Here is a 281518-nt window from a genome sequence, read left to right as displayed (position 1 = left end):
AGTCGGTTTGCCTCTGGGGGAGGATGCTCAACATCTGGCTGTCACCATCTACTGCTGGCTCTTGTCCGTGCATTTTCTTTAATAGGCACGAGTTTCCTGACAGTGGGGAAAAACAATTGAAGCGAACCAAAACCCCTGAACGTCTCTAACCAAACATTTGCTTGTCGACACCCTGCATTTGGGTGGGCAATCTCTGAGAGGTTTCCTGCATTGCATCAGAGAAACAGTGATAGCAAAGCTGTTGGGGTGCAGAGGGATTCGCAGAGCGTTCAGCGCGAAGGGCGGAGCGGTAAGCTGCTGGGTGGAAGGGCTACGTGTTGTGTAAGCTACAGTGGCAGATTGTCACGTATTCTACAGGTTGTCCTCTCATCAGTTGTACGGTTCATTTTCCACTATGCATGGAGTTTGAAAACACCAACTGTTTGTTCTACGCAGTCTTTCTTGCATAATTATTCAGAGAAAGGTAACTAAATGCTAGTGACGGCTCCTTCCTGTGTCTTGTGTCACTTTTGCTTATTCTTTCTCTTTTTCACCTGTATTTTACTTGAAAGTCAGATTCTGTCTTTTCCCTGGATGACGCAGGGGGACTTTGAGAATTAACTTCCAAATATGAGATGTTTTCCAGATTTCATTTCTTGGGGACATGCTAATAAACGTATGGAAAATAAAAAGCTGCCCGCCTCTGCAGAAGTGAGAGCAAGAAGTGGTCAGCTTCCCTCCTTAGTCGATTCCAGTGGGAGGAATGGCCCAGAAACTGCAACTTCTTAGCTGCAAAATCTTCACAATTTTTCTTACTGCATACTGGGTAGATCCTGAGGCACCTGTGAAGGCTGAAGCGCACAGATGTATTCCCCCAAATGTGTATCTCTAAGGTACAGTCAGCTTCCAGTAAACTCTGGCTTGCTGGGAAGAGTTCAGCTCTGCCCTCGTTTATGAGCAGCTGAGTTCATAGCTGGAAAACCGGGTGCTACTTAAAGAAATAATGGATGCGCACAAACAAACGTAGCTGCCAGACCTTCAGCAGCGCAGCATCTGGAGCAGTATCCTGAAGACAAGTTACAAGAAATCATACGGGGCTCATGGTGTTTCAGAAGGACAGTGACAACTGCAGCCAATTGCATTTTCTAACTAGATGAACGCGTGTTATAGATGTTCCTGTCTCAGTAGAGAAAAATTAGATGCAGATGGTATTCAGCATGGACTAAAAGCTCTCTGCTGTGTTGCAGAGTACTAAAAAAATTGGCTCTTCCCTCTTCCAGATGGAAAACGCAACTGAGTGCACTCATGAGATCTGTAGTGATCTCAAATATTCCACTTTTAAATAAGTGTGTACTTTACACAGAATCTTTATTTCCTTGTATCATGTTTGATCTCTAGCAATGCTGCCAAGTATGTTGAACTTAAAATCTTTTCACCCCATAGGACCTCAGAAAAACAAAAGATCAGTTTTTTTTAAATTTTTTTTACGTTTTCAAGGTGCCTTCCTTCTGGAATCCTAAACTTACATGGTTACTTATAAAACTGCTGTAATGTTTGTTTTGTTGGGTTTTTTTTACCAAGTAGATGGGCCAGATGTGAGAGGTTTCTAGGCGTCAGATCTAAAAGCAGGATTTTCACAATGTCCCAGATTTTAGGCCTAATTTTGAGCTGCCCAGTTGTCCCCTTTCACAGACGCTGAGTCCACGTGCTCAGGCTTCTGGTTGGCTTCTGGTTTCCAGGGCCAAGTGAACAATTGTAGGAATGGCCATTGAGGATCAGAGTAAAGGTCCGTCAAAGTTGGTATTTTATTCCTGAGCTGGGCATGCCTCAGAAAAAAGAGCAGATAGATAACCTTGGAAGAGGGGAAAAGGAGAGGACAAGCATTTGGGGCTACTTGTCCAGAATATTCTCACACTCTAGCCAATTTTAGAGCAGGGATTTCCCGACCCGGATGACATTTCTGCGCATCTCGGTGTCCTCAGTGGATTTTCTTCTATGTTCTTGTTGAATCTTGTCTTCAGTCTCTGTACACTTTTGAAATACACAAAATCCTGTGGCGAGAAGTTCCCCGGGACAAGTATTTGTTGCATGAAGAACCACCTCTTATTATATGTCTGAACTTTGCTTCCTGTAGCTTTACATGATGGCCCTAGTTCTCATATTAGAAGAATATTCTCATATTGACAAAACTTGAATAAAGGATTGCCTCTGACCCCTGTTCTAAACTGCCTAAATAAATATTCAAAAATTTAAAAAATCTAAAGGTTTCTTTTCAAGCACCTGGTTGGTTATATCATAACCATATTAAATATGCATTAATGCCTTTCCAAATATTTATTTGTTATTGCTTTGAAGAATGTATATAGATGCTTCTTCCGTTTGTACAATCCTTTTTCATATAGAATGATTGTTATAGTGGAAAAAGAAATAATGCAAACCAAATTCTGTGGCTCTGTCGTACAAAGTTAAGAAAAATGAGTATTGCGTAAAGGAAAATATTATCTGAGCCAGAATGAGGTCAGACGAGTAGAAAATAGGACACAAATAATTTTCTAATGCGAGTGGACTGTTTCTTTAAGTATATGCCAGGAGCACAGAGTAAGTACTGAGGAGGGTAGGTAGCTTTCTCAATCATAGAATCATAGAATTATAGAATCATAAAGGTTGGAAAAGACCCTTAAGATCATCGAGTCCAACCGTTAACCCAGCACTGCCAGGTCCACCACGAAACCATGTCCTCGAGCATGAGTGTAGCCTGTTGAAACGGAAAACAATTTCTCATTTTCTTTTTGTCACTGCGTCTGCGTACAAACACACGCTCGGGTTTTAACAGGTAGGTCGCTGGTTATTTTTGGAAAGCTGCTCTGGTTTTAGTCATAAGGACTGGAAAATGTGCTCACTTTCGGACCCAGCTCCTGATGCCGGGAAGAGCCAGGGCAGCAGCCTTGCCGTTCGTGATGAGATAAGAGATTCCGATCTATGCAGGTGTCGCTTGTCCCAGAGCGTTACGGACATCTGGGAAAAGGGTAGTTCATCCTCTTTTTATATATCGCACCCTCAGAATTTGTTTCATGTTCGGTGGTTGGTTATGTCATAAAAAATTCCTAAATGTTGCAAAAGACAAAATTTTCCTGCCAGTGGCATGTCACCCTGGACTGTAGCGAACTTGCTGTTCACGCTAGAAACCTTGCTAAGGACAGAAATGTAAGCAGACAGAAGATAGGTAGGCACAAATTTACAGAAAAAAACCCCATTTATATTGTATCAGCAGTGTAGTTTCACTTCCTGATTTCTGTAGCTTACTTTCTTGGGTGCTGTATTTCCATATCCTTGCTTGCCATTTTGTATTCTCAGCACGTTAACAGTTAACATGTTTTAAGACTTCACCTCCTGGCTTTTTGTGGAACGTGTAATTTTAGTGGAAATGCCAAAACTACATTTCAAACCCAGTGTTGTAGATTTGAACATGAGGGCAATTTCTACTTTTTCTTTCTACCTATGACAAAAAGCAACTGCAGCGGGCCACTTTGTTTTCAAGCACCTTGCAAGGGAAGAGTGCCCTGCCTAAAGCAACCGAGAAATGAGTCCTCTCTCTGTTTTGACTGCTTTCTCTTCCTGATCAAGAGTAATTTCTCGTCAGCCCAGGAGATTTGAATGAAGATCAGCGTCTCAGATGTCGCTGCTTGCGAATGGACTTTGGCTGTTGTTTTTAAAACTGCCTCAGAATTTAGATGCCTTGTTGTCCCAATGAGTTTTGGCTTTTTTTTTAGTTTTAAGTCACATAAATTTGGGGTAGTTTCAGTTGGTGGAAAAACCCAAGCGGAACATCAGTGGAGGCTGAAATCTGAAGTGCTGTAGCCACTGAGGAGGATTTCACCCCGGGTGTCTCTGTGTGGGCAGCAATACCGCAACAGTTCTGTCCATGTCCGCAACTGGGTGGTGGCGGGTGGTGTTTCAAGTTCTGCTCTTTGGCCCTTTCCTGTGCTTGATACATATCGCTTCTCCTTTATTTCTGTGAAAACCTGACCAAAAGGAGAACATAAGGCGCTCATCCGCTGCATGTGTACTCATTAACTCCCACTAGAGCAGGTGGCAGCGCTTTCCTGAGTACTGGTAAACAGGTACTGGTAAACAGGTCCCGGCTTTCAGTTAGAAGACCGTTCCTTTTGACCGTGGCATTAATTGTTTCCTTGATGCTTGTGCTTTGCCCCCACGCAGTGGCTCATTCTCCTGCAGTCTTATTCCTTCTAGAAGTTCTGCATCAAGTAAAAAGAAACGCATGGGATCCAGGCTTGCACTAGCACGTCCAGCCTTACCATTCGTGAAATCTGCCACTCGGGGCAGAATGTCTTCTGTCAGTGCTTTGGTGTTATCGCTGCTTCATAGCCGTCACAGAGATTTCTTCAAGTGGATGGAAGAGGACAAAGTTTGTTTTCACAAAATGTATGTGTTCCTTCTTACGTGGATTTTAAAAAGTCACTACAAAGAGAGACATAAAAAGTTCTGTCAGAAGGTAGCAGTAATCACAGCTGAAACTTGCTATAGTTTGAATATACGCTAGCAGACCTCTAGGAGAGGTGGTAATCTAGAGGACAGGCAAATACGTGCCTCATATATGTGTCCTACACTTGATAAATCTGGAAAGAAGGAAACGATACACTGCAAATAGTTAAAAAAAAAGTCTCAATTTCTCAGATTTAAGGCTTGTCTTCCTATCATCTGGCTATGTTTCAGTTTCTCTTAAGTCAGTCATTCGTTATTTCCCGGAGGCAAATTCTCCCTGGCACTGCCCCATTCTTTTAATTTGCTAAGCGTCCTGTGATAGTAAGACAGTAGAACTGAGATGAAATAAAGGAGTGACCTAGGTGGCAGAGGCTTGAGCACAACCCCAAAGGCCAAGCACCCCTCAGCCCTATTACAGGGAGCATCCTCAAGTCAATGCCCCGAAACTCTGGGCTTGCATCCCCCGTGGAGCAAACGCAGCCTTCTGCTCTTGTCTCATCAAGGTAATCTGAACAGGCTGTCGCAGACACAAGGGGAGTTCAGAGGGCCGAGGGGTGAGCCGCAGCCCAGCGGCCTGGCATTTTTCTTTAAGCCTGGGAATGCTCGTAGTTCATTCAAGATCCTCTCGGCATTTTCACACTCATGTCTTGATCCCACTTTCATAGCAAGACAAAACTGTCCAGAAAGAACAGGTATGAATCCAAGAACCATAAAGACACTCATGGCCCTGACTTGGTGGCAGAGAAAAAGATGAAATCTGTATCCATCCCCCTGGATATGAGAGAAGGCTCCCTTCTCCGTGATATCCTTACATAATAAAAAGGTCAACAAATGCGATATAAACATTTACAGAGGGGATCCCTAAAGGTAAATAGAAGCGGTGAGTATTTCAAGCTTTTACAATTTTATTGACGTTTTGGTTTTAGCATGGACAGTTGAATTCTGATTCTCCTGTCTGCTTGCAATCTTGGAAAAAATCTGACCTCAAAAAAAGAGGAGGAAAAAAGGAATTATCGGTATTTTTGCAGTCTCATTATTTCTGTGGAAGCCTGTAATATTTATCTTTAATAAAAAAGCCAGGCTAGGAGCCTGGACTTATTCATTTGGTCCTCTTATGAGCTATGGAGCTTTCATCATTCTGGAAAATAGTTGCAAGGAAAAGCTAGAAATCATTCATCTCAGGAGCTCAGTGTGAGTGTTGCTTCAGTGCTTAAAAATTGGTCTTGTCATCCCGGCATTTTGTATTAGCTGAGTCAGAAAAGCTGCTTAACTCTTCTCTTTCCGCTGCCTTCTCAAAAACCGAAGCCTCATTTGGAGGTACGGTGATTAACTGGGTCCAAATGTGCCTGAAAACAAGCTAGTTGTCTAATGACCTCTTATTTCCACAGATTTTTATAAGGTGTATATGTGTGAAAAATAGTGCTCTGCAAAAGAAAAAAATACGAAATCTTCCCCAGTTTACCTGTCTTCCAGTAAGGAATGGGAGAAATTGATAGACTGATACTGGAGTTGCCAATGCGCCTTACTTCACATATCCGCTAGCGGCACTGGCTGCGTCCGTGGAGATACAGGCAAGTGGGATCTGATCAACCTAGTACAGCGTTTTTTTCCAAAAAAATTGATCATGTTCCTCGTGAGTTTTAACTTTCATGGAACAAGATAGTTGGACCTGTCAGAGCTTGATAACTGTTTAAAATAAATGATACTAATGATGCAAAATTACTGAGCACGGCTGTGTTGAAACGTGCCTGCAGAAAGTTGTAGAGAGATGTGTCAATGCTGCCTGTTTCACGAAAGGGCAGATGAAACTCGGTATCAGTGAGCCTAGTTGTACCTGCAACCTAATGTATATGCGCAGGAGGAATTGTAAATCAGCTGTCGTCACTGAGGAAATAGATCCGGGTGTCGCAGGTTTGATGGTTTTGTAGAACTGTGTACAACGTCTTACGGCAGTCAAAAAGGTGTCTGGAGTTTTAGAAAGCATTTAGAAAGGAATGGGGGGGGAAGGAGAAAATACGAGAAAATCTTATTGCTTTCAACGTGTCATGTTGAAAGCAACCGAATGCGAGTCCTTCGACTGTGTGTGATTAGACAGTAGAAGTCATTGTCACAAGATGCTGAGCCGGCCAAAAGTATGATGGGTTTGAAGAAAATGCATTGTAAGTACTGGAGATGAGCAGCTGTAGTAGTACAGAGTTTGCACTTGAACTCCTGCTAAGCATTAGATCTGACTAAAGGCAAACGGCTTATTCCTTTTGTAATTTCCGAATTGCGCTTAGATTCTCAGCCTGCCTTCCAGATTCTTCCACACAGAGTATCTTCCTCTCTAGAAATGCACAGAAATTGTGAAGTCATCTGTGCACTGACTGGCACTAACAGTTATTACTAAAAATAATTAACTGCAGGTGATATTAAAAATAAATTTTCACCACAGTTTTCAACAACAGAGATCTCAGGTTTGTTTTTATAGGTGGCAAAATTCTTGTTTCACTTTTGCACAGAGAAACGAAATGCCTGTTTGCTGACCCAGAATTTTCCATGGCAGTCTGTATAATTTCCAAAGGATCCATTTCCTGTAGAGTCGCTCCTAATATCCTGTTATAAACAAGAACAAATGCAACACTTGGTACAAGTCTGCAACATCAAGCCGACGCTGTGTGGATTTTTCCTGGGATTTTCCCAGGCTATGTGATAGCAACATGAGAATTGCAGTCGTTTCCAGAATGGGAAGCAATCCATAAACAAAAGCAAGTAAAGGATGGATAGTGTGTCTGTCACCTGATACAGAATCGGGATGTTTGTGTTAGTCAATATTCATCACAGAGAGGTGGAGGCCAGCAAACCAGTGTTTGTATTCTCTATTCTTCTAAGGAAGAATTAGAAGTAATTTTTCAGGGACTTTCCAGTATTTCTTTCAATGACTTCCTCTACGGTTTGCAGCATTGATACATTAGAGCGACATATACTTTCGGTGTTACAAGAACAGTAACATGGAAACTCAAGGGAACAAACTGTAGTTCGTGATTGAAAAGGCTCTGGATACAAGAGTAGACCTGCAGCAGCCAGGCATGGGAGGGGGTGTTCGAGGATAAGGAAATGACAGGAGGTTGTTGCTCGGTGGTCTGGTTGCTGCTTGGGGGAGGTTCACCTTGGCTGGACACCAGGTGCCACCGAGCCGCTCTGTCACTCCCCTCCCCAGCTGGACAGGAGAGAGAAAATATAACGAAAGGCTCGTGGGTCAAGATAAGGACAGGGAGAGATCATTCACCAATTACCGTCACAGGCAAAACAGACTCGACTTTGGGAAATTAGCTTAATTTATTACCTATCCAATCAGAGTAAGGTAATGAGAAAATAAAAAGTAAATACCTTCCCCCCACCCCTGCCTTCTTCCCGGGCTTAACTTCACTCCCGATTTCTCTACCTCCTTCCCCCCAGAGGTGCAGGGGGACGGGGAATGGGGGTTGCGGTCAGTCCATCACACGCTGTCTCTGCCGCTCCTTCCTCCTCAGGGGGAGGACTCCTCACACTCTGCCCCTGCTCCAGCCTGGGGTCCCTCCCGTGGCAGACAGTCCTTCACAAACGTCTCCATCATGAGACCCTCCCACAGGCTGCAGTTCTTCACCAGCTGCTCCAGCGTGGGTCCCCCGCGGGGACACAAGCCCTGCCAGCAAACCTGCTCCAGCCTGGGCTCCTCTCTCCACGGGACCACAGGTCCTGCCAGGAGCCTGCTCCAGCGCAGGCTTCCCACAGGGTCACAACCTCCTTCGGGCATTCCCCTGCTCCACCGTGGACCTCCATGGGCTGCAGGGGACAGCCTGCCTCACCATGGTCTTCCCCACGGGCTGCAGGGAATCTCTGCTCCGGCGCCTGGAGCACCTCCTCCCCTCCTTCCTCACTGCCCTTGGCGTCTGCAGGGTTGTTCCTCTCACATATTCTCACTCCTCTCCCCGGCTGCAGTTCCGCAGGTTTTTTCCCCCCCCCCCCTTCTTAAATATGTTCTCCCAGAGGCGCTCCCACCACCGCTGATGGGCTCGGCCTTGGCCAGCGGCGGGTCCGTCTTGGAGCCGGTGGCATTGGCTCTGTCGGACAGAGGGGAAGCTTCTGGCAGCTTCTCGCAGAAGCCGCCCCTGTAGCCCCCTGCTACCAAAACCTTGCCACGCAAACCCAATACGTTGCTACTGTCCTGTTGCCCCCAGACTGAAATTGCTGGTGAAAGAAGGAAGTGGAAGTGGTTTGGAAGGAGGATGAAGTAAGCGACCAAGAAAATAGCTGAGGACAGAAAGGACATGGAAACGTCTCTCCTACGTTTACTTGCAAGGAGGGCAGTAGAGAAATGAATGGAGGGTGATGAATACACATGGCGGCTGTACCACGGAATGGCCTTCTGAAAGGGTTGTAGATGCTAAATGAAGTGGCCAAGGGGAGCAGAAGCTTACATGAGACTGGGAAAAGGAGAAGACGGGCAAGCACGTGCAGTTAGCTGCAGCGAAATCTCAGGGTCCTTCCTTTCATTGTGGTGCAAACGTCCCGACTCTTACTCACCGCCTGGTCAGCTTTCTGGTACGTTACGCAGACAGGCATGCGCGCGCGCGCACACAAAGACCCTTACTAAATAGTCTGCGTGTTTTCAAAGGGTACAGTTTTCTCCTATGGCTTCTGCCCGGCCCGATAACTGGAGGGCCACAGGGCACGTTGTTTAGAGGGCAAGTGGTTGAACGCCTCAAAGTGATGCCAAAATAATACGGGTCGAGGAGAGGACTGGCATCGGTCTTACTGAGAAGGGTCTTCAAGAAGAAGCAAGCCAAAGACAGCTGTCTTATTTTGTGATTTTCTGCCAGAATCCTTCACCAGTGTTCATATGCAGTACGGGTGCTTCTCTCCCAAAGGGGCCGAGCATCAGTGCCTGTGCATGATGGGGAGGAACAGCCGGGCCTTTTAAAAGAGGCAGGCATCGTGTACTCAGCACTCTCCATTTCAGGAATCGGAATAGAAGCACTTGTTACACAAGGGCAAATGCTTGATATTTGGGCACCAAAGTAAAGGTCACAAATTCCCATTTTGATAGTCAAATAGTGGCCTTTTGATGTAGTAAAGATTTACAGCTCTGGGGCTGATCTGAACACTGCCAGTGTTAGGCACCCGAGGGTAAAATTCCCTTGGCTGCAAGGTACTAAAATCGGGAGCCTTGCCCTGCAGCCTGCCAGCCCCCAGGGCCTGGGAACAGCCTGAAGAGAGGAGAGTTAGCCTACCTTAAGAGTTCGTTATTGCATTCAGTAATGTCCGATTACCGTAACAGAGTGAGTTATGGTACCAAGTACTAAAAATTTTCATTTCAGTTCCAGAAATCAAGCTGAGGTGGCAAAAATGAAGCAGACTGTTTCCCAATAAAGCAAATGAAAATGTAAAAGACCAAACAGATACCAAACAGATTTTTTGTAGAAAACATTTAATAATACATTGTTAGGAACACGTACACTCTCACAAGCAAATTCTGTGTATGTATGTAAGATACAGTTTTTTCCATTAGCTGATTGAGGAGCTAATTAGACATACAACCAAGTCCTTGTACAGAGCAATGCGACTGTGAATATTTCTTAAGAAATGAACAGTAGGCATGGAAAATCCAGTAGAAATTAAATAAATTATCGTCATTTTCTCTCTTGTAGAAAAGCTACTCAATAAATACATTTACAAATACCATGTAAATCACAATAAATAAATACCAAACCCACTGTCTTACAGATTCTGTAGGCTAGATTTTTAAAGTCAGAAATCACAGCTCACCGTCTAGCCACAGGCTAGTTCGGGCAACTGTTGTTGACACAACATACCAGTGCACTCCAGGGGAGCAGGAGGAATTATCAGTTTGCTGGTGTAATAGCAAAATAGTAAGGCTTAGTGTAAGTACGCTGTGCTGTAAGTGCATTGCACTTTACTGGCTGTGTTTGTTTGGCTGAAGTGGCTGCCAAGGGTTCTTCATTTCCTTTAGCAAATCACTTTTCCTATTCAGCGTCTTCAGCGTCAATGAACAGCGTGTCCTGCAGACAACGCTGACCATTTTGAAAGACTTTCTTAAATAGATGCAGTTAAATAAATAAATAAATAAATACATTTTAAAAACCATCCCTATTTAACATAACAACATTGATGCAGGAGGTGGAAGGTGGTCCGCTGCCCGAATGATGCTTTTTCCAAACGTTTCTCTCCGAGAGGAGCGGGAGCAGTTCCCAGGTGTTTTCTGTCTCGGTGCTTCTTAGAGTGGCGAATCAGAATTGAGCTGAGCCCTGTTAAGAGGTGAGGGAAGAGGATAATTTAAAAGGAGGTTCAAGACCGGTTACCATTGCTTAGCATTGCACAAACAGGTAAGGATGAGTGGTCTGTTTCCGTCTTTCTGTGCTCTCTTGAGGCACAGAGGGATTAAAGGTGATGTTTCCAAAGCAGTGACTGAAATCCCAGTGTGCGCGTATCTGGCGCCCAGCTAGGAAACTTCTGCAGTGTGAGCTTCTGCATTTACTCGCATCGAGAAACTCATGAACTCGGACATACGAATTATTAGTATATGCTACTGTAGATCAGGGGATGATTAATTTTTTAAAGCCTCATTTTTCAAAGGGAGCCAAACACTTCTGTGTTCCTTTCCCTCCAAACGGAGTTGCCGGTACTCAAAGGTTTAGTTGTGACCTATCGGCTTGAACAAGGACCCTGCAGCAGAATCAGGAAGACTAAGACTAATTCTGTAATTAAGCAGCGAGTTTCCTTGTTCTTTAAATCTGATTAAGAGAAAATGGCAAGTATCACTAAGAAATCCTACAACTTGGCTTTTTTGGGGAGGTTTACCACTCAACTGCCCAGATTGAGAGGGAATGGGACTTACTTGGCCAAAATTGTCTTTATGATCAGCTGTACCCAGGGAGCAGTGGGCTCCAAGCACACCTCTCTGCCGTCCTTCAGAGTAGCTCTGCAAAAGAGGGAATAAGGAGAAGTCAGGAAACTGCTGCATGGATTTGTTTTTGTCACAGAATGTAATATGGCATTTTTAGATTAGTTAGTATAAATTCATCCCAGCTGCTCTAGGTTAGACTTGGCCATTTTGTTACATGTGGTCCGCAACCGAGGAGACTAAAACCGTCCAGAAGTGGTGTGAGTCTGTGTGCCTGCTCTCCAACCAGTCCCACGTTCCCAAAAATCTTTCTCAAGAAAGAGTGTGGGTACTTGGTTTGAATTTGTTTAGATTAGTAAAGCTTTCTTACAACAACTGAAACCTGCAGTGCTGAAAAGGTGGTTCAGCAGTATAAGGATTTCAACATTTTCTTCCCTCTTCCACGCTATTCAAGAGCAGATTCGTTTCATTGTTTCCCTAAATCTGCGTGCGGGCACTTAATTTTTCTCTCTGAGGCTGACGCAGACTGTCTTAATGGGAGTTTTGCCTGCGTAGTAAATGCAGGATATAAACTACGTTATTAGCTCGTGTATGAAGAACTGACCAGTCCTTGAAATTCATGTTCTACCACCAGAAATATTTAATATGCGCCATGACTGATAAATAATGATCAGTTCAGGAATACGTAAGGTCATAGAGACGATGAAAAACGTGGTGTGTTCCTTAAAACCATCTCTCTCAAAAGAATAACCAAATCCGACTACGTGGTGTCAGCCTGCTAACTGTCGTACTTGTCACGCGGCGTAAAAGCCCCTGCGGCGGCGACGGCGGCGGCGGGGCGTAGCTGGAGGAGTGGGAGGCTCTCGCAGAGCTACTTACATGACTTCAACGTTCTTGCAGTGGGGGCCGCTCTGCGTCAGCTTCACATCTTGAATGGATTTGGGAGGGATGAACTTCGAATGAGTGGCTATGCACTGGCACCGGAGCTCCGTTCCCATCCTCGCCAGGGCCCTGCCTGTCCGCAGAAAAGGAAGATCGTGGTTAGAGAGGCGGTCTTACCATCCCTGTATCAGACACAAAGCATGACTGCTCTATTTTAACAACATTCTCAATTAAAATACTGCATTTGTCCAAGCTGCCTAAATCCTCGCGGTATAAAGATCAGTTGCTTGTTTGTTTCAGAGGAGCTGATGCCCAAGTGCATTTAAAACTAGATTAACGTATCCTTCTGAAATAAAAGCGCGCATTTCGCGGTTACTTGCGCTGACCGCACTGTACGGTTAGTTGCATCGTTTTACTGTCATCTGCATCGGCAAACTGGCAACTATGCAGAAGACAGAGCCCTCGAGTTTTTCATTAATTGCAGGCTCATCCATGCTTCTGCGCTCGTATGGTTTGTTCTCCGTCCCCAGCTGTGTATTACTTGGTTGAGGCAGTATTAAGTAACGAATATGAGATCATAAACTGTTCTTTGTGTGGGAAGGGAGAGAAACAGTCCAACACTTCGGAAGAGGAGCCTGTCTCTAGCTGCATACACTTGAAGTGAAACATAGAAACAAAGCAAATTTAAGTTGTAGCCTTCAAATTTTTCCCACAAGATGTCAGTAACTCTTCAGTACAAGGGCGACGGGGTAGATTTCTGACTGAAGTTGCTGAAAATCTCTCGAAAGAAACTAATTTGCTGAAACAAATACAAAGCTACCTGTCTGCAAGGACAAGCATCTCGGTAGATGCCTAGCCAGTACTACAGCCGTGGGGTTCGCGGGAGGGATCTCCTTACCTTGAGACATAGCTGCTGAAAGCAGGAAGAGAGCCAGGACAGCCAGGAGTTTGCCGTTCATGATGAGACGGGAGGTTTTGGCTGGGATCGTTTAGCTCTGGTTCTCTGGAGCGGTGACCTCTCTTGTCCCGGAGGCTTGCTGATGCCTGGTCTGGGCGATCCATCTTGCTTATATACCGTTTTGTGGCCGGCGTGTGTGCTCTGCTAGCTTGTAGATTGCGTTAGAGGAATTTCCCAGATGTAGTAAAAGTGAGTCACATGACTGTTGCGAAACTCCTTTCTACATGACGAGGAATTACTCTGCTGAGATGAATATAATGTATTAATTTATTAAAATCTGCAAATAATGGCCGTGCATGCCAGTTACTGTTGTAGGCTTTTGTAAATTTTGTTCTCGTTCTAATGCATAACCTTATGTAGTAATATAACTTTGTGGTGGTTTCAGTTACGTTTTTGTTGTAACTTTTTATTGTTTTCTTCAGGGTAACAACTGCTCTTCGTAGGGATGCCAGATCTAGACTTGAGATATTCAACTTCTTATCTCCTTTTATGGTGATAGCTTCTATTTATCTGATTTTAAGCTGCTGGAGTGGAAATCAGGCAGTGCTGAAATCACTGAAAAGTTTTTTCACCGGGGTCAGGATTTTACCTCAGCATTGTTTTGGTGTTAATGATTTTAATTTTTGTTCTTTTCTTTTTTCCTGTTCAACTGGCATCTTACAGAGTAAGTTCACCTCTAATACTACCTGTTCAGTGAAGGAATTGAGGCTGCAGTATTCAAAGCCTCCTGTGGGAAGCAGACATCAAATTCTGAACGGCTTTGAAAATCACACCTGCGTTTTTCATGTCACACATGTTAATGAATGGTAAACAGGGGAAGCGTTGTATACAAACAGAACAGCGTGACCTGCTGAATGCAACGGCTTTGGTTTCCTTTGTAAGTCTGGATATTTTTAATCAGTCTTTTCTGCAATCTTTTTTGGTGACCGTAACCCTAGGTCTTAGCAAAGGGAAATAACATGAAGTATTATGGCACTGCTATAGACATTTCCGTTCAAGAACCTTGTTGCGTGAATGCTGTTTATTTGCTGCGGCTGGTAGAGATACTGCTGCCTTGCGAGGGAGACAATTTCAAGGGAAGACTTGGGCTCAAATGCTGATCTGTTGCTTAAATGAAGATTTGGGTTTTTTAACCCATCTGGAGCGCACGTGATTAGGAGAAGCCGTTCTGTTTCGGTGCCATAAAAATGTTGTCCTTTTGACCACGATGACTTTTGCTGCTTATCAGCTCCAGCCTCAAAGCTTTACGTTTCTGTGATCTGTGGATTTATAGAGATACTTCTCCCCAGCTCCGAGGAGTTTGTAAAAGCTCAAGTATCTTTAGCATGTAAAGCATTACAATTTATTTATAGTAATAATTTAATAGTTTGCCCATAATTTATTATGGTTTACTATGTACCGTTTGTCATTAACTTATTTGATAAAAGGAACTTGGTGATGAAAATTCATCTGTTTCCCATCACTATGTCAGCTGGCCCAAGAAACGAGATCACCGAGTTTGCCTCTCCTACCTCTCACTGAGCGTTGAGCCAACAAAAGATACTGATTCGGACTCCTAATGGTGCTTCTCCTCAGCTGTGTGTCTTAGGGAGCTTTGCTGAAAAATACGTTTAGTTCTCTGAAGGCGTGGAAAAGGGGAGGATTTTAGCAGGTACTGAAGGTTCTATTTTATTGCTTACGTTGCGTTACGTTGTATGTTGTGTTAAATTAACAGGGTGGTTTCGCCGGCATCACATTGTAGATGTTGTGCCTTAACCAGTTTCCTCGGAACGAGGTTTTGCTAATTCTCTCTCTTTCTCTCTGTGTCTCTAAATATGTATGCACACACGGAGGGTAAGAAAAGATCGATTAGGGACTTTTCTTAGTTACTCTTTGCAGCTTTATTGTCTAATTTTGGTGTGCGCTGAAAAGTCATTAATGTCCGAGGCAGAAAAAGGAAATTCCCCCTCAAATCCCCAAGTAAAACCAATGACTGCTTGTCCTCCTTACCACCAGCCTCAGCTATTTCCTGAGTGTGGCAGTACGAGATCCAGAAATCCCCAGGTCAAAAGTGAAGCCGAGAGCCTACTCCGCCTATATGATTAACCCTGCCCCTGAGCTAAGAGTATCTGTCTAAAAGAGCAGGATGTTTGTAATGGAATAAAAATCCACTATGTTTTCTGAGAGCTAAAGCATCACCTCTACCTCCCCCTTTTCTCTGATGTGACACGGTTTCGTTGGCGCTGTGTGAAGGGGGCGTAATAGAGATGATTGATAGCGGCATAAAACAGTTGAGACGTGAGATCAAGCCCAAAGGCCAAGAGCTGCAAACCTGGATTCCTGGGAGTGCCGTGCTTCGCCCAAGTTCTCCATACATCCCTTCAACACTTTGCCAGGATCTCGTCCCAGCCCTTCCCTATGGGAACTCCAAATCCATTATCTGATTTTGGCAGCGTGCGTTTTCCCGCCAGCCATGAGAGGTGACTTGTGCAAATGGAATTGCAGGTGCTTTCGGAGGATAACGTCACTGAGTGAGCTGATACCGCTGCAAGCGGAGACCTTCGATGCTTAACCCTGTTAAAAGCACGCTTGTAACGAACAAAACACCAGTTATGCAATAGTCCGGTTACCAAAAGATTGCTGAAAAGGGAAGTAAATACCTCCCTTGCCTGTGTTTTAAGGCAGGGTATAGGATATGTTCTCCGTGCTGCCGGATGGGAACTAGTGGTTTGTCTTTTTCATGACTCATTGCCTTGTCTTATGAACAGGAAAGTCAAAAAAGAATCTGATGGCACTTTGACTGGGATCATTTAGAGTTTTTGCATGCAGCAAAGGACACCCAAACACATCGGGGGACAGTACTCTGGTGACCAAGACCATCGTGAGGGATGGGCTCCAGACCCTTACTGTCTTGAGTCGCCCCATTTCCAGACGAACGCTCCAGCCTCTGGGCTGATAAAGTTACTCTCTCTAAGAAAATTAAGAATCCGTCTTGTTTTAGGCAAATTCAAACCCCCCAAAGGCCCAGGAGACAAAGCTTTCGCTGGAACGAGGGGAATTCTGTCAGCTCCTGTCTCCTGGGCGTCCTCTCTACCAGCCTACTCTTGTTCCCCAGGGAAAACATCCCACTCTGTCTTCTGAAGCCCCTCCTTTTCCCCACAAAGGGCTTGGCGTTCGCCTGCCATTCCACTTGACTCGCGGAGAGCAGAAGGGGCAAATACAGGGGCTGGGAAAGAGTCGCTTCCGCTGCTCAGAAACCGGGCACGATGTCGTGCAAACACTTGTGGAAGTTTACATGGGGAGCAGACACATAAAAAGCAGCACGTGTCCTAAACATCGGGTTGTTGGCTTGCCATACGAGGAAGTGATAGCAAGGAAGGAGAAAAGCTTAGGTCAGTTTGTGATTTTTTTTCAAAATTAAGTGTCTAAATATAGATGGTTACGTACCCTCAGTCAGCTCATGGCTGGCGCTGGACTTTCCTGAATCCCTCTGGGATCACAAAATAGCAGTACAGCTTTTTAGGTGATTTGCCTTTTAATTTATGTGTTTATAAATATAATAGTATAAGTATGTATTTATGTGACTGCGTATTTATTTATGATCTATGTTTCAGCTCTGCTTGAAAACAGTCACTTCTGTATCGTAGCTTTCGGTTAAAAAATTGTTGTGGGTTAAATGAAATGTTTCATTTGATCCAATTCAATATGAAGAGTCATTGACAATATAAGTGTAAGGTATCCAGTAATACTAGAAAATGATACATTAATATTCATTATAATATTAACATACAATATTAGCAAATATTAACAAATATTCCTATTAAAAATAAATTTGATCTCCCTGATAATAACAGAGGCGATACTAAGTCCAACTAGAGAATTGCTGGGGACCGGCAGCTGGGGGTTTAGCTGCTCTACGGGGGCTGCGTTTGTGGCTTTAGTTGCATTTCCCTTTCACGAGTTTGGCAGGAAGCATTTTCGGACTGTGGGAATAAGATATGGAAGTGGCGGGAGGAAACACATGCTAAGTTTTAAGAAGTTTGTGCCGGGAAGTTTTGATTAAATTAGAAGTGGTCAGTAGACATAATACACGTCACGCATTCCTCTCTGACTCTTAAAATGTCGTTCGCTGTCATCTTGCTCTCTGCTTAAACCACAGCCGATGCAGCCTGGCAGACGCTCGCCTGAACGCTTCCTGGCAGCGCCATCGCGGCAGGGTATGCACAGAGGCGGAGAGGTTCTCTGTAGCGCTCACGTGAATGCAGGTAAATAGCCTGCCTGTGAAAGAAGTGCAAATATGTAAACGTCCGAATCTTGACTAAAAATATGCCGTTCAGTATTACAAATGAGATCTGTTTTGCATAAAAGGTGTTATATATAAACTTGCTGATCCGTTGGATCTCAAGCCGCTGGATAGGTCAAATCTTGCTGTTTGTCAGAACTTGGGGAGCAGCAGTGGGAAGGAAGAATCGATGTATTTAGTCAGCTAACGAATTCCGATTGGAATCCAGAGTTGCTCTGGTCAGGGGTTCCGGTGGGGGTCAGTCCCTATCAAGAACGAGACTGTCCTGAGCGTTTCCTACATGGCTCTCTGCAGTCCGATGTTCTGTCTAGCCTGCGGCTGTCCCCCAAACCCCAAACCCCGCTCTCCCACCCTGGGGCTCAGAAGACCAGAGTCCACAGGGCCGTTACGGTGTTTTTGCCTGCCGTCCTCCATTCCTCTGACCACATATCTCTGGTCTGGTGATGGCTGCTAAGATCTGCACTTTAGCGCTTTCTGTCCTCAGAAACTAGGTTTGTATTGCCAGGCATAAACGACGTGTAGCAAATCATGAAGAGAAAACATCTTTAACACCCTTTTTGACTGTAGAACGAAATTAACAATAAATGCCATTGGAATTCACACACTAAACCGATGTTTAGTCTTATAAGCAGTCCTCTGGACCCTTGAGCAGTAACATTTTACATAATAAATATGTAAGCTGCAAAATCCTTTCGCAAAGCAAAAAATGTCGTCTGTTATAGTATCAGGTAGAACTAACGTGAGAGAAAAAAAACCTGGAAAATATTTCCTGTTATATTAAAACAAATAACGTGTTCTCTTCTTCAGGAATATGACTTCTAAACTTCTCTTTGTATATACGCGTCTCTCTGCCTGCATCTTCCTATCTGTAAGAGGAAACTGCAGCACAATAAATATCGCTTCAGAAATAACACAGGTAATTTACTGTCTCTAATTTTAGCTGCTTCCTTCTGAAAGCCATTGACTCATAGTCATTAGGCTACCCCGAGGCTGGCAGTGTCTGTAGAACTGTTGATGAGCCATAGCGAGGCACCTCACAGGAGGTGGTTTAGGTGTCGGTCCACGCTGACTTGCTTGCAGCTGTGCTGCAGGTACACCCAGTCAAATACTGTTTAGCTAAAGTCGCTTGCAAACACTCTTCATTTCCTTCAGTCAGTCACATTTTAATCAACATTCCCCGTTCCAGTGAGTGGCACGTCTCACAGATCATTTTAAAGATATGCCGCCAAAAAAAGTATTTTCTGGGTACTCATAGAAAATGAAGTAAATCTATGGTCTTTGTAGAACACATTGCTACAGGTGTCAGGAGCGGCTGGTGGAGGATCTCTGCCGCTTTCCCAAAGATGGTTCTTTCATGGAGAAATGGGTATGAATTCACTTCTCGCGTGGCCGCCCAGAGGTATCTCACCTTTGAAAGAAAGAGATCTGGTTTGCTCCATCAATTCTTGCATGGAGCATTTGTTCATCTTTGCTTCACTGCCTTCAGCATTTCCCAACTCTGCTCTGTCTTCTTGAAGATGGGAGCCAGGGGCTGCGCAGTGCTCCGTGGGTGGACGCGGGTGAATCTCGCCGTTACACGGCGGCATAACAAATTTTAGTAGTTAGTTCTTATTCGTGCCCTAGTAACTCCTAACATTATGTTTGGATGAGTTGGGTTTCTGGGTTTTTTTTTTGGTTTGGTTCTGAACTTTTTTTCACTGCTGAGCCCTGATCTGATATTCCTATCGTACAACTTGGCATAATCCCAAGATCTCTCTCCTGCGTGCTGAAGGTCAGCCTGGAATGCCTCAGTTTTATATGAGCTTTGTAATTTTTTCCTAGGTCAATCACTTTGGCTATTTCCTGCAGTGAATTTCACCTGGTAGTTTATTGCCTCATCAATGAATCTCCTAAGGTCCTTCTGCAGTTCTTTATAGTGGAGCCTAGTCTTTACTACTCTTCATTGAGTATCATTAGAATACTTCAGCCCGTAGCCAGTGACCTTCCCAGGCCACTTGTGGATATGCCAAACCAAAAAGGACCCCGCACCAGCTGCTATAGGAATCCGTGGGTGATGTCCCTTCATCAAAAAAAGCTGACCTTTTCATTCTGTCCTTCATTTCTATGTATTCACCTGTTACGTATCCATTTCCAAGACGTCTTTCTTAGCCTCGTTACTTCTAGCGTTTGGTGAGGGTTGTGAAAGGATTTCAGACAGACGGTGGGACTACACCTGTGGGACCTTCCACATCCGTAGGCTTGTTGTCACCTTCAGGGAACTGTAACAAGTGCGTGAAAGAAGACTTCCTTCAAAGCTACACAGACTCTTCCTTAGTATATGTTTATTCATGTGTTTGCTAATGGTATCCTTCCTACTTCTGGTTTAAGTAAGGCCATTTAAGGGTAACTAATTTCCTCTAGTTTATTCTTGTCCTTGCAGCACTAACACACATTCATTAAGCTTGAATTCCTTGATCCATCACAGTTAGAATTTGAGAGAGAGACACTGCCAAGGAAATCAGTAGAATTGGCGGGTGTCTGGGGCGGGGGGGGGGGGATCAAATGTAGTAACGTAGCAGAAGGGGGGTCTGTTCCTTGGCACTCTCATCAGCAAGCGTTTCCTCTCTTTTCATATCCTTGAAAAACTCCAAGGTGTATTGTTCCTGGACTTTTCTTTGGTTGGTGACTCAGTATTGTCTCTGGACGTGTCATTAGGTGAAGTATAAAGTGAATTCAGAAATTTATTAATGAAACAATTACCATTAATACAAGCTACAGGGAGAGCAACAGGTGCTCACAAGTTGTTAATGACCTATTTTTACCGTACCAACCAAATGACACGTGTGCAAAGACAAAAAATCCCGTGTTTACACAAGTACTGCTCCAACAGAAAGGACTTCCACGTGCCTACGTCCAAATTGTGCGAAGCAGGGACCCGATAGTCCCCATTTAGAGCAGCGAAAGCTAATAAGCTTAGAAATGCCAGCTGTCCATCTGAATTATACCCACGTCGTGGTTTAACCCCAGCCAGCAACTAAGCACCACACAGCCGCTCGCTCACTCCCCCCCGGTGGGATGGGGGAGAGAATCGGAAGAGTAAAAGTGAGAAAACTCACGGGCTGAGATAAAGACAGTTTAATGGGTAAAGCAAAAGCCGCGCGCGCAAGCAAAGCAAAGCAAGGAATTCATTCCCTCCTTCCCATCGGCAGGCAGGCCTTCAGCCATCCCCAGGAAAGCAGGGCTCCATCACGCCTAACGGTGACTTGGGAAGACAAACGCCGTCACGCCGAACGTCCCCCCCTTCCTTCTTCTTCCCCCAGCTTGTATACTGGGCATGATGTCATATGGTATGGTATAGCCCTTGGGCCAGTCTGGGTCAGCTGTCCTAGCTATGCTCCCTCCCAGCTTCTTGTGCACCTGGCAGAGCACAAGAAGCTGAAAAGTCCTTGACTGGTGTAAACTCTGCTTAGCAAGAACCAAACCATCAGTGCGTTATCAACATTATTCTCATCCTAAATCCAAAACACAGCGCTCTACCAGCTACTAAGAAGAAAACTAACTCTATCCCAGCTGAAACCAGGACAGCCCAGAAAGGGGAAGGGAGCCTTTTAGAGCTTGATTTTTGGAAGCGTCAGAGGCACACGGATTGTGCTGTCTCTCAGCGGATGTCGAGGCGCATCGTACCTGCGGCCTTTTGGGTGCCTTAACACACAGGGAAGGTGTCAAAGCTAGGAAGCTATTTTAATTCTCAGGCATTTAGAAATATAGGTTTAGAGAGCACTGTTGGAAAGAATTACTAATGCCTGAAGAGGGTGAACATTTTCATGCCAGGAAATTAAAATGTGCCTTCTAAAAATAGCTTTCAACTGAAGCTGTTGTAGTAAAGAAAACAACTGGCCTGGCCACAATAGCCTTTACGGTGAGCCGGACCCAGGGAGCGGTGGCTTCCGCACGCACTCGTCTGCCACCTTTCAGCGTAGCTCTGCCAAGAAAGAAGCAAAGAAGTTAAGGCTGGGTGGGGTGGGTGCCTCCCACGCTCCTGACGCTTCGGAATTATCTTAGCTCTTTGTCAATTAAGTAACCGGAGGACATGGTACGAACTTCTGTTTGTTAAACTTCTTCCAACAAATTTTCCAGCTAGCGTTTCTGAGACAACCAGAGAAAAATGATTTTCCTATACTTGTTCTATACTTGGGCATTTAAGTTTGTGGGGTTTTGTAATGAATGATGTCAGTATAGCTGCTTATGATGCAGTCTTTCTAATGAGCCTGATGAACTTTTTATTTGGTTTCTGTTCTCTATCTTGTCATAGTTTAGCAGATCTTTCAGGAACTTACCTATCTGGGAAACTTTTTTCTTTTTTAATCAAATGTGGCTGTAATTACCAATTACTAGCGAGGTGGAACTGGATGACATGCAATGCTGCACAGAGGGTATGATTGTACAAGGGTTATTTGCTTATGAAACCATAGCGAAAGCATAAAACCCTGAAAGCTCCCTTCTGTTTACAGGAACGCATTGATCCAATTCATGTGTATAGTTCCTGATGTGATTTTAAATGAAGCTTACCATACCTTTTATTTTGTACTCACATGGATTTTACAATTTAAGTTCCATGCTCCTCGCGCAGGAAAATGCTCAATATGCAATTCGGACAAAGGGAATAACTCGTGGCGTGTCAAACTTTGCCACGTGCAGACCAAGTTAGTGGAAACTGTTTGAGTTCAGGTCAATGGGATCAAGATTGTATCTTTGATTGAGTCTTCATTGTCTAAATTATTAATTGTGCCCTGAATGTGTTATGGGGATCTAATTCTCTCCTCTGGTGTTAGTCATAATTAAGATATTAGCATAGAGAGACTTTTAAAATACTGTCTGGAGGTGGCTTGTAACCTCGGCAGGGAATTAGCTCCTTCCTTTGAACAGAAGGCCTAATACCTTACACTCGGTGTCTATGAGGCTTTGCAAGGGATGTGTAATTCCACCCAAAGTCAATAAGTAACTAGGGTGTGAAATGCCACATCACTTCCTCCTATTGAAAGCCAGATGCTCTTTTGCAAAAGCGCTCACGTGATGTCCACATTTTTGCAGCGAGGTCCTCTTTGGCTTAATCTGGGGTTCTGAATAGCCTTGGGAGGGATGAACTTGGAACGAGTGCTTATGCACAGGCACTGGAAGCCTTTTTCCTCTGTCTTCGCCAGGGCCTTGCCTGTAGAACAAGAACAAGTTATGTCTAGGTAAACGAGCCATCTCATGGTTTCCTTCTATGAAGCGAAGAGTATTCCCTTCCGTCAGCCTTAGTCTCGTTACTCAGACACTCTGATTTGCTGAAGACTTTGAGATAGAATTAACTGCATATGCACAACCGCAGCAGTTACATTTTCAGAGCTGTTGATATGCAGACGCCTTCGAAGTTAAACTTGTATCTCTAAGCTAAAATACTTTGACGTTTTCATAGCGCATTTGTGCCGGCCAGATTCTACACCTAAATTGCATCGCTTGAACAAAGTAGGTTAATGTCATTAACTCTATCCGCGTATTGTTTACTAGTTTCTCCTATGGTCACCTGCTCACGTTCTTTATTCTCTTCTGCAACTTGGACAGTTCTTGCTTTGAGGAAGCACTGTCATCAACCTGCCTACCAAGAACAAAAGTACAAATAGGAGAAAGTTGCCATTTGGAAATGAGATGTATGGACACGTTTAGAAAAAAGGTCCTGTCTTAATTCACATTTCTTAAAATCTAGAGTTAGGCAAATATTATGGCATAGGAATAAACTAATGTGCTGACAGAAGCGTATTTTACCCCTAGAAATGGCCACAGCATCCTAACAGATGCAAACACGAACGCCAGCTTTTTATTTCTGAATGACGGTTTGTTGAAGATGCACATCTCTTGCAAAAAGTCAGCATTAACATAGCATAAGCCCACTTGCATTTGCATACGTGCATTTATTCATTAGTTACGTGAGTTCTAAGAAATAGTTTTCTTACCTTCTGACCCTGCCATGAAGACCAGATAGAGAACCAAAGCAACGGCAGCAGATGTGCCATCCACTGCTGTGCAGAAGTTTTCTTCTGGATGGACGTCCTGCTCCGGTTCTATTTCAGGGTTTATACTGGGACAGTGCACTCCCAGCAGCCTCGGTGCTGACCAAGTGCGCTCCAGCACGACCTGGGGCCTCTGTACACGCAGGTTTCCTAACACCTGGGAGTGTTGCATAAGAAATCCAGACCTCTGCACAGTCCCTTCACTGGCACTTCAGAATTCCCGAACCTGCTTCTGCTGCTGGTTATTTTTAATTATTTCTTTAAACTGTGATTATTAGCCATCACTTTCTGTTTGCACTTCTAGGATGCCTGTTCAGCTCTTTGCAGTGAGTTTAAGTAAGTGCCTCGTGCAAAAACTTTTACCCAGCACGATTACGGGAACTTCTCATTCCAGTCTTATGGACTATATTTTGGTATGACTCTAATCAAGTTATTTAGCCAGTGACTTATGAAGGCGAGACTTAACTGGTTTCTATGGTTCTCTGAAAGGATGTTGTCATTATCAGCTCGGCTAAAGGGATTTAGATGCTTAATTCTGTACCGAAAAGCTTCTCTAGGCATTGAACAGGAAACGATGAGCTTAAAATGACTGAGGCGTTGTCACCTAAGTCCCTTAAGCTCTTCTGAAAATTTCATTTGTTCAGAATATGAAAAGAGAGAGTATCTGACAATGAGTTGTAATAACATCTGATTAAAATAAGCGCTTAGCAAGTTACTTGTTTTTCTTTCTAACCTCATGCATCTAGAATAATCATAGGTGTTTAAAACAGAAGATAACCACGTCGTAAGTGAAATCTCTCAAGCGTTCCTCAGGAACCCATTTCTAGAGTGCGTGTGGTTTAGTCTTTGGGATATTGGATATTCTTATTTTTGTGAGGTGAAAAAGAGGTGGTCTCAAGGAAAGAAACTGCACCAAACTGTGATCTGATAAAATACGTTGTGCCGGTGAATTTCAATACTTCACCAAAATTAAGAAAGCAGTTGGGTTTAGAAAAGAAGGAGCCTGCCAAATGAGAGCCTTGGTATTGTATGTAGGGGAGATGGCAGTTTATCCTGGACATACACAGTGTCTGGCTTTTGCTCGCTAGGGAGCAGGACAACGCTTTGGATGTGTTAGCTGAGATCGTTAACTAGTTCATAACTGGCTTAATTGTTAAGTTTATCAACGTGAAAGTATTTTGCCAGGAGAACTAGTAATTTCACGGAGTCCGAGTTCAGCTTTGGAGAGACAGTATCAGCAAAGCCGAAACAACACGGAAGAGCGGCCCACGTTCGACAAAGGTAGTCACCGAGTGGGAAGAGCGGCAGTGCTTCTCTTGACAGCCTCTGAGGGCACTGAAACACGTGTTGGGAAGCGTGGGGGTTGTTGTTGTGTTCCTAAGAACGATATCTTGTGAGCGCACGCAGAAAAGAAAGGCAATAGGTTATCATTTTTAGCCAGCCTCTGAATCACGTCTCACCGATGAGCGATAACCTATGGAGAAAGAAGGGATATGGTTCAGCCGCCGTGCAGGTGCCCTGCCTGGGGTCCTGGGGGCGCAGCCATCGCTGATGTTTTGGACAGAAGAATTTCGAAGAGCCCTTTCTTGGCTGTGGCTCAGCTGCAGTAACGTGACTGGCATTTTGCTGTGATAAAGGTTACGTGCTTACTGTAAGTATCTGCATAGCACTAAAACTGGTGCCAGTCCTTTAGGATACGCACATACTTCTATGTGCGTGCAGCTAAAGTGATTCTTCCCCGCCTCTTCCCATTCTTGGCTGATATTTACGACACGCTTACCTCCAAATTAGATTCCTGAAAGAAGCCAGCTTGTAAAACCACTCAGAAAACAGGAAGGCTTAGTGGTGTAAGACAAGTCTGAACAAAACCTGTCCCCGTAAGAAACTTTAACTCCTTTACATTCTGAGGATGCGGTCTGGCAGGCTGTGTAGTGCAGTGCTGTGGGGCAGGGGCAGAGATGGGGTTAGGGAGCAAAGAGGGCTTGGAGTAGTTGTCATCTTGCACAAGAGCTTGCTCAAACAGTACCAGAAACTCCCTTGTTATCTTGCACCATGAGCAAACATGAGCTGTTTGTGCAGAATACAGAGCGGCTCCTTATTGGAAAAGACCAAAGAAAAACAAATATCAAAACATTTGCTCAACTTTCCCATTTTCTTAAATGTTTGCTGCTCGTATTCCAGCCATTCCTCTGCAAATCGCTGTGTCACAGGCAGATGTGTGGCCGTACAATCGGAGCGCTATTTCTGAGGATTTCTCCTGAGGAAGTCCTCCCTCCTCACTGGAATTCAGGAGGGTGCTCAGGGACTTCCTTCATGTTTGTCAGGTTTCCCTGCTTATTTAAGTTCAGGAAAAACCTTGTTCGGTGCCAGATTCTCAGCGGATGTGCTGTCTGCTATGGCCTTGGAATTCCTGTGACTAACCGTTATTTGTTCATTACTTTCTATATTCAAATTTTGTTACCCAGACCTCTGAAAATACTGAGTCTGGCAAGAAAAGAGAGAATTTTCATAATTCCTCCTACTGGCAACCATCTGCACTCTGCCGAGGCAAGAATTTGCTGTTGTAATTAGCTGTCCCGCACAACTCGGCCACCACTTGCCCTTCTGAGAAGCCATTACGTGATGCAAAAGGAAAGAAAATGCATCCTCTTTTTCAGTTCTGTATTGCAACAGGGAAAGTAATAAGACACAATACTGAAAGGAAGACATTTCAACAGGGGTTTATTAGGTACATAAACATAAATACTTTCCATGAATAAATAAACAAGTAAATAAATATTGAAGACCAACTACATTCTTACATTAAAGTAAATAAATATGCAAAAGTAAATAAATACCAATAAATAAATAAATAAATAAACCCAGTGCTTTTTTCTAAACAAAAGACAGCATTAAAATATATGTTTATACCTTCACAACACTAATTCACAAGAAATAATATCTTGAAAATGATGGCACAAAACCTGATGTCTCGCAATTTTGGCTCTCCAATTTTGCAAGCCCCCCCCTTCTGGTCAGCAGCGCACGCTGGGTGGCAGCGACCTAGGCAGAGCTGATGCCACCTATCTCTGCTTTCCTGGAGAGAAGGAGTCGCTGCTCTTTTCCTAACCGTTCTATCTCTGCTTTCCTGGAGAGAAGGAGTCGCTGCTCTTTTCCTAACTGTTAGCAAAGAGGGAAGGGGTCGCTTTGTGAAAGCTCTGCTGAGAGTGCACTGCACCGATCCAGCTGTCTTTAGCAAAAATGACTGCAGAATCGTCTCCGTCTCCTTTCACAAGCCGTTTTTTCTGCCAGCTTTTGCTGGTGTCAGTGGTTTCTCTCCTACCTAATGAGAATTCTTTAAAAGACTTAAAGTACTGCTGTCAACTAACTGCAAAAACAGGGAATCCATGCTCTCTAGATGCTGTTAAAAGTGTGAATGTAGGAGGCAGGAGGAGGTGAGCTGCCAGAAGCTGGATAAGGGTCTCTCCCATTTTTGCCTTCCTGGAAGAGTTAGGACATTTTTCTTCTTTGTCCTAGGACACTGTCTCAGGTTTGGCGTTTGCCCTAGAAAGAAAGAAAATGGAAAAGGAGACCATTAGAACTTGTCCACGGAACAGGTATCACTCGCTGGAATCGGACGAAATCCACCACTAAGGGTTTGCGCCTCTGTGTCCAAGCCCCCTAAAAGCTGCTCCTGAACCTAAGGGACGCCGGTACATTGCAGCCTTTTCCCAAGGACTCGGTCACTGTCGGCTTCCTTGGTGCTTCACTTGACACCTCTCGGGCCTGACTTGTCCCCCACTCATCTAGACGCCATGAGTTTTGAAAAACTGATCGCTGCTTTCTACAACTGCAAGCAAGAGGAACCCGGTCGGTTAACGCCTGGATTCCCTGAGCACTTGAGCTGCAGGTTTTCAACATGCGTGTGCCTTACGAGAGATGGAGCTCACATTGACACGGGGTGCACGGCACAGTAAGCGATCAAATCTCATGCTGCAGTTAAAGCTCAAAGCAATCACAGCGTTTGTCCCAGTTAGTGAACACAAACGGTAGTAACTGCCGGAGGAGACAGAATTTCTGAGCACTTTACGCTGTGCACGTTCGCTAGCTCATTTAAAATACATTTTTTGGATAAGCCGTGCTCATGGAGAACAAACGACTCACTTGTCCAGAATGGCCTTGATGATCAGCTTCACCCAGGGAGCCGTGGGGTCCAGGCACACTTCTCTGCCGTCTGTCAGGGTAGCTCTGCGCCAGGGAAAAGAGGAAGGGGAAAGGTCTACTTAGTGAATTCCAAGGCAATTTCCCTTTTCTCTCCTAACATCGTTCTAGCTGTACACTTCCACGTTCCCCTTTACTGTAAGCTGGATCGGTTGAGGCTGTAGCCCAACATAAGGCTGTTTTTTTTTTAAATGGTTTCACCTCTTTTCATATCTGTTTGTTTGAATGCATTAAATCATTTGCAGGACTCTCACTCTTTTCAAAACTGCTTCTTTTTTTTCCCCTGCTTGCTTTGTGTTTGTGATGGTGTTTAACTGAAGGGCTAAATCTTTCCATCTTGATTCAGAAACCGTACTTGCCAGTCCATAGGAATTTTGTTACAGTAAGAGTTCTGGAATTGTGACCGGATTATGTGATTGGTACGCTAACGGTAGTTTTTGTCATTGACTTAAGTAGAAGTGTGATCGCATTTTTGGCCTAGCCGTTAAAATTCGTGTTTCGATCACCTGCTCAGCATGGCTCCACGAGTTCAGTTTTCTTCTCACATGCTGGTGGAATTCAGAGTTTGAGAAAGTTATTTGCTGGCTGATGACTGCGGGTTTAGGTTGAAATATTGCATGGGGCGTTTAAAAAGCAGAGATTGGCAAAAGCAACACGAAGCTTATAACACGTAGCATATTGTTTGTAAGAGCAAGGAGCGTTGCTGTCCTGCATTCTGAGTAGCCGCGCCTGCTGGCTTGTTACATCTTTCGGAGAACATTTTCATCATCCTTAATGTAAAACCTGTTTCCTTCTCGTTAAGTAATCGTGAGGATTTTGCAAAAGCACTTACATGACTTCAACGTTCTTGCAGTGAGGTCCACTGGGGATGAGGTTCACGTTACGAATGAACTTGGGATGGATGAACTTGGAGTGGGTGCTTACGCACTGGCACCGGAGTTCAATTGCTGAGCGGGGCAGGGCCTTACCTGTAAAAGAGGCAGAAAAAAACTAAAGGTGGACTGTTTCACTGTTTCCTCAGGAAGCGTAACACGTTCTTTTTGCTGACAGTATTAGAATAGTCATTTGCTGCACTTGTAAGACAGCACAGTAGCTTCCCCACAGTAGCATTTACACTAGCAGTTAGTTAGGAGAGCTTTAGGAAGGATTTCTTTACCTTCTGTTCCAACCGCTGAGATCAGGAGAAGAGTCAGGACAGCAGCTACCGCCTTGCCCCTCATGATGCAGGAGTGTTTCTTCCTCGTGCCGCCCGGGTCTGGTTCGGTGGTGAGGTGAGCTCCCGCAGCCCCAAGGGTGGCCAGTGCCGGTGCTCGGAGACCTGCCGTGTTTATATACTGCCGTGGCCTGCCCACGCGCTCCGGCATCACGGGTGGGTCACACCAGTGGAAACTCCGAATCTGCAAGATGCTACTGTGAAATGAGTCACAGGTGAGTGGGTAAGCCCCGTTCCCTAGATGACCACGAAATTGCTTTTCATTAACAGGAAACGCTTCATTAATTAAAGAAATATAAAAACATAGAATATGTACAAAATCGCCCTCTACTTTGCTTTGTGGAATCAATAGGGATTTTGTAATACTCTCTTTCTTGTGGTTAATTTCTTCTGTACCTTCGTACTTTTGCTGCTGTTATTATTATGTTAGTCTTTGCAAACCTCCACTTCTGGTGGAGGGCGTTTGATCTGTGATTTTCCATCTGTGTGTCTTTGAGCTTTGATTTTTTTTTCATTTTAAGACGTGATAGAAGTAGGAGCTAATACTTTGTAGAAATGATAGCTCCTAGAACTGGATTTTAATGAGCTCCCCTTGTCCTTATATGCAATTACATTTTAAAAAATCTTTCTTTATATACTGAGATAACTTCTGCAGAAATACTTACAGTACTTTTTGATACATTAAAACCTAGCATCACTGAAATAAGCAACAGAATCCGGACTGACCTTGTCGTACTGCTGAGAACATACGGTATGTATTATTATGATACGATGAATTGCTTTGCCTCATCAGGTGGATTTTTTTTTTTTTTTTTTTTGAGGATGACTGCTTCTTCTGAAGCCAAAACTTCTTAACTGTTTGCTGCTTTGAATGGAGGCAGAGGAAAATTCTAAAAGCTGCTGCAGGATTCCGCTTCTGAAATAAATTGAGGCACTTGTGCAAATTTAAGTTAGACCCCATAACAAGTAAATTTCTTCCGATTATGATAAAATTAAAGGAAAAGTGAGGATGGGATCATGAAGGAGGATTATTCAGATAAAGTCAGAGATGTACAGCCGCTTTTATTAACAATAGAAAATAATACTAAAACACAAGTGGGCTTTTTTGGGGTTAAACATTAAGGAATCCCGTATTGTTCTGCCAGGTAATGGAGACAGTCAAAGGGGCACAGCATAGGACCAGATATGAACGAATACAGGTTTCTTGTTCTCTGACTCATCAGGAAGGACACAGAGGTTTATGTATGCCGGACTGCAGTTCACGTAACATTACCGTACATATCAGCGTCTGTAGTTGTACAGAATTAAGTTTCTAAATAGTCTTAGAGGATGTGTTCTGCATAGTAGCCTAATAAGATGTGTAGATATGGAATTAAGCACCTGTCTTTCCTGTAAATTTTCAGCTTGCAGGGAACATAGCTGGATTAGCTAACGTGAGCGCATAAGCCCTTAATTACAGCCCTTCCGTGTCAAACCGGAGGTCTGCCTAGTGAGTATCCTCTCCGCAATCCTGGCCATCGGCAGATGTCTAGGAATGTGTAAGGCAAGATCAGGTGTGCTTGAGACTGATCCCTAGCAGTCTCCCACGCTGAGCCTGGTTTCATTTGATGCCTCCTGATTCTTTTATGGGAGAACAAGAGTTAGATATCGATCCTTATCCCTGATTTCCATCTCCTTCATAATTCTGTAGACCTTTATCGGATCTCCAGGTGCTCTTTTTTTACTAAATGTTGTCGTGCTGCCTGATAGCAGCATAGGCTGGGTTGTTCATTCCTATCTCTCTCTGGACTTTTTGTTTCCCCCTAACGCACTCTTTCCAGGCACAGCAAACTGTTTACAGAAATGCAAAGTAGGGTATCAATGGAAGTGTCTTCTGGCCCGCATACAAGGAGAAAATGCAAGTATAAATTGCACTGCCTAAGGAATGTAGACCTCTCTTCCAAATAAACCCAAGAAACTGTTCTTTGTCTTTAATTTCATTAATGATTTTCATTAACTCAAAGATAAAATTATTGCTTCTGTACTGTATAAGCAATGAAGGTGTTATTCTTTGTCTTCTTTGCGTAAAACCTACTACCTGTTGTGTTTTAAGGAAGTGTTATTTCTGCTTTTGTGATCCAGACAGATAAGATGCTTGTGGCTCTTGTATGTTACTCCTCAAATATAAAGAAAGGGCTTAGGTGTCTTACATCTATCCTATATAACGTAATGATCACAGTATAAAAAAACTTGATATGGAGCAAGGGGAACAACTGAGCAGAGTTCTAGGGCCCGCGTTCTGACTTGTGATTTAAGAGGTAGTGAGCGGAAGGGAAGACTTGGCCTGCAAAAAACCCGCAGTCAACAAAGATAAAATTCCTTTTGTGGTTACAGAGAGAAGTCAGAGAAGATGAACCGTAAATGAAAAGGTCACATGTTTTATTGTCAACTCTTGTGACTTGGGCAAAAGAGAGGAGCTGCCGTTTCAATTTACTTACGAGGCCCTGGTTTTGGAGACGTGAGAGAGGTGAATGAAAAGCTGCTGAATTTCTGATGCATACAGTCTCTGACTGAAGAGAATAACTCCTAAGCCTTAAATATGAGTATCGTAAACAATATCTGGTAGCCTCCAGCTGAATCAACACTTCTTTTGTCATAAGGGTCATAAATACAGTTATTGAGAAGCTTCCGTTTTCTTGGTATAAGAGTGCCTTAACACGTACCAAGTGATAAGATTTCTGAGAAACAACGGCCTTATCAGCAATATATGACAGACAGGAATGCAGACTATTCTGCGTCCGACTTTCGACATTGGCGTGTGGTGCAAAAGTCCCTGTCCAAATCACGCGGCAAAGCGGTACGTGCTAGATTAGTTCGGGTCAACCTGTAGGTGATACCACAGGCATAAAATCCGCTCATTGCAGTAACTGAGGCTTCCACATCAGTTACGCTATGGCATAGCAAAGGGCAAGAGAGAGCTTGAGGTACTCGAGGGAAAAACTGGAGTTTCCCCGATCATTTTGTGTATGCTTCTGCCCACCTTCGCCTGACTTGGGGGTGACCTGGAACTTTACATTTCCTTGTGCTCCCGTGAGCAGTGGGGGATTTCTTTCCCCTGGGAAATCCCTTGCACTGCTCTGTACTCGTCTCCCTCAGTGATTGCTCACCGGTATCTTTAGAAATCCTGCCTCATGCCTGGAATTTTACATCCCAACATGTAAAAGATCATTGAGGAATAGCTGAGCAGCTGGGTCACTGAATGTGACAACTCCTGTTGTTTTTTTTTTAAAGAATATTACGTTCAGAATATTAGGGTAGTCCTGCTTGAGCTTTAGGTTTCCTTCAGGCAAATTCTTCCTCTTATTTTCATATACTTGTGGCCCTGTATGCAAAATCTATGCATACTTTTGATCTGCAAAGGGGAAATGTCTCAACATCTTGGCCAGTTGGCAACTGTCACACTGAATGACTTTTACATGAAAGATATGGAACAAACGGCTGTAAATAGAAATGCAACCATGAGATACACGTTTAGTACCGATCTTCCTGATCAGCTTCAGTAGCGTCTGGGTCAGCCCTCTACAAAAATATTTGTTCTTTTTTGTTTAGTTGATATGCCATTCTGAAACCCTGACTCGTTTTGATGAGCCCTTCTCAGGAAAGGCTCGCTGACATTCATGTCGTTGTCTCTGCCCCTCCTCCTGAAGCTGTTCATGCTTCCTATTTACCCCCGTTAACAAGAATAGAAATTGCATTCGTTTGTTTCTAGAAGTGCTGGACGTGGAGTGGATTTTCTGCATCAGTCCTCTACTGGGCAGGTGTTGCAAAGGTCGCTGTGTGAGTGCTTAAACGAAGGAGTATTAATGAGTCACAAGGTTGCAGAGAGTCTTCTGAGAAGAAGGATGAGAGCCAGAGCTCTGCTGTACCGCAGTGCTGCTTCCTCACAGTGCAGGAGATGATGATCCCTATTCCTGTGTTTTCCAGGCGGCCTGCGATTCTTGCTGCAGCGAAGTGCAGTTGCAACACCTATGCTGGTGAATATTTTTTTCCACCTACACCGCTGATGAAGTCTGTGGTTTAGAGGCAGGAGAAGCACCTTCGAGTTCTGTCTCGAGAGCACCTGGCACGTGGATCTCGCAGCAGCACAAGCAAGCGGTCCCGCGATACGCCATTGTATAACGCGTCTAAAACCGTCACTATCACTTCTTTCTCTCCTGATTTTTCTGTTAACCGGCTTGATTTCCCTTTGTTCATCTTACTAGCTGTTCTGGATCCTAGTGCTATGCATTTAATACTCCGCCCTTGCGGCTGGACTTCTAAAATTCATTCATGGCGATGTTGAGCATTGCTTCAGCAAAGTCCCTGAGCCTCGAGCAGAACATCTACGGTTGACTCAGAACTTTATTCACAGTTTTCAGCCGTTTGAAAGAATCCAAAATTGCAGTCCTTCCTTTCTGTGCCCTTTGGCCCATTAACAATACAATCAAAAGCCATGTACTGATCGGGTTTAATGGAAAATATTTGCCTTTGTATATTCCTGGGGTTTCCCCGTGTATGCAGTAATTGCATAGGAAATGAAGTAATCTCCAGAAAGGGAAGTAGTACGGGGTGGGGGAGAAGAAAAGAAAGAAAATGGACAGGATGCTGCCGGAAGCACGATCAGGATGTTCATGCTACTCAACATGCAGCGACTTTTCTTAAAAACAAGTGACCACTGCGGTTTAATTGCAGTAGTTGCATTTTTAAGAAAAAAAAATTGCAGTAGGATTACTCAGGGACTTTCCGGTATTGCAGCTGCTATCACCATGTGTTGCCTTTCCTATTAAATACATACCTTTTTTCATTAATCATCATAAGCAACTGAAAACCAATTACAATACATGAACCCCAAAGAGTTCCTCAAGCAAATATTTTATTTAATGTGACAAGGCCAAGACTTCCAGGACTGAGCAGAAACAGTAGCTGAGAATAAGGACAGGACCGGAGGAGATACTTAGGAGTGGCACTCGCTCACACTCTCTCCTTTCCTCCCTGGCCCCCCCTTTGCAAGTTTCTATCCGCTCAGCTGTGCCGAAACTGGAAGTTTGTTTTCTAGGTAGCCGTTATCTACTTGAGGGAGACGGTAAAGTAATGACAGTTTTTCCAAAGCTATTGTATTTTCAAGCCTATTGCAAAGCAAAGCAGAATTAACAACCCTGTGCTACACGGGTATTGCAATTCCAGTCATCCGCCTACTGGTGTAAATCAGGAATAAATGAAAACCAGTGGAGTCAGGCTTCGGCACTGGATCTAAATCTGAAGAGAACAAGGTCCTGAACTCAGAGGCAGCGATACGATGTGAAGCACAACAGCTACTAGGAGACAGAAGAGGGTGCATTCGCCTCAAATTCCTGTGTGTAAATCATCAAGGCATTTTTTATTGCCAAAGTTTCAGCTGCGTGGAGGAAAAATCACTCTGAACTGGAGATGGAGGGCTTACGCGTAGGCTTTTTGCCCGCACCTGAGAGAACAAAGGGTGAAGACAGAAGAACGTGGAGAGGAAGGGAGCTGCAGTCTGCATTTTATCCACGAGGGCCCATCCCCACTGTGCGGGAAGCTGCCTCCTCGACGGACCGATCGTCATCGAGCAGACTGGATGGATGTTTACATCACATAAGGAGTTTTTAGCTCCTGAAACAAAGACCTCTGACACTGGAGCTGAGGGAGAATGCTCCTGAGTAAGTGCCAAGCTGGAGGCCAAAATGGAACAAACACATCCTAAGGAATCTGCTTCTGGTGCAGTCCTGCTGGTCGGACACTGCAGAAACATTAGCTGACTCCAAGCATGTAACTCTTCCCCGGGAATTAATTTCTGCCGGTTTATTTACACGTTAAATATTTTCCCCGCTGTGTGCACGGCATCGATTTTTGCAGATTAACAATTTGTGTTTGTTCTGCTCTGTGGTATTGCTGTGGAAGAGATTGGTTTCCCCTCTTCATAGGTGCAAATAAGGATTTGCATTGCAGCTGCACCTGGGTATTCCGCTTCCTCCTGCGGTTGTTACAGATGCCGGGCAGACGTCAGGAAAGTCAGCTGAGATGGGACCAGCCCCCGGGTCCTGTCTCTTCCCACCCAGTCCCGCTCCTCAAGAAAAAGGCGCAAAGGCAGCACCTCCAGCATATACTTTTTCTGACTGGCAACACTGTGCTGGAAGGTAATGGTTTTCAGCGGATGCAAACTAATTCTTGTTGTCACTGGCTTTCCCTCTTCTTTCCTTCATTTCATGTTGTAATTTTGTTCCTATATCAAACTGAAAACCCCCGGGAATAATTTACATTATTCTGACTTCTTGGCAACTCCTGCTATGGAGAACTTCCTTTAACTCCAGTGGATTTTATTACGCTGATCAAAAGTCAGCAGCAGGTCAAACAAATGCTTTAGGTATGACCTGTTTTGCCTTCTTCCACTCCTCCTAGATGTGTAATAGCAAACCAGAACACTTGTGCGACAGGGAGATTTTGTGAATTTGCACCGTGTTTTTTTCCAAGCGCTCACAAGTAGCTCTCTAGATTTTTAAAGGCCCAGTGATAGGAAGACAGAATTCATATTTTTTAAGCCTCCATAGGTTGCCTGCAATATTATAGCACTTTGGGAAAGCAACTCTATTTGTGTGTAAAGCTTCTCAGATTTTGTGAACTTGAAATTAAAAATACCATTGTTTAGCAGTTTAAATCTATGTCTAACCATCTGGGTAGTTATACTCCGAATCATATCTCCTCACACCTGAAGTTTCTAGTGCATTTGCAATTCAGCCCGGTGCTTTGGGGAAAGTGATGAATCTGTTCTTTAACTCCTCAAAAGAAAGTGACTTGAGAGTTGAGAGCAGTCATTTGTAACCGGACGTAAACACCTCCTACCCAGACTGATCTTCTTAACCTGAGGTAGGTCCTACCTCTGTGTGACTGATGTGTGTACAGTATGACGGCGTGTCTGATGTTTCCCAAACCACCATCAACCGAGGTCTGAGCTAGCTCGAACTGTCACAGTTAGAATTGCTAGTGGTTTTATACCCTTAGGAATTCCTAAGGTGTGTCCTGAACTTCCGAAAGGCCTCCCCCCTACCCTCTCTTCAGTATTACGCTTCAGTGTTTGTCCTTTTTGGGCCTGGATTCTCTTTGAATGAAAGCCATCTTCTCCTGTTTATTGTAGGAAAAGTATTTGTCATTGGATTCAATGAAAGATGTGGAAATTACTCTTCTGTATCACTGTGTCTCTTACTTCCGGCCCAGAGCTAATTTACTCTTATAAGAAGTAAGGTAATTAGAATACAGGAATTTACCCACTTCAGTTTGGCATAAACGGCTGTGTTGACACAGACCATTAGTGGCCCATGCCAAACCCAAACATCTGAATCTTTAAGGTAGATCAAGGATATAAACGTACAGCAAGGAGTTTGATTTTCCTCAGCACTTTTTTCCCGAAGGTCTGCCAATACCTGTTTGTTAAGTCCAACCTGTTGAGGTACCCGATCCCAGTACGAGGAAACCGTCCATTATGAGCGTAAGGCACGCACTGGGGGTAGTCACAGAGCCGAACGTTTAACCACTCACACAAAACCATATCCCTTCCCCATTCTTCTGACGTGTAATAACCACTGGAGAGTTTGGGAACTGTTAAGAGTCATTATAAGCTTCGATTCCAGCGTATCTTTTATCCTTTTCATTTCTGAAGCGGCATGCATGACTGCACACTGGCTGGCAGTCTTTCAGAAGGTTCATTCTGTCAATCACACATATTCTTCAGAAAAGACTTCCATTGCTTCTGCAAAATCTCCATGATTTCTGCAGTTTTGGAGGACAAAAACTCCTTGGGTAGTAAGATGTCCTCCAGAAGAGCTTCTCATAGACTGTCAGAGAGTAAATGAGAAATGCAAGAGACCTAGGACCCCCTCTTCTTGGTTAGACTTGATGTTTGCATCTACTTTTTGGCTTTGATACGGTTTGAGAGGTTCTCTCCTGAAAAGAGTGTCCTTGCGTATTCCAGTTTTACTGTTCTACTTGAGGCATTCGGCCAAGTTCTGTTCCACCAAATCCACTAAGGATTTGCCAGTCTTAAAGGAGCCAAGATACTTTGAGACAGTGTTTTTTTCTCCTTCATGCTTAGCGTGTCCTTCCTAGGAATCTCTGAGATGGTCCAAAAGCAACTCTGACTTTCACACTACCCAGGAAGTCTGATGGGGCAAACCTTTGAGACTAGGTATGCCTCAGAGCTGGTAGGAAATAAACAGAGCAACGTAGTAAGCTCAGCATTCGCTGTCTGATTTGTAACACAGCCTTGAGAGCGAGAACTTGCCCAGTTCACCTTTTTCTGGTACTAGCATCAGCTCTATCACCACAACTAAAAATGTTTTCACTTTCGCTGAAGCTGACGTGAACAAAACCGTGTTACTTTGAAGTTCGGCGTCTGCCATCTCAAAAATGTAGCCCTTCCTTACACTGTCTGTAGGCTTCATTTTGTTTTGGAAAAAGATCCCTCCTTCCCTATATCGCCCAAAGCTATCTTTCAGGTTTATTTGGATTCAAATGTCCCGTGTCTGACTTGAGAGATGTTTCACTGCCTATTTCAGACAACCTCCTCAACAAATCATTGCGTGAACACTCTGAGTTGGAAATACTGATGTCCAATGGCACTGCGGGTATCATCTAACCAGACATCGTTACCTCTTCCTGAGCCAGATGGAGAATCACGGTTTCACAGAAAGACATGAGAGAATGAGGTTGGAAGAGCCCTCTGGAGAACGCCCAGTCCACGCTCATACAAACACATATGCGCACGCGTGCGCGTGTCCTACCTGTTCAAAGCAGGGTCAACTACAGCAGGTTGCTCAGGACCTTGTCAAGTCGAGTTTTGAGCATCTCTAAGGGTGGAGACTTCACAGCCTCTGTATGCTTTTGGTTTATGGTAGAGTTTTGTCAGGAGCTCGTTGTTCATCCACGCAGGTCTCCTGCTGCCTTTGCTCGATTTCCTCCTTGCTGGGGTGGACCGCTCTTGAGGTTGGCGGGGAGGTGATACTTGAAAATCAACCAGCGCTCCTGGACCCCTCTGCGCTCCAGGATGGTGTCCCATGGGATTCTTCTGAGCAGATCCCTGAAGAGCCCCAAGTCTGCTCTCCTGAAGTCCACAGCTGTGATCCTGTTGTTTGCCTTGCCCCCTCCTTTCAGGATCCTGAACTCTGGCAGCACTCATTGAGGGTGGTGCAGCCACAGTTGCCCCCAGTGTGGTTTGTGCTACTAACCTAATCATTTTGGGGTGGTAACAGGAGAGTGACATTGCTCAGACCAGCAAGGAGCACCAGTACAAAAATTGTAGTCAAGTCTTTGCCAGGACCTGACTCAGTGACTCAGTGTCACCTGTAACAAGAGGTGACGGGGTGATTCATGAATCCTGGCAAAGCAGTTAGGTGGTGACAGTTACTCTGACAACGTATGGCATTCAGAGTTTGAGCCTTATGTCCAGCCTTGAATCTTACAAGATCTCCTAGCACATTAACATGGCTGCTCTAACACTCCTCCCGCTGCACATGAGCTTTATTGTTACTTTTGTGTTGACTGCAGATTTGGTACTGATCGCAGGTGGAGCGTGATGAGTGTTTCAAGAGTGACAAGAGTCTTCATGAGCATAGAAGGCCTAGCAAGCTAATGCAGTTGGGACATCATAAACAATTTTCAGGCAAGAGTACCTTAAAGGGTAACTGCCGAGTGCCGCATTCAAAGCATTTGACTGTCCCGCCTAAGTGCGTACTTATGTACAAATGCGTTCACTTGGAGCCATCTTTGGTGAAAGCTTGGAGTTACACACGTGGAACTGCAAAGGTCCTGTAACCACGCCGCACCTCTCAGCTGTTTCTGCAGTTTTTAAATGCTTTTCTCTGTGAAATGAAAGTCACTTTGGAAAGTATTGCAGATAATAATATTGTCCAGTTCTGTGTGCCAGGAGCAGGGACAGCAAGTGCTTTATCTCATTCTGTACGAGTGGTGGTTAGTTGTAAAACCCTGTGCAATTAGTAGTTCATGCGGATTTGGCTTGCGCTTTAGTGAGGGAGATGTAGCAGTATTTTTGATCAGGGAATGGTTACTAAACCAGAGTTTGAAAACAGTTTCCTTCCAGCTAAGGTTGCAAAATAAGCAGGATGTGCACTTGTTGAGTTGAACGTCACTCTGTTCACCTTTCATATGAGTTTTTGAGGTACGCTATACAAGTGCGGGAAAGGGAATAGGTGCAGATGACACTCGAACTTGTAGCCTTTCCTATTACAATCTTTAAGTAATAAGGCTTGAGCTTTAAGGTATAGAATTGGGCAGGAAGGGAGAAAATGAGTTCTGGAGTATATTTGTGCAGCTTCCTCAAAAATTTTAGGTTTTATGCCCAGGTTCGAGATAGAGCTCAATTTATCACCGACCTTTGAAGCACTGGCTACTGCAATATACATTCAGCATGAAAAAGCTGATGTATTCTTTGTTGCTGTGGCGTAAACACTCCTGCCATGACAGACAAGAAGATCCTGTCCAAAGCTTTCTATCACAGCGGTACTTTTCATCAAGTACTGTTTTCATTGGTGTTTTGTGATACTCGTTTAAGAAGTTACTAATTAAAAATTGTGTGTCATGTCTTAAACGCACCATAATGCGTTCTGAAAGGAATGCTTGCAATTCCACATAAGCCAGTGCTTGTCCTGCTCTTTTCACAACCCAGTCTGAAAGGAAATGCCAAACATTATGGTAATCATTTATCGAAAGAAATTCCAGATTAAAACCATGTGTCTGCAGCAGAAGGCGTAAGAGCAAAAAGAAGTTTGGTTTTCAGACACATTTTTTGAGTACTTATGTCATTTGTTGACCGTACGAAGTGTAAACCGGGTGGCACAAGTTCAGACAACGAATCAATTGCTTCCCTTCTGAAGTTACTAAAAATTAGGTTTTAGTCTTTAGGCAGAACATTAAGGCAAGTTGTGTCGCCCCATGGTGAGTTCCTCGGCGTCCTCCTCTACTGGCCTCTCCTTATTTCTTTTCTGAATCAACGATATTTCCCAGCTACCAGCAGTTATTGTGCTGTGTTACTGTTTTGGACAAATTAATCCCAAAAGGAACAGCGTTTCTCATTAACATGCAGTCAAATCAGAGTTTCAGTGGAAGACTTTTGGGACTTATTTTGAGATCTGGGAATAGGAATGGGCTGAGACTTCTGCGGTGTTGTTATTACAGACATGTGTTTTCACCCCAGTGCCGGTCATTTTATTTTTAGGGTGATTCTGCCTTATTTATTTGAGGGGGATTCCATTTCACACTCTGGCTCTGTGATCGCGGTAGTGAAATAACTGAAGAGACGCTGCAAAAGCTGCGCTGCAGAGGTGGGAACAAGAGGCCAGGGCTGAGGAAGGCAGAGGAACTTCTTACGCTGGCTTGCCCAAAGCTGTACGTCTCGAACTACATCCTTCGTTGTAACAACATAGCCTAGAAAATTAAGCACTGTAATCCACTGTATGAAGCATCAGACATGCCGTATTAGCTGGCAGATAATATCGGAAGGATTAGCGACGATTGCTCTAAAGCCTTAAAGAACTAAGGCGCCATCAAATTAAGTTATACGACACCATGGAATTACGAGACATAATGACATTTTTATCACAGGACGAAAGCTGTCTTTATGAAGCCTTACTAACATATAGGTCACTTCATTTCATGGCAAGTTCAGTCACGTTGGCTCTTCCTGCTAGCAGCAACGGGTGAGAACGAAGGAGGTGCTGGCTATCTGATAATACCTTGAATCCCTTAACCTCAGCAGCGACCAGCGAGGGTCTCGGGTACTCAGGGCTGCTCAGGAAGCAGTCAGACCATACTGTTGTTATTTCTAGTTTACATCCACTGTCACAACTATAGCACTACAGCTAGAGCCTTGTGCTGCACGGGACTGCTATGGTGTAAAGGGAAAACAAGCAAGCTGGAGGCAGAAGAGCAGTTGTTGCCTAAGGCGAGTCGCTTACAGTCGTGCCTCCCGTCTTTCAGACTGTGAATATATCTCCCTGTGCTGTTTATCTGCAAAAGGCAGCGTCGGTACATTGCATCTCTGCTGTTTTTCAGGGCCCTGTCCTCCAGGCCGCATGTAGCAGCCATTGCTCATTTCAAAATGAATCATTTGTTGCGGGGACATCCAAAGGCCATTTTCATGTCATTCTTTTACTTGGAGGCAGGAACTTTGTAATGAGTTCCAGCAAGACAATACAATCATAGCCGCATCGTGTTGCAATCTCGTTGTGTTGCACAGTGTCATCCTGGGAGCCCTGTGTAGGAAGTCGCTTCGGCACTAATGGCACGCAAGCAAGGACGCTGTCATTTTGAAAGAGAAGCGGTGGTCCCTCTTTAAGGAGAGCCGGGCAGCTTCCTGCCTGGGAGCGGCAATCAGCATTTTAACGTTTCCGCTCGGTGAGAATGCTTCTGCTCCGAGCAGGCGGCGTTTCGCCACCGCGCGGCCCAAGTTCCTGGCGTAGCTCATCAGTGGGTTCAGAACAATCGTCTGTCCCTGTAGGAGGATCAGTAAGCGGATGCATTAGATCCTATCTTTCAGCATAAACCCAGCAGACAGCATACACTTGTAAAAGTCAGGAATGGCAGAGAGTGCACATAAAGGGTTTCTAGCCGCACTTGCAGTCTTACCAGATGGCATCTTGCAGCCTTTGGTGCGGGGCTTGCAGCGGGTGCTAAGACTCTAGCACCAGCAAGCATCCCATTTTCCTATTTTTGAAAAGTATCGAGAAGCATGGGCTACTTATCCGAAGCCGAGCTTTTGCACACTGCAAAAATGAATAATAGCAGTGGTGACTCAGCCCCGAGGTGCTCTGCACACTGCCCCGGTGCTGAGCCACAGCTCTTCGAAATCGGACGGAGCCTTTCCACAACCTTCAGCGCTCTTGCACAACCAGCAGCTACTCGCTTGTGTCCCAGGCAGCGAAGAAGAGGCCTGAATCACAAAGCTGAGCTCAGAAGCTGGATCTGAAGCTCCCATTCCCGTGCGGGTATTTGAATACAGAAATTTTGTCTAGGGCTCCCCGCAAGGATATGAAATCACTTTGCGAGAAGGAAACATAGATGTGTGTATTTTCTAGCTGGTGTTATTTGGTAGGGGACGTGACGTTAACATTCTGCAGGCAAGTCAGCAGCATGGCCTTTGATAGTTGAAGTTGCGCTCTGCAATTTTCACGTGGATACTTAAATAAATGGCCCGATTTTCACATTTGTCACTGCTGTTGGAGTTGCTGGGTATCATCTGTGAGAGCAACGACCGAGGCAGTTTCATTATCTTACTTTAGAAGTGCCCGCGTGAAAGCATGGACCCCTTGGGAATCTTCAGCTTAAGGCAAGTCCCTCGTGAAAGAAAAATATAAGGACAACCCAGGACAAAATCAGCAAGTAAATTAGATTTATTGCACGTGCATGATGTGGAAGATATTGATAAACTCAGAGAAAAGACAGTCACGTGCCTAAAGCATTAACCTGGAACCCCGGAGATTTCGGTCCAGCTCTTGGCTTTGGTGCAGAGCTTTGTGACTCTGGGAGAGTCGATTAGGGCAGGATCTGCAAAGATCTCATCGAAGATGAGGCTGTCATCCTCAAAGGTCATTCCAGAGCAAATTAATTACTGCTGAAGATTTAAGCTTTATTTCTTTGTGCCCGACTCCTCCTCTATAAAATTACGTAGCTGCATAGATTGAGGCTGCCTGACCGCCAGGAGATGTGACTCTTTTCTAGAGGTTCAGAAAAAGAAATACTCTCAAGTACACAGCATGGCGGAAGGTTAGCTGAAAGGCCTTGAGAACTGAGTGATTAATATTTTTATTTTATTAAAGAATGTATATACACTTTAAAAAACAGGAGCAGAGGGTTGCCATGGGTTATGTGATTAAATGAAGTATTGGCACAGTTCTTAGACACAACAAGTACAGACCTCAGACAACGTAAGGGAAACCGGGTTTTCTTTTTGCACCTGTAGGATTTGTGAGTTACCGACTGTCCTTTGAAGTATGGATCTAGAAGACCTTTGGAAGAAACATCGCCGCCTCCATTCTGTGTCTTTTGCACGAAAAGATGCAAATTACCGGTATGAGCTTATCTTTAACACTTTAGGCAGTTGAACCTTTTAAAATGGAAACAGCATCTGTAATTCAGAAAAAGAGAGGCTTGCTTTCTCCCTTTCTGAAATAACTCTACCTTATAATCCTCTGGAAAGGCTTCAAGCAATATGTTTCACCCTCATCGCATTTCATAAACAAATAAACTAACACAGAAGAAAGCACCTGAGCGGGATTGTGGTTTTCCTCCACACCTCAGAGACGGGAAATTCAGCTCCAGGTGACACCCTGCCTTTCACGGCAGCCTGTTTTGTTTTGATAGCAACGCCAGTTAGCTGAAAGCCCAACTTCCTGCCAGAAGTCGACGCAGGTCACGCTTCTGCTGTAGGATTTGCATGATTTATTTCTGTTTCGTATTCCTTTTGCATCCCTGATACATTGTTGGGGATTGCAAGGGTCTTATTCACCCCCCTGAAGTCACTGAGGTGATTTCCCTATCACACGTTCCACTTGTGTAATCTGATTTTTTTTTCCCCCATCTCACATGCCTTAACAAGATCCCTGAAGTGAAAAACACGACCAAGGTTTTCTTCTGCTATGAGACGCAGCGCATGTTTGATGGGAGAGAATGGTTTGTCTCTTTGCAGTCTAGAAACTCATTAATCTGAAAGCTAATAGGAAGGATATTTTCCTTTTCACAGCAATGGCAGAAACAGCCTCTTGCACTTAAACCGGCATGGGCTGGAGTGGCCATAGCCGTTTCTTGTTTTGTCCAGGAGTTAGCATTTGTGGTCCAGATTTTTTGCTTTAATAATATTTGCCTTTGCTAGGAATATTGGGATTTCTCTTCGCAAGCGCTTCACTAACAACTTCAAGCAAGCAGGAGACTATAGTGTCATTTCAGCTTCTTTGTCCAGAACCAGTTACCTTTTCTGTTGTTGCACCGTTGTAAAGCTTATAACCACAACCGGACATCTCATGCCCTTTTTCTGCTCTTATTTCTTGTCCAGGAAGATCTACTGATATCCCTGAGAACGGACTCATTTTCTGTTTCACGTCTGCTTCCACGGCCTCACGCGGGCAGCCCTTTGGTAAGGCAACGCCAAGTATGGTTATTCAGCATGGCTACGGGTGTACTGTGGAGAGTCTGTGAAAGACAGATGTGTCTAAGTCCATCCCCTTCCTCCCCGCGTTTTTATTCTCCTTCCCTCCCTCTTTTCTGCCCCAGGTCACCACAGTAAAATGCAGCACAATAAAATGTAACGACAGTGCTTCTTAAGGCAGTCTAAGTAGGAAGCCGGGTTTTTCCCCTGGTATCTTTTAGCCAGGAGGTATAGGAAAGACCGCTAAGGCAGCAGTACCTAGGCACGAAACATCCTTCTCCCAGGTACCCACTCCGAGTTTCACGCCCCACCGTCTCTTCTGATAAACAACAACAGCGTAAGCAGTTCCCAGACCTGGTGTTGCAGGGACTGCAGGCATTTATGCAGCAAGAGAAAGGCGGGTGGCCCTCCTAGCGATGCTGCAGCCTCTCTGTGAGGTCAGGCGGGTCCACAGTTCCACCTGGAGGCCACATCTCATAGAGCAGCCTCTTCTCACAGAGAGCAGTCAGAGCCTGCTCTTCATGATATTAAGAGACGGTTCCACACCAAATCCAAAACCCGTACGTCTAGCCCTGCGCTTCTCATGCACACCAAAATCATTCCATTACTTACGTACAAGAACGTTGTGCTTTCACCCTGGAAGCTACCGCTGCATTGCGACTGAAGTTGTTCCGTGCCGTTATCCCTAGCTGTAATCGCATAGTAGTTTTATGAGATAGGATCAAAAGGTCACTGACGGGAGGCTTGATTGATACATGCTGTGCCATACTTATATTATACATGAAGAGTTTTAGAGGACAAGGAGAACTGTTTACTCTTGATATGCAACTCAGCTCTTTCAGGTGGAAGTTTTCACCTGCCTGATTCGCTTCAGCCCAGGTCCCAAAGCAGCTCTGTGGGACTCAGACCACCCTTCTCTCCTACAAAAAGTGGCCATTGCTTAGTCCTGCTGCCCGTTTCTAACCGTTTCTCCTTCTACATAAGTCATTTCTCTCCTCTCTGGAGGAATCTTTGGTAATGGACATTGTTTATGTGCTCCAGGTAGCGAGAACATCCCTACCACCTGAGTCCCTGGCATCCTAGCAGGTCCCGAGCCACAGCTTTTGCCAACAAAAGCTGTGTTAACCCTTCCCCAATATGTTAGGTGGAGTTCTTTGTTTTCTGTTCTTCTAACCCGCCTGGTAAAAGCATCAACTTACTGGTCTGTAGTTTTCCGTACATCCACAAGACTTATCTTTATAACAGGGCCATTTTCAAGTCCGGTACCAAGGCAGGTATAAATGAGAGGTTTGGCATCTGCTATGTTGTATCTCCACATGTAGCATGCTACAGCTGGTACTCTTTTCACCTCATCTGCCATTGACCATTCCTTAAACCTTGGAAGCTACCTTCCCTGTTGTAACAGCCTCTCCTTAACACTTAAATTACATGGGCCCTTAAAACAAATTCCCAACGAAAATTTAACAGGGTTTTTCAGCACTCCCGAGTCAATAGAGCCTTCTCCCAAACGGCAACTCCCCCGCACAAATGCTGACAGCTCTAGCAGCCCGTCCACCAGTGGGAGAACAGCAGTATTTCAGCTCCGCCAAGTTCAAGACCAGCTGTTATGGAACGGACTGGCGCCCGCAGGGCTGCGCTGCCGGGCAGTGCCTGCGCTCCCCTGCAGCCCAACCATCCCACACAGGGCAGGCAGGGATGGGCCGTTTCCCTGGGGTGTGGTTTTGTTGACTTCAGTTCAATATAATTACTAGTATTAGTGTTTATATTGGAACAGTGGGGGTTTTCCATTCTTTAGAGATCAGGACAAAGACCAACAAGTGCATAATCAGAAACATTTATAGTCTAAAGAGTCAAGAAAAGGTAAAGTACTAAGGAACAAGCTCAGTGTAAGATAAGCAGTTGGCATGTCAAATAACTTTCATTAGTGTATCCTCTTCATATACACCATTTGACTGCAACAGCATTCGCTCAGTTTGTGTACCAGGGAAGGCTTGCAATAACACGTTTTTCTGGAAACAGAGTTAGTAGAAAACAGAGCTAAATAAAACCAGAAGAAAATCAGAAGAAAAAGTGATTTCTGCCAGCTCTTACTTGTCTGTCTTGATGATATCTTGTCTATCTTGATGACAGAGAAGGTAAGAGAGCCAGCAGAAATTATTTTTACCTTTATAAGAACTTCTGACAAAATCCAAGAGCCATTTAGGTTTTGTTTCAGCTGGTGTATTAAATACAAAGGTATACATCTTAAAAAACAAATTTCAAGTTACACAATTTTAGTTCCTAACGTCAGTGTTTGAAGAAATACCAAATTAATTGAAAAAATTACTCCACTTCCTGTAATATTTTAACAGCATACGATGAAAATTATTTTTGCTCCACCGAGGCCCTGGCAGCTCATAAAAATGAAGTGCTGCAGCAACACATGCAATTGGGCCAGAGAGACAAGATCCCGGATACAAACAACATGAGGACTGGAGTGTCTTAGCTCAGCCGTTTTTAACTACAGTTGCTATTATGTTTGCTCCAAGCACCCTGAGAGATGGAGCAGAGCAAGAGTAGCCGTGGCTCACCGTAGGTCTCTGGGGCACATCTTGCTGCAGAAGCCAGCAGGGGCCAGTGCAAGCTCACCGCGTTGGGCTGCAGACTACCTGCAGCCTCGGCCCAGCTGGCTCTGGCAAGCACCCTACCCCACTACTTCCCTGGCAGCAGTTTACCTGCTCAGCACACCCCTTACACATCTCCCCTGCTAAACATTTCCCCTGGTACCTTAGCAAGGCAAGCTGAGCAGAGCCAGAGGCTGCAGCCACACTGAAGCAAGAGTGCAAGTACCAGATGAAGTCAGATGAAACAGGACCAATGTAAAAGCAAGAAATCAAATCCCCACGTCAAAACCAGATCATCCAGTGACTGCCCATCAAGTCTAGAGTGACAAAAAAGCAATTCAGTCTGCAAAACAGGATCAGTAGGGTTCACAACCAGGCATAGATGTGTCTACCACTGAGACAGACACCAACAGCCTTACAACGCAGCTCAAAAAAAGAGGAGCTACTCCAGCCTGAGCTTAAATAGGACCATGGGCCCATGGGCGAGGGTCAGGGGGTGGGGAGGTGCCAGGTGAGGCAAATCAGTATCATTAAGGTGAATTGGTGCCCTCGGAGTGCAGACAATGAAAGAGATCTTGCTTTTCATTTTGCAGCATGGAGTTATGCATGTGTCATTGCCGTATGAAGTGCGATACGCTGGGAAGAAGCATATCCTGCACCTAGCAGGGCCTTGCCCATTGGTGTGGGGCAGAGGAAGCAGCAGGATCCAACCCCAGAAGATTGTCACCTTTGATGAAATTTCAGGTAACACAGGCAGCTGTCCGTGAACAGCAGAGACAACACTGTCGCTCTTTGAAAAACATTGTCATTTAAGTGCAAATCCCTGGTGTTATATGTCAGGAGAGTGGTGCCAGGCTTGAACATTCACATCAATCTTGTAAAAATGGTCATTGATCTGAGAGTCTTCAATTTCCGGGTATTTCGGTATTTCGCTAGATGTTCTGTAACTTTTCATGAAGGTGTCTGAAATTCTGAAATTTATTGCCGTAAATGAAGGCTTGAGAATTCAGTGCCAGCTCTTGCAGCGCTGAGGTACTACGGAAGCGCACAGGGGCCAAATCTACGCAGGGATCTACACAGATAGCGGGTGCTGTGGGAGAGGAGCGTCCAGCTCCCTCTCCATATCCCTGCAGTAATAGCTGGACATTTCCCGCTGAGATGCGGTTCCCGTTTCTGCAATACCTTTGCATAAAATTTGGCGCCTGAAATTGTTTCCATTCCTGCACCTGTTAGAACCTGTGCTCTCGGCACAGACCTGGGCAAGCATACCATCCAACTTACGGTCCTAAAGACACTCCTGTTTCTCTACAGCTTTTTAGCTGATGGAACATCATCTCGTTGGAGACGGCCTCTGTCACTCAGCAGCCCATGGTTTCCTGTGGTGAGGATTGCTTCCTGCAAGCGTGGTACCTTTCCCCTGCGCGGCGTGCGCCGTGGAAGCTGGGATCACACCGTCCCAGAGGCTGAATTTGCATTTCCAGTGGGCAGCTCGTTCAGATTCTTCACTTGTAAGGACATGTGTACCGGCTAGAAGCGAGGTATCGCCCGCAGGGCTGAGAATGACAGTTTCAGATGGATCAAATTCCAGACTGGAAGACACACCCTCTGAACAACTGCCCAGGGAAGAGTCTTTCCAGAATTTCGGCATCTCCTGAACAGCTATTGACTTGTTTATGTTGCCTTACACAGGAACACGCAGAGCTCACAGCCCAAATCAGGCAGTGATTTTATATACCACTGTGTTCCACGTGCCTCCATTCTCGTCTGCTTTTGTTTTTCCAAAGCGCTTCTAGACCAGAAAGACATTCAGATGTCCTCAACGATGAGATCAGATCTTAGCCTGGTTAATTCCCACGAAACCTAGCGTAGGTTGTAAATGTGTTAGCCAAGCACGGAGAGAAGAGTTAGCCCGTCAAAGTTAGAGACGCTATTGTTTCATCCAGCGCCACTGAAATGCCACCGCCTCTGCCATCGAGCTGACGCGTAACTGCCACCCATGGCACGCAGCGCTCGCTCTGCTCTAGGACCCTACTCACGAGAGCTTGGGCCTTGCATAGCTGAACGAGAAGAAAAATGTGGTCCACGCAATCAGACATTCAGGAGAAGAATATGAATATGACACAGTAAGTATATAAATGTATTTACTCTTGGTAAAATACGCTAGACAGCTGAATGCCGAAAGGGGTTATTTGATATTGTAATAGCAAAGCAGCGTCATGGCAGGACGGGAGCGATCCAGGGCAAGCAGTTGCAGGGTCTATGGGGTGATTTTCAACAAGGAGACCGAGCAGAGTTGAGGAGCGTCTCAGTGTCAGAGGGTGAGCTTTCTTAGAGAGAACTGAGGAGTCACGGAGGTCTCGTCAAACGGCCAAACCCAAGGCAGAACCTCAGCGGGTCAGCCCAATCTGTGGGCTTTGCACTTTCTCCTTCGCAGCGCTCTCTGTGCTTGTGTGAGATTTTCAAGAGCAAATTAATGAATAAATGCTACGGATGCTAATAGATCATCTGCTCTGCTGTCTGTTTAGATATCTAATGCAGTACAAAAATTAAAAAGTCAGTTCTCTCTCTGAACAATTTTTATGATGCGCATCAGGGATGTTACTTGCTTACGCAGTCAATATTCACTGTGGAAATGTTTTTAAGTCTCAGATGTCGCCGTTTTTACGCTAGCTTCCCAGCAGTTTGATGTATCACTCAAGTTATTTGTGCTTAGCAGCATACAATGAAGAACTGTATGCCACGGAGAGACGCTGGGACACAATGTGAAGAATGTCTGCACCGCGTAGCGGCTGTGAGCGAAGGAGCGTGGGCTGCTCACGCACAGAGGCAGGCTGCAATTGCCACGCATTCCCCCCGTGCCCACCAGCTTCTGATTCCTCACTTCATAATCACAGAGCAAAAATGAGTGAGAAAACTGTTTCTCACGCTACTCCTTTTCAGCCTGAACACTTTTATTGCACAAAGAGTTACGTCTGTAAGGATAACTGAAACTTATTTCAGTGTGCTTTCCTGCAGTGACAAACTATGTCCTCATCTGTACAGGAGAAGCTCTGGTGTGTGATGGCTCTTTAAGGAAATCTGATTTTCTTCTAGAACGGATGCTAGGATAAACGAGGTGGCATAAGCGCGCGTGTGCTCCTCATACTGTTTATCTGGGCATCTGATACGGGAAGACATTATAGGAGCTGAGCTCTTGCTAGGTGACTTGTGGTTCAGTCTCCTAGGTCCCCTAATGACGCTATGTACACTGAAAGGTTATTTTCCGTCGGTATTGACAGAGTGTCTTCGTTTTATGCCATCAGGAAACTTGCTCCAATACAGTCATGTAAAATATGGTGGAGATGTCACATAGTTTTGTATCACACATTCTTTACTAAAATTGCTTTATAATCTCGATCTCAGTAAAACATCTGCCGAATCCAGTTGCCATATCCCCTCTTGTCCTTACCATTTTCTTGAAGTTTGTCAATTCTAGCCACGCTGGCTAGCACGGGTCATCATTCTTCCTTAAAGTAACTGCCATTTACTGCCCCAGAGCAGAGTAGTGTGTGAAAAACTTGTACTTTCTGTTGGCGAGCGTGAAGAGAATGATACCTAGAAATCTGGGCTACTTTTTTTAACCACTAAAGTGTTTACCTAGACAACGGCAAGGTATTTACAGGAGCGCGCTTTAACCCATATCCAGCCTAGCATGAAGGTAATTTAACGTTAGGAGGTTTTTGCTTCGTAATGATGACTCAGCATCGATTGCTATGAAGCAGGAATATTTATCTTAGTTTAGTAGTACATTACACTGTATTTAGGCAGTACACTATGTAATAGTGACAGTCCTGAAGTGCAGTTTACTTCCAGCTTTTTTTTCAAATAGATCTTGCAGTTTACACACAAAAAAATTTGCTGCCGAGCTCTTCTCTGAATTTTGCCAGAGACTCGTGTGTGCTCAGAGCATCTCAGGATCCAGCACCGTGTAAATTTTCAGAGGATGAAAGTCTGAGGAAAAAGAGAGAATATCTCTGAGAGTCTGACCGGTAGGGTAGGGAACAGGGACAGCATGGAGTTCAGAGCCTCCCAGATCCCCCCGAGCTCAGTAACATGCAGGCACGTTCCACAGGGCTTAGGACAGTGCCGCAGACCATACGCTAGAGGTTCTTAATCATTGCATTACACAGTGCCGTGTGCTGCAGCAAAGTCAAGAAAACAATGTCTGATTTGCAGCGTTCATTAGAAAATAAACTCAGACTGATTACGGGTAGAGTTTTTTGGATAAGGTTCATGTATTTATAATGTGGCTCTAGGACTGATCTTCAGTGGAGCCGAGACATTTCCCGTTTCTTCACTGAGCGTGTGGAGAAAATACAGACTTGCGTACGTATGTCTGTGATGCAAAATATATTGGAATTCGAGTTATTGCTGAAGTTTGCTTTATGATTTAGGACATCTTCGGATGAGGAGAATGGGGAAAATTCGGGCACAATAACGAATAGTCATACAACGCTTTGCAAATCGAATCTTCCCATTTGTACACAATCTAAAGGCAAGCGTAGAAGTAACAGAAAAAAACCCTGGTTGTTTTGCAAGGGCAGTTCCAGCTGTAGCAGGTGAGCATGCCTTCACAGGAACGATGGTGAGAGCTTAAGTCAGAATTAAGGTCCGAAGCTTCCTCAAAACTCTAGTTTAGATCTGGTGTGACCCTTTGATTGTGGAGAGTACTGAACCGATATTGTTAAAAGCAGTAGAAAATAGGGGACAGTCCACATTATGACTCAACTGCTTTAAGAAAGAAGTAATTAAAGAAAAATCATTAGCATATTGGAAATGAGAGTCAGGTGCTACAGTCACATGACCCTCAACTGACCATTACAGAGGAGGGACCTGAGCATAAGAGGACCCTGTGTTGCAAAGAGGAAGAAAGCTGGAGGGGGAACTTGTGTAGGGAAGCAGGAGAGGGCTTGAAGGTGCCTTTCAAAAGGAGCAGACCATGGGTCTTGTGCCTTAAAGACAGAAGAACCTAGATCTAGAGTGACATACAGAAAGGAATCTCAGGAGGTGAGGTTTGATGGAAACCTTTGGGTTTGAGGAGTGTCTGAGTCTGGAAACCTTGAGTGTGGAGGAGTTAGGGTTTTTAAGTGCTGGGTGAGGTGGCTGGGTGTGGTGAGGTTGTGATTTTACTCCTGGTTGAGCTCTAATGGGTGTGAGAAGCTGTAGGATTGTAGCTCTTTTGGACAGGGCAGTTCCCTTTGGTTCTGCTCTTTGTAACATTTTGGTAGCTTCAGGGAACGCAAATCCTTGTATGGCTTTAGAAAGCTCTATAATATCCAATGGGTGACTTAATGGGTGTGTGTAACCAATGCCAAGCATGACTAATGGTGTTTCAGATGTTTAGGTAAGATTTGCCCCTCTACCAGTGGCTCACCAGGCCAAAGGCAGCAATACCTGGAAGCCGTTTTTCATGCAGGCAGAGGTTAGAACCTGGGAAGTTTCAGCTCTTCAAATGATGTCAAGACCCATAGCCTTCAGCAAACATCAGCTCTGCTTCTTTTGTTTTCCTTAAAAACTTGGGGCCCCCAAAGCTCACAAAATGGCATCTGTGAGGGATTATGGCCCCTGAGAGAGAACAGGGCATTGTAGTGGAGGGGTGCATTGCATATTTAGTGATTTGAGCTAATCATCAGTTTCCTAGTTTCTGTTTTCTGTGCTTAACAGTTCTGTCTGCACAACATGTCCTGGCACACAAGTACGGCTGTTGGCACTTCTGTGCGATGACAGAAAATAATCTTACTAAAGATTGGGAGGCCCTTTGTAGGGTAAATCCAGTTGTTTTAAATACCTGGATTTGTTGCTATTACCAATGCAGTCCTCGTGGTAGTGTTTGTAACATAAAGGAAAAAATTGATCGCTTGTTTTACGTCCGTTTCGGATCTTGTCAGGCGAGGCTCTGCCTTTGCATTGCTGTAGCTGGCTCAGGAAGTCCAAGAGGAATTTCCCATGCTTGGAGTTAATCATCTGAAGGTGTCCAGAAACAGCTGTTTGCAAATAATATGAGGGATTTTTCTTCTCACTATGAAGCAGAGAAGTCTGTTGTGAGCTCATGTATATCCTGTTGGGTTAATCAAAACACTTCCACTGAAGTCCAGGATGTGTGTATGATCTTGCCATGGCTAGCCTGCTTGTGATTGAGTGCTACAAAAATAGAACAGGGATCTCTCAGTTTTTTCTGTTTGAGATGTTCTTCCAGCTTTAGAAGTCTGTTTGTTAATTATTTGAGGCCAAGTTGTTAAACAGCTGAACTCCAACTTCCAATTATTTATTAACTTAAAATTATTTGAACATTAATTATGCAAGGAGTCAGAAATGTAACACAGCCTTTAAAGACTCCAGGATCGTCACCTTCCCTGCATGTTCTAACCAAATCATCGTTATCCTTTCATTTAAGGGGTGAAACAGTATAACCAAATCGTGACTTGCTCTTAGATTTCCAGGGCATATATGCTGTTTATTATGTAAAATGAAAAAATAAAACTCCCTGTGCATTGATTATTTACTATGGAAGGAATAGAAGCATTCTCTCTCTTGGAATTTGCAGTAAACTAATTTCTGCTGTGTGGCCCTGAAGACCTTCTTTTTTTTTTCCTTTTCCCTGATGTGATACCTGTTCCTACTCTGCGCTGACCAGTCTCCACGAGGTACTACTCAGGGAATTGTCTGTGACTGAAATGACACCAGAACGAGGGTGTTGGTCGTAGTTCCAGTGGGAGAGGGAAAATTGGAAAAAAAGCTGAGCCATGTTCACCAAGCCAGTGTGAAAATCAACAGACGTGGCTTAACTGGAAATGAAAACTATAGTCCTGAATTAAATTGGGGTTTTCTGGCTTGATTATGTTAAATAATTTAACTGAAATTAATATTAAAAAAAAAAACAAACCAGAACCCTAGAAGTTGTGAGCGAGTGAAGCTTGAGTTACACTGAAGGGTTAACATCACATTGCCCTGTTGTAAGCTCATAATGTGGCCTTCAGTTCTAAAAATACTCGGCTACCTCCTGGTACCGGACAGCTTTACAGCCCAAGTGTCCGCCAGGGTGGCATGCTTGTCAGAAACAGATAGATTTGACATTATCTTGGTTTGGAGACTTGAAGGTGCCAGGCTGTGCTTACTCTCCATTTTAGCCCTCTCATCCAAGAGTGTCAGGCAGAGTGCTCAAGTGTCCGAAGCTGTGACAGCAAAAATAAAACCTCTGGTTTTAAACAAGTTCGGAATCTATGTGGATTTGAAAGATCCACATTTGTTAAATGATTGCAGAAGAGATGGAGAAGCTTCAGCAGCTGAGCTTGGCGTGAAGCTCCAAGCCCACCAGAGCACGGAGCTTTTGTGCTGAGCAAAAACCTTGTATGTTGACTCCTGCCTGTGTTTTGAGAGACTTCTTAATGTTATATATACACCAATGAAATCTTTACTCTAAATATTTCTCAGGTGCAGAGGTAGATACTGCAGCATGAACTGTAGTCTCAAGTAACAAGTATGCTGTGTTGTGTGTCCAGCGATGAGCCTAGCTCTTGAGAGGGGTACACCAGAGGATAATGATGTGATCAGGAATCAAATAAGTACGGGTCTGTTCTGCCTCTCCTTAACGTAAAATTATCTAAAGCAGAAGTAGCTTGATAAAAATCGCGGTGCGGTAAAACGGGTGCGAAGGCAAATTCAGACACACTACTTCTGAGGGTCTGTGGCCCAATAATTTCCAGTTTTAGGCTGGATCCTGTGAATAAATTGTTTGCTATAAATGGACGGGAAAATAGTAGGAACTTGGAAGCTATGTGTTGGTTCAAATATTTTTTTTTTACAGCTTAAATGTCTGTTTAGACGATTGGCTGCTGAGCAATTAAGCTAATGCATTCTCGCTTACCGACACAACTCTTGCCCAATGAATAATATTCACGTAAGGCTATTGTACAGTGAAGCAAGCAATTGAATATACAGCCGTATGTGATGAAGTGATAGAGTTGTGTTGTCAGAGTTCTTGTCGTAATGGTATAAATTCATATATTTATACTTAGGTGTGATCTGATTGGATGTATTGGTTATTCCACTAACCAGTAAAGACTGGCATGTATCCGGAGAAGGAAAAATGTGCTTATCCTATGGATTAGAGAACACATGAGAGAAGAGGTTAAAGCATAGCAGTGCTTTCAGCACAGGATGTTTCGGTGTGCTCCCTGTCAGCAAATAATTGCCAAGAGTCAGCAGGTTGCCTCTCATTATGAAGTTAGTGATTAAAGTGTTAACTGGAGCCTCCCCATAGGTGTAACCGTGACTAAGGGAGCGCTCCTCTCAGCCACTTGGAGGAAGGAAAGCGGGTAGGTAAATATTCCCGACATGCACCAAGCTGCGGGGAGTGTCCTGGGTTTCCAGCACTCCCGGTTTGTTAAGCAAAATAGTAATTAACAGCTCTGTGGGTTCCGTGAAGTCACAGAGCTAGCCGTCAGCCAGTGCAATGCTGTCATGCCTTGTCCAGGGCTCAGAGAAAGGTATGTGAAACTCCTCCTCTGCTTCTCCTTCCCTGATCGTACGTACAGGTAAGTGAAATGTAAAGCCGGAGCTGTTCTGCTTGCTCTGTAACCTGCAGCGTCAGTAGAAAGCAAGGTCCTTCGCAGTCACCCAGAACTCGAGTCAAATTCCTTTCGGGTAATTAGGGTGCCGGAGGGAAGGAGAAATATTCGGTCAGAAATGCTCATCGAAGTTACTAAATCTCGAGGTGGCTTTGTGGGAGTCGGAGTTGTGATTAAAATGGGCAGATAATAGGTAGTGCTGCTGCTTAGCGTGGACGCGGGCATAAGCCGTCGCTGCCCTTGGTTCAATTGCCAGGGTCATTTGAAAGGTTGGATGGGTGACCTTGGCTGTTCGTTTTGGTGGGTGAAAGCTATTTTTCCTAAGTGACCTGAGTAGCAAGTAATTTCTCTTTGTAATAATGGATTGCTTAGTGTTGGAAAGAGATTCGGTGTAAGCCCTGCTCTCTCATCGTTTGGGTGAAGGGAGGGAGCTTGTCTATCTCTTGCGTTGTGACTCAGAAAGTTAAGGGGCCATTTTCACAGATGAGTACTGATTTGCTTTTGGTTTCATTAATCAAAGCCCATTCTGAACCTGCCGAAGCAGAGGGGTTCCACTGTGTCTTGTATTCAAGTAGTGCTGTTACTGCTCTGTACTGTAGCAGTTCATTTTGAAATAAAGTGTAAAGAAGTCTGCAAGATAAAGAAGAAAGCCCCCTTGTTTTCAGCGGGGAAAATGCAAGTGTTTGCAGTAAGTACTTCCTTTTGATTAGACATTTGCTTTGGTGGTAAGGACATCTAACTTATAAAAAAAGAAAACAAACCAAACAAATAATACCAACGAAAAGCCAACCTGAAGGCTCCTGTAACTGGAGCGTGTGACTAGGTGAAGACTAGTAAAATTATTCTGCTGATACCAAATTTCTTAGGTACGTGAATAAATCCTAAATTCGTTTTTATAGAAACAGATAATAGTAAAAAATTTTGCTAAGTACCAGACACTTCTGAGTTTAGAAAATGGCTTAGGTATATGTGCTATTGTGCTGACAGTGTGAAGGTCTTTGTGCTGTACAAAATATTAGGGGTCTATGTTGTCGATGGCTAAAATAGACAGCTGAGCCTCGTGGTCTCTACATGAGAAACTGAGAAGGTTCACCCCATCCTGACTTGCTGTGGGTTTGGAACAGCTTTGGGAAGCACTGGGTCAAAACATCTAGAAATCGTTGGGGCGGTTTGGGTTTTTGGTTTTTTGTCAACACTGGTAGGAGCTCTACGTGGCGACTGCAGAGCGAGCGGTGCACTATCTTAATATATGGATGTGCCAAAAAGCACTCCAGGCTGTTCCGTACGCATGAAAAGGCTGCTTTGCTGCTCCTGCGTGGCTCAGCTCTGGACGTTGAGTGTCCCTCTCCTTCCAGCCCTCCTCTACAGTTGCCTCCTTTCATCCTTGTGTCAAAATCTGCGTGGCCGTTGGCTCTTACCTTTGCTTAGTCATTACTCCCTGCCCTGTCCCTGTGCTCTCCCCTTAAGCAAATAACTTAAAAATCTTTCTACTTAATAAAATTAAATGAGTCCTCTCATCTGCCTCTCCACTAACAATTTGACTTTTTCTTGGAAAAAGTCTTGCAGGTAAGATATACATCTTAGAGAGAAGAGAAGTTTGCTGCCTCTGTGAGATTTGTCTTGTGCCCTGATGTGGCTGTCGATCCTCTGGCGGCTTTGGGATTGCGCCGCGCTCTTTTCCTTTTCCTAGGCTTCTCCAATAGTTGCAGTCTTCCTCTAGAGTTGCTCGTTTTATATCTGCCCCGCTTCTGATTTATTCCCGTCTTTCCCTTCTGTTTCTTTTCTTTGCTTCCAGGAGCAAGAAAGAAGGCACTTCACTTGTCCTGTTTGCTTCTCCGTAAGAGGTACAGGGAAGTGACGTGGAAAACAATAAAATACCTGCAGGTGATAGAAAATGTGACAGCTTTGTGGATTTATGGATTGCCAGTGTAAATATACTGTCATTGGTGGTGCCAGACAGTTCTGCTGGGGAAGTCGCTGCGTGCTCTCGGTCCACAGGTCTCGAGGTTAACTGAAAATAAGGGCGGCAGGCGTGTGTAGCCAAAATGCGCCTAGGGGAGGGGTACGTCAAGTGCTGTATCTCTAGGGTGAGCTGGCAGCGTGGAAATCTTTTGTACAAGGCTGATAAGCAGAACTGGGCACGTAACTGAGGAAAACGTTAACGAGCGTGTTTGGTGCCTCTGTGGCAGCTGTAGGAGAAAAGGCCCGTCTTTGTCCAGGCTCATCGGGCAGCGAGGGGGAGCAAAGCGGGAGGCACTGGTCAAGGACTGCTCCCATCGCCAGCCGCTCCTCTGCTTTGTTTCATTGTCAGCATTTTCATGGCATCCAGCTGATCTGAGATACGCCCAGGGTTTTTAAGGCAAATAAATTAGTAAGAGCCATTCACTGTGTAACAAAATAGGTCGTTCAGTGATGATCTTTCTTTGTGTGTAAAGATCATGTCTCTCCGTCTGTAGATATCAGCTTTTTTTTCATACGAATAATTGTAAGGTCAAATGCTATTGAAAAGAAGGCAGCCATGAGCAATGAAGCGGTGCTAGCGCTTGCTAGAGTTGCTGCTCGCATTTAGTAGCGGTGACTTGGCTATCTGCTCTTCTGAACATGTTGTTTCCCGGCAGATGGGAGGAAGCTGAAGCGTATATCCAGTTATTCAGGTGCCAATGTACTTAAACTTGCCTGCATGTTTTAAAATTGTTTTGAAATTACATTGGCAGAGGCAGTTGATTCGGTGAGAGGTGTTAGTAAATCACGTAAAAGCAGATTTCAAGGTGTGGCCGATGGTTGCTGAACTCATTTCAGAGGCAAACAACGCTATTATGCTGGCATACAGCAGTCTCTTCCTTACGGACAAACTCAAGTCTGTACAGAAGTCCCTGGGCTTATTTGGCTTTCTGGTGTGTTTTTGCCTGGATGGATGTCACCCGAAGGACAGTGGCTGTGTGGGATCCTTCCCGCTCTTCTCGCGGAGCTGCTGATTAAGCGCTGTTAGATATCCCCGTGCCCGCGTAAAGCTCATTTTGGTTGTGCAGTTTGGCTTTACAGGTTGTGAAAGAACCTGTAGGTTGAAGATCATGTGTTTTTATACTAAACTTCTTGTTTGTCCAGATAGATATTTTTTTTTTTTAGAAGTCATTCATCTCTGACTATGGAAACTTTATGTAAATTTGTCTAAAAAAAGCTCAGTCGTGTAGGATCATTTGCCAGAAGCTAGGCACTTACTCTTTAGCTAGCCATGATCTTTTCAAGCTTGAATTTATTTTCTAAATTGATTTTTCTGAGGGCTACTTGTCATTAGTACTATAGACAATAAACTACTTTTCAGATGTCTCTGACCAGGCTCTGTCCCACGCAGTCTGAAATCAGACTCGAGTAGATCTCCTGGCCTAAGGGAGGCACCAAGTGCTGTTAGGCGAACTGCGCTGTCAGCATGCCCAAGTAAGAGTAAGAAAAGGGGAATAACCCACTTCCAGTGCAGTCCTTGGAGACTTCACTGCTTTCTGTGGGATTCATTTTTTTCCACCCATCTGTGTGATGCCATTTCTTGGGCTGAGACTAAGGTTTTTTGCAGCACGGTATCGGTTGCTAATCTTGAGTCTGAGTCTCTTCAGTTACTTTCCTCAGTCTGCCTTTTCTTCTAGTACCTGAGGGGGAATAGAAGCAGCCAAGACTCCATAATTAAGCTTCTTGAAGAATGCATTGTTGGAGTCTCATGGGTCTGGCTTGTTGCCTACACCACGTGCTGGAATCACTACACAGTGATCTGTAAATTATATTGCTACATCGCTTTAATTATGGCCTTGTTCTCTCTTTAATATCTCAGCTTGCTTGCTTTGTGTGCTGCAGGACTCTGCCAATGATCAACACTTCTCCTGTTCTTGTCTAGTTTTATGAACTGGTTAAGGGTGGCTTGCTGAGTCACTTGATTTTTGGTGACCCTGGGCAATGCTCTATCCATGAATAACAAATGAATCCTAACCAGTGAATGGCTTGCAGTCTCAGTCTACTAACAAGCGAAGCATACTCATGGAGTTGTAGAGTAGTCCTAAAACTACTTGAGAAAGTCCCGGTACATGCAGTACTCGGGGATTTAAGGCGCTCTGATATACTTGGTGGGAATGGCTTATGGTTTTTTTTACTAGGAGGGGGAAATATTTGGGTGTTAGGGCTAAGGACAAACTAGTCAAAATAGGGTATAGTTAGTCCTTAGCTTGAGTGTCCTAGCCTGTTTCACTGGGCAAACTAAGGCTTTGTTGCGGGGTTTACCATTTAGTCTGTCTTTGTGGTGTTAGTGGATATAATGATTTTTTTAACCTTTTGTTTAGATTCATTTCTTCTGAATAAATGAAGAAAGTGACTATGAAAGCACAGCATCTACCTTCTGTTTCCATCAATGAGGAGAAGTTCATAACCAGGTAAATAATAAAAAAAAAATTCATGACTTGGCTGCTTTCTTTCAAGTTAGTTTGTATTTATTCATTAACAGGGGATCCTGTAGAGAGCTGAGCCTGCAGCAGCAGCAATTCCTTCAACTTGCGTTCTGTAAAGTGTCAACAGAACCAAGTGGCCCTTCATATGGATTTCAAAGAACAGAGTATTAAAGTTCCGGTCTGTGGATTTGGTTCTTGAGGTAGAACAGCGCTTTTGGAGGAGGCTGAAATAAAACTTGAAATTAGAGAAGACCACCTTCTTACCTTGAAAATCTATTGGAATTGAGCGTGAGTTCCAGTGTTTTAACTCAAGCTCTACTTGTTTGAGGCATGCGGTTTGGTCTGTAGTCCCAGATGGTCTTTCTGCAAAGAAACCCTGCCTGTTGGGCTGCCACCTCTATTTTGTGGCGAGTCAAAGTGGTTCTTTAACCTACTTGTAAAAAGCTGGGAATTGCACTCGAACTGTATTTTGTGGGATGCTTTTCCACAGTTAAATCTGGCTGGTAGGAGTTTTTTCCTAACGCTGCCGTAAACTCTGAGCCTCCTGGTCTATCACTCCTCCCCTGTTTAGGGGATTGATTTTTCCCTTGTTGACCAGAGCACAGGAGCTGGAAGAGGGGGCTCTTTTCTCACTTCATTTCCATCCTTCTTGATGTTCCTGTGGGAAGAAGCTAACTGTAAACGTACCCAGGGATGGGGCCTGCGATAGAATTCCTCCTGCTGCAATAGGTATCTGCATCTGAATCCTGTTACTGTTATATGTGGCATGAGCAATGCTATTGATTTCTTCCTCTTTAAGGGAGGGTGTCAGAGCTTTGCTGAAAGCACAAGAGCAATAAATACATCCCTCTCTTTCAGGGTTGTTCCTTTTATACTGCTCCTAATTTGGTACATAGTGCTTTTGTGTTTGAGGTAATTAATCTGCGTGAACTTCCATATAGTTGGCATAAAAAAGCATTTGGAAATGTACTAGATAAACTAGATGAACCAATGTCTCCGGGTTTTTATTCCCCTATATATGTGGCTGTTCAAGTGGTGGAATGTGGATCATGCCCAAGACCTTTCTGCATTACAGTCGTGATATAAAGTACTGTTCAAGTTCCTTTGCCTTGTTAAAAAGCAAACATTTCAAGCGTCACTAACGTATTCCGTATGCGCTCAAGCTTGCTTCCAGTGCAATTTCCAAACTGCCGTCCTCCATCTATGCCTTGAATCTGCTGTTGCATTGCTCCTCTTTGAGTTGCATCGTGCAGATCTTGCTGACGTGGCAAGCCTGCAGCTGGGGAACTGCACAACGGCTGGATCAAAAGGCTGACCACAGCATGTGGGATTACCTGGCTGGCTGAGCTATTGTGTCTTTAAGCATAACTGCCATAAATACCTGTGGATAACTGTGTAGGGCTTGGAGGAGAAGAAGACACAGGTGAGCTGTCCTGGGTTAGTTAGGAGTGAACACAACCTGGCCTCTGTTGTGGCTTACCACCAGGCCGCTTGACCTTACAGCTCCCTTGTATTCTGCCTTCATTACTGAAGCAAGTAGTGAATCGGCAGTAAAGGTGATGGGGTTTGGGTTTGCCTCTTTAAGTTGTTCTACCAGTTACTTAGCTTTGGCTTCCACCAATGGCTGCCTTTGGCTGTTGTCGCAAAGCCGTGCTGTGAGGAACAGTCTTGAAACATAACAGAGCCGCTGACTATCTGGCAGCCTAACTTTGGAGAGGTGACCACCTGCCTCTTGGTTAGGGCGGTCTTTGGGCCTTCATAGCCAAGATTTGTTAAAATCAGACTTGTTCTGGAACTGGTAGGCTGGTGTGTTGGTCCTTTCTGGGGCGAAAAGAAGCAAGATTCTCTTTACTGATGTCTCTCCGCTACACAAGGACAAACAACTCGGTGAGAGCTGCTGTTAAATCTCTCCCTCGAGGCTTTTCTAATGGCTTGTGTGGTTCGCCACCGTTGGTTGCACTAATGCCAAACTGAAACCTGAAAGATGTATTTGTGCAAACTCCTGTGGAAGTTAATGGGAAGTTTTTTTTCTAGACAAGGCAAGAAACGAAGTGACAATCTGCAGAACTTGCTCTGCGAAACGGCATCTGCCTCAGATGACCCTTATCGCATCACTTAGTGCTTTTAGCCTATGATGTATTTGCTGTTGCAGCTGACATGGAACAATAGATGGGCCTCGGTGTGAACCAAGTCCTTATGTATTCCTAATCTGTCTTCAGGGAACTGATCTTCCCAACTTCCTACCTGGAAAAAGCTTGCAAAATAACAGCTGTCAATAAAATGACTGCCAAAGGTATTAGACTGCCAAGTATAAAGAGACTTCGGTTTTAAGCACCTCGCAAGCAGGATCAGCAGGTCTATCGCAACATCCGACAAACAAAACTACCTATCTCGGGCTTGCGTCTTCATCTCGCATTGCATCTGGATTTTGCCTGTGTATGAGGCCGAGACGTGCTTCATCTTGCTTACCTTTAGCCAGCATGATCAAAATTTCACTTGTATCTGATAGATATTTATTAAAGGTTTCCCTTTTAGTGGAATGACCTGAATAGAATCCCGTGTAGCTCATGAGACACAAAGAACCTGTAATGTGCTATTCCAGCACAATGAAAGAAAGGCTTTAGGCACCAGTATTACTGGGATTTAAGATCCACGTGAGTTGAAGTAAATGTTGAAAATGCTGTTTTGGAGCCCACCGCTTTGCTGACAAAGCCACTTAAAAATATTTTGGGGGGAGTTGCAGTAAGTTAAGTAGTAAATCATTTACATCTCGAGTGTTAGAAGGGAGGGCAGTTAATCTTGTTGAATTTAGTGGTGCAGCCTTTGCCCTAATGTTACCTGCTGAGTCAAAACCCTGTTTATCTTTTCCCTTCTTAGCACAGGAAAAGGCTTGCCAAGCAACAGGACGCTGCCAAGTTCAGTTTATGAAGCGGAGCGAGGGAGGGATAGGCTATGCCAGGGGGAAACTTTAAGCTTTTGCATGCTGTGTGCCCCTGTGCCCCAAACACAGTGCGCACACCTTACCTGGCCTCCCTGCTTGCCCAGCTCCTCTTTCCAGTGTGTCGGCAGCCAAGCCTGGGGGAAGGCCGCGTTCCTGCTGACCGGCCTCCATGTCAGGCTCTCGGGCAGCAGTGTCCCTCGGTCCCACGTGGGCACTCCACTTCGATGCAGTGTCAGGTGTCTGCCCGCCTCACCCCGAAGGAAGAACAGGGTGCCGCAGGTGACTGTCCCACGTAGAGACTCATATCACGATATAGTTCTGCCTAGTGTTATTGAGAGAGACGGTGTTGTCCGGGTGCTTTGGATATGTATAAATGTAAGAGGTGACTGAGAAATACAGTCCTGCGGAAGGCACCTGCTTTGAGCTCTCAGACTGTAAAGAGGGGAGGCTGAAGGTGGAAGAAGAGCGTGCGTTTCGTAAGCCGTAGAAGAGGGTGTATGATGCTGGAGTAGGACTATCGCAGTCCCGTGAGGGGATACTTCTGTTGTCTCGTTGGTACACTTAAAATCATACATAGCAGCTCCCAGCCAGAATGTTTTGTATTTCTTTGAGTAATCCGTCTTCCCCCTATTCTCTTGGACTGATTTCTTGGAATTTCTTAATATCTTAAGTGACATCCCCTGAGCAACACTGACTTTTTTTACTCCTTAAGTTTACAGAGTCAACTGTGCAGCCATTTAAACAGTCAGTTGGAGTAAATTGAGTCACAATCTAATCACAGGGATGCTATGAGATAATATTCATTTCACCCCTGAAAATTTCCTTCTGAGCTGCTTTGCAATGATGGACAAGCTGATCCCGTTCCTAGGGGAGAGATGGCTCTGAGGTTTGTCATCTCTGATAAGGGTGCTGCTGTCACCGTGATAATGTTCTCGTGTTCTGGGACGTGGGTGTGTTGCGACTGTTACAGGAAAACAACTGTTAAAAACTTGGCTGAAACTATTCATGCCAGCGTTCCCGATGGCACCAGGCTGTACTGCAACATATTTCTCTAAATGTATCTCCCACAGGAGGTGGTGTGTAGTACTTTGCGTAGGGTCTTGGTCCGTATAGTCCTGCACCTCTGATGGTTTTTCTTTGATGTTCTTGGTGGATTCTGACTGTTGAAATATGAGAATGCAATTTCTACTGAGCATCATTCCCAAGTGTGATGTATTCTTTCAGTAACAGTGCTAGAAGTCAATTCTTGGGTTTGGATTTGGGGTGGGGTTTTTGGTTTGTGTGTTGGTGTTTTTTTTTACTTGAAATTGATATAGGAGTTACAGTAGTACTTCTGATTGTATATGGGTCTTCAATCGTTTCAGAAGGTCTCTGTGGAACTTACTTGAGAAGAGTTTGCAAATGCTGTCTGCTTTGCCTGTGGTTCAGCTGTTATAAAATCTCATACTAGACAAAAACATGGAAATAATAGACTCTATTTGGAAACAAACTTGGTGTTTTCACTCCCCACTGGAAGGCAGTAAGTTAAACCGTCTTGATCATTAGTCATCGCTGTTGGTGCTTAAAGATCGTCCGTGAGGAAGAATACATATGCTTCCATGCAGTTGTTTCCCATGCAGAATTATCTCTGCTGGTGGCAATTGTTTTCTTACATTACAATCTAAATAATATTTCTTGTTTAATTTGTGTGGGGAAGAGTGTTTCAGTCTTGATGGCCCTGAAATACGTATCACTTAACTCTGTCTTTTTTTGGTCCTCCTTAGCCTGAGATGCAACTTGCTTTTTGTCTTCACGGCTCATGGCACTTATCAGTCCCCCTGCTCTTCTTTGGACTCAACTTGATGCGTATCCCTCTTCACAAGTAGTGCTAAGAGGGCAGAGTACTCTGACCAAACTTGGCATTGAGCTGTAATTCAAGCAGCCGTGCTCTGAAGAGGATACTCCCGTGTGTTTCTCCGTGTGCGGTGGTTACTTCTTACACAACAGCATGGCCCTGCGGACTGGGGATCAGCCGCTGCTTAGCAGTAACCAGAAGGTGCTTTTCTACAGCGCCGGTGCCAAAGCAATCATCCCCCAGCCTGTGTTTGTGCAACGTGGCATTTATTGCTTCTTACCCGTTTACGAGGACCGTACGGGCACGTCAGTGATGCGGGCTGTCGGCAGCGCGGCTGCTGTTGGCTGAGGAGGGAGCGGCGTTTGCACCGGCTGTCGGGGGAGCTGGCGTTGCCCTGCGCTGTGACCTTAACCCACGCGGGATGCTGCAGGAGTGCTGTCTGCGCACCCACGGGCTGCTCAGGATTTCGGGATGTTGAGTAGCGCGGTCTCTGCTGAAATGTCCCAGGAAGTTTGGCAGTCCCGTAGTTAAAGTGCAGTAGCAAAAGTTGGTTTCTTCCAGGCTAAGTTGCCGAAGGGAGGAGGTGGTGGCTGTGGCTTAGAAGCTGGGATGGGAGTCAGCTTTAATTGCCTTATTTTGAAATGCCATCAAATTTGAAACGTTTTCTGAAACCTCTTCTCTTGCAGCATTGCGAGTTTATCAAGGATGGAGAAAGGCATAGTTGTCTCCAGTGGGGGTTCTTAAAAAATTAAGTGTTAAAAATCATTAGCACCAGTGTGCCTCACGTTGCCTTCCTGCCTCAACAGAGTGTTTTCAAAGCAGAATGCTATGCTGCTTTTTTATGATGTCATGAATTCGTTTGAAATCTGAGGTTTATAATCCTTGCTGGTTGGGAGAGGTTCTCTTCATCTCCATCCTTTCTCCTCTGAGCAGAGACTTAGTACAAAGCTGTTATGTTTCAAGCAGAAGGGAAGTTAAATGTTTTGTCCAGGCATACTATATATAATTTGGAATAGGGAGAGAATCTGAAAAAATAAAATAACCCAATGGAAACCATCGTGCAGGGAGAAGAAATTGTCACCTAGCTAAAACCATCTGCAGCGTTGGTGCATGGGAGCGTTGTTCCCGCTTGCTTCCCCTCATGACTGTAACAGAAGTCCGAAGTACAAGTTATTCCGGGGCAGTGTTGTTAACGTCACAGCAGCCTGTGACTAAGTAATTTCCTCTGTGAATCAGGTCTTTAAAGAAGCAACTTGTAAGCAACCCAGTACCCTGACACAATTTTACTCTCGGCAATTGGTGTATTAATGATTAACAAACCTGTACAAGGATGCAGTGGGCAACACAGATAGAGGGTGTTACCCTGCCGCTTAGCACCTGGATTTTACGGTGATAGAGATGTTTAAAAACTATTCTTTTCATTGTGATCTTCTATTTTAGAGAGCAGCTCAGTTCTCTTCTGAAGACTTATAACTCTTACTATTCTGATCAAGAAAATCTGCAACTGTCCCATAATCAGGTAAGTAAAAATAGTACAAAACCCACAAGGTAATAGTAGGAAAAGTGCTAATAGGCGCTGAAGTTGAACGCGGCTAGACTGAACAGTGTAGGATACCTGTACTGTGTGAATATATTAGAGGGAATATATCACTGAAATAAAAAGGCCACGCTAAGTGCTAGAGTCAAATGCTGTGAGGAGAGGAGAGCAGGAATGGCTGTCTTGAGACTAGTGGGAGTTTTGGATTTTTAACAGCGCGATCTCCTTGCCGTCCCGTTCCTGGGCATATCACAGGAAAGAATTGTTTGTGTTGATCTCTCAAGTCCTTGATTGGTAGCTGGGAGGGAGTAGCACTTGCAAGTGTTTGTGGGGTGCAGTTACCCTCCGCCCCTTCTGCTTGAACCCCCGGTGTGTAACGGCAGGATCGCTGTCGCTCAGGTCAGGGAGGGAGTACCCCTCTCTCCTCAGATGTCAGCCTTTAGTACAGAGAAAACGCTGGTAAGCGTAGCTCCGGGAATGCATCCTCTGCGGAGACCAGAGGGCCTGTGGAGCTGAAGGACGGATGGAAGCATGAATTGTCTTTTGTAGCACAGAGTCCCTGGTTTAGAGGTCTGAACTGCTTTCTCCTTCCTAAGCTGTGTTTCTGTGGTTTTGCTGGTACCAAGATGCAGAAGGACATTAGAGCGATGCTGGGCAAAACTGGTATGAAAAAGGGTAGTCCTCACTTCTCTGTCCCAGCTCATTCAGCAGTGACAGGGTTCTATGTCAGCAAGACCGGGGCCCGACAAGGTGTTCCGGAGTGATGCAGTGCCCTGCGTTACCAAGGACAATTTCATTAACTGCTCCTTCCTCCTTCACCAGCAGTCACTCTTCCCCTTTGCCTCCTTCCTAGCGCCCTGGTTTCAGAGGAGCTAGTCATCCAAGCAGAACAAATAGGATTTGACTTGTAATTGTAGGGAATTATGGTCATACTGGCTGGAAAACCTCCTGGTCAAAGTCAGACCAATGCTGGCATGAGATGAGGTCAGCTGCAGCTTTAGCTACCTCTTTGGGAGATGCCATAAGGATGGAGATTACACAGCCTCTCTAGGTGACCCGTTCTAGGGTTGTGTTGACCTCGGCGATTTCATCATCTTCCTGTTACTTTGAGGGGAAATCAATTATTATTACTCGATTATGATGCAGCACTCCTTATTCCTTTTTTTTTCTCCAGCAGGAAGGAAGCAAACCATTTATTGAAGGAATCTTGTCAATATTTTGGGGAGTCCGACATCCTATCCGATTAAAAATTCAGGATGAGAAGCAGATACCTTCTTTTGTAACCCTGAAGTCAACAGAGAACGTGGGTTTGTTCCCTGGTAAAAGGTAACGTATTGACTTCCACAATAAGGAGGCAGGCTGGTATTTCAAGAGAGCTCCCGTAGGTGGCTTCAGTGGATAACGCTGGTTGCGTATCCCGGATTCCCCAAAGGCTGCGGCGGTCGCGGTGCTCTGCAACTGCTGTGGTCTTTCAACAGCTTCTGCTGGGCACAGAGATGCTTCTTTTTAGCACCTTTATTGCATCTTGGCCTGGCTTTCAGTGTAAGAAGAGTTGAGAAGGTGGAGGAGGCTGCTCTGGTCTATGCTGGCTATTGCCCTGCAAGTACTAGGAATGCCATGTATATAAAAATTTACCAAAAAACACCCCCCCACATCTGTATGTGTACACCTGATAATGTTGGTGGGCCCTGAAAGACCTCATGTCGGCACACATTGTACAGCGTGAAGGGAGAATGTGGTAGGTTAGTGCCAAGTGATTGTCCATCGCAGGCTACCTTCCCGGGTACTTGAGGTGTGACACCATTGCTTCTCAGGGCCAAGTTCAAGCCAGGGAATGAATACTGGCTTTGTCCGTGCAAAATCCGGTGTTAAAAGGCCTTACCTCCGAGTGCATTGTGCTGATCTGACTCGTGCTAGATTTGCCGTGTATTTAAAAACTGACATAGGGTCTTAGAGTATTTCTCCTTTCTATTGTGAACACCAGTTCCCAAGCCTTGGCTGGTGAATTTTGATTTGTACCTGACGAGCTGAAGCGAGTAATGTGTAATGTGGAGGCTGAGCCAATGTTTACCCTGAATGAGTCCCTGATGAATTCTGTATTTCAGAGCTTATTTTCGTAATTATCCGTTGTCTCAGATGGCGCGTGGTACAGGTTTGAATCCTGGGTTTAATTGTACCATCGTTGCAGCTGTGGAGTTCCAGTGAAGTCGGGGACAGTCTTCCTCCATTTCTTGCTGTTGCAATGAAGGGGTGTAACCTGGCAGGAGTAGCCAGCGAAGAGCTTGAGGCTGAGGCAGATCTGGTTCTCTGTGTTGACCTTGACCAGATCTACTGGTACGGGCTGCGTGTGGGCTGTGGGATAGGGTCCAGTCTGGCAGTTCAAGTGATGCGTTGCCTTTTATTTCTGAAAAAATTATGACTTGTGCAGATCTGAATCTTTAAGTGAATATTAATTCACGATCGCAGCCATGTGAAGCTGCCCTGACACGCTTTAAGGTATGCAGAGCAGCTTGACTCTTTGATCTTAAATGAACTTTTTAAATGCACGGAACAGAACCGAGGTCGTTGTTTGGCATGTTTGTTGGAGTTTGTTGAATATTGTTTTGAATATACATAGAGGAAATGAATTTTTAGTATTTACCTACAAATTGGTTTATTCTCAGTCAGAGTGGTAACTGGCCAAGACTTTCTGCTAGAGAGTTTATGCAATAAATTATGGAAATATTGGCATAAAGCAAATTGGGCTTTAAAGCGGGCTGGATTGAGTTCCCTGCTGTCGTACAGAACGGGTTTGGATAGCACGAGGGGCTAATTTGATCTGTCATCTCCCTGTCTGAATAACAGAGACGTTGTCTCCTGTGACTACTTAAACCACAGTACGTGTGTGCTTTCTGTATGCCTGCCTGCTGTCCTACCTGTGATTCATCCAGGGCATTGCAATAAGATGGATGAAGAATTACTGCCAATTATTTAAGCGTGATTATTTAAGCGCCATCGTGATGGATGTTCAATAGGCTCTAAGTAGGATTGTGTTACATTTGGGATCCCTAGTTGTACCGCGTTTTACTAACTGATTCTGTTTTGATATAAACTGAAATTACCGGCTTCATATACCACACTGACGTCTGTAGTTTATGTTCTATGAAGTTTTCAACAGGGATAGCTCTGTCTTATGTGAAGCCTGGCTAAGGATAAATGGAAATCGCTGAGTTAATGAGGAGAAAAACAACTATAAATTTGTTTGGTATTTCAGGGGAATGAGACGCTGGGGAGAATTTGATGATCTCCATCATATTAGCGGGGAGACATTGAAATCTACTGAAGAAAAGCCAAACCTTGAGAAAAGTTAGTGTCGCTGCTCTTACGTTTGCTAAAAATGCTTGGTTCTGTAACTGTGCAAAAGTCATTTAACACATTAGGCCTTCCCCACCAGTAAAGGAAGATCACTTTCTATCTCTGTTTAACATTGATTAGATGCTGGTGAAATACTGACATATGAGTGGTTACCATGGCTGTGCGGTAACTTCTCAAACGGCTGGCGCTGACGGGCTGGGCTTTCACCAAAGAAATCATTCCCAAGAAGTGAACAAAATAGTGAATTGTGGCCACTGCAGACAGCCTATTGCTCTGCGTAGCATGCCTATGTAGTGCTTCCCCCCCGCCCCCCCCGCCAAAAAAAAAAATAAAATCATCCCTCCACCAAGAACCTTCTTCCCGTGGGGGTGCTGGCAAGGAGGGCAGAGCAGCTGTGCAACATGCTGATGCGCTTTAATTTTGTCCAGGTTATTCATGTTACGAAAGCCTCGCTCTGAAGTCCAAGTGCGAGCAGGAACATGATTGCGCTACCCTGCCCAGGGCCGTCAGCGAAGCTGCGGCTGTGCGGAAGAGGACCAAGCTCCCCATGATAGCCAGGACAGAAGTAGAAACTCACAGGTTTTCAATTAATGGCCACTTCTATAACTACGAGGTAAGAATGTTGATGCTTGTCTTTGATGACCTGAGGTTGGTACTGGGACAGATAAAAATGTCCAGCAAGCTTCTGGCCCTCCCCTGCAGCCCCTTAGCCACGAGGAGCTCTCCCCAGTGGCCCCCTGCGTGGCCAGGCTGGTGTCACTGGGCCTTGGGCTCAGCCCCCGGGGTCAGTTTTCGGGGCCTGCTCCAGAAGGTGGGTTTCCAGTGTGCGTGGCCGCTGCACGGTGGGAGCCCGCAGCAGCCCTGCGTACCGGGGGTGCTCTCCTGAGGACATGCCTGCCCTTGGCTTTACGGCCCCAGGGGCAGCGTGCCTGACAGCCTGCTTTCCCCCAGAGCTGTGCTGCTTTATACCCTTGTGAGTCCCAGCCACCGAGTACAGCGCTTCTCACACGCATGCCCTTTTGCACCTGTTTTTGTTCCTAGACATCAGTTTTTACTCCGGCTTTTGGATCAGAAACCAAAATCAGAATAAACAGCCAGATGAGGACCAGACAAGTAATAGAACAATTGCTTCGGAAGTTTAAGGTAACGCTGCGTGCTTGCAGAAGCAAGTGCAGCCGTGTTGTGGAAACGTTAACTCAAGTGTGTCACGCCGGTGCTGCGGGAAAGGCAGGAATTAACTGGGAGGCGATAGTGCGTAGACCAGAGCACAGTTAAAAACCACACGGGCCACTTCTAAGGAATGGGTTGGTTTTATTTTACAAATATTCCACGGCTATTTGAGGCTAGAAAAGGTATATGGGGGGGATAGTGTGCAGTGAAGGAAGAGCTGCAGAACCGCTGCCCTCTAAACTGAGGCGCAGAAGGGGTGAACTGCTGCGCTTGCAGCGTTTCCCAGCACGGAGAAAGGGTGTTGGTTAACGCGCGTGGCCCTGCTCCCCTCTGGTGACGGGCACCGGTAACTGTGTCTTGCTTAAAACGAAAGGGAGTTCTTTTCTAGCCCGAGCGCCTGGGGTACGCGTTCCGTTGATCCAGGCCCGTAGGAAGCTCCAGAAAGTCAAAGTTAAAACTAGTGCTCAAGATCAGTGCCATACTGTCTGAAATTACCTTTTCTTTTTTCCTTGGAGTGTCCTTGGTACCATCTTCCATTACCATGATTGTACCCAGTCAGAAATACATTTACCATTGGTGCTGTATATTTCTCCGATATCTTTATTCTCCGTAGCTTCTTACTGTACAATTATTGATAACTCTTCATTTAACTTGTCCAGAGACTTTGCTATTGCAGAATGAGTTCATACAGTTGGTAAGACTTGGTACTGTAATACTAAAAGGAGAGGTTGGTGTTGATGAATAATATAAGGAATGGGATTACAGAGCAGATGAAGTTAGAGAGACTAAGCTGAAAAATGGCTGTTCAAAAGGACTGCTGTTTGCTGAGTGTGCTGGTGCAGGGCAGCGGATAGGAAGAGATAACAGCGTTTTACCCTAATGGTAATGCTCCTGGCAAATACATGAGTCGCCTGAAAGGGCAGTTGTGTGAAATAGTTGAGGATGCTCCAAGGAAACAAGACTCAAGTCTGGTGTTGTCTAAGAGGGTACGTCACTGATGTGGGCAGTACGGTAACGTCATGAGGCAGCAGGGCACAGGGACACGGAACCTGGCCGCATAGCTTTCTGTCTTAGCCAAATCCAGTATCGCTTAACTTTTCCACAGGCAGGATCCCAGTCTCAGACTTCGATTTAAATACCTGAGTTGAGAAGCACAGAGAACACCTGCTGGCAGTGAAATGCTAGCAAGTGTATCAGTCAGTCTGAATAGACTTTTTTGTTTGTGTTTAACAGATAGAAAACAGCCCACATGAGTTTGCACTTTACATTATCCATGCGTCCGGAGGTAAGTGTGGCCCGCTTAACGTGGAGCGACAGGATCCGTCACAGGCATCTGTCCTTGCTCCGACAGCATGCGCTCGGTGTGGCGTTTTGGCTTTTCTGGAGACCCCGTAGAGACACGTGGTCCTCTGATGGAGAGGAGCCCCTGAGTAATGGTGTTGCGGGTGCTTTGTGTGCTGCCAGGATGGCTGGCTCAGCTGAGCAGGCCTTTGTTTTGCCCTGTATTTAAAGGCCGCGTTTACGATGCTCTTCTGCTCTGAGTCGTGTTCTGCGCAGCCACGCTGCAGTTGTGGGATGCCAGGCTCCCGCTGGTGGTGTTACGGGATATTTCAATTGACGGTTTTGGATGGTAGTCCTGGATCGCAGGTGCCTAGTTTAAGTACTCATTTTTGCATATAAAAGGTTTGCTTCTGCAACACGGCCTGCTCTGCTCCTTCAGGAAAAAGGAAAATTTATCTTTATTAAAAGGAATACCTGAAAGAACGGGGGAGAGAATTGATGGGTGTATATATTAAATGTCAAAATACGAAGTTGAAATGATGTTTGAAAAGGATGAAGGTTTTGTTTTAGAGAGTCATGGTCAAGCTGATGGGCCTGGGATCAGTCTCTTGGAGGCTTCCTTGGCTACTTGAACTGCAGCTCCTTTGTGTTGCATCTACCAATTCGTTTCAAAATGTGTCGTGTGAGTTAGCTGCCACATCCTCCTGCAAATTAGGTATCTAATAATTGCCCATCAGTCCAATATAGGATCTTTGTCAAGAAAAAAGGCTACTGATGGCACGAGGTATCTAGAGGCACTGTTTTGTGTTCTGTGTATCACGACATTTCTTGTAAATCCCAGAAAAGAAGCAGCTGAGGAGCGGGGACGTTCCCTTACTGCACAGGCTCTTGCAGGGGCCCTCGGAGAAGGTTGCCAAGTTCTTTCTCATGGACAGAGATGTGGAAGAGATCAGCAGTGATGTACGTGTATCGTCAGTTCTAATCGTTCACAGTGTTTTTCCCAGTTAGCATCCTCGCTAATGGGCATTTCTTGTTGTCGTCCGTTTGATAGGTTGCTCAGTATATACAATTTCATCTTCCCTTTTTGGAGTCAATTCTGCACAGAATAAATGAAGAGGAAGAACAGGAGATTCAACAGACCGTTGCAAGGTAAATAGAAGTAAAATGAGTGGGGTCACTTTGAGTCCGGGAGAATATGTACGGTTATGGATTGGCTCAAGAGGTGAATGTGTTGATGTAGCAGAGAACGCTGTGCCGTGACTGCCTAAGTGAAACTTGGTGGGATCTGTAATCCTTCCGATAGCCTCCGCACCCAGGTGAGCTGTTCCTGGTGAAGATTCCAGAATAAATACTGACTACGTACACGTGGGGGGATCTTTCTGGGAAACGCGTACCCTCAGGGTCACTCCTGTTTACTTTGTCCGCTGTGTGTTAGACTGGTTCCTCAGTCTCTACTTGCTGCTGTGGGTTTCCATGGGAAGTATAAATGCGGTACATAGCGCGGGACTATTGAGGTAGCATAGCGTTGATGCTAGATTAGTGCCAAATTCCTCACGTCCCTTCAAAACGTCACTTCTGGTAAATGGCACGAGTTCTTCTGACAGTAACTCAAAATGCACAACAGGTACGAGTTAGAAACACGCTATTTCTGAACACGTATGCGAGTCCTGAGGTCTAAAGCAATGAGAGTCTGTACCAGCTGTGGATCTCTGGTAGCAAATGGCCATCTGATAATCGCTTTGAATCGCAGTGGCCAGGAAATGGACAGAAAAAAATAAACACCAATTGCCATTTTCCATCAAAAAAGCTTTCATTACCACATTTTTCAGCCGTTCAACGAGCACGTTACAATTTGGGTTCCATTTTCGCAGGATTCTGTTACTTAAACGCTTTGTCTCTCTCTTCATCTCAGGTACCTAAAAGAGAAGAGTATGATACGCCAGCACCTTCGTAGTCGAACTGCTAAAAAAACAGAGACTACTGTCTGATGTGAAGGGCCTATTGCGAACGCCCACGCGCCGCCTTGGCCGAAGGCGGTCGGTGTCCGCTTGGCTGTGCCGTGGCTGAAGAGCGCTTAAAGCACGGGGCTGCTCCAAGTGCTGGGGTTTCTCCTGATCATTTTGCAACCGAAACTGAACCCGTTCCTCTACTGCTCTGGAATACAAGCGGGGGAACCCCCTGAGAAGATGCACTTGACCCCCAAAAGACAAATGCTGAGTCTAGCTTGAAACCTAAGATTGGGGAAAAAAATCCTGTGAGAAGCGCAAGGCTTTAAAAACTACTAACTTAGGAACTGTTACCAAAAGTCTAGCGTGTAAGAAAAATATTGCGATAACCAATGTGCTAATTGTGCAGAGAATATGAAGTATATGGTTTTCCTTCTACTAGAGAAATGTTGTATTACATGAGGAGGAAGCTTTTTAATCGAGATAAGTGGCAAAAGGTATTTATGTGTCGAAGATAGCAGTTAGGCTTTTCGCTTAAATAAAAAAAAAAACAACTGCGAGAGAGACCTGAAATCCCCCTGCCTTCAGATTGGTAGATGCCTAACTGGGTTAAGCTTTGAGCTACAGTTAGAAAAATACACATGGAAACCCTCGCACCGAACAGCTGCTCAGCTCTGAAACGTCAGAGGAGCTACTCTGGAGTCTCTCTTGCACTGCAGAGTAAGAGCTCCCACCAAATGTTGTTGCATCTGCTTGGCTGGTCCCGGTAGGCACCTCGGTGTTGGCCGTTGTTGCCACAAATGGTTCTGCGTTACTTCCAGTGGTTTGTACTTGAAGCTGGAAATGAGAAGTGGTCAGTGAGAGCTGGAATCACAGCCACGATGGGGTCGGGTTGGCCTCCTCCCACGGGTATGGTTTTTGGACGGTCTGGCCCCAGCGCAGCGCACAGTGGCCAGCTATCGGGTCCTCTCTGGTTGAGTCACGCTGAATATTGGAGCTCAAATTGTAGAGACCTAAATAAAATCCTGTTTGTGCACAATTAATTGCTCTCCTGTATTAGTTTGTGTTTGTTACAGGGTGTCTGTGTTTTGCCTCAGCTGCCTTTGGCTTAGGCAGATAACAAGGTGGAGACTGTGAGAGGGAGGGAGTTGGTCTGCAGAAAATGTTGCCAAGAAATCATGTGGAATAAATCAAATGTGAAAAACTTTGCGGGGCCTGAGCTGATGTTACTTAGATGGTAACTGAAAAATGAGCAGTCAGTGTGTGAACTGAAGCTATTGTGTTTGGGGCGAGGGGTTTATTTTAATGTACAATCTATTATAATCCTGCCCAGGAAAAGGATTATGGGCAAGGAAGCACAGAGGGGAGAAATAAAAATACTGCAGCGGTCAAGATGCGTGGTATGAAGTAACAGTTGCCTTAGAGGTGTGAATGTGAGCGCCTCGAAGCGAGAGGAGGACGCGCACAAGCGTCGCTGAAGTTCCCCAGGGCCCGTTCAAGGACGTGTTAGCTACGTCGCAGGAGGTAGGAAACTCGCCCTAAAACATCTCGGGTGTACGTGCGAGGTCAAGTGAGGTTTTGGTGAAGCCTGAAGTAGACCACCGTCAAGTTCTTAGCGGAACCCGTCAGAAGCTGGCAGTTCCAGCCCTGTCCCGGCTGGTGGTGTTGGTTCCTCGAGCCAGGTATGTTTGGAGCACCAGCTGGCTCTGTGGAAGCGCTACGGAGATGGTGCTGGCGTCGGAACAGGAACAGACCTTCCCTGGCTGCATTCTGGGCTTTGCTGTGCTTAAATTACTTAAAGGAACAAACCAGAGCCCATTTGCAAAGCGATATTCAATAGTTGCAATTCATGAGCAGAGAGATCGGCTAGCCTGTGCGAAGCAGAGAACAGGAGGGCTGCAGAGACCTCTGCCTGCGCTGCTGCGCCTGTTCCTCATTTAGGCAGAAATAAGTATTTAAGTTTTTGTATGCAGAACAGGCTGTTTCTGTCACATATTCCGTCTAGTAAATGCTTGAGTAGTTGAAAATATTGGAATATGAGATGTAATTCCTTGGTCTGAGATGGAAAGAGAAGCGAATGCATGGACCACGGGGGAAAGAGAGAGCGTTTTCAAGCACGGTCTCCAGTCCTCTGTCTATGTACACCATTTTACTGGAGCCATTTTGGCCCCCCTCTGGTGTTCAATACTTGAATCCTTTTTATTTCACTTGGCCTCCTGAACTGGGACCGAAAGATGCTGGGAAAAACCATTGGAACGCAGCCAGGTTCCCTTGAGCCTGCTGGGATTTCAGGGCTACAAGTGAAACGAAGCCGCGGCTTTGCTGCGGCGTTAGTGCTTCGTGGCTACTGCGCTTGTTTAAGTGAATCGTTTCTGACCAATGCAGACAAGGATGGGGAGGAATTTATTCCGTAGCATTACTGGCTCTTCAAGGTAACACAGCAGTGAGAACCAGAGGTGACAGGGGAAATGATTGCTTTGGAAGTCACTAACCATGAAGACAGCCGTTCCAGTATGTATCTTACCTGCATTTGTACCACCCAGCCACCCCACGAGAAAAATCCGCAGTCATCACCGGATTTCAAAAAAAAGCTGGCAACGCACACCGCCAGAACACCGATCTTCATCAGAACTTAAAATCTTAAGGAAGCACGGTGCCGAGAGAAGCCCAGGACGGCCATCTCATCGTTGTTTTGGTATGGGAAACATCACCGACGCTTGGGTAAAGCCTGTTCAATATCTGTGTCTCGCACAGCTCCCCACCTTTCCCGGTCCATCCCAGTGCTTTGTTACCAGGCCCTGACTGGCTGCTTTTTGCCCTGGGATCAGGCTTTTTTGGTGTATGAAGATTTCCAGGTTCCTGCAGCCTTTCTTAGGAAACCAGGCAAGCCCAACCTATTGTCGCTGTCCTTGTCGTGTTTTCGGGATGGCTGACTGTTGCCGTTGTTCTCCTTGCAGTGAAACGCTGCCCGGCGGGGAGGTGCCCAGGTTTGCCCTAAGGCTCCAGCCAGCTCCTTACCGCAGGTGAGGAAAATGAAACCATGCTGTGTTCGTTACACAGCTCGGCCTTCTCTTTTGTCTGTTGTTCCGCTTACGCCCCTGCGACGCAGCACGATGGCAGGCTCTCGTTAGCAGCAAACCTTTGGTGGCTGTCGATCAGCCTGGGACGTGTTAGGACTCCGTCGCTACCTGCGCAACCCCTGCTGAGTAGTTTTCCTGTACTGAAATGGTGCAGCTGCTTAACCCTGCCTATGTCCTATGTTACGTTTGTCCTCGTAGAACATAGAGCTGTGTTTTCCTAGGCTATTTCTTTAATTTGCCAAGATCACTTTGACAATGTCTGCAACAGCATGTCTCCCTCTTGCTGCCAGCCACAAATCTAATGGATGTTTTTCCTTATCCTTATTTAGATCCTTCAGGAAATTGTCGCCTAGCAGTGGGTACAGGGTAGCTTCCCATGGGACTCGGTTCGGCTGACCTCCTCAGTCTGCCTCTGAAGCCTGCTCTCGGTCGGTACTACTTTAAGCTGGCTTTGCGTTTCAGGAGATGTTTGTTTGGGCAATGCTGCTTTATCGCACAGGTATTTTGAATTGTTCCTAGGACAACTACCGCTAGGTGCGTCCACCGAAAGAATCTGATGGCTGGCTATCTCTTCCTTCGAGCCAAAGGTTTCCAGAAAAAATATTTATTTTTTTAATACTGTTTTTGACATATGGTTTTTACCGTGCCTTCTAATTGCTTTTTAATGTAAAAAGAAAATAAAAACCCCAAAGCTGCTGTGGTGTCAAACCACCTGGAGCGTCAATTTGGCCGCCTTCTGGTGCTGACTCTAACCATCCCTCTGCTGAGCGGGTGTTTCGGCAGCTCCTCGTCTGTCCTTGCCACGACACAGGGCTCATTTCTCTTCCTTCTCACCCTCTTCGGGATGCCCGAGATCATCTTTGGCCGTGCTTAAAGGCAACTTTACCACTCCCCTACAGCAGCCCCTGTCAGTGAGTGCGCATGTTGTATTTCAAGGACAGTACTATAAAAACGCAAAAATAATCGTGGTGATGGAAAAACGATTTAGAAGTGGTTACAGGCAGATTGGCTTAATTCCATCTCATTTGCGCTTATGCTTCAAAAACTTAAGATTTAGAATGCCTTTCTTGTTTTGGTGTCTGTGACTATTTGGTGTAAGTAAAATAATATTGCATAACAACATGGCGGCCACATTTAAACCCTGAATTTCCATCGGTTTAATTTATTCTTTTGGTGGATTTCTTTAAGGTGATGCACCCTCGCTCTGGACTTAAACTGACTAAGTTACTTGTTGTGGTTTAAATTTTACATATCCTTGATCATTTTGAATCAAAGCGATAGGAGCCAGAGATGCAGTTTGCGTAGTTTCTCCCCCATCTGAATAAAAGGGATAAAGTCATTTAATTTCGGGGTAAGCTGAGCTCTGTGAGCAGACCAGGTTTGCAGTTCCACGGCTCGGCGGATTCTGTGCGGAAACGTGATGTTTTATTCCGAGGCACCTCTTCTGCCTCGGTCACGGCAGCAGGTCGGAGAGTGGCAGAGCCTTGGGCGGTGTAAACCGTCCTCCCTTCATTAGATAGGTGAGTGAAGAGCCACAACGTAGTTTTCTCCGCTGTGACAAATCATACGTTCCTGTTTACACTTGATGAACATTTAGAAAAGATGTGCTCCCTATTAACTTTGTGTGACTTCTATCATTCAGCAAGTATCTTCCAATATGCTGTGCCAGCTCTTTATGCTGACAGCATCTTTTCGCTTCTTTTGATAAGTTCTGGACCCTGAAAAAAAAAAAAAAAGAGAAATATCGATGAGCACTAGAGTCAGGAAGGCGATGTACTTGTGAAGGAGTTCAGTGAGTACGGCGGCAGTAGGCAACCTTTCATCATCTGCGCAAGCTGTTTACAAATATATACAGAGGGCATACACATACGTGGCTAGGCTTAGTAAATGTTTTGCGTTTACTGTTCAGCTCCGCTTGCCTTAGGAGATCTGGTGTTTGTCAGAAGAATACTGAAATACAGTTCTGTTAGGGAGAGTGCGTAGAACGCTTCTCTGTAGATATGCTGTTTGGCTGTATTGAGAGGTGGAAGTTTCCTATTAACGAAAGAGAGAATTTTCTGTATTTTATCATTTAAAGCAAAGCAAGGCAAAGGCTTAGGAAAAGACAGAGCAAGGGTCCAGGGTCGTGGATGCTTTGCTGAAGTTCAGCTAAGGAATATATCGAAGAGAGAGAGATGAGACGTAGGCAAAAGCCTATTTACGGGAGGGTAAGGTGAAGCCCAAGGAGCTCTGCAGTGTGAAGTTGAGAGCTGAAATAACGTAGGAAAGAGGAAAACAGAGGGAGGGAGAATGAACAGGGAAGCTGCTTTGACCTAAAAGGTGAACAGATCTTTGCCCTCTCTATTGCAGAGGAACTTTTCAGAAGAAATTCAGTTAAGAGCCATCGGCCGGGGAAAGACTTGCACCCATGTCCTTCACAGCGCACGGCTCGGGGGCTCCCCAGGAGCAGCTGAGCTCTGTGTCTGTCAACTGCTGCGCACAAACACCAGACCCATGAGGTAAGTTCTCTAGCGATCGTTCCACTGGTACGCATCTCCGCTTGCGCAGGCAATAAAGTTTGGCTTTGGAAATGTAACCGGAGGAATTCTGGCTCGTCAGGCTTTGGTTTTGCTGCTTAATGGAGAAATTTACGCTCTGGCGTACGCTCCGTGTTTCCGTTTGGATTCAGGATGTACGGGGGGAAACAGAATGGATACCTCTCTCACAAAACACGCCTCACGGTTGTCGTCTTTGCAGCACTGTTCCCGCATGGCAGTGAAGGCGGCCGTGACGGAGCTCAGCTGTTCCTGTGTGATCCGCGGCTTGTATTTGATGAGGTTGATGAGCATTCTGCAAGACAAGCAAAGCGAGCCCTGTGAGGCGGGGAGGTGAGCACGCGCCTCACGAAGCATTTGTCAAACGCTAGGCCTGCCAAGTCCCTCTCCTGTTATTGCCCGCTTGCTTTCTACAGCTTTTCCATTTTTATTCACCCCCCGGATACGTATTTGCAGCAGGGAGCAAAGATGCGCCCCGTTCCCCTGTGAAATAAAATACCAACGCTCATTGTTGGAGTGGCTCCACCACGAATATGCGTGAATAAACCGTGCCGATGGTTTCTGCGTGGTGCACCGCCCCAGAGGGTCCCGGACGGGACAGCATGGGTTCGCCACAGCACACATTAAGGGCTAAAGAGGGTTTTTTTCGTCTTTCAGTGACGGTGGAGCGGGGGGGGAAGCGGGCAAGTTTGTTCTGACCAAGGCAACCAAACACCAGAGCTTTTCAGAGACTGAAGGAGTGCCTGGGGTAAAAGAAGATGCATGGGCTTTCCCGTTCCGGGCAATGAGCCCTAATTAAGCCGTAAAGGCCGAGCAGGACTTGAGGCAGTAGCTTCCCTCTTCGTCTGGGATCTTTTTATGCAGTGCCCTGTGCAGTTTGCGCAAAGGGCGGTGGGAGGGCAGGTTTGTCGGACCTCCCTTTGGACACCTATTGCTTCCTTCCTGGCAGTGCACATTCCAGTGCCGCTCCCCGCCTCTGCAGATGACTTCCTTCGAACCTAGGGCAGGCGAATAGAGGTTGAGCCAGAGAGCAGAAGGAACTGGGAGTGGCGAGAGAGGAAAGAAAAGGAGCTTGGAAGAGGGGTTGGGGGACGCGTGGCTGTTCTGCCACGGCGTATTGCAGAACACGGAGGCCGGGCAGAGCGGAGAAGGGAAAGGTGAGTGTTGCCAGGATAAGAATAAGAAACACAGGGCTAACGGAGTAAAGCAGGGCATGGCTTACTCCTGCTTCTTGTGCTGTAACTTCTCCTCTTCGGTCGTACACAAGTCTTCGTGGAAAGTGAAGAGACCAGGAGTCAAGGATAAGGGCACGTAATTCTCATCAATCTCTAGTTTCCCCATGCATGGCCTCCTGAGAGCGTAGGAGCTACTACAGCAGTGGCAAACTCCGGGGTTTATAGGATCGGTCAGGTGTCTCCTACAGATTTCTCCAAGCACGAGATCCAACTGTACCAAGAGAGGTGAAAAAAACCCCAATTTTACGTTATCTTTTCACTTCCAAAGATCCCTGAAATACATGCTGCTCTTAGTGAAGTTACAAAAAATAACTGAGAATTTAAATTAAACCTCATTTGTAAGATAGATAGCAGGTTCTATTTCTACTGAATGCCAACTTTTGTCAGTGCAAAAATGGCTCAGATGTTTCAGAATAAATATGTACGTGCAGTTTCAGGGACTGTCCTTTGCGTGTAGAAATGTGATATTTTCATAAAACCGTGGGTGCATTTGATTTGTTTTCCTCAGCAGGATTTCTGTGGGTCTGGTGGGCTGTTCTTGTAAAGGTGATGTACCAGCGGGTGGCTGGAGGACAGGCCCGAGCTTTTAAAGTACTTTGGTTTATGGGCTGGGGGAGTGCTTAGGGAGGAGCTACACAACATTGATCCTTTTCATAGAGCACTACGGCTTCAGGCATCGGGAAGGGATGAAATCGGGCAGGAGATGGTCAGCTTGGGAGGCAGCAGGGTGGGACTGCCTGCAGCACGTCACGGTTCGCTGCCTAGCACTAGCCTGACGATTGCCCGATCCTCCTGTAGTTTAATTCAAGCATTAACTTCGATGATGCTGAGTTAGGCTTACTGCAGGCATGCATCTGGAAGCACAGCTTCAGGCCAGCTCAACAGCTCAGTGAGCATTTTGCTCATTTACCTTTACTCCAAGCTCTTGGACCCTGCTGGCAGCAGCATTTGTGGCAGAGTTTCAAGAAAAAGTAGGCCCGGGATAGAGAGGAAAACTACTCACGTTTTCCTCGGCGCAAGGCAGCAGCTTGTCCTGGCTTAACTGGCAGCATTTGGAGCCGATTGTAGTCATTTGCCTGGTGAATTCTATCAGCTCTGCAGATGTCAGCTGAGGCATCTTCTTGGTGAAGCTCATGAGAAGCCTGAAATGATAATTTCTTTGCTATTGGCGTTTTTGTTCCAGCAGCGAGCCAGCCGCTGCCTTCGCATGCGTAAAGCTCGAGCCGAACCCCGCAGAACGCGCGTCGGTACAAGGGCAGGACTGAGCCTGGTGTTTCTAAACTCACGCAGGCAAGTGTAAGCCTGCTCTGTCTGTTTGAGCTCTCTCCTTTGTCTGACCGGTCTCTTGCCAGGCTAAACAAATAACACGAATGGTAACAATGCCAGTTAGATGCTGGTGGGCCCTCTTACGAGAAGGTACGGGTGTTCTTCCCGTGTCACTCCTTTCTCTGGGCGTGTGGGGAGCTTGTCTCAGATCAAAACTGAACTCGAGTGACTTCTCGGCAGAGTAGATGAGGGCAGAGGATGAGCTCAAAAAATTTCACTTGTTTTTTCTTTTAGAAAAACTCTGCTTATTAACCAGCGTGGCCAGGAAAACCCGAACAACTGATACACCCGGCAGAAGCAGCCCACCAGGTTTGTCTGAAACCTCTAGTTCCAAAGGTCTTTGAAAGATCAGTCGTGGCCAGGAGCGCAAAAAGCCCCGTGTATCTCCGCAGAGGAGGCTAGCTGAAGCCTCGCTGAAGTACGAAAGCAGTTCAGAGGTTTCACTGAGATTGCTGACATACTTTAAGTTAGGCATGTGCTCATTAACATTGCAAATTGGGGCCAAAGTTCCTCCAGGAGGCTTGTACCTGCACGCTGCATTTAAGCGCAGCGTATAGTTCAGCTAGTGGGGTTTTGCTCTGTCTGCTGCAGTTAGGAGCGTTAATGTTTACATCTGCTGCAGGAGCTGGATGGAGCCAAGTCGTTTGCAAAAGGCACAGCACCTGTCTTGTGCCCAGATGTGTGACCCTTAGGTTACAGCTCACAGCTCAAAATGCAGCTCTAAAGCAAGAACATGACAGGGTTCACGGACCGGAGATGGAGCAAGTTGTCACTTTGCTCTTCATGAGTTGGGCTAAGGAGAGAACTCATCAGAGGCCACAACATTGTCTTGGAAAAGATTTAAAAAAAAAATAAATCCTTGAAGCAGTTAATATATTGCTCCAAATGCTCAAGTGGCGTGTTTCAGCCTAGCTTTTTTGACGTGCGTGGCTTTACTCCAGCCTGAGTTGTGTGCATTACAGGAGTAACATAAGGATATAAAAAAGTCATACTCGTTTTGGAAATAGTAATCTCCTTTCTCCTTGTAAATGTCACAGCTTGTCTTCATGACGCTTTCCGTTTCATAAATATGTTTCTTCAGTTCCTCCTCCTGAAAAAAAATAATTAATTTGAGGAGTCATTGTGTCGGGGGAATGCGGAATGCCCTATTGCCTCATGGTAAGGCCCGGATGCCCACAGCTACCTCTCACCTGATACATACCACCCAGTTTTAATTCCGCTAGAAATTCCTCATCTGTCTGAAACCTCTGTAAACTGCCTGAATGTGCTAAATGCCCACCTTACATCACACTGAAACATTTAATTTTGTGTCACTGATGGAAGGCTAGCTCAGAGACCCAGGGTGGCTCCTCACTTCAGATGTTTACGGCGCCGCTGTCTTTTTCTCAGATAAGAACCATCAGCGCCTTTTCCATTTGCAGGAGGGCCATCAGCACTACTGGAGAGCCCGAAAGAGAGCAGGGCTCACAGAAATGTTAGCTCCGTCCCTCTCCCGGGCATCTCTGTCTATCCCCGTTAAATTGCTCCGCAATTGAAGATTGCGAAGGCTCTGTTGGTGCTTTTTCCATAGGGGAATCGGCTGGGCCTTGTCATAGTTGCTGGGCTTTGGTACGGGAGCTGCGGGTACTCGCTCCAGACCTGGAGCAGCAATATTCTCTATTTAGTCATGCGGTCCCATGCTTGAATCCGTCGGGAGGATGTGTGAAGCACGACGGCACCTACCCCTCTGCTGCAGCAGTCGTCTGGAGCGCCGGCTTTGCAGCACTCTTTCAGCAGGTCCTCGTATCCTTTACCAATTCTTAAAAGCATTTGAGCAGAAAATTCAGGGTGTCTCCTGGAATATTCATACAGAAACCTGCAATATGTGGAGTATCGGGAATTAGAGATAAGGAAAACAACTGCCCTCCCGGGGTCAGGGATGGTAAGGACAGCAGGGGTGCTTTCGGGATGGAACAGGGAGAATTCCCCAGCATCTCAGCCTGGGACTGAACCCGAACGCAACGCGCCTGACTGAGCAGAGCATTGCCCGAGCGAGTCCTGCGCGTGTCACGCTCCCAGCTCAGCCTTACCTTGGGTCAAGCATAGCTTAGAGCTTTGTGAGGCTTGGGCTTTTGCTCTTTTTTTAATCCTACCTAAATGATAATGACATAATTTCCAGTGCCAGGCCCATTGCTTAATAGACGCCGAACAGATGAGCTCTGCTGAAGCAGTCACCCTGCACAGCCGCCGTGCCCAGCCGATGAGCTGCACTTGTCATAAATGGAAGGGATGTATGTTATTTGAGGTGAATCCTCTGCCTTGCGACTTGATGCTGCTGCTCTCGCAGCCTGTGGCATTCTTGCCCAAGTTTACTACAGGCAGGATCCAGGCTTCGTTGCTCAAAGGAACACGGCTAGAACAGAAATGGGCCAATCCTGTTTGAATCAAGACACGAGTCTGACTTAAGTGTTTTCGGAATTCCCCCTGAAGAGCGGATCTAAGCTATATTCTGGGCCTGAGATCAGAACCGATAGCACCTACATTTCACACGCGGTTCTTCAACGTTGTTTCTGAAATAACAACCGTGCCCTGTCCTGCGCTTGTTCCCATTCCGTGCCTTCCAGGCTGGAGCGGTGTTTTACTAAGATCGACTTGCACCGTGTCCCATGCCTACGTGCTCCCAGAGCAGACAAATCTGAGGCTGATGAGCTGGGCTTTAACGTCCACGCTGTCATCTTTTAACCCAAGTATTGAAACAGCACAACTGAAGAGTCGAGGACGACCCGCGTTACCTGGCTAAGTGTGTATCTTTCTCCTGGGCAAAACGTTCGCATATTCCTTTGTCTTCGATAAACTCCCTGACGTGGGGGGACAGCTCTGCAGGTTTGTCGTCATTTTCTGCATTAACTATGCATTCACTTCTTTGTAACAGAGGCTTCTCACAGCACTTCTTGATTTTACTCGATAGGATGTCTTGGTTGGCGCAGACATAGCGTAGAATCTCTTCCTGTAAAACAAAAAAGGGAAGGAAGGCTATTTTACCAGATTCTGGTCGTCTTTTTTTTGGATCAGTGTTTTTATCTCTCTTTTACAGGCAGAGAAGGTGACTTCCAAAGAGAAGAGGTGGCTGGCCACAGCTGTGCAACAGACATCTGACAGGACAAGGAAGACGACTGAAGCCCTGCTGATCTCCTCGCTGCAGTCCCGTGCTTGCCGATTGAGAGGTGCTGCTAGTTAAACTCCACGTCTGGAGAGCGATCAGTGCAGCACAAGAGGAAAAATAAAAATTTGAAAACCAGAAAAGCATTCAAGTTCTGCAAACCTATAAATATTAAATGAGTTTTACCCTATCACGCATGCAGTCCAGCATATCTCCACGACAGCAGTCCTTGTGCATGTTAGCAATATCCATCACAAGTTTGTTAACAGTAGCAAAATCAGCCTTGGGGAATTTTTGGCTTATCTGAGCAAGTTTCCTGCAAGAAAGAGAAATAGTTATTGTTCATTTTCACCGTGTGAGACACTGCGAGCAATCATCACTTTCCTGTGGAGGGGTTAGCCATACTGCTCAGGAAGGGTCTCTCCCTGCTCCCACTGAAGTTAGGAAATCCACGTCCCTTGGAGCCAATAGCTGAGATTTTCAGTTATCCAAGGATCTGCGGTGGATTGCAGTGTGGGATGGTGGGAAGAAACGTGGCAGGTGAGCATGAAATTACAGGAGCAACCTTGCGTCACAAATGGTTGAGAGAGATGACTTGTGTTCTGCTCACAATCACTAACTTCGCTCACAGAGCTGTGTCCGTTTCCAACTTTGGGTTTAGATTGTGCAAGCTAACGGCAGTTTGTGAGGAAACGGTGACTGCTGCCGTGCATAAATTAGTATTCCTAATCTGTATTCCTGGTTAGATGCTGCTAGCGCCCTGCACGCAAAAAGGGGGTCGCTGTACCGTGTGGAGGCACCCACGGCCAACACGCGACATCCACGCTTTATTTCGAAATAATGATAAACGTGGGGAGGACTCACAGAGCCTTTAAGGTCCTTTCTCCAAACTTCTTCAGGATTCCACACGTGTGTTCCTGCCTCAGGCCATCTTCTTTGACGGGCTTCACCACCTTGGGTGCCTGGTAGAAAGAAGATGCAGACCATGAAAGGGGAAGAGAAGAAAAGACAATGCTTTATGCTAATGTTTTCCAACCTAAATGATTCTACGATTCTAAAACTACTGCGGCGATGTTTTTTTAAACAGGGGTTTTTTAATAGCGAAAGAAAATTGCTGTCCCAGCTGCGATGTGAACTAACTGTTGTGCTTGTAATTTAGTCACCCGCGTTTCTTAGGTAAGCGTTCTGTGAAAAGCAACCAGAACCCTTTTGGACAATAGTTCAGTGTTTTTAGCATAGGGGAAGAAATCGTCACCGGGGAGCTACGTGGCTGCCTTTGCACTGCTGTGAGCTAATGTTCAGCCGTGCCATTGCTTGCAGCCCAGCGGAGCTGCGCGAAAGGCGTATTCGGCCATTCAGCCAGGGCAGGTTGGCCACGCTTGTTTCCCACCGTCACGGGTCGTTTGCCCTGAATTTCTGGCACTGGTTACGTGTGGGGAAGGAGGAGATGCGTCATGGGGCTATTAACAGGCAAAAAACCCGGACTTCGCACTACGCGTAGCACCAGGTCCTCTCTCGCATCCTTACGACAAACCCAGTGCCAGCAGCGAGTCGGGGTGGGCAGCGATGCCACCGCAGGGCGTGGGGACTGCCTTGGGCTCCCCGTAAAGCTACATCTGCCCAACGCCCCAAAGCCGGGCGTTTTCATGTAGGAGTTCGAGCTATACTTCAGGAGAGCACTGAAGTCTGATCTCAGCCTGTCCTGAACAAGCTGAATTCTAATATCAGGTTTAGATGCTGAAAAAGAAATGGCTGATGTCTGTGCTTTGGTATTGGTTTAGCTATAGGAAAGTCCCTGGTTGGACGTGAATAAACTAAAACGCTGCGGTGGAATACCTGTCTCCGAAAGCATTCCTCCAGGTCGTGAGTGGGGTCTTCAGCACTTCCGCAGCAGTTCTTCATCATCTCGTTGTAACGCACAGCGACAGAAAGGATTGTGGGGGCATAGAGAAACGGATGCCTTCTGGAAACCTCATAGATAAAGCTAAAAGCAAGCGAGAAATGCCTTTAGTTTCGGAGAAAGCCCTTACGTGCAGGGGGCAACATCTGCCGTATATTAAAATGAGAGCTACTAAAAGTGATTGTTTTCCTGTCATAACGACAAGCTGTATAGCGTGGTGTTTATCTTGGAAAAATTCTGATGGGGGCTGATGGTTTCCTGGAATTGGAAGTCTCAAATCCTGCCAGTTCCGCCTTGGAGGCAGCGAAACATCTGCTTGGCTTTTAGGGACTCAAGGGAGGCCCGTGGTTTCCGATGAGGGTTTTATGTGGGCTACAATGAAACAAGCCAGCCTGTTTGTCGTTTGGGCCTACATCCGAGGCAGGAGGTGGCAGAACAGGCTCCACACAATGACGGTGACAGCTACGTGAATTGCGCAAATCATTCCCATGAGGAAGAAAAGTACGAGATTACAGAGAATTGTAGACCGAGCTTTTTGGTTATTACTGCATTTGCTGACTCTAGGCTCATAACCGGCATATCTAGGCCACGAAGCCATGATTTATTTACTTACTATCCTGTTAATGAATGTTGATGCCGTGAATGATTTTTGCAGGCAGCTTCAGCATTTGGCCTTTCCAAAGGGGAAATGAACCCCCTCGATGCATTTTTAAGGGAGAGGAAGCAGTCATTTCTTTCAGGATCCTTTCTAGCACAGCAGTCAGTAAACCTGGGAAGATGTTCCTCCTGGCAGATTGTATCGAGGAAAATCCTGTCCTGTGAAAAATTAGAAAAAAATTAATTGGTGTGAGGATTCCATTTTACTCTTGTGAGCCCTCTGCGGAGGCTTCTTGAAGCCAACAAGCCCTGACGTGCACAAGCACTCATTTTGTCTCTTTATTACCTCCTGCTTTGACTGCAGTGAAAATTAGGCTGACCTCTAAAACCTATCAATGATGATTTCTCAAACTCTGATACCTGCCGTTATGCCAAGACAGACTCTGAAGTGCTACGGTTTTCAAACACTCTGAACTTATAACATTATCCAGACCCTTCTTCTCGATAACAAGCGAGATGGTTGTTTGATTTGTGTGCAAATGGTTGTTTTCATTCAGGGTTTGTTTCAGTGTGTCTAACAATTGCAACATGAGTCGTAACAGGGACTGACATTCATGTTTCGTGATTCAGTCTGCCAGCTCCAAAAGCGTGTTGGAGCATACGCCGTCAAAAACCAGGAATGCGAGGTCATGGAGTGGAGCAAATGCCTATAAACATTGCATGTGCTGGAAATATCTCATTTGGCTTCTCCTGAATTTTGTTACACCAGCCATAAAAGCAAAAGTTTCTGAACATCTTTTAGAAAGAGGTCAAGGATTTCAAAAGGCGCTGTGATATTTGGGGTGGGGGAGGAGAGGGGCTTTGTCTTCCTCCACTTATCTTGAGACGCTTTATAGATGGGAGCCTGGAGAATGAAGGAGTCATTAAGGCCAGGCATGCGTACGCAAGGAAGTCACGGCTCTTCATAACGCGTTCATTCCTCTTTGGAAAAACGCAAACCAGGGCTCTGAAATTACAAGTCACTTCTGAAAACTTTTGCCACGTTAGAAGCAGAAATGTGCTTACCAAAGGCTTCCGACAATCCGGGTTCTCTCCGGCTGCAGCAGCACACCTTTTGGCAAGGTCTGTCACATCTTCAGCCATTTTAACGGCTTTGCCGAACGTGCCTCCTTGCACATATTGGGCAAACATGATCATGGCACTGCAGAGGAACACACAGCATTAAACCTGTTGCTGGCCACCTAAAAACTAATGCTATAACTTTTACGTGTGAGACTAAGAGGATGCGTATCAGCCTGGGCTGAGCTGGCGCGGGCAGGCAGAACGGGTGAGCGTTTGGCTCGCGGTACGTTTTCGTTTCCGAGTGACGCAAGGATGTTCAGCGGCAGCAAATTTGCAAGTAGTCGCTTTCCCTGGGCAACTTACATGGCTTTGAAATTATTCTCCTGCAGCTGAGAAAAACGTTGGCCGATGCTGTTTTTTTCCTCTGAAAAACAAGACAGCGTGAATAAAAAATGTTTACTAAATGCTTCGTTAAATGCCCTTTTTTTTTTTTTTTTCTGGTACTGGAGTCTTGGAGAAAGACGATTTAGTGGCTGGGGTACTGGCACGGGGAGCAGGAAGGCATGAGATTGAGCTGCCTATTCGACTTAAGCATGAGGCTGTGACACTGTTTGCTTCTGACCTACGATACAACAGGGCCAATAGCATCTCCCTATTGCAGGGAGGAACACGCTAAAACCTGGAGGCCGCTCAGCTACGTTGACGATGCGCTTCACGTGATTAAATAAGCACCTTACCAAACACCTTTTAACCTCACCTTAGCTATTTAAGGTGTGCTTGAGCACTCTTTAGCTACAGATGAAGGATTTTCTGTGCAGAAAACATGGGCTAAGTTGAGGACTACATTGGCAGGCAAAGCTCCTCAAAAATTCAGAGAACTGCATCCTTCTGTCCATGTTGTGAACGGGCCCAGAGGAAAACAAATGTGTCCTATCTACGTGAAGGTCCTGTGCAAATATTTGTCCTTTGCCACTGGGCCTGTATTACGGACAACTCTAAATGCAATAATCTCTTGAGTTCCCGGTTTGTCGGAGAATATTCTGAGAGATCAGTTTTAAAAGAAGGGGCCTGTTCCCAAATCAAGAAGTTACTGTTTCACCCTTGTGTCGGTAGGGCTGAGATCAGTGTCAGAGGAGCAAACGAATCAGAGAAATAAGCCAGCTTCTTCCCCCGAGTAACGCGGGGGTGTCGACTGAGGGGATAACGTGAGATAAATGACACAAACATCGGTTCTGTGTTACGCTGTTGGGCCATTTAGTGCATTTGGAAGTTAGAAAGATGAAAAAAAACTTGACTAATGGTAACGACATGTACTGTGAAAGAAACAACATGTACTGTGAAAGAAACGGCACGCTACTGGAGGTTTTCAGTTGTTTCAAGTTAGTCACTTGACCTTAGTGAGAAGCGTGGTCATCGTAGGCTCCTTCAACCCTAAAATCAGTGGCCCAACCACATCCCTGTGGATTAAGTGACCCTTCACTAGACCTCCTCTCAGTAATCCTGGCCCTCCTGCACGCTGCATAGATTCTCAAGCCGTTAAGAAGCAACACGTCTGAGGCTGATCACAAAAAATGTATACGGATACGGTTTTGTTGTATCCCTTCGACGCGTAAGAAAACGCTCATGTGGAACTGGCAGTGGCAAAGCGAGATACCAAATAACCATGCGTGCGAAGTTGCAGGCATCAGTATTCTAGAAAAGAATAGAGTAAAAATATGCGATATATTCTTACCTATGTCCCGATAACTTCTAGGCAGGGCTTTGACTACCGTAAGGCTCACCAGTAAAATAACATAAATTGCTGTTCTCCAGTTCATCCTGTCAGATTGTGGCAGGGGCCTGGGGTGAGCTTGGTTCATCTGTGAAAGGCAGAAAGAATTAAGGGGAAAGAGTTACTTTTATACTCTTCCAAACGATTTCTGGTTAATCAAAACCCTTTTACTGTCATATAGAACATTAGCCCTTTTGGAATATTCCCACAATAATTAGACAGGCCGTTATTTGCTCAGTATGATGAAGTGACCAGCCTGTTGCCAAGAAAGGACCTTGGAGATTCTTTTTTTCCCTGAAATCTGGACAAATAGAGATTTTTAACTTATCACACTTCAAACAAGAAGTTTAAACACTCCTTGGGCTTTTTATTGTGCATACTGATCTCATCCACTTACAAACTTGTTCAAAGGTGATGGCTGCACAGAAGATGCCTTCGTAACACATTGTTGACTGAAAAATCCCAAGTTCGGCCGTTACCCTGATATTTTTGCATCCCCCCTCGCTGTACGAGCTAGCTCTTGCTCCCAGCTCCCCAGGTGGCCTGGTGAACAGGCTGAATGAAGTACCTGCAATGTTGTTGCAGCATTAACAATCAATCACCAGCAAAATGGCTCCGAACCTTGAAACAAAATCGACTCCAAAACTGTAGAATGAAGGGAAAAATTCCAGTTAATACAGTTATTTTACTGACTTTTTAAAAAGTATGCTGTAAGCATCAACATGATAAAAATGACAAATTGTTGGAGATGGGAAGGCTTTAGAGAGCCATAGGTATTCATGAGAAAGAGGGAGGTGGGCAAGGATACGCGTGTTTGGTCTGAAGGAAGAGGCGAGGACAGAGGGTTTTATTTCTCTAGAGAGAAAATGGCGATACTCCTTGTTCCATGCTGCAGGAAGACGAGGAGGGTTGCTCGTTATCACATGGGAGGGAATCAGAAGGAGAAAGGATTCTGAGCGGGAAGATGGGAGGACGGTCATCAGAGCAGGAGAGCTGAGATCTAAGGTGAAGCCACATCTGTTGAGGAAGGCACAAATAAGCTCTGTCACGCTGTTAGCGAAAAAGCTCCATAGGAAGCAGAGACATCTTCTTGAAAGAAAGCGGTCTGGAGGTTATGGACCATATTTCTGCATATGTGATCCTCATTAAGTCCCTAGGAGCAGATCAGAGAAAGCTTTTCTCATCCAGCTGTTTCCGAAAAGCCGATTCCCGTACGGTCTCGGGAGCCAGCGCTACCCCGTGCCCGCCGGTCGCAGGTTCCTCCCGCCGGCCCCGACTCGCAGCACCCCGTGTTGAGGCGGCCAGAGCAGAGTCCCCCGGGGGTGATCTGGGGACCGTTCCCCCGTGTTTCAGAGATTTTGCATGTGTAATGTCTTGTCCTAAGTATTTCTGGAAGCTGCACTTTGCTGCATTTAAAATCCTTTAACTTAAATTTCTCCACTGCCCTTTTCCATGCTCCGCAGGACGGCTAACTACTTCTCTCTTTTCTTTGAGAATCCTTGCCACTATTCGGATGGCAATCTGCCTATTTACAGTGAACACTCTCCCATTTGCAGGAGGGAAATGTATGCATAGTATTGAACTGGAAAGAAAGAGTGTGGCAAACACTAGAAATGAGATCCAATGAAGAGCTTAGGTCCTCATTAAGGGTTCCTGTTGTCCTCTAAAGTACGGAAACCATGTTGACCGGTTCAGTTTTACACCTACTGAGGCCCCAGCTGTTTCCAGCACTTCTTAGAAACTGTCTTGCAAGGTCAGGATAGAGCTGAAAGCAGCTGACGGCCCTCAGGGTGCGGAGCTGTGAATTCCCATCAGCTGGGGGTGGTTGGGGGATGCTCAGGACACTCTTGAAATGCCCGGGCAGTAACTCACTTGGGTCTTTTTTGCTCTGTGTGTTACGCAGCAGAGAGCTGAGGTAGTTTGTGCTGGATAATTTGTTTCTGATGACATGCACCAATTTTAGAGGGAGGTCTCTGTGTTTTAGGCTGGTGTTATGTTCCTGATAGATTTCAGTCCTTGATTATCATTCTCAAACTGGGCCAACAAAGTACAAACGTGTGTGCCCAGAGCTCTGCTAGTTTGTTTCTGGTCTTACTAATGAGACCAGAATTTGTGAATCCCCTTTTGCTTTCTTCATGATTGTATCAATACTTCAGTACTTTTTCTTGAAGTTCAACAATGGTGTTTTCTGGTAATGTAAGTAGTACGTCTACAGGACTCAATTACATCCTTTCTTAATAGTTGGAGAGTATCATTCTTGTCAAATCCTGAGCATTCACTGTGGAAAGAGTAATGTTCATGCACCTGGAAGAACTCAGCTTCTTCCCAAGTAGTAAGAAGGTTTGTCCTTAAAAAAAATTTGAGCTGCTCTGATGTGATATTTGGAGTTATTTTCCCTGTAAGTAACTTCGAGTACTGGGGCGTGCTGTGTAAGAGGCATGTTGGGACTTTATAAACTGTTGTATAAAGAAATCGTCTGTTGTGTTTGTGTTTCTGGATGGAAATATCATGAAAGGAAGCTGGCTAGACTTTATCTGATTATGGATTTTTGAATATGTCTTGTTTTGGTACCAGGATCTCTTGCCCGGAGAAGATACCATACAGCACCATTTGGGAAACATGAGTTGGTGATCCCCCCCGTCCTCCTTCCCAGAGTGTCTCTCTGCTGCAGACCCAAATCACCACAGGCCTCCGGAGTTCCTTAGGTAATGGAATTCTTTTCTCATTCTGGGGAGCCCAGCACAGGTAGCTACCCTCAGCACGGTCGGGTGCGTGTTTGCCACTGGGTTACTTGGTACGTGGGACATCAGCAGTTCTCCAGCTGTGATAGCGCTCATCCAGCGTGCAGAGCAATTTGGTGGCGGCAAGAAGGAGTTTCCAGCGCTTTCCCCGTCGCCCCAGAGGAGCGAGGCGTCTCTGTGGGTTGCCTTGACGCCTATTTCTGCCTGTTAGGCTGTGCTCCTTTCTGACCGTGCAAAACCAACATCCCTGGCTGAGTGCTTGGTTTAAATTTACAGAAGTGATCAAATTATATTCCGAAGAAATATATAGTAACTGTGAAGGGTGACAGCCCCAGCTTGTGTGAACTGGTTCTGCTGAAGGCAAGGTAATTATCCCAATTTACATTAGCTGAGAATCTAGGCCAAATTTTCCCATGTTGCAGCTTTTTTTTTTGCTGGTCAGCTGGGGCCTGAGCTGGCCAGAGAAAAACTGGAAATAGCAGTGAGCAGTAGCATTCTTTTCATAACTGCAAATACGTTAGCGTGTAAAGGACAAACTGTTTGTAACTCACCACGTTGCTGGCAAAGGAGTCTTTGCTGGTAACTGAGACATTGTTTGCAGTATTGTAAATATCTGAAGATGGAGCCCTAGGAAGTTTTTTGGCTAAATAAACCAAGAACGTGAGAAAGAAGGGGCGGGGGGAAGATGTTGGAAAGTTGCAAGTTATTAACGTTTCTGTAACTTCTGTGGATTCATCTCTGAGAAAGCCACACGGTCTGAGTGTCTCCTGAACCTAGAGGTTACTGAACCCTCGCTATTCAAACCATTTATCTGCAGAGCCAAGAAAAACGAGGTTTAGATCATGCAGCGGAGAGACGGTCTGTTGTAACCGGGCCCTGTAATACTCTAGGTCTATGATTCGCTCCTGAGGTCTCCCTGCTTAAACTGACTGCTCCACTGAGCAGGAGTATGACTGTTTTGCTGCTCATGAAAGGTTTATCCATATCTAGTTGAGCTCTGTCTTTGAGGGACTGAGCCTGCCACTTACTGTGTTCGCTAAAGGCTCCGAAGTCTTTTCTTATCTCACGCTATTTTGGCCTTTCGTGGAAAGGGAAGAAAAACATAAATGATGACCATTAGAGAATGAGGAGTTGCTGGTGTGGTTCTTCACTGCCTTCCTGTAAACAGTTGTGTCAAAAGACGAAAGTAAATTAAAGCTTACATGCACAGACGTGCAGATGGATTTGTGTGTGCGTGCGTATATGTATACATCTATTTAAAAAATGCTAGTTCTTTTAACTCGTTACTTCGTCGAAATTGTAAAACTGAGGTGGTCACAGGTTGCCATTGAAAAAATGTCATCCATAGGGAGTTTCATTCTGTACTGTTAAAAAAAAAAAAGAATCCACCTGGTGTAGAGGCTGGTTGATGTGTATGGAAACAGCTGATGCTGTCTATAAGGCATCTAGCGCTGACTGTAAATATCGTGACTGGCCTGTCTGTAATGACTTGAGCTTACATATACCCTTGTTGATCAAGAAATACAGCCAGTGTGTAAGATGCAGTTTGCACGTGTTGATTTGCTGGGCGCGTTTGCCCGTGGCGGTAGCGGAGCTGCTGTTAGGATGGTGGGCGGCAGCTGTTCTGCCCCAGCGGCAGAACCTTCCGCCTTTTTGGAAAGGAGGAATAATTCCCTGCTATGGAGAACAAGAACTTGTAATGACTGGGTTTAAAAACAAAAGGATAAAAGTATTGGTTTAAACGCCAAAAATGCAAAAGTGTGGTTCATTTTTGCAGGTTTGCTTTGTTTAGTTTTCATTGAAAACCCTGACTCCTTTCCTCCTTGTCTTCCAGGAATTGCTTTGTGGTTGAATACGCAGAATTTTCCATTGAAAGCCAAAACCATTTCACCTTTTCCATGCTATTCAGTTAGTTAACTGCGGTTTCCCTAAGCAAACTCACTTTTATACGATAGATTTGAATATATAATTCCTGCAAATATTTCTCTCAAAAATCAGCAACGGTCCTCTGTCCTCTTGTGCATGTGTGTGAATGGCATTCCAAGTGCTCCGAACTGGGATCATGCTCCGCTCCTCTTGCTCAACTAGACTGAAGTGACCATGCATACGATGGCGGTAGGGGCCAGATCCAGCCGAATTCACGTCAGAGCCTTTGGCTGGAGTGTTGCAGCTTGAGGCTTACTGAAGCAGAGCAGAGTTTTGTATTTGGCTTCTAGGGTCTACTTTGAAGCTTATCGAAGAGAGTGGAAGGTTATTATAATTATATAATACGTATGACATAAATATCGATAAAATAATATAAATAAATATATTACATAAAAGTTTATTACCTGTATATTCAGCAAAACTTCTCCTGTGTATGTAACCTGGAGGCAATACAGAGAGCAAATGCAAGTTGTTCATGTCATTGCTGCAAATGATTTAATGTTATTTGGCTATGCCAGGAAGTTCGATGGTAAGAATTGCTCTTTGCAGCCGCTGCAAATGATTAATTATATCAAAATAATTTATGACCTTCTGTTTGACCTGGAGATTGTTTCCTGAGTGCGTATATTTTGCCCAAAGTGCACGTCTTAACCTCTTTTCTCACTACATATGTAACCTGGACGTTGTAATTTTTAAAAGGCTTGATAAATTCATGGACTATCAGTACCTACAGAAGTATGACTTGTTTCATGAAAAACAGGCCATTTTTGACGTGGTATTAAAGTATTCTCTTGTTCCCCAGCCTTGCCTGTTTGCTAATATACGTTGAAAAGGCATACGTGGTGTAACACAAAGCGTAATTTGTCTAGCTAAAAGGATCCTGTTCAAATTTTTTTAACTTCAGGGAATGAAAAGATTCATACACGATGTCTGGCTTCTCCCTTTTTTTTAGTCTCTCTCAGGTGTTTTATGTGGCCCGTTGGTTTGACATGAATTGACAGTTCTTCCTTAAGTCCGTGTCTTCAGGAGCGCTCACCCTGTGGGTGTGTAAGCGTGTCGGCACAGGAGACAGGATAACCTCTCGCAGTACAGGTGGGAGCATGCCGAGGCCACGCACGCCTACGTGCTGCTCTAAGTTGGCAACAAGTTCCTCTGTCCTTTGGTTCCTCAGAGTCACTTGGCTGGGAATGAAACAGCTTTCCTCACTGCTTTTCTGGCAGTGCTTCTCCCTGTCCCGTTTGGCTCTGGGCTTGCAAGGACGCAGTTACTGCATGTTCTGTGTCAGAGTGGCATGCGGGTGGGAAGTGCACCGAGTGCTTTGTGTGGTCCCAGTGTTCAAAGTAAGTTGTCAGGTGTCCCAGGAGGCTGTTTGTTTGTTTGTTTGTCTGCGTGGCTGTTTGTAGCGCAGGTCTCTTAGCATGCCAACACAGAAGAAAGCTTTACCTTTCTTTACAGTCCAGATCTGTTAAACAGATCTCCCTTTTGAGAGGCACAAATTGGCATACAAGAGAGGGTGAAACGCGGATCGCTCCCGAGGAGGGCTCCAAGGAAGTCTAGTGTTAGCAACCCGTGCTCTCCTCCGTTGTCCTGGTGCACCAGCTGTAAGACCTAGCCCGTTAGAGGGGCTGGTGAAGCTCACCGGATTCGGGGGCTGCCAGTCACGCTGTTGCTCCTTCAGTGTTATTGCATCTAAGGTCAAGCACTAGAAATCTTGCCTTGGCCTCAGTTTCTTTGATTCTAGTAAATGTTTCTGGACTCCTACAAAGAGAAACAAGAAGGAACAAAGCCTGTTAACAAACCGACAAATTAAATCTTCGCGCACAGGATGTATTCGTTCGCTTCAGACTCTGCAGCCCTCTTCGCGAGGCAACATTCACATAGAACTCCCAACCTTTCTTGCGTTGTGATTTCTCTTTCCCGTCATGCCCCTTCTCTTCCCCTTCATTTTTGCTGTGACGCTGACGGGGTGCTGGAAGAGGGATGGCTGCTCTCTGGGATGGCTGCAGCCGTGTAACACCGTGTGGGCAGCAGGGTGACAGAGCCATCTAGTTTTCTTAAAGAGGTTCAGTCCGTGACTGATGCGCCAGGAAAGGTCACCTTATCGCCCGAACAGATGGGATTGTTATTTACACGCGGTGAAGGATTCCTGGGTGACCTGTTCTTGAGGGAATTACTCTTGAGCTGCTAAGAAAAGATCCAGGTTTCATCCGTATTTGAGGCTCGTCTCCCAGCTTCAGTTGCGTGAAGCTGTGCCTTTCTCCCAGGCGTGTTGTTAAGCAACAAGAGCGTAAGAGGAGAAAGCAACGATCCCACCGCTGCGGCTTGCTGAAGTGGAGCTCCATCGCACTGTTCCCACTTCTTCCATACAGCAGGCACTCAGCCTTTTACTCCAGTCTTTCCAAGTACAGGACGTCGAGCTTCCAGCTAAAGTGCAATTGAGTCACCTCCGTGACATGAGGACTGTGTTGTACCCTGTGAGTTTTACTACCCAGTTTTCCACCCTGCCCTGCTCCTCCACTCCCACTTAATTCCAGGACCATGTCAAAAGCAAAATATACTTTTCCTATAGAGCAGAAAAGAAAGATTCTAGTAACTCTGGGAGCTATTACTCGCCTCAGAGGCGATCTTTTATAGCAAACACTTTTGATAGTTAAAAAAAAAAACAAAAGACAGAAAACAGATACCTGTTTTGGACTTGGAGGACTGACACCTCTATTCAGGAGTTCTAGTCCCAGCGTAGTTCAAGGGGTGGTGTTGGTGCCAGTATGGCTTCAGCAAGAGAACGGAGTGTCTGCTTTTGCTCTGTAGGATGCGTTCTCTCACACCGTAATGAAATGGTTTCTTTGGATATAACCTTGTTCTGCCGTAGGTGAGGATCGTTTCCAGGAGAGGCCCTTCCACTTTCTGTATTCAGTGCCATGAATGTCCCCCTGGAGGTTCTGGACTGCAGTAGTTATCACCCCCTAAGAGGGAGAAAAGAAGTAATCGTTGATGGTGAGTATTGGGAAGGGGGAATCTGCAGCCCACTATTTAGTGTGAAAGCTTCAAAGGAGTGATGTTTTGTAGCGGCTGCTGCATACATGTTCGTTACCAACATAATATGCCCTTTGTTGGGAAACAAAGCCTATATGGCAGCTAATTATGAGAACATAAGATGAACCTACGATATCTGCAATGGATGAAGTAAGAAATTCCTCAAGTTAAAATCCTTCGCCCCCGGCCCACCCTCCCCTTGACTTCCTAAGCAAAACACTCCTCCTTTTATCTATGTTCCAAATCCCACCGTGGGCTGATTGCAGCTGGACTGGACACAACAAAGTACAAAGGGTGACATTTACAACTTGTCCTTGTCTTTATCTGGCACCTGTAGGCGTGATGGTCTAGCCAAGTGAAACACCATCGCCGAATGCCAAAACAAGTTATCTTAATACAACATAATCACTGTTATCTTAACACAATGCAAACATAGGCTGCAGTGACCTGCTTACACAGCACTTCTGAGTGAGGCAGGGAACTCGCTCTGTCTGCCCACAGGTAACAAAACAGAGTGCGTGCGCTTGGAGAAGGCCCCGATAAATTCCTTGGAGCTGCTTTGTGAAAGGCACTGCTCCCAAGACTCCGAGTATTGTACAGCTCACTCTGGATCTAGCGGGGTGGTAGTTTTGGCAGTACAAATTCTCCCTTGACTCCTGGAGTCAAGTGTCTGGCGTTGCCTCGTCCAGGCTTTCTCTTCTGACAGTCATCCTTTCCCTGGGTCGGTTTTTACACTGGTAGTTCTCCTAAGGTGACTCCATTTGCTGCCTACCCTTCAGGTGTGACTCTTGTGGCTGCACCGAGCTGAGACAGCTGTCCAGCCCAAATCCCCTTTTGAAGCCATGCTGCCTGGTATTTCGTATCGCTTTCTGAAAGGGTTCAAGTGCTCGTCCTGGCTCTTTTTGCCTTGCACTTGCAAAGGGAAAGTTCTTCCACTCCACCAGGTTTCTGGAAGGGTCTGCTGGGGACGCTTTCGCCAGTCAAGGACCCTGTCTCTCAGTGGAATTCTACCCCATGATCTTTTTTTTTCCTGAACAGGCCAACACACCAGTGGGTTGTTGGCTCCTATCTTGTCTTTATCTTTGCCTGACAACTTTCACGTTGTTCATGTAATAAATAAGATCATGGTTGAATAAACAATTTTGAAGAACAGTTGTGAAGCCCTGATAACTAGTCATCTCAGACTAAAGCCTGTACTTGATTTTTTTTTTTTTGAAAGGAAGAAAGAAAAATACGTCAGCTTTTCCATTTTTCACATGTTCTTGTTTTCCACAGACTAACACTCCCTGTGTGTGTGCGTCTTGGGATTAAGATGGAAGCACCCAGGGTAGGCTTGAGATCCTGAACATAGCGGCTGTGTGTGGCATGTCGTTGGGTAGCTGCGGTACTGGGGGGGGTTGGCTAGGATGGCACCTTGCCCAGAAAAGACCTGTGACCTTCTGGAGTAGTAGATAGAGACCAGGCAGGCTACCTAGGGTACCTATCTCAAATGGCATTAGATGCTTCCTTTTAGGCAACTGAATCATATCTGTGCTTCTGCATGTCTGTAAAATCAGAAAAGCTTAGGATGCCGTAGGCTTCTGGAGACTTTTGGGCTTGTCTGTCTATCGTGGAATAGGTGCATAAAACTGATTCCCTCTACAAGGGAGCGTTCAAGTATGTCTATGTGCCAGAAATAGATGGTAGGGGAAAAAAAGTAGTGGCAGGAGTCTAAAATGGTCTACCTGCTAAAAATGAGTCAATCGAGGTAGCCGCAATTGCTAGAATTGATTACCAAACCTATATAGGTGTTCTGAAAGGCAAGGGAAGAGTAAGGACGCAATGGCTTTCCTTTTTACCGTGTTTGCTCTCATATCATACTACTGCTCTGCTGCACGAGTTTTTAATTTTTGCTTTACAGAATTAAACAGTAAACTGTAGATTCGTGAAGTGTTTCTTCGTTGCCCGTTTAAAAAAAGACAACGATAGAATTGAAAAGGCTATGAAAAGTCCATGGATGCTCAGACAATCGCTAATTTAAGTAACTTGGTTACTGCTGGGAAGAAAAGAAAAGTAGAGGCTGAGAAGACGGCTTTTCCATCATTAGCGTTGTTAACCTAAATTGAGAGAAACCAAAAAGACAGTATACAGGTCTGATGCTTACTTAAGCCAGTAAGAAGCCACTTGCTAAAGCTGGTGAGTCACAAGTCACAAGGCCAAGTTCAGGCTTAAGCCTGTTAGTGCTAGTCGCCCAGAACGCGGGTGCTCTCTGCCTCTGAGCTGAAGAAAGCAAGATGAGCCCTGCTGCAGAGCTTAGCTTCCAAAAGTAACTAGCTTCATGAACTGGGACTGTAGCACCAAAAAAAAAAACCCACAACCAGACAGACAAAGGGCACAGAAAGTTAGATTTCCCTGAATGCAAGACTGTATCAGTTTCAGCTTGTAAAAACCCTCCTTAAGGCTGCGTTCTGAAAAGGGACGTCCGTGCTCCCGACCCACCTTGTGGATGCCTTGTCAAAACCTGCATCTCAGCAGGGTGTTGATTCATTGTGTGAGTCAAAGGTGTTGAAAACCTTTAGCACTAGTGACATTAGAGGAGTTCTCGCATCAAGGAAGACAACTACTTCATAGTCTCAAATCTAAAGAGTTCTTTAAGGGCCAAGAGTGATCCTGCTCCTGTAAATGGGGGGAATAGCACATACTCCTGATTAGAAGCGTCCAAACACCATTTAAGAAAGCAGCGTTGGAACCATGGACGCACTTCTGGGACATCTGCTGCCTAAGAATGGTATGTGAGGTGCAGGTTATTCCCTGTGTCTGTTCTCCACAGTAGCTTCAAATTTTGGGACAGCCCATCCATGTTGCTTTCTTAAATGGTGTTTGGACGCTTGGTCTGTTGTGAAACCTGTCTCTTCAAGCGTCTTCAGAATCTCACAATTGTACTCGTGAATACTGCTTGATTCCTTCATTCCTTTCTATATCGGAACAAGCTCCAATAATGAGCGTGTTATCTATTAAAATGAGCATGTTTCACAAATGAAAAGAGACAACCCCCTGCAAACCTATTTCCTTATGTGTAAGTCTGACATTATTGGGATCTAGAGGGTTCTGATTATTTGGGGGTTTTTTGTCATTGCAGCGGGGGAAGAAAGCGCACTTAAGGTTGAAAAAAATCCAACAAACAGAAGTGCTTAACAAAACCAAAATAGAATTTTTTTGGCTGGAGAAAACTGTAATACCTTTAGATTCCAGCAAATGCTGGGACTAGGCTGTTTGCAGCCGTTTGTAACTGTACACTCGTAGTTGATAAGCGGAACAAGTGTAGGAGCATGAAGAAGAGCAGACCTTCTTGCAACCGTACGAATGTAACTGTATCGAGAAGAAAATTTAAAAGCCATTGTAATGCTACACAAAGTTTCTAAGAAGCAATATTTTACTAAGAAAATAAACAAGATCTATTTTTGCGTCTGCTAAGGGACCGAATCGGTCATAAAAGTCACCATACGTCTCCGTGCATTTTCAGACCCAAATGGTTATCAGCATTCCGTATTTAAAAACAGATATATTTACACATGGATGTAAAAATATGACGATAGCCAAAGGTTTCAAGAGTTTTACAATGCAGAAATCCTTACTGCCATACTTACCATTTTTCTCCTCTTTGTGCTTCCTTAAATTCAAGGCTTTTTGAGAGTTGTTATTTTTCCTGGGAAAACAGAAGAAAAGAAGGTAGAGAAATTGAGAATTAAACTTAGGAAAATACAGGTGTTCTTGCTAGAATATGGAAAACTGGAAATATAGAAGGGGTTTCTGAAGGAAAGTATTTTTCTTTTAATATTTTTGGAATTCAAAATGATCTGATTTGACAGTGGTGGGTGAAAGACTCAAGTATTTGAAATGCACGTGCAGCTTTTTTTAAGCACACACCAATATTTCTTCAAACTGTTCCATTCTACCTGACTAAAAGGTATTTATCCAGTACAAAATGAGCAGTTTCCTTACTGTTCCAGGAATGGCACTTTATTGTCCTAATATTGCTTGAACGGCATACTGGGCTCTCGGCTCTGGTGTGCTTGAAGGAAATATTCATTGGGAATGATGGGAAATGGTGATTTACTTCAGGGTCGGCTTTGGCACGGCAGTCAGCTGCTGCACCACGTGCTTCGTGGAGTTTTCCTGCTAGATCTTATCCAACGGTGGGCTACAAGGACAAAAGTGAAGAGAGAGAAGAACATCAGAATGATGGGACTGTACAGAGGTCTTATGCGCGATTCTATAAATTCAGATTCCTGTAAAGTACGTGTGTGTGTGTGTGCGTATAAATCCACAACTTGTTTAACTCTGGGGACAGATTCTTTGTGATGGTTACTTGTCAGTCTGGGTTGGCTGAAAATATAACCTTAATTAATATTTATTTTCTACTGGTGGTTTAGAACACGCTGGCGTCGCCTCATTGTCACCGCACCAGTGTGCAAGATGGACAACTCAGTTCCCTTGTTGAGCTGTGCTTTTTGTAACAGCACTTCTGGAGATAGCGATAAAATGTGACCGTGGCCCCGAAAGAGCAGCACTTTGTCAAACAGAGGCACATTCCAGACTTCCAGGGGCTCCGACTTCTGCGGTCCAAGATTTTGGCAACTATCTCTAGGGACTGGGCTGAGAGCACAGCCAGCTACAGGAAGCAAAGTGAAGTTCTTGGGACTAAAATTTCCCACGGACTTCCGTGCTTTTGCACGTAACTGCGTGCATATTCCGAAGGATGTGTCCTGCAGTGTGAATTGTTCGTTCAAATGGTACGGCGTGGTCCCAGAAAGCTGTGTCCTTCCAGGTTCATTCCCCCCTCCAGTAAGTTATTTTTCGTTTGTTTTCCTATCCAAAACTCGGTTGACTGTAAGCACTTCAGATGAGGACTCCTACTTGTGTGCTTCCTCCGGCTTGAATCCAAGAAGCTTCTAGGTGCTTTATGCTCTTGTTAATGATAAGTGATAATAAAATATTTCTCCGCCTCAGCAGGGTTGGTGATATATTTTTGAGGCTTCGTTTTGCATTCCCGTCATTACTAAGATCTACTGGTTAGGATTAATGTTCTCAGAAAAGGCAACGTGTCCCGGCCCAAGCTGTGCTCCCTGTCACAGAGGGGCTATCTGCCGCGGCCCTACCACGCACGTAGGGGAGGGCTGCGCCGCGAGGATGCGCGAGGTGGCACCGCCTCTGCCGTCAAGCGAGCTTTAGGTATTTCTGTCTGAGCTGGGCATTTTCTATGCTGTGGGAAAGCAGAATCATCTGTCAAAGGGAAAAAACTACTGAAATGAGAAATGCTAAACTGATGGTTCACTTAGACCGCTTTAAAACTTCTTCCCCGTAAATTTCTGAACCGCTGGACCAAGTCGCATTTGGTATCTGGGGAGTGAAGGAAGGAACAATGTGGCTTTGCACTGCAGTTGCTGTGCAAGCTGTTGTGTGCATTTGCACCTTTTGGGAATAAACTAAGGCACGGCGTTACGGTTTACAAAACCAGCAGGTTTTCACCAACTTGACGGGAGTAGTACCGCTGCCTTCAGCTGGTATGGACCACACTGGTCTTAAGTACGTTATAAAATGTCGCCCTTTGATTGTCTGGTCCTGAAGCATTTGTGTTTGTTACCTCTATGGCCTTAAAGGCTTCTCCAGGTCCCCTGAGCTCTCCAGTGACAGAGTATCTGTGCGTTTGCCTGGAAAAGCTCAAGCCCACCCTCAAAATATTTATAATACAGTTAGAGGAAATAACTGGTGCAGGTCAGCACGGGCTATCTGTAAGGACTGGGTTTTGCTTTTTTCCACACCACCCTCCCCCCCCCCCCTTACACACGTGTGTGCTATTTTAGCCGACAGTGTCAAATAAACTCATGTATCCACAGTTTATTTGGAAAACATTGGTGGGCTTTTCATTTTGGAGATCCTGAAAATAAAGAACTATGAGATAGGATTCTGGTTACTTTCGATACAAATCGCCACCGTAAGACTTCTGTGAGAGGCAGGATCAGTTGGGAGTTTTCAGTTTGTCCCACTTGAAAGGAATGTGTTTAAAAAGGGCATCCGTTTGCATACAGCAATGTGTATCTGTATGTAAGTTTGAAGCCCTTTATCTAGAGTGCATTGAAAAATTTTCAATACATAGAAAGCAATGACTAGAACTTGTGAGATAATGAGGATGCCCGTATGCTGAAAAATGACATTTAAAACGATGTTATTTGGGTTTTTTGTTGATTTCTGCAAACTCCTTTTTTACTTAAAATACATTTTTGTCTAGAAGTGAATGTTTCATTGAAAATTAAGTTTCTTATTTCTCACTGATATTTTTTTCTTTTTTTTTAGTGGGAAATCAGAATCTTTAAAGAAGTACAGATTCCTCCTGTTTGGGGAAAAAACACAACAACAACAAAAACTCAACCCCAACCCCCAAAACTATAGTGTTTAATTCATCATACTCAGCATATTGTATGTGTTCCAGTAGTGTGAAAATAAGGGTGTTTCACTTAATGTTCATTATGAAATTCTGCAAAATTAACTCCAACCAGTTATTGGCACAGTTGCAAAGCTTTGTAAGGACATCATAAGACAGAAAGCAATTCAACTAGAACGTTCTGACCTGCATCTCAAGCAAATCTTTTCTGATTTTTGCATGTAGTAAAACTGGAGAACATAAAGGAAATAAACGGTATGCGCTTCATTATGGTGGATTGTTTGCAGGTGTACACCATGCATGGGAGCTTGGAAACCAAGAGGATGGAAGGGAATGAAACCATTCGTGTGCTGCGATCAAGCAGTGTGTGTAAGCAGTTAACTGTGCCAATGCACATGGCTGTAGATTCCCAGTCAGACTTGGAGAGGCCTCCCAGACGGAGCCCCCCTTGCCGAAAGGGAGCGTCACAAAATACTAGGTTTGTCATTTAGAGGAGGCAGGTTTGAAAAGACCTTGTAAACTCAGGGTTTTTTTTATTTGTCCAGCTGCATAAGAAATTGTGCAACTTAAGAACTGGGTTACAAGACTTCACGTAAAATATAACTTGGTTTAATCGTAGAATTGTGCTCTCTTCTGCCCATGCCTTTTTGGGGGGTCAGCGGTGAAGGCAGTATTTGAATACTGTTCTGTATTAGCAATTAATGGTTGAGGCAGAGGTGAGAACTGCTGTCACAATTCACTTAGGACAGCAGATCATTAGAAAGTTAATTTAGCATTTCAATTGCTTTCAGTGAGCTGAGGTACAGTTTTCTTACCATGTTCCTGGTGCTTTACATATTTCCACTGAAAGAATTAATGTGGAGGTTCATTTTTGTTCACGGGGAAGCCCAGAACAGACAGAACGCACTTGTGGATCTGGTTCAAGACTTGCGTCCGGTTAAATCTGGCAGATTCAAATGAGCCACTGCTGCAGCCAAAGCAAACTCCCGTGTGTTTTAATCCTGGTACCCCTGGCACGTAGGAGTTTTATGCTAGTTGAAATGCAATTTACTAGTGCTGGTATGCAGAAAAGTCACATTCAGTCTTTGGGCAAAGACAGTAATAAATCCTGAATCAGAAACCACCGAAAATGAAGTCGTTCAGACAGCGTTGACTACTAAAGTACACTTACTTACCCCTAATGAACACAAAAGGCATCTCCCCTGCTGGGCAGCAGGGCAAGCGATACCCTTAGTATAAGGTAACGGAGAACAGCCCTGGGCAGCCAAAGAGGTTGTGAAGATTTATATTAAGAAAGTGTATACCCAAACGTAGCAGCGGACTTCCTCGTACATTTTAAAAACCTTGTGTGTCTCTGATCTGATGCAGTCAAAAAGGTTTCAGGACGCTTATCCGGGAGCAGAAAAGGGCTAAGCGCTTGAGCAACCAAGAGGAGTTTTTCAGAAAGCCAGGAATATGCCCTGGCCCAAAGCCGCTGCCGTTACCAAGCCCCAGACAAGCTCTACTGTGTTTTTACTAAGGCTGAGTACCGGGAGATTGGCATCGTGAGCTGGTGCAGAGAGCTGGAAGAACATTCTTGCTACCGATCATTTTTCTATTATTTGCTTTGTCATGAACTGGGTATAAATGTTTCCAAATGTTCAGGTGAAAGCTGGAGCACGCGTTAAAGGAATTCCCATACACTAGGGAATTCCCCAGCTAGCAGCCTTCTTGGAAGAGGCGCTCCAGAGTCGATACTAACCCTAGCTCCCAAATATCAGCAATGAACGCAGAGCAACTGGGGCCTAAAGGTCATGGCATTTCATCAACCTCAGAGGGACCATGAGAAATCAAGAAGGAACACAGAAATGCCGTGACCCAGAGATCCAGCTTAGCCCAGTGACCTAGAGATGACAAAACCTTTTAGGGTTGCCCCTAAAAACACCACGACCAACACCCACCGTTTTGAAAGATATAGGAAACTGTGCTTACAGAGAGGACAAGTGTCACTTTGTGATTCAGAGCGTGGTAGAGGCATGGAGAGGAGAAGGTGGCTGAATAATTCAGGGGTGAAGAAAGGAAGGAGCTTAGGGCAGGTGGGAGTCTGATGGATGCAGGTGATGCGTGGTCAGCTGAAGGAAATAAAGACTGAAGGAGAAGGCAGAAGGAAGTGGATGCAGCCCCTTACCCTTTCACACTAGGAGCAGTCGAATGAAGACCTTGCCTTCTCCTCCCTTCAGAGAAAAGTAGCGTTTCTAACTTCTGGATCTGGCTGTTGCTTTGGAAATGTTGGAATTTGCAGGTAGAACTTCGTTGTCCAGCAACGGTAGGTTTTGCATTTGTTAAGAATTAATGAATTTTGTGTTTGTTTATTTCTTAGCAAAAGAAATCTACATAGAGCAAATAAGTTAATTTAGAGGAGTCAAGTCTGAGGAGATTTCTCTCAGTTAGTGTTAATGGCTGGCGCCGTCGAAATTACGCTTCTTGTAAAGGATGGGTGTGTGTGGGTCCCATCAGGCTTTCTCCAAAGACTGGAAAACTTGATTTATGGGAATAGTTTTTGTGAATATTAGAAGTTCAGTGGTCACGGCTTTATTAACCGTTATAGAGGGTATATGAGAAAGCGATACGGGCAGACACAAAAATGAAAATGGAGAAAGTAAAAATTAGCCTGCGCGTTACTGAGGGGTAGCAGGAGATCCCGAAGTACAACTACGTATCCGTTTGTTATACTGTGCTGTAGAGGAAAGAGAAGGCAAGCGGGGCTTACAAGCAGGAGCAGGCTCCAAGGTGTGCAATTCCTCCTATTACTCGCTACCACAAAGGTCGCGCTGTTTTAGATCTTTATCTGTTTCCACAGTATGGTGGTGTCTGTTGGGATGCCATCTCCCAGGGGAGGCGTTCCTATGTTTATCTAGACGGAGACGGCAAACGCCAGCCTCTCCAGGCCGCATCGCATAGCAGCAGACCTGCCTGGTGAATTGTCACCGTGCGGGAAACGGAGGGTGACAGCAGCGCTCTGGCTGGTGGGGCACGCTGCGGCAAACTCGGTTGTTCGCGGGCAAGGAGAGGGGCCTTCAAAAAACTCGTGTCTGCCTTAAAATGGGTGTGCTGGTTTTTGTTTTCTTTTCCCGCTTGAATACTTAGGAATATTTGCGTAGTTTTCAGTGAGTTCTAGGGACTAGAAGTTGCAATAGAAAGAATATAAAACCCGAAAGACTCTTGGAATAGCCTAACAAAAGGTGCTGCAAGAAAACAAGTCACAAGTGTCACGCTAATAGTGATACTAACAGTTGGCCTTTCTAAAATTTGAAGCCATCATTCAGGTTTGGTAACAGAAATTTAAATACGTTCCAGGCAATTAGAGGGAGGTTTCCCTACCTCTTGAGGCGACACGGAGGCGGTTAAAGAACACTTCTCTACAAGTGCAGTCTTAGCTACAGTTGCAGGTGTGCTTGTTCCTTTTCCTTCTGAACTCAGACTCTACAAGGGAAAAAGGCAAGTCGCCTCGTTACAAAGAAACCCAGACGGACAAAAACACATCAGTCGCGGAAAGCCGCAGCCCAAAAGAGAGCCCCCGGAATACAAGGCAGATTGCTCGGCATGGGAGCAAAAGCTCTTCAGAAGTCATTTGCAAAACCACATCAACACCGAGGCTTAAGATAGTTCTTTAAGTGGTGCAGCTTGGCTGCAGCGCTCTGTCGTTATGCAAACTGAAAGACACGGTGACAGGCAAGGCGGAAATAGAGGGGTTCCTATGACGTGTAGAAACGGGAATGGGGTGGAGGGAAATCAGTTCTTTTCACGTATTTTTGGTATATTGATATTCGACTCGACTCTACTCTCTTGACACGTTACTCGTTTCAGCTTTGACAAATGTGGCCTGGAAATCATGTATATATTAATTCTGTATCTCTCTGGAGCCGGCAAAATTGCAAGCACATTAATTATAAACACATTTTCAATTACTAAATCTTAATGGAATCCTTAGCCTGCTTTGTAGTGGGAATTATTCAACGTGCAGTTGAAAAGCCATACCCGATGCGACAGGAAGCCAACTGGCACGCGTGAGCATCGGAATGCGATGTGGCGTGGGGATTAGCTGGACGTCTAACGAGAAACTCACAATTCTCAATAGATTTGTGGGGCTAGTGCTGATTTCTGTGCCTCAGCATCTTCGCTGAACCTCTTCCTCAAACAAGCTTAACTTGTCCTAATGAGCTACGGCTACGCTGTCCTAGAGCAGGTTAGTTTTAGCTGCGGTGAGTGACGGTCAGCATTTGGGATGGGGAATTACTTAATGGGAATGGTCTTAGAGAGTGTTTGTGCTCCCTTAAACTAAGGGCAAAGGTGCTTAACTGCAACCGACGAATGCTTTTCGCTCAAATTCACAAAACTTTGTCTTGAATGAGATGTTTGTGAATGCCCTGGGGTCACGTAAACTCCTCTAAACCAACGCCTAACTATGACTTTACGGTGACTGAGTGTTCAAACCTTTCCATCATAACAAGATTGAGGATTCTTTCTTTTAAATTTTGAACCCAGTGTCTCTGAATGTTTCATTCTGAGTGTACGTCTATGGTCCTGGAGAAGATGCCCAGTTCACGAACTACAGACACAGAGAGTTTCAAGGCCAAGAAAACTGCCCTTACGAAATGCCTTATTATGCAAGGCCCTCCCAACGATGCAAGGGTCCTCATTAAAGTGTAGAAGATGGGGGGTTTGTGTTCACGGACTGAAACGAAGTATGTACTAGAAAATCACACTGCTTTAGTGGCATAGAACCGAAAAATTTCGCTATTGGAAGCTTCCTGCAATGAAGGGTGTGATTTAGATGGTGGGCTTTTCAAGAGACATCTCTAAAGTCAAAAGCTGTTTTAAAGACGTGTCTAAAAGCAGATCTGTTTGCAGCTGTCTGTAAGACAAGAGATACTTGATTGGCGGCTGCTGTAAAAAAAAAATAAAAATAGAGTAAGTCTTTTTTTTCCTTCTTAGAAGAGCTTGTTACTAGTCATCTTATTTAGACTGAGCAGTTCCTTTGAACGTTGTCTTACTAGGTAATTATAACTGCTGAAGTAAAGTGTAAAATGAACCTGTAGTTGAATCAGTTTTCAAGTCTAGCTGAATGTCTTCCCACCTTTCGTCTTCTTTCATACGTACTTTCCAAGGGTCGGAAACAGAAAAAAAAGCCAATGGAATGCCTGCCCCTATATATTACTTAGAGCAACCGTTTGTGTCGGGAGCGCTGCGGAGCTTTGCCTTATGGTAGTCACCAGCAGACAAGGACAGATGCAGATTTATAAAGCTTTTATTTACTATTCATTTGTTTCAAAGTAATAGGATTGAAAAGTTTCCGGAAAAGCACGTGCTTTGACAAAACATGGAAGATTTATGAAATACTCATTCAGTACCAAAGGAAAAAAGGTAACGGGCGGGAGAAGTTACACAGACGTATTTTTCTTCATATTTTTCCCACTGGCGACCTAGATGAGAGAAACAAAAAGGATTATTTTGGAAAATGGTAGCATACTAGTAGTACTTCAACTTTCTGTATGCTCTGTATTGGCAGATAGTAAACCACCCATCGGAAAAAGCAAACGCCTGGTGGTTAAAGGGGAGCTAGATGCTTTTTTGAGTTGAAGGCGTTAAATGGGTGGAAGAGTAGGCAGAGAGGGGTAGACGGACAGACAGATGACGCGATATGTAGATATGCGTTATTGCTGTTACCTACCACGTGTTAAGCGCCAATTCCTAATGTGGCTCTGCTCTGGACTATTAGGTTTGCACCCTAGAAAAAGGAATACAAACGGTTGTGAGAGAGACGCCAAGGGAGCAAAGCGTGCAGTGCTTGAGCAGGAACTTCTATAAACTTAAACTTGGGTCTGCGTTACAGGTTGAAGGATAATTCTAATGGTACTTCCTAACCTTGGAATCTGTGCACCCCTGCATGTTGGGCATTTTGCAATTTTGCAAAGGTAGAAAATAAACTTTTAGAGTGAACTGGAGACCAAATAATGCTTTGCTAAGTCTTGCTAATATATTTACCTATGCAACACTTTGATCGAATCCTTTTTTATTTATAACCAATAAGCAGTTTAAGATATCAGTAATGCAGTTTAAGATATCAGTAATGCAGTTCTATGCTTCTAATGATAATGAGGTTGCTGTTGGAAACTGTCATTTATAGTTCCTGTAAATGCTTTTAGCTTGCTCAGCGATACGGCTACAGATAAACTTCTCCTGTGGCTATTACCAAGACAAGTACATGTTGAACGAATGAATGTATTTGTGGTGGATGAGGTGGAAAAAAAAGGAATGACTGCTCATAGGACATAATCAGCTGGCCTCCCCCTGCCAGTATATTTGTGTTTGCTAGGCGTCTCTGGTAAGTGATCCAGATGGACTTTTTACTGGTAATCCTGCGAAATTCTATAAGTACCTGTAGCACAAAAGGAAGTTTATGTATGCAAGAGATGTAGTTTAAATTCTACACGTATATATTGTTCAACTATGGCTTGTAGATATTCAACTCTTCCGGACAAGGCCGTGAAGAACCTTATCTAATCTAGAATTCAGCCGTGCTTTGAGCAGATGACTGGACTACATTACCTCCAGACAACCTTTCCATGTGAAATTGTTCAATGACTATCATCTGTGACTGTAATCTGTATAGTCAAGATATTTGCCTGCAGAGTGTAACATATTTATCGTAAGGGCACAGGGACAAGTAACCGTAGCAGGTTGCAGAACCGCTTTTGCAGCGCATGGTATCCTAGTGAGTTTCCAGTTTCCTGTTTACATTTTTTGGTTTGTTTTTCTTAAAAGGAGATAGGAAATACCTCTTCCCCAAGGCATGTCTCGATATCTGTTTGCTTGCAGCACTTGTCTACCATGGCAGTGAAACCATCAGCAATTGTCTTGATTTGTTCTTCTGTCATCTGGGGCTTGCGTTTAATGAGGTTGATAAGCAATCTGAAAACAAAGCCGAAATACACAGTTAAGGCTACCTGTTGTAGTTTGATTTCCCAATTGAAAATATGCCATTCTATGCAGGTACGGCTCATTTATGAGGGTTTTTTTGTCACGTCTAAAGGACTCTGTGGCTATTTGTGACTCCAAACTCCCAGTCTACCGCAACCGTCTGTTCGCTTTTTGTTTTCGCGGTTACAGGTGGGGAAAAAAGCTTATTGAAATGATCTGTATGTTGTCTTAATTAAGTACATCTTAAGACTTGCACTGGCAGTGGACCTACATGAAACTGGTCAGCTAAGGCACTGATTTCGATTTGAAGACAACACCCTATTTTACCTCTTCCAAACTGCATGATGTTCTGCACTGACAAGCTCAGTACGAACCCACAGTTCCGTCCGGTTTTCTCTCTGTCGCTAGCAAGTCCCAGTCAGATGACAAAAACGGGGGTTTGTAGCCTAAAGTGTGACACTTGCCAAGTTTTTCTACAAGGTATTTCTTTTAGCTTACTTCATCTGCCCGACTTCCCGTTCAGGAGGAGAAGCGGTGCACAATTTCTCATCGAAGTTGAACATGTCAGGGTTAAATGGTGGAGGCACGTATTTGGTATCTACTCCCATGGCAGTGAAACACGGCCTCCTGTAAGCATAGGAGTCGTCGCAGCAGTGCGAAACGTTGTCATTTATAGGTGTGGTCTCCTGTTTCCTGCACATATCCTGAATCACAATGCTCAGCTGAAAAGAGAAGGAAAGAAGAACAAACATGAGCTACACCTGCTACAGTAACAGAAGAAATACGAGACGTTTGTGTCACGATAGCATAGCTGGAAGTGGAAGCTGTTGGATCTAAACACCTGCTTGGAAATGGTATGGTCTTAAAATTTAAAATGAAAAGGTATGCCTGGAGTCGAGCAGTTCTTAATCTGCAAAGTTTGTCCACTGGGCTGCAATTAGCAAGTACTTTTTTTTTTTTTTTTTAAGAGACTGTTTAGCTTTTCCAAACGCAAGCTGCCACAGGCCCCGTCAACCTTACTCTGGATTCCTGAGGGAGAGCAAAGTTTAGCTAAAATTTTCACAAGCTACCATCAGACAACTATTTAGGTTCTCACGTCCGTTAAAAATGAACAGACTTTGAATTCTGTTACGTAGATGCTTAGCTTAGGGTTTACGCAAAATCACTGCGAGTTTACTGCCTCACCAGGATTCAACATCTTTGAGAACAGAAGAAATCTCCAAGAGGAGCAGAGTGAATAAATAAATGTACTCACATATCCCTCAGAACAAGGCAGGCGTCTGTCTTTGGGAAGGTGGCAGCACTTGGTACCAACGGCTGTCATTTTCTGTCCAATTTCAAGCAAGGTTTCAGTTGATACCTGAGGCATTTTCTTAGTGTAGCGGATCAGAAGTCTGAAAAAGTCATATCAAAATGACCATTGGTCACATCTGCAGAATGCTCAACTGAGCTAGACCACTGACTGAAGAGAAAGTAGAAGCAAAGACCAAATAAATGTGCCCAAAGCACCCAGCATCATCGTTTGCGCTCGAGACTATTTATCAGAAAGTACTTACGCTTTAAGAAAATCGTGCTCGCCATGGGCAGTGAGAAGATCGCAGTTTGTCTGTACGACATCCTGAGTTTCCTTGATGTGTTTGTTCAATTCCTCTTGCTGCAAACAAGTATAAATTTATTAGTAATGTTAGAGCAGGACATCCTGGTAACAGTCACGCAAATACGCCTTTTGACCCCTTCTAAATCTGGTTAGCTATAAGATACCCATTTTACAAGGCCAGTCGCTTCCGTACAGCCTGGATGGCATAGGGAGGACTTGATTCTCATACGAGTCAGAAGTTCTAACAGGAATTCCGTTAAAAAGGCAGCAAGGTTTTTGAAATTGAATTTAAATTAATTACCCATTGGACTTACTTTCTAGACAATGGGGTTTTTTTTGGTTTCTTTAAATCAGGTGAATATTTTTTAAGTACAGGATTATCAACCGCAAGGGGAACATCTGCTTTCTATCCCTTGGCCACAGCTGTCAATGACTCAACTTGTGCTGTGACTTGTTCGCGCTTCAGTTGAAGATTAGGAGACCTAAGTTTAGGTGTCTCTCTGTTAGCTGGCCATGCAGGTTCCCATCGTAATCCATGAGCAGCCATGCTCAGTATAGGCAGCGGGGCCCATAATTCAGCTAACCAGCTATTAATTGTCCTCTTCAGGACAACCAGAATCACTTCGGAGAGACAGAGGCATCGGGCAGTTGAGTGAGACTAGCCTGAAATTTCCCAAGGTGACCAGTGAAGTTACTCGGTGATCTGAGAAAACCCTGTATCCTTGTCATGGGCCCTGGACTGCTTCATCTCCGGTCAGAATGCTAACTTCCCCTGGGCTTAGTCTCTCAAAATGCTTTCTGTCTGCTCTTCCGTAGGAGCTTCTCAACACAGTGGTTTCACGATAGGTACCGAACAAGCATTCTAGTTATCTGCAAGCAAAGCTTTGCACCTACAGCGTTTCCGTAGCACTCGGCAGGGTTAGGTGTTTTGCAGCACTTCTCCAGGAGTGTTTCATATCCCTTAGTAATTCTCAGAATCAGCTGTGTCGAGAGCTCAGGGTGTCTTCGTGAGTATTCATAAAGAAACCTGAAAGACACGCAAGTGGAGAGAATTGGAGCACCCAAATAACACGCTGCTTTCTTCATGCACAACGCAGTAATTGACAATGACAGTTCCTCAGATAAGATCAAGTAAGGCGGACAACGAGCTGGGAATGCTGTTTGCTTGTTTCAGTAGAATTTTTGGGTCGTTCTGTTGTCTGCCAATGGGGCAAATGTGAAAGGAGCAAAATAGTTCCCCAAGACAGAATGCTTCTTAAGCAGATAACGTCTGGGGGCATGCAGAAAGCCCTCAAATACATGAAAGGCACTGATAAAGTCAGCTTTGATAAGTAGGACAATGCTGAACAGAAACAGTCGCAAAGCGTGAATGAGAAACTAGGGGTTCAACTAGGCTTGAAGCTATGTTAGTTACATCAGAGTACCGGGAGGTCAGCTCTTTTGTCCATATGCAAGCGAAACACCCAAGAGGACAGTTCTTCCAGCGGTGCAAAAGGCCGCAGTCCAGAAAAGACAGAGGATCATTTGCAGGAACGTTCAAATACGAGCGCGCGTGCTGCTGGCGCTACTTACTCTGACAAGTATGCGTCATGGTCTGCCTCAAAGCTTTTACACACTTCCTGACTTTCTATGTATTTTTCAACGAGTGAAGGAAGACCTTCGGGTTTGTCGTCATAATCTGCTTCGATAATGCACTGGCTTCGTTCCACAACTGGCTTCTCACAGCAGTGTTTGATTTTACTTGAGAAAACATCTTGTTTAGAGCACATATAGGTCATAAGCTCTGCCTGTAAAATTAAAACATATTATCATACAAGATATGAAATAATAATTTCAAGATAGATGAATTCATCTGCTCTCTCTTTTTCAGACTCTTCCCTTTTCGTTCAGGTCACCTATTTACTTAGCACCTTCCTAAAAAGAAATGCTGTCTCCACATAAAAAGGAACGCTCAGAGGGACGGGAATGTCCTGGGCGTGTGGAGCACGATGTTCGTAGGCGCAGGGGAGAATGCGGTTCCCTCCCTGATCTTAGAAACTTAGAGAAGACGAACTCTGGGAAGCCAAGGAAAGTCACTGAGTGGTCTGTCACAAGGATGGATCTTGTCAGTCCTGTCAGGTGCCGAGCTCCGATGAGGGACAAAACACGAAAAACCCCGGAGCTTCGTAAAGCCAGCGCTGGACACCAGGTGGTTTAAAAAGTGTGTCTAAGTTCCAGCCAGACAGGTGATATTTAAAGCATGTCACTACTGCACAGTTTTGCTAATCCTCCCGTGCAAGCGCTTCTCCAGAGTTCATTGGCACTACAGGAAAGCTGGATTAATGGCAGCACACGCAACAGGACAGCAAAAAAAACCGTGGCCTTTTTGCCTCTGCTTTCTTTTGCTTTGTTTAGGATTGATTTGAAATGAGTAAATACCATCAAACTATCGCCCTGATACGTGTTTTGATTTCAACCCAACACACACGCTATATTGTAAGTAACAGCTCCTTGCCCTCATGATCATAAAGGGCTAGATCCGGAACTGGTCCACAGCCTAGTTCCAGTAACACTCAGCTGGGCCGGCCGTGAGTTTGTCAGTGGCTGAGGAACGTTCCGGCAGCGTCGAGTACAAGTTCCCTGGACTGTGACTGAATAGCTGCACAGATTATTGTCTCCCTAAATATTTTTCAAGTATGTAAACGTTTTTGAAAAATACTTAGCTTACCCTGTCATCCATGCACTCTACCATGTCCCCTTCGCAGCACTCCTTGTAGATACCCTTAATATCCTGTAGAAGTTTAAGAATTTCTGAGAACGGAGCCTTGGGATATTTCTGGCTCAGGAGAGCAAGTTTACTGGGTGGAAAAGAAGAAAAATACACATGTGTTAAAGCTCCACATTGAACAGAAACCTTGCAAGTCACTAACGCTTATGACACTGTACAACAGCGTTGTTTCAAGTAAATATTCATTTGCTCTTCTCATCTAATTTCTGGTGGCTAGAAAAAAGGGGCATTGACGCCTTCACCAGTAATCCAGTGCTCCTTGAAAACAGACAGAAAGAAACAAGCTTGTGCTTCTTCCGTTCTATCTGAGCTGTCTATGTCAGAATCACACCCTAGAATTCCTCATTGCTCTTGGGTGACTGCAAAGCATCTCCAGATTACTGAACGCAGACGTCTATAGGCCTAATTTGATCTTTAAATCAAAGCTGACGGTGTCTAGTAAGGTCATCCTAGTCAAGGATAGTGTATTAGCCTAGCCGCAGAATGAAAGCAGTTCTCTGCGCTTAGGCAGGTGATCCACTTATTAATTGAAAAAGTCTTCCTTAATCGTAAAAATGCCCCTTTGCCAACAATTGTGATTCTCCCAAATTGGACTCTTTGATGGCTTTATGGTTCGAACTAGGGACTGACTTTGCTGATTATGGATGTGCCTGTCGCTAAAAGCTGTAGGAGCAGGAAGCGGGCACAGCTTTGGCAAAAATGTAGATTAAACACACCGGAATCTCTGATTCCGAGGGACGCTTCATCAGTTAACTCTGCGTCTCCGGGATTGGTTCCAGAGACGGTTTCGTTCCTCTGTAACTGTCACAGCTGCTCTTTTTACTAGTACTCGCTATCAGCCTGGAATGCACAGGTTCACCTTTGCGTCCAGTCTTTATGCAGAAACCTGATCAGAATTAAATTCTGCGTTTAAATAAATAGGCTAAGAAATTGCTGTCGGCCTAGTGTTGAAAGACTGCTCACTGATCTCTATTCTGCTGGACAATGGTCCTCAGCCAAAAGTATGCTAGGAAGTACCACGAATGCAGTTTTCAAACTCAGAATATAGAACTGAATTATGTATGCTGATGTTTTCCTCTTGAGAAGTTTCAGGTTTAGGTTAACAAGCCTACTTTTTACAAAAAAAAAAAAACCAAAAAAAACTGATTGGAACTTACTCTGCTTTGAAAGTTCTCTCGCCAAACTTATTGAGGATTCCACAAGAGTACTGCTGCGTCACACTGACTTTCTTGGCTTTTTCTTTTATGGCAATTGCCTATAACAACAGGAGGCACATTGTCACGTTAAACTGGTTACATGTAATGAACTGGGAAAAAAGCAAATCGGAAAATCCCACTTCCGAAACACAGCAGGTTCTAGTCCAGTTCGCTCTGATGAAAAGCCAAGCCAACTAAAAATTCACTAGGCGGTCCTAACCAGTTTACAGTCAGCGTTTAACTTCTGGTGTAGATGCTGTACCTGATGGCACAGTGCAAGTCTTCTGTGGAGATGCTGCTGTTCGCCCAATACTTCAATTTCATTGAAACCCTGTGGCTTCAAAGGAGCGTAAGCTGTCTCTCCCAGCACCGCAGTGATTACACAGAAGTCACTGGGACTGAGTTTGAGACAAAGGGAAAGTTTGGCTCGTGCCGTTCTCAAGGTTGACATAAAATCCTGGCTACAGTTATTTAAAAAGCAAAGCTACGTGGAAGTCATCTGCTGTGGATTCATAGGGTGAACACATGATTAATCCTGACCCTTCTCTACAAGTTCTTCAGACAGAGATTTGCATGAATGGGAAGATTCTACACGCTTCTCACTCCTTCTCCTCCGTTTGCTTGGGTAACGAAGAGGGGAAGAATAGGAGAGACCTCTCGTACGCCTACGCATCAGATGTGGCGATGGCAGGTTAGGCTGCCGAGTGAGATGTGTCTTGCCCTAGTGCCCCTTCAGTAGCATGCCTTGTCGCTACAGTTTACCCCAGATGAAAAATCCCAAGTGCTACACGTTATTTGGCTTCAGCGCATCTGCGCAATACTCGTAGCTACCTCATAACGTATTAGCAAAGGGACAAAAAGGCAAGCTTATTATCTACAGTTTGATTATTTTGTTTTTTCCACTTAAAAAAAAAATCAAAACATGAATTTCTTGACTGTCTTAGTTTCTGTGAAGCGTTGACTGAAAACCACCGTGGGAAAGCACAATTTTGGAATTATAAACTGTAATTTAACATTAGCCTTTTACAGTCACGTCTCGCTTCAAAGAGAATTGCTGCTAAGACCAGAAGGGACCTTTATGTAGGAGATCAGTTGCTTAGTTTTCATCCACAGTGAAAAATTTGATCTACCTTTTCATCCAAGCAAGCACCGACATCAGTCTCTTTGCAACAGCTTTGAAGTGCGTGTTCGTAATCAGCAGCCAGACTGAGGATTGTTGGGGCATACAAGAAGGGGTTTCTTCTTGCAACAGAATAGATGAAGCTTCAAGGAAAAGCAAAACAGAAGTTACATATTGTCCCAATGACAACAGCAAATGGCTTTAAATCTCTCAAAGCTCCTAGAACTTTTATTTCTAGTTTAGAAATGTAATCTACTTTCCTAACGTAATGCCCGCTAATGGTAAATGCTCTGCTAAATCTGTTTCCAAAGCAGGACTCGATAACAATGCTGGAAAGATGAACTCCTTCCTTTGTCAGCCCCTTAGTCTGATGTATCTACGCTTCTTCAAAATGCATTGTCAAATGCTTGAAAACTCTGATTTTCAGTGTGAAAAATTAATCTACAGCCATTTCACCAAGATTTTCTTGTCAATTTTTATTCTTTTTACTGTTACCTTTCTTAATCCTTTGCAATTACAATGGGAGTAGTGGGGAGCTGGAGCAAGTAAATTATTAAATCAATATGGGAAACACTGTTTTTTCAGGGTTTTTTTGGGGGAGGAAAAAAAAAAAAGTCCCCCAAGTTTTATAAGATGTGATCCCTTAAGGCTTATTTTTGAGTGGAAAAACCTGCTCTAGCATGGAATGAAAAACCACGATCAGATCTTTGGATATTTAATGATTGAGCAGCTGTTTTATACATGCAGATATGAGGTTGGATAGTTGCAACGTTTTCTAACGTCCTGCATGTCCACATACTCTGTCTAGCTTGGGGATCCCTCTTCTGCATGACTAAATAGTTAAAACAGTAGAAAATGTCATTTTTCTTACTGTCCCAGTAACGACACCCGGTTCTGCTGGTACTCCTGGCATATCACATCAGAAGCTGGTCTTTGGTACGGCTGAACGAAGTCTGGTAGGGGAACTTTAAATGACAGGAAACACTCATTTCTTTCAGGATCAGCTTTACCGCAGCAGTCAGCCATTGCACCGTACGAGTCGCGGAGCTTTTCTACTTGGCAGATGTTATCCAGGAAAATGGCGGGCTGTGAGGGAGATGCTGAGGGTCAGAATTACTGTTTATAGACAGTGTAATGTACATTCTATTTGTCCGTAAAAGAAAACCCAGACTGAAAAGTAAATGCATTTTTACTGGGTAAGATTTAGACCATAGATCAGAATAATCCATTGTTTTCAACACAATATCGTAAAGTTTTATTTTATGGGGTCCCATATCAAACCTGTTACAATGCTTTATTGAAAAAACAACATTAATTTTTATTGTACTTCAAAATATTCTGTTATTTATAATCTGACTAAACTGACTTTTCAGATGAATTGAAGCAGGATTTCATATTCCACTTGATGATCAGCTTGGGAAATCTTTAGGGAGAACTAATGTAGTCATGTTATTTGGGCTGAATGTTAGAGCTCGTCAGAACGCAAGCCCCTAACTTTCTGAAGGGTTGGGCTGAACCTGCTAGACATCCAGGGATCTCAGGTACCCGCAAACTTCTTTTGTTACCTGATCTTAGAGGAGTAGTTTTTTTAGAAGTTCTTAAACTAAGTACCTTAAACTAGCACACATACCTTTTCAAGTCACCCCAGCGTGAAAACCCACGCACTTTGGCCACTTCAATACCTAGGATTAGTCTTGTATTTTACAGCTGGGGTATTTGTACTAAATGCTAACGTGTATTTCCAGGCAAGGCTAAACGTAATGTGCCAAAGCGTGGTGTTTGGGCTCCAACATATGGCTCCACGGATCATTTAGGCATTTCTGAAAGGCAGAGTTTCAGAACCTGACAAAACCAAGTTCTTAGTTTCAGAGCTAAAATCTGCACATTGGCCGATGACAACAGCAACACCTGAAAGGATCAGGTCTAAGCCCTCAAGGAGGGTGATTCTGGTAGCTGCATAGAATGAAGAGACACAGAATACCAAAGGATTCATTGCCTACCAGTGATTTTGTGCAACCGGGAGCGTCCTCGTTAGCCACACAGGTGTGTGCCAGATCAACAACATTCTTCACCAGATTAGACAGTCCCTCATAAGAACACCTCTGGAGATACTGGGCAAATGTGATCAAGGCGCTGAAACACAAAGCACGTTTTGGAAAATGGAGATCAGAAACGTAACAGTCAATATTTTCGAAGTGGCTTGTGGATTCAAAATTGTTTGTTCAAATGACATGCACAAATGCTTAAACGGAGTACCACGAAGAGCATAGTACCGGATCCCAGATCCTTCCTCTTCTCACCTCCTTTCGGAAAAATGTTTTTAACCTTACTTCCCAAGAACAAAAGTCTTTGAATAATAGATTGGAAACAAAACAGAGAAGACTGTCATTTGAGTTTTCTACCACTTTAACCAACGTTTTCGTAAATGCCATAAACTAAGTTGGTTTTTGCCATTCTTACAAACGATGATCTTCCGGCTGCCTTCTTTCAGAAGTAGCTGTGTTCCTGTCAGGGCCCTCTGCCATTCCCGAAACCGGTTTCAAAAGAAAATCATGGAATTGCCTCAGAAAACCTGTCTTGGGTTTATGTTTTGGCATTGGTGGTTTTTTTTTTGTTGTTGTTTGTTTTGTTTTGTTTTTTGGCTTTTGGGTTTTTTTTGGTAATGTCTCAATCCAGTGTAACTCCTCTCCATCCTAAGGTTATGAAAACTGTATTACTCATGCCTATTTTCTTTTCTGGTAAGGAACACAGGTTTTCGCGTAAGGTTTGCAGGGAGTTCTTTTCCCACAGAGCAAGAAAGTCATCGTGACTTTTGCAGGTCTTAAAATATTTGTAGGCTTTGTATACGAACAGTAAGAAGGCTAACTCAACGCTATGCTTCAGTGAGACACATACACTCTTCACTAGGCTCAGACAGTGGGTTTTAGTTTCCCTTTTTTGTCCAGTATCAACAGAGATGGAAAACAGTCAGAAAATGTAAGCTGAACATTTACTTACACGGCCTTAAATGTCTCTTCCTTCAAATCGTTGTAGCGATGGGCAATCTCACTCTTGTGGTCTAGGAAGAAAAACAAAGCGAATGATGCTGACGGTCACACTGGCTGTGCTGGACCCCTTAAAGAATACCGTCTGGGCACCGTGGGCCAGGTTTTCAGAAGTGTTCAGCATTCACCCAGCCCTTATACTTAAAGGAGTAATGTCATTGTTTTGGAACAGACCGAGCTAATGCTGAGCACTTGGAAAATCCCACCTTTGGCTACACCATCCTGGGTAATCTGTACTGCTTTTCCGGGAGCTTCAATCTAAAGCTTTCTTCTGGTCACCTTGAACTCTTGGTTGTCTCAGATGACCATTGTGGTCCATTTGTCTGCAGATACCTCACTGTCATGCACGGTAATCTTTCCAAGGGAACCCAAGCGTGTGATTTTTAGGGTTCTAATACACTATTTACCTCTGTAGGCACATACTTAATTCAAATATTCAAAATGACTGCTGTAGCTTACTATTAGGGGTTAGCAAACGTGTCCTTTGCCTAACCAACACCGTTATCATGTCTACGCTACAAATAAAAGAATGCAGCTGCAGTTTGACGAGAGCAAGCATGAGCAGAATTTTCTCTTTTTGAACACAAATTATTAACTTGGCGGGTTCGTGTTCTTGTTCCACCCAGTGCACATCACCTGCGCTCTTTGTGAGAAGGAAAGCAGATAACTCCCTTCACTTGGTCTTGATGGTAAGAAATACAGGTTGTTGTTAGACCTCGCTCTTGGCGAGGTAACTAATCCCACGAGATTTTCCCAGCAGATACTGAGGCATGTGGCCACGCTAACAAATGAGCTAGAGTGGGGCCGTCGTTTTGTTCTAGAAATAGCACTGAGGAGCTTTTAGGAAACAGGAAGAGTAATTCCTTTACCTAATGGAATATACCTGCTTTGATAATAAGGGTTTCAGTGCAGAAAATTGTAATTTAAAGACTTTTTGCTGCTGTTGACTGGCATTTCCAGCCAGCTCCTGAAAACTCAGTTTTGTCAAATTTGGGTATTTTCATGTTTCAAACAAAAATGAAAAATATCAGTGGAAAAATTTCTAGGACTGCCTGCAGAAATAGTTGTTTGACCAAGGTCTGAAATTTTATAATACAGGGAGAAATTACACAATGCAGAGTTCTCGGCTAGCCTTCTCCTAGCCCGGACTGAGATGGAGATTTTTGACCTATTCGTGCAAAAACCACTGCCTTGAATCGGTGCGGAGCTCGCTTATGAATTACCCTTCAAAAGACGGTACTTCCAAAAGGACAGTGCATTTGCTTTCTCCGTGCTGGAAAGGAACAGATTCTGAATAATCAACATCTGTTCACGCGCTACCCTGATGCTGCAAAGGGATGTCACCAAACTTATTCGCCCAGTGAAATCGTCTGGAGCGTTCTACCCATCTCCTCACCATTTCTTCATTTAGCTTCTTTTCAAGTCAATCAAATTTTTCTGTTCTCTTTGAATCAGGCTTGCAAGAATTGTTCGTGAAATTGCAGTAAAGCCGTGAAATTGCATTAAAGCCATTAAATTGAGATAACAAAGACTGCAAAGACAACTAATTAGTCCTTTCTTACCTGCTGCTTGAGCAAGATTTTGCAGATTCAGGAATGTAGCAGAAGAAAGGAGGAAAACAGACGAAATTAACGTTGCCCACTTCATGATTGCAGATTATGATGTGGGCTAAATTGCTCAGAAATGCTAGGAAGATTGAAGGGAAAGCGTTTGCTTATATACCCTTTACTACCCGTGTCTGTAAAATATTAACCGTAGAGCTGGCACTTGTAGATTTCCATTTGGTCTGAAGAAGATTACAAAACTTGGACTGTCCTTGCCAAAAATGAATTTGATATTATTTGTTTATTATGTGTTACTCTGGGCCTTTTTGTCCTGAAAAGGTTGACCCTTCCAGCACCCAAATAGATAAAAGTTTTGCGTAAATTTCCTTATCAAATAACAAACAAGGAGTTCAAGGCATCAGACAAAAAAGTCATCGAGTCTAATCCTATAGCCGTGCTTTTTCCCCCCCCCCCCCCTAGTATTTGTTCAAAAGCAAAGCAGGTTGGTATTGTACAGTAACGATTCGCCCAGGCAGGACTCAGTCCACATACTTGCTTGTAATTCAAGAACTTTAAATTTAAATCACATCACAAAGATGAGATGGCTCATCTAGACTTGGGTACAAAAAATACAGATGGGTAAAATACAGCACTGAGCACAAAGATACAGGTAAATAGCGGCTGCAGTTTCAATTGGCTTCCAAATTCTTAAAGACACAGCAGGTGTAAGTGTGGAATGGGTACCAAGGAATCTGAATCTCGGAAGATATGTAGCTCCAGAGTGGAACGACATCATGCAGACAACGGATCTGTGTCAGTAAGCTGGAACTGACACTTCCACGCTGTATAAGACGGTATCTCGCTCCAAAATTTGGGACGTGCACTTAGGGTAACGTCCAAGAGGAAGGCTGCTCAGACTGCCCGAGGGCTGATTTGAGCACCTGATTTGTTAGGTCCCATTCTGGATTTCTGCGGGTACTGCTATTCACCAGGATCCAGAAAACTGCCAAACACCTGTGTAAACATTTGCAAGAGCTGTCATTTCATAATTTTTGCAATTCCTCATTTGCGCTGACATCCTCCCAAGAGTAATCTCTTGATTAAGCGCTGCTCACCTCTTTGAAAAGTTTCTATTGATTAGTCGGTAACTCGGGCGATCAGAGACAGGAAGATCTGTGAAGTTTGCACAGAGCCCCGGGACACGGAATAAAACTGAAATTATTTCTCCAGAACGCTCAGTGAGAGGCTTCAAAAAACCCCCCCCAAGTATAAGGTCGGATCCTTACTGAGTGCAAAGTGAGGCAGTTCCACAGTGGGAAATACTACGATTTACTTGGAATGAATTTCTCTCTCTGGCGGCTGGATGTCAACCCCCACAGCGATTCCCAGTGCGTTGCTGGAGGTCGTGCTCTGCCTCGCACCTCCCTGCTTCGGGCAGCAAGCACCCCCCGGTACAGCTTAGGGCGAGGGCTTCGAACGCTTCCTTAGTCCTTACGGTTCCCTTTTCTACTCTGTTTTTTTTCTCAAGTGGGCAGTTTTACCACAACTCTGTACTATTCCTACTGGGAGTAGTTGAAAATTCAATTATTCATGTTTTCTGGAAATTTGACAAAAAAAAAAAAAAAAAAGACTGTTTCTGAACATGAGTTTTTAAACATCTCTTAAATGAATCAAATGATGTGTCTAAGCATAAAATATTTACAGGCAACTTTCATTTAGAAAAATGTCAAGGCAATGCATCTTGTCTTTCAGAAAGGCCGTTCTGTTCTCCCTGAATAACCACATAAAGCTTGGATGAGTTTACAGAATAGTTTAATACAATGAAATTGGTACTAGCTGCTGGTTTTGCAAAAGAAGTTTTGCATTTTCCCAAGTCTGCTCCTGATATCTTTGTAGGTGAAAAACAGCATTCTTGTTAGTGATTTAAAGGAACAAGGCTCTATTTTAGGAATTAAAGGTGATCTGGATAACTCTTCCACGAAGGACGGTGGGGGAAAGTTTAATTTGCAGAAAAGCACCCCGGTTTTGTCATAATGTTAGAAATAGGGATTATTTTTGGGTGGTTGTAGCAAAATCCCAACCTGCTGGAGAACGATGGGCATTATGGTGAACAATCTGGACCTCTCAGACCTGTGCTGCTTCAGCTTAAGAGAACCCCAGGAAAGAGCTGGTTAAACACTTCCCTCTCTAGCTGGTTTTACTGACCATAGCCCTTTGTCAGAGAAGAATCCATCACTAAAACGGGGATATTTTTGATTAACCCGTAACCTTCAGAATGGCTGAAGACTACCTAGCGTTTTTTGCACAGTCCCTTAAACCACCGACATTTGGATGTGTCAGCATTCTGAGTCTGGAGACTTGAGCACGCGTTTTGCATTGATATAAATGGTGAGAGGTGGCGTGGTGGATACAGGGGCTTAATAATACTTTTTCGAAGATCTCGGATAAAATGAATGCAAGGCGCTAACTCGGCAATCTGACAAGCACCTTCTGACCCAATGACCCACTGTAAAAATGGAATATAACTTTCCTATGCACATCAGCTTAATTTACTTGCGTCTTGAACCCGTGTCTCCTTTCAGATCTTAACAGAGCATTCAGTGAGATATAAACACACGTTTAGGTGTCTTGTAGATACCCGTAAAGCGACTGTAAAAGGCAACCAGACCGGAACACTACCCAAGTGCAAGTGGTGAAAAAATGTGGTAGTGGCAAACCATCCCTTAGAACGGCTCTTGAAATGCTCTCAGGCTTTATCAAAGCAGTCGTCAGAAAACGATGGCTAAGGACCGGGAGGGGAAAGTATTTTCTGTTACGCTGAAATTTAGCACAAGAAAAAGCCCCGATATGTAACGTTGCATCTTGAAAGCTAGCTGGAATTTTCCCCTGCAGCATTGCGCAGTGTTAGCAAGAACACTACTGGTCCCCTAGAGTTAATATGTAAGTTTGTAATACAGGGTCCATGTTTATTTCTAGATATCTTCTGTTGTCTGTCCTGTACTTCATGCCAACATTTCATATAACTGCTGAACGAGAGATCCGAACTCCAATGGTGATGTTTGTCTAACAATATTAAATATTATACTGAGCTTCCTGTTACTCAATTCTTCTATACTGCGCTGAGTACACTTTCAACAAAGTTGTCCTGCTATTACAGAAAGGAAGGTATCGACTGCACGTTAAGGCTAATGGATTTTCACACCCATCTATGTCTAAAGTCACAGGCGGTAACTGGTGTTATTGCAGATGTGGGGGACCAAAGGACGGTAACTCCAAGCGTAATTGACCTGGAAAAAAAAGGACGCATCATTTAAAAATATTCCATCATACCGTGCTGTGCAAAGTGAAAGAGGAGATACAAAGCGGATAACTTTATTCTCAGACTCCCGCTGCAGAAATACTGTCAGGGATACCTATTTAACCACCTTTTGTCCGCATACGGCCAGCCTTCATTTTGTGCTGCGTGCTCTCCTGTGCTGGATACAACATCATTAGCGAGGCTGGAGAGATGCCATGGGAGAGCTGTAGCTCTTGAGGCATTTCTGAGCCGTGAATTTTACAGTAACCCCTCCTTTATCAGAAAACCCCCACCCATTCACCTCTATGTTCAGGTGGTTGGCGCTTGAAGGAGATTGCAGGAGAGTGGAAAGCATTCGGAAATGGAAGGGAAAACTATTCCTATTTCACTGGGATTAATGTTCCTTCTACAAGTTACACGTATGTGGACCAAAATGTACTAAAATTGCAGGAGACTTTCGAGTAACAGATTTGGTATATCATCATAAGAACAACTGCCGGAGCACTTTTGGAAAGTAAGTCCTTTTCCAAGTGATCTCTCAAAAAACGAAGACCATTAGTAACCCTCTAATTTTGTGGCCCTCAAATTTATTTACTGTTCTTTCTTCTTTGTTTTAAAGACCAAAAGTTTTGTTGGTGTGAATGGGCCACGAGACATACACCAAACCTAGAGATGTTCACGTGCCAGGATCGCAACTGCTGCCAGTAACCGCAGTTCTGTTTTGGAGGCGGTTTTGTCCTTTGTTTTGCTTTGGCTTTTTACGAATCTATTGATAGCGCAAAGGAGGGCGGCCAACTAGCAGCGGTTTTTCTTCCTCAAAATGAAAAACAGCCTTCCGCCAAAGCGGGTGGAAGCAGCAAAAAGAACGCTACTTCTCTTCTCACCTGTCTGCAGGTGGAGGTGAGATAACGATGAAAAAGGTGTCGCCATCTCCTCTTGCCAGTCCTGTGCCTACAGACATGTGGCTTAGCTGTTAGTTTTTTCCCATTACACAGTAGCTCATTTTTTAAGTAACTGTAATAATATTTCTAAATAAATGTCTGTAGTTCTGGACACGTGGTCAGGTACCAGTCTTTTCCTGCTCTGCTGCATTATGTTTGCTATTCTTATCACTCATGTTTGGCTCCCATGCAAAACAAGTCAAACTTCTCAAACAGATATATGCCTTTTATTTGAACAGAGATGGACTCTTAGATATAAAATGAGCAAGAAGGCCCATCTGATGAGCAAACATCAACATGGAAAGGGTTTGATCGCCGCAGCAGAACAGGCAGAGACCTGCCAAGGTGTAGCTGACGGCATCCTGTGATAGGGCATACCTTCGGGCACATCCTCAGTTCTGATGCTAAGCCGTTCATCCTGGGTGACCAGCCACTCATCTGCAGTTTTACGGAGTTTTCTCTCATTAACAGGAGCATTTTTAAATCAACCAGAATGACCGTTCATAATCTCACTGCACCTAAATAATTCAAACACCTAATTCCGATAAGCTTCATTTGTAATTTACTGTCGTATTCCTGTAGTCCTCTGCTGGAACAGATTCAAGACCACAAATCTGCATCCTCGACACCTCAATAGTTTTGCAAACCTGAACTTCACGCCAAAATCCAGAACGCAGACAAGAGCAGCCAGAACATGCAGTATTTGGTGCTTACTGCAAAGTGAGGGAGAAAGACCTCAGACAGGGTAACATGCAGACCTCACTGTCTCCTCTATGCTCTCTCTCTATCACCAAGTCCATCTGGAAAGCAGACATTTTAAAAATTATACTGAAAGGCACACCAAAAAAAATATGGTTTTCATATGTGTATGAAAACGTTTGTGTAGGTATTGTTATGTATGGTGGATGTAGGCTTTCCAGATTGCAAAGCTAAGCCTGAATTTGATAACCTGATTGCGTAATTTGATATTATACCTTCCAAGGTCCATCTCAAGAAACACACACACGCACATGTATATATATATGAACGACTCTGCTTTTTGAAGTTATTCCTTCCTTTTTGGTTAGGTAGTCCCCGAATTACCTGTTAACAAGGCATTTACCGTGGCAGGAGTTGGAAAAAAGGTTCTCTCACACCATGCTAGCCTAAAGGCCTTGGGAAGACCTCGCAAGCAGGTGGAGGAGAAGCCAGTCGTCTTTCTACGTCTTGTTGACCGGGTCCCGGTAGGCTGCCTATTTTACTATGCTCTACGTTGTCAATATTCCTGTTTCTCATTTACGGGACTATGAGGATTTATAGCTTTATTCAAGTGACTTCCGCGCTGCCTTCCCTGAAGAAGCGGGTATCTGTTCGTCAGACACTTACTTTCAAGTGCACAGTCTGAAAACGACTCGTGCATGGTCGTCGTCTTGCATTTTTCTGCTAAGCCGTTTGCCTCTTGGTTATGTTAGGCTTCAGACAATACACGCTTTCCCTGTTCTTCCTATTTTGTCCTTTGCTTCACTGGCAATGGTAGTGGCATTAAGACTGCCAGCGTCAGGCTTCCGAGTCAGCTTTTTCCTGTTCCCTGGGGCATCGGTGTATATTTCTGTGCAGCGGCGCTCTTCACTACAGTATTGAGAACCTTACCCAGCAGTTTACCTTTACTCTCTGACTGGCTGTGATACCACGAAGATGCAGGTAAAGGTCTGTTTCCAGCCCAGTTGCACTGAATGGCTCCGAATCCATTACTGCAGTGTGGTATCCACTGAAACGCTACGTGGCCGTGCTTACAGTAGCCCCTGCAGCAGTCTCTGACAATATGTATCACTTCCAAAAACCTCGATAATGGTTTACGGTAATGAGATCATTTATGTGCATGCCTAATGTATACTGAGCCTTACTGGGAATGTTGCACTTTTTCATTCTCTGGCCCTGGATTTTCCTACGTCCGACATAGCTGTTTGCCAGGTCTTTCATCTCTCTTACAGTTATCTGCATATGGGGAGTCAAAATGGCTCTAATGTATATTTTCAAGAACAACTTTGCTCAAGAATACGTGTTTAATCATACGCTGCTTATATACGATGCCTTTTTTTTTCCTATGTGGATCTTCCAGGTATCCTTAGGATGCTAGTTAGCAACTGTGACCCTCTGATCAGAGCTCATTCTTGCTCTTTTGAGTTCCTGCCTTCCGTCTCCTCTATAGTTGCTCTAAATGATGCTTTCCTTTGGGAAGAAAAATGCATTTTCCATAGCTTTGTCTTCGTGATCTAGGACTGCTGTGTGAGAAATCATCTCTGTGCATCTCATAGTATCTCAGTTTTAGCTCTGCTGTTCCAAGAACATCATATACCAGTGTGCCGGGTACTGCGCAGGGTACTTCGTAAAGATGCCTTCTGATTATTTACAGTAGTTTCTGCAGACGCTCCTTCCCCACTGTGCCGGTGGAGCTTATGACACGTGCGGGTGAATGCAAGATATTTCAGTTGCGCGTACGTTTTTCTGTGGGTAAGACGAATGTGAAAGCTCCTGGTTGCCATGTTTCCAGAAACAACGTCCCAGTCCCCGTCTCGGCGGCAACGTGCTTTGCAGGCGGACGCACGTTCATTCGCACGGCAGAGCATCACTGCGTTTCCGAATGGGCAAGTTAGTCCCTGCTCTTTGCTTTATCGTTGAGATGAACAGCGTCTCTTGCATTTCCATCTTCTATTCATCCTGGGGGTTTATATACACTAGGCTGATATGGAAAAAACCCATGTTAAATATTTTTTAATAAAGGCTTTGATATGATGTAATAGCATCTTTTAGATGCGGGATATCTTCTCTGCTGATCTTACCTGTTGAAAGCAAGCTGCGGGTGAGTTAGCAAGTATATCATGAATGGTGCAGCAACGAGCCAGAAATCACCTTGTTCTTCCATCGTCCCTACTTACATTGATCACAGAGAAGAGACAGAGTTCCTATCTTGCTACGCTTCTTGTTATTCTGTCTTTACACCCAAAATATTCTCCGTTTCAACATTAATCTCTGAAGTGTATGAGTCCTGTTCGTGAGTCTTGTTGCCTGTCCTGCTTTTTAAATCCTGCACGTTTGATCCCCAGGGCATTCTCCCGTCCCTACCAGTTTGTCTCATGAATTCCACGATGCATTGATGTAGCTGTTTTCCTTATCAGGTCACAGTTGCCAATATCGTCCTTTGGCAGCAAGTACGAGAAGGGTTCTGCTTTGCCTCGTGAGGCAACGCCTTACTGGTCGTAGGCATTTCATAGTGACTCCTGTATAATGCATTAAACTGCTCGAATCTATCCAAATATACAGCCTTCGATGTTTCGTGAGGGCTATCAGCTGGCAAGTTCTGTGAGTTCTCAGAATTAGTCTCTTTTTTCCATGTCCCCGTGCCTTTTTTTTTCTGTCAAGACGAGTATGTGATCCGCAAAGCAGATGAGGTACTGGCTTGATCATTTCATTCATTTCTAGTTATAAGGTCCCTCAGAAAACATCAGACTGATGTTTTGGTATGAATGAAGCGCACACCAAATTACAAAATAGATGTAGGAAAGAATTATCCTAGGTGCAGCGTTACTGAGTTTGTGAAGTCGTTATCAGAAAGAACCTTTTGCTTCAGTATTTTTTTTTACATTTCTTTGATATGCTCTCTGGAATTCAAATTGTCGCGGTGGTGCGATTGATGTTTGTGTCGGCGGCGATCTTTTTTCTCCCTCTTACATAATTCCCTGGAGGCCTTTGGAATCCAGTACGTTCACTTGTGCCCTAGAAACGTTCTGGCACTCAGCTTCCAGTTTCCATGCTGCTGTCTGAGCTTTGCAGCCTGTGTTCTTCTGAGGTTTATGATGCACCTCTTTTTTGCTGTTTCGTATCCCGCTGATGTCATATCTCCCTAGAAGCTCTCATTCTCAGCGGCTGCTTGCATTCTTCTTTAAGGTGCCATTCAAAAGCAGCTGGCATAGCTGATATGTGTGGAACCATATACATTTCATTAGTGCGTCTTTTCAATAGCACACGGAGCACTGATTTTGTTCAAACTCTATTTTTATTTCGGTGCTTCATTTGCCACCAATTTTTATATGTTTGTCATGTGTTTTCATGTTTGATAAACTGTTGTTGAATCTGTTCTGTTTATGCTTACCTTTAGCCATGAGCTACTTCACGTATTTCTAACGATCCTAACAGATCTGCTGTACGTTCTCGGAGAATTCTCACGAAGAGTCTCTGCGGTTCATCCTTTTCACCAGTCTGTCTCCGTCGTGGCTGTTTTGTTTCCGATAGCTAAATAAATGGCATTCAACCTCAAAGAAATTGTTGGTGGCACTGTGCCTGGAAAAGCGCAACTGCAGTCAGCTGTAGCTTGATGGTCTTTGGCAGTATAGAAGAACCGTTCAGGGAACGCAGTTCAGTCAAGAGCCAAAGCTGAACGCTTTTGTTTGGCAAGAGATGGTTAATATTTCTTTCCTAGGTTTGACGTACTTCAGGTTTAGCCATGAAAGAGATACTGAAAACTTCTGAGGAATGGCAGGAAATGTTTGGAGGTTGTTTTTGTTTTTAATTCCTTTAAGACGTCTATCTGGGACCTCCAATTTATAAAAAACATGGCTGCAAACTTTTTTGTAAGCGTAAGCAGGCGTATTTGCTAAAATCAGAAGAAAAGCATGTTGAAAAAGAACTGATGATTCTGGGAGCTCTTGGTTGCGCTCTCAACTTGAAACGCTCCAAGAGTTGAAAAAATGGCTTTATGTCGAGTGGGGCTGTAGGACTTGTGGAAAATATCTGAGCTTTTACAGAGACTCCCCCATTCTGCAGCTGCCACACCTAGACGTTACTGCATCACTGGCAGCCTTTGCCCCTCAGCAGTGCTGACGCTCTTACTTGGTCCCATTATTCATTTAGCTTCATCGTAAACTTACCGTTTTCCCATTCTGGCCTAAAAACTGCAGAGCTGATAAATATTTTCTCTTTCATGTCCATCTCCATAGAAACAGAATCTGTGTTACTGCTCTAATTGTTCTCTGATTTTATGCTGGTTTTTCTGTTATGGCCTCTGGATTTTTTCAGGTTGGTTTGTTTCTTGGCAAGATACTAGTTTATCTACTTAAGACAAGTTGTAAATGTTGAAGCGTTAAGGAGAAGAAGAGAGTGATCCTGTTCTCGTTCTTTCCTCCATTTCTGAGTACGCAATTCCTGAAGGTCGAACCCTCACAACTTTGAAAAATTGAAAGGTAGTTATTTTAAATGAAGCCCTGGAGCAGGAGTAGCATTTTCTGCCTCAAATATTCCCTACTGCCTTTGGAATTTCTTTAGCTAAGAGCCAGGGCCTGAACTGGCACCTTCGCAGGAGAATAGATGTGTACAGAGCCGTTTGTAGGTCCTCGTCGCCGGAGGAAGGTTTATTGAGCGAGAGAGAGAGAGGAACGTGTAGGGAAGGATCCTTTCAGTCCCGTATATACTGAACAAAGTTCTGTCACGGTTGTATTGAAAAAGGTTGCTCCTTCAGCACTCCTCTCAGAACCCAGGTTTTCAGTTTCCTCAAAGCCAGGGTCTGGATAGAGGTAGGACTCGCCTCCTGACACCACAGCAGGGAACTCTGAAACTCTGAGAGCAGAGGGGTAAGGATGACCAGGAAGAAACGGGGGCCAGAGCTCTCCAGCCCGCCAAGCAGGCCTGCTCCAGCCGGGGCTGAGCCTGTTCCATTCTTTGGAAGCGGGCAGGTTAAGAAGCTTTGAAAATTGGCACTGTCATTTACTCACTGACATAAAAAGATAATCCACTTCTGCGTATTATTCTGCTATAATGAATTCTGAGGCTCCATGAATTAAATGTGAAGCTTTCTGTCCCCGCAGGTGAAATCCAAAACCACAGTGAAACATTTCAACATTTTTGTCTTAGCCTCGGAAGCAAAGTTCAATTAGTCAAACCTAAGCGTATGTACTTTTCTGTCTGAAAAAATCAATTGTTTTTAACAGCTAAAAGCTGTTCGAGCAGCATTCAAACAGACCGCATTTATTAGGTGACCTCTGGCTTGTAGTTCCAGGTCCAGCGCTACCTTAAACATGACTCAAACTCCCGATGGTATTACCAGCACGTAAGGATCTCTTAGAAGAGAATTCGATTCGCAGCAGCAGCGATAAAATGCTCTCTGTCTTCTGGTTGCCGTTTTCCTTCCTATGTTCTCCTTTACCTGTCTTTGTTACAATATAGCATGTAATACTGGAAACCCGGGGTTCCCAATGTTAAGGAAGTCACTAAATATAGTATGAAACTGAGGAAATGTTGCTTGTTTTGTTTGTCTGGTTTTTCTTTAGAGTAGTGCTTGCAAACTCTGATTTTCAAAGGAGACAAGTGATTTGGGGTACCTAATTTCAGAGCCTTCAGGAAGACCTGATTTTAAGAGAGAGGTTCCTCAGCACATTCCAAGAATCAGAAAAATTTCATCCGAGACCAAAAAATGTGATTAAGCCTAGCAGAGATCTGTATGGTTCGTGTGGTTCTCTTAAATAAATAATAAAAACATTGGTCCAGACAGTCACCTCAAAGGAATTAAGAAGAGGCACCAGATAGCTCTGAGGCTTTGCAAAGTCTGAATAGCCGTGTTGTTTTTTTGTTTTTTTTTTAATTTGAATGCTAACCCATGAATGCTTGTCAAGTCACGAAAAGAAATATTAACAAACTCTTTGCACATAAAGCTTTTAGTGTTGTCTTTTGGATCAATTAGCCAGTGGCTGTACTCGCTAGGCCATTCCTCTATGCTGCCCTCCAACCCCACGCTGACAGTCCTTGACATTTGCTTTCTGTTCAAATGCCTTTTATTCTGATACCAACAGCGGTTCAATATTGCCAGTCGAGCATATTCATAATCTATCTACAGGTCTCAAAAATAACGCATGCAATTAAACGTTAAGAATGAATTTAGAATTGCCCTTATCTGGCTCCTGCGCTTTTAAGTGAACGTAGGTTCCTGACTTTTCTCCGTGTCTACGAGTGCTGGAAACAGGGGGGGATTCGCCTTCCTAAGCTTCAGGTGTCTACAACGCAGGCACCTGAGCTATTCTCCTTGAAAGTCAGCACAGATCTAGTTAATACAGCCGTGCAGCGAAGGACGCGTGCCATCTAACCAAAAGCAGGTACTTGATTTAGAAAGAGAGGAATCCTACCCTGTGCCCCTTGTGGTAACGGGGGGTAGGGATCCCCCCCATCCCTGTTCATAAATAGCTTGTCATATTACCGCATTTATATGGTATATCTGCCTCCTGTGTCTTAATAAGTCTTTTGCGTGCCAGGGTTGCCTAAGGCTGCCAGATTCTTGGCTCCCTGGGAAGGGAAGTTGGAAGCTGTGCAAATTATGTGTCGAACCGAATTTCTCACAGTTCCCCTTGGCAGAGCGGAGAGCCTAGTGCTGAGCCAAGACCTAGGACTCAGCTCCTGCTGGAAGGACAGGAAGCCTGAAAAAGTTGAGAGCCTGACACGAACGCAAGTCTCGAGGTCTCCAGGGTCCCGCTGCGCAGTCGGGCACTGTAGCCTCATTGCTGTCGGTACCGTAAGAGTTTGGGGATGGATGCTTGAGCATCCCAGAACACTGATGGTTTTGGCTCATTTGACTGGCTGCCCCCAAGTTAAATAACCTGCAAGCCTCCCTGCAGGTTTGTTAAAGCCAATATGGTTCTATAGGAAACAGAACTTTGGATTTCATCCAGGTTTATCAGAACTCTGATGTTCCCAGGGAAACATTCTGGATTCAACTAATTGACCTTTTACGTGAAAACTGTGCAATAAATAGGTAGACCAGGACTGCTTTATGTCATAATGGTTGCTTGATCGGAAATATCACCAGCACATCTCCGCTCCTGCTTAAGACAACAATAAAACTCCCAACAGGAGTCTGAGCTATGGTAGCACCGAATCCAGGGGAAATTACCCTTTTGAATGCATTTGTTGTCCCCGGCGATGGAGTTTTGTGATCTACAACCAAAGCAGTTCAAGAAAGAATGAATGTTAAAAATGTTCAAACCTTCCAAACGACAAACATTTTTTAATCTGCTAACCCTGACCTTTGTCCAATAAAAATTCAAAACACATTAACAAACTGCACCGCTACTACCCTAGAACCAGCACTCAACTATGACCTACACGGACAAATGCCCGTTTTTCAGACCAGGAATGACAGAGTCCAGCTACTATGCCTGATCTTGGTGTCTCGTCTCAGGGACCAAGAGTGGCTATTTGTGACAGACTTAGCCTTTTAGAGTGGTTATTATTTTCCTCTTCAGAGTTCTAGCAGTGTGCGGATCAGATTGTATAGTCCCAGCGACACTCTGAGACACGTAAGCCCACTCCCACTCCACGTCTTCCAAGCTGCAAATGCGAATCCGAGTGTTGAATTTATCCTGCCAAGCATAAGGAACAATCTTAACTGTAAACCCTTGAAAGGATCAAAATATTCACCCAGAAGATGATTAATACGATGCCTGGAGGTCTTACACTGAAAAATGTACAAAGTTCAATATATCTTAAAAAGACCAAGCCTCGTGTTCCTTGTGTACTTCATTTCTGTCAGAAAATTTGTACGAAAAGGAACACAACATAAGCAAAACTGGATGTGCATGAGGAAGCGTGGGTTCAGTTAAAATCCTGCATACGGGAAGCGCGGGATCCATCGTTACCGGCAGTGTAAGTCCAGAATGTTCGATGCCATTCCCACTGATGCAAAACAGAACAAAATTTCTGATCCTGCAGGCTCCGTTTTGTCTCGCACCGACTATCCCATGAAACGGAATGCATAGAGACTAATGCAACGTGAATTATACCTGCAAAACTGAACTCTCTTGGTAGGCGCCTGATTTCATGCAATAGTTGGATGTAAATAAGAAGATATCCTCTAAACAGGCCTTCCATTAAAAAGATGACCATTTGAATTTGAACGAAGTATAAAATCAAGAGAACAAAAAGATACCAGTTTGTCACCAGGCCGGCCTCTAAAATTAAGGTACCATCTCTATGGAAGTTCAAGAATGACTTTTTCACTTTTGAGACCTACAGACCCAGACCCTATAAAAGATTTGGAGTTGTCATGGTTTTAGAACAAGAAATGCGGAAGCCTTTGGCTAGTAACCTTCACTGTTTTACTGATAACATGTGTTTTTATCAGTCCTCATGGCATTTATTCATGAAACTTCGCAGTGAATTTTCTGTTCTTTTGAGAAAACACACGGTTGTTGTACCGTGTGGCAACAAACAAAAACTCCACTAACATGGACTTAGGTCATTTTATCTTGCCACCCACAAAAAGAAAACTTCATGATCAAGCTGGTCATAAAATTCAATACAGAATGATGTAACATTGGAAGTAAAAATTATTGTGTAGAGAAGGTGAAATTTAGACTAGGCTTCCCAAGGAATTTCTGTGTAGGGTGGGTCCCCGCCCCCCCCCCCCCCCCAAAGAAAAAGAAGATTATTTTATTTCATTCCTCATTATCAAGTAGGCAATCTATCTGCTTCCACTTCTGAAAGGAAAATCAAGTACTCCTTTTCTTCTTTTACTATATAACTGCACTGTAAGTTGGGTAAGGGCAGATGTCCTGTCTGTTGGGCGCCGATATTGCCTAAGTAGCTATCTGACAACTCAGTAAAGTTATCAGGTCCTCAGTGAAAGGATTTTGAAATATATTCAGCATTGGCCTACTTGTGGTCATGTCAAAATCAGTGCTGAAACTCGCTTGACTTCACTGGAAACAGAGGTAGATAAAACTGCGCGCTTCTGAAAAGCGCACTGCTTATTTACCCCAGCTGCGACCAGAGAACTGGATAGCTAAGAAAAGACGACGAGAAACTGCTGAATAATCAAGCAATAATCAAACTTTTTTGTGAGTAAAGTGACATTCAAAATCACAGATTCATTCACGTCAGGTCAAAATTAAAATCCTTAGCCTGCCATGAGGGCTGTGCAAGCAAGCCTTTATACCAGTGGATCTTCAAAGATAAGAATTACAAGTACGCCTAAACGTGTGCACAATGTATAGCTCGGTTGAAGTCAACAACGTATGCAAGGTTCAGCTCCAGCAGAGACACTGGTTACCACGAATGGCGCAGAAACACTTTATTTTACACAAGTGGATACAATTACAAGCGGGATGCTGTTCTTCATGCAAAAGGCTTTTTGTTGGGCCTTGGTTTTGGAAGGCAGGGGTTTAATTTACAAACCTGCCAGGAGATACCGTATCTTGCATCTTTCCATGCGGACTTTAGACACTCTCTGCAATATTTTGAGGAAGTTATTTCACACCAAATTACACAAACATTTTTAGCCTGGTTAGCAGAAGAGCAGGAAATGTCCACGTCACACAGCAAAGCATTAATATGGATTTAATTACCTCCTGCACGTGAGGCCAAGCAAGCCCCTCAAAAGTGCAGGTGAAGACTAGTGCCGATGGAGCAGCGGTTATAGACGAAAAGGCCGTTGCAGCGAGCTGTGGGGAAAGCACAGGCTGGGAGGAGCGCTGGCGTAAACGCAGGGGGCACAGGTACGGACTGCAAAAGGCAGGTCTATCTCAGGTTATACTGAGATTACTCTAAAACCGATGTTCAAGCCTAATCCTTTCCTAAAAGAGAGCTCTGGCAGAGAAAGCTGCTATGTGTCCTGAAGGAAACGGGTACCAGCATTCGATAAGAATAGCCTCGATTAACATGCAACAAGCCTTTTCAAAGTCCCCAGGCGCGATAAGTATGCCACCTGCTGTTAGCAAAACTCTTCTGCACAGAGAAGCCGGGGACCTCAAGGTTGAGAGAAACGTCATGTTCCTGTGGGCAAAGACAGGGCTATTCTTTCAGTTTATCAGAGACATCGTTGCTACAAAACTATTTCCTTTTAGTGACTAACTATTCCAGGATGAAAAGCTTGCGAGGTGTTTCTCCGTACTTTGTTGCACCGGTGAAAGACGCTAAAACATAAGAACGCCTCAGCAACATCTAAAACCATCTAGGTATCAATTCCTCGTGCTAGCTGGACAAGTGCTGCAGCAGTCAGGCCATACTGTTACACCAGGGTAAGAGTTTGCTTTCCATTAATTGTACTTTCTGCCCTCTTTTATTCAGGCTGCTGTAAGTAAAAACCATTGAATCTATAATTGCACGTTACAGGCGGCTAGAAATGATCAGCCCGATACTGCTGAAATAACCCCGCAAGCCACAAACGGCAGCAAACGGTCAAAGGCAGAAACATAGGAACAAACCCAGAGAGAAAAAGCGCTTGCAATGGATAGGTCCCATGCTTGGCTTTGCCGTTAATGTTCTGTGCGACCGTTTCTGCTTCACTCGATCTCTTTGCGTCTGCTTCCTCTCTTAACTTTGGTAAGATTTATCCGTCTATAGCACAAATATTTGCAGTCAGGACCGGCTATCAGAAAGGATCTGTATGGTACCAACAGAGAAATCCTGAGGTGCCCAAGAATGGCAGTGTTCTCAGGAGGCTGAGCCTTTTTGTATTTTCTTCATTTTAGAAATTTGCAGAAACGTTTGCTACTTCAAACAGTTATATTCAGCAAGCATCAGACGATGATACTAGGGGCATGACACGTCAATGAAATATATAAAGATGGTGCCTCTGTGCAATATCCCTTTTCTAAGCGGGCCAGCAGGGCCTCGGGCGTCCTGCTCTGTGGCCGGGCAGGGAGCGCTACCAATACCTAGCAGTAGCCCGACGGAAAAAGGCTCCTTGAAGAAATGTTGTCCGTTCTTGAGTATAAAATACCACTTCAATATGTCATGACTTTATCCATTTTTTTCTTAGGGAAAAGACTTAAGGAAATGTAAATATTGTTACTCTATCTGAGCTACACTGCTGCTGGGAACCACTGACTTGGCCTGTATGGTTTTATACAGGTCTGCAGAGCCGGCGGTTCACAAACCACACGGCTCTTACCTGTCCGTTTCTGTGAATACGCACGACACGCACAACACACAAATATACAGGTAGTTAATGTCCCTGTCATCACAGCGTCTGTTAAAAATGTGGTCACTAAGGGATATCTTAAATGAGAGAAGCAGAACAACGTGTAGGGAAACTAGTGTTCACATCCATACAGCTCCTGCATTCGCTCTGGTAGCAAAAACGTTTAGCTTCCTCTCGTTTGGCACTGGGGAATACACACAGCACAAGATATTTGTCAAACACCGAGCAGAAACCACAGTACAGGGAAGCCCCTGATTTTTTCCTTAGCTCTAAATCGCCGCAGTTTCCTTTAGAGCTAAGCTGTCTGAAATTGAACTGTATTAAAACACTGTAGGCAATGATCATGTGTTGGTTAGAAAAGGCAAATGAATTCCATTTGAACTACAAAAATAGCTTATACAGTTATAGGAGGGGCAAGAAGTGAAGGATTCAGCTATGAACTTCTTGTCTGTTGATTTCTTAAATGGTCTTTGTTCCAGCCAGGAGGTGAGATTTTCTTGTTCCTTTTCAAAAACGTTTTAAAGAGCTGCAATCTTGGCTCAGACTGCTTTCTCAAGCTCAGAGGTCTCTGAACGCACAGATGTCACAGCGGTTTCATCAGCAAAGTTGTCACCTAACGATTAGAATTATTAGTAGCTAAGTGTCATATTGAATGCCCCTAAACTCAAATGCTTTATAGGAGACATCGTATAAAAAAGGCTACCACTACCACACTAACCGATTTTTTTATAACGTACCCGTTCCGAATTTCAGCTCCCCAACACCACGGTTGAGTCAGGTACCATCACACAGCTTTTTCACATTCTGGATGAAAACCGTATCCTAAGAAGACGCATTTCCCCAAATGAGGTCTTTGGAAGGATCTGATCGTTGCAATCAAACCTGTTCTGGGCCAGCTAAGCACCTGGGTGCAAGCTCCCGACCACGCTTTGAGAACGCTTTTACCGAGCGCAGTTGAGGAGGAAGGAGGCCTCCGGGAGGCTGACGTGGACCTTTGCCTCTGTCGTTGTCGGAGGCTGAATGGCAGCACGAACAGTTCGGAACAGCCTTCCCTAGCTTGTCAACGGTCGAATCAAATCGCAACACATGTAATGTAAAACCATTGCGTGGATTAGCATGAGTATCTCACGCTAAAGAAGTCTTATTTTTGCAATAGCTGCCTGCTAAAAGTGGATGCGTATTTGTTGGAATCCAAAAATAAAATAAAAGCCAAAAGCTAACAGTACGCGGATCTGTCTGCAATGCGTTGCAGTTGCAAGTTCTCTGACTAACGCATACAGATGCTGACAAGAAATGAGCAGAACATAGGAAAATGGTTCCATGACAGATTAAAATTCAGAGTAGAATAGTCATGAAGTAAGCTAGTGTCTCTAACGTAATCTGTTTAACAAAACTCAGGTGTATCTGCTCGGGACTGACAGTGCACACAGGCGGGTAAGTAATGTACCTTATTTAGAATATTCTAAAAGAAAAAAACACATCTAACGTTCCAGTGACAGTCTTAGAAAATTGCCATAATGAAGCGTAGAACAGAAAGATCAGCTCTCACTGGGGTTTTGATTAACAACAAAGAGAAACCTGGACTTGCTGACTAATAAGGATGTGCGCTTTATTTGGTGCTCTTATTGCAAAGTATTTGTGTAAGACTGCTGGAAGTACTTCTATCGAAAAATGTTTTCATTGTCCTTACAGGGGTCTTTTTGAACTAAGGAAAGATATTTGAAGCATAGAATGTGAAGAGTTCTTTAAGATACTAGGTAACACTGACAAAGCCTAGCATTCCAAACGTTATGAACAGCTTTTCTGGCTAGTAACAGCCACTAGCTAACAAAGAGGTGCGCAAGATTGGGAATTAGGGTACACAGAGGTTACGTGTAAAGCGCTTTGCTGAACGCAAGTAGGCTGAAGCAGATGTTTTAAACCTCGCTGAAGTCAAGCGGCGTTCAAGAGCTTTGCCCAACATGGAGAGACTGTAGCGATGTCTGAAGGTAAGCTTGTGAGTTTGTGTTCAGACTGACTTCTGGAATACAGCGTTAAGTATTGAAAAGTATTACCTTGTGTATAACCGAAATCACACGCCTCGGAAAACAAAGCAGATGTTTTAGGCTGAGCCCGTGCATCGAAATTCATGGATGAGAGTAAATGATCCAGATTTACCTTTCAACACACCCATAAGCTTGCTCACCGGACATGTAGAGGTAAACGTGTATTGTGACTTACTGCACCCCTCTTCTCAAGTACCGTCTAGTGGTACTTCCTCACTTAGCAACGTAACTGAATTCATGTTCATGAATGAGAAAATAAGAGAATGACAGGTGACAACATGAAAATTCACCCCATCAGCATTTTTCCTCCCATGTACACGGAATGCTTGTTGAAAAGGACGCTAATTCAGGACCACAAAGCTATTCCAGGCAACACCTAACTTTCTAATTAGCTTGTAGTACTATCAATGGCATTGTAAATGTCACACAAGAAAAAAAATCCCTGTTTAGCCTGCTGGAAATAAACGAAAAAAAAAAAAATCACTTTATATTTCCTGTTGAATGGAAAAAAAATTATTTTTAGGGACATATATATTTAAGAATCAAATGCTTTAGTAAAATTTCATTTCCAGACCGTTGGGAAGAGTAAGAATGTGTCATTCATGGCCCTCAATTCTGACTAGTTTTAGATGAAGATGGATCGCCAGCTTCTGGCTCCATCTACTGTGTCAAACTGAAATAACGCAGAGATTGATCTTTCCTCTTTTTTGTAAAAACCGTATCCCAACCTCCCCCTAAGACAGGAGATCAGGAATCGGCTATATATAGCTGTTGAAAGGAAACACATCGAAGCGAAGACAAAATGGCAAATAACATGAGCCAGTAAGGAGAATAGCAGATGAAAAACAAGGTAGGGCAGGTTCTGTTTTGAAAAACAGAGGCTCCACAGGATCCTGGGGGGAGTTAGATCATTTTAGACGCTTGAGGGCTTTTAAACAATTTTGCTAGTTATCATTTGAACTCTGCGAAACCTTTTTTTCTTCCACTTGACATACCTTTTTGAGATATCGAAGAAATTTCTTCCATTGCCCTCACCGAAACCAAGATCTTACGAAGTTTCACCCAGAGATTCTCACCCCCTTTCTTGTTCAGAGGTAAACTAGCCTGGTAGTATAAATATTTTCTAGGCACACTTTATATGAAGATAGAAAAGCAACAGCTTGAACCTTGTTGTTCTGCATGCCAGCAGAAGGCTGCTTGCATGAGATCTCCTGAGCTGCACAAAGAGAAGCAATTTCAAGGACTAATTTCAGAACTAATCAATTGTTTACTTAAAAAGCGGTTACTATAGAAATTATCATTACGGACCGGCAGGACTCAAGCAAAACATAAAGTGTAGGAAATGTTTAACCTCCTAGCTGCTTCTTGTGTAGTCCACAGTTGATGATACCTTAAACGTCAGTAATAAAAAAAAAAACCCAAAAACCAGACCACAAAACAGTACTTTGACAAGTAAACTTTGATATTCAAATACAGGTGGCTTTGGCTTGAGAGGTCTCATTCACGGTTTTGGATTCCAGATCCGTTATACATCAAATACACAAAAACTTCTCTTTATCTTATGATTTGTCTTGGTTTTCTCTTATTTTTATCTTCCACAGCACTTGAACAGAATCAGAAAGAAATCCTGAATCTCTTCCAGATGCTCTGTGCCTCAATTTGCAATGGTATTTTTCAAATTTTTACTCACACAGGGTAAACCTTGTGAAAGCATGTGAAGCAAATGAGGAACCTGAAACCTATTTTCAAAAGTCATTTATGCATGTGAAAATGCAAGTCTCTCGGAGTACTAAGAAGTTTTAGGATTCCAAGCGCTTAAGCCATTTCTTAAAGAAGATACAGAGTCCCAAAGTGCTAAATATATTACAGAATAAACGTCTCTCTAGCTTAACGCTTTAGATCAATTGTTTGGTAATCATCCCTTTAGAATTTCAAGTTCAAAATACTGTTATATGCTGGGTAGAACTGGGACTACAGAGAAGGGTATAAAATAGTGACTAGTTTGCAAAGCTCATCGCCAAAAATACAAAGTACAAAAATTACATCAAAACCTTAATTTTAATATAAAAGGCATTGCTTCCCTTTGCCTCGTCAGGATGCCTGCCTAATGTCTGTGTGGGGCCATCAGTGTTTCAGCCCAGTCTTCTGTCAGAGTCAATCCTCTTGTACCACCGACGCGGTACACAGATTTCCCAAGCGCTATCTTAAATTGTAGGTTTTTTCCTTGCAGTGCTCTGACAGGAAGACTGTCTCCAAATCTCGTATCTCTAACTAGAACTCTGAATTTCCAGCCCCAAAACAGCAGCGGTGTATTATATATACTATTGACTCTTGTGCCACTATTGCATTTTTAACACTGGAAGGAACAAGGAGAAGGGTAGTCTTTGTTAGCAGGGACTTAAATGTAGAACAACTGCGCTTCTTCTTTTTTTAACAGAGCACTGGCATATTTCTTCAGCGAATCAATCTTTAAAAGGTTTTGCTTTCTGGGCTCGTTTTTACTTTCCCAGTCCTCCCCGTGAGGAAGTGGTCAAAGCTGGCACGGTCTTGCATTAAGGTTTAAGGGCAACTACCAAACCATGCAATATCAGCATCTGAGACGGAATACAAATAATTTTCAGGTCACTCAAGCTGGATATATATGTATTTCAAACGGGCACTGATGATAGATAGGTAAGTGTAGCAAATGGCAAAATCACCTGGCTTACCATGCCAAATGTGGGCAGAAATCAATCCCAAACAGGCCTTCGTACTGGGTGTATTCAAGTGTTAGTATTAATGGAAATGCTTTACCTTCTGCACGTATAGAGGTGCTGTCCCTTGATGAACAGGGCTGCCGTAGCTCCAAGCAGTTCTTCCAGGCTAGCACCGCTCTCGTTAGATTCTGAATCCGTCTGGGTTTTCTTTACTTTCTTCGGTCACAAGGCCACACCAACTGAGATGCTCACGGGAAACTTGCTGTAAGGGAGAAATACAGATATTAAAAAAAAAATGTAATTTAAAGTAAATGCCGTGGCTGCATAAAAACAATTTTTAATCGTTCTTTTCCACGTGTAATTTACAGTTACTAAAACTGAGTGTTTTAGACAAACCTTTAAATATACGTCACAGAAAACAGTACTTCTCTGAATGTAGACATTTGTGTTCTTTTCCTTCTTTCTCCCTCTGACTTGGTCAGCAGTAACCGCATAATTGCCGAACAACTTCAATTTTATTATTTCTGTTTAAAATAATTAACGATGGTATGATGTTGGTTTATCTTGTCTCCATTTCAGATGGGTCTTCCGTTTGTTTTTTTTTTTTGAGACGATGCTATGCATCAAGGAGGTTCAGTGAGCCACTCCTCTTGGTACGTGTGTTGCAGGAATACAGTCATTTGGGGTTCACAATTCCCAGAACGATACGAATAAAAGCATGGCAGCACATACAGAAGCTGCAACAACCGCAAACCCATATGCATCAAAGATAACCGACGAATTCACTCATTCTACAATGAGTGAGAAGGGCGTGATTTGGTTTTTTGGATTAATTTCAGTTGGATTAGATGGATATGTATAGCTTCTGTGCTCCTCCTATGTTCCTCCTACTGTGACAAATATTAAAACTAGACATATTCGGTCTTGACATGAAGAGACAAAAACACGGGGCGTGCGGTTTTAGGCTGACAGCGTTCACCCTTTCTAAGAGTCACTCGCTCTTTAGCACTTACAGGAACTCAACTGAAGCAGCTGTATTCACAAAAAGAGAAAAATCAATACTGAAGCTGCTAGAGTGAGACAAGGGGAAAAGGTTGCCTCGTGGTAGTTGTAGCAGTCCTGAGTTAGGGTTAAAAATTCAAGAAGTCTTCACAAAAACAAATAGGGAGAGAAAATACATTCACCCCTTTGCACAAAGAAGATTATTTCAGCCACTCAGTAGCGCCATTTCAGTGCATTTGCAATAAAAGTTACGGAAGCTAAAAGCTACGCTATTTAATCTTTGCACATCAGGAATGAGACACCTTCTTTCACCCTTTTTTCTCTCCAACGCTCAATTGATAATCTCGGAAGTTCTGATCATCGTTCCGGAGCTCCTAGGCTGAAAAATACCTACGAAGTAAGAGCCGAGCGTGAACAGAGCGTGTCTAGGACCGCTGGGTGGCATGGCACAGAGCACAGCTGGGCTGAATTAGCTGACACGTGTACGAACCTGGAGGGAGAGGGTGCACATATAAAATCAGGGCAGAAGGGCAGGTGGAGGCAAAGGCCAGACTTAGGGGGCGCGAAAATACGCATGTTCCGTGCGTGTGTGCGTGTTGGAGGGGCTACTGGAACTCAAACCAGCAATAACTTTTTACAGTTCCTGTATTAGTTACACTTGCAAACAAAACTGAATATCCCTGCTTCCTGACTTTGATGATGATACTGCTTCCAGCGGTTATAAATGAAACTGAAAGCAGATCCATGCAGATGCTTGCTCCACAGCATAGGTTTAAACATGCGAGTTGTCCCACAGACCTTTTTAAAGAATCTGGGACACATGAGACAGTTCCTGAAGGCATTCACTGGATTCAAACCTCAGGTTCGCATATTGGGTGTTCAGTGGAGCAATCAATAACCGGAAGGGAACTGAATACATACTGAAGTAGAAGTCACAGATCAAAGGGATAATGAAGGATTATTATTTTTCTCAAGATTTCCTGCAGCTTTATGCTAGCAACACAACCGAATGTCCACAGTTAACGAACCTCCCAGACTCGCAAAAGGAAATGTATTTGTTAGGTATTACCTCACTGATCGGGGCCTATACCGACTTCCCATTCCTATGTAACCCATTACCTAAGAGCCCTAAGAACAGGAAACGCAGCTTTGGGTCAGCCACCCATACGGAAACTAGGGTACAAAAAAAAATTATCTTAATTATTTACTCCTTACGTCTTGATGATTATCATGGTATCTATAAGAAAGTTTTATTTCGGGTTTCCAAAATATAAAGCACCGTTATGCAAGCTGGAGTTTCACGCCTTCCCGAGGCGTTCTCTCGTTCAAACCATCACCAGATTGATAGCTGACTTTTGTCAGCAGCTTTCGCCCATGACAAAACCCAAGCTTATAAGCCCAGTGAATCTAACGCTAAGCTTCTCTAAAGACCACAAGTGCTTTTATTGCTGTTGTACTCGCAAAAGGCTCGAACTAGTAAGGGTGGTAGGGAGAGCAGCTATAAACCGTATGTTATAAAAATGGAGGAAAAGGACTTGCTCCACGTTGCAAGATTAGAAGGAGCAACGCTTTGATCAGAACAGAGTTCACCATCATAAAAGAAACTGAACAAATAGTCTCAGATAGGGCACGCTGCCTGTGCCAACAGAAGCGGTGTTTTCTAACTACTCCATCCGATTCGGGGCTTGAGAATACAATGCAGAGCGATAAAATAACCCGGTTGCTTTCATCAGCAACGAACTGGACCGGATGGCTCCAAAGACCCTTTCTGAGCCTAACAACTTAAATGGATACGTGAAGTAATGTGCAAACGCTGAAGCTCACTATTAAAATGCAGATTTGTAACCCAGTCAAACTGAACATTACCGCAACCCCGCTGGGCCTAGATCAGCCCAGTGGCAGACTGACCCTTCGATGCCATTTCCCAACCTTACGCCGCACCGGAAAGGGACAGAGAGGGCAACTCCTTGCTAGCGGCTCAAAGGGTAAAATCCACTCCTGCAACTGCCCTTCCTCAATCCAGGCCGGTGAATTTGGTGCATTTGGACAATCTGTGCCTCTGCCGGGCTCCGTGTACAGCCAAAGAAATCTAAGACACGTTTTGTTTAAAGAAGTCAGTCACCTCTCGGATCAAACTATGAAGACTAGGTCACTTTTCCAGGCTAATCGCTCGAAAAAGTGACATCCTTTTCACACGCACACCATGAGTCTCAGCTGGTAAGGCTGAGGTTGCCTATACTCACTTACAATTCTGGTTTCCGCTTGTTGCGATTACAACAAATAAGAAATGCTTCATTTGTGCCTGTATCTCGATATAAACCGGTCAAAATCAATGCATTTGCCACAAGAGGACAAAAGCATTGTTCTCACCGATCTGCCTCAGTCACGCATCTTGCGCTGTTTTGTTTTTCAGATTTTTGTGGAGTCATCCCAGCAAGTAGTAGGTAGGCAGCTGGAACATTCAGTTTATTCCTCCCGGATCACATCAAACCGTCATCTACAGAGGTATTTATAAATGTATCGTTCCGTTTAGACCTCGTACCTGAAGATTACAGGTTAAGAACTACAGTTATAGCCAGGAGAATTTGAAACAATGTTGTAACTTAGTAGTGGTGCTGTTCCCACGAACGCAGTCCTTTTATTAAGATCGTACAGAGGCATGGAACAAGAGGTAGGTTTCGGTGGGATGTAAGGAAGAGGAAGATTTGGGGGGAAACTGCCCAGACTCGCTTTCGTGACGAGCGTTAGTTCTTTGAGGTTTTTTTTTTTAAAAGCAGTGTTTCATTTCAGAGGTGCTGCAGACACGACTGGTGCTTTCCAACACTACCCAAATGAGACAGAAGACCACACATAAGAGTAATCAAGTAAGGACGAGCTCTTTGCATTTCTTTAAAATATAAGGGGAATAGACACTAGTGGCTTGAAACAGCAATTCCAAAACACCTGTGGTGTACCAGCGCATTAGAGCCATCGCCAATCTATATGATCATGCGTTTCTGTGGTTAAAAACATTTTCCTTGCCAATTTCCATCAGGTCTAAAAAAAAAAGAAGGAAATAAAAGCCTATTCCTTTAACGAGCAAGCATCGACTGTCTATGTTTAACTGCCACAAGGGTTCTGTTACTGCAGGGCCTGACCTGCATCGATGGAGGGGACGGTGTTTTTCCAGACAAAAAACCAGTTGAGTATTAACGTCCCATGTTAGGGATGAAAGTCTGTGGCGGGGGGCCTGAGGGAGGAAACAGGACATCGTGACACAGTTAAAGGCTGTAATTAAAGCGTGTGGTCAAAGTGACACAGGCATCTTGGTGTACCCTACTTTTTTCGTGAAACTCCGCCAGCTTTCTGTTAAAACAGGGCTCGGGAGGTTGCCTTTGCACGCACAGCGAGCCCGCGCTGTATGAAAGAACACGGCTTGCCGTTGGAAAGACGTATGCTGTGGTTTCACGGTGGCGTCGAGCTAAGGCCTCAGTCGTGCGCTCGCCATTTCACGAGGCGGTTTCCCGCGCGCTGCGCCCACTCCCACGCACACGGCATGGCCGAACGAGGCCAACTGCTCCACAGCAAGCGCTGCCTGACGAGGCCCGAGGTCTTACCGCTCTCTCGGCACTTAGTTTGACGAAGTAACTCAACGTCAGGCAACGGCCGCCGCAGCGGCCTGCCCGCCGCTCCGCTCCGACTCGCTGCCCCGCCAAACCACCTTCTCTCTCCGCCGGGGGCGGCGGGGCCCGCCGGCGCCCCCCCTTCCCCGGTCTTTCCCCTCGCTCGGCGGCAGCCCCGCGGGGAGGGGACGGAGGGGGCGGCCATCCCCGCCGGGGGCTGGGGCCGGGGCCGCCTCCCCGACGGCGGGGGCGGAGCGGAGGCGGCAGTGAGGAGAGGAGAGGAGAGGTGAGGTGAGGAGAGCGGAGGGGAGAGGCGGCAGGGCGCCGCCGCGGCGGGTGATGACGTCGGCGGCGCTTCCGGCGCCGGGGCGGTGACTGAGGCACGCACGGAAGGGGTCGCCGCCGGGAGGGTGCCGCGACGGAGCGGGCGCGGGGAGGGGCGGGGAGCGCGGTGCGGGGCCGGGCCGAGGCCGGGCGGCGGCGGCGGAGGGGAACGGGCGGGCGGGCGCGGGGCGGCGGCGGCCGTTGCGGCGGGAGCGGCGCCCGCCGCGGCTGAAGGCGGCGGCGACGACAAGTATCGCGAGAAGTGGCGCGGCGCCGGCGCTAGAGGTGACCGAGAGAGCGGCGGCGGCCCCGGGTGCCTCCTCCTCCTCCCGCCTCACCGGGCGCTGAGCGAGGCGGATCGGCGGCCATGGAGAAGGCGGCCGGCGCGGTGGCGGCGGCGGCGGCAGCGACGGCGGAGGGAGGCGGGGACGGCGGCGACGCCGGGAGCGCCACGGCGGGGCCCGGTCCCCCGGAGGGGCTGAACGGCGGCGCCGGTACCTCGCCGCCGTCGTGCCCGCCCGGGGCGGCGTCGGCGGCGCCGCGGGGGCTGGTGCGGGTGTGCGACCTGCTGCTGAAGAAGAAGGCGCCGGCCAAGGCGAAGCGGAGCGGGCGGGCGGGCCGGGCGGCCAGCAGCAGCGAGAGCGGCGGCGGCGGCAGCGAGAGCAGCAACAACGGCAGCGAGGAGGAGGAGGAGGAGGAAGACGACGAGGAAGAGGAAGAAGAGGAGGTCTCTGAGGTACGGCGGGGATGGGGAGGGGGGTCCTCCGGGATGGGGGGGGGTGGGGGGGGGCGCTGCGGGGCCGGGGCTGCGGCGCCTGGCCGGGGGGCGATGGCGGAGGAGGGGCGGCCGGGGCGGCCCCGGGGGTTGCCCTACTGATCCGGTTTCATAATTCCTGGCTGCTCCCGCCCCCGTCTCCCGCCGGGCCGTGCCGCACAGGCAGGAAGGGGGCAGCACCGCGCCGCCGGGGGCCGCCTCGTGGCGGGGCGGGACCGGGGCCCGGGGCACGGCGGGGCGCCGCGGCCGGGCCGGGCCTGGCGGGGCGGGAACCGCGGGCCTCCGCCTCCCTGGAGCGGCCCCCGGCGCCCGCCCGCCCTCCCGAGCCGGGCCGTGTGTGCGGGGGGGGGGGGGGGGGTGCCGGGGCGCCCGGGGGCTGCCCCGGGGGTGGGAGGCTCCCCCCCGGGAGCCTCAGCCGCCGGCGGCCTTGGCCTCTGGTTTTGGGCGTGTGCGGTTTGGGTCTGGGCGCTGCCGAAGGGAAAGGCCCGAGAAATGCTGCAGGTGCCCCTCGACGCCGCGCCTGGCGTCTACACGTGCCCTAGCGCAATTCGGATGGGAGCCGGGAGCGGGAGAGCGTGACGGTGGGCGCGCCGCCGGTACAGCCGGGCTGAGGCTGCGGAGATAGGCCTGAGCTCTGGCTCGTACGCTGCTAGAAAGCTGTTGGCACTCCCGATCACGGGAATAGATCATCTTGAAGAAAAGCAGGTGAGCGTGCAGCTAAAGCGAAGGCTGCCGTAGAGCCCCGGGCGTTTCGCTCTCATCCGACCCGTCCTCTGAACCACACAGCAGCCACCGCTTCCACGTAACGCTGAAACCGGCACAAGGAAGCATTATGAATTTGCTCTCGTTTAACGTTAGGTTTTTCAGGTAGGTATCGCTGGAAAAGGCCAAGCGAGACTTGAAGCCCCTTTTTTATTTGCATATGTAGTCACACAGGGCTGCTTCGCTGAGTGGTTTTAAGTCTGTAACCTTCTAAGCTGAACGTTCGCTTCCGCTTTGTTTGAATAGCGTCCTCAGAAAACGTCCATTCAAGTTTGATAGCTTTTCTTTGAACTTTATTTCGAAGCGGTTTGGCTTTTAAGTGGTATATCTACTTCTATGTTAGAAATTAAAACGAGCAGGAAGAAAGGGAAGGAAGAGTCTGATACGTTTAAGGAAGGGCTGGGCTAAGATGGTGATAGGTTTTTCCACGGTTAAGAAGCCCTGGGCATTTTATTTCTGCAGAAGTTGATACGAGAAGCATTTTATCCAACCTCTGTGAGATAAATTGCACAGGATGAGTGCGTCTTGATTAACAAGTAATTACGCCAGGCGTTTTGTTTCGATAGCGTTTATTTTTAGGGAAGTGAGTATCATCGTGTAGGTGGAAGTTTTTGGGGTGTAAAACGTGTAAGATGGGCAGCCGTGGTTACGTGCTGAGCTGTGCCATCCAGCAGTCCTACAGATCCTGGAAGAACGCTCTTCCGCTCTTGAACGGTCCCTGGGGTTTTGCTGTGGTGGTGCGTGGCGAAGGGATGAAGGCCTTCTCGTGACTTAGCAGATGCATCGGGTGATGGTTAAGCGTTGAGATGAGTTGTATGCGATGGCAACCTTCAACAGAATTTGCGTCAAGTGAGACTTATTGGCAAAATCTTTGGCTGTGGACCACAAAATAAATGTGCCTTTCTTCCAGATGGCTCTTCATAGCGATAGCTTTCAAGTGGTATAGCGTCTGTGGCGTGACGAGAAGGGCAGAGGCAAGCGAGGAATACATGTAGTTTTAGGTGAGGTGAGCATTTGCTTGGATTTGCCTTCCATAGCCATAGGTACGTATTTAATATGCTTTGAGACCTGCAGGGAGGTAAAAAAGCAAATGATCGTTAAACCATCATGAGGCAGCAGAAGAATACTTTGCTTTTTTTTGACAGAATGACACGTGCTGTAGGTGCCGATAGCTGGCAAGGCAGTTTTGGCATCTGGAAGCTTCCCCGATGTTTTCATCTTACTCATAGTAAGCAAAGGTTTTCCCAGTCTGGGTGATCTGGGGTTAAATATTAAGCAGGGGTAAGTGACTAAGTGTTAATAAGTTATTAATACGGAGTTGATTAAGTTCAGGATAGCATACGTTTTGTCATGTATCAGCATCATTTATAATAATTCTTCTTGATCATTCAGGTTGCTTGTAAAAAGCTGTTCTAGTCTTTGTCGCACTGACTTCAGGGTGAAATGATCCGGCCTGTAGAATACGCACAGCTGAAAACACAGTTTGTAGGAATGTGAACATGAGGATGGCCTGATTAATGGAGCGGAGGATCTAACTTCAAAGTAGTTCCCAGCAGCTCCTGGGGAGGAAATGTATTTTGAGTGTTCTCAGCGAAAGGGAGCTTTCCTTTTTTGAAAGCAACCTGATGTTTAATTTTGGCTTTTAGAAGCTTTTTTTAAAAAAAAAAAACTTTGTTTCTACTGTGGGATTTTTATTTTTTGGGGGTTGAAATTTTTTTTTTAGTTCAGACTCACCGGAGATGTGCATAGCTTGCGTGGCTTTCAGCAGTTGGATTGCGGTCTTCTGACCACTGGCAGTCTGGAAGGCACATAAAATGAAAAACACAGAAATCTAAGTTTATGGTTTTGCTGTAAATGGAAACTATTGTGGAAACACTGCATAAGATGGTGTTCCCTCCAACCATTCACTTCTTTATCTCTGTAAACTTCAGGCAGTTTGTCTTAGGCTATTTTTTGCCCTTCCCATGCTTAATACATTAAGACTCCTCTGATCTCTGAAGCGAAGTACTTTTAGATTTGACTGCTAATGAGGCAGCTTCTAAAAATCAGGAGTACGGTAGCAACAAGTCAAAGGAGTTATAATCGGAAACCTGGCAGACACTGAATCACAAAAACCCCACGAGTGGTAAGACATTGTTTGGCTCTGTTGTTGCTTAGCTGATGGAATGGAATAAAAAGTTGTAATCAGATGTTTTCATCTGAGCCTGTTGATAAACTCCGTTACATCTCGGTGTGGAAGCATAGGCGCTGGATAGAGCTTTGGGACAAGTTAAATTGCAATTTCATACCAGCAAGTTAATGAGCTCCTACTACAATATTCGTGGCAACCTCCGAGGTTGTTTTTTGAAGCTGCAGCAAATTGCTGCTTGCCAAAACACCAGGAGTCTAGGTAGCACGGTCCGGTATTGTCTGTAAATGGCCAATTGCTTTTTTCCTAACCACCGATTAATTTAAAAAAGGGAACTCTCTTTGGTACACAGGAAGAGGAATCTTAAGGTAAGAGAAGAATGACAGTAGGAGTTACAGACTGGGGGAGGTCAGCTTGCATGCTTCCTGGCAGAATCCTGGCCTTAGTTTATGAACGATGACGTACAACAAGCCAAATTGTTCGGTTTTCATAGAGGCAGGCTCTTCAGCTGTTTAAGGAGCCGCATTGTTGTTAAATAGGACTGCAGTGCCGCTTCGATCGGGTGATAACTCACAGGGAGCGTGCATCCAGGCAAAAACTGGATAGGTGCGGTGACACATAGGGAAAATTTAATCGGTTGACATGTTAGATGTTTTAGGGTGAGATGAAGGGGTGTCTCTCCATCAGAACTGCCTGAGGAGCAAGACTATATTCTCGGGCCAGTCTATTCATTGCATCCCTAACGGGAAGCTGCTTTTCCTTTTTAGTGGGGCTTTGTTCAGCGTACCCTCCACCCCCTATTTAGCATGGCTTATTACTGATATGTAAATATATGCAACAAATAGGAAGAAAACTGCCCGTCAGATTTGTGCCTTAGGTCAAGTCAAAGGTCCGTCTGCCGAGCTGCTTAAAAGAATGATTTTCAGGACATGAGTCAAAAAAAAAAGGGGGGGGGGGAGGGGAACAGGTTGCACAAATGAAAGCTGACATGTAATGTGAAGCTTGGGAACATAATTATTGTTTGGTAACTTTATTATTTGATTTTTTTTTTTCTTTTGGTGAAAACATGGTTAAGCAGTTCCTCCAAACAGGCTCTAATAAAAAGCATAAATATGCAGGTTTCTTCAAAGTGTTCTTGTACGTACTGATTTTGTTAAACGTTTGCCTTCAATAAATAGTGAAATAGTGCAAAAAATGAGCGAGTCCTAGTAGCGAGTTGCTACTTAAAAATCTGATGTCCAGAGTGCATTACAGCTTCTCTTATTAAACACAGAAGGGTGTAATTGTATAATAAAAACTGTTTACAAGCTTATTTCAAGTCTTTCAACTTACAGGATGTTTGCTGCTGGCAGTGAAGTTTATAATTGCTTTTCCTAACACCATATCCATATTTTAAGAGTTGCTAAGTTCAGTTTTCTCTGTGAGCAAAAAGTCTCGTGATGATTAGATGTAGATCAGTCTTGGAGTTGTGCGTGTTAATTTCTGTTCTCTCTTTTATTTTTCCTGACTGGTAGAGTTTGTTCCTGGATTCTCATGCGACGTGCGAATTAGCTTTCCTGAACATAATCCTCGATCACGTTAGCTCTACCTGAAAGCGCTGCCCTAGGCAAAGGCTGGTTTTGAGACGTTTTGGCTGTTTCTTAAGCATTCTTGTTTTTACGTGGGCCTTGTAGCTGCTGGAAATGAAAGTTCATTTTTGTTTTTTCAGCTGCAATTGAATTAGTAAGTGAACTGCAGTCATAAGATGAAGTAAATACAGCAACAAAGCACCACCGGTCCTCTAAAACTATTTCATGCAGAAGAAGCTACTCTTAACTTCTTCAGCTTCAGATATAAGGCGTTAATCTGAAAATTTGGGCTTACTGGTGTGATTTCAAGAGCGTCACAGGCACACGGTTGCGATACTTCAATTTTAAAAGGCTTGAACAGCTTAAGTGTTCAAGTAAGCTGTTGATTTGAAACACAGAATTTAGGTTATAAATTTATTTTTTTTTAATTCCAGCCGTCTTAATTAGAATCCTGGAGTGCGGCCCTTGGATTCTGCAGGGCTGCTAAAGAGCCAGTAAGTCTCGCTTGACCGCTGTATGACAGGTCCCCTGAGCTACCATTATTTGCATCTCCTTGTGTCTTCCAATACGGGGCCGAACACGCGAATAACTGGGCTCCGTCCTTGCTAGCGCGTGACATCCTGAAGTACGGTTCAGTCTCGTGTGCTGCCACGTTGTTTACGCTGTAATTCTTTTCTCTCTGGCTACTTTGGCAGTGTTTTGCCTGTACTGTTTTGGTAATTCCCTTTGAAAGAAGAAATAATAGTGAAATCCCTTTGGAAAAAACCAAACTCGTGGAAGACCTCAGGTGATTTTGGCATTTTCCTCATCAGTATAGTTACTGTAATGTATAGCTTGGCATAGCAAGAGTTACCTTACATCAGTTGAACTGATGCGACTGAGAAAACAGCAGGGTCCGTGGCAGCCTTAATTTCCATCCCTAGAGAGAACCTTAAGGTGATGCTTCAGAAACGCCAGTACGTTACGTACTCCCAACGCAAAGCCCGCTCTTTGAGGAAATATTTGAACTGGGTTGGTGCTAAGGGTGAGATTTGTGTTTTCTCTTGCGTGAAGGATATGGCCAGTGTGATGTCATGTATCTGTCAAGAGTTAGCATCCATTAATTGTCTCTGAAGATGAGCAGAATTAGAGATTGCCTGGGAGTGCGTAAAGGATGTGTCTCAAAAACCCCTGAAATGACAGGGCTGTTGGCAGGTGAATCCCGCAGCCGAGTTTCATAGCAGTGAAATCCACTGTAGCTGACCCCAGAAAGCATGAGCCAAAAATGGTCAGCATCCCTTCCTCGTTGTTCCCCAGACTGGGTTCCAGCAAAATCAGTTTGGAAAACGGGAATAACAATGAGGCTGGCTTAGCCATTCCCTGCTAACCGCCTTTCGGTCATTACTGGCATCGCCCTATAGGCGATGACTAGCATATGGCCCCTTATCTCAGGGAGTTACAGGCCCAGAATTCAGATGCTCGTTAGGAGATGGAGAGTACCGTGAACTGGCTGCGGTGGTAAGCAAAGATTAAGTAGTGTCTTTGTGTGCCTGGCAAAGAGTCGAGGTATGCAGAGCTGATAAATGGTGTCTGGTTGCACCGAGTGCATATTTAACAGAAAAACCCCAAACTCTTAAAAGATTTCTTCGTGTGCGCCATGCAATTGAAGTTACTGGTGACTATCTGGGTTTAAAAAGGAGCCCCCTGCATAAAATGGCCTCTACAGAAGGTGGAGTTAGGTATTGTGGCACTATGTGAATTTGTTTACTTCCTCCGCTACTTCTCCAGGAAAGGTCCTGATAAACATAACTCCTGTGTGCAGGCTGGAGCCAAACACCCCATATTTGAAGCTAGTAATTTAGTTCTTTAAAGAGAATGATTTCTCTGGAAGAGATTTAGCTGAGAGTATTTCCTCATCTGTCAACTTTGAAGGCAAATGGGATGATGTATGTTTGGTTTTTTTCCCAATCTGTGTTTTAAAAACAAAACTATTTGTGCTTATTTAGGATATAGCTGGTTTGGAAATTGGGTTTAGGAATTGAAAAATCAATGCTGCAGATCCAAGACGAGTAAGAAGGCTTTGTTTTTGAGGTTAAAGAAACAAGCCCTTTTAACTTTGAGTTAAAAAAAAAATGGCACAGATTTAATATTAGTTTTTTAGCCCATTTGAGGCAGAATCCACGGCTGCCTTGGTAGACATTCTGTTTTGGTTTGGTTTGTTTTTTTTTTTTTTTTCCCTGAAATGATGATGTGCTTCTGCTTTCTTGATATGGCATTTTAGGTGACCGAGTTGGAATAAGATCTTGAAGATACGCTGTATCTGTGGAGCTTCTGTACCTATGGGGAACTTTTTTGTCATGTCAATAACTTGTGATGTTTTGAGGAAGAATACCCATTGTTGGGTGGGGCAGGACTTCATGCTAGCAAATGGTTTGGATGAGGTCCTTTAAGACCTGTACTTAGGGGAGAAAAGTCTTCCTTAACGTGTGGTTAGCCGTGCCAGTGAATGTAAATATGCCTTGGCGTTACTGCGTGAATTCTGGTGGCCTCTATGCAGTCGTCGTGCGGTGTCAACAGGAATATTTGACAAAAAAACATGCTTGACCAAGGAAGGGCAGCATTTCCTCTCTGTTTTCACTAAGCAGTCAGGGCTTTGTGTTAATCAGCACTCAGAGAGGCTATCTGAATATTTGAGATGTTTTTCAGCCACGTTTCCCGCCCCCCATACTCAGACCTAAGCTCATAACTATCTGAAGAGCTGAAGCCACGTGGAGGTGTTACTTACCTGTTGTGTCACCTTATTTTCATATTAGGTAATAGGTGTATACCAGGCTAAAAACCAGCCACGAAACCAAGCATGTTTTTAATACATCTTTGTTTGCGCTTGCAGTATTTCCTTTTAGGCTGAATGTTGTAATTAACGATGACTTTGTTTGTGTTACCCAAAGCAGTTTTTAACAAATTCAGATTACTGGTGTTTGATGTGCAGGTGTTTTTCCTCTGGTGTATTTTAGCTGAATCGTCAAGCTTTAGGAGTATAATGGTATATTCTAGGAAATGAGCTGAAATAAACCTTGATTTTTATCTTTTTCCCCTGCCCCAGCCCTATCTCTTAGGTCTTTGTGGTGTTAATCATCAAGAATGGATAATGTGTCCAAATATGCAGCTGTTGAGATGGTAGAAAGAAGTTTGGAGTGTTAAGAAATATGATGCAATGTCACGATTGAGAATATCAGTTTGGGGTTTTGGCCTCCATTCTCTTCAAGTTCAACTTGAAACAGTCACGAAATTAAGCGTCTGGATTCTTTTTTTTAGGTTAAAATTTAAGGCATGTTTCACACAGTGATACGACTTCTTTCTGCTGCCAAGGAGGCTGCCTCGTATTTGAGCTCAGGTTTGTTTCCCCTTGCCCTAATGAAAGAGGAATGATTGTTTCGAAGCCTGTACGTCTGTCCTTCTTTGCAGGAACTGTTTTGTGGATTACAGCCTCAGCAGAAGGGGAACATCTGAAACCTCTCTCTAGGGCAGGGAGTGGTTCAGAGATAAGAGGAGGAAGGTCGTTCTTATCCTCCCGGTTTTTCCCACGCACAGGAATACAGCGAAACACGGTGCGATAAGCTGGAGGTCCCTAGTACATCTGTGTCTGGCAGGTGTCTGGTGACTTAGGTGTTTTCCTGTCCCTGAGCTTTACCATTTCAAAACCTCAGGTATTTCTTTTTTTGTTCAGTCTTGTCCTGAAATGCTTTGCCAGCGGAATTTTCCTGTTTTATGCTGTTCTGCAGGTGTGAATTGTTCTCCTCCGCAGAACGGTGAAGAATGCTTTAATGAAGTTTAAAATTTCGAGTCATGATGTGACTTAATTTTTTTTTCCTCAAGCACTCAGTGTTATTCAGGCTCCGTGTCAGCGTGGGTACTAATCCCACTGAAGTCGGGGGAATTGGGCTCGTAGGAAGGTTGCAGTGAGCATGCTGCTGCAAAAAAAAAAAAAAAAAAAAAGGGGGCATTCATGGCTCCTCCCAGCCACTTGGGAAATGATTTCGTTGAAAAAAACCTCAGCCACAGAAAAAGCCTGTTTACAGTCGATCTGTTTCTCGATCCGGTTTGTCAGGCGGTCGCGCGAGGGCTTGTGCTGACGCAGCGAAGAGCCAGGAACTCGGGCAGGGAGGAGGGATGAGGACTGCCTTGTTCGGTAGAGCTATTCATTTCAACGCCTGTCAAAGAAACGCTTGCTTTGTCTTTCAGGACTCCAATTGTTACGAATGGTACAGATCTGTGAGAATTTTTACGTCAAAGGGCAAAGCAGTCCTCTTGACGCTTCCTTTGGGTCTTCTATTTGAAAGTGGCTGGAGCAGTCCCGGAAAGATAAATCACGCAGATTTTTTTTTTTTTTTTTTTTTTTTGCGTGCAGCTTTAGAACTTGAAAGCTTCTTGAGGTAAAATCAGCGCTGACTTTTTTTGTCTCTGGCATTTGTTCAGGTTCTTGAAAGCAGCGTATTAAGGATAGGGAGAAAGAGAGGAACGAAGCAATATTATCTTAAAATGTTGCCGCGCTTTTGAGTATCACCATCGCCTCTTTGGCGTCATTTAGCGCAGTGCAGCAAAGGAGTGACTTGGTACACGGACTAGTATATAATAGTCACAAAGCACAATTGTGAGCAGTACGGTAATCGTAATACAAATAACCAAGCTAGTCTGAAGAAAAAGAGCACTTTCAGCGTACCAGGCTGCTAGATAGATGAACATACGCCTTCTGTCCATCTCAGTCGCTAACAGAAGTGAAAGTTGGCATAACAGCAGGCTGGTATTTTTGTGAAGCATCAGCTTGATAAAGGATCTCCTCAGTGATAAATATAGTGGCAAACTTTGTGCTAAACTTTGAAAAAGGGCTTTTCTGAAGCCTGCGTGTGGGGGAAACCTTTATGCTTCTACACCACTTCTGTGTAAAATCACTCTAAACGTACATGCGTCTCTGAGTTGAGGTGGGTTTTTAGAAACATGCTGGTACGTGCGTCAACGCTGGGTTGTGCAAAAACATTTAGGATACGGGATGGCATAATGGGATGAGTTGATCTAGCAGCTTACCGCTGCCAAGAAGGGGGAATCTCTTCCTCTGAGCTCTGCCCAGCTGCGCGTCGACACTGCGGAGGTTTTGGCAGCTCTCTCTGCAGCAGGTCGCCGGGCTGCGATCTGTCTGAAGGGTGGTCAAGTGGGTACAAAGGGGGAGAGAAAGCTGCGTGCAGTTTTTTGTTGGGTTGGTTTTTCTTTTGAGTCTGGAACCGAGGTGTTTTATCAGCTCCGGACATGCCTTGTTCGCCTCCGTGGGACTTGATATACCCCCTTTAGCCGAGCGTTCATGGAACAGCTCTTCCAGGAGCAGGGTTTGTTATGAAATGGATGCAGATGCTCATTCCTCCTGTGCTTTGGAGCTGTTGCGTTCTGTTCTGTCCCGGCATCACGTAGTATGTCAGTGTATGGCCAAAACCTCGGTTAGGTTGCAAATCTCTTTGTCTTCCATAACTTTATCAGTGTTACTGGTTTTGAAGATGTGTGTGAAGTAGTGCCACCTAGTAAGCACTTCCTTGAGCGAATTAGATTTGAAGTAAGGTTAGTAGTAGTCCTCTCAATAAACTTCAATTAAAAACCCCTATTTTTACATCTAAAAAAAAAAAACAACCCCAAAAATATTGTCAAGAAAGGCAGATGTCTGTGGTGGCGGCGGCTTGCGTTGTAATCCAGAGATGGGTGTTGCAGAGTAGGCGGTTTTTCCAAGCCATTGGAATACTCGTTAATAGAAATAACTTGAGCAATTCGTTTTGTAACAGAAGTATTGTGCACAGTCTGGGACATATTTAATTATTTTTTTTAACTCTTTGTGAACTTCCAGTGCATTTATTAGATTTTTGTCGTAATAAAATAGTTCCTGTAGGCTCTGGGTGTATGACTTAATGTAAATGCCAGTGGAGGGGGAGAGGTCCTGCTGTGGGAGGGAGGGTGCACACACGTTGGGTTGAAGGGGGACCTCAGCTGTCAGGGTGGTGAGTTGTCTAGCTATGCTCTTGAAATCCGCTGAAGATTTTTTGGTTTTGGACCGTTGAAAGCCTTTAGCGTTAGTCTTGGGCTAAAATCGGGCTCTTCCTGTGAGTGCATCTTGAATTGAGAAGGGCAAATGTTTGCGAGTTAATTGTTGTGTCTTTCTTCTGGTAGTCTGAGATAAGCTGAACCTGTGATTTTATTTCTGAAGACGCAACAAAGAAGAGAGAGAACGATAGAATCGTTAAGGTTGGAAAAGATCCTTAAGATCATCGAGTCCAACCGCTAACCCAGCACTGCCAAGCCCACCGCTCAACCGCGTCCCTCAGCACCACATCTCCCCGGCTTTTAAATCCCTCCAGGGATGGGGATTCAGCCCCTGCCCTGGGCAGCCTGGGCCAGGGCCTGGCAGCCCTTTCGGGGAAGACGTTTTTCCTAATATCCAACCTAACCCTGCCCTGGTGCAGCTTGAGGCCGTTCCCTCTCGTCCCATCGCTTGTTCCTGGGGAGAAGAGACCGACCCCCCCGGCTCCAGCCTCCTTTCAGGCAGGTGCAGAGTGCGACGGGGAGCAGGAGGTACCGAACTCGTGCGAACAAGCAGCGTTCAGCTACCAAGTATTTCGATCGGGCAGCTGGGTCAGTTACACTGATAGCAAGCACTGTCAGTTCTGCTCTGTGTTCCCCGGTCTGTCTTCATCTCCCAGCTAACTTCAGATGAATCAAGAAGTGAACAACTGTATTGAAAGAATATAGAGAACGCAAAAGTCTCTCGTTGTTTTCATTTAGTTGATGTATTTTTCCATCTTCAGCCTTTTTTACCAGCTTGCTTTCTGTTCAATTCCAGACTTAGTACTGCTGTCAATGAATGGAGCAGGTTTTCTAGCCGGTTTAGTCTGTGAACTGAAAGGCGCCGGCTAAGTAACTCGGATTATTGAGGGCTTTGCAAAAGAAAGAAATGTTAACGCACATTATTATGGGTCCTGCTTGTTTCCATGCCGGTTAGGACAGGTCTCAAAATCTGATATTAGCCAAGTCCAAATTCATTACGAACAGCCTACCTGAATGTAGACCTGTCGAAACAACTCTCTGTTTCATAGCTGGGAAAAGGGAGACGGGAACATCCTGATCCAGCAGATCTGGGTTAGAATTTGATGTGGAAATACTGGATACCAATGTTCACTTAATTGGATTATTATGCATTGAAGAAAACGATGGATTAGGCCACTTAAAAAGGAGGAGGAGACTTTTGTGCTAGAAAGTGGCTTTTTCTGGTTGAAAGTTTCCTAACTCTGTGTGGGGAATATTTGCCCTTAAACTATTGAAGAACTTCCAGTGGCTTACAGCTGTTACCTGCAAAAAGTGCTTAGATTAAAAACATCAGACAACTTCCAATGTATATTCATATAAGCTTAATGACTGAAGAACTGGAAATAAGGCACTAGTCTCCTGCATGGTGCGTTCAGTCCCTTTTATGGTAGCTGAGGTTTGCATCGTTATTTGTTAATGGTGTTCTGCGAGTGCATAGCCAAAATTGCCCAAAATATATTGTGTTACAGCAGGTATAAGAGAAAGCGTCTGTATTTGGGAGCTCGCATACCAGTATTAACCGGGTGAAAATAAAGAGCAACTTCTCCTGAAGTAGGCATGTTCTCCTCCTTGCGTATCAAATAGAGTGCAGAGATAGAGCATATGTTAAATGAGGATGGTTTTGACCTTGTACTCAAATTTTCACATGCTAATGTGAAGCTATCTTGGACTAGTACCTATCCTGGAATTCGAGAGGCGTTAGCGTGAGTGTTGTTGGACTGTATCTGACTCCTCCGTGTGAGAAATTAGTACTCTGTTTAGAGGCTGTTCAGCTGCTGCTTACATTATCCATAGCTTTCCTGTCACTAGTATTTCACATGTGGAACGGGAAAGGATTATGTTTCAATTAGTTTGAAGAAGGATCCTCCCTGTCCCAAATTGTTGTCTTTTCTGAACATGTTCCCCATCTTACTTGTGTTTGGCCCAAAACCAGATTTTCTTCAGTGCGTTGAAAGTTCTTGGGCTGCAGGCTCGGAACGTAGTATTACTCAGTGAAAACGTGGACTACTTGAAGTGGAGAACTTAGAGGAGGTTCTCTTACAGAAAGCTCCCCTTAGACAAAAATATGTGCCAGTAATCTTACACTTGTGATGAAAACCACTTTTAAAATGCTTATGTAATGCTATGTAATTTTGTCTCGCTTTGGCACCTTGGTGTCCGTTCTGTTTGAATTTGCACCGGGCAGTTTCTCCGTAGGAAAATCGCAGGGGCTTCTCCAAGAAGAGAGGCAACGCGCTGGAGAAATGAGGAGGCAGAACCGCAGGAATATATCTTGACACCGTTGCTTTTTAGTGACCTTCTGGTTAGGTTCGTCTTCAGGGCGGTGCTGTGGACGACTAACGATAGTGTCTTTCCTCCTTTTTCCATGCTTAGCTTTGCCTTCCAGAATTGAAATCCGGAATAATAGGGCTGATTCCCCACGTAGTGGGGAAGGAGGCTTTTTGCTGGTTAGAAGGGTTTCTCTCTCTCTGCCACAATGCTGCTTACTTGCTACGCTATAAGACTTTATTTAGATGTTACTTTCATTTAGGCATAGATGAAGGCTTATTTCAGAAATATTTTTGTATTGTGCACCTACCTTCTGTTTAGAGATTGGTGGGGGAAGAATAAGAGGCTGCTCATGGAATTTAAGACTATGAACTTCTGACTCTTGACTCGAGCGTTGCAGCCTCCCTTTAGACAGAGCTAGCTGCTGGCATCCCTTGTCTTGGAGTTCCTGGACAGAGTGCTCTAAGCTGAACGCTTTCGCTTTGACCTTGCGCGTGCTGTCGGTGAATCCTGATAGCTCCCTTCGTTTCCTGGCATTACGTTGCTAACTTTTTTTTCGGTTGGTGGAAGCGATTTGCCTTTTTTTACCGACCCTTGAATGAGAAATCTTCTATGAAACGGTAATGCAGCGTGAATGCTGAAATCCTCCTGCTATTACTGGGAGGAGATAATATCTATTCGAAAAAGGTTCTCTGGATATGGAGTCATCGTCTTCCCTGACCCACCAGAACCTGATATACTTCGTGCAAGCTGCCAAGTATACGTTGCTAGCGTACTGCTTAAGGGAGAGCAGATCCGAGCAGGGTTGTGTGAAGGGAATCGGGCAGCGTTATTCCATCAGACAGGTCGTAACCATCCGAGTCTGTTCTCAGCAGTCAGTCTTTAAACCTTTTTAGTTTTATGCAGTCTTTTAAATTGACATAAAAAGCCCAGGATGTGTTTATCTTGGCACTTTCAGAGGTAGTTAAGTACAGACGCCTTTCAAAGATACTAGTTTCCTTGGAGCTGTGGGAAACCTGGGTCTCAAGAATACCATGTTAAGGCCCCTTAAGGAATAGGATTTCATCCTCTCCAGTGTTATTTGCTTACCAAGATGAATAACGCTGACTGAACAGAAAATGCTGAATGTGGCAGGAGGGTCTTGAATGCCTTGCTGCTGCCCTAGGCCAAGGGAAGAATATGCTGGACAGAAATGGGAGATCCGTCTTAGCAGAAAGCTTGGGTTTTGAGTGGGAAATAATTTTGGACGGTCAAAAAAGCTGTTACGTAGTTGTTACAGAAGAAATACACGTGGATTTGTTACGGAAGCTTCCTTATCTGTGGGAGCCGAGACAAGGGCGGTGTGAGAGTAAGGGTGGGCAGCAAGGATCGTCTTGGCATTGTGAAACTCAGTGGCTGCTCCGCTGCAGTTTTTGGCAGAAAAGTCTGAAATGCTCAGAAGGAGACGCTGAGTTATAAGAATAAAGGAATAAAAAGAAATTAGAATAACAGTCTGTGTTAAAAATGGTAGATTGTATCAGGTTAAAGCCTGTCATCCCTGTGTGCCCCCACCCCCAATAAACAAAACAAAAAAAAAAAAGGAATAAAGTAGATTTCTTGGATTTGGAAATCACTAAAGCACCTACCTGAAGGATGCTGGAAATGCAGTCAGGTTGGCAAGTGCAGAGATGCGATTGCTGTAAGAACTGAGGAAAAAGAAAACAATATACTGTGTGAAAATAGAAAAGGCAGATGAGGGTCATGATTTCAGATGGTTCCTGAGGTTAGGTTTTTGGACTGACTTGATTTTCTGTCATCACTAACCACTGAAGATTAAGGAGTTTGATGAAGCTGAAACAGTAGGTTTAAAGCTCTTTTTTTGGTGTCGACAGAACTAAGGGACTTTACAAAATGCACCAAGTGATAACGGACGCTAACTACTACGAAGTAGCGGTCGTGCTTTTGCAGTATAACAAGATATTGATATTTAAAAAAAAAAAAAAAGATGATATGAGAAGCAGCAGAGAAGAACATGGTTAGTGGCTATCTGAACTAGCTACTGATACGATGGAGTGACGAAAGGTATACGCACAGGTGGGGATGTAGTTCCTAATGAAGGCTGGTAGTTACTACCGCAATTTCACGAGGCAGTGAGCTTATCGGGAATAGCGTGTACCCTTAGGGGTGTCTGTCTGGGGAAACGTTCAGCTCTGACTTAGTTGTAGAGGGTTTTGAAAACCTCTGTATTTACCCTGAGAGCAGATAGGAGGAACTTGGCTCAGTCCAGCAAAATGAATGTGGGCAGGAGTAGCATCGCTCTCCAAAAAAGGAAGAAATGGACCCAACACAAAGCTGAAAGCTAGTATTAGCAGGAGGAGGAGGAGGAGATGTACGTTGGGTGGTAGATAATTGTAGCGTGTCATTTTGAGTTGTTTACCCGCTAGCGTGTCTCCCAATTAAGTTAGGTTTCTTGCCTTTCTTTTTTTCCCCCCCCTGTGCTATCTTGAAGATCATTTTGGTGGCTGCATATTCTTTACTACAGAATAGCTTCAGTAACTGCATCTGTTTTAGAGGGACACCGGCTTCCTAGCGTTACATGAGGTTGTTGCATTTCAAGAGCTGTTTTGGTGATCCACTGCTGCAGCCTTCAAGACAGAGTCAAGAAAGTCCAGACGACGTAAAGTCATCCCTTCAGCGTGTGATGGCTCGCGAAGACGTTGCATTGATTGTTGTCGATTATACTGTAGCTGATTTCTTGTCTTAGCCGTGGTTTTTGCTCTCCCCTTAAGCCGTAATGGGAGTGCTCTCCCAGTACCAATGATGAAGCTCGGTACAGAGTCTATAGTGGGTTGAGTTCCTAGGTACTACACTACCATATCGACCGCCTGACTGCTGCTCGTGTGGATGTGCTGCTCGCCCATGTAGCTTTTCCAAAGGCTGCTTCAAACTTGTGCTTGAAAGACTATCTGAACACTACTTGCACATGGCGTGTTTCTCTAGCACGTAAACCAGTGCTCATGTATCTCACCTTATGATGGTTTTTTGTTTCGTGTTAGAATAGGTAACTTGGTCATTTGAAGGTTTTAATGATGGAATGTTCCCCTTTAAGGATGGAGTGTGCTGATTTCATGGGTATTTCCATCTATATGAAATGACAGTCTTCTCTTTGCAAGTGTGTCCTGTCACATTCAAGATGTTCAAATACATTTCGTTTGCGATATACGCCTCGGTTTGCAAGGTGTTTTATGCGACGGTGCTGGGATTTTTGCCTCTTGGCGCTCTACGCTTAGCGGAAAATCGGAATGTCACAAAACTTGGGCTGGAAACGCACTCTGCTTTTTGGTCTTAACTGTCACAGGAACTTTTTGGTTGTGTCTGAGGTCATCTTGTTAGGACTGTCTGCCTGCTGCTGGCAAGAGAAATACTTGGGAAAGCCATGCTGAAGGGGGTAACTGGGAGATGCTTTGTACTGTATTGAAGGGCTATATTCAACTCTTCTTTTTTTTTTTTTCTCTTCCCCCCCCCCCCCCCCCCATCTCAAAATGATTTGTTTTCTTAGTGATGAATGCGCCTCCTGGTTCTGCTGAGTAAGGTGTTAGCATCCGCGTGGGACACGGTTTCAACAACCCAACCTTGACGCGGAGCTCTGTGACTCTGAAAACACACAAAAAAGTGTGTTTATATGCTTTGGGACGGTTGGTGACCAGTACTGCTTGATCAGCTGTAAATAGATAACAATGTGCTTTTGTGGTATAAAAGTGGGAATTGTCTGATCGGTTGTTAAACGCTTACATTTCTGGATGCCAGAATCTGTCTCGGATCAATTGTTGCAATGCTTGTGTTTCAGGGTGACCTAATCTGACGGTGCCAGTTCAAAACTCACGGTGGCCTGGGAGTCTTTTTAAAAATTGTCCGCTATCTAGCTCTTGAGCATTTATAGCTCCGCTGCGCGCTTCGTTCTGTGTGACCAGCTGTGTTCTGGCGGATGCTTTTATTCTCCCTTTGGTCAAATCATATGCTTTTCGGTTAGTTTTAGTCACCAGTAGCTGTATGGGGAACATAGCGTAGAGTAAACCAACCTCAATTTGCACTCATCCCTGGCTTCGGCTTTCGCCGAATACTGTCTCGGGATTCCCTTTGGTCTGACACGCCTCAGCGTAGCTTGAAATAGGACTCTCTTTTTTTTTTTTTTTTTTCCCCCTGTTTTCAAGCAGTGCTGTGCTAAGTTTGTCTGCTCAAGCTGCACTTCAGATGTTAGCTCTCCCACCTTCCGTGTGGGGAACATAAGGGCTTCTCTGTGTTGGAGGCTTGCAGAGCGTAAGGGACCGTAAGAAGAAAACATGATGGATGTGCGTGACTTGGACGGCTGCTTTGTTTTAAGGTACCGCTTGTTCAGAAGGCTGCTCTTCAGTAGTGGGTGGGGACTGACGCGAGCAGTGACTGGATGATGCCCTTCGGAGTAAGGCAAAATAAAGAGAAGCTTTGAAATGGAAGCTGAGATGTTTGAAAAAGGTAACTTTTTTTTCCTAAAAACAGCCAGTTGAAGTAATCCATAGAGCTGGACTTGAAAGCAGGGAAGAAATGGATTTGTGTTCACCTTTGCAAAACTCCGAGATACATTTCCTGACCTGTGTTTAAAACAGAAAATCGCACCGTAGAAATATGAAAAAAATTAATCGCGGACATCTAAATAGGGTTGTTCGTTTTTTTTTCGGGTTGTTTTTCTGCCCCCGGATACCTCTTTTTATCTCGCAGGAACGGAATGCAAGCCTGCACTAAAGCCTTTACGTTTTACTGAAGATCTCATAGTGGTGTCAAGTAAAATGTTGGGTTGTTGGAATTTGGTATTCCAGGCGATAAATTTTTTTCGAAGTACTAAGTGAAGCAGTGGATATCGTTTGGGCAAAGAATGCTTCTTTCTCAGCCTGCCCCGGAGGGCTGCGGATGCAGGTAGGCCGGGAGAGGGGAGGAGGTGGGGAACACCAGGGGCACGACGGGGCTTGGGGTGTCGGGATTTTGAGCGTGAAAGCAATCAGATGTTGAGGGTGCCTTGCTTTCAGCGGAGTATCTAGCTGGTTAGGTTGTTGGCTGCCCTCCTTGCTCGCACGTAGAACCTGACTCCTTGTGGTGTTTCTGATGGTGAAACGCACCTGGAGGAGCTCTGAATTACGCTTTGCGTTATGGTTTTGCAAATGCAGTTAGGTTGTTGCAGACGGAACTTTCTGCTGTCGTCCGAGTGGGATGGGGAATGGTTCCGCTCTTGAGGTGAGCTTGTTTCTCCTCCTGAAAATCTTGCACTTGTTTTGTAAAAACGGAGAAGATGCTGCTATTCAGTTCGCTTTGTGTGGAACAGACAACTTCTTTTGGTCCTGTGTTACGCTGTGTTTCCATTTGAAAATGCTTTCAGTGCTGTCATGTGTAAAGTATCTTAATCTTAGCACGAAGTTGTGTGTTTTATCCTTTTTCTGTGTGTGTGTGTGTGATATAAGGTATTTGTTAATTCTTTCCGATGCTCAGAAGTCTGAATAACCAGCCTTTTGAGACACGAAAGTTAGGTGGGAGGTGGTGGCTGGTTTTTTTTCTTTTTTTGTTGTTATTTTTATATAAAGGAATCCTGCAAGTTGGCAGGGGTAGCTTTGTACTTGGGCTAACACGTCTGTATAATTGTTAGGTTGCAAGGGCACGGGATCAGTTGCAAGGGGCCGCTAAGGATATGAGAAATGCTGACCTAAACGCACTAGTCAGGAGGAACCCTGGAATTCTGTCCTGTGAATCTTTGCGCGGACGAGAGTTTCCTATGGAAAGTAGGCTGCGATGCGTAGATGCCTGTCTGATTCACGTCCCTCAAGGCAGCTCAGGCTTCTACGAATCTTCTTGACTATCTGACTTGAGATTGCTGAGCTGTCGCTTCCATAGGTACGCGCGCCCAATAAATTCTGATAGGGAGTCGGAAAGGCATGACTAGAAGTGATCCCGCAGCAAACACGGTTAAGACAAACCTAAGTGGCTTGAAGTCTATGGTAAATGTTGGCAAGTGTTGTCTCGTCCTCAGAGGTAACCTTCTATAAGGACCAGTCATTGGATTTTTCTTTCTATATTGTTTAGAGCTTAAAAAAAAAAAATAAATCAAAAAACAAAACAAAAAACCCCAAACTGGCTGAATAGCAGACAAAATAGCAGTGGCTGGATTTATCAGTTAACTCCTCCAGTATAGTACCTCTGAAGGGAAACCCGACCGGCTGAACAAGCCAAGTTCAGTAAGGTATTTGATGAATAGCCTAAAAATTCTTCCGTGACGTGAATTATGTAGGACATACTTAGTTCCGACAACAGGCTCAAGGCAAGTTATACAGCGTCAACGATGAATAGCCCGTAGAGGAGGTGCTCCTTGAATGAATTCTAGAAAAACAGTGTGGAATCTGGGATGTCCCCTAAAGTGGAAGGGTAGTATGGAGTGCCTGAGCAGGTGTGCCGTGTGTGTGAAATGAGGGACTTTGGTAGGCGAGTAGGATATATTTCCCATTTTGGGGGGCTAAAGAACAGAATTTTTGGCAGAAGAAGATAGCTGTGCCTAAAATTGAGGCTGATCAACTAGAAATTCTCTTCGTGTTGTTAGTAGTCGGCCCGGTCAGCTGTCTAAAACCAGTTAAGAACATTATTGCTGTTATTGGAGTATTGGTTACAATTGCAGTATTTCTTTGGAAAAAGGTGATGTTGATGAAAAGAAATGATTGCTACTAGGATTTCTTCAAGTCAAAATGTGAATTGTAATTCCTTTGGCCGTTAGACCCTTCTGTGCTCTGCTAGAATGAGTTCATGAGAGAGGAGGTTTTCTTGTGGGCTCGACAAGATTTATTATGCTGTATGTTTTTGAATTGGAAAATTAAATATTTTGAGAGCTGCAGATATGATGGCTGAATGATTTTTGACCTGCTCTGTGCAGAATGGGTATCGCTGTCACCTAGTGTTTGAAGGAGTGTGTAAAATGTCATGTCCAAGTTATCCCTGGATGATTTGGGTGAAACAGCGGAGGAGCGTGGAGACGACGATGGTTCTCCAGAGCACCTTGCGGAGACCTGGCTTCGCACGGTCCGTACCTTTGTTACTGGAGTCGCAGGCTGCTTCTGGATTTCTTGCCACCCTGCATGGCCCTGGAGCAGCGGAAGGGAAAAGGACGGGGTGGTTGGAAATGCAGCAGTTGGGCAGCGCTTGAAGGCGGGTTAGCTGGTTTTGGGAGGTTTTGCTGTGGTGGGAAGCCGGGTCACGGCATAGGAAAAAAATGTGGGTCGTGCTGTAGATGAGCTTAATCTAAGGGTTGGGTTTTTCTTTACGTTTTTGAGGAGTGTGCTTGGTTATCACGAGTGGTGGGGATGGGACGGCAATGAAGAGACTCGAGGAACACCTCCTGAAGTGGGTTTGGGGACTTGGTTGGGCCAGACGGGGCTGTCGCTGCCGGGGCGGCCCGACGGGTTGGCCGGGCCCGCTGAGCGCGGGGAGAGCGGCGGGGGGACCCCTGGATGGCTGGAGGGGGCCTGGGAAGCTGCGGGTGATGGTTTTGCGGGCGAGCTGGGGGCTCGGGGTCGTGCTGGAGCCGCGGGCGGCGGAGGGGGGAGGCGAGGAGAAGCAGCGAATTCGTGGCTGAGGAAGGGCGGGGAAATGCATTATGAAAAAGACTTTTCTTCCTTTATTTTTTTTAGTAAATCGTCCGGCGCTTCGTGGGGGCGCGGAGCAGAAGCAGCCCGGCGGAGGCGCTGGCCCGGGCCGCGGCGGGGCGGCCCCCGCGGCGGGGGGAGCGGGTGGGAGCGCTGCCCCGGGGCCGCCGCCCCCCCGCGCCGGGGTGGTAGGTGCCCGCCCTGCGCGGGGTGGAACAGTCCATTTCCTCTTCCCGTGCTGACAGCGGGGGGGGGGAGCGAGCGTGCTGCTGCCGGGCGGCCGGCAGCCCGTCCGTCCGTCCGTCCGTCCCGGCGACGGCGGGGGGGCGGGAGGGAGGGAGCGGGGCATGGCCGGGCGGTGAGGCAGGGCGGAGGCGGCGGCCGCCGCGATGGAGGCGTACGTGTTGGAGGACATCCTGGAGGTAGGGGCGGGAGAGGGCCGCAGAACAAAGGGGCGCGCCGGGTCGGCGGGGGGGAGGCGGCGGCCGAGCCCCGGGGAAGCGCCGGGGCCTGGCGGGGAGCCCGGCCGCCCTCCCGCCGCAGGGCAGGCGGGCCGCTGCGGCCCCGCGGCCGGCCGGGGCTTGGCCTCGGCCGCAGAGGCACGGCGGGGCCTAGGTCGGAGCGCGGGGCCGCCGCGGCGGCCGCCCCCCGCGCCTCTGGGGCCTGCGCCCGGCCCGGGCGGCGGCACTCGGCGTCGGGAGCGCTTGGGGGGCGCAGCCGCCGTTACTGGGGGGCTGCCGCGGAGGAGGGAGGCCTCCCGCGCCTCGCCGAGCGCTGCACGGCCGGCCGGGGGGTTGCGGAGTCCCCGTGCCTGCCTGGGGCTGACATTGCAGCAAGATCGCTATAGCTTTCAGCCCTTCTGCAGAACGACCGGCTGTCATAACTCTGCTTTTTTTCCTTTTTTTTTTTTGCCAGGGTTCCTGTTTCTTGCACTGAGTATGTGCTAGGCCTCTATAATTTCTCTTACTGTGTTTCCAGTCGTCTTAAGTACAGTCTGCTTTTACTCCCTCTGCAGAAGTAGGGCCTGCGTTATGAAATAAATGACATTTTCACTTCTTGCGAAGGAAACTTGAAAATGTTATTTCAGCCCAATGAGGAGAGGCCTGCCTAGGATTTGTAAAGTGAACCTTCTGTTCAAAGCGACACAGATCCGTATTCCAGATTATATTAGTTGTAGTAGTTCAAGGAAATATCTTCTTTTTTTCTTGCTGTTCCTGTGGTCTTGCTGGTTTTGCAAGCGAAAACATGATTTCATTGCCAGATGACTTCAAAGTATTTGCGTGTATTCTTTATGGTAACAAGAAGCTGCTACCTTATTAGCCTCTCACAAAATTTAAGCAAAACAGTGCTTTCGGCGGTGGTTGCCCTGTAGTTTTTTTCCTTAACGGCCGTACTTACGTTGCTCTAACATTTTAAATCGATAAAAACACTTAGTGTTGGTGTTAACTTCCTTGTGAACCTTGGAACTGTTTAGCATAATGACATCCAGCATGTTAACCCAACTGCTCGGTTTGTGCGTAAGAAACTGGTACAGATGTACGAACAAGACATTTTTACCAGTATCTGTCTGTGCGGTTGGGTTTCTGTGGTGAGGTAGGAAGACCAGAAGTGAACTGGGCTTTCTGCCATCAGACAAATACTTCAGTACTTCACTTGTCTCATTGAGTACCGAAAGCTTTTTCTGTTTGTTTGTTCTTTAAGTACAATTGTCATGTGCGACTTCACAGTATGCCAAATTAATAAAATACTTGGTATTTATTAATAGTCTTGTTTGGAAAGGCAGTTAGCAAATTAATTTTGTGTAGCGGTGTATTGGGTTTGTACATGCGAACTGAAGATTTATATCTTGCTTCTCAGAGTGGGATGCGGTGACTTTTCTTTTGATAATTTCATCACACATTCTCTTGTTGGTCGTGACACCAACTGTTTCCACGTAAAACGTCTTCAAAGATCAAGTATGGCTTGTCTGACTTAAGGTATGTGTAAACTGTGACTGAATCAGTTGTTCACGAATCTCTGAAATATTCTGGTAGCAGTGGAGGCTGTTCATCGTGTCTTAGCGCATCGGTGGAAGCAATGTAATTGTCTTGTGTTGCCAGTATGGGTCCAGAAGTAAGATTTGGTTCCCTTGAAACTTGTTTCCCTTGTAACTTTGACCAGTGTGTTCACGGGGTGTGTTTTATTTTCCCATTTTAGGGCTTCTTTTTCTGCTGTGGAGCTCTTCCTGATGGTCATTCAAAGACGGCAGCGTGAAGATTGAGAGAACTGCTCTTGCTTAGGCGGCAGAATCTGTCTGGTCTCTCTTTTATTGGACAGACTTGGTACTGCTTAGTATTTAGTTAAATTTGGAGGGCTCAGTCCTTGCCTTCTCGTAAAATCTTCAAGAATGTTTTCGCCTCTAGGTTGGTTATAAATGAAAATGAAAAAAGGGCATTTTTCTGTAGTGTGCTAGTTAGGTTGAGTTAGTGTAGAGACCGAGGTTCACACTGAGGTCTTTACCGCAAGAAGCGAGTGGGTTCTTCTGGGGCAACAATAAGTTCTGAGTTAAAAAGGTAGATAGTAATCAAGTAATTCATAGTGGACACGTTCTGGCTTGCCCTGGTGTGAAGGCTGCTTCCTTGGGGAGAGGAAGAAACAAGATTAAGTAGAAGCGTGGTCTCTGCTTGTTTCGTTACTGAAGTGGCAGGACTCTGTTAGAAATAATTTTTCCCAATACTTCTTTCCTGTCAGAGGATAAAACAAAAATAACTCTTCAGCAACTTCAGTGCAAATGCAGGTGGAAATGGTCATTGGCCTAGAGGGTTTTGTGCGGTGTCCTGGCTGCCGTGCGCATAGGCCACCTTCAGAGAAGGTGTACTGACCGCAGAACTTGACCTGGCTTGGCTGCTGTCGGCTGAAGAGGAACATTGTCGTGTCTCCGTTGCTTAAATCGGGCGTTGCAAGTGCTGTGTGGGAACAGAGTAAAGTTGAAGTACCGTGGGGTTAATCTGCAGTTAGCTTCTGCTCATTTGGCTCTTCTGATAGGTGTATCTTGGCCATCCTTCTTTGTGGATGTGTGACCGAACTGACAACAAGGCTTATTTTGTTGGTATAACTTTGCAGTTTTTGGCTCGTGTGTGCTGCTGAAGGAATAATCGTGCTACGGGAGACCTTACTGCGGTATTCAGAGAGAGGCATAAACCCGTAGTTGTGTTTTTAATGCTTGAGTTAGTCAAGAGAAATGTTTTCTCGGTTGGGAGGAGGTTGGGTTTGTCCTGACAGACGAGGATGTGGTCTGCACATCTGGCAGCACAGAAAACCGCTTCGGAAGCTTATGACAGTAGAGGGGTAAATTTATAATCCCTGTCTAGATTTGAGACTTTTCAAGAGAAGCCACCATGTGTTCTGACCTTCAGGTTCTTTGACAGCTTGTTTGTGCTTGACTTAAGAGAATCGGACTGGAGTATAACGCAAGCCCACACGTGGCAGTTTCTTTACGTCCTTAGTAAGTGCATTTAAAAAAAACCCAACAACTATAACTTTCTAGCTTGAGGTAAATATCTTTCACCTACCTTGAACTGAAACTGAAAATCATAGTGAACAAACCTTCATTTCTTATTGCGATAGTGGGAGTATATCCTAACTGCAGAAGTTTTAATTTTGTACTGGAGTCATGGGGATGTTGTAATAACCCCTAAGATCCTCCCTCGGTCGCTTTGCGTGTAGCTGCCACCGGTGTCGGTAAGAGGCGAGGTGCTACGGCAGGATCATCCCTTATACCTCCAGTAGCCTGGTCGAGCCGCAGCGAGGACAGCGGAGCGCGGTTTACACGGTGACCAAAAGCTTTATATAGAGCAGAGAGTACCCTGCTTGAGGACGCGGGTGCTTGATGAAGGCAAGGAGGAGCAGTCGTGAGATAGAAGAGTCAGGCCTATAACGCGTGCTCCGATATCAGGGAGGCCTCTGCAATGCAATTTCTTTTTCACAAGCCAAGGCTTTTAATATTTATAAACCTTGCAGTCTCCTGGTCTGAAGATGAAAATCAGGGTTATACTACAGTATTTCTGTTTTGGGCATGAGTAGCTTTCCCATGTTCCAGCTCTTAAGTAGGCTGATCCTTTCCCTCTCTTCTTTCTCATGGTTTCTCTTGATCACCTTGTCTGCTTTACTTTCTACCTCTTTGCCCGGCTTTTTTCAGAGTTTGCCTCTATGAAGTCAGCATTGGCTACTGATGCGCTCCAGCATCTCCTAGTGATTTGTGGCAGTCGTTCGTACGTTGCCTGTCAGAGCGACTTCTTCTTCATGTGTTATTTCCAAGTAAGTTGGAGCACTGCTGTAGTATTCCTTTTATTACCGCATCGTTGCTGAGTCTGGGCCGCACCTAGTCCCAGCCCCAGGGGATGAATATTGGAAGTTTGTCTTCCTGACTGGGTCCAAGGTAGCAGGATTTCTAAGGTTTACTCTTCAGAAATATTGAGGTAATGTTAACAAGAGGACCCCCGCTTCAATGCTGTGAGGTCGTTCCCCACAATGATGTTTAAAAGCTTCAGCTGAAGCTGGTGGCAAAGCGGCAAGAATGCCGTATGGAGCGCCGTAAGTACAGCGAGAGCTGGATTCCTCCGTGCTGCGGTGCTCTGAAGATGCGCTGTTGTCTGATAGTCTGAAGGAGAAAGGAACTTTTTATCCGGATGCGTGTTCTGCTGAAGAGTAGGTACTGCCGTACGTTTTGTTAGTCGTTTGCATCTGGTCGGCGCACTTGTGTCAGTCAATAGCTAGCTGGTCGTGGCATAGTTTGCCCGAACTTCAACAAAAGCAGATGGTTTTGGTTGCTGTTTCAGGGTGTGGGACTGAATTGTTCCGAGGTGAACTCATGTTCCAGGAGCAATCTGGGCCAGCGAGAACTGAACGTAGCTGAACGTGCCTTGTCTGAAGGATTGTTCAGGGAGGACAACTGGCCTGAGGGAAAGCAAGCTGAACGTGCGAACAGAAGAGGCTAAAACTCGTCTTATATTCAGGAGGTGGCACTGAGACCCTTGGTGATGTGGAGTGGAAAGACCCGGACGCTAGAACTTGAACCACATCCTTGTTTGGCTGGTAGTATCACATGGCTTTTAGGAAATTTTAGAGGAAAAATGCTTTGGTTTGCCCCTCTCCTGAATCAGCTGGAGAAAAGAGGGGCTTTCTGAGCTTACTGGCAGAGATATTTATGCAGCTTACTGATCTGCTGTGCAGCTCTTTACGTAGCGAGAAACTCGGTGCTGCCGGCTTCTTCCCGTGGCTGGGTGGAGCTGACAGAATGGTGTCAGCCTGGCCGAGCGGCAGCGGTGGCAGTCGCCTGGGCCCTGCTAGCTTGTGTGCTTGCAGCTTCCCCAAGGCGAGTGCAAACTCGAATGAAGCTGCCTGGCCGGCTCCCAAGGGCTCTTTCTGCATCCTTGCCTAGTGCTTTCAAACAAACCGCAGGAAGGGGATTCCCCTTCCCTTGCAACTGCTCTGCCCCTAACGCTGCCGCCGCTGCTCATCGCCCCTGTGGTGCGAGGCAGAGAGCTCGGAACACGTGTGCGTGTTGAGTCTCCCAGAAAAGCAAATCCTACCTTGGATTGCTGTTATTTTCCCCCTCCCAGTTAGTTTGGTAAGCCTGTTTTGCAGGGCAAGGAGCTCACTTTGCAGCTGCTGGATCTGGGTTTCCTTGTGTGACAGGCAAGAAGTAAAAGCTGGTAGATGTGATTTCTTTGGGTCTTAAGCTGTTCCTCCTTGACGTGCAGGAAGAGATTACAAGCGTGATGGTATAATTGGACACCGTTCTTGTTAGTTATGCTTTATTGCCTTACCTTTTTCGGTAATGGTTTGTTCTTGGTACAGTAATATGAAAATGCAATTATTCTGTGAGAAACCGTTAAGGCATTAAGTAACGTGGTACTTGGGTAACTGCTGTTTAAAAGGTCAATGTTATTCAGTGGTTGTGACTGCCAGTGAGTGTCTTGGTAATTGGGATAACTTAACCAAGGCCTGGAGTAGCAGGTGGGATCAGGTGGTCTGCAGAGGTCTCTTCCAGCCCAGGCTCTTCTGTCTTTCAAGCTGTTCCTTCAAATCAGGTACTTCATCAAAAACAATACGAGAAGCGAGAGAGACGTTGCAGACAGGTGAGTTGATTTAGACTTTTTTTTTTTCTCCCCCCCCCCCATACGTCCTGTCTTTAAACTTAGGTAGACGTGCGTAAAAAGCTTCTTTTCATGGTTAAGGTCCCCTTTTTCCTGCATGTGCGTAAAATCTCTTCAGATCTTTGCGTTGCTGGAATTTGCTGGCTGTGTTGGCTGATAGGAAGTCACATGCTCTGAAGCTGTAACCCACACTCAAAACAAGCTGTTACACGGCCTCAGCAGCGAAATCGTGAGAGAAGGAAATCTCCGTAAGTGGCTAGTAGAAATAGTGGTTCTCCGACCTCTCTTGCTGCGCGGTTCTTGCACGGTTTCTTCAGTTTCATTACACTTAAAGCAGCAACGTTCCCGCTAGTAGGTGAGGGCCTTGAACGTCTTAGATCTTGTTTTAGGAAGAAATGCGTTATTCCTGTCTCGCGTTGTGGACGAGCGCGTTGTAACAGGAAAAGGAACGTGTCCTCGCAGTTTTCCCTGTGATCTGCGTATAGCTGGACGTCGCTTGTGCTCAAGGGAGGGAAGGAGAGGAAGCGAGCTGTGATGCAGCTTGTCCCACCAAGAAGCTGATGCTGGAGCTATGTTCGTGTCAACATTGAATAAACACGCTAAAATGTCTGCGTGGAACAGATGTGATCAGAAGCATTGAGGAGAGAGTAGAAATCAAAATTGTGGTAGTGATTTGAAGGAAATTGGCATGTGATTTTTATATCTAGCATGCAAAGCAAATAGTTAAAAGGAAGGACTCCACTTAAAACTGCTGCCTTTGCCCTTGAACCTTGGTTTATTTTTTTTTTTAATAGGAGCTCTTTTTGATCAGAGGGAAAGAAGACGTATTTGGATTTAGTCAAATACTTGTGCGTTGCTTTAGCTACCTTCACAAGTCTGTTAATTTACCATATGTAAAAACGGGTCAAATCTGTTCAATATGCAGAAGCTTTCAGTTGGGTGTGCCAAATAGAGAAGAAAAAAAAAAAAATTTAAGTCATTTGTTAGGTATGCCTAACAGTCGTTTGTATTGAAGGAAGAATTCAGTGGCTATCAAGCTTGTCAGAATTTTAACCAAATGAGTTGAAATTAATAAAAAGAATTCCCTCTGTGCTCGGTTCCCCAGGCGGTAACAATAGGAATTCTCATCGGATACTGAACTCGGCTGTCTCCTACTGCAACTTTATCCTCTCACTTCTTGTCAGAAGAGAAGATTGGTAAACTAGGCCATAGCGGTTCCTTTATTGAAAAAAAGGTAAATGCCAAAAAAGGAAAGGCAATCCGCATTACGTTCCAGTTGGTTCCGTTGCACTTTTTTGTTGGGCATCTCTAAGTGTGGCTGGCTGTTTGGGACAGTTGCGGAGCTATTTCTCCATTGAACTTTATAGGGCAAGAATAAATACCAATAAACAAAACTGGAATGACTCGAAATAATTTCCAAGCTCTTGACCTAACTAGTCATATCTTCTCAAATTACTTTTGGTTAACTTCGTAAGCATCTCTACGTAATACTTTGAATTGGTTATGCTGCATGATGAGAGATACGGAAGGGAGATTGCAGCAGGATAATTATGTGGAGAAAAGTAGGTGTCCTCTAACGACCTCTAGTTTCTACTTTGACCTCCCTGATCCTGATGGGTTAAATGGGATCCAGGCCACAGAACGTCTGGAGGCAGCATGCTAGCAAGGTCTTACCTGTCACCTGAGCAGGACAAAAAAAGGGATTTCTGTAGTTTGATATGGAATGGAATGGCTTGTTGTGTCTGACGTGCTTGGGATGAACCCTTGTCACTGATCTTGACTTGAAGCGTTTTCCTGAAGGAGCCATTCTTCTGGCTCCTGGCTCAGCTGCGATGGCGCATGTGAAGCGGTAGCAGCGTGGCTGGTCTCTTTGCAGTTTCCTAGCTTTGGAAGTGAGGGTAGGAGGGAAGGGTAGCTAAACCTGCCTGTGCTAAACAGAAGAGCAATTTTACTTAAACGTGGAGGAGGTTGCAACAAAATGCAAGTGTCTGCTCTGTCTCAGCCTTTTTCTTATTAGTAGAGAAATGTTTGAAAATTCTGTTCTTCTAGGAGATGTTTGAAAACTCTGTCCTTCTTGTAACTGTAATTTCCCCCATATTGTATCATTTTCCTTGTTTCTAATGCGCACTAGTGTCCACGTGTCTTGTCTGTCGGTCACTTAATCTAACACGGCTTGACTAAAGGAGCTACCGCTAGCATCAAGAAAGATGACTTGTGGGACATGCATAAGGTTCCTTTATTTTTTTTTTTTGTCCCTGGAATAGCGTATTGCGTTAAGACCGTGGAGAGGGATGGAGTCGTCTTAGCCTCGTACCCCAGTGCCCTGTACAGCGGAGCGACGCTCTGATGATGGGAAGGGAAAGCTGTGACTAAGCTAAGCTTCACGTTGCATTGCTTGGAGGAAGAAAAATTTTTCTAGCATTCCTGCGTTTTGTTTTACATCTCTGCAGACAAGTTGATCCTGTATTGCTGTGCAGAAGCCCATGCACACATCAGTGTTTGATTCACGCCAAAGGGAATTCTGAGTCGGGCTCCGGCCGAATAGCGGTTTGCGCGTTCATCCTGTCCCTCCTCCGCAGGTCCTCCTTCCCTTCTGCTGCTTCATCCTTCCCCGCAGAGCGCTGGCTCGCTATTGTCAATAACGGCTGACCAAAACTACTCACAGAAGGGAGTGATTTCCTGCCGAATTTGTGTAAGAAAACATGTGGGCAGCGTAAAACTATTTCTGTTTCAAAACCAACTGGTGTTAGGCAGTTCAGGCCGCTTGCTCGCTGTGTTTTATGCTCAGTAGTCACAGTCAATGACAGAACACAAATCTGCGTGTCCTTTGGGTGACTTGTGGACCTGATGCCTGAAATGCACGTGTCGGGGGATGTGCGAGAGTGATCAGAACTGAGAATCTGAGAGGATTTATTTTTGACAGGAACAATGAGGAAGAAATATAGGCAGCTGAGGCGAAAAGGAGTGGTAGTGCTGCTGAGCATCAGTCGTTCATTGGGGGCAGTGAAAATACGGTTTATCTAAAATTATCATCTTTGATTTTTCAATATATATTTGATTTTAAAGGCTTTTATTCCCTCGTGGTGTCTTACCGGAGAGAAAAAAAGGTTCTGGAGGGAGTATAGGTTATACATAGTGGGCAAAACAGGCAGACTGGAGTGGGAGGCGAGCAGCTTTTCTTCCTTGCTGTGCTGAGCGAGATGGATGTCTGCCACTGACATGTCTTTTCCTCTAACGTAGATCTTGATTTTTCTGAGCGCGAGCAAAGAGACAGTCTGTCGCCACGGAGGGGACAGACAGGGAGGGGTTGGGAGTGTGTCGTGTGATGATATCTTTTTTGTAGGGCACGACAAGGTCTCTTCAATCCCTGATGGTATTTTGGACACTTGGTTTTGATGTTCCAACGTTGTGGCGGAGAAGGCAGGGAGAGGGCTGGTGGGTGCAGCGGGGTGCCCGCCTCACCCGAGGCCGAGAAGGCCTCTGCCGCGCTTCGTTTCCGATGCTTCATCAACCCACTGTGCTGCTACCGCAAAATACAATTTTGTTGGTATATCATCCTTTAAACGGCAAATTTCAAGTTGACTGCTGTTACTGAAGCTTTATGCTAACTTCCACGTTGGCTTCTACTGAAAAGAGAAAACGGGATGCTTCAGCGGCTTTTACCCTCGGTACGTTCCACTCAGAAATGTAGTTTTTGGTATGCGTCTTCATTGCCGCGCAAGTGATTTGGTGAAAAGTCTCTGATGGTTATACGCCATGATATCTGTATCACTGCCACAGGCTTTTCTTACGCCTTTTAGCAGCTGAGGTAATGGAAGCGTGCGGGTCGTGATCTGTGCTCAGATAAGCCCTGAGCACTGCAATCGACACGTTACAGTAAATAACTGGAGTTCTTGCAACACTACCACTAGTGCAGGTTTGTGAAAAGCGTGCCTGAAAAAGCCGACTGCTGGTGCAAACCCCCAGCGCGCAGAGCCGTTTTGGGCCTCTTCTGCACAGGTAGTCTTGCTGTACTGCTTCTGGCTCCCCTTCTCGAAGGGAGGTTGGTTTCACGCAGGACGCTATCGGAATACTGCACTTTGGCTATGATTTCTCCAGGGTGCGGTTTGTGTAGATGCCTGGTATATGTTCTTGATCCTGACCAAAAGAAAAAGGAGCAGGGGAAAAAAAACCCAAGCTGTGAATGTCTTTGCTAGTTTGATGTTGTGCGAGGGTTTTGAAAGCTTGGAGGTGCTGCGGTTGGGTGACCCCCCCCAGCTGTTCTGACGGAGGAGAACTCTCCTGGTAGTTTTTAGACTTCAGAGGGAGTTCAAGGTACAACTACAGCAGTAAAATTGGAGTTGTTCGTGCAGCAGGGAAATGGGCTTTCCTTAGTTTTGCTGGTAACTGAACAGCTTTGTGGTCGGGAAGGGGAAGTCTCGTAAGCATCAGGCTTGTCTGCACCCCGGATCCAAATTGAGTAGTGGAGGTTTTTTTAAGTAAATCGGTGTGATGCGTGGAGCCTGTTGGATTCTCAAAGGTTGATCATGCTTTCACCGAACTGTAGCGCTGTGGGTTCCTTTCCCCGCGACAAGAACGTGTGGTGTTGGTCGTCGCTGCGGAGCGAGGAGAGCTGGTCCGGCCGGCCGGGCGGCGGTGGCTGCTGCTGGTGGCTTTCTGCAAACGCTGTCAGGAGGGCCTGATCCCGGGAGAACACAGAGCTATTGCCTTCGAAGTTTTGGGGAGGGGAAGGAGTTTCCTAGAGATGGGAGACATGGTGTTCGAGTCAGCCAAGCGGTGCATTAGGCATCAGGAGATCTGAGGTTTAGTCCCGAGGGTAACGGCAACTTGTGATGTAATACAAACTATTTAATCCTTTATTTCTGTTCCTATTATTTCTCTTGTCCTGTGATCTGATCAATCTATATATCTCAGTATCCGTGTTTGGGGATGACAATATGTGGAGTAATGTGGATCGCTTGCCTTCTGATGTTGTGGAAGCAAGAGACTCTTGACTTAATAGCTGATCTGCATGTCAAAAGTTTCAGGGAATGGAGGTCTTCCTCTGCCCCTATGTAGCAGCCAGCGTCGTCTGTCTTCTCTTGGGAGGTTTTGTGGTGTTAATGACCATGTGAGCTGCCCTCTGTTGTGGAGCTGAGTTTGGCTTTAAGATGAGAGTTGGGAAACACACAGAAGTCAATCATTTGATGACAGCTAGGGAACAGGAGTAAACTCTTGGTGGGCATTGTAGCCGATCGACCACCACTGTAGTCACTGGCAGATGCAGGGAGGAATGAAGCCGAGCTGACGAGGCGAATTGTCGAAAGTCGTGCTGACTGAGAAATGCCTTCTGGCAGATTTAGCGTAGCAAATCTGAAGCCTCTCTTTGTGAAGGAGTGGGAAAGTCGGTGGTTTCCCTCTTCTTAACCTTACAAACGGAGCGTGCTCTGTCAGTGAAAACTCACCGTGTAGCAGTGTTTGTGGAGGCTTTACTTTTGCAAGTTTTGAATTGACATACGATTCTGGTGCTTTGTATCGTATGTATTGAGGAATAGAAGGGTGGTCTTGCCTGTGATTGATGTTAATAGCTATAAATGCCTGTCCTCTTTTTCCTGTGAATCTGCACAGTTGCTAAGTTTGGCCGCTTCCTTGGCGTGGACTACAGAGAAGCTGCTTGGGGTCATCCAAGGCCTGGCCTCGTTGCAAGAAATAATCGTGCGTTCAAATCTGGGAGAACTGCTCTTGTATTAACAACGTTCAACTGCGCTGTTAGAAAATCCGGGTGAAGGCAGGGCCCCGCAGCACTGTTCCTGCGTAGAGCTCTGTTGCTGCTAGCTTTGTCTACGTAGAAGTTACGGTGGCGTGTTTCCATTGTTCAGCTGTGCTGAACTACAGTCCTTAGAATAACAACTCCTTTCAGCTGGAAATGGATGGGTGTGCGCAGTTCTGAACCGAAACTTCAACCAAGTGCATCGGGCCGGTGAATTGGAAGAGGTGAAAAATATTCCAGAAAAAGCGCTCGTGAGACGTTGGGCCACCGTTAGTGGTGCTAAGCTGCTCTAAACTCCCTTCTCGGAGGATTAGTGAAGGGCTTGATCTGTTACAACAAAGCCTGAGAGTGACAGAGAAATGGCTGCTTAGCGAGCTGTGAGAAGAAAGCTCCAGACACTTCTCCGTGAAGACTCTGCAGGCAACAAACATGCAGACAAGCCCCCTGAAGCTACCCGGTGATAAAGATGATAAATTATCATTAGGATTTCAGGCTTGGCTCTTGAAGAGATAGCAGCATTGAAACAATGCGTTTGTGCTTTTAACAGCTCAGGAATTTTTTTTTTTTTGGTGAAGTTTTCAATTTTTCCTTAGGTGTCATCTAAAAGGAGGATGCTTCAAGGTTCTACATCAGTTGATGCGGATCTGTCAGCGTAGCAAGGCGCTTCATTGCCGGCTTGGAAATGCTTGTATTGAGAATGCATCTATTAAATCTACCCTTGGAGTATATAGTCAAGGCAAAAGGCGAGTCCGGTGGAAAAGGAAGGTGACCAACTGTTAGAGAAGTATTTTCTCTTTCTCGTGAGCTCACCTTCCTTAAACAAGGCTTAAGAGAATAATTAGTCCCTCGAAGGTAGGGCAGTGAGGAATAGGACGTAACAGCGCACAGCAGGACTGCTTAGTCCTTTTTCAGTAGCGCAGGCGTTGCTCAGAGATGCTAGCGTTACTGTGAATCGAGGTGCTCTTCAGGTTGACGTCCAAAATATTTTGTCAAGAGCAGTCTCACGCTTAATGCAATTCCCAATTCTTACATATTGAATGACAAAACTGACAAGACTGCCCTACAGCTACGTTGTTCTGTACTCCTTATGTTCTCCGTATTCCCAAGTTCCTACTGCTAGATCCCTCGAAGCTGGCCACGTCGTGGTTAGGGGTTAGTCTGAGTCTGTGGTGATGGTCCTCGGGATGTGCTTTAAGTGCATCCTTTTCCAGAGAGATTTAGAGTCCTTGAGATGTCCTTCAGCAGGAGGAGAGGTTGGAAGAGTCTAAAATGCTATTTAAATAGCTCAGAAAGCTTGTCTTTAAGAGCCCGCGATACAGTTTGGGTGGAGAATTGGCTAGGTGGTCAGAGGCAGCATGACCCCTCTGAGCTTTTTATGGCTGTAATGAGTAGGCTCTGCTTTGTGTGGCCCTGTAAGGAACTTGTTAAGTAGCTTAAGTGATGCTTAGCTCAGATACTGGAGAGAGAGAGAGAGTTTTAGGGGGCTGCAGTTGTTTTTCAAGTGTGACATTGGGGGATTTTGGCAAAGAGGGGAGAGGGCGATTCCGGGAAGCTCAGTTGCACCGTCTCTTCTCTTCGTGGTTGTTACGTGCTCCCCATATTGTGTCTCTTTGATAGATAGACTTCGATCGTTTGGGAAGACGTGACGGGTTACTTGCGAAGGGCAGCAGAAATTGCCTGCGGAGGATCAGGCTGCCCGTTCAGCATCCTTCAGTTGTCGGGGCTATTTTGCAGAAAGGGGTTTCCATTTTGGTTTTGCGACGGATGGGGAACGACCTTTGTTACAGGTGTTAGCTATTTGTCAGGGGCTCTGATGTAGACCACCGCATCTCAGGGTTGGTGCAGAGACAGCAGCCAAGTGGGTTGGTCATATGGTGTCAAAGCTTTCCTTCTACGGTCCGTTCTTTCCAAGCCGGCTCCAAAAGAGACGGTTTCTATCACAAGTTCATGTTCAGTTTTTTTTGCGGGGCTTGAGAGAGTGAAGGTGCATATCTGTGTTCCAGTGGCTGGGTTGGAAACGTGTCAGCTTTTTTATTATTGATACTAAAGCGTTGTCTGCAGCTGAGCTTTCAGAAGCATGATGGCAGGCAGTTTTAGAGTGTTTTGCTGATTTTTCTTTTTTTTTTTTTTTTTTTTGGTGTGTGATTTTTGTATCCTGTTACTCATGTCAGAGACTAAAAGTTGTATTTTTTTTTCCCCACATAAATGTGAAATTGGAGTGGGGAACTAAATAAGGTAATGAGTTGAGGTGTTGTTATTTTTACGTTGGCATGAAATTTTTCTTGCGCAAACAATTGCAGCTGAATACCAGTTAACGCGTAAATTTGCCTAATGTGGAAGTATGCCAAGTGTTTGGAATGAAGATTTGAAAGGAGAAAAGAATATTAAACTGACGGTCTTTTACCTTGTGGTTTCGCACCCTTCTTGTAGCGATAGCTTTCAGTCTGCCTGCCTGTCTTTATTGTTGTTTGTAATGCTGGGGATGCACAGTGCAGAGGAGAGGAGGGAATTGTCCTGTGAATACCTCGGCACCTGTCTCGCCATCAGAAACACACTGCAGCAATAATGCAGGTGTCCCTGCAGCAGAAGCTCTGTTGGTGCCAGTCGTGAGGACGGTGTTATGCCATTTCAGCAGCATGGGCTGTTACTCATCTCTCCCTTCTCCCTCCCCCCTGCTTTTTATTTTTTTTTTTTAGCAGCAGCGAGAGAAATTGAGTGTATAGTTGATGGAACAAAATGAAAGAAGACGTTGTTGGGACGTTACAGCTGCCGGACTTCAGATTTCTGCTGAACAAGGCATTTAGGTTTGGGGAGGGTCACTGCACGTTCAAAAGACAACAGATCTGATTATGTATCCCAGATAACTGGAAGCCATCCTCACTGTACAGGGAAGAAACGCTGCTGTAAGACTTTGTGTCGGCGGTGACAGCGCTGCTGTAGTAGCTGGGTAAGGCGAGGGAGAATAACACAGCTTGTTCCTGTTTCAAAATAGATTCGAAGAGAAAACACAAAAGCTGTAAGGCTGAAACTGAGTAGGCAAAATAGTCTGCTTCGCTTGGCTTGGGTGTCTGCCTTCCCTTTCAGTAACCAGGAAGCTGATCTTTATCTAAAGAAAATGGTGTCTTGTGTAAATATCCAGTAAACCATCGCTTGCACATCAGAGCTACGTCGCATAAATCAGGTGGTCGTGATGTTCTGCTTTGTCCCCGCAGAAATGGCAAGCGATGCCGGAGGCTTGTCGTCAGTCAAGTTTTGAGTGGAATTTTTAATATAATAGAGCGTTAATGCTGTGGAGATCTACATCTTGAAATGGCTTGAAATCTGTGTTAACGAAGCCGTAATTTCACCTGAAAACATGTAGCCTTCGGTGAAAAGGCAGAACCAGACACTTTGCCTTAATGTTTAGTTTGATAAAGTCAAAATCTGTTCTCGCTGTTTTATTTCAAGATGTGTGTAAGTTGATTGCTTTGTCTTGATGTTTCAGATCAGAGTATTCTTTCCAGTAAGCCGACTTTCAACTGAGATGGGTTAACGTATTTCGAAAGTGTAAGAGGTGATATTCTGAGGGCTAAAAGGCAGCAGGGTCAGGGAGAGCAGGCATGAAGTTCTTGCTGTAGTATGGGACGTGGGAGGGGCTGACAAAATTTCCTGCCCTATCGTACACTGAGCTGACCTGCGGCCGAGATGAGTAAAAAATGCAGTGCCTGTACGTTGTACGGGCGTTACGAAGTACCTTTGGAATAATGAGTGTTTTGTCTTTCTGAGACTCCAAATGCTTTCTAGACATTCAGAATTGAAAGCTACATATAAAGACTTTGATAGCCCATTAGGGTTAAAAACACGATGGAATTACGCATCGTAATTTGCGGAGTTTCTGGATTGCCTGTTTGCATGGTAGGTTTTGGATGCCTAAGTGAATAATTGGTGCTTGAAATACTTGGCCCGGTTTGCCGCATTCCAAGTGTATCATCGCTTTGTTTTCATTCGCTCTTACCTCACGAATCCCTTGATGGGCGTTGAATGTTTAGATATAAGATATTAATACCTAGCAGTGTCGTGCAAAGAAGACTTAACTAGTTATTGGTCAGAGTCGGACTTTGCTCTTGCACTGGGAATGTTGTTTTATTTCCTCTCGTGTGTTCCCGTTGCAAGGTAATAGTATAAAAGCTGCTATTTCTGTGTAAAACAGACCCGTAGGGTGTATTCACGAAGTGGACAGTGGAAAATACTTTATTTTGAAGGAATGCTCGTGAAAGTTGTATGGAAGACAGGGGATTTTTTTTTGTTTCGGTGCAGTGTCTTGCCATAACGTTGGACAATTTCACAGTAATGCCAAGGCTGTAGGAGGTGATCAGCAGATGCTGAGTGGAACTGATCAACAGCAAAGGAATACTTGGGGACCATTTTTCATAGCAGAATGGTCAGAAGAAAATCCTGCCGGCTTCCCGATCCCAGACTCCAGGGCGGTTTGTAGGCTTGTCTGTGGTCCTCAAGAAAAGGTTTGTCTGTCTGCTGGCCCGGTGCCCCCTTCCTGCCTGTCCGGCCCTGCACGTTCAGTTTGTCAGGCGGGAGTTCTGCTGGTCCAGCTCGAACAAGTAAATGACATGGGCTGTGAAAACAATCTGTTGTCTCACTGAGACGAAGGACGAGGACAGGAATAATGAGCTCTCTGCCATCGGAGGTGTGAGAGCTAAAACCGTTCTGGAGCGAAAGCTGAGATGAGCTTGGACAGGAGTTGCCCGAGCGCGAGGGGAAGGTAGTGTAACTGCGGGTCAGGCTCTGCTGCTTACGTGAGGAGTTCCTCGTGTAAATCGGGATTAAAGCCTGCTCACTCTATGAGAGTCGCTGTCGCTGAGAAAGTGGAGAATCTGAAGCTTCCTTGCTCTCTCCAAGCTAGTAACTTGTGAATGTAGTGGGACTCAAGTTTCTTAAATGACCCGGTAGCAATTGTCGTTTCAGTCTGAAGGTGGCTTTGCAATACCCGACGGGCTTGAAAACCCTTCTTAAATTTCACGTTGTCTTTAAAAACTATTTGCTGCTTTCCAAAAATTTTGGAGCTGGGAAAAATCAACTGTTAGAGCGCTTGCAAATGGGCGGTAAGTCCTCCTGTACCTCAATAAGAAAAAGTACAAAAGGACTCTCGGTTAAGGTCTCTTCGAGGTGGCGAAGTTTGCTACATGGCAATAGCCACTAGCTCTTCCTCGTCCGCCAGGTTCTTTGGAAAGGCTTGGTACTAAGTCTTGATTCTCAAAGGATCCGTTTGGCACCCTCCAGGTATCAAACACCGAAGGCCCAAGTGCCAAGCTAAAAGTTTTTAGCAAATCCCGAGATTGTCATCGGTGCCTAACAGGAGGCAAAAGTCACGGGAGTCATCTGACAGAAGTTGACAAGCCAATCTGCTGTTGGATTGTAAGCCTAGAAAATAGGGGCCGGCCCCAAGAATAAGAAAAAAAAAACCTGCAGAGAACATATTTTTGTCATGAAATGTGATTTTTGGGCCTTTTAAATGACTGGTCGGGGCTAACATGGTTTATCCAAATCAGGTTTCAGATGCTGTTGTTTATGGAGCTCAGAAACGTTTCGTTCTGTTACGTTAATGAGTACGACTTGCCATTTGACAGCCGTTGCGATCTGTTGTTTGCGACCCAACTGCTAGACACTTGAACTGGGTTTCACTGTTTACTTCATACTTCAAGAAATGTTTGCTGCTTTTTTTGAGCATGTCTTCGTGTGAGGCTTCAAAACAGAGAAATATTCTGTTGCCTGTTGTCTGATTATAAACAAGGGCTCAAACGCAGCTAGGAGCTTGCCTTGCTTCCAGGAAGGTGTTGCTGGGTGTTGGGCCAAGGGTGCTCTTCAGGTTCTTCCGAGCGAGCGTTTGGGCTGTGGCAACGACACCGTGCGCCTAAAGGTACCGTACAATTAAGCAACTGCTTGCTGCCCTCCATCTCTGTGCGTTGGCTTTCGGATGGCACATGTTACAGTAACATGATGTTAATTTTTATAATGTATATGGAATGTAGGGTCTTGAATGTTTAATCTGTGTGAATTTCTGACTAAATGCTGGAAAGCACTAGCGTGTAAATACTGTGTGCGTGCCGGACGGCCTTAAAGAGAAGGACTAGGGAATGGGATCAGCAAAACGTAATGTTGGGCTCTTGAAATCAGTTGGGGAACCTGAGATAAGAAGGAGAAAATGACTTTTTATAGCTTGTTCTTAACGCCTCTGGGTTGTCCTTACGGCACAGCTGTGGTTGAGAAGAAACTGTAAAACAGTGATAAACAAGTGCTAGAGATGCTCTGTAGATTAATGACCAGAGCTATTCATGGCAGCTATGTTCTGATGAGGTAGAGAAATAACGGGCTTTTGTCATTCTGCAGCAAGGGCTTTAGTAGGTGGCGGATGCTGGAAACTAACTGTTCTCTGTCATAGTTCATACATGAAATTTTAAGTAGTTGCTTTTATTGTTCTCTGCTATTGATCAAGTTTAGCTAATCATAAAGCTCTCTGGTAACGCTTCGTGGGCGCCTATATTGATGTGCAGTCTAAACGTTACCAAGTGTTAGAAATGCATGAAAAGTGGGAGTTCAGGCACTGAACCAAGTGACACTGCCAAGGGACCCGAGTCAGTAGCCTAACAAAAAGGCTTAGCTTTGCTCTTGGGTTCTTTTAAGGTGCAGCATCAAACAAGATTAAAACTTCTGATCGGTCAGGCTGTGCAGTATCATCAGAGTTGAATCATGTTGTGTTCAGATGCGTACTCCTATTTTTCATGTTTTGATGTGTATGAAGAGTTTTCGTACCAAATTGCCGATATGTGGCAGGTACTTCTGACAGTCAGATTAGAGTTGCTGTCATCTTAGGCTTGCAATGTTAATTTAGGTATTGCGTACCAATTTCGGTAGCGAAGTGACTTGACTGCTTGATACCTTAGTTGATGATGTGGTTCGAGAGGAGTTTGGTGTCGAGTACTGGATTTCTCTCTCATAAGTGCAGAAGAAGTGAAGAGAGTTGTTTGTGGTTGGAATGTATCTTCCCTCCCTCCCTGGCTTGACAGAGAATTACGAAGATGCTCATCTGTGTTTAGCCTTATCGGTAGTAAAAATGAAATCAATAGGTGACTGATGCCTTCTCTTCAGATCCTTACTGCATGGGGATTTTTCTGTGGTGTGTTGGTTGGGTTTTTTTTTCATTTGGTTGGTGGGCTTTTTTTGTGAGGGAAGCTATGGGAGGAAGTTTATTGTCTGCCCTTAGTTTATATCAGCGTGAGACTATGCGGGGGCACGTGTATGGACTTGGAAGACACTGGTACGGAGATAGAGGGGGATGTTTACACCAGCGTGTCCACAGGGGGATCTGTGCTGGTGGCAGTGTTACATGCGTACGGCTTGATGGTGAGAGATGGATGAAGTTCGAGTTAGTGTCAAGAACTGAATTAGGTCTCTAGTTGACCTAGCATCGGGCAGCGGCAAGAGCCATGCCAGTTAGAGCAAAGTAACTCAGTTGTGCTTTTTTTTTTCCAGCTCTAACCTGGCATTTATTAAACAGTATGTTCAGTGTCTGGTATGTGGCAGCCAAAATATAAAATTACTGATGTCTTGCAGGGCTGTCTTCAGGGTGTACAGACATGAGTCCTGGTGGATCAGCCTTTACCTGGTTGAGATGTCTGTATGTCCGTGTACCAGGTGGCAAAACAATACTGACACTGCAGAGGTATGGTTCTTCACGAAAGAAAAGATACAGCCCTGCCCATGGAATAGTTCTCGTAAAAACTTACACCTCCTGACTCTGGCCTGGTGAAGAGGAGATCCCTTGATGTTATGTTTGCTACTTGATGGGGGAAACAAAAGGAGCAAACGGATCACCCCGAGGCTGGAGGAGGAAAGAAGAGGTGGCGTTTGGAGTCTGTGCTTGAGAAAACAGAGAAAACCTAATGCGTGGGTCTGTGAGTGGGTGCGCCCGACGGCGTGCCTTGGGGAGCCTGGGAGCGGGCACGGGGAAGAGGACAACAGAGGTCCCTGAGGGAGAGGACGGGTGTACAGAGCCCAATTCGATGTTGTTGCAAAGCTTTGCTACGTAGGGAAGAACTGGTCTTTCTAGTAAGAGGTGATAAAAGCACATCATGTTGAAAATATAAGTTTAGTCTAGCATTACAACACTTGGAAAACTTAAAAATACTTTTTTGCCTCGAAAAACAGGACTCGGAACATATACTAAGGTACTTGTGGGATGAAATTCCCTTGAGGTTTGGATTTACGTACCTATTAACACTGTGCTTTGCTAAGCCATTTTTAGATTTCTCTTTACAGTTGATTTCAGCGCATCGAAACTGTAGGCTGTTCTCTGTGAGTAGTCGGAACTTGGTAATATTGTTCTCCTAGTATCTTTTTGGATTATAGAAGCATCAAATAAACTAGAAGAGATTAGGGGCAAAGTCAAGTTGGGCAAGTACAGAACATGAGATTTTTATTGCAGGATGAGAGAGGAGGAGGAGGAATCTCGTAAAAGAGCTTCTGTTGGGGACTGTCGGAACAATTGGGTTATGTCAGAGCACTGTTTGATCGGAGAAATCCTGACCGAGAGCCCAGATTAAGTATTCTGATATGCAAGGTGGAGCATTTGCGTACTATTCTACACGTATTTTAGTTAAGGGAAATGAAATACATCTGAAGACCATGAAAGGAAATGTCTGTTTACTTGGCCCGGTAAATGGAAATGCTTTGTCTTCAGCCCGTCGCTTCTCTAGAGAAGGCAGTATTTTCTGAGAAATGAAAATGGCATTTTCACTTGTGCCAAAGTACAGTTTTATTCACCACTGTTAGACACTGTGTCTTCTGTCACTGTCACCCTGCATGGTCTTCTGTGTCACGTTGAACCGGCTGCGAAGACAAGACAGTAGATCTAATGAAACTCTTGAGCTGAAAGGCAATTGTGAGAATACAGGGGAGTGCAACTGGAGGCTTGATGAAAAGTTCTGCAAGCCGCAGGCTGAAGATGTGTCTCTCCTACCTTAGAAAAGGAAAACCAGCTATATTTAGTGTCGTAAAATAGTCTAAATTCTGTTACTTAAGATGCTAATTTATTGAGCCATTGCTCTGAAATGGTTTAAATGACAGCACATAACATGAACACTTTCAGAACTTCATTGCAAGAGGCGTTTTTTCCTGATAACTTGTGGTTGTCTTGGCGCTGTGTTGTTTGTAGGTGGATTGCTTTTTCTCCCTGTTCTCCTTGTGTTCTAGTTGTGGGGTTTTTGTTTTTTTTTTTTTTTAATTATACCACGCTCTTATTCTTAGCGGGAAGGAAAATAGGAAGATTTTTCCGTTTGAAACTTAAACTGCATGAAAGACCTGATTTGAGGGGAGAGGATGTGAGTGGGGGAGAGACGTTTTCCTATTTTGACTTTTTTCTTAGCAAATATTTCAGTGTTAGGAAGAACCCCGACCAGCTGTTAAGTATCTCACTCATGAGATATTTTTTTTTTTTTTTTTTTTTTTTTTTCCCCCAGTGAGTCTGAGTAGTAGGGATTTTGCATGAGTTGGGTGAGCCAAGAATCCTTCCGGCTGCTCGGTAGCTTGCCTTTCCAGCGGTGAAATCTGTCGGTTGGCTCCTGAACAGCGGAGTAGTTCCTTTCTCTTGCTGCTTCCTCCAGCAGGCTGCGTCCTCTGGAAGAAGACAAATGGCAGGTCCTCAGATGAACCAAAACCGCCCTAAAAACGGCGTTGTAGGTGCACAGAGCAGAGCTGGCAGCGGCCAGCGAAGGACCCTGGTGAGGCAGGAGCAAACTGTTCCTTAGGACTGCGGAGGAAACTAGGAGTTGCCTTCACCAGTTTGCCAAACTGGAAAGCCGCAGCCTGCGTGAGTTTGACTTGGAAAAAGTAGCGCTGAGGAGCAGCATGCAGTACTGCGGGACGGTCCTGTTGTCGGCAGTTTGACATCGGAGCCGCTTCATCAGAAGCCGCAAGTCATCCCCTTCAGCCTGCTGTGTTCCCAGGTTTGAAGAAGGAGGGCCAAGAGGTTTCAAAGGAATGGAAGGAGCCTTCAAAGATGCCCATGAGACGTATACTTCTGTATTGCCAAGAGCAGTCTGATAGGAGATTTTGTTTCTCAATGGTATCGTTGAAGTGATAAGTTGAAGTAATTTTCGATGTATTCTCAGCCTACCTTCTTGAGCAAACAAGGTGTTTAGGTTGAAGCTATGTGCCAGTACCATATCCTGGTAAGTTTTGAGCTGGAGGCAGACTGTGGAAGGAAACATGGCGTGAGCTCTTCACTGGGACAAGCGAAGAGATGGGAGGCCGGAGGGAGACCTTTCAGGAGCCCGGAGGTGAATTGGTCCCTCCTCTGGTTTATCTGCCCACGCAGATTCTTCGGGCGTTTATCTGCAGGAATCGGAACTTGTGATGCTCATGAGACTGCTTTTCAACTTTGGAGACACATGTGAATCTTAAGAATAAAATAAATTATATTTCTGTCTTGCTGAACTGTATTTCACGTGGAAATAGATGACTGCTGTACTACAGACAGTAGTTGCTTTTATTCAGAGATGTTTGAAGTTGTTAATTATGTTGTAGGGGTGGCTGGCACATGTGCACTGTTTTGTCTGGCAGAGTTGCATTTAGATTGATCTTGATTTTGGGATTGGGATTGGTTTTTATTTTTTGACGACTATGATTTTTGAAGGTGTGGGGTTTTGAGGCTGTTGAGCTTTATACGGGGGTGTTTAAACTTGGTGTCTCCATAACCTAATAAATGGTTCGATGGCTACTTCATAGGCTTGGGGGTGTGTTCGTGGAGCTCATAGAGCAGTGTCTTCTCGAAACTGCTTGACCCAGTCCTCCTTTAACGGGCAGTAAAGCACCAATGGATGCTAGGGGCTTTTCTCTCTAATATACTGATCTCTTGCTTAATTTCTATGTGTTTCACAACCAGAACAAATGAGAGCACTCGGCATTTGTTTTCTGAAAAAGGCAGATATAATGGATTGTGTATTCTGTAGGTCATGTTTTAAATAAATGTTTCCTTGAGAGAGAGTCTGTGAAACCCTTGTCCGCTGCATTTGAGTTGACTACACCTGGGACACGTTGCTGGTCCTTTTTGGTTTTTTAAATCTTGGATTAGGAGATACCAGGCTTGAAAGCAGTGAGGTAGCTGAGAGGGTTTTTCTGCAAGTCAGAGGAAAACGGTAGACAGTAAAATAGCGATGACGTAGTTTTTCTGGTTTTGTGTGGTAATAGAGTTTAATGCCATTTGAGGGTAGGTTACTTCTTTGCAAGGTGACTGGGTTGTGTGAAATAGAACGATTCTGTCTCTGTTATGTGTATCTTTCATGCTTTGGGGAGGGGGAAAAAACCCCAACAAACGAATGAACAGCTTGCATGGAAAGGCCTGGCAGCTACTACCTTGAGGCCTTTGGGGGTGATATCTGTTCTTCCACTTTTCCCTCCCTGTGTTAACTTGGACTTGAAAACTGTAGAGTGTGGTGTGGAGATGCGAACTCAGTTTTGAACTTTTCTGATACGTCGTGTGGTTTCTAGTCACAAATGGGTAAGATGTTACCTACGCTCTTCATATGTGCTTTTGGAAAATCTCATCGCTTACACTGATCCAGTAATACCCTTTTGAGTCAACCGAGGACAGTTTGGCTAACGAAGTAGTTAAAAAGCAAATGCTTAAGTGATAACTGCAACTGTGGGTTTTTTTGTGTTTTGTGTCGGTCAGTCACATGATTCTTAAAGCAGATCTGTTGTTTTTCAGGTGGAATCATTTATCTTAGATCAGGATGATCTCGAAAACCCTATGTTGGAAACAGCTTCCAAATTGCTTTTGTCAAGTACTGCCGACGGTGCTGACCTGAGAACAGTAGATCCAGAAACCCAGGCAAGATTAGAAGCTTTACTTGAAGCTGCAGGTAAGTATTCGTGTCCCACACAGGTTTAACCCCGAAGCCCTTACCCGTGAGACCATACTGGAACTGCTTGCATAAGTCTAATCCATATGAGCATGATACAGATGGAGAATGTCAGGTGGTGTGAATGTGGCAAGGTTGTGCAAGTCATTGAAGAGAAAGAAGTTCATTAAAGCATTTCGGATTTCGGACAATCGGAGTTGAATGTGAAGGCCGTGCTTCTAATCAGATTCCCCCAGTGTCGGATTTCTAAAAGCCTGAGTAAAAATTGATCCCCGACCTTGGCTTGCAGCCTTATATCAAAAACTAAAGTGCTCTATGAGGCTTTGTTTTGTAACAATTACTGTATGAAAAGCTTTCCTAGTTGCTTATCCTAAGTAGTTGTTAGTAGTTGAAAAATAATGCCTTCTGTGGATCGGAGGGTTTCATTCTTGCGCATCCCGTCCGAGGGCAGCTTTTAAGTTAGCGTTGTAAACAGTTAATCCCTTCAGTTTGGAAGCTGTAGTTCGTTACGCTTGGAATGTTTCTGCCAACAGATCTCGTAGGCTCAATGTCAACTTCTCTGTTTTCTCCTTTTCTGGCACGTGTACCAATTTGTTGTAAATTGGAATGAAAGGAATAGGTAAGCTGTCTACCGCTGATGGTAAAGCATTTGCAGATCCTGAGGTGCTTCGCAGACTGACTTCTTCGGTCAGTTGCGCGTTGGATGAAGCTGCCGCTGCACTTACCCGGATGAGAGCAGAAAGCACAGCGAACGCAGGGCAGACGGACAAGTAAGCCAAACTTTATACTGGGTTTTTTCACTAGCTTGCTACTTTTAGAAACAGTTTTTCTTGTTGTATCACTTCTGATTACACCATGGTGAAACTCTCACCCACGTGCAATTAGTGCCAAGTTATCACCTGTGATTCTCCTGTTAAATATTCCTGGACTGTCACGTCTTGCAGTGGGGAGTGAAGCGATTAATACTGCTTAGAATGCAGAAATCACGCTCCAAGTCATTTAACTTGACCAACTATAGAAACAAAATCTTTAAGCTCTTAAATAGTATGGGCCTTAGAAGTGTACCAAAAAATCGCAAATGCTGAAATGGGTTATTCGGTGACAGCACCAAACTAGCTTTGGGACCCAGTCTGTTGTTCTAGAGAACGTCGGAGTGCCTTTTTAATTGAGGAGGGAGAGCAGCCTTGGGGGACTGGACCCTTGATGGCGGTCAGGAGCTTTCTCGTGGCGGGTAGGACCTTGGACAGAGCCTCGGCCAGAGAGTCGCTGCTTTTCCACTGGGCTTGGTGGCTTTCTGGTTTTTTGTCTTCCTGGGACGTTCATGGGGGAAACAAAAAGAAGGTTCCCTTCCAGGCTGTCGTTCAGCTTCAATACAAGAGAAACAGAATGTTAGTAGGAACAACCAAGTGCTGCTGCGCTGGTGGGCAGTTTGTTCCTTGTATGCTGAGTAACTCCAAAGTCAAGTTTCTTGGTGTGATGATCAGGACATAGGAAGAAGAGCAGAATAGTTTGAGGTTACGTCCGCTTTTATTCTGTGTGCGTCCCTCCCTGCGCCCAGCTACCTCTTCTCTTGTGAATGGTGGCTGTTGCCAAAGTCGTTACCAGGGCAGAGGGTGTGGGAAATAAAAATAAACGTGGGAAATGCAGTGAACAGACGTATTTCAGAACTAATTCTCCGTACGTTAAGGTTGTGTCAGGTAGCACAAATTAACTAGGAGTCCTGGGTACAATATACAGGTGTAAGTTAGTCCTTGCTACGCAAGTACCTGCTTTTACATCTTCAGTTTTTTAAGAATTGCTCATACTCACATTGAGTTAAATGGCTTGCAGCAAGTTTTCTGTCAACTACCTGATTTTTCCATTCCCTTTTGAGTTAGTTCTGCGTTGATGGGACTTCCTAAATGGAGAAGAGATGAAAGGGCCGTGGGTGGGGTGAGGCCAGTAGTCTTCGATTTATTATTATTGATCCAATTATTTGGAGCAGAATAGAGAAATATGCCAGTCTAGAATTTTTATTTTCACAAAGGAATAACTGGTTTGGAATGAAGGCAATGTACACAGAAGACAGAATCGGAGGGTTTGAAAATAGGCTTCCAGTAGACCCTTCTTTGCCTGGAACAGAACTGGAATGATAAAAGTGACGAACTCGGGGAGTGACGTGAGAACCACAAGTACTCTGACTTAGGGCTTACCAAAGCAGGAGAATTTTACACTTCTCTGCTTGGTTGAGTTAGGGCCGCCACCGAAAGATGGTATTGCGTTACAAAATTCTGGGGTTTTCTTTCCAGCACAGGGCGGAGGGGAAGCGATGAATTTTGTTACAGAAGAAGAGCGGTGCAGGTGGTGTGTTTCAGTTGAGTTAACAGATACGGTGCTGAACAAAAGTTGAAGCGTTGTTAAGATGGACAGGCGATTTCCGTGTCCTCTGGTCCTGGGGCGAAAGAGAATGTGAATGCAACTCTGAGTAGCGGTTGCTGATTTGGAAACGAATGCTCATGGTGCTGTAGCTACCAGCATTCAATCAGTTCTCCTTTTCTTTGAAGCCCACTTCAGGAAATGAGTGGGACAAAAGGTGTGTTTTCAGACTGGAGCTACAAAGCAGGAATAGGCTGAGAGGGTATATTGTGTCGTCATTAGTAATATAAACCAGCAGGGATTTGTTTGCGGTGCTGTATGCTTAGCCTTTCAAAAGAAAAAGTTACTACTTATTTCTCAGATTTGTAAATGATTTCCAGAAAAGGTTTTGCACTTAGGTGGGACATAACATCGCGCTGCATGGGTAGTGCTGAGACGGTAAATCGGGTCCACGGTCCTGTCTTCTCTCAACGTGTTTCGTGCTTCGGTTGTACGTAATGCGGGATTTGGTAACCTAAATGGTCATCCTGCAGTTGTTTCTCCTGTAAACTTCTGTTAAAAATTAGTAACAGGAGTGGCTGAGTATGCACATGACTCAATTTTTGGAGAAGCTATGTGGAAAACCTCAAGCGTAAAAATGGCACCTCTTTAATTAGCAGTTGGCACTCTCGTGTCTTTCCTTTTTTGTTGACTGCGTCCTCATGGCATGTTGGATTGTTACTCTGCACGTAGAGCAAGCGTTTCAAACGTAGTCCATTTTCACTTCTAAATGCTTTCTATCTTATTAGCCGCAGCTTGGCAGAGGCTTGTTCAGAAGGAGATGTAAATGCTGTGCGGAAGTTGCTAATTGAAGGACGAAGTGTGAACGAGCACACAGAAGAAGGGGAAAGCCTCCTTTGTTTAGCCTGCTCAGCGGGATATTATGAGCTTGCGCAGGTTGGTTTCCTAGCTGTTTTTAGTATGCGCGTATTGTACAAAAATGAAGTGTCGAATTAATGTATTCTAGTCGTATGCACCTGGAAGGCGGTGTTAAGGTAGCGGAAAACATCAGTTAAGTGGCAAAGGAAGACTTATACGTAAACTGAACGTTGCTAACGCATTGTTTGTGCTTACTTCTCTCGGTGTTTCTAACACAAAACTGTCGTGTTGAAGGTGGGGGCTTTGTGTAGCGTTTCAACCATCTTGACGTGCTGGTTTGTCACTTGGCAGTGTTGTTGATCACCCTTCTGTTCACAGGTTCTTCTGGCAATGCATGCTAATGTAGAGGACCGTGGTATTAAAGGAGACATAACGCCTTTAATGGCTGCTGCTAACGGCGGACATGTCAAAATTGTCAAGTTGCTGCTAGCTCATGGTGCTGATGTGAATGCGCAGTCATCAACAGGTAAATAAGTGTCTTGGGGCTTGTTGAAAACGGCTGAAAAGCTGAGATTTGCAGCGTGCGGGGAACGTTGTGTGAAAATTCGGGGAGAAGGGCTCTCCGCCAAGCAGCGCAGAATGCTTCCTCATGGTTTTACTCTTTGGCTTTTGGGTTTTTATAACGAAGCTGTAAAATACTGGTGGCGGACATGCAAAGGTGGATAAGGTCAATTAGTAACCGAAAGGTATTTGCGTACCTGGGATTTGTTGTCAGGTAGTATTTTATGCACAGTTTCCTAAGTTTCTGTGTACATTGAAAACTAGTTGGTGCCAGGCCTAAGAAACCGAGGGAAAAAAAAAGTAAATGTGAGAAGCTGGCCCCCTTTTTTTTCTTCCCCCCACAGCCTTCCCATGGCAGTTTGGTAGGCATTTGTGTTGAAGTGACCAAACCGGGAAGTTTTCTTAGTTTGTGCAGCCTTGAAGTGGAGAGATTGTGTGTAGCTAAGAGTCATTGACCAATGGAGTACGGACCCTGAATGACGAAGGAAGTTGGGATACCAGAAGATACTTTTTTTTAGTGAAGTATTTCTGAGTGGTAATACTGCTTTGACCTTTAACTTGTTTCAAGGTATCTTTCATAAAGGCAGATGCTTTGACTGTTGCGTTCAGAGATAGGTTTTGCGGTTTTTCCATGGAGGTTGTTTCGTCTCCTTGTAAAGACCGTGAGCGTTTTTGAACTAGCCCTTTAGAGGTGTTCAAGACTTGATTTAGAAGCAGCAGTTTGTTCTGCTCCTTGTTTTGAGCTTTCTTTTTTACAGCATAGTGTCTCCCTGCTGATCAACAGGAAAAGGGATGGGCTTTTGTGATGGAAGCTGGGATTAGCCGGGACAGGAATGGGAAGAGAAGTGCATCGAAACAGTCACCAGGCACGCGGAGATCTTTAGTCTGTCAGCACTGAGCTACTTGGTGCAGTTACTTGCTTTTTTCCCTCTCCCTGTAGTTCTTGGTCTGTAGCCTGAAAAAAAAACCCTGTTCTGTAAGATAGCCAGGTAAAAGCGATGAAATGAAGCGTAAGTTGAAGTTCCCAGTGTAGAAACGCTATCAAATTCTGTTTTCAAACCTTTTTTCTTCTGCCTTTAGGCAATACAGCCCTTACCTACGCCTGTGCTGGAGGCTACGTAGATGTCGTGAAAGTACTGCTGGAGTCGGGCGCTAGCATCGAGGACCATAACGAGAACGGTCACACTCCTCTGATGGAAGCAGGGAGCGCCGGCCACGTGGAGGTGGCCAGAGTGCTGTTAGAAAACGGAGCGGGCATCAATACGCATTCCAATGAATTCAAGGAGAGCGCGCTTACCCTGGCTTGCTACAAAGGTATAGTACCAAATACCATACTTGCTGCAAAGGCGCAGCACGTGTGGAAAAGCGTGACAGCTGTGAAAGGCCTTCTTAAACATGTATTTATTCAGCCTTGCTGTCCAGGACAAAATTAATTTAAAGGCTACGAATAGATGTTTTCTGATGCTTTTACCCTGACTGTGATACCTCATAACATGCACGTGTGCCGTATGTAAAATGATGAACAGTGCGGCGAGTGTAAGTATCGAGATAGAAACCTTTTGTCTGAGTCGTTACGATGCTTTAAAAGATTCTCAATTAAATGAATTAGGAGACGAGGAACTAATACGCTTCATCGTAGAGTAAGTACGGTAAACTTTGTGTATTGTCGCAATATTATACAAGATATCTCTGCTTAGATGCAGAAATTATTGAATTTCAAAGGGCTTGGCACTTGGAAAACATGCAAAATCTAGGACCTTGCCTTTTAGGTGTCAGTGCTTAGGCAACAGGCCTGTCTTGCCTCCCTTAGAGTGTTAGGCAGCTATCTTGCATCACTGCAAGCAAGGGATGAAGATGCTTAATTAAGAGGCCGCATGTGTTCACACAGCTAGGCAGTTGCTGTTACAGTCACTTAGGACATGTTTTATTAGAGCTCTTAGCGTGGCTCTTGGCATCATAGAGTAATTGATGATGTCGGTAGCAGAGGTACTTCTGGGGCACCTCAGTAGAAGGTGGTCGTAGTCTTTCCTTTCTCTTCCGTTTATCTACCTTGATAAATTCTGGGTTCGCTGTTGCTGAACGCCGTCATAAGCCACGGTGATTTTCTTCTGTGCTGGCTGTCAGAGCAAAGGCTGTATTTGAAAGAGGGGAGTGGGACCCCAAAACATGCCCTCCCTGAGAAAATGTGCTTGGGTTCCGAAACTTGAAGTGAGGTTGGAAAGCAGAGGTGAAAAATGAAGTCTGTACTTACTCAGTTGTTCACTGTGATATATGGGACAAAAGTGAAGCTATTCAGGCTTTTATGTTTTTCACCTTGTCCACAGATAGAGATACATATACACAGACACATCTACACACACGCACACACCCCCACACCCCTACGTATATCTCTCCACACCCCTATGTATATCTCTCCTTATCTTTATCTGTCCGTTGTGCATTTCTCTGTTGCTCCAGAGCTCCTGTTTAGGACCTGAAAATAAGCTCGTAATTTTGTCATGTTGCTTGCTTCCCGTAATAGAATGACATGTGATATTTGGGACCGAGAAGGTGGCTAACTTCTCCCAAATAAAGGGGGAAGGGTGAAAAGGCAATGGAGCTTCATATTGGGCAGTATCTGTGCTATTCGTGGTGTTGCTAGGTGTAGTTTTAAGGTTGAGCCATGGTCATGTGGAGTTACAAAACAGCATTTTTTTTTTTTCCTTTGACTTGGTTTTGTATACTTGCATATGGTGTTGGTCATGACTGTGTAGCCAAATTGACTGGACGTGGCACACACACAGAGGACTTGGCGAACTAGAGCCATGGATTAATGGAGTGGTTGAGAGCAAATACTTAAAAAAAGCTGTTAGGTGTCCTTATCTTGGGAGGATTCCTATAGATGGTTGAATTCCTAAGAGTTTGCTTGGAAGCGTGAAGGTCCGCCTGCTTCATACGTTTTATGGTCTGAGGGTCAGTGTGAGCTCAGGGACTGGTTACAATGCCAGGTATAAAACACAGTAACCCTAAATCCTTAATGTCAAACAAGTAGAGGGGAAGCCCTGACCCCGAACAAAAACCAAGATGCTGTAGAAGAATAAATCTGAATATCTTTGCACAAAAGAAATCATCCTGGTGAAGCTTCTGCAGTGTGGGTTACTCAGCTCTAATGTCACCTCAAGGAACACATGTGGTGCAGACGTGATTTGAGAAACTAAGTGAATTGGACTGTATTTATACTAACTACGCTGGTTAGCTTCTGTGCGTGTTGAATGCATAGATAGGAAAAATACTTTTCAGGAGTGTTTCATGGGCTTGCTTTTTTTTTTTTTTTTTTTTTTACGTTGTAACATGGCCTTCTATTACCTTCATTTGCTACGTTAGACCTTTTCTGTGACTTGTGAAACACAGTTTGTAATGTGGTTTTTATCTGTTTAATATTTTCTCCATACAGGCCACCTAGAAATGGTGAGATTTCTGCTGGAAGCTGGCGCAGACCAGGAACATAAAACAGATGAAATGCACACTGCCCTCATGGAGGCTTGCATGGTAAGAGATGGATGGCTTGAGCGGGGAGGCGTACGTACTCTCTCTTCACCTCTTGAAGATGAACAAAGCGATTCCTTTGGGTCTCCTTTTGGTACACAACCCAACTACATGACGTTTCGGTTCTCCTGTGTACTTGATGGCCCTTTCGCGGAAGAAACTGGCCGGGGGGGATATACCTGGTTGAAAAATAGTACTTCCTAAAGCAGCAAAATTGAGCTCACTCCTCTCGTGGCTTACGAAGCAGTTGAATTCTTAAGAGACATCAGCTAAAACTCGCGTCACGTGAGCATTAGCAGGAGAGCTGTATTAACCCGTCCTTTGAATAAGTAGGTTTCTGTATGTCCAGCTGTGCTTTATTCTTTGTCTGAAGTGGCAGAAGTCGGCGAGTAAGGCTGTGCTCGTTGTCCCGAAGCAGCTTCTGTAGGCTACGTCTCTCCTCCTGGTGGTCTATGTGACTTGCTCTTTTGCTTTTTGCCCTTCTGATAATCACAGTGGCCTGGTTTGAAACAGATATTTTTGTGACCTCAGTTCAGAGAAATTAATGGCTTCAAGAGATAACTAAAAGGAAATAACATTAATTTATTTGATGAGAACGCTTTTTTTCTTTTTCCTTTGTGTAATTCTGCAGGCTTTTGGGTGAGCAACTTTTAGTTTATGATGGGAAAATCCTTTATGCAGGAATCTCCAAATCAAATAAGTTGAACTGGAAGATTCTCAGTCGTTGTTGAAATGCTTTTAACAATTCTCACGTGCTACACGCAGGCAGTGAATATGGTCATAAGCCAGCTATTGGAGGCATTTAACATACCTATGTCATGTTTAAGGAGCGGGTAGGCCAAGTTCTCTTAAGTGTAGGTGGTTACGTTGAGGTGGGCGTGTGCAACTTGTTTCAGTACGATTCCCATAGCCACGTGCTCCTCGAAAACACAGCATCAGAAGCTGTTTGGGAAGCAACTAGGAAATGGCAGGGGAAATTGTGAACTTCTTACTAATAAGAGTACTTTCATGTTGCAGCTTTGCCCTTCTGAGGCAATTGTAAAATGACAGTGTAGAACAGATGACCTTTTTATATAACTTCAGTAAGATTTTTGAGAACAACTCTGATTTTCAGATAATAGTTTTTTGCTGTAGAACACAGAGATGTGACGCTTTCGCTTTTTCAAGTGATGTACGGGTACATTTTAATGCTGGAGTGGTTTAATTGATGCCGGACTAATGATGATTCCAGGATTTCGTGGTGAAGAAAATGTGCTAAATTGATGTCCTGAGAGAGATTTTCTGTTTGTAGTACTGTTAGGCTTGAACAGCTATGTAAGTCTCATATATCTGCATCTTCTTTAAAGCACATGTCCTATTTGAAATCTATTTCCTACATATTACCTGAGGTAATAGGGTTCAATTGCTCTGGCCTTTTCCTTTGGAGATTTCTCTTGACGATGGAGTAAATGTGCCCGTTTATTCCCTTTCTTCTCCAGGAATTGTTTGGGCTTTGGTACCCGCTCTCAGAGAAGCGAATATGCTGGTGTGAGTTGATGAACCCTGCGCCATACCGAGGGTTGGCAGGGGTACGCGAGCAGGATGAAAAATCTAGCGGGCGTCAGTTTGCGTTGCTAGAACTGAGAAAGTTTTGACACTTTTCCTGCTGGAGAAATGAAAACGGAACAAAATGGATCAGACTTAGGCTCCGTTTTAGACTCCCCCGGTTTTCTTTGTGACCCTGAGTTGCAGCAGGTTGCTGAGCAATGCTTACTGCAGAGGTTTCCTCTACTCGTTAGGATGCGTAGCTGCAGCGTGCGTAGATAGGTCAGTAGTTTGTTTATGCCTTAGGCCAACATATTCCAAATCTTTCATCTGAATATGGAACTTAAACGTAAAACTGAAAACTTGTCTCTTGGGTTTCCTTTCTACCCTCCTCTCTAAAGAGGTTTCTCATGGGTTGGGCTTTTCATGTCATAAGCCTTGTGTAGTGGCACGTTGGGAATCTGTGGCCGTAGAGGAGTGCCGCAAATCCTTATTTAGTCTTCCCTTCCCTGAAATAACTGTAATGGTTCTGAAATCAGCCAGTGATCTCTAGTCAAGGAAGTTAATGGCTTCAAATAGGGAATTATTAACAGAAAGCAGTATACTTCTCGAGAAGTCGTTAGAAAGAAAGGCACGTAGATAAACAGGACTTCAGCTATTGTTTATCTCATTCTGAAATCTTAATAGATTAGCCATATAAATATCATGGGCGCTGTCCTTGCAGCGAGTTCCCTGGAAGGTGACGATAAAATTATCTCGTTGGATGTTGCAGTAGCCTTCTCATCAGGACGGCTTCTCGACAGATCCGAAGTTTGCAGAGAAAGCTGTTATTTCACGGAGCAAGCCTTCTTTTCCTTCCCACCCTCTTCCCCCCTTTCCCCTCCACCAACAGACTAGCAAAAGTCTGTCGGACTCGCAGAAATGTTGAGACCGATTTTGTTTTAAGGTTTACTGAGCACCAGGAAAAAATGGGTCTCCCTTACTTCTGCAGGCAGCTGTTCCCAAGTAGGCACTTCCAGGCTGCTGCTCAGAATTGACAGGTAGCCGAGAGTCTCCGTACCTTCAGCTCTGGTTAAGAGCGGGAGCAGCTGTCTATAGCAGTCCTTAAAAAGGTTGCAGTCTCAAATAAAGCAGTGCAGGGGCTTCTCATCTCGGCATGTAGTTTCTGCAGAAACGGTTGTCGCTCTTCAGTAGCAGAAGAAACCTTACCTTCTCCAGAAGAGCACTGAATATACGTTACAGCATTATTTATATGTGGCGTAGCGCTTAAGTACAAGCCAGTGAGACTGTTTAAACCTTGTCCTACAAGGTATTCGGGGAGACTTCTGACTGAGATCTTATTTTATAGACAGCAGTTAACAGTGGTTTAATGCAAAGGAGTTGTTGGGCAACGCGACTCGCCTGGTGAGAGCAAAGAGCAGGTTTGTCTGGTTTGTGCTTCCTTTTACTGAAGTAACCTAGTCTTTCACGGTGAGGGCCCGCAGTGGTTGATCTTTAAAATACACCCGGTGCGCTTGCGCAAGTTGGTCGGGTGACTTTTTGGGACCTAATAGCAGTTACGAGGCTTTTCCCAGCTGTTGTAGAAGAGCTGAACAGCACCGCCCCATCGGAAGGGTTGTTAAAGCACGGGTAAAATTTCCTCATGTGGTTAAACACCAGCAGTTATTTTCCAGGCCGCTTGGCCCGTGTAAGAAGCTTTGAAGCATAGCTTCGTACTGCTGCTGGCCATACTTGTCGTGAATCAGGGATGATTAGTGAGCTGCCTCGCCAGAGCCGGGTGGTTGAGGCACCGTCTCTGCGTTTCCCCGAGGAAAGATTCTTCATGGAGTTGTGGAGTTTTTCCCGAAAATAGTACCGTCGTTTCATGTAAAAGGTGAATATGTCCTAGTTAATGTCCTAGATATTTTTTTCTGAGAGGAAATCATGATTTGCTCCCTGGATATCAGAAGAAGGTATAAAACTCTGCAGAAAATGAAGCGTAAGAATGTCATGTGCAGTTTAGTATTTTGTCTGGAAAAGAGCTTTTTGGGGTTGTGGTTTCTCGCTTGGCGAGGATGGCAATGGCTGCCGCCTGCTGCCTCTTACTAGTTAATCTGAGCTCAAGGTGTTGTTGACGACATTGCTCGATGACAGCCTCGGGGTAGCCTTGTGTTCCTGGTAAGCTGCTGGTTTTTCTACGCAGCCCCCCTGTGTCTTGCGTGTCAGACCTCTCCCATTCTGGTCACTCCAAGTTTGAATGACGGTCATTTCCTCCCGGAGAAAACCAGCTTGGAGAGTTTGCGCTGCTGTTGGACCGCGGCGACCGAGCCGGTCTCTGCTTCTGTCTAAACAAAAGCAGGATTGAATGGCAGTTGGATATGTCACTGTCAGGCCTCCGGTGTCAACACGTAGCTGAAAAGCCACTTCAAATAGTTCCTGAATTTATGGCGTACTAAAAACATGACGAAGATCATAAGCTCAAATACGTCCTTTGTTTCTAAAGGAAGAAAGCAAAGTTAGGAGCTACGGTTTGGTAAAACGAGTTTGACAGCATGATAATGGTATCTGGAAAACCTTGCCCAGATCCTGCCAAGGGAAGGCTGCCGTTCAGGTGGCTCCCGTGATGTATGAGGCGCCCCTGACAAATGGTCCTGGTTTGGCTTTTCTCTCAGAGGGAGAAAGTCAGTCCGGACTCAGCTACTAAATTGAGCGGTGAAATAGCTCTGCAGGTGCCGAGAGGCAAGCAATGTCATGGTGCACGGCTTCTTTTCGAGAAAGGAAGGAAGCCAAATTGTTAAACTTAAATCCTGTCTCTCTTCCACCTCCCTCTCCAAAAGCTGGGAATCTGTAAGGTAAATGCTCCGAGACACGAACCATCTGCATGACCGTGAGGATGAAGCGTATTCCTGATGTGTGTTGTTTTTATAACTAAAATACGCTGTGTTTAACAAATAATGGAACTGCACGTGGAACTTTGAACAGAATTCCCTCTCTGTCAAATTGGGGAGCGTTGGCATTGGGCGACTTGTTTGCAATGTAAAGCTTTGGTAGTCATTAGGAAGAACGTGAAAACCTGTTGTTACATCCAAAAGAAGATACTCTCTTTGACTGAAATTCTCTTAATCCTCCTTTATTTCTTGGACTGCTTGTGGTGTTAGTAGCAAATTTGCTGGCAGAATGCAAGAAGTACATACGTTTGAGTGGTAACTTAATTTTTAGCATTTGTGTTCCTTAGATAATTTTGCACATACGGTTCCGTGGGTACAGTTTTTAACGCAGAGGAGTACTGGGTGTTAGAGGATTTTGGTATTGTTCTTATGGAGGAGGCAAGCTTCTAAAACAGCGTTGAGCTCCCTGTCAACTGCTTGGGTTTTGTCTTGTTTTCTTGTTTTCCCCCCTAACTAAGCTGATCCCAAACACTTGAACTTGAGTCTGATGTGAAGAAGTTGACGGGCTTATTACTTACACCATGGCCAGCAAAGTTTGATGTGTCATTCGTAATATTTTAGTTTTGAATTGAATGTTCTCAGTACAGCATGCTGGACATTTCTTCAGGTGCCTATTGAATAGTAGATTTTTAACCTTTACTCAAATACTTAGGAAAAATATTTAGGAGAACTGTTAAGCAAGTTTGATCATATTTTTGGATTCTTTACTGATCTGTTGCTTTCTGTGTCTTCTGTGGGAATTTGAGTCGTTGGCTATGTAAAACTTGGGAGAAGAGCAGCAATTTTTCTATTTTGACGGTCTTCCGATCTCGTTTTTTGAATTCCTAGGATGGCCATGTGGAAGTGGCAAGATTACTTCTTGACAGCGGAGCTCAGGTGAACATGCCTGCTGACTCCTTTGAGTCTCCGTTGACTTTGGCAGCCTGTGGCGGGCACGTCGAGCTGGCAGCTTTGTTAATTGAACGTGGAGCTAACTTGGAAGAGGTAAACGATGAAGGATACACACCACTCATGGAAGCAGCTAGAGAAGGCCATGAAGAGATGGTGGCACTGTTACTTGGTCAAGGTAACTATCGTGGTGCCTTCCGCGGACTGTAATTCAATAGCCATCTGCTTTATGTTAGGGCGGAGGAAAAAAAGCTAAGTTAATGTAGGTTTTGTTTCCTTCTTCAACAACTTCTCAGCTCCACAGGCCCCCCCTTCCCCCTCCCAGCAGTTGGTGGGTTGTTTGTTCTTTCCCCCCACCCTGTTTTCTGGGGGTTTTTTCATCGTTGTTGTTGTTTTGGGGGGTTTTTGTTTGTTTGTTTGTGGTTTTTTTGTTTGTTTGGGTTTTGTTTGTTTGGTTTCTTTTTTTTTTTTTTAGAAAAATATCCTTTGCTCTACTTGTTTACTTTGTAAATGGTCATTCTGAATTGTTCTTCAGAACAGGTTTGCGTTTTTCAGGCAGACATGGAACAGCGAACGGGTAATGTGGGTAACTTGCACTCTGCACGATGGCCTTGGCCCATCTTGAGATGGTGTTGTTGCTGAAAAGCTATAGAGAAGTGCTTGGAGGTCCTCAGAGCGGTTTCCAAAGTAGTTAAGTAGAGTTGAAATCTTTTAGTTTGATACAGTAGGATCTTAGAGGAAAACTTGTGCGGCTCGAGAAATGATAGCCGTAATAAGATAATGCCTTGTGCATCAGGAAATGGCTTTCTTTGCTGATACTGGTTTCAGTACCTAGTGTTTGCTGATCTGTATGTGGTTTCGCTGTTGTGTTTTGTTTTAAGGAGCAAACATCAATGCTCAAACAGAGGAGACGCAAGAAACCGCATTAACTCTGGCTTGCTGTGGAGGTTTTCTGGAGGTTGCCGATTTTCTTATTAAAGCGGGAGCTGACATAGAACTTGGTTGTTCCACACCTTTGATGGAGGCTGCTCAAGAGGGTCATTTGGAGCTCGTTAAATATTTATTAGCTGCAGGTATGGAGTTATTTTGTTAACAGTTTTACAGAGACTTAATGTAACCGTAAGAGAAAAACGTTTTTTTCCGTTTTAATTACATTTTCATCGGCAGCTTCTTGAAGTTGGTAGCCAAGGATTGTGGAACCTAAAGTAATTTAGTAGTTGGACCCTAATTTAGCTTTTGACGTTTAAGTTCATGTAAACTCGCTTGGAACTGAACTTCTGGTTTACGATGATTTTTTTGTTCCTCTAGAGTATGACTGTCAATTTCATGGGTGTGGGGTTGGAGGGGGGGAGTGAAACATGGGGTATCTGATCTGGTAAAGATGAAGAAGAGGCTTGCAGGTTTTCTGTCGTGAACTTCATGAAGCTTACGCGCTCGTTACTGCCGCTTCAGGGGCTAATGTGCACGCCACAACAGCAACAGGCGACACCGCACTGACATACGCCTGTGAAAATGGCCATACTGATGTAGCAGATGTCTTACTTCAGGCAGGCGCAGATCTGGTAAGTCATGACCTTCTTGAAAAAATTTAAATAGGAAATAACATTATAAATGTCTTGGTTTGTGGGTTGTTTGGTTTTGTTGGTTTTTTTTTTTGTGTGTGTGGTCCCATGTTTATTGCTGGAAACTTCATGAGTTTGCTCTTAATTGTTATAGTTGTATTCAAATTACCTTTTAACATTTTCCTTTTAACTAAGTGAGAATTGATGATGCTTTCCTAATGGATTTTAGGCTGTTTAATTACCTGAAAGTGCTTAGGTCAGTCACAGCACTTTGGCCATTGATGTCTAAAGCATTTCCGAGCCATTCAAGGCTGCTTGTACAGAAAAATAGGGGATTTCGTTCTTTTGTCACACGCGCTCCTGAATGGTGTTCAGCTTTCAACTGTTGAGCTGATTATGGGTTAGTACTTGTACCTGCAAATTTGTTCTATTCCTTATGCAGCAAACAGTTGATAGTTCTGATGTGATGTATTTGATGTACCGTAATGGAATTAAGATGATGGAGGTAAATGGATTTTTACGTTTCGGTAGGCTTGTACGCCAGTACGTTATCAAAAGGTGAAGTTAAGCATGAGAGAAGGCGTTTTGTTGAACTAAAATGCCCACCATGTGCTTGAGTGGTTCTTGTCCAGGAGTCTCAGACCTGTACGAAGGTAGGGAGATGGTTTCATCTGTCCGCAAGAGGCACCGAGTTCAAGTGTTAGGGAAGTTTTTATGTGTGTAGTTTGTGAAACACTGCAAAGGGATCTTCAGTGTCTGGTGTCTTTGCATTCAGAAAACCAAAAGGCTGAATTGCATTCTTTCACATGTGCAAATTTTGAATTTTAAACCTTTCTTTATCTGCTTTAGGAGCATGAATCAGAAGGTGGAAGAACTCCTCTCATGAAAGCTGCAAGGGCAGGTCATGTTTGCACTGTGCAGTTCTTGATTAGCAAAGGTAAGAGCGTGAACAGGTTTTGGTTTTCCTGCTGTTAGAAATACTCGGAGTTCGGAACATGTCAGGCATAGCGTAACTTCCCTGGATGTGTTTCAAATATCTTAACTCGAGTAGGTCATTGATTCTCAAAGCAGGCAGGTAGTGATGACCTCTGGTTTCTGGTGCGATTAGTGGGAACTGCGACTACTTTAAAAGTAGTTCCATTCCCATCTCTGATTGCTAGTAAAAGCAGCAACAATAGTAGCGGTTACTGGCTGTCTCCACGCTCCTGGTGCAGCTTTTGGGCGCTGCCTTTTCAGAAGTTTAACTTCAAGTGCCTGTTTGTTTCCAAGTTTTGACTGGAGCTTGCACGACGTTGTCAGAATCATCAGCTCCAGCCTTGCATCGCTGTTGAATGCGCAGGCTTGATGCAGAGCTCGGAATTGCTGTTTCCTCTCTCTTGAGCTGATACTGACGGATCGTTCCTGTACCTTCCCTGCAGGGAGCAGGGCTGGCCTAACGCTTCCAGTGCGGCGTAGTGTTCCCTGCGTAGATTGCAGAGGAAAGAAGCAGAGCTGCAATTAATCATCTGCTTCCTGCTGCTAAGATGCATGGATCCGTGCACTGGATCTTAGCATTTGTTTTTTGGTTGGGTGTTTTTTTTTTGTGATTTTTTTTTGTTGTTGGTTTGTTTTTAAAAAGAGGCATAGCCCTGGCACAATTGCTGGCTAATTTAAAAGCAATGGGTTCGTCTGTGTGACGTTCTGTACTTCAAATGTAGCCATTTGAACAGCGAGTTTGGAGTGCTAGTCCAGGTAGAGTTGCTTTTCTTTTTGTGACATGTGGCGTGTTAAATGGTCTTCTCAGGATAGTAATAATTGACTGTTGGATTTAATTTATCAGTTGGAAGACTGCAGCCGTGGAGAGCTATGTTTTCATGTTTAAGACAAAAGTTAACTTTGTCACTTCTGATAGAGGAGAATCGGTTGAAGTCTTATTTTAAAATAATTTTTCCCCCTCTATTTTTGAAGGAGCAAATGTGAATAGGACCACAGCTAACAACGATCATACAGTATTGTCGCTGGCCTGTGCTGGAGGTCATTTGGCAGTAGTGGAGTTACTGCTAGCTCATGGTGCTGATCCTACGCACAGACTGAAGGTTTGTTGCTCAACTACCTTGCTTTCCTCTGAGGCAGTCGTTCTTTACTCTTAAAACTCACAACACCCCGGCGAATTTGCTCCTTCTGTATTCTCTGCAGCTGACCCAACATGTCATGATTTAAGTGGAAGTCAGACGCACGAGCTGGTATTTCCACAAGCGGGCGTTGGAGCTGGGAGGAGTGCAGGTTTATTGATTACTATGAATGTGTAGGTTGCGCTCCAGTTGTAAAGTCATAATTGCGGAAGAGGAAGGAAAGGAAAATTTTAACAAGTACTAGTTTTTTTGGAAACACTTAATAGAGTCTTTAAGTTTAGATGGGGGCTTACTGCCGATTGAATGAGAGTTTATTAAAGCAGTCGTAACAGATACTGTGTCGTGTCTCCCAAAACGCCTCGGTGTTGTCACGTTTGGATGATGCTGTTTTCTAATACTGTGATCTTTCCCTCCTTAGGATGGATCAACTATGTTAATAGAGGCAGCAAAAGGTGGTCATACCAGCGTGGTTTGCTACCTTCTAGATTACCCAAACAACTTGCTTTCTGCTCCTCCACCTGATGCTACTCAGCTGACCCCACCATCCCATGATTTAAATAGGGTAAGATTGAAGGGCTGCTTATGTGTGGATTTGCGGGGCTTTGTTCCATTTCTTTTTGCAGCTTACTCGAGAGTTTAAAGATGAGAGAAGAGTCAGTTATGTCATTTAACGAACTTCTGAAGTGTAGGTGAACACACGGAAAATTAGTTAGAGCTGTCCAGAAAACGGTGAAGACTCTCTTCGCGCGTCACTGTGTAGCGCTTTCAGCATTCTTCTTATTGCTCTATAAATATAATTGGATAAAATGATGAGGGGGAAAAAAAACCCAGCAAGTGAGAAGGTCTGCTTTAATGAGGCTCTTTCAGAACTACGTTCGTAGCCCACTGTGGCTCGTATTTGTTTTACCATAGTATAGCACGGTACCGTGCTGAGAGGAGAATTGTTTGGCAAGTGATTTCTTAGGTTAAAAATGCAAAGTATATAGAAGTCAGATGATCTCAAATTGTTAACTATTGACCTCGGCATATTAAAAAAAAGTATTAAATGTTATGAGTCACCATTAAAGTCTGCTTTTCTAACAGGTTTTGTTTACCTTCTCTTGAATTATAACTAGATCAGAGTATGAGAAAAGTAATCTGTTAGTATCCAACATTTTAGGCTCCTCGTGTACCAGTGCAGGCGCTGCCCATGGTCGTCCCACCCCAGGAGCCTGACAAACCCCCTGCTAATGTCGCCACAACCCTTCCCATCAGAAATAAAGGTCAGTCTTAGTTCTGCAGCTTATTTTCTAAATATCCTTCCTAGGTAGAAGATAGAGGGTTGCGCTTACAGCAGGGTAGTTCCTATGAAGAGTGTTTACGGATTCAGTCAAGGAAACCGCAATTTTTTTTTTTTTTTCTTTTTTGAAGGATTTGCTTATCGGCCAAATACGAAGTATCAGTCATCTAACCCTGTAATCATAAAGCGTCAAGAAATCTGCCTAAGTAAATACGTTAAAACATATATTAGTCTGACGTACTGGACTAAGGCAAAATGTCACCCAGAAGCCTATATAAATTGGATAATGGAAGTTGTAAAACCAATGTTAATCTCCATATCGTAGTTGATTTGATAACTTGTGTTTACTTAGGATAGTAGTCTTGGAGTGGGTTTGACTAATTTGATTGAAGGCGGAATTTCTTGTGCTATAAAATATTTAGTCTGATGTGGCTCAGGTCCTCCTAGGACTAAATTTGCATCTATTTTGATATCGCCATTTTGACACTTAACGCTTTCTGTACTTAAGAATTCTCTTCCAAAATGATTTTTATCAAGGATCAGCAGTAGTGCAAATACAGGCGTGCATGTCATAAAATTAATACTGTGTGTACACTTGTATTGTTCTGGAAATACAGCGAGGATGACTGGAAGAAACTGGGCACCTCCACTGACTCAAATCCTGAGTTTTGATTTGCCTTTCGCCCTTCAAAATTAACCGATTGTTCCTTCTCCAACCGGTATGGCAGACCATGTCAGCTGTGTTACTGTGGACTTCTTCATAAAAGATGAATTTGGATTAGTCCATCGCTCGTTCTTACAGGAAGGCTGAAATATTTGCCTTGCCTGGGCAGAGAGCTGAGTTTTGACACAGGCCGAGTCACGTCCGCTACGGAAAAAATGTAGCGGCTAAACGTACCCCGTTAGATCACGTTAAAAATAACTGACTATCCTGGTTTCTAGCGCTGTTTGTCAACTGAGCAAAGCTGGATACCTGTAGCGAAAGGAGTCAGTAGTCCTAGAAAGCGTAGCGCTTCCTAAAACGTACCGAGGTACTCGCAAAACCGGTGGCCTAGAACAAGTCACCTGTCCCTCAAGATGTTTTTGCATCGCTTTTGCTGTGCTTTCAGGGCTGTAACCCTGCATTTATGTCTTAACACGATACCAGACGCAAAACGTCAAGTAAAGGGACAGCGTATCCTTCCTTTTTGTTTCCGTTTATCTCGTAGCACCACTTGATAGCAGCGGCTCTCGAGGCAATCGCTTCATTTGGCAAAAGTATAACAATGGTTGGAGTAGATATGTCAACGTAGCGCAGGGTTATTTGGAATGTACGCGCAGTAATCTGTACTATTAAATTGCAATCTGACTGCTGTATTAAAATTGATAGCGAAAGATTCGGTGTTCTTGGAGGGCCTGACAGTACGCGCTGACCTTCTGTGGGTGCTGTGTCTTGGTGCGTAACTGGCCGCTTAGCATCCCAGCAGTAGCTCTATAATGAGGATGCCATTCATATGCACTTCCATTGGTTCTGAGGGGGTTTCTTTTTCACACAGCTGCTTCTAAACAAAAGTCCAGCAGTCATTTGCCAGCAAACAACCAGGATGTACAGGGTTACATCACCAATCAGTCTCCAGAGAGCATTGTAGAAGAGGCTCAGGGCAAGTTGACAGAGCTGGAGCAGAGGATAAAAGAAGCCATAGAGAAGAACGCTCAGCTGCAGTCCCTGGAATTGGCACACGCTGACCAGCTCACCAAAGAGAAGATTGAGGAGCTGAACAAAACGAGAGAGGAACAAATTCAGAAGAAACAAAAGATTTTGGAGGAACTGCAGAAAGTGGAGCGAGAGTTACAGCTGAAAACTCAGCAGCAGCTCAAAAAGCAATATCTAGAGGTAAAAGCGCAAAGAATTCAGCTCCAGCAGCAGCAGCAGCAACAGTCTTGCCAGCATCTGGGACTACTGACTCCCGTTGGGGTAGGAGAACAACTCTCAGAGGGAGACTATGCACGATTACAGCAAGTGGACCCCATCTTGCTTAAAGATGATCCTCAGCAAGCTGCTGCGCAGACGGGCTTTGCACCAATTCAGCCTCTGGCGATGCCGCAAGCTTTGCCTCTGGCAGCAGGTTCCTTACCTCCAGGGTCCATCGCAAATCTTACAGAACTGCAAGGTGTTATAGTTGGACAGCCAGTATTGGGCCAAGCACAACTAGCAGGGCTGGGGCAAGGAATACTGACAGAAACACAGCAAGGGTTAATGGTAGCCAGCCCTGCTCAGACGCTCAATGACACGCTGGATGACATCATGGCAGGTGGGTTTATATTGTTATGAGCAGGTATAATATTTGCTTGACCAGTTGAGGGTATGTCCACTTCTTTGTGTGTGTGTGTGTGTGTGTGTGTGTGTGTTTGTGTATTCCCGCTAGCTCTACAGCCAGTACCACTAGCCTCCTGATCCCTGTCTTTAGCGGTTCGGAAAACGAGTTTTAACTTTTCAATTTGCAGGGTTGCCTTTCCTTTTGTTGAGCTATCTGGTGCCTGTTTGTCAGGTTGGTATGTCAGAAGTGGCGTTTTTAACTCTCCGTAGTTTGGGGGGTGGTGGTGCGCTAGGGTCAAACAGTTGTACTTTGGCCTGTTTGTAGCTCGGGAACAACATCTTGACGATACTGGTTAGCACTCGGTTAGTATTTGGCTAGTACTTCGGAGTAGCTAACTGAGAACTGACTTGGAGCACTCAGAACAGGCTTTTAGCAGCTATAGCACCGCATCAAGCTGTTGATGCCTAAGGAACCTGTAGGCTTGTCTTCGGAATGAGAGCTGCTCTAGTTGGCCTCGAATAGTCTACCGACTGGAAGCTTTTACTTCTGTTTGGAAAAAAAAGATGATAATCCTATGACATTTTAAAAAGTGTCTACTCATAAAAATGGCTGTTTTGACAGCGAAAAACAAATTTAGCCTTACCAAATTCTTCTTAATCGCTTCAGAGAATTCTTTACCCAGTGACATCAGTGCTTTAAGGCCTTCAGTAGTAAAACGGAAGAATGAAACAAGGTTTTAAATAGCGTAGGAAATGTGAGTTGTTAGCGTTGCTTTCCTTTACGCCCGCCTCAGTTGCACTTAATCCCCTTTCCGTGTTGAAGCAGTTGCTGAAATACTCGCATTGACCGCTTAGCTGAATACAGACTAACTCTTGGGACGTAGCATTAAAAAAAACGTGTCACTCAAGGAAAATGTGCTGCGGTGCTCTTGGCTAAGGTGATGAACTTTCATTTTTTCAAGTACTGTCTATTATGACAAGTCTCCTTTCTAAAGCGTGTTAGGACGAGGGGCCTGTGCCAGACGAAAGGCAGGGCTCCGAGAAGGTTTTAGCCCGGAGGCGTGGAGCTGGTCCTGCGTACACTGTGAGAGTTATTGGAGTACAATAACGGTGCGGGGTGAATAGAAGACACGGTAGTGGTTAAAAATATCAGGTGGTGATCGTTTAAAATACTTGAAACAACACTTACCAATTTAGGCACCTACCCCGATGTTCTAGCAAAGCCTCATTAAAGATCACTGAGACTTACAGGAGCTACAGAGATTCTTTTCTGAAAATCTGGTGTTAGAATTGGAGCTTAGACATACAGATGGGAAGCTGTCAGTGTATTAAAAAAAAAAAAAAACCCCAACAAAACTTGGATGCATGAAAAAGTAGATAAAACCATGTCCGTCATGCGCTGATAGTGAAGATTGTCTTTCACGTGGAGTTGCTGGGGTACTTCAGACCAGCTACTCAATTCAAGAGGTGGGATAATTACAGGTCTTGGTTACTTATGAAGAATCTGGGTAATGCACTTCAATTTTGTTTAAATATAACTTAAGCTTTGAGTTAGGACACTTGTTATGTGTTCAGCTGCGTATAACACCTTGAGAATCTACGATTTTAGGTCATCTGCCGCATACCCGAATGCTCGTGCATGACTTCTGGGAAAGGTTAGGTATTTCCAACGTGCATTTGAGTAAATGTTTTTGTACGACTTAGTCCCCATTCTTAGGATGTGCATGCACACGTGCAATTAGGAACAAGGTCTAAATTCATAGCGTGATAGAATAGTTTGGGATGGAAGGGACCTCTAAAGGCCATCCAGTCCAACCCCCCTGCAGTGGGCAGGGACGTCTTCAACCAGATCAGGTTGCTCAGAGTCCCGTCCAGCCGGGCCTTGAACGTTTCCAGGGATGGGGCATCTGACACTTCTCTGGGCAACCTGGGCCAGTGTTTCACCACCCTCAGCGTAAACAATTTCTTCCTTGTATCTAGTCTCGATCTACCCTCTTTTTCAGTTTAAAAACAGTGCCCCTTGTCCTATCGCAACAGGCCCTGCTAAAAAGTTTGTCTGCATCTTTCTTACAGGCGCCCTTTAAGTACTGAAAGGCCACAATAAGGTCTCCCCGCAGCCTTCTCTTCTCCAGGCTGAACACCCCCAACTCCCTCAGCCTGTCTTCCTAGGAGGGGTGCTCCAGCCCTGTGAACATCTTGGTGGCCTCCCCTGGCCCCGCTCCAACAGCTCCATGTCCTTCCCCTGCTGAGGACCCCCGAGCTGGACGCAGGGCTTCGGGGGGGTCTCCCCAGAGCGGAGCAGAGGGGCAGGATCCCTTCCCTCGCCCCGCTGCCCACGCTGCGGGGGATGCAGCCCAGGTTGGCTTTCTGGGCTGCGAGTGCACATTGCCGGCTCATGGCCAGCTTTTCGTCTATCAGTACCCCCAAGTCCCTCTCCGCAGGGCTGCTCTCCATCCCTTCATCCCCCAGCAAATTGTGCACGGGAAGGGATTTATGGCAAGCCTGTTAAAAGCTGTACGGACGCAATTCCACCTTTGGTTTTCTGTCAAGTGGCTAATTTCAGGGGTTTCTTTAAGCGAGAGCAGAAACAGACCCGAGCGAACAACTGAAGTGCCAGCTTGAATCAGAATTTAGGGAGGGGGTGAAATAGGCTCAATGTAACACAAAACAGTTAAGCAGCAGCTAAATACCTGATCAATGGCTTTGTGTATTGCTTTAATAGGAACTCTCTAGAGGATTTCTATGCATTTAAATCTCTGTTCCTGAGATGGTTTGAGTTTACTTCATCACAGAGCTGTGGCTTGCAGCACCGGTTACAAAAACAACGCTTGGTTTTGACTGTGCACGCTGTATCTCATGTTCATCTCTGTGCTTCATTAGTTGCAAACAATGAGTTTGATTTTCCCATTTTAAGTACTTGTTTAAAACAAGGCCAGGTGTGCAAATGCTGGTATTTGTCGGAGGCAAGTAGAAGACATGGGTATCGCTGTAGGGGTCAAGTGTTGTTGCTAGATCAACTCTGGGACTTCAGAGTAGGATTCCTTGCTGCTAGAGAGGCGAAATTGCTGTTACCAGAGCTCTACACAATTTGCCTGGAAACACCGTGAGAGAATGTACCAAGTTAAGGGGTTTGGGTTGGTTTGTTTTTTGTTTTTTTTTTTTTTTTAAAGAAAGAAATAGGATAAGTTGAAAAAGTAGTAAATAAACTTTCAGTTTTAACTTCGGGCTCCTTTCTGATCCTGCTGGAATTGATGACAAGCAAAAGGTTCGCTCCCCAGCTTCAGATGTTGGACGAGTTCTTTGCTTGCTGTGAGGCTGGTGCATACAAGTATTTTTTAGGGTTAGTTACGTCACTCTTGAACGAACACATTGCCTATGTTAAATGGTGTGTTAAGGATATAAAGAAAAAAATATGTCCCTGTTTTTAATAGCAAACTTCTTTTAAAGTAGTAACTGTTGCAAGGATTATGGCCAGTAACAGAGCCTCACGAAGAACTTCAGGAATCTTGATAAGATGAATTCCTGGAAGCTGCCTTGTGGGATGAGTCAGTTTTAACTGTAACTGTCTAAATTAATATGTCAGAAAGAATACGCATTGACTGTAAGTTCTTCACAGAAACTCAATACTGAAAAAAATAACTGCAGAGCGCCAGCACCACAGAGAAATGGGGAGGTTCTGTCCCACTTGCGACCCGTGCAGGAGCCGCCGAAAACGGAGGATGCGAGCTTTTAGGCACCGGTGTAGCTACAATTCGTTGCTGGCAATGGTCACGCTTTTCTTGCAGAGGGATGGTAAATGCATGAAGCCCTTTGTCCTTGAAATATTAAGGGACTTCCATCTGTTGCTGGGCAGCTGCTTTTGTGGGGGACCGAGCCTGTGATAGTCCACCTTTCGGACTCTAACTAATAATGATCAAGGCTACAGGTGTGGTGTGGTGTGGTGTTCAGGCCCCATCGTGGAGCTACGAGTGCATAGAAGCAATGCTGTGTGTTTATATTTGCATTCAGAACGTAGCTTTGACTCTTGTAATTCGAGGCATGTTATGCATCTGAAGTGTCCTGTATTGATTTTAAGCATGTGTGGCAGAAACGTAGCTTTTAATAACTTAGGATACTACAGAGAGAAGCAACTGATGTGGAACAAGCCTGTCAGGTTGGCTTGAAACGAGTTGGAAAAAGCCGAGGTATCTAACGTATTTCTTGTAATACTGGGCTTTTTTCAGACCCTCATCTTGGCTTATTGCCGTGTAATGTGAAGGGGTTCTTTTACACATCTACTGTTGACATTACAGGAGATGAGGAATAAATGCGTGAGAACAACGCTGTGCCCCCAGTCAGACAGCGCTAGTAAGGAACATAACGGTCGACGTAAAGATGAAATGGGATTACCAAGGTGCTTGGTTTCTGTAACGTCTGGCACTTAGTGAAAATAGGAAGCGTTCGAGGAAGCAGCGAACTCGACCAGTGCAAACAACCCCGTGGTCCTTCTCAAAACATCAGGCTTTTTTGCAGACACACGTTTTGACTGAGGACCTGTAGATCAGTGAGGAAAAAAAACCTGTTGGCTCCTATGTTCAGTATTTTGTGTTGGTTTTCAGTTTTTAAAATTGGTCAGCCCCTGATAGCGGGGCTGCCTTTGTAAGCCAAATGTTTCTCTGGATGGTGAGGCTGTTGGGCATGGGGGGAGAAGGTAGCAGCCCTGAGGATGTTTAATTTAAGCTAAGAGAAAGCTGAGGTGTCCAGAAAGAAGTCAATATGGAGAGCAGCTATGCTTCTAATATCAGTAAGCACAGAACTGGTTGTCTGATATCCAAACAAATGTAAAAGACTTGGACCGGAAGAGTCAAATGGTGCTCGGAGTGAGGAATTCTGACAAAGAAGCTTGGCCTTGTTTTGTACTGCGATTAAGGCCGGTAGCCGGTCCTGTACCGAGGTGTGTATATACTAAAATATTCCAATAGTGAGCTACATTGAGGAGTTTGTTATCCCAGGCATGAAATAATGATGTTTTAGTGTTCAGGAACAGACTTCTAGTTAAATTTTATGCCGCTCGTCCATTCAAGTAGACGAAGGGGCAGAGGGGAAAGGTAAACCTTTGACTGTCAGTGCGTTCAGATTTGATCATCAGGCTAGTTGGTTACTCCTTTCAGGGCTCAAGACTGTTGTGAAAACCTTTAGGCTTATTGAAAACTTTTAATATTTTTGTTTGGATACCATAAAGATTCTATTCATTGCCCTTGGCACGTTCATTACTAATTTGAACTCTGCACAGGTGATGTTGAAATAAATATAATCAAAGTCATTACCCATAAAAATTAACATCTTGTCTCAGTGAAATGTGCTGTAGGGCTATGAACTATGTTTATATTATTGCTGAAGCACACTTGAAATATGCTTAATATGAGAAGCGTAAGTCAACATGCATGTTCTCCTCTCCTAGCATGCATAAGAAGATTTATATATGGGTTGTACAATACAGGTTTTCTTCCTTGTGGAAAGAGGGGTGTTGGCTTTTAAACGTGTCGCTTGTTTTTTCATTTTTTTTGCCTTCCCCCTCACTGCTGCACCATTGGTATAAAAGACTTTTCCTGAATTGAGGCCTTCCTAACTATTTTAAGTTTTCTGTTGTTGTTTTTAAAAGTCTGAAAGCTTTAATAGTGCCTCCTATGATAGAGTAGATGCTCCCCAGCCCCCATATTGGGACTACAGCAGTAATTCTTAGCAACTGTTTAAAATATATGTGCTACTGTAGCAGGGCTGACTTTTTCCACGCGTGGATTATTCGATGATCGTGCTTTTACGTCATCTGTGTTAAGCATATTTGGCTGGGTTTTAGTCCATTTTACCATCTTTACCGTGTTCTTTTGGACTAGCTGTGAGAGTCAAGAATCGTAATGGCTAATAACTCCGGTACTGTTTTATGCCGCTTTAACTTCCTCTTTGAACTGAGAGAAAGAAGGTAAATGTGCTGGTTTGGCAGAGTTACCTGTTACGCCTGTATATGTGAAGAGGGGAGTTGCAACTGACTTCTTATCCTTCTGTACGAAACCAATTTGAAGCTGTGTTTTTAGGTTATACCTCTAATTTACAGTCAGAATAAGCAATGAGACGAGTCTCAGTTAGATGCTCCACTGAATGATACTTCGTGATGATCTTGGGTTAGTTCTGCTCTGCACAGAACCCCCTTAGGCCATAGTTTTTGACCTTGTGTCAGAATATTTTTGCTTAGGTTCTATATGTTTGGTTTTTTTAATCCATACTTAGCGTGATTTGTCTCGTAAGGTGAGAGAAGTTGTCAAAAGGCACCCTAATATAAAGATCAAGGGAGTTTGAATTTGATTTACTCTTAAATATAAGGTTCATCGTACTTTTTATGTTTCAAGTCGGGGGTTCTTTGTTCCTTGCGGTGACGTTTATTAGCCTCTTTGCTGGCATTTGGTATAGGAAGTCCGGGAATAAATGGAGTAATGGATGAAAAACACAGCTGCCTTGCGGAGGAGGGAGGACCCAAATTGGCATGTTAGGATACAATTTTTGTGGCATCTGTTGAAAAACGTACCACTTGAAATGAAATATATAGGAGCTAATTACCGATGGCTGGCAGTCGGGGACACGGCCGATTATTAAACCCATTTGAAAAATGAACAGGACTTGAACAGTTGGGAACGAAGGGGCGTCACGTTCATGTTCCCTGAGGTTACCGGGCGGTGTGCGCTAGATGAACACTGACAAGGCACGGAAACTGCGGTTCTTTCGTTTTGCAGTCAAAGGTGCGTTTGTCAGCTTGACGGGAGAAGTGTGCGGTCCTTGGCTTTCTCCCTTGCTGATCACACCTGATAAAGACCTGTAGAAACACCGGGGGAAAGTCAGGGAGGAAAACATGGAGTTCTATAAAGGAAAAAAAACCCAAGAAGCAGGAAAAGGGGAGTTTTTCCCCAAAGGCTGTTTTAGATCAAGTTTGCTCTGTATTTTTAAACATTATCTGTATAAATGAATTTCAGGGAAGTGTGGCAGTGGGTGCTATTTTGTGTCATGTCAATATACTGTCATCAGCTGTAAAATGGTATTACCTGTTGCTTATCCTAACAACCTTGGCCAAAGTTTCTGCAAAACGGCTGCTAAGAAGCTTCCACTTCTCTGGTTTCGACAAATTCTGCCATGTGAGCATCCTGACGCTAGCACTGCTGCTTTCTTTGTTACGTTGATGGGGGCCGGGGTGGTGGGGGTTGAAGGCTGGACAGACTTTTATAGGAGAGTCTTTAAACTGTTTTAAGAACAATTGCATAGATACCCGTTGATTGGACTTGCTCTGCAGTCCCGCTTCTAAAGGTATGGAACTCCTCGTCCGAATAATGGTTGACTTGTTGTAGGAAAGATCTTTTGTTTTTAAAAAAAATAATAGTTTTTTTTTTTTGTGGTGGGCTTCTAGAAAACATGCCAGTCTGATACTTACCTATTTCTTTGATCTAATACAGTTAAGCTTTTTCGTAGTTGTTAAATTCAAAGAGTTAAAGGTTTAAAGATTGGGTTAAATGTATAGAAAATATGTATTTGTGGAAAATAAAGTTTTTAGGGAGTTCTGTCTGTCGGTGGGAGTTCTGTCCCACTGTCCATTTATTGTCACGTTAAACATGTGAAGTAGTGTTTTGCTTTTGCTAAGTGTAATTATTCTGTTCAACAGCAGTGAGCGGAAGAGCATCTGCAATGTCAAACACTCCTACCCACAGCATTGCAACTTCTGTCTCCCAACCTCAGACGCCAACTCCGAGTCCTATCATTTCTCCTTCAGCCATGCTACCGATCTACCCTGCTATAGATATCGATGCACAGGTAAGCCTGCGCTTCTCACCGCAGCACAGATGCGCGAAGCTGTTCTGCATCCTGAATAATTCCGTGATAGTAAACAGCTCTCTTGCACAATGAATTGGGTTCTAGAGACTTGATTTGCTGCTTTTAGAAAGCCTGTACAACTCCCCAGAGACTTGCAACCCGCTTCGCTCCGTGCTCTCGCTGAAGGTCTTTGAATGACTAAACGCTTGTATTTCTTATTTCTTTGTTGTCAGAGTGGTTATGAGAAACAGCGAAATTGTCTTCTGAAAGAAATTAAATATTTTTCTGGCCTGATATCCGAAGACAAAAATAGGCCTTAGTATGTTGCACACTGTTTTTTTTCTGGTGGTGCTTGAAGTTGTTGGCCAGTGATCACCCAGTTTGCCAGACGTATGAAAGTATTGAAACTAATAATTTCTGTAAATTTTTGGACAAGAGGAAATAAATCAAGGTCTTATTTCCACTACAGAAAAGGCATTTCTGTATTGAAAGTAATTTTTAAAAGGCCTACTTTATGTTGTCTTGCAGCTAGCTGTCCATCAAAAAAAAAAAAAAAAAAAAGCACGCGTATACTAACGAGCATACGTATATGCATAGTTCTAGACCGTGCGTAACATGGATAAGATGTGGGCAGTGTGGAGCACACGGAAGGCATGGGATTGGTGTGGAGAAGGGGAGAGAAACCTCTGGAAAACCGGTCTTGGCTACTTCAGCTGCTCGTGGCACTTGGCTTGGTTTCTCTTGTGGCCATGTCCAGGAGCTCTTGCCGTAACCTGGCCAGCCTCGTTGTTCGCTGGCAGACGCCAGCGCGCATCAGCGTTACGATAAGTTGCCAGCTAGCCTGGGTCATAAGAGAGTAAAACTGAGTTCTCATAGTAGCCAAGAAATGCGTGCGTGTTGGTGGGTTTTGTTCTTCTGGTGTTTGTTCTTCTTGAAGAAGGAGGAGATGTCGTTTTAGTCTGTCCCTATGCTGTAACTAACAGCGCCCCTAATCCTCTGAGTTTCTCAGTTGCTCTGTGAAATAGGTTGGTGGTGGTTGACGTGGGCCCTGGCAGCGCTGAGAAATTAAATGCACGTTGTTTCATTGCGAGTGCTTAGTGGGCAGAATCGAGGTTGATAAGGACTCTGTGCTGTTACCGAGATCTGCCTACCACTGGAAATCCTCACTTGGAGATAGAGTAGAGCGTAAGCTCAGACACTTCCGTATATTTTCAGTTGGTTTGTTCTTTGCGATGACTGTGATTTGTGGGCTTGCTGTAGCTGATTTGTACTGTTCAGAGGCTTCAGCAGCAGTAGTGGTGAGACCGTTTGGTTTAACTGGAGGGTTAGGAATTAAAGATAGGATTTTTACCTTGATCATACCATCTAAAGGTCGCAGTCAAGCAGCGGTAAAGAAGTCGATCTAGTTAGCAAAGCGCAGATGAAACCTCGGTTCTTGTCAGGAGTTGTCCTCAAATCTCTCAACAGAGCTGACTGGAGAAGTAGAATGGTGTTACGAACTTGAACACAAAAGATAACCGACGTCATAAGCAGACATGCCTTAAGCTTATAGAAGCTTTTTATGCTGTCACAGATACAGTTGTATTTGGGCTAATGTGCAACATAACAGAACAGGGGTTGTACTTGAAAAAGGAAGTATTTATCTTGTTGTATCGATGATGTCTGTTTCTTTTAGACTGAGAGTAATCATGACACAGCATTGACACTTGCTTGTGCTGGTGGCCACGAAGAACTAGTACAAACACTGCTGGAGAGAGGAGCTAATATTGAGCACAGGGACAAGAAAGGTAGGTGTCTCGCTGCGGCAGTACAGACCCTCTCTGGTTTTCCAGTGCGTCACGCTGAATAAATACGCAATAAGCGTAGTCTTTAGGGGAAGCGTTTGGGCTTGCTTTTCTGGTGGTTTAACTTACGTCCCTTAAACTTCAGCTACGAATGTGGACTCTTCGAACATCCTTTTTTCATTTCAGGGTTTACTCCGCTTATCTTGGCTGCTACGGCTGGCCACGTGGGTGTTGTTGAAATCTTACTGGATAACGGAGCTGATATTGAAGCCCAGTCTGAGAGAACCAAGGACACTCCCTTGTCTTTGGCTTGTTCGGGAGGAAGACAAGAGGTGAAGTAAAACTTAAGTCTTCAAAAGCAATGTGTATACATATGGTGTCAGTATACCAAAGCCATCTTCGGGAGAAGTTACAGTAACTTAATTCACCGTTCTGTTTCAGGATGGTGTTTTTTAAAAAGGATGCCAAGAGCTTCACATTTTCTAAGTGATGTATTGCAGCATGTCTGGTATAAATTCCTCTTTCTGTGTTTATAAGTTGGACCAGTGCTGTGCAGACGACCTCATGAGTGTAATCTCCAGTGGCTCATTATGGGGCTTACGCCAGCATCATCAGGTGTAGATAGGGAAGTGAATGCCGTGAGTGTTCTTGTTGAGAAGCTGGAGTTAGCCCCAAATCGGCTCCCTGTATGAGCCAAGAGGGTTTTCTAATGGATTCTGTACAGGCCATAAGGTACTGGAGTAGTGCAGGTGACTCCAGTGTCCCTGACTAACAACACACAAAACATTTCTCAACTGACTGATGAAAAGTAAATGTAGGGGAAGGTTTTTTCAATGTTATGTCAAATACTGTGTTCTGTGACTTAGTTATGAAATCCGCATTTTGATTTTTTTTTTTTTTTTTTTTTTTTCTCATGGTTGTTACAAATCTTAAGCGTACAATTCTGTTAATGCTTCTACTATTGGGATTGCAAAAGCCGCGGTGGAAGCTATATATTTGGGTGCAGGATCACCTTCCTCTGGTATGGCCACCTGGAAGTGAATGAGGCTGGAGACACCTCTCCCACTTCTGCAGGTCGTGTTAACAGTGATACTGCGGCATTTAAAAGGAGCTTACTTTTCTACACAAAACCTTACTGAAAGCTCGCAGCTCTTCTGGCCCGTCTTTCGTGCTATCTGGAAGATGCCAGACGTTGTGGGGCTTAGCTGCAATGACAGTCACGCGCTCCCTGGTGAAGGGAAAGGCCTGCTATTGCCAAGTCTTTCATAGCAGCCTTTGTGGCCAGCAACCTCGTACACCAAAGGTGAATTTATGCCTGCCTTTTCAGAGATTTGCTTGGTCTGTGTTTCTCAAACTCTGTTTCTTGGAGTAACGCATCATGTTTTCTTCCATGTTTTTTGGGAAAGACGATGGGAAAACGCTGGGTTCGGGGCAGCAGAGATGATGTTGAGAAGCCCTCCCGCCCCAATTTTTGTGTTTGGCAGTATGTTTGTCCTGTGATTTCAAGGGAAACTATTCTGATGGAGAGGCCCTTGGCTTCAGTTGCGCGTGTCTAATCCAAACATGTTTTACGCTTAAAAGTTGAAAGTGGAGCAAATGTAACGTTGCGCTGGGGGTGGCACAGCGGGTTTTCACCTCGGCATTCAGTTTGACTTTACGTCGCTAGACAGTTTAGTTTCTTGTCAAGTCTTCTGCAGGAACTTCGTTACAGAATGTAAGCTTCATGTAGAATATGGGAAGCTGTGCACTGTTTGGGTTGTAAATGAATCTGTAAGGAAGGAATAAAGTAAGAAGTATTTGTGTTATTTTTGTTAATGTACAGAGAAAACCGGCAAGGGATGGAAATGTTCATTTTTCTAATGGTTCTTGCATGAGATCTCTGTGTACAATCTACACACTGTTCGAAGTAGTGCTGTAAATAGAGAACATGAGATAAAAGCATGCAACTGCTTTCTTGTTTTCCTCCGCAGCTTTGGTTTGAGGGTGAGTTTGTAACTTGATAGTGAACTGAGCATTAAAATGGGAGAGGCCAAGAAGCAAGAGTACTTCGTACACCTTATTCGAACTGAATCTCTGGTTTTGGCAGTCTTAAAGACGGCTGAAATAATCATGAAACGATCTCAATTTTTTTCTCGCTATGTTATCCAATTCGGTATGAATGGTTTCGGCGCGCTGATGAGCGATCGTGGTGGATGGGGGTTTTCTTTAAAGGAAGTTTTTACAGTGGCTTTGGGAACATAGTTGCAGCCTCATCTGCTCATGGAGGCGAGGAGTATAGGGAAGCATCTAAGTAAAATCGCTTTCTTACTGTCGGAAGATGTCAACGGTATATTTAGGCTTCAAAAACATTTGCCCTGGATAGATTTGCAAGTGCGGGAGAAAACCAGATGTTATTTCTTAAAACACTGCAGGTGGTGGAGTTGCTGCTAGCTCGAGGGGCAAATAAAGAGCACAGGAATGTTTCTGATTACACACCTTTAAGCCTCGCCGCTTCTGGTGGCTACGTGAACATTATCAAGATTCTGCTAAATGCTGGGGCAGAAATAAATTCCAGGCAAGTTCCCTTTTCACCCCTTCTCTCACGGTTTTGTAGCGTTCGGAGTTTTTACCCTTTCTAGAAGGATTTCTTGACAACTTGACATTTACGTGGAGCAAAATCTTACTATTCTTACATGATCGCAACTAATGTATTGTTTAATTTGTAGTAGGCTTCTTGCCTCTTAAGTTAGAAACGAAAGGTTTTGACTGTGCTTTTCTAATGCTCTTTTTACTTCCATCTCCCTCCATGTATTTTGTTAACTTCTTTCCTATATCGTACCATCAGTTGTCTTTGTCAAAGATAGAAATCTTTCTGCTGGATTGAAATTAGTTCTGGATTACGTGAAGAAAGTGTGTGTGTGTCTGTGTGTGTGTGTGTGTGTGTGTGTGTGTGTGTGTGTGTGTGTTATTCCTTTGTTTTCCCTGTGTAGTTCACCGAAAGCTTTTTCAGTGTGTGTGTATGCACCTATGTAATGCTTTTGCATCCATCGGGAGGCACAAACTGGCTCAGCCGTGCGCTGCCCGCGTCAAATGAAAGGTCCGAGCAAAAGTTACGCTCCTCATAAGAGATGCTTTTAAATTTACAGAACTTGAAAGGTAACGTGCCTAGTATCTCTCAGTAGAAATATTTGTCCGAAGCAATGCTACTGTGGAGAACCTCTTGTAGTTTCAGTAATAGTTGCTGCGTAGCTGATTTTTCGGTCTTGGATAAGTACTCTGCCTTCACTAGTATTGTTAAAGTCATTTCAGAACCGAGATGATGATTTAAGGAAGCTTGTTTGTTTGTTTGGTTTTGTTCTTTCTCTTTCAGAACTGGTAGCAAATTGGGCATTTCTCCCTTAATGTTGGCAGCCATGAACGGGCACACTGCTGCTGTCAAGCTGCTACTGGACATGGGCTCGGATATAAATGCCCAGATAGAGACCAACAGGAACACAGCACTGACTCTGGCCTGTTTCCAAGGGAGAACTGAAGTGGTTAGCCTGCTTCTTGATAGAAAAGCTAATGTGGAACATAGAGCTAAGGTAAGGAGCAAACAGCTGAATAAGTCTCCCAAAAGAGACGTCTGTAAGTCATCGGTTCTCTGGTTATCTGATGTTCTTGCCTTCTGTGCAAGTGAACTTCTCTAGTTCGGTTAACTGAACTGAACCGTATACTGTAAAGAAAAACAACAGTTGCACTTAAGGGCTAGTATTTTGGTGGTTACACAGTTCATCAACAAATAAGTGCTTCTTCTGAAGCCTTAGTTCGTCTTCAGGTGCTTACAAGCCTAAGAATAGTAATCCGTCAACCTAATAAAAAGAGAAGGTTTTAAGGTATTCGGAAATAGCTAGGATCGTGGCCCAGGTGCGCTCATGGTCTGATATCATCGGTCTGGCCAGCTGCTGATATCCACAGTGGTGATGCACAGTTGGAAGGGGATGCGTATGCTTCAGAATCTGTCGGTTGGCCGCAACTCTTTAAATGGGAGGAAAGGCTGTTCACTAGAAAAATGGCTCGAATATTGAGGGGGAGAAAAAAGCCAGACCACCTACAACATGGCATTCTGTTCTCCTTTTCCACTGTACTTAATGGTTGCCACAGAGGAGGCCGAAAGGACCTGCACAGTACTGATTGCTGCTAGGTATTGTTGCTGAAGTTAGGTGTCCCCGTGAGGTAGCCAGGTGCTTTCTGGGTGTTGCTATGTAGGATCTCCTAATGAAGGTAGGAAATGTGATTTGCATCATCTGTATAATCACGTGGGTGCTTCATGGGTTTAATGCTGATGGTCCTCATCCATTTGAGGTGGGGTGGGTTAGTTTGGAGACACTGACAGCAGTGGGCTTTGAATCCCTCTTAGCGCTGCCCAGCGCAGAGGGCCGCTGTGCGCTCTGCTGCTCGCTGAAAGCGCTTCTCGAGCCAGCTGAAGATGAGCTCGCCTTCAAAACGTTGCTAAGCTGTTACAAAATTGGCCAGGTAACAATCAGAATCCGTACACCAGAACTAGAAATATGTTGCTGGAAGTTGAAATGAATCCTGGTTCTCAAGTAAAACACCCCCTCGCACCCCCCCAACTAATTGCTTGTTTTTCCTGCTTGCTTGTCGTAGACTGGTCTCACACCGTTAATGGAAGCAGCTTCTGGTGGATATGCAGAAGTGGGCAGAGTTCTGCTGGACAAAGGTGCAGATGTAAACGCTCCTCCAGTACCTTCCTCAAGAGATACAGCTTTAACCATTGCGGCAGACAAAGGGCACTACAAGTTCTGTGAGCTTCTCATTAGCAGGTACTGTATTTGCCAGCGTGCTGCTTGAAGAAGAACATCTTGAATGTGGCCTTACTTAGACTGATCTTTCCCAATATACCCTACAGGGCAGGAAATGGGAAAGGTTCTGTGTCTGTCTGCTCTTACTATGTATATTTATTTAGCAAAAGGGATCAAAGTTCTCTTTGCTGTTAGAGTGCTTGCTTTTGCCCAAATGGACTAACTCAGTTTTCCCTGTCTCGCTGAATCATGAGGGTTAAAAATAAACAGCTTCTTGTAAAGTTTACATGTATGGTACTCTCAATCACGACGCACAGCCATTTTAGATGGTCAGGTCCTTAAACAACAGAAGGTGCGCCCAAAACGTACGTCTTAACGATTTCATTTTTTTAGATAAATCATGATGTACGTTCAGTGTAATTACGTTTCCTGGTGAGCTTTTGGATACGTCGTTTTCCAAGTAGTCGCACTGGCTCTTGGCTCGTACTTGAAATGTCCTAAGTTGTTCTGAGTAAGGTAATGAAGAATACAGTGTACCGATGGATGGGAGCTAATGAAGTAATTAGAGGCGCTTCAGAGACAGCCGACAAACAGCATGACTGAGAGTATTAGAAGTGGTTTTAGGCTGCGTTGCGGCTCTTGACAGCATCAGAAGAAACAACAATATCATTTTGGAAGCCGAAGCACTCTGAATGCATGCTTGATGTAAAAATCAGTATTGGATTTTACCCGATCGTTCTTGTGTTGCGTGTCCGGTTTGCCAGTCCCGTTGATACATGAAATGAAAACGTGGTCCGGAGTTTTGATTCAACGTGTTTGTTTTTGTAGAGGAGCTCACATTGACGTGCGTAACAAGAAGGGGAATACTCCGCTGTGGCTGGCAGCAAATGGAGGGCATCTAGATGTTGTCCAACTGCTAGTTCAAGCTGGAGCTGATGTGGATGCTGCTGATAACCGGAAAATAACTCCTCTTATGGCAGCCTTTCGAAAGGTAGACGATGAACTTCAGCTTCGGTCGTAGCTAGTATTGACTCGATCATCCCTACACAGTTGTAATAAATAGAACGCAGCTGACAGAAACTACGTATTTAAAAATACGTCAGCTAATTTTAATACTGGGTATTGAATCTTCAAAAATAGGTATGTGTGTCACCTGTATAATACCTGTGTTAAATTCTGGTAGAAATTAGCTTTGTAGGCACTTTACGGAGAATGGTTCTCATGGGTCTGTTGAGAGGTGAAAATGGCAGTGTATTTGTGTAGAGAGAGGGGATATGTGACAGAACGGGGGGAAATTGGATTGGTTTCTTACGCAAGAGAGGATGAGCGCTTTTGCCAAAAAAAAAAAAAAAAAAAAAAAGTGTGGTTTAGCCCGATTTGACTCCAGAGATAATTGTTGTTAGCAAGGGAGTGTAGTTCAAGTGCTGCAGGACTGGAAAAATTGCGAACGACTGTGGGAGCCTGCAACTGTTACGCTGCCAGAGCGGGGCATTTGAACAGTACCAAAACAAAAGGCAGAAGTACATGGAAGTAGGGCTGGAGCAAGGGCAACCTGGCGACAGGTACTGTAATGGCTCGCCTTCTCTTCTGTCACAAATGTGAAGAAACATGCCTCGCTAGTTCAGAAGGGGATAAAGATTTAAAAAACAAAAAACAAACAAACAAAAAACCCCCAAAAAACCAAAACAACAAAAAACGTAAGTGTTGAGAGCATCATTTGAAGGAGTTGAAAATAAACATTTTGCAACGAGTGCTTGGACTAAAGTGTTCGTTAGCAAACCAGAAGCAGCTGGCCTGATATAAAATGTCGTCCTTAAAATTTCTTTTTCAGGGTCATGTAAAAGTGGTGCGCTACCTAGTGAAAGAAGTAAACCAGTTTCCGTCAGACTCAGAATGCATGAGATACATAGCAACAATTACTGATAAGGTAAGCTGGTAAGAAAGAAAATACTTGAGAAGGAATAGTGCTGTGACTCAGCTTTAGAGTCGGTCACGAATGGTGTTGAGCTTCCTAGCACGCCAGGTTTCAGCCAACTCGTGAATCTCATAGGAATTTTTCAGAAAAAACATTGCGAAAAATGGGAACACGCGGCCGCAGTAACTTTGTGCGCCTTAGTGCTGTCAGAGTAGTAGTAAAGGTGGTGGTATTTATTATCCATGCTTGCTTTCAGGCGTTCTCCCAGTCATTACCTCACGCTCCTCCGCGTTCCTCCTTGTTGAGTAAGTTTGTGCTGAATTTATGATGGCCTTTGCAGTGGGGCAGAGGTAACAGAAAGAACTTCTGCTAAGAGTGTGCGTGAGCTTAAGTATGAAGGTAGACCATCTTGTACAAAAAGTTTGTACTAGAAAGAAGGTAGAAAACATAATTGACAGTGAAGTGGTTTCTCATAGCATGTGAAGTGGACTGCTGCTCTTCCCTGCGGAGATTCAGTTTTAGTTGGTTTACCTTCAGCCCAGATGAACAGGGCAAAACCTATTTTGTAGTAAGAGAAACGAGAACAGCAACTGGTGCAGAAATATGGTCGTAATGCTTCCATCTCTTCACTGATCCTCTGCGCTGCAAGTGAGTTGTCTTCTTTCTGGGCGTCAAGTTGTGATGAGCTTGTTGAGGCTGAAGAGGTGCTAACGTTTAAATTGGTATGTGTTCTGTTGCCAGTGGCTGCGACCCCTGTCTGCTTCCATGATGCTGCACGCCCTTTGCATTTAAACGTTTTCACTGCTCTGAAGCCAATATGGGTTTGAGTAGTATTATAATGCTATAATGTTAACGTATTTCCAAAGCGGCTTAACAAAAAGCCTTGCTTTATGATGTATTTTTGTTTCTGCAGTTGCTTCACCTGTCAGGGCCTTGGCCTTTTATTTCATGGAAATTTTTTGGTCTTGGTAACGGGCATGGGGTACGACCTGTCGTCGAACTGTTTGTAGTACACCGAGACATAGGTTATCGATTGCACGTCACACCTGTGACTGGAATACCAGTTTGCAAGGTTGGGCATAAAGAAGAACTTACTGGAGTGAATTTAAAGTTCTCCCTTAAAAAACACCCGTGCAAGTAACGCAACAGTTGTTAAATTACAAGCGTAAGCTTGAGATCGTACGTTCAAACACACGCAGTGTCGCTTTTTCAAGCGGAGGGTTGATGTACTTTGTCATTGCAGGAGATGCTGAAGAAGTGCCACCTGTGTATGGAATCGATTGTTCAAGCCAAAGATAGACAGGCTGCTGAAGCCAACAAAAATGCAAGCATTCTTTTAGAGGAACTGGACTTGGAGAAGGCAAGTTGAAAGAGTTTGGAGCTGTGAATATTTATTTGATAAAATTGCAGTTTCATGTTCCTTCAAGATCATAAGATCGGTGAAAGTACGTATTGAAGTATAGGAGTAGATGTAATTACCGTTAATTGGAGTGTCTAGAACAGAGCACCTGGTTGTTCAGGTAATCTTTGAACTTTAGTTTGACTATTATTCAGAGAAATGGGATCAAAAAGCTCTGATGTAACTATTTCTTCTGGAATAATGTTGTAGCAAAAGAAGGATTTCTGAGTAGAATTTTTTCGTCAAGTGCATGCTAGATGGGCATTTTTCAGTCACGTTGGTGTGGACTTTCGGTCTAAACCCTGTTTTGTGTCTTAAAAATTTAAAAAAAAAAAAAAAATCTACGACTACTGTTACTAGAAACCATAGTAGTGTAGTAGGAATCTAATGGAAAAATCAAAGTGCAAGTACGGTGTCAAATGAGCGCATGCTTTATATTCACGCTAGCTGAAACCATTTCATGTTCTAATTTTCGTAAGGGAGATGGGTGGTGTTAGCTCTGTACTGCCGAGGCGCATGAGGTTACGCCGAGAATCCTGAAAATGCGCCTTGGAGGACTCTGACTGAAGTTTGTACGGTGTCTGTCCTCTGTTTCTACGCTAACCTCCTGTTAACTTGAGTGAACAATGTGTTTGGAAGAAGTAAATACGTAAAAATATGAATCATAGGGAATTTAGCTTCTATTTTGTAAATGCGTTAGTCTGGAACGCGAGCTGAGCTTCCTAGGCAATAGAAAGCATTCGCATTTCTTGAAATGCATGGGACAGCTTGTAATACTGTTCCGTGTGCTTGACTTGTAGCTAAGGGAAGAAAGCAGGAGACTGGCTTTGGCTGCCAAAAGAGAGAAAAGAAAGGAGAAAAGGAGGAAGAAAAAAGAAGAACAAAGACGAAAACTAGAAGAAATAGAAGCGAAAAATAAAGAGAATTTTGAACTTCAAGCTGCTCAGGAGAAAGAGAAGCTAAAACCTGAAGGTGATTTACAATATTTGCCTTATTTTTGAAACATGCCCGTGATTTTATTCCCGCTATTAGAATTTGCTTTTCCTGTCAAAACTTGAATACAAGCTTTCTTTATGACCTGCTGAGCAGTCCTTTTGCTACCTTTTCGATTAAGCCTGTCGAGTAGCGGGATGGCTTCGGTGCGAGTTAAGGGTTAACTCTACCATGGGGATGGTGTTGGCTTGGATTTTTCCTTGCAGGCCCCAATACTTAAAACCAGGTCAATTTCCTTTTTTAGCTTACAAACACAGTGATGATGGTTAGCTGAAAAAACTGGCAATAGGCAAATTCCCAGTATGTATCGTTCTCTTCTGATCCCTCGAAACCTGGCTCTTGTGTATCTTGTCGCAATGAGTTTCATGTGGCGTACTGAGAAATGGTTTTCACTGATTTTTTTTTCCCTTGCTCTGTTACGCTGAAATAAGGGGAAGACATGTGACAGGTTTTTTGTGTTGTTTCATATGCTCGTTTCTGTCCCCTAAGTGCTTGCGTCCGTCTTTCATGCCTGAATTCAGTTTCACGTTTGTGAAATTGCTGCTGCATTTGTCGCCAGAAAAGAATGAAAGTTAGCATAACGAAGGGGAGAGGCTCCGCGGTATGACATCTATAAGAGTTCTACAGATGTCCGCATAGTTCATGGTTCTGCGTGTTTCTGGGAGTCTTGTGAAGTTACTCGTGACTCATTTGCTAAGACAGGCGTGATTCGGAAAACAAAACCACACAAGCTTCCTCAAGCCGGCTAAATTAGTAGTGTTTGTTTTTCATTCTTCCATCAGATGATCCAGAGGTCCCAATGGAGCCTCCTAGTGCTACCACTACAACCACCATCGGTATATCTGCAACTTGGACAACGTTAGCCGGTTCCCACGGGAAGAGGAATAACACCATTACCACAACAAGCTCCAAAAGGAAAAACAGGAAAAACAAAGTAACCCCTGATAACGTTCAGATTATATTTGATGATCAACTCCCAATTTCCTATAGCCAACCAGAGAAGGTGAATGGCGAATCGAAGAGCAGCAGTACTAGCGAAAGTGGCGATAGCGACAACATGAGGATTTCCAGCTGTAGCGATGAAAGCAGCAATAGCAACAGCAGCCACAAAAGTGACAATCATTCTTCCGCAGCCGTTACTAACACACAGAGCAACAAAAAGCAACCATCGGTTCTTGTCACTTGTCCAAAGGATGAGAGGAAAGCAGTTGCTGGCAAATCATCCATCAAGTAAGCTGCTGTGACCGTGCGTGCCGTTTTAAGGTGGTGGTTGCCCTACATTTGAATGCTGCGCCCTTGTCTTTGTGGTCTTGCGTTCTTAAATCAGTTGTTAGGAAGCGGATGAGGCAGCGTGTCCTTGCTCTAGCGTGTGTAAGGAGTATAAACGTTGCTGCGGTGTGAACTTGAACCTAGTAGTAGGTTCTGAAGCAAGAAACGCTGTCGTGGATCTGGAATTGGGGAACTGTTGGGGTATTTGGAGATGTAAGCATCTCAATTCAAGCGACTAGTTAATCACGTAGTGCTTTTGTGCTAAAAGAGGAAAATGGGTTGGGGGGCTGGAGAACGGGCAAAATGCAAGTAACGCTTGCTTTTTTTTGCCTCTGTAATGACAGCGTTTAATTTCTTTTCAAGGTTGTCTGAAGTTATTAGTGAAGTGACGAGTAATTCCTTGTCTACTTGCACAAAATCTGGTCCTTCTCCCCTTTCTTCTCCAAATGGAAAGCTAACCATTGCTAGTCCTAAACGTGGTCAGAAAAGGGAAGAAGGATGGAAGGAAGTTGTGCGAAGGTAAGCAAAACGTTCCCCTAACTCCCCGTTGCTGGTGGCCTTTTTCGGAATGTTTTACCTAGTGTAGCCCTCTCTGGGGTTACTGAATGAACGCCGCCTTAGCGGACCTGATAGATTTGACAAAATTACCGCTGCCTAGGTTGAATTGTGCATTATAACATTGTTTTGACTGACCTGCCCACTGCTTCGTGCCATGGAAGCATTTCCCAGTTAATATCGTTTCTTCTTTGTATAGATCCAAGAAGGTTTCTGTTCCGTCAACTGTAATTTCCAGAGTCATTGGCAGAGGAGGATGTAACATCAACGCGATACGCGAGTGCACGGGAGCACACATAGACATTGACAAACAGAAGGACAAAACTGGAGATAGAATAATAACGATCAGGTAAGCTGGCTGCTCGATTTGCTCGTTCCTGTGGGGATTTTTTTCGTTGTAGCACACTTTGCTGTCTAGAAAAATGAGAAGGCTTGACCTCCTTGTCCCTTGAAGGATCGCTTTGAGACAGTCAGTTCTTGGAGGCAGGGGAGACGAACGGGGTGGGGAAACGGAGAACAACCGCCGATTTGGTACCGTCGCGTTTGTGCAAAAGAAGACTTGGGAGATAAGGTGGAGCATAAACGTTACGATTCTGTGTTTGGACTTGTTCAGACATGGCTAAATATGTAGGCGTATTTAGGGAAGTAAACGTTTTAACCATTTGGGTTTTGGGGGAGTTAGAGTTTTCAGCTTGAGCTTCTTCAGTAATTGTTGGCAGCAAGAACGTGCCAAGCTCGGTCTTCAGATAGAGAGTTACTTTTCTGTCTGCGTTAGCATGACGGAAGACAGGCTGGACCGTGTGTTGGAGGTACTTCGCTGTAATGTAATGTAAGATGATGTACGTAAATTCTTTAGATGCTCTATCTGTTTTTCCTTCCTTCTTATAGGGGTGGCACAGAATCAACGAGGCAGGCCACGCAGTTGATCAATGCTCTGATTAAGGATCCGGATAAGGAAATTGATGAACTTATTCCAAAGAACCGTTTGAAAAGTTCGGCTGCCAACTCCAAAATAGGGTCATCGACACCTGCCGCCACTACAGCTGCTAACAGTTCTCTTGTGGGCATCAAAGTGACCACCGTAGCTGCTTCGTCCGCATCTCAGACTGCCTCCGCACTCACCGTGCCTGCAATTTCTTCAGCGTCCACTCACAAAACCATTAAAAACCCAGTGAATAATGTGCGGCCTGGTTTCCAAGTGTCTCTTCCATTAGCCTATCCTCCTCCGCAGTTTGCACACGCTTTACTCGCTGCTCAGACTTTCCAGCAAATCCGTCCGCCTCGGTTGCCCATGACACACTTTGGAGGTACTTTCCCGCCAGCTCAGTCCACGTGGGGTCCGTTTCCCGTTAGGCCCTTGAGCCCTGCCAGAGCTACCAACTCGCCGAAACCTCACATGGTGCCTCGCCATAACAGTCAGAACAACAGCGGTTCTCAGGTGAATTCAGCAAGTTCTTTGACAAGTAGTCCAACAGCTACGACAAGTTCGGTGGCTTCTACTGTGCCTGGTTCTTCTGCAAACGGCAGTCCCAGTTCACCTTCGGTCAGAAGACAGCTCTTCGTCACGGTCGTGAAGACATCAAACGCCACGACGACCACAGTGACGACCACGGCGAGTAACACGAGCACGGCGCCTACGAATGCCACGTATCCAGTTCCTACTGCCAAAGAACACTACCCTGCATCTTCCCCCTCATCTCCTTCTCCTCCTGCGCAGCCAGCAGGTGTTTCCAGAAGCAGTCCTTCGGACTGCGCGGCGACCTCTCCGAATAAAGGTGCACCTTCGTCCGATCCAGAAGCGGGTAGTCCGCCAGCAGTGGAAACGAGCAGCTCAACCAGCAGTAGGCAGCCCAGTTCTGGTACCGGCAGCTCATCTGTGCACCCTGCTCATCAGCAGCCTCCGGGAGCTCCTCTGCAAGAGGCAAGACCCCCTCTTCAGCAACCTCAGGTTCCCGCACCAGATCCTCGAATGGTTGTGCCTCCAAATTTAGCAGCGACAAGCTCATCCGCTCCTGTGGCGGGTCCAACGAATGCCCCGATGACCTATCCCATGTCTCAGACGTCCATGGGGTCTTCTCAGCCTGCAGCTAAGATGGAAACCCCGGCCATCAGACCGCCTGTCCATGGAACCGGTAGCGTCCATAAGAATCCAGCTCCTGTGCAAAATTCTTCTGTCGCAGTCCTCAACGTTAATCACATCAAAAGGCCCCACAGCGTTCCTTCTTCAGTGCAGCTTCCTTCTACCTTAAGTACACAAAGTGCTTCTCAGAATTCAGCCCATCCAGCAAACAAGTCTATGGGTAACAACTTCAGTGCTACTTTACCATTCGGGCCCTTTAGTACGTTGTTTGAAAACAGTCCTACGTCTGCTCATGCCTTCTGGGGCGGTTCCGTCGTCTCATCTCAGACAACACCAGAATCTATGCTATCAGGAAAGTCTTCATTTTTGCCAAATTCAGATCCGTTACATCAGCCTGATACTTCCAAAGCCCCAGGTTTTAGGCCACCGTTACAGAGGCCAGCTCCGAGTCCCTCAGGTAAGTCTCTGTTTTGTGTTCATACCTTAATAACGTCCTGAAACGGTAACTGCCACGTGTTTTTATTTCGAGCACGTAATACTTTCTGCCTCAGCCTTTGTGGTCATTTATAGTAAATCACTGCCTGCCCTGCAACGAAAGGGTGCTGTAATATAGTTCGTTGTTGTTTCCGTAAGGAAAGTTGAGTTGGTCTCCCTTTGAAGAGCTGCCTGTCAAACCTAGTTACTGTTTTGCAGCTGGTGACCTTGGAAAAAGTAGAGCTAAAGGCATTCTTTTGGCCATTGCAGTCTGCTCTTCTGCGATAGCAGAGTTAATAAAACACCTCGCTGTTGTTTCCACCTCCCTTCCCTACCACCAGCTCATGACTATTCTGGTTTGTGGTAACTTGCCACTTGTCCTGAGGCTGCAGAAAAATACGCGGCATCTTCCAAGTGTTAGGATGATAAAAAAAATGGTGTTTTGACGGGAACTTGTAGAAAGAGGTGTGTTCTCTTAACTACTAAATTCAATCAAAAAACTTAATTTCATGGACTTCCTCAATTTTGTGGCAAGCTGTTTAGCCTTCTGCACAAGCAGAGGCCAAGGGCTGGTCACAGAACTTGTTCCGTAGCTTCCAGAAAGGACGTACACGGTTTGTACCACCTGTGCCTGTTTTAGCAGGACCCGTGAGCTGTCGATGCAGCCTTGTTTACGAATCGAGAGATCTAACAGCTAGTTTTTTCATATCTGGCGAGTGTCGTGGTGTTGAACAGCTTTTGAGGTGCTCTCTGTGAATTTTGTCAACTTAATACACTATTTCGCATTTCGGCTTCGGCACCCTCGTACGCCGTGTATCGCTTCAGCGTGCCTGTCAGGTCCCGAGTAAAAGCAGTGCTCGGACCGCAGTCCTACTCTTGTCTCAGCGATTTCCCTTTTGGAAGGCCGCGGGCGCAACAGGTTAAGTTGGAGGTGTCTGTAGAGTCAGGGCGTGTTACGTTAGCTCGTAGGAAGGCAGCCCTGGAGAGCCTGAAGAACTTGACCAAAAATAGAGTTAGGATCTTGATAACGGCTGATGCGGAGGAGGCAGATGCTGTGCTGCTTTATCCTTCTCCCTGTCACGGGTGACGGGATTCTCTTTTTTTCTAACTAAAACTACAGGTTGAAGCCTTGTTACACGCTTTACAAGTAGGAGAAAGATGCACGTTCCACAGCAGCTGGGTGGTAAAAAGCTTCCTTAATAGTTTTTGAAACTTAAAACGCTAAGATTTTATTTTTCGCTTTTGCTCATTGAGGAGAATATTAAGGGGGCGGTAATTCTTGTGGTTTTAGTACCTTAGCTAATTGGTGCCATTCGGTCTTAATAAAATACCGTTTTCCTAAGCAGGTGAAAACGTATCCCTGGGTTGGAAAAAAAGACTTCAGTGTTGATCAGGGTGTATATAGACATCATTCTGTAGAATAAAAAAATCAATGGAGGAAGTGTTCAAATCTTAAGAATTATTTCCACCGTTCTTGGTACAAAATCATGCTTTCTAAACCTACGGAATTTAAATTACAGGTTAATAAAATGCATCAGTTACTTTTCCGATGTCCAGTCGTATCGGAGCACGTGTTATATTCCCTTCATGCATTTGCCTTCCAGGTACCTGCATGCTAACAGCGGGATCATTCTTGATTCGTATATACGGCACAACTGCCACATACTGTCAAGGCTTGCGCACTATGGAGCCTAAGACTCCCAGTTCTCTGTGGAAACCAGTAGCAACTCCCTCCCTGCCCCATTGACTGGAAAAAAGTTTTCCTTCTTTCGTTCTTATTTCCATGATATGGGCGTCCTCTTCACGGAGCTCTTGGAGTGTTGGGAGTCATTTGTGCCCGTTTCTCCCATAGGTATTGTCAGTATGGATTCACCCTACGCTTCTGTAACACCTTCTTCTACGCACCTGGGTAACTTTGCCTCAAACCTGTCGGGAGGGCAGATGTACGCGCCTGGGACACCTCTTGGCGGAGCCCCTGCAGCTGCTAATTTTAACAGACAGCATTTTTCCCCACTCAGTTTGTTGCCTCCATGTTCATCAGCATCGAATGGTGAGTTCTAGTCTGCGGGAAACGGGTTCAGAAGCTATGGTACAAATAAAGTGGCCTCAGGCGCTGCCTCTTCTAGGTGGGCTTTTCTAGTTGTGTTCATTTTTAACTTCAGGTTTTTAGATATGTTTTAAACCTTTATGCAATCACAGATTCTGAGATGAAATTTCCTTGTGCGAGTTCTGATCTCTGGCGTGTTTTTTTAAAAGCAAATGTCGTGCTATCGTGGAGCTGCTTATTCTTGCTGCAATTAATTTTGGCCTGTTAACAGACATGCCTTTTTTCTAGTCATCTTGTAAAGAAAAGGTTGGGTTTTTGGTTTGTGAAGGTAATACTCCAGCTGTGAGTTGTGTAAACCGTGTAACGATGTTTTACTAACGTTCGCTCAGCAGCGGTGATTGCTTGGTTTTTCTGACGTTCTTTGAACAGAACTGTGTAATGTATTCCAGGAGAAAATACTTAGGGCAGCTTCTGGTACCTTCCTCCATGTTTGGCTCCTGCGGTTTGGGCTGGGTAGTGGGGTTGTTTCGGTCAGAAAACAAATAAACTGTTGAGCGTTGGCTTGTTCAGGGAACAAGTTAGTCTGTTTTACTAGGCAAAATAATAACAAACAAAACCCACCAAAGTTCCACAGACAACAAATTAGGATTAAAAAAACCAAACAAACAAATAAGAAGAAACAAACCCAAACCAACCCAACCACAACATGGGTTTATTTCAGCAACGCTTCTGGGTATACTCCTCGCATCCTCTGTTGCCGTGTTCAGATTCTGCACCGGTGGTTGTGATGGGTTGCGGTGTGTGTCCGGTAGCTGAGCTGACCGGGCCTGATCAGTGCTTCACGTAAGAGACTAAATAGACAGGGAGTGTCTCTCTGATGTGAACTTAAAATGGTTCAAATTACCCTGAAGAGTTTGCTGTATGAATCTGGCGCTAACACCTTACCCATTTTCACTTGTTTGATGTATGGCTTGACGTTAAAGGATAGGTTTGTGGTGACGTGAGAGGATCTGGCTGCCGTTACCAAGCGCTCTTGCTGATTTTCTTGCAGAATCTCCTGCTCAGTCGGTGTCTTCTGGAGTACGAGCACCATCTCCCACCCCTTCAGCAGTGTCCTTGGGATCAGAAAAACCCAGTAACGTTTCTCAGGACAGAAAAGTTCCTGTTCCGATCGGGACTGAACGGTCTGCACGGATCAGGCAAACTGGAACTTCTACTCCATCTGTTATCGGGAGCAACTTAGCTGCTCCAGTGGGACATAGTGGGATCTGGTCCTTCGAAGGTATAGGTGGCAGTCAAGGTACGTAGCGTTAATGGATCTCCCTGCGCTTGCAGTTGGCCACAACACTGTGTTTTCCTACCGTGCCTTTGGAGCTGAAGGGCAATGCAGAAGTGAGTGCCTCAAAATGTACAAGTGCTCTTTCCAAAGGAGTTGGAGCAGGGCTTCTGCTTGCCCTCCTGTCTACTTCATTGTGTTTTAACAAGGTCTCAGAAAACCTCAGGTGTTCTGAAACACCCCAGCGGTGAAGATGTGTTGCTCAAAGCAAGAAATAACAGGGAAAATAAAAGCACAGGGTTTACAGGGATGAACGGAGTGAGGATCATGGGATTTAGTAGGAGGGGAAACGAAGATGTCTCAGGATAGCTCTGTGTTGTCTTTCTGTTGATAAACAGATGATTTTGTGCAATAGGAGCTAGTGCTTAACTTGAATTCATAGCCAAGGTGGGGCTTTTTGTGCTGAGGAGCGTGCAATTGATGTTTTAGAGTTTCAGTTTTCTTTGTTTTTTCCAGTCATGCCATTTGTGTTTTAGTAAGGCAAGGCTCTTGGCTCTCCTGTGGTCCCACAGAATTCAATATTTCAGAATTCATTAAAAACCTCAGTTACTGATGGGACAGCTTTTCTCAGCACACACTTCAGGAGTCTTGGGTGCAATTTATAAGAGACTGCTGAATTTTTTTTTTTAAATTTGATTTTTTTTTTTTTTTTCCCTTGGGATGAGGGGGAGGGAATCGTGAGCTGGTGTTGGATGGCACCTCCGGAGGTCATCTCAACCTCCTGCACACCACGGGATTTGCTGTGAGGTCAAAGTGGGTTGCTCAGGGCTTTATCCAGTCTGATCCTGAAAACCTCCAAGGATGGAAACCGCTCACCCTCTCTGAACAACCCGTTCCGCTGCTTGACTGAGGAGTCCAAACAGCTTAAGCTTTTCACAGGCTGACTGTGCACATGCTTTGCATGCGATGCGTATACTGTCCTGGTTTTTTTCCCCCCAAATACAAAATAGATAGGCTGTATCCAAACCTTTTTTTACTTCACTAACGGTCTTTTCCCCATCTGTGTAGTGAGAAGCTATTCAGCATTAAGGCTTTAGAAAGTGAATATTTTTATTTGCACTGTCTAGGTGGAAAAGTTGCCCTTCATGTCTGTCTTTGCTTTTGGAATGCTGCTTTCTTTCCACTTTGTTCAATTACTTCAACATTTTGATTTTCAGTTGAGAATGGGATTGGCTCTTCTCTCGTTGAGTATTAGGATGGCTTCAGAAACGTTTCTATACCCCTCCTCCTCGCCTCCAAATAGAATTCCGTTATGTTTTATTTTGAAAAACGGGCTTTCTGGATGTCTGAGGTTTGAACTGCAATAACAATACCAAGCTGCCGCTAATGAATTCGTGTAATTAGAACATGAGCACGAGTCTCCAGCTGGTCACTTTCTGGTTTTGCTATTCAAAAGTGCTTCTCTGTCTCTTAGTTCATTAAATAATGCATGAAAGAATGGTAACAAAGTGGCGCAAATAGCCTTCATGGCGTAGATACCCTTCGACAGCGCCGAATGTACGAGGAATTCAGGGTAGCACAAAGGCCAGCTTTCCCTTTCAATGAAGGAAAAGAGCAGCGGTGGTGCTTTGGTTGCCTGTAGCTGTTGAAAACTCCTCGCGCCGGCTGAGGGTTACTGCTGTGGAGTAACTCGGTGTGCAGGTGCCATTTCTGATGCTGTCCACCGCCCGTGCGCCTAAGTTCCGATGCAGGAAAGATGCACGGGAACTGCGAGCTGAGCAAATGCCGCTTTTAAAACATTACAGCGTGCGAATATTTAGGCTGGAAAATGGGTGATTCGCGGGTGTCGTGTCTAACGGCGTTGCTGTGTCCTCTGTGTTGTTAGATAAAGTGGACTGGTGTCACAGCGGAATGGGGAGCCACATGATCCACAGGCCCATGTCTGATCCAGGGGTGTTCTCGCACCAAGCCATGGAGAGAGACAGCACGGGAATCGTAACGCCTTCCGGTACATTCCATCAGCCTGTTCCCGCAGGATACATGGACTTCCCAAAAGTCGGGGTAATCACCTTCTCGGGCTTGACGTGCGCGGTACCGCTCGATTTCCGTGTCGGCGCGCGAGGCAGATCCACAACGCGGAGGTATCGTTCCCTGGGCAGTTGAGCGTGCGTAAGCTAAAACGCTGACTAACCCTCACGGTATTGCAGAAGCCTAGATCTAACAAAAAAATAACTTGTCCCCGATGTAACGCATAAATGCGTAGGAAGGTTTTTCTAAAATTCAGGCGTTTCGTTACTGCTTTAAGACAGGGAATTTCTTGAGCACGAATCCCCTTTTGTCATTCTGTATGTGCGATATAGTAGCGGTGTTTATGAATACATACTGATTCTTGCTTTGTCTCCCCCCCCAAGGGTATGCCTTTTTCTGTGTATGGGAACGCAATGATTCCTCCTGTAGCCCCCATCGCAGATGGTACTGGAGGCCCTATATTTAATGGGCCTCACGCTGCTGACCCATCTTGGAACTCGCTGATAAAGATGGTTTCAAATTCCACAGAAAATAACGGGCCTCAGACGGTAATTTTTCCAATTTTTGTGTTCTCAATTTTGTTTTAACTTAAGAAACAGCGTGGCTAAGATAAGGTCCTAGCTGTTAGAAAGTATGAAAATACAGTGTCGTGTTTTCTCCTTTTTACTCGTGTCTCCGAGGAGCTGATACAGCCCCCTACTCGCTACAGCACGGAGCGCTGCACACGCTTACTGACAACTTGTAAACGTTAGTTGTCTCTCTAAAAACAAGTGTAAGTTGTCCCGAGAATAAAAGCAGCATCACTAAGTTGTGGCAGTTCAAAGGAGTGTGCTGTAGTTACCTCTGTGAAGGTATTTGTGCTTGAGAATTGGGAAGCTCGCTTCCAGCTGAGCTCAGAGCAGCTGCCTGTTAAATCAAAGTAGGCACCTGGTTAATTACTGCCGATGAGCTTTTCTGATGATGTCTTGTAGGCAAGTCTGGATAGAAAAGATAGTTTTACACTGTATTTTTCATTCAAAGTTACCGTGATTTCTGTCTGCGCAGTTCTGCATTTGGGAAAGTAGATACAATTAGCTTTTGTGAGAAAAGCCATTTATTTGCTGTTAGGTAACCTTTCCCTTCCCAGAAAGGGAAAACGGCATTAGGTCTAAAGGATTGTTGCTCGGCAGTGAAAGGTAAGATGTTTTCACTGTGCTAGGAGCTCACGTAACAAGGGAGTAAGTAGCTCCTCTGTCCGCTGCTCTGATCTTCCCTGGGTTATAGGCTTGTCCACTAAATACCCTTTAGGCACAGGGATTATGTTCCCCCAAACCTCTTGTTCGTACTCAGCCAGCAACTAATATAATGGATCAGCAGTAGCTGCTCTTGTATTGTATCTTGTGTTTATTTTTAATTATGCAGTGAGCTCTGTTATACTGTTATTAAATAGAGACATTCCTGGACTTAATTAGCTTGGGAATCATCCAGGCTGCGAGCAGGTGTGCAGAGGAGGAGGTGGACCGTTGTTTGGCCACAGTTCCTGTATTGCTCTGAAGTGGCTCGTGACCATTATGAGGCCAGTTCTGGTTGAGTGAGACCATTGTCCCCCAGCGAAGGCTTTGCTTTGTTATACTCGGGTTTCCCCCGAGCTGAGGGTGTTGGTATGCATCGGGGGAAAATCCTTCAAGGTGCCAGAAATCATGTTCTCGATTGTCTGACCTTGCTGAGTCTCTTGCTCTGAAAGCTGGAGGTCTCCAGGCGCTCTCCTTGCAAGTGATTTTGCACATCGACAGGGTCCTCTTAATTATTCTTGACAGCGGACCCGGCAGGTTTAGAGGGAACCCTGGGTCTAAAGGGATATATTTTTCCTGTGGAACAGTAAAATATTTATTACATCAGTGTTGCTATGATGGAGGAACTGGTGAGCATCAATAGCGTCGATTTCTGGTTTGGATTTTGCTGTGAAGGAAAGCAGGCAGGCTGGGTCAAAGGGTTTTTTTGTTTGTATGTTTGTTTTCCACTAAGTAGAAAGGAAGAGGAAGATGGACCCTTTGGCCAAGGTGAAAAAGTACAGGCAGAAAAATTAAAACCCCGTTTCCGTGTCTCCTCTCGTGAATTACAGCAGGATAAAACAAGTGCCGAAAGGAATTCGGTGTGGTTTGGCGATCGATTGCCATGTTGTCTGACGTTGGGCTTTACTCGGGTGCGCCGCGGTGTAATTTTGACTTCTGAACTGTTTTGAGCAGCCGCGGAGCGTGGTGTTAAATGAAGCTTTCTCTTCCAGGTGTGGACTGGAACTTGGACACCTCACATGAACAGTGTGCATATGAACCAGCTTGGCTGAGTGGGATCAACGTGCTAGCCTTGAGATTCCTTTTTTGCAGAGGAAAACACAAATGGCAGAAACAGTTTATGTGCTCCCAGATCATTCTACTGATGTGCTTGACTGAAGTGTGTAGGCTTTTTGCAGAAGAACTTACTAACTGACCTTTTTCTGTGAACATTGTGACCGCCCATTCCCCACCATCATACGTTTCAACTTAGTTTAGCCTTTATTCTTTCCTTTCCTTTTTTTTTTTTTTTTTGACATAACTTTCTGTTGAAGCTGTTCTTTGGCTGGTTGGTTTTAGTACTGTAAACTGCTTCTGAGCAAACACAGAAAATTAGCAAAATTATGTAAACTTGATCCTGAAGTTTTAGAATGGCAAATAAATGTACAATTGTTTACATAACAAATGGCTAAGCAGAAAGTAAATTTCAATATGTCAGTATAGAGGCTCTACTTTATGTAGACTTAAATTAATGTGAGATATGTACCTTCATATTCAGAATTCTGGATGTTTCCTTCATACATTAAACTATTAATAAGCATAACTTTTCTACTTGTGTAATTTAAGTACATTATAAAAAAAAAAAAAACAAAAAAAAAAAACCACCGAAACAAACCCAAACAAACACCAACAAAAACGGGCATTATCAGAGGGCTTGTTCCAAATGAGTGTTGGATTTTTTTGAGAACGCATACATCAGTTGTAACCAGATACTAAGAGTTTCTGTTTTCCTTCTGTGAAAGGCTTTTCACCAAAAAGCGCCTGAGAAAACAGCCTTTTGGCACGTTCAGAGTCGTCTCCCCACTGAACTTCCCTACTTGACCAATAAACGGGGTAAATGTATCACGCTGCAGCATCTGTTAAAAATTATTCTTACGGTCGGGTTGATGCAGCAAGGTCTGTTCTGTTCCACGAGTGCTCCCAGAGCTTCTGGTTCCTTCCTTTGCCTACAACAGTCATTTCGGACCGTACATCCTTGGTCTGTGTTAGTTCAAGAATGAGACTCAACTTGCAGTTTTAGCAGAGCTTTGCCGATCAAAACCATCTCCAAAGGAAGGTTTATTTCAGGATAAGCAGCTGTGTTCTCATAAGCTATGTCTTGTTCCACACGGGGTTGCTGCCCCGTGAACGTTTATTTGAAGATGTCCAGGTGAGAATTTCCTTATAGTCATCGTCAGGAGCTGTCACCTGCTCCACTTAGAGTTGCTTGGAGTGAACAGCAGTACTGGGAGGCGAAGTCCCCCGGGGTCCTGTGCGGCAAGACTCGGTCAGCAGCGACCCCCAGCTCCAGTCAGGATCCCCGTACGGTTGGTGTATGGTTTCAAGTACATCTACAAGTCGAATGTATTTTGGTGCAGAGCAGGCGAGGTTATTCAGCATGGGGGAAGGCTGAAGGAAAGCTTGTTGCTTCCCCCCCCCACCCCACCCCCCCCCCTTGCTGTGTTGCTTGGACTCAACCCTCCTGTTGTAAATTACTATCCTGAGAGATACAATTGGGTGAAGAAATATCCCTGATGAGTACAACGGGCTGCTGCTAAGGCTGGAATCTAGATAGTGCTATTTTGTATGTAGTATGGTACTCCTTTGAAGGCCAGAAGAAACAAACACCTGTCCAGAGAAACCCACTGCCTTCTAAATATCGTGCTATTTCGGAGATGACCAGAAGGTTTGTGCATACCGATGTCCATCTATATGTCCTTAGGTGATGCTCTCAATAAAACAAATCTCCGTGTTCCAGCTGTCTGATCACCTGAAGTATGTTGTGTAAAGAACTGGTTGTAGCAAAATGGATACCAAGATCTGTGAAGAAAAGTGATTGAAACTCCATTTTGGCACCTTACTGTGAGGGGGGAATAGTGCCCTTCCAGGCTTCTGTATGACCCCCTGGCCTTCTACGAGAATTTTTTGCTTAATGCTTCAGTGCTATTTAGGATTATTGGCTTTCTTATTCTGAACTAATCCTACTGAGAAAATTCTGCTCGGTATTTATTAGAACTGTGAATTCCGTGGGTCAAAAGAAGAGTTTCTCACCTGGATGTTGTTGACTTGAAAAACCACAACGGGGGCCGGGGGAGCGCAGGCGGGGTGCTGCCTTTGTGGCATGGGGCTTGCTCCATGGAATCCTGGGCGTTGCTGGAAGTCTGCACAAGGAACACTTTTTTTTTTTTTTTTTCCCTTGTTTTCCTCAGAGGCATTTCTTTATTATTTCAAATGTAACGCTTTTCATTTGACCAATAAACGAAGGAACATACTCTTTTGAGACCTGCAGGTCATTTTTACGGAAGAAAAAGGCACAAAAGTATGTTTAGAGATTGGTACTGTGTGTACTGAGGTCCTGAAGGCTGCAGAACAGGGTGGAGCGATCAGCAGCTGCATGTGTGCCCTAAAGCGTTTCTCCACCTGGCTTTGCCGTGGCAGAGGTAAGCAGACGCCATCCCAGTACGGCTGTGTGCCATCAGTGGTTAATTGCTGGTAATGGCTGCTCCCACCCAGCACGTCCCCCCTCCCCGGGCCCCTGCCCTCACTCAAGATGGCCGCCGCGGCACCGCCCTCCGCTTGCGCAGGTGGCGCATGCGCGGAAGGGGGGGGGCGGTGCGAGGCGCCTCCCCCTTAAAGGCAGGAGCGGCGCGTGCCGTGACCGTTGGCCATGTGGCGGCTGGCGCGGGCGGGCGCGCGGGGCGGGCGGTTAACGGTCGCGGCGGTCCCGGGGGCGGCGGCGGCGAGCGGCGGCCCCGGCGCCTGGTACGAGCGGCTGGCGCAGTCGGCGCCCGTCCACTGGGCGGAGGACGGGCTGGTGGGGCTGCAGGCGGCCGCCGGGCTGCCGTGGTGGGCCGCCATCGTCTGCGGCGCCGCCCTGCTCCGCACCGGCGTCACCTTGCCGCTGGCCGCGCACCAGAGCCGCCTCCTGGCCAAGGTGGGTTCCCGGCTACCGGCCCGGTGGCCTCGGATGGCCGCCCTGGCCCGCAGCGCCCTCGCTGCGTGAGGGAGGGACTGAGGGGCGCGGCCGGGGGGCTTCGGCGGGGGCTGGGGAGAGCGGTGCCGTGCAGCGAGGGCGAGGGGAGCGGGGTTTGTCCTGGTGCCTTTCCACAGAAGCGCTGTGGCTCGGGCACGGCCGCGCTTTCCCCCTTTCCCCGGGGTCTGCTTGTGCTGCCCGTTGGCCGCCTGTGGCGGCAGCAGCAGCTCACGGGAGGTTTTTCTGTAGCTATTAACCTGCATTGGTCCTTCCTTGGAGATGTGAAGCCTAAAGGAAACTGAAAAACGGGAATGTGCTTCTAAATGGAAACTGCACGGAAATGGACTTGCTCTAGTGCGAGAGTCGGGGCGTGTGCAAGGTGCTGCCGGTGATCTGCTCCCTTAACGTAAACACAGCCCTTGCTGAAGCTCCTCCGATAAATCTTCAAGTAAACTAGTCTTCAGCACTTTCTAAATACTTGTTTTTCCTCAAAAGTGAGGAAAACGGTTGAAGTTACTAAAGAGATTATCTGCTGTGCCTACAGTGGTAAGGGAGCCTTTGCAGTGCTGTGGGGTGAAGCAGAGTGTTTCTCCTTTTCGGGGCCGTTTCTTTACCAGCTAACGAGGAGTTTAGGGTGGTGCCTCACAGCTGCCAGAACTCAAGTCTGATGTGGAATCAGTTGGATCGTTGTTCTTCACCTGCGTAAAGGTCAGGCTGGTGAAGGCAGGCATGTTGGTTGGACAGGGTTCTTCACTGATGGTTGTTCAGAGAGCGTTCTTGCGGAGGAAGCGTAATTCTTTTATTGCAGCGTGTTTGGGGTGGGGTTTTTGTTTGGTTTTTTGTTTGTTTTTTATGGTAACAATTGTTCATTTTTGTTTCGCTTTTGATTGCAAAAGTGGATGTCCTACTGTACGCTCGCATAATGGGGTCTCTTATTCCTCGGGACAGTGACTTTGATGACTGGCAAAGTTGTGCGTCTTGCTGGGCTTTAAATCTTTTTGAAGTAGCATAAAAGGTTGTTTTGTTAAGTAAAGTTGCAGTTCCTGAATGAAGACAAAAAGATGCTTATTAAGAATAAAATACAAAATTAATTATGTATTTATTTCATTTAGTAGTAAGACGGTATCTTTGTTATTGTAAACACTTCTCACTAGTGTCTTCATGTGTTTGTTTTGTTTCAAGTTAAAAGGTCCTCACAGATGCGTGCCTTGTCCGTCACAGTTGTTTTTAATGTCTGTGCAAGATCAGGTGGAGAGGGGAAGTGGTTGTCACATGTAACTGTGCATAAACATTTTTCCTTTTCTTCAGCTAGTTGGAAAACTTGCAGCCTGAGATTAAACAACTAGCTGAGCGTCTTCGCTATGAAGTTTCTGTTCGCGGAAAGCAAGTGGGTTGGTCTGAAAAGGTGGCCAGGTAAGATGGCGATTGCGTATACCTTATAACTCCGTTCCAGATTGTGGGGTAGCAGGAGGGAGCAGCCTTGCAGAAAGATTCTGCCGTCGCCCAAAGCTTAGCTTTTCTTGCCACTTCTGTGACTTGTTTGTGTTTGTTACGTTACCCTTCGGAGTATATCCGTTTTAAAGCTCTGAACTTGTGATAGGCTTACGATTACAGGGCCCAACCCAGGATTGTTTTTGTTGTCTTTACTTGTGGCTAAAGTTTTCCTGACTCTAATGGTATCTAAATATTGCCGGAACAACCATTTGGTCGTGGTCCTGTTCATCGGTTAACGTAGTACTGCACCCCGTGCAGTGGCAGTGTATCTAAGCCGGGGTACTGAGGATCACGTGACTGGCCGATTGCCTCTGTATCGAGAAAGTTATACTCTAGTTCAGACAAAAAGCACTGCGAAATGAAATATCAGCAAGTTACTGGGAGCTGCCAGTGACAATGGGAAATTTTGTTGTGAAAAGCTGCTTACAGCAACAGGGCTAAAAGCTGTGAGGGAAGGGGGTTGGCAAAGGAGAGGGGCATGTTGGAAGAGGAGAGACTTTCAGGTCTTCCAGAGTTGCGCCTCAAGAAGCCAATTAGACATGCGCACCTTGTAGAACTGTTACTTCAGAATTTGAGAAGTTACTCTGTAACAGGTATCGTGAGAGCATTTTTCTTGTTCTTTCTGAAAGGTTCCACTTTAAGAAGAACCTGCAGAGGATTATTACGGAACTGTACGTTCGCGACAACTGCCATCCCTTCAAAGCCACTTTACTGGTGTGGGTGCAGATTCCAATGTGGGTTTGCGTGTCCCTCGCTTTGCGCAACTGCAGCGTTGGCGCCGCGGACTCAGAAGGTGATTAACCTGAACAGATGCACTCTTAATAGTCGTTTTTTTGTTCGGTTACTGTTTTTCTGGAAGCTTTGTTGGTTAAAGAACGCAATCTTCTGAGCTTGACGTGTAAGCTGGTATAAAAACTATTCCACCGCTAAGTTTTTAATCTTAATATATTTTAAGGATAGGTAAATATCTGATAAAAATAAAAATGAATTTCCAAGACTTTGTTTAGGTACGTGGTACGTGTCGTACTAGATTAAACCACAGTTCACGTAACCAAAGAACTTGCGTCTGGACCACACCTCTACTTTTCTTTGGTTTGAAGTCTTCCAGCAGGTATTTGCGGCATCCAGAGCATCGCTGATCTCTGCTTATACGATCTCATTATTTGTAATAGTGTTGTGAGCTTTGTGGGGTGCCTCTTTAAAAGCAATATCGGGGTCCGAGCACTGAGAGCAATCTGAGGCATTTTGTTAGGCAGTGTGAGCGCTCCATTATTTTGTGGTCTTCTGAACACAGGATTGCTAGAAAAAAAGACAGGTCTTGGGATTTTTCTGGTTCACAAGATAAGCATATTTGGCCAGTAATACTACCTATGTCACAGCACATTTGCTGTCAATCTGTATTTTTTTCTTCTATGTGAAGTACTGTAGACAAGGTGAATGTGGGGGGTTTTCTTCAATGAAAATACTGGTATTTGGATTTTTTTTAGAAAAGAGTTTATAGTTTGTTCTTTTAAACAAAAATGTAACCCGGTTTATGGTTATTAAGAAAAATACGATTATTTCAAAACCACAAAATGCGTAGTCAGTGTAGGTCGCTGCATTGCATATTCTCCTCATGGGCTTGTGAAATGGTTGTTGAGATCAGGCAGGTTGACCTGAATCAGCGCCTGTCATGAGCTAAGCTGGATGTCAGGTTGTATCTCTCACCATTTTTTACTTGTATTGATAGCAGACTGCCTTGACATGTGATCTGTTTAACCGAAAGTTTCTGCTTTAATAGTATTTATCGTGTGGATAAAACGTACCTATAAACTTGGATGATTTGATGGTAATACGTGGTAGGGTTCTAGCTAACTTGAGTTACCAGTCATACTTAATTCCGTATTTTCTTTAAACTCCTTTTGTAGTTCAAGAGCAGTTTTCAGCAGGTGGAACGCTGTGGTTTACAGACCTCACGGCACCAGATTCTACGTGGATTTTGCCGGTTTCGCTTGGGCTCGTGAATTTGCTGATAGTGGAGGTATGTTGGTGAAATAAATCGGATGATTGCAAAAGGATAATTCTTTTTGTAGAATTGTAAGACAATATTACCCGGTTATAAAACATGGTAACGTGAGGCCAGATTCAGGTTATCGCTGCTTTAAATGCACTGGGCAGAACTGAAAAATAACTTAATTTTTCTACCCGCATTTGGACGTGCGGGTGTCTCGTTTAGAGATAACAAATTCTGATGTGACGTGCCTCGGATACTTTATTGGCTTTGCTTGAGCCCAGTAAAGCTTAATCTTGACTCTGAAGTTTCTCTTAGGATGATGTTCTAATGAGCTTCCCGGGCGTTCAGCATCCGAAAGCACATGTGGGGTTTTTTGGTTTGTTCTTCACCCCCTCTCCTAATTATTTGTTGCTGCCTTGTGGCCAAAACTAACAATATTATGTGGTGTTTGTAATAAACTGAAAAAATTCAGAACTTGTTAAGATTGCTGGGGAGATAAATCAACTGAAACAGAAAAAGAAAAAAGTCTTTGTTTCCCGTTTTGGGGGGTGATTTAAAGGAAATATTTTTCTTCTTGATTTTTCTGTTAGGTGTTCTCATCAAACTCTAACCATCTGGATTTCATTCTTACTCCATTTTCTTCTTTGTCATGTGGACTGCAGCTGTCTTAAGAGAAAAAAAGTCAGTGTGAGACTGTAGACCTGATTGTGCTTTTGTTCAGTTGTCGATCAGTCGCTTCTGGTCTGTTTCCTGTTGGCAGCCTTTTCTCGGAGGGCTGTGCTTCAGGTCGAGGCCCTGGAACTTTGAGATACGCAAAAGTGGCTACTTAAAGCTATGTTACCTTGAAATGATTGTTAGGTACTCTGCTTGGTTGGTACCGTATTTTCTACGAAGGACTGAACACGTAAAACATCGAACAAGTTAAATGAAAGATTGTAGCAGTGTGTTAATTGAAATGGAGGATACAGAAGAAAAGTAATCGGTGACCAAGAGCGCTGGGTTACAGGGAACCCCGCTGTTGCCTTCTTTCTCGTTTTTAGTTGTTTCAAAATGATCTCGTTTCTAACTGTGGCTTTCTGCCGTTTCAGATCTTTGCTTCGCAAAAAATGGAAGTTTCCAGGTTCCAGAAGCTTGCTACGAATTTCTTCCGAGTGGTGTCGGTAGTAATGATCCCCGTCGCTGCAACGGTCCCCTCTGTAAGTACGGAGTCTTAATGGGGTGTCCCTTAACCTCTGGCTCTGGTATGTTCCTGGTGCTGGAAGAGCAGCCCAAATGCACGGTCTGTTTACCATGCTCTCTGTTACAGCATGCCCTAAAACAAATAAGATGTTTTGTCTATCGATACGTTTAAATTCTTAACATGTCTGGGAATATTTTTGCCCGAGAGGGAAGAATCGGTGAACTCATTGTTTTTAAACACCGTTTTTGCAAACTAGGGCTTGGAAGGATGTTCAGAGCAGGTTAGCATCCTTTTTGTCATCTCAGAAATGAGAGGAAAACTTTATATAAGGACATGCAGGCAAAGGTTTGCCAAGTGTTTGCTTACTGTAAGAGGAACATAGCGTACTTCTTAGATTGGGAAATTTTCCACAATCTTCTTAAAATACTTCTCATTTTTACTAGGTGTTCTGAATACTTTTGCAACTAACTCTCTAGTTGTCTGGCTCATCAACTTAGAGTCTGAAGTATAGAAGTTTAAGTAAGCTTAATATGAATTAATTGATGAACTGTTGTCAAACTTCAGTGTAGATGACTCTTTTTCCCAGAAGAGTTGAGAAAGAGTGAAAAATACGTTTGAAATGGAAGCCATTACTGTTATTGAGAGGAGTGGTTCTAGGTGAGTTGTTTTTCTCGACACCTGGGCGGAACCAGTGGCTGTGGTTCGTGAAGAGCTGCCGGAAACTGTAGCGCTTTCCTTGCGTCCAGGGAGGCTGAACTCGGTATGTGTATTTTTCTCGTTGCAGTCCATGGCGTTGTACTGGCTGTCCTCCAGCTTCGTGGGACTCGTGCACAACCTGTTGCTGCGTTCTCCGACCTTTCGTCGACTGTGTTGCGTACCAAGGACCAAATCGGAGTCGGCTACTCCTTACAGGGATATCGTGTCTGCCTTGACTGCCAAATACAGTTTTAAGAAATGACGTCATTTGAACTGTCGGAAGAGCTGTCCCACAAATGTTGCATGGGTAATTAAGTAGTGCTATTTTATTGAGATGTACTTATTTACTGTAAAATGTTGCAGCCGGAATTAATATTTATTTTCCAAATAAAGCGTTGACTGTCTGGCCATAAAGAGCGATTGTCCGGCACAAATGTGTGTTTATTGGGAAGTTTTGTTTCAAGGGTGGTTGTTCTGCAATTAGAATAGTCCGGTAGTACAGGTTTGTCTCCTGAGTTACTGTCAAGAATTGTGCAGATGAATATTAAGTAAAACTGTGACTCATCTAGGCTGCCTTCTTGTCGTGAAGCTGATCTGACCTACGGGCTAGCGAACAACGAGGTCTTGGTTGAGGGAAAAGGCTAGATGGATGGGTGCTGTAGTTACTGGTTTATTTTATTAAGACGCTGGTGCAGAGTGATTGGCCATCAGGTATAGTCATTCGATATCTGGGTGGTTCATAACAGTTCTGATAGGTAGTTTCCTGTAAGTGCAAAGTAAACTAGCTCGCTGTCAGTCTCTCGTGTGTTAGATTTGGAGTTAGGAGGAGAAGTTTCTTTTATCATTTCTCATGATCAGCTGTTGAGTGACAGTGTTCTGTCTGTATGTACTGAAATGAGGCAGGTAGCACCTTGAAAAAGAATGAATGGTGGTAAGAAACCAAATACTTCATTCAAGTGCATATCAAGTCTCTTTTTTAATGTAGGTCTTAAAGGTCAAGTGCTAATATTTTATCCCTTAAAGGACCCGTGGTTGATATTTTTTTCATGTAACCATCAGTGTCATTACATGTAGGCGCTTCCTGTGAGGGTGTTCAGATTCACATCTCGCCTCGCTCTGCCTACATCTGAAGTCAGCAGACAAACATGGGCGCGAAACTTCGGCGCGCGAACCTCCCTTCGCGCAGAAGCCTGTCCAAGTTCGGTCTCGTGAAAGGTCGTCTTTTTTTCTTAGAGAAGCAGAAATCAGAACAGAGGGCAAAGCATTGCTTGTGCTCTTTGCTCTCAGATGGTTGTCATAGTGCAGAGTCAGGATGATTCATGTTTTAACTGTTGAAGTTAGTGCTCATTAGTCTTTGATAATAGGAAGTGATTTTTAAAATAACTGGTTTTTTTTAAGTCATTAGAGAAAACTCTTTAGCCCTGGGAAAGAGAAGCAGATGGAATACCAGGCAGATGTAGACAGCAGTCACGTGCCTTTGTCGTGGTGGAAAGCATCTGTAGCCTTTTCTTTATTTCTCCTGTGAGTTTGTTTCCTGTCGCCCAGACCCCTGAGCGGAAGATGGGGCTGAAGGAGTTCGTCAAGGTTTGGCATGTAGATAGGGCAGGGATGTTTTTTCAAAAATGTTGTTTGCAACGAAATGTTCCTAATTTTCTGTCCTGATACCACGCTTCAAATTGTTTTTCAGTGGATGTTTTTCAGTTTTTCGCTAGGGGAATGCATGATATATTCTCTCGGGCTTACTTCAGAAGCGTAAAAAAATTCATATAAATTCTGTTTACTTATTGCATTTTATTTGAATGTAGTCTTGCCATACAGTTTTTCAGACTGCAATCTACCCGTTAGGATCGAATGACAGCACTAGCCTTTGGGCTTGGTTTCTCGCTGTAGAATTACGTAGTCTGCTGGCGGCAGGATGAAAGCCGGTTGGTATCCTGATCTGGCTGTGTTTATTCTGAAGAGTCGGGTCCTGGCAACGGCCCGGTAAGGTGACGAGGTGGAAGCGAAATCCTGCGTTTTCCTGAGGTGCCGGGTTGTAGAGGGGTGCAGCCTGCAGGTGAAGGGCAGTTGTTATTCCCTGGCAGTCCTCGAGGCCGCATCTGGATGCTCGGTCTAGTTCTGGGCTCGCCAGTACAACGCAGTGACGTCCTGGAGCAGATCCAGCGGAGGGCTGCTGAGCCGGTCAGGAGGCTGGAGCCCGTGATGTGCTGAGCGCGCTGGATTTCAGTTCAGAGATGGCCTTGCAAAGGGGGGGGGGGGTGGATCGCTGTCTACAAGCAGCTCGCGGGAAGTGCCAAAGGAGAGGGAGCCAAATTCAGCTCAGAAGCGCGTAAAAGAAGGATGAAAGACAACAGGGGCAAGTTGGAAGACAGAACGTTTCAGAATTGATATAAAAACCTGTTTTTTACCTTGAGGATGGTCCAACACCGGGTTTTCTGGAGGAATTGTGGTATCTGCGTCATCGGAGGTACTGGAAATGCCAACTGGGCGAGGCCCTGAGGAACCTGCTTTAATGGGCGCTGTATTGACCAGGGGGTTGGACTAGAGACCTCCAGAATTCCCTTGCCAGCTGCGTGGTTCTGTGATTGCGTTAGGGTCTTATCTGGAGAAAAATCACAAATTAAAACAAACAAACAAACAAAAACAATCCAAACATTTTTCAAGCATACAACTGGGAGCATATTCAGTATTATGGATGGTGTTTCACCAGTTACTGTGTCGGTCAAGACGAGAATGCAGTTAGCTGTTCCTGCACAGGTAATGCTGAAATTCTAGCAGCATCCCATCCTAAGAAGCAAGAGACTGATTGTAGCCTCGCATCATATCAGGGGCTCAGTGATCCTTTTATCTACCTATTTCTTCTTACGAATCACTGACTTGCACCTTTTCTTCCACTTGTATGTACAGTTTGTTTAATAATGTACTGTGTTAATTTTTTTAGAAAGGAGCAGCAATTGAAATCTAAAGTTGTGCTGTTCCAAAATATACCTAGTTCTGAATTCTAACTGTTGCTCAATATTGATTACTGTTTCCTTAAGACTAATGGCAAGCTTGCTACTCTGTAATAAGGTTGCTTTCCCCAAAAGACATTTCATTCCCTTCTGAGATTTCAGTTAGAGGTTGTAGTCTCATTTGCAAACATGTATGCTATTCTTTAAATACAGGAAAATAGGTTAGTTATTATAGTACGGAGGTTGGTATTTAAACTTGTGTTTTGTCTTTAGAGTTGTAGAACGGCTCGCACCACAATGTTGGCACCAAGTCTGGCTGCATGGAAGAACGATGCGATGAAGGTTGGTGAGATATAGGGCTCTTGATGTTGCTCTCGGAATTATAGAAAGAGTGACTTTGTATTCTTTGTCATCTCAAATAGCGTAGCAGGAGTTACTGAGGTGTAGGTGGTGGTTTGGTGTTTGTTTTTTTTTTTTGAGAGTTCAGGTGCTAAGTTTAGCAGTTGATAAATACACCGCAAAATAATCAAAGTTAATAAAAACTCAAAAGCGTATACAGAAGGACTGTAAGGTGTTAGATTTAATGGGAAATGGCCACAGATGTATGTTTTTAGAGTTAATGTAAGGGCAAGCAAGGTCTGGAATGTTTTCAAATGTAACTAAAATCTATTCAACTAAACCCAAACTATAAGGACTAATGGGAAAGCGCTCAGGAGGTGAGTTACTCCGCACTTCTGTTGTACTTGTTTCCTGCACTTTCCTCTGAAATACCTGTTTCTGGGTGCTGCTAGAGGCACTGGGGAGGATGATGGGACGCTGTTTGGGTAGAGCTGGAGCCGTTTGTGGCAGTTTTGGCACCGGAAACCTGGTAACTCGTGCCACACTTGGGGCTTTGCAAGTTGGAGTTCTGTGTGCTGATTCTGACCGGCTCCGGTGCCCTCTGTGATGGGTTAGTCTCTTTTGTCTCGTTTACTCCATCAGTGACATTGCCAAGAACACTAAATCACATTTAGAAAACATTTGCATTTGTTGGGCCGAGGTTCTGAGTTTGGAAACTATTTACGGACTGGTTTTTGTCCTTGCTGCTTTGATAAGTAGTCAGAGTCTGAGATATGAGGCTGGCATGGAAATGGTGTTTGTCTCACTTCTGTGTCCTTGATCCTCCATCTATCTGGTAGAATTCCAGGAAGACAGAAGCTATTTTGTGGTGGTGACATTATTATCCCTCCTCTCTGGAAGGGAGTTAAACATTGCTTTGGTGTTTACTATCGTTTCTGTGTTGGAAAAGAACTGTGTATTAGTAATAAGGATACGAGGTCAACAAAATCCCGTTCAGACTAAAACTGACAAGCAAAAAAAACCCTCATTAATTAACACATTATTTTTAAAAAGTAGATACGAGGTGAGACTCTCTAACTATTCAGCCCTTGCCTTTTAGAAAGACACTGTTCCGGAGTACTTTGGCCAAGGAGTTTCAAATGGGCCAACATCTGGTAAAATCCATGCAAGGCATACAACGGTTGATGACCTCTTTCGTGGCGTAGATAGTGTCACAAGTGAAGCTGCTCTTCTTCAGAAGCACAGACCGTAACAGAGGAACCATGGCATGTCACTGCGGAGAGCGTAGCACAGCTCCTGGTTTGTACCACTGACCTAACGCAAAGAATTTTGCAAAGAGGATTATGTTCCTTTGGAATGTCAGGTAGGGGGGCTCAGTTTTAACCTACCTGTTGCGAAGATAAGAATTCAAATTTCTTTGGCAATTCGGGAAAGCAATTGTACTTCTAATTTCAGACATACTGTGAGAGCAATTTCATTTCTTTTGAGATGTGTCTCACAGAAGGTGCTAGTTTCAGTGAAGTGGATCCCAGAGATAAATTTCATAGGGCTCTGAGTTTTGGTTACCTGCAGCTCCGTAAGTTTCCCAGGAGCAAATAAGCTGTGCCATGTGTCTCGTTTCGGCTGCTCAGATACTGAGGTGATACGATTCTGTCTTATCAAATTTAGCTGTGTTCAGAGTAAAGTTTGTAGCTTTTGTTGCAGTTTAGTGATCTGTATGGCAAAATAAGAGGGGCACCTATGTGTGTGTGTGGGGGGGGAAGCAGAAATTCTGTGCTTTTCAGAACTCTTGTTGGTTAAACGGAAAATTTTGATAGGGTTACAAGTTGACAGTTCATAAAGTTATTTCCTGAAATACCCTGGCTCTCAAAATAAGGAAGACTTGTTCTATCATTACCCAACGCACACGAAGGAACTGTTCCTCTCACCTATTCCTATTTGTGTAGGCTAACATTAGAGAATCTAGGCATTTTCAGGATCTTCTGTTTAGTCAAAAATTCAACATTAGTGCAGTGCTGCTGCTTTGTCTTTGTCAGAAATGTTAGCAATTTTGTATAAGACTTATTTTGTTAGGTGTCCCTCAAGTAGAGGGGGAAGGAAGTGGATCAGAGGAATGTTTTGGGTTGGTTTGTTGTTGTTTTTTCTTCTTCACTCCCTTCAGCCCCTGAATGCGGAGGTACGTACGGAATTTGTCATGAAAGGGAGTGCTGAGAAAAAAAACTGCTTAAGGACAGTCTGCACAGTAGTGGTCCATTCATTGGCTGGCATGAGGCAGCAGATCGGAGTAACTAAGGGTGTTTTTGTTTGTGGAACAGATAGAAACAGCGATCATTATGGAATAGACATTGTAATTCTTCCCTTAAAAAAAAAAAAAAAAAAGCACTGATAGCTCTTACTAGTATTTTTATTTCTGAATTGTGTAGCTGTTGCCCTGGCATAATGCAAGTTGGCATGCTGCTTCCATCCTAAATGCAGACTGCGGTTCCTCATGTCTCGCCCCACACCCTTGCGCTGCAGGAGCTGCTGTAACTCAGTTGCGCTCTGCCGATGGAAGAAGTGTTTTAACCTTTCGGTTCATCGCTGGAGTAGATAGTGACTCAGGTCTCAAAAATTTCTACATTTGATTAAATTAATGGTATCTGTCAAAATACTCGCTAACAACAAGTTTGCTGTAAAATAAAAACAAGCTTCTAATTTATGTACAGTTTCTGAACTTCAGTCGGTAGATCCTGCTCCACAGGTGCTTTAAATACTTTCAGTACAATCGGAAGCACTGGAATTTCTAAATTGTTTCTCCTAGCATTGCTGAAAAAACACCCAAAAAGTAGAAGTAAGTACCATAAACCCCAGGAATCTCTTGAGAACATTAAGCTGACCTTGAAACAGTAGCAGAAATAAGTAAAATTCAGTAACTGTTTCTACTCTGCCTCACTGGATGAAAAATCTGCAAGAAGGGATTGTTAAGTAACATCCCAGGCATGAAAGAAGGTTCATGGATTTCAGCCACAAAACTGTCCGAAAGCCGTGGAAGAAAAAAGAGGGGACAAACGGTAAAAGAAAGTGTAAGACGGGAAGTAAGTGTTCTGCTCGGGGTTGAAGGCATCGGCGTGCCTCAGACAGGCGGCAGTCTTGTCTGCGAGCTGGTACCGCGTGCCCTTAGTAAGCAAGAGAGGACAAGGCGGGAAAGGGGCAACAAGTATTTTTGTTGTTGAGAGACAGCGTGTATACCTTCAGACATACATGTCTACGCACCCCCACACCCTTCCTATCTTTCTTTTGCCATTTCTCCACAGTCGGGTGAGTTTAAGAGAACAGTTTTATGTTTGATAATTTTCAGATTAAAAGCAGTGGCAGTTGAGCAACTTGAACTCAAGTAAGAAAGCATTACCGCTGTCAGAGTGCGCTTTTTCCAGATTATTTCTGTTTGAGTTAAAAGCAGCGCTGATACTGAGGGCTGAATAATCATGCTTAGGTCCTGAAAGAGAGCCGTAATTTGTGTTTCAACATCACGAGACGAAGAAAATCATGTTGTTCCTTGAAGTTTGTTTCTAGTTCTGTATTAATTGGTACTTGAACGCTTCTCTGTAGCTGTAAGAGCTGTACGCTGACAGACCTAAAACAAGACCTGAGCTTCTCGTGTAGATAGGTAAGTCACAAGTAGGCGACCTTGCTTTGCAGGCACCGGTGGTTTAAACGGGTAAGAGCGAAGAGCAGAAGTGAGCTCGGAGCACTCAGTGGTTTATTAATATCAAGACCCGACCTGCTCGGCGTGAGGAATAGCTGTGTGGCACTGCGAGACTGAACATAACGTTTTGTTCTGTAGCTTGCTTGCTTGTTCCGTAATTTTTGTCCCTTTCTCCCATATTAACTGCGCTTCCTGGAAGTATCTTGAAGCATACCTGAAAACAGTGATGAGCTGTGCTTGTACACCCGTCCGGATATTATTTTTTAACTAGTAAGAGAAATGAAATCCCAAACCGGAAACTATGTTTTACCTAAATTCCCTAGATTTCATCTCTGTTTAGGGAAAAGAACCAGGAGAATGCTCCATTTCAGAGGGATCAGCCTCCTAACCTGTTCTCCTAGACCTTCAAATTCACATTAGTTAATCATACGTTATCCATGTGTCTCTGAATCCTCCTTTTCTGCCTTTAATTTATAAATGCCTGCTTTTCTCTATTTTTTTTCTTGACTAGAAGCACTTTAATAATTGTGTAGACTTAATATGGAGATGTGTATGTGGATTTTTAAAGTTTTGGTGTGAGTATATGTCCTCCTTACCCCCAAAACTGCAATGTTTCTGAATTTAAAGCGCTATGATTTTAAAATAGTTTCAGACTTGTGTGCTTTGTGTAAATACCGAGTTTCTTCTTTGTTAAAATGAAGAGTAAGGAATTCATGATTTATTTTAAGTTTTTAAAAGATTGCAAGTTATTATTTTGATCGGAACTAAATTAACAAAGAATCGGGAGCAAAATTTTTAACATAAAAGGTGAAGCAGTTATTTCAATAGCAGTGATAGCTTAGTGCAACTGAAGGAGAACTAACTGCGCCGTATGCTTACCAGTTCCGTTATTTGTATGTGTTCGGCCTGCCGCTGTTTTCCTGGGTCAGCCACTTAACCGTTTGTTGTGTGACGGAATTGTAGAGTCCTGTTTCTCCTACGGGTGCTTTGTGGCCCCGTGGCAACCGTATTTCGGCTTTTGAAAGGGTATCAAAAGTCAGCTTCCTATATGAGCACACTAATTGGTACCACTAACAGTATGTTGCAGCGTCCTGCCTCCTGTACAGCTCTATGCCCATACAGTCGTAACTTTACAGGTCGGGATGAGATACGGTTTCTGACTGAGAACAGCGATTCTGGAGAGAAAGTGCAGGTGTCATTGTACTGACAAAGCTGCGCTTGTACAGATTTGGCTGGTTCAACTGTGGAGATGTTTTCACTCTCCGGTTGTGAATCTCCGAACATCAGTGACCTAGCTACATCTGTGTGCTGCCAGGATATTCTTATGCCAAAAAAAAACCTGCCGTGTGTGAAACTGCAAGTTGAACGAGGCAGCGAAAAGCTCTTACCTGACGATATCTAACAACTCAAAAACCCCAGGTAAGGAGGTCGTGGCATGGGGTCAGAATTGATACGATAAAGCCCTTTCCAGGGTTGCATCAGATGTAGGAAATTGTTTCTAGATTTTCAGAGGGTGTTTTGAGATCTTTCTGAATGTCATACTGTCATTTTGTCTCAGCTGAAGGTATTGGAGAAGAAGGACTACGTGCAAAGGTGGAGTGAATTTTTGGCTGGTAAACTGGCAGTAGGGGGAGCTGGTGCTCCGTGCAGCCCAAGGAGAAAAGTCCCTTCGGCTTCCTCAGCAGGGTTAATCTGAGAGGGGTTCGCCTTTCCAGCTTGGGAGCAGGGCATGCTGAAGGTTCTGGGCAGGGCTTTAAACCAGATACAGCTCTTTTGTAGCAAAAAGATAGCCTGGGCTTTCTTGGGCAGCAGAAAGAGGGCCTTGAAACTGGTGGCTGAGAAGTACCTCAGGCAGGTCAGCAGCTCTGGCGGGACACCAAACGCGTAGTACGTGAAATTTGCTTTGTTAGATTTGCTCTTCTTTCCGGTGTATTTGAAAGTCTGCTGCTTTTCAAGGTTTGAGTCACCCTAGTGTGCGGAGGAAGAAGCATCTTTGTTTTCTTTGGTGTTACGTCCCTGCTGGAGCAAGCAGTACGTGGCACATACATGTAAAGAGAACCAGCGTATTTAGTAGAGTTATGTGCAGATATAGAGATACAGGTACACCATATGTTTCCTTAAATATATATTCCTACGTGCAGATAATAGTGTGTATGCTGAAGAGCCAGCAGATCCTTGTCATGGGAAAGGCACGCGTAATGGCTCCCCGAGCCAGTATTAGTCAGGCACCGATTTAAATGTGGGACTCGGTTGCCAGCTGTACTAAGCGTTTATATTAAATGCGTTGTAACAATTCATTTGCTATGTTGGGTACCATTTGCCTGGTTCTTGTTTATTTCTGAAATCCCCATGGATCCATTTGTGGCAGGAAGACTGCTGTGCTGAACTCAAGCCCGCTTATTCCTAGCCTTTGCCTGGGATTTTTGTGAGCTATTTTCTCTATCGCAAACAGTCCGTTCCAGGTCTGAGCAAACAGCACACCATAGGTAAGTGTGGGCGTTTGTATACAGGTGGAAGTTTTCACCTGCGTAAAACTTAAGCATGAATTTTTAGTGCTGTTTGAGCAACATGCGGGTGCAGTAGTTGGTTAATCTAAATGCTCAGTTCTCCATTTATTCCTGTTTGGTTCACACTCTTCTAATTCCGTTTACCACATAAAGTCGCACACGAGGTTTGGCAGTGCCAGGTAAAAGAGAATAACGTTCCTGCAACAAATGTATTTGGAGGTGGATTTCTTATAGCATTATTTTGGGTGAAACCTGAGTCTGGAAGAGGGTTGTGGAAATCGTGCAGGTACCTAGGAGGGAGGCTAAACTCAAGGAACTGAAATCAGTCAAGTCATGTTCAAGTAAGTACAAGCTCCATGAACGGGTTCTGTTCTGATAGAACTCAAAATTGCTGAAATATCCTGGTGCAGATCCCGTATGGAGCAGAAGCTGGAGCCTTCAGTGTCTGTGCTGCTTTTCTCTTCCAAAGGCGTAATGCGCAGCACGCACGGAAACTTCCCAAGCCATTGTGAAGTGTTCATTAACACTAATGCAACACAGAAGATAATTCTGCGAAGGCAAGTCGAGAGGACATAGGGCGAAAATGAGAGAGAGGTAATAAAAAAATCTTGTTTTGTTGCTAATATTTTCCATGTACAATGGAAAAAAAAAAAAAAAAAAAAGCCCCATTTCCAAACGCACTTGGATTTGCCCCCGCCTAGCCAGTGCAGGTAGGGTTTCCTTTACATGCATATAGCCCGGAGAGCCTACTCAGGCACACGCTGCTTACTCACCTTCTTGGTTTAGGATGAATGACATCTAAAAGCCTAAGTTTTTTTACAGCTCACGTATGTTTCATTCTGGGTCTTGAAAATACAATCTAAACTTTGAAAATTGGGCTGCGATGCTTGTTAGCTTTAGTAGTTTTGACCTGGAAAAAGGCTGCGTGCCCAAAAGCTTACCTCCTCTCTCAGCCATGGCGATTACTCTGTTAAAATATATTGTCTGCACTAAAATCCTTGTCTTGACGTTTGATGCTGTTTCTAGCAAAGAGGATCAGAGCTTTGCTGTTTCCCTTCCTATGATGTATGCCTATGGTAACGTAATTCTTTGGTTTTCAGTCCATGTGGATGAGAGAAGGATGGAGCAGAGAAAGATACAAGGGTCCGTCTCGGGCCGAACGAGCCTGCCAGCTGCGGCCGGGAAGCAGTCCCAGTAAGGCATCTGCTCCGTCCTTTACGCCGACCTTAGGAGCGAGCAGCCTTGCGAGCTGTCGTGTCGTGTGAGAGGGTGTGCTTTCTGCACATGAGCAAGCGGAGGTGGATCTCTGGAGGAGAAATCAGAAAAGCCATTGCTGTGTTTTCTGAGAAACAAAACTGAAGTGTCTTGAGAAAGTCTGTAGAGTATTCTTTCTGAAGGACACCATGTTATTTAACTAACGTGATACACAGCTCTGTTTGGCTTACCTGTTTCTTCACCTATTCTGCAAGCTTCCCGTTCCGGCTTTACTAAAACGAAAGAAATTGTAAGTAAATTACCAAAACCTGCTCGTAATAAAAGATTTGAGATTGTAGAAAGGAGGAGGGAGTTTCCTTCTTAACGTCCCTCTGCTTATTAGCTTGAATTACTGTAAGAAAGATGAGTTGGTCAAGGTCAGGCTCAAGATGCGACTGTCAGTGTAACGGAACACCCTTTACAGGGTGCTAGAGGGGCGCGCTGTTGCTGCCAGAGAACTTGATACTTTGCCAGTCCACCTGGTTGTTCTTTGCGGTCGTTCTAGTGGGGAATCCAAGTTCTTAATTCAAAGCTGAGTTGCTAGGGTGGATTCCTTGAAGGGCAAGAATTTTTTCAAGGGCAAAGTGTCATTTTTGGCACTTCGGTTCCATGGTTTCTGGAAAGAAAAAAGTGCTTAAGTATTTTTGAATGTGGTGCTGTACAGACGGAGGTGTTCAAGCTATCGGTGGTGGTGGTAGCTGTTGGGCTCTCAGGGTTCTAAAATCTAGGGCAAGCCGGCAGGCCTCAGATCAAAACGTTTTTCTTCTTCTGTCTTTCATCTTGATGCTGTTTCAGAGCTTAATCAACCCATCCCTTTGCAGTGTACACTGCTTTTCCACCTCATTGCCGTGTCCCTTTGAAGTAACCCAGTGTTTAACACTGCTGATGTTGAAAATAAAGAGAAGAGCTTGCTAGCTGCTCGCTCTTTGTGGGCTGAGGATGCCACATGGAAACTGGCAGGTGTTGGGACAATCCCTCTGACCGCCGGGTTGTCTTTGCAAAGCCATCCGTTTATGCAGCCATGTGGCCAGCTGGCAGGGGGACTCCTCTTTTTTTTTTTTTCCCTTGTTGTTGTTGGACTACCTGTATTTAATTGATTTGACTTATTTCTAACGGTAAATAAAATACTCCTCGTTCCTTTGAAGTTCAGCATAGTGCTAAGAGTGACAGCAGCTGCTGTTCTCCTGCGGGAGGGTTGCTCTGTTTTTGAAGTTTGAGGGATCACAAGTTAGTATTATCTTAAAAGAGCAGGGAACGGGCCAATGGGGAGTTTGCACCAGATAAAAACTGGCAGGGAGAAAGTCCTTAATCCCTTTTTTTTTTTTTTTTTTTTCCATTTTTTTTTTTTCCCCTTCTATTTTGTAGATTTGGGACTAGTTTAGGCCATGATGTCATAACGTTACAACTAGACGTTGCTGGATCTCTCAGCAGTACGAGCGTGGTCTGGATCAAGCCGGACTATGCAATTGCATTTCTGTCAAATTAGAGGACACAAATACGGAGTTTGTGCTGATGTCGGGGCCTTTTCTCGCCAGCATCGTGCCAGCTGTGGGAGGACGGATGGTACTAGATGTAGCAAAGCGTCACAAAAAGACACTACGTGCTTCAGGCCCGAAGGTACAAAGTTAACCTGCCAGAAACTTCTGGACGCACGTGAATCGGAAGAGTGAGTTCATGATAAGGGGCCGGTGCTTTTGTCGCTGTGATGTTTTGGATCGATTTTTGGTGCACGCGACGATCCTATGGTGCTATGGGCTTTTGGTTTGGGTAGGGGTTTTTTAAGAAGCCTGTGTAAGTTAGGTACCAACTTCAGTGCGGATTAAGGTGAGCGCACGCATCCCCGTGTTCCTTGATTTAAAGAGTTGAGCTTCACAGACTCATTTGTCTAACTGCCAGCTGATAATCTGAATGCTTTAATTATCTTTGCAGTTGAAGTAACAGTAAATAATGTTTTTTAACCTACTTTATTTAATATAATTCCCTACTTTTGTTTCAAAGAAAAAAGGTAAGAGTCCTTCAGGAGAGACCGCTGCTGCTTCATTTATAGGGATTGGGCTCCTGGATGAGGGTAATACTAGCCCCAGAGCCTGGATGGCTTCCCTTGTCTGGGGAAACGAGGGTCCCCCCTGGCCGGGGAGGATGCCTCTCTGGGCCTCCTTGCAAGGGGACAGAGGAGAATTTGCTGCCGTGTGTAGGGTCAGATACTTAAACTTGGTAAGCACGCTCTCCATTACAGTTACTTTGCCAAATTCTTCATTGACTAAATTATTCGGTGTTCTGTGGTTTTGCGCAGGAGTAGGTAAAACAGTAGTAAAAATGATGTCTCTGCTTTTACTTGGGTCCGTGGTGGAAAAGAGCAAATAAATCTGCAGTATTATCCGCTGCAGTGCATGAGAACTGGAATTTAAGCCTATGATTTTCATTTAACTTCATACTTAGACTGGTGAATTAAGACCATCATCATCTCTCTGAAGTGGTTCAAGTCCGTTCCACGTGCTGCTGATAGGGGGAGGCGAAGGACCAGGTAGACTGGTGTAAATCGAAAGAAGCTACTAGAAATCACCAAACCTTTTCCTCTGAATTTTAAGCATTATGTTTGAGCCATTTTATTTAAGTTTTTTTTCGTTCAAACTAATCCCCAATGTTTGTTTTCTGATTATTTATTTTTCCGGCGTAGCGTGATAAAATACACTGAAGTGCATTGTCTTATTATTTGCTTACATACGTTTTAGCTTGTTTGCAGGGTATGTGATGAATCACTGGGACACAACAATAGTTTGTCCTGGATCGATTAAATTTATGTGATTTGCAGCCCCTGGAAAATGTGGGACAAATACTATGAATTTCCAAGTTTTCAGATGGATAATTACTGTTTTTACAAAAAGCCAACATGCTTCTGGGGATTGGCAAACGTTTTCACAAAAACAAGTAACAAACATAATTCTGTACTCCTGGAGCAAACCGATGGGCGAGCGATGGGATGTTAAATGCTGGGGAGCCGGTTTCGGTGAAACAGCGCGCTCGTTGGCGCTGAAGATGATGCGGAAAGGTCCCTCTGCTGTTTAATCTGTGTCACCTCTTCACGCAACGATGGAGGCTTTTTTTCTGAAGGATCTCAATTCTCCCGAAGTGCCAGATAATCCTTCCTGCTCTGAAAACTGTCCCATTATTACAGTCCTCAGATGTTACAATGATTGGAGTGTAAAAGACGGACTAGGGAAGCTAGCAGCGAGGAATTCTCTCGTTTCTTGCAGGTTCCAGGGGGAAAACTTAACATGTAGCAAATGGTCCTGACTGGCCTGGAAAGCAACCTGCCATCGTTGGCATTCCTACAAGGTAAGGATGGAGGAAAGTTGAGGATGCCGGTCCTCGTGCCATCCTTCAGGAGGGAAGGATTTGTGGGGGGACCTGTCGTGCTTCCTTTTGCCTGGAAGCCCGTACCCTCTGTTCACCCGCTCGCACCCTTCCAGCTCTCGCGCTGGGATGCCACGGCAGTCGGCTGTTTCCAGTTTAGCGTTCTGCAGATGAAGCCCAAAGGCGTTTAAATTCTGGAATTTCATGTTCTCACTTCCTGGAACGAGTATGGTGCGGGCAAGAGTCTCAGTTATTTGTTTAGATCCCCAAGATGTAAGCAAGGCTTTTATCCTGTGCTTGGAGTGTTCCTCGAGCTCGGAGTGTTCATCTCCTGCAGACAGCAGATGTTGGAATACAAGCGTGTCCCTGCAGATTGCGGTCTTGACCATGGCAAGCATAACAGCAATTACATCTTCCCAGCTCCCAGAACCCATGGTACTCAAATCCCTTATGAAAACAATGGAGTGTCATACTGTACGCTCTAAAGCTGAATAATACCAGGCCTTTTTAGGCCTGGAAAGAGGTAGGGAAGGAAAACCCATTTACCTGTGCCAAGTACCCTGCCTGGGCCGCCGCCTTTTATTCACAGCTGGTTTAGTCTCTCGGGGTGGAAGGTGCTTTTCCAGGGAGATTTGTCACAGGACACCGGGAGCTGTATGTCGTGTCTTAACTTGACCTAGGAACGGACGAGCAACGAACACAGACCCTGAAACAGAGGCTGGGGCCTGTTTTCTCGTACTGCTCTGCAGGTACCGCCAACGTAGGTCGTCGGGGCAGCGCAGCCCGAACGGCGCGAGGGGATCGTACAGCTGTAATCGGCCGCAGCTATATCTCTGAAACACGCGAAGCGGCATGTAAAGGAAAGAAGGATGCAAGGCTCTTTGTGGCACTGTTGAAGCATGTGACTTCCACCATTTCGAGTAAATCTGCCCTTGCAGAATTAAGGAAATTTCTTCGGCTTCTCACTAACTGTTTTCCACTGCCTCATTCTTGCAGGCCCCATTTTGTACTGGGGAATATTAGCAGCAAGAAACAGCAGCTTCTCTGTGGAAGGTGGAACTGCTGAAAAGAGCTTTATTTATAGCAGAAAGGAACCTCTGATACTGATGTTTTTCCATATACAGTAATTGCGGTCAAACTTGGGATAAGAGGCTGCATAGGTATTACTTAGACTAAACGACCTGTCTTTCTGTAATCTGAATTCCGCATAAATATTTGCTTCATTTAGGTTTCATCCTAGATTTAGCCTGCCTGAGAAAAAGCGCGTATATTTACCAAACCCGTTGGCAGGGGAGCACTGGAAGTTCTGTTAGGAAGAGTTTGCTATGTGCTTGAAGCGAAAGGAAACTGCCATTTTGCTGTTTGACTGGATCCGTGTGGAGCATTTGTATCAGTATAAATATTGCTGATAAGAAGCTAATGATTTTTTTTCTCATGGAAATAACTCTATTTTTAGAGCGATGCACTTGGATTCGGTTATCGGTGTTTAACTGCATACATACCTAGAGAGTTAGCTGGGGGAGCGTCCGAGTGCTCTGGTGTGGTTTAACTGTATCCACATACAAAGATAGCGAAGGTGGGCACGCACCCTTTTTCTTTCACCAAGATCGCGTAATCAGTCTTTTTGTGCAAAGCATTCGAACGCAATATCGAGCGTAATCCACTGGTAGACCAGTGGTACTGCTCATCTTGGATGTTCTCACTGACGTCTGTTCCGTGCTGCAGCCTGTATCTCTGCTGCTTCGATCGTATGTATCCATAAGGCACATTCTTGTGGCAGCGTTTCTGGAAATGAGTGACTTCTGAAATGTTTTTCGTCCCAGCTTGCAGAAGAAACGGGAAGAGAATGTCCTGTCGTGGGTGGCCCTGCCATCCTCCGCTCAGAAGGTAAGGATCCCAAGCTATAATGTACATAACCTTCCTTGGGAATTGCCTAGGATATTCGAGGTCAAGGAATGCTATTGTCTCGATAAACAGTAAGGAAAATGGGATTGTTACTCTGCTACTGCTGTTCAGCTTCTAAATCTTCTCGCCTTTCCTCACTGTGGGTCTTGCCAAGCCTTGCAGCTGCTTCCTCGGGCTCTGCTGAGCTCCACCAAGAGACTCGGCAGAGAAGAAGAATTTCTGCAGCCCAATAATTGATCTGTAACAGGAAGAGCCATTACTACGGCTGATTTGTATCAAGCCTTCTGTCAGTAGATGGAAGGCAGGTGTAGGAGAAATTAATATCCCCGCCAGAGACTACACTGTCTCGCCTCACTGGTGAAAGAATGCAATTGATTTCAAAGAAATCATGCTTTTGCATCCGCGCTTGAACAGTAAAAAGAAGGTTTTGGTACTTGTTACTAGAGTACAGCTGAGAACTTGCGATACTATCACAAGCTTGATTTTGGCATTATGAGTCCGAGGCTCAAATGTGTTAAATGGAGGGCCCAGAGAAGTTGAAAAGCCATTTGGAATGGTGATGGGTGGGTACCGCACACGTCGTAACAGCAAGAATGTTGTTAAAATTGGAAACCAAGGCCAGCCTTCAGCATCAGCCGGTTTTGAGGAAAAGGGCCTGTCAGATCCAGGAGTTTGGGCCTTATTATGTTTGTCTTGAACTTGCCTGGGGACCGTTGCCCAGTGCTGATCAGAAGTGGTGTGCAGTTGTTCCAGAGCGGACAGAGTGCAAAACCGTGGTAAGTGACTGATCCCTGGAAGTGCGAGAGGGTGAGAAGAGATCTTTGGCTCATAGTTAAAATGTGCTCTTGCAGCCAAGTTAGAGCAAGCCAAGAAGTTGCTTTTCCACTCTAATCTTTTAAGACGACCTGCTCTACTTCGCCCTGAGATGGGCTAGGAATCTGTAGGCAGAGAGATGGTAGCTTTTGAAGTACTTGACCTTGAGCGGAGGAGAACATCTGACTGGCTTTAGTCTTCGTTCCTGTTTGAGGGCTGTGACCGATGACCGTTTGTCGCTGTGTCTGTTTTTCACTTTGGGGATGTGTTTTAGAAAATGGTGAACTGTCAGCTTTTTCTGACAGGATAACATTTTAAATTCAGATTTCATTTCAAGTTTTTGAAGGGCTGAACTGGATTTGAGAGGTCTGATGGAGGTACCAGAGCACTTAAGTCCAGTGATTTTTTTTTTTTTTTTAATTATTTTTTTGTCAGCGCCTGGGTTTGAACAGACAGCTGACCTCTGTACTGATGGGTGTTGCTGATAGAGGTTTTTCAAACGTGATCAGTAACATGGGTAAGGACAAGGGGCCCTTTAAGAGTCTGAAACATGACTGTTCAAAACAGTAATTGCAGGATAGGTTAGTTGAAGCAGACTGTTAGAAGGATTCAGAAATAGTTTTCTCTCCATGCAGATTCCTTGCACAATTTTAGTTTCATCACTGTCGATGAAAAGCCTTGCCACGAGCAGGGGCTTTCCTAATATTCTCGGTACTTCAGCGTTTCCGTTTTCTTCATGCCTTTTGTGCTACCTGTGCAACACGTTTTGTAGAGCTACTAATTTAAATAGTAGATTCATGTAGGTTCCAAGAGCTTGGAGTTTGGTACAGCGTGAACACGGTGAGATCTTGTTCCCGGTTGGAGTACGTAGCTCGTCCGCTAATTGGAAGCGGTAAGAAAGGATGTTCCTTTTCAATGCTTGGGAGAGATGGACAACAGTCGAACGTTGTCTCACGGTGGGCTCTTTAGAATATGGTTTGTCAAACTCTGAAGGGTCTGTCAGAGCTGTAATCTTAAATATTACACATTACCTTCTACCTGTAAGTCCCTGACATCTCCCCCAGCCCTATCCCGAGCACGTGGATCCTGCCTACACCCCTGCCTACCCTACCCGCCTTGTTTCTCACAGAATTGGAAGTATTGTCACTCTTGCAGAGTTGAATTTTGTTCACGGTGTTGAGACGCTTTGTGTCAGCTCTGCGGGAGACTGTTGTTTTGTAATCTTGGGTAGGGCTGCATAGCTTCAAGTAGATTAGAGGCCATAAGTATGGATCCGGACGCTCAAGCCGTTTTCCCTTCACTGAAGGCGAGTGGAGTAGAAGGGGGATCCCAAGGCAGTTAGAACACGTTGCGTTCTGGTGCAGCGTTCGGTTCAAGTTCTCTCTCTTTGCAATTGCTGAGCGAAGAATCTGATAGTGTTCCTTCTCTCCTTAACGCCAGTTCAAATTCCACGGAAAGTTATTTTTTTAAGCACCTCGGTGCCGTATTATTTCCATTGAGGCAAGTGGAGGTGAAGAAACGTTTTCTACAGGTGCAACATCGCTGTACCTGTCAATATCCTTTCCATACTTGAACCGTAGGGCTTCATACTGTGATGTGGAAACTGGAAGCTGACAGAAGTTGTCAGCCACCGCAACAGGTAGCGAAACCTTAATTTTTTCCCTGTTTAGCTATTTTTATGTTTGTTGTCTCTGCACTAAAAGACATTCCTTAAATTTGGGCAATGGAGCTTGAAGTATTCAGAGGACGGCTATGAAGAAACATGGAGAAGTGCTAAGTGCTCCGTTCCGAAAGGGTCGTAGGTCTCACATCAAAAAGGGGAATATGCACGCTGATTTTAACGGCTCAAAGGAAGCCTGTGGCAGAACCGTGAGTGGAAATTCGGCCTTCCGCACTTGGATTGTGACAAAATCCAAAGTAACGCTTTCTATGTGATGCGCATCCGTGTCTTTCGTACTGCCTTGTATTTCCTTTTTTCTTCAGGAAATAGCCGGGCGTTCAGATGATACCCTAGAAAGAACAAATTCCACTGCAATGCTGCACAAACCGAGTCAAGGAGTTTCTCAAACAGAGTTAGGATTTGCAGATATGCAGACCTAGTTTTTTAACAGCTGAGCCTTTTTTCTGTACTCAATACTGTATCATATGACGCTTTTGGACTTTGTGAGCCAAAAGATCAGTCTGCATGGTTTGATCCTCCAGGGTCCTTTTACTGTCATTAGTCCCTGTATTAAATCATGTCTTGCATCTTGCAGGTGGTTATCTGATTTGTACTTTGATAAACCTGGATCAAGTTCAAATATTGGTACGCAAGCTAATTATTTCCGAAGTCTCTTTGCAAAGACAGCCAGCTGCGTCACAAATCTGCTGTTAAATTGGGGAGCGCGGGGCAGAGGGAGAGCAGAAGGAAAAACGCCGTTATAGTTACATGTGCGGTTTGGAAAATTTTCCAGACTTCCCTGTTTGTGTAGTCGCTTTCGTGACACACTGTGTATTAGTAAACACACGGTTCGGTATGGCACAAAATATTGCTCCGTAAGGAAGCGAGAGTGCCTCTCCAGGTCCTGGTGGAGCGACTGCCTAGCAAGGGGCTGTAGTCTGGCGTCTTTCCACCTCCGTCTACAGGTAGTACCTGGAGCAAAGTGCGGTTATTTGCCCCAGATCACTTACCCTCAGAAGCTGTGAACTGTTGGTATAGCAGGGCAAAGGAATTGCCGTGGCTGTGGCCTGAGAATCTAACGGTTTGCTTAACTAGATGTGTTGGAATGAAACGGGGCACAAGCGGGCTGCGCGTGTGTCTGTGTGCTGTACGCGTTACCGGCCCCGGTGAAGGCAGAAATTGCAGTCCTCCAGCCAGGAGCAAGAATGGGTTTGTCCTTTCCAAGACCGGGAAGGTGCTGCAGACCGCAGGTGGCACCCAGCTCCGATGAAGAGGAGTGACCGGCACGCGTTGCAGATAGCGCAACCCGTTTTCCCGTGGGATAACACGCACAGGGATGATTTGTCATTTAAATCGGATTGTACGTTACAGAGAGGTACTTTGTTCATTTTAAGACTGAAGTAGCTTGAATTGAGCAAACGTGGCAGTAATGTAACAAATGGTCTAAGGTGATAGATGCTATTTATGTGCTTGAATTGATGTGGCTAGGACAATCCGGCGTTGTGTAATATTTCCAGCAGCAGCGCTCATGGCAGAGCTGGCAGCTACGAGTCGACGCTGTGATAGCAGGATCGGTTCGTAGGTGCTCGACAGAACATCTTACTGTAGGCTGAGCACGCACGTTACGTTACAAGGAGCAATTTGTTTATTCGAGTGTTGTATTTTGGGGCGCTCTGTGTTTAGGATAGATTCTGTGTCTACAGCGTGGGACTGACGAGCTTTGGAAACGGTTTGAAATTCCTTTTCTTGCCCCAGGAAGAGGGATGCGAAAGTATGACTGCCAGCCTGCTCTTAAGGAGCAAGCAAAAGAGCGCTTGCCAGCTCGTGGGTCCTCTCGTGCTCGACACCTGTGGAAAAGGCCAGTGGCCAAAAAAAGAAAGGCTGTATTCCAGTGTGATTCTGGTTGGAAGAAAGCTGAGATGCAGGAATTCAGTTTTGAATAATAGACATAATCGCCCTGAAGGGCTCAAATGAAAACCGAGGCCCTTTATATTTTACATGCTTGACATAAGCAGATGGAAGTCATATCGAGCATAACTACAGATTTATGTAAGCCAGGAAACATACTTTCTTAGGGAAGTGAGGGTCAGAGGGACTGCGCTGGAAAAATGCCTTGTGGTCTAACCTGGGGCAGCTCATAGCGTCCTCTCGTGGGAGCCGCTGCAGGCAGAAGAAATTCTCTTCTCTGTGAATTTCTGAAGTGTTAGGCTAGGAAGGGAAAAAGAAACGTGGAACTCGAACTCTGTGGGCGACAGCTTGACTCCTTTTTGTCTAGAAAATAGTTAAACGATAAAATCTTCTAATAGGAAAAGTCAGTTGCTTAGAAATATATCTAATAAAATACAAATGGTGGCCGTACTCTCTAGGCACGTTATTTCTCCTTTGAGGAAGAGTTTGGAATTGAAAGTTGGCAAAGAACTTCGTAGAGGTTTCGTATCCGTGTAGCCTAAACCTTGTCTTTTATCTTGTGGGTACGACTAAAGGGATTTGCCTTTTTGAGCGCTCGTGTTCTTTGTGCATTTTGTTAAAATCTGGCTGGCCAGTCTGTGTAATGAAACCAGATTTTTTTTTTATTTTTTTTTTTTAAGGTTCTGTAAAGCAGAGGAACTTAAAACTTGAGACAGCTTCTGAAAATGTTTTCATTTATGCCTAAACATGACGCTACTATTTAAACTTAAGATTGATTCTCAGGTCAAATTCCAATTAAATCTGCCTACAACACCATCCTTCCCGTGAGTTCTACATCATACCGTTGCCTTGGGTTTTTTTGCTGAAAGCCAGCCTTCTTTAAACACTTTCTGTTTCTTTTCTTAAATCTGTCCCTCTTGTTCATCAGTGTTCAAGCTGGGAATTGGGCTTTTTACCTTTTCCGTAGGTGTCCGTGTGGTTCGCATTACTTGCTAATTAAAATACTACATGCTTTTGACACTCAGCTGTTTGAAAATATTTCTGTTGCCTATTTCTAGGAATTTCTTTAATACGTTGCCAGAATTACAGTTGAGTCCCTAGGTCCTTACCAGCTTCTGTAAATAGAGAAGATCCCGCTTTGTCAGAAGGAAAGCAGTGAGGAGCTGGAACCAGGTCCCTTGATGCCAGAGGGGTGCCATTTGCAAAGAAGCCCTGGTTTTGGTCTGTAATGGCTGTGCAGTTCACGTTTTTTATTTAGTTACTGCTTGTATAAGTGCTTGCTCCAGAGAGTGCAGCTAATAGTTCTCTTTTATTTTGCAAAGTAAACAGCCTCAGATTAATTGGCTAATAAAAGCTTTGCTATGCTTGCATTTTTCCACTTTATATGCTATTCCTGGAAGGCTGAGAGATAAGGTTTGTTTGGAGATATTTAGAATAATGGTTTTAGCAATAAGTCCCCAGAGATTGACTATGCACATGACTGCAATTTTTTATCTGGTGACCTTTTCCCCTTCAGATGCAGATTATCTAGAGTGAACTAATTGTAGAAATCGGGAGAAAATAGGAGCAGCGATGCTTTAAAAGGCTTTAATTCAGCATACCTGCTTATTAATAGCTAGCCCCGCAGGTAATTCTGTCTCTCCCTGCTGCAGCGTGCCGATGTTGACGTGAACGTGTCAAAGCGGAACAGACCGTAGCTGACGGGCTGCGGGAGCTTGCAGCTTTGGCGTGTTTGCTTTCCAGCGCAGCCAACCCCCTTCAGGAATGGAACTGAAAATAAGAACAATCTGGCTTGGGAGTAAGTATATATCGTGTTATGTGCTGTCACGAGCTATTTGCTCTTGTGACAATTCAAACTTTGGATTCAAGATCTCTGTGGAATCAGGCTGACGTCTGGGAAGTGCTGAAATGCAAAAGTGAGGACTTGACCACAATATAGTCTTTTAAAAATCCTAAAGACAGGGGTAAACTAATTCTGATATTCTGGCCAAATGAAATTTGTTGGTGCTTTGGGCTTTTGTAATAGTTCTCCTCCAAGTTCTATGAGGCGAGACGATGTCCTTCTGGCCTGAAATAATGCAAAGCACGGATTGGTGGTGCGGGCCTGAGCAAAGGAGCCGTTGCGTGACTGTGCTGGTATTACAACGGCTGTCGGCATCCCTGCGTTTTTAACGGTTTCTGACTTTTCCTCGTTGCTGTTTGGACGAGCATCGCTATGACCTGCTGCGGGCCTAGGGTCAAACAGCATTTTCTAGTCCTCGTTGTGCAGGCTTTGTGGTCCCCTCTGAAAGAATTACTCACTTTTTTTCTTAGTATTCGCTCCTTTTCTGACCTGAAAAATGAAGGCAGATTGCCCAAATGAGCACCCAGCCTCACGATCAGTTACTGCGTGCCCCTTGATACGTAACTGTTAGGCTGCAGAACATGCAGTATGATCTAACTCGATTTCATTTACGCTGAAAGAAGACAGTGTAGTGAAGGTGCGTTAAATTAAACGTTTTCCCCCATGCATGAATGCAGATTCTTTCCTTAGCTAAGCTGGTGCATGGTAGTTGAGCCCAGAGCCAATTCCAAAGTTGTATCTTGGCCAAATCTGTTGATTTTTATGCTTCATTTCACTAAATTCATCCTTCCGGAGGTTCTCTGAAATCTTGAACCTGTGGACTCGAGCAGGAATTTTGTCACTGATTTCAGTGGGATAAGGATTTCATTTTTTTTTCTTTCCTTTCTCTCCTTCTTTCTAATGAGACAGGTTGAAGCCAGATCAGTTGCTGCTCCCTGGGGTGGTAGTCCTCTGTGGAACGTGCTGGTCTTCGAAGCCGTAACGCTGGGATGCTGAATCGGGCACTGAGTGACGAGGACATGTCTCCAGACTGCGATACTGGTGATGTGCTGAGAATAGCCAGTGACTTATGATGCTTTCTGTCAACTGCACAACACTACATGTGGTAATTCACTTAGAACATTGGCTTTAATTTCTGCTGTCTTAGTATATATAATTGTATATTATGTTACTATTGAGTAGTTTTGCACAGATGAGGATGTCAGTTTTGTATTCTTTTCAAGTCATTGGAGATGGAAGAAGCAGAGGCAAAATCGTTGGACAGTAATATACGAATTGTCCGAAGAGAGGGTTTTACAAGTTAGTAAGTGATTGAGGGTCTCAAAAAACACGTTGTGTGTTCACTGCGAGTTATATTTTCCAGTGGAAACTGAATATGTTCAAACAGTCTGAAAACCCTGGGAAAAGAGGATTCTGCCTAAAAAGTAAGCAGAGTTGGAGCAAGCTATAAGGGCCTAATTATGGATTTAGCTTACTAATTTAAAAATTCAATTTTGGGCAACAGTTGTTGTTCTTTCCACGCAGTGGACAGTGACTAGTTCAGTTATGAATACCTGAAGAAAGGATTTTTGTCTATCTCAAGCTCAGTACTTTCACTGGGCAGCCTGCTTACTTCCATTTTGATCATGATCAGCTCTCCTTCTGAGGATGTCAAGTAATTCAAGTATCACCTGCTATGAGTGGTTGAGTTCTTGTGTTGATACTTCTTATTTCATATACCCGTTTCTTTTTTTTCCCCTCAGTCATGATCCCTCAAGTCCTGTCGGTGACTGTGTCTGTGATTATCTAAGAGGAGGTATGCTGGCACTCCTTCACGGCCAGTGTCCTACCAAAGAACTAACAAAGCCAGTTTGGATTTTCAGTCGTTTGGAAATCGGTCCTTTGTGATGCTCAATGATTTTGATTTGCCTAATCTATACGGGGCTTGAGGATGTGTGCATGGTGTGAGGTGCAGAGTTGCAAAGCGTAAAGGCCTGAGCGTGTGACTAAATGCATTCTGTCTTCCCCAGCTTAGAGCAACGTATTTGTCTCTCGGAGGGCTCCTGAGTATCTTACTTGAACAATCTGCCTGAGGGAGCTATGTGCACCCTACTGAAGAGTAACGCTGCCTTAGGAGCCTGCAGCCTTCTGTTCCGATAGGATCAGCGCTAGAAAAAGAAGTTGTAAAGGAAGGTAGCTGCGTTGCACCAGCTCTGCCGTCTGCTGGCCGTCATAACGTGGAGTCCGTTCAGAGCGCTCACGGTAGGTTCTGGATCCACTTTTTATTGCTAGGTCAGCATAGAGCTGTTTCGTATGGGTCAGAGTCATTGTAACGTTCGTGTTAATTGAAACTTTTGTGCTATTGGGGGTATTTAGGATTACTCTATGTGGTATTTTTCAGAGCGGAGTCTCTGAGGCACTTTGAAGCGCTCTTCGTTCTGTAACCTTATGCCATATTTTTTTTTTTTTTTCCACAAGCTGGTCAAAAAAGAAGTAAGTGTCAGTAAGATAAGACAAACTTTTAGATTATTGATGACCGTGATATAATGAAGTTATCATTTTCTTATGGCACAGATTATTAATCGAATCAAGTAAAAAAAGCAAAATGTATTAATGCTTACTCCAAGCCTTTCTCTCCGCAACAGTCTGGGGAATGTTTTGCCCCTTTTTTTTCTTCTTCTCACCGTTTGCCTGATAATTTTGTAAGTGGCTGAGATGCAGATAGCAAAAACAAAACAAAAAAACCAACCAAAACCGTTCTTGTGCTTTTATCGCTACTAAATTTCACTTGCGAAGTGAAACCGCAGCTTATTGTATAATTTGCTTTCTTGTGTTTTCTGAAAATGGAGACACTTATGGGGTAGTGATGCGTAAGAGAAGTGTCTGTGATGGTCTGTGCGTCATTGAAATGCTGCTTTTGGATGGTAGTTAGCTAAAGAGAAGATGCAGGTTACCCTGAGGCAGCACAAAACGCCCTAACAATGTTGGGAACTGGAAAGATATGCCAGAGCCTTTCCAGGAACTCGTGTTTTGCGTGGTCAGTTAGAGATTTTAACCCTGAGTTTGTGTGCCTTGTAACTGATCTCCCTCTGTCTCCTTTAAAAAACTGAGGCCTCTCTGAACTTTACCAAATGAAGGTCCAAAATGGCTCGCGTAGGGAAGACTTGGCCAGGTGAGCGAGGCTGAGTGAATGAAGAGCGGCGTTCTTTGGTAACGACGGCTCCTGAGCGGGCCCGAGCCCAGGGAGCAGGTTCAGTTGGTAACTTGGAGAACCTGCCAGGTAGCCCTTCCCTCACCTAAAAATCCTGCAAACAAACGTATTTGGAGGTGTGAAACTTCTGAAGGGTAATCAGTCATTGTGGAGTCCATGTTTTGCAATGCTCTCTCCTATGAGTAGACCCATTCTATTTAGCAAGACTATTAAACAGATATTTGAACGTAACAGATATTAGGCTAACGTCTCTTGGGTTCTGGTTTTCTAACTTATTCTAAGGTTGTAATTGGCTCGCATGCTTTATCAAAGAAACTTATAAGAAATTAAGCCCTTCTTTCTCGTTATTATTCTTTAAGCTTTAGATCTCTACAGGTGACGATAATAACATGAATACAAATAATGTCCTAACCACTGGTCAGTATAATGCAGCTGAGTGTAAAAGGAAGGGAGAGCAGTGTTTAGGGCAGAAGACTGATATTAGAAATGCTAATAGTTGCTAGGAGCCAGCATACTGCTAACTGTGAACTGTTTACTTTGGAGAGAAGTACTGCCCTTACTCATACGTCTTCCTTTTTTAATACTTATTGGTACTAAAAAGCCCTCCATGCAGAAACTGAACTAATATTTGGCAAACAGGATGACTACAGCATCTGAAGCTCTTGAATGATACAAAGATTGTTTCTTGTTCCATGGCTTTGATCACAGAATCGTAGAATTGTTTAGGTTGGAAAAGGCCTTTAAGATCATCGAGTCCAACCGTTAACCCAGCACTGCCAATTCCACCGCTAAACCATGTCCCTGAGCACTGCATATTATACTGTGATTTGGAACAGTATACAGAAAAGAAACACATCTCATGCTGTATCTCTATAACGACTGCCAAAAATATTGAAATGATTTAGCAACAAACACTTATTTTTCTCCATAATGTAAGGTTTATAGCTAAGCATTCCAGCATTCTTGGTAGAATCCTTTCTTACTGTTTCTATCTAAATACTTCTGTTTTATGGAAGGAAGTTGAGCAAATAAACTGCTCGTCATCGTAGCTCTCCCTCTAAGTTTAGAATGTCCTTCAAGTTGCAAAAGAAATGCTCTGAGAGGTCAACTCTATCAGCTTTGTCTGAAGTTGATCACAGATTAAGCCCCCATAGCTTATTTTAGGAAGGCTTTTTGCTTTGTTTTGGCAACTTCTATTCTTCAGATGCTCTCTATAGACATTTCGATTGCGGGGAACGTTCATGTCGGCGTCAAATGGCCGTTCTATTCTTATGGCTGTCCCAAACCTATCTGGAGATACCGTTGTGCTGGGTACAGAAGTTGATCTGGAACAGTTTTTCTGCTTAAGCTTAATCGGTATTCACGCTTGCAGGCTGTGTTACCTTTTATTGCTGAAATTTGATGTTGGGATGCTGAATACTTTCGTGAACCCCAGGATAGGCTAACCTATGAGCAGTAGAAGCAGGAAAATATAGTGCTTTCGCAGAAGTAAAACTGTTTCTTAATGTGAAACTACGTAAATGTTAGTATTTCTGCCTGCATGAGCCACTGAAGGCCGACTGTGACGAAATTCAGCAGATGACTTGCAGAAGAGATGGGCTTTTGACTTGAGCAGTGGATGGCAGTAACACGGTATTGTTGGTAGGTAGCCACTAGCCAGGCGCTGCATTGCTGCTTCCAGTCATTTGTAAAGAGCTGTCCCGTTTGTTGCGTGTGAGGTCCTTTTTTCAGGGTGGTGTGAAATCAGCTGTATTTTTGGTTAGTTCAAAGCCATAACGAGATACTGTTAAACAACAGATTTTAATTAAAGAAACCCAGCTGTAAGTAGAGAGACCTCGTTTACCACAGTAGACAGGTTGCTTCTAGTACTGGCTCCCACTTTGACATCCACGTCCATCCATCAGGCTGGGGTCCCCGTCCCCGAACGCTACAGAAGAGCTCTAGGAGGGCGTATCTACAGCCGGGGTACCTTTTCTGCCTCCTCGCCACCATGGCCAGTGTCAACAACGCTCCTCGATACAGGTACGAATGCTGTTTTTCTGTGCATTTCCTTTGGGTGAGGGACGTATGGATGCATGAGGCTTCTGATGAAACTAGGGCATTCGTTTTGCCTTGGCAGAGCAGCAGTGAATAATTGCTGGTCTACCTAGAAGAGCTGTACACCTTTAAAAGCAATTCCATGGGCTTGTGAGAGAAATCTCCAGCACGCCAACTACTCACAGCAAATACCGTCTGCCCAGTGGCCGTCTTGTTGGAGTGCTTAGCTCTGTCCTTGTCCCAAGCAAGCTGAGCACGCGCTATGCTTTGTCAACCTGCGTTTCTGCGACTTCTGTATGAGAAGAATGCTCTGCGGCTGTTTTCCTTGACAAAAACAGCAGGTAGGGCAGACGAGACTTCAGTAATACCAGGCACAGCAACTCTTGAAACCCTGCCCCAGAGGTCAAGTCCTCATGTAAACCTTGGGGCGGTTTCTGATATTTGGAGCGTGAGGCAGCGGCGAATGCAGCAATTGGTGGAGGTAACGCTCTTCCCCTGCCCCTTCGAAGGTGGGGCAAGCATTGAGAACATGGCCACCGGGGGCGAAAGTCCGTGGACTTCAAGCTGAGAAAGCAAAGGTTACCCATGTACCTTTGCCCCATTTCTTTTCTTATTGATCACTTTGATTGTCAGATTTTTGTATCAAACGGTAAGGTTTTCATGGCGGACATCATCTTGTAGCGTGTGTACGTGTTTCACCTACTACAAAATACCTCTGAGCACTGCTAGGTTTCCAAGGCAGATGCTGTAATACAAATTATAATTCACATAGTTCTTCTGTGCCGAGACAAAATTTGAAATTGATTCTAGGTAACGGCATGCATGCAAACTATTGTATCCTGCATTTTGATGCAGATATCGAAACGATTTTGGAACCCAGTCACATAAAATCAAGTAAGCTTACATTATCGCTGGGAAAAAGAAAGCCCTCTAGCAACGATGACGTGTACGTTTCTGAATAATGTTTCTTGAATGTGGTGGCTGTGCTTCATGGACCGTATATGTACTTCACTTGCATGAGGGTGATTCTAGAACTTAGAGTTTATAGACTGATGTAAAACAAGAGGTGCATGGGTATTTCTAGGCTTCTGCAGCTTGACACTTGTCGGCCTTGTGGAAGAATCCAGGTAATTAGAGCCTAGCAGTACTTTCATGTGCTCGAGAGAAACAAATAACTGCTTCAGAATAGATTTTAAAATAAATTTATAAATAAATAAATAAATCGTTTTCCACTGGCCCCGTTTACATTAAAGAAGACAAAATTCTGCAACATCTTCGTCAAGTCTTTGGCTACAAAGACTATCTTTCAATAAAACCTTGTGCCTCTCTGAGAGGGCTGGAATCCTTAGAAGCGTTTTGGTTTAGAAGAAAAGGGAAGTGTGTTTGGAATTAAAGCAGAGAGCAACTTGATCATTTCATATGAAAAGGTAGAGATTGCAGGCGAAGAGTTCTG

General features: G+C 44.8%; 8 protein-coding genes and 1 long non-coding RNA gene across 25 annotated transcripts; 3 read left to right on the top strand and 6 right to left on the bottom strand.

Moving 5' to 3' along the window:
- Nucleotides 1-9920: 9920 nt before the first annotated feature.
- On the bottom strand, nucleotides 9921-13303 carry LOC104015863 (interleukin-8). Its single transcript, XM_009468653.2, has 4 exons — nucleotides 13146-13303; nucleotides 12245-12380; nucleotides 11360-11443; nucleotides 9921-10769 (listed from the first exon to the last, which is right to left on the bottom strand). The coding sequence occupies exons 1-4, from the start codon at nucleotides 13204-13206 to the stop codon at nucleotides 10739-10741; spliced, it is 312 nt and encodes a 103-aa protein (XP_009466928.1). The 5' UTR covers nucleotides 13207-13303; the 3' UTR covers nucleotides 9921-10738.
- A 6792-nt stretch (nucleotides 13304-20095) lies between these two features.
- Nucleotides 20096-23688, bottom strand: LOC104015873 (interleukin-8-like). Its single transcript, XM_009468664.1, has 4 exons — nucleotides 23460-23688; nucleotides 22537-22675; nucleotides 21365-21448; nucleotides 20096-20171 (listed from the first exon to the last, which is right to left on the bottom strand). Exons 1-4 carry the CDS (start codon nucleotides 23686-23688, stop codon nucleotides 20096-20098), a joined length of 528 nt encoding a protein of 175 aa, XP_009466939.1.
- A 2694-nt stretch (nucleotides 23689-26382) lies between these two features.
- On the bottom strand, nucleotides 26383-29138 carry LOC104015862 (interleukin-8). The gene is made up of 4 exons (XM_009468652.2): nucleotides 28873-29138; nucleotides 28549-28684; nucleotides 27660-27743; nucleotides 26383-27059 (listed from the first exon to the last, which is right to left on the bottom strand). Exons 1-4 carry the CDS (start codon nucleotides 29078-29080, stop codon nucleotides 27029-27031), a joined length of 459 nt encoding a protein of 152 aa, XP_009466927.2. The 5' UTR covers nucleotides 29081-29138; the 3' UTR covers nucleotides 26383-27028.
- A 13801-nt stretch (nucleotides 29139-42939) lies between these two features.
- RASSF6 (Ras association domain family member 6) lies at nucleotides 42940-74855 on the top strand. Of its 7 annotated transcripts, XM_087735679.1 has the most exons (14): nucleotides 42940-43039; nucleotides 44021-44101; nucleotides 47310-47460; nucleotides 48028-48839; nucleotides 59645-59734; nucleotides 65965-66043; nucleotides 67236-67387; nucleotides 69315-69406; nucleotides 69844-70028; nucleotides 70457-70558; nucleotides 71819-71870; nucleotides 72708-72826; nucleotides 72918-73015; nucleotides 73779-74855. In XM_087735679.1, exons 5-14 carry the CDS (start codon nucleotides 59664-59666, stop codon nucleotides 73852-73854), a joined length of 1026 nt encoding a protein of 341 aa, XP_087591805.1. In that variant the 5' UTR covers nucleotides 42940-43039; nucleotides 44021-44101; nucleotides 47310-47460; nucleotides 48028-48839; nucleotides 59645-59663; the 3' UTR covers nucleotides 73855-74855. The 7 variants fall into 7 exon arrangements, with proteins under 7 accessions (XP_087591805.1, XP_087591806.1, XP_087591809.1 ...); XM_087735680.1 differs by lacking the exons at nucleotides 42940-43039; nucleotides 44021-44101; nucleotides 47310-47460; nucleotides 48028-48839 and adding an exon at nucleotides 51635-51762; XM_087735682.1 differs by lacking the exons at nucleotides 42940-43039; nucleotides 44021-44101; nucleotides 47310-47460; nucleotides 48028-48839 and adding an exon at nucleotides 55103-55241 and having other exon boundaries at nucleotides 67239-67387.
- A 2856-nt stretch (nucleotides 74856-77711) lies between these two features.
- LOC104015872 (alpha-fetoprotein) lies at nucleotides 77712-91436 on the bottom strand. The gene is made up of 16 exons (XM_087736773.1): nucleotides 91411-91436; nucleotides 91059-91125; nucleotides 90418-90544; nucleotides 89049-89109; nucleotides 88689-88824; nucleotides 87640-87842; nucleotides 86963-87110; nucleotides 85991-86088; nucleotides 85313-85442; nucleotides 84759-84973; nucleotides 83710-83842; nucleotides 82980-83077; nucleotides 81665-81803; nucleotides 80649-80872; nucleotides 79589-79721; nucleotides 77712-78610 (listed from the first exon to the last, which is right to left on the bottom strand). The coding sequence occupies exons 1-16, from the start codon at nucleotides 91434-91436 to the stop codon at nucleotides 78566-78568; spliced, it is 1983 nt and encodes a 660-aa protein (XP_087592899.1). The 3' UTR covers nucleotides 77712-78565.
- An 18410-nt stretch (nucleotides 91437-109846) lies between these two features.
- Nucleotides 109847-122940, bottom strand: ALB (albumin). Its single transcript, XM_009468650.2, has 15 exons — nucleotides 122824-122940; nucleotides 121215-121275; nucleotides 120218-120350; nucleotides 119089-119303; nucleotides 118228-118360; nucleotides 117059-117156; nucleotides 115842-115971; nucleotides 114707-114921; nucleotides 114029-114161; nucleotides 113094-113191; nucleotides 112793-112931; nucleotides 112036-112259; nucleotides 111396-111528; nucleotides 110288-110344; nucleotides 109847-110039 (listed from the first exon to the last, which is right to left on the bottom strand). Exons 1-14 carry the CDS (start codon nucleotides 122906-122908, stop codon nucleotides 110294-110296), a joined length of 1848 nt encoding a protein of 615 aa, XP_009466925.2. The 5' UTR covers nucleotides 122909-122940; the 3' UTR covers nucleotides 109847-110039; nucleotides 110288-110293.
- Nucleotides 122941-124596: 1656 nt separating this feature from the next.
- LOC148051631 (uncharacterized) lies at nucleotides 124597-148659 on the bottom strand. The gene is made up of 3 exons (XR_015700059.1): nucleotides 148322-148659; nucleotides 143821-143985; nucleotides 124597-126092 (listed from the first exon to the last, which is right to left on the bottom strand). It is a non-coding gene; the product is annotated as an uncharacterized LOC148051631 (long non-coding RNA).
- A 192-nt stretch (nucleotides 148660-148851) lies between these two features.
- On the top strand, nucleotides 148852-244558 carry ANKRD17 (ankyrin repeat domain 17). 9 transcript variants are annotated; one of them, XM_087737685.1, is made up of 34 exons: nucleotides 148852-149387; nucleotides 193524-193677; nucleotides 194333-194447; nucleotides 196821-196968; nucleotides 197269-197416; nucleotides 198532-198765; nucleotides 200885-200979; nucleotides 206256-206493; nucleotides 207197-207388; nucleotides 207768-207877; nucleotides 208727-208814; nucleotides 209825-209952; nucleotides 210407-210550; nucleotides 211148-211250; nucleotides 212803-213558; nucleotides 221245-221393; nucleotides 223069-223180; nucleotides 223364-223509; nucleotides 225589-225731; nucleotides 226527-226740; nucleotides 227804-227979; nucleotides 228787-228949; nucleotides 229790-229885; nucleotides 231117-231233; nucleotides 232073-232244; nucleotides 233048-233495; nucleotides 233898-234053; nucleotides 234289-234438; nucleotides 234978-236626; nucleotides 238496-238693; nucleotides 239742-239990; nucleotides 241852-242027; nucleotides 242378-242542; nucleotides 244258-244558. In XM_087737685.1, the coding sequence occupies exons 1-34, from the start codon at nucleotides 149019-149021 to the stop codon at nucleotides 244315-244317; spliced, it is 7761 nt and encodes a 2586-aa protein (XP_087593811.1). In that variant the 5' UTR covers nucleotides 148852-149018; the 3' UTR covers nucleotides 244318-244558. The 9 variants fall into 9 exon arrangements, with proteins under 9 accessions (XP_087593811.1, XP_087593810.1, XP_087593808.1 ...); XM_087737684.1 differs by having other exon boundaries at nucleotides 194291-194447; nucleotides 221248-221393; XM_087737682.1 differs by having other exon boundaries at nucleotides 194291-194447.
- A 2380-nt stretch (nucleotides 244559-246938) lies between these two features.
- Nucleotides 246939-281211, top strand: COX18 (cytochrome c oxidase assembly factor COX18). Of its 3 annotated transcripts, XR_015700058.1 has the most exons (11): nucleotides 246939-247217; nucleotides 248569-248669; nucleotides 249380-249543; nucleotides 250658-250770; nucleotides 251832-251939; nucleotides 252708-252926; nucleotides 274648-274793; nucleotides 275748-275943; nucleotides 276848-277079; nucleotides 279933-280050; nucleotides 280148-281211. XR_015700058.1 is itself a non-coding variant. In XM_087737692.1 (7 exons), exons 1-6 carry the CDS (start codon nucleotides 246951-246953, stop codon nucleotides 252879-252881), a joined length of 927 nt encoding a protein of 308 aa, XP_087593818.1. In that variant the 5' UTR covers nucleotides 246939-246950; the 3' UTR covers nucleotides 252882-252926; nucleotides 255844-255912. The 3 variants fall into 3 exon arrangements, 2 of the variants coding, with proteins under 2 accessions (XP_087593818.1, XP_087593819.1); XM_087737692.1 differs by lacking the exons at nucleotides 274648-274793; nucleotides 275748-275943; nucleotides 276848-277079; nucleotides 279933-280050; nucleotides 280148-281211 and adding an exon at nucleotides 255844-255912; XM_087737693.1 differs by lacking the exons at nucleotides 274648-274793; nucleotides 275748-275943; nucleotides 276848-277079; nucleotides 279933-280050; nucleotides 280148-281211 and having other exon boundaries at nucleotides 252708-253036.
- Nucleotides 281212-281518: the final 307 nt, after the last annotated feature.

The sequence above is a fragment of the Nipponia nippon genome, unplaced genomic scaffold (genome assembly GCF_047370975.1).
Source record: "Nipponia nippon isolate SJK-2023a ecotype South Korea unplaced genomic scaffold, ASM4737097v1 scaffold_6, whole genome shotgun sequence".
In the NCBI taxonomy this organism is placed as follows: Eukaryota; Metazoa; Chordata; class Aves; order Pelecaniformes; family Threskiornithidae; genus Nipponia; species Nipponia nippon.
This window is presented reverse-complemented; position numbering and strand designations above follow the sequence as displayed.

What these genes read in the sequence shown, in the direction of transcription:
- LOC104015863 (XM_009468653.2), bottom strand. Translation starts at nt 13,206, where the DNA reads ATGAACGGCAAACTCCTGGCTGTCCTGGCTCTCTTCCTGCTTTCAGCA. An exon ending in TTCAGCAGCTATGTCTCAAG is followed by an intron (nt 12,381 to 13,145) that starts GTAAGGAGATCC and finishes TTCTGCGGACAG; the next exon opens with GCAGGGCCCTGGCGAGGATG. An exon ending in TGCAAGAACGTTGAAGTCAT is followed by an intron (nt 11,444 to 12,244) that starts GTAAGTAGCTCT and finishes CCTCTTTTGCAG; the next exon opens with AGCTACTCTGAAGGACGGCA.
- LOC104015873 (XM_009468664.1), bottom strand. Translation starts at nt 23,688, where the DNA reads ATGCAACACTCCCAGGTGTTAGGAAACCTGCGTGTACAGAGGCCCCAG. An exon ending in TGCAAAAATGTGGACATCAC is followed by an intron (nt 21,449 to 22,536) that starts GTGAGCGCTTTT and finishes CTTTCTTGGCAG; the next exon opens with AGCTACGCTGAAAGGTGGCA. An exon ending in GTAAAGGCTATTGTGGCCAG is followed by an intron (nt 20,172 to 21,364) that starts GCCAGTTGTTTT and finishes ACCTAATGACAC; the next exon opens with GTCCAGAGACAATACTGAGT.
- LOC104015862 (XM_009468652.2), bottom strand. Translation starts at nt 29,080, where the DNA reads ATGCCGGAGCGCGTGGGCAGGCCACGGCAGTATATAAACACGGCAGGT. An exon ending in CTCAGCGGTTGGAACAGAAG is followed by an intron (nt 28,685 to 28,872) that starts GTAAAGAAATCC and finishes CCTCTTTTACAG; the next exon opens with GTAAGGCCCTGCCCCGCTCA. An exon ending in ATCAAGGCCATTCTGGACAA is followed by an intron (nt 27,060 to 27,659) that starts GTGAGTCGTTTG and finishes CTTTCTTTCTAG; the next exon opens with GGCAAACGCCAAACCTGAGA.
- RASSF6 (XM_087735679.1), top strand. Translation starts at nt 59,664, where the DNA reads ATGAAGAAAGTGACTATGAAAGCACAGCATCTACCTTCTGTTTCCATC. An exon ending in AAAGCCAAACCTTGAGAAAA is followed by an intron (nt 69,407 to 69,843) that starts GTTAGTGTCGCT and finishes AATTTTGTCCAG; the next exon opens with GTTATTCATGTTACGAAAGC. An exon ending in GCCACTTCTATAACTACGAG is followed by an intron (nt 70,029 to 70,456) that starts GTAAGAATGTTG and finishes TTTTGTTCCTAG; the next exon opens with ACATCAGTTTTTACTCCGGC.
- LOC104015872 (XM_087736773.1), bottom strand. Translation starts at nt 91,436, where the DNA reads ATGACCGTCCTCCCATCTTCCCGCTC. An exon ending in GTCCTCCCATCTTCCCGCTC is followed by an intron (nt 91,126 to 91,410) that starts AGAATCCTTTCT and finishes ACTGTATTAACT; the next exon opens with GGAATTTTTCCCTTCATTCT. An exon ending in AGGCGTGTTTTGTGAGAGAG is followed by an intron (nt 78,611 to 79,588) that starts GTATCCATTCTG and finishes TTTTTTTTTCAG; the next exon opens with GGTCCAGAACTTATCAAAAG.
- ALB (XM_009468650.2), bottom strand. Translation starts at nt 122,908, where the DNA reads ATGAAGTGGGCAACGTTAATTTCGTCTGTTTTCCTCCTTTCTTCTGCT. An exon ending in CCGGTTGCACAAAATCACTG is followed by an intron (nt 119,304 to 120,217) that starts GTAGGCAATGAA and finishes TCTCCCTCACAG; the next exon opens with CCCGCCATTTTCCTGGATAA. An exon ending in GTGCTTGCTTGGATGAAAAG is followed by an intron (nt 117,157 to 118,227) that starts GTAGATCAAATT and finishes CTGTTGTTATAG; the next exon opens with GCAATTGCCATAAAAGAAAA.
- ANKRD17 (XM_087737682.1), top strand. Translation starts at nt 149,019, where the DNA reads ATGGAGAAGGCGGCCGGCGCGGTGGCGGCGGCGGCGGCAGCGACGGCG. An exon ending in CTATAGATATCGATGCACAG is followed by an intron (nt 221,394 to 223,068) that starts GTAAGCCTGCGC and finishes TGTTTCTTTTAG; the next exon opens with ACTGAGAGTAATCATGACAC. An exon ending in TGTGAGCTTCTCATTAGCAG is followed by an intron (nt 227,980 to 228,786) that starts GTACTGTATTTG and finishes TTGTTTTTGTAG; the next exon opens with AGGAGCTCACATTGACGTGC.
- COX18 (XM_087737692.1), top strand. Translation starts at nt 246,951, where the DNA reads ATGTGGCGGCTGGCGCGGGCGGGCGCGCGGGGCGGGCGGTTAACGGTC. An exon ending in AGAGCCGCCTCCTGGCCAAG is followed by an intron (nt 247,218 to 248,568) that starts GTGGGTTCCCGG and finishes TTCTTCAGCTAG; the next exon opens with TTGGAAAACTTGCAGCCTGA. An exon ending in TCGCTGCAACGGTCCCCTCT is followed by an intron (nt 251,940 to 252,707) that starts GTAAGTACGGAG and finishes TTCTCGTTGCAG; the next exon opens with TCCATGGCGTTGTACTGGCT.